This window comes from Phyllopteryx taeniolatus, chromosome 7 (genome assembly GCF_024500385.1).
Source record: "Phyllopteryx taeniolatus isolate TA_2022b chromosome 7, UOR_Ptae_1.2, whole genome shotgun sequence".
In the NCBI taxonomy this organism is placed as follows: Eukaryota; Metazoa; Chordata; class Actinopteri; order Syngnathiformes; family Syngnathidae; genus Phyllopteryx; species Phyllopteryx taeniolatus.
In genome coordinates, this window is record NC_084508.1 from 30,853,240 (window position 1) to 31,141,597 (window position 288,358).

At 42.0% G+C, this 288,358-nt stretch overlaps 12 protein-coding genes and 2 long non-coding RNA genes across 32 annotated transcripts in view; 7 read left to right on the top strand and 7 right to left on the bottom strand.

The window, feature by feature from the left end:
* Positions 1–22,612: 22,612 nt before the first annotated feature.
* sirt5 (sirtuin 5) lies at positions 22,613–36,816 on the bottom strand. 3 transcript variants are annotated; one of them, XM_061779904.1, is made up of 9 exons: positions 36,637–36,816; positions 35,803–35,912; positions 35,582–35,715; positions 28,264–28,489; positions 26,743–26,830; positions 23,923–23,976; positions 23,718–23,841; positions 23,392–23,507; positions 22,613–23,302 (listed from the first exon to the last, which is right to left on the bottom strand). In XM_061779904.1, exons 2-9 carry the CDS (start codon positions 35,897–35,899, stop codon positions 23,230–23,232), a joined length of 912 nt encoding a protein of 303 aa, XP_061635888.1. In that variant the 5' UTR covers positions 35,900–35,912; positions 36,637–36,816; the 3' UTR covers positions 22,613–23,229. The 3 variants fall into 3 exon arrangements, with proteins under 3 accessions (XP_061635888.1, XP_061635889.1, XP_061635890.1); XM_061779905.1 differs by lacking the exon at positions 36,637–36,816 and adding an exon at positions 36,214–36,630; XM_061779906.1 differs by lacking the exons at positions 35,582–35,715; positions 36,637–36,816.
* Positions 36,817–39,667: 2,851 nt separating this feature from the next.
* On the top strand, positions 39,668–87,380 carry LOC133480812 (phosphatase and actin regulator 1-like). Of its 3 annotated transcripts, XM_061779436.1 has the most exons (14): positions 39,668–41,273; positions 42,900–43,114; positions 58,476–58,640; positions 65,013–65,093; positions 68,355–68,477; positions 69,513–69,716; positions 69,795–70,062; positions 74,415–74,611; positions 75,735–75,891; positions 76,314–76,369; positions 76,454–76,515; positions 81,555–81,695; positions 81,786–81,862; positions 85,656–87,380. In XM_061779436.1, exons 2-14 carry the CDS (start codon positions 43,006–43,008, stop codon positions 85,669–85,671), a joined length of 1,656 nt encoding a protein of 551 aa, XP_061635420.1. In that variant the 5' UTR covers positions 39,668–41,273; positions 42,900–43,005; the 3' UTR covers positions 85,672–87,380. The 3 variants fall into 3 exon arrangements, with proteins under 3 accessions (XP_061635420.1, XP_061635418.1, XP_061635419.1); XM_061779434.1 differs by lacking the exon at positions 39,668–41,273 and having other exon boundaries at positions 42,856–43,114; positions 69,513–70,062; XM_061779435.1 differs by lacking the exons at positions 39,668–41,273; positions 42,900–43,114 and adding an exon at positions 53,822–54,698 and having other exon boundaries at positions 69,513–70,062.
* On the bottom strand, positions 58,478–119,879 carry tbc1d7 (TBC1 domain family, member 7). Of its 4 annotated transcripts, XM_061779437.1 has the most exons (7): positions 119,379–119,879; positions 119,081–119,161; positions 114,687–114,877; positions 95,662–95,799; positions 93,757–93,902; positions 87,728–87,857; positions 86,586–87,638 (listed from the first exon to the last, which is right to left on the bottom strand). In XM_061779437.1, exons 1-7 carry the CDS (start codon positions 119,488–119,490, stop codon positions 87,552–87,554), a joined length of 885 nt encoding a protein of 294 aa, XP_061635421.1. In that variant the 5' UTR covers positions 119,491–119,879; the 3' UTR covers positions 86,586–87,551. The 4 variants fall into 4 exon arrangements, with proteins under 4 accessions (XP_061635424.1, XP_061635421.1, XP_061635422.1 ...); XM_061779440.1 differs by lacking the exons at positions 86,586–87,638; positions 87,728–87,857 and adding an exon at positions 58,478–58,590; XM_061779438.1 differs by lacking the exon at positions 95,662–95,799.
* A 135-nt stretch (positions 119,880–120,014) lies between these two features.
* LOC133480814 (uncharacterized) lies at positions 120,015–121,539 on the top strand. Its single transcript, XR_009789371.1, has 3 exons — positions 120,015–120,064; positions 120,523–120,611; positions 120,686–121,539. It is a non-coding gene; the product is annotated as an uncharacterized LOC133480814 (long non-coding RNA).
* Positions 121,540–125,301: 3,762 nt separating this feature from the next.
* On the bottom strand, positions 125,302–161,920 carry LOC133480633 (desmoplakin-A-like). The gene is made up of 24 exons (XM_061778985.1): positions 161,397–161,920; positions 160,215–160,302; positions 158,252–158,373; positions 155,356–155,506; positions 155,098–155,223; positions 154,612–154,671; positions 154,347–154,514; positions 152,095–152,199; positions 151,878–151,973; positions 147,191–147,316; positions 146,232–146,384; positions 143,174–143,328; positions 142,396–142,522; positions 141,761–141,947; positions 140,200–140,498; positions 139,927–140,105; positions 139,458–139,596; positions 138,867–139,060; positions 138,560–138,722; positions 138,359–138,442; positions 137,108–137,215; positions 136,875–136,973; positions 136,243–136,740; positions 125,302–132,240 (listed from the first exon to the last, which is right to left on the bottom strand). The coding sequence occupies exons 1-24, from the start codon at positions 161,621–161,623 to the stop codon at positions 126,790–126,792; spliced, it is 9,105 nt and encodes a 3,034-aa protein (XP_061634969.1). The 5' UTR covers positions 161,624–161,920; the 3' UTR covers positions 125,302–126,789.
* Positions 161,604–179,791, top strand: LOC133480634 (uncharacterized). Of its 3 annotated transcripts, none has more exons than XR_009789326.1 (8): positions 161,604–161,744; positions 161,843–161,929; positions 162,046–162,211; positions 165,651–165,747; positions 165,915–166,409; positions 166,470–167,047; positions 176,525–176,582; positions 178,293–179,791. XR_009789326.1 is itself a non-coding variant. In XM_061778986.1 (6 exons), the coding sequence occupies exons 2-6, from the start codon at positions 161,905–161,907 to the stop codon at positions 166,677–166,679; spliced, it is 993 nt and encodes a 330-aa protein (XP_061634970.1). In that variant the 5' UTR covers positions 161,604–161,744; positions 161,843–161,904; the 3' UTR covers positions 166,680–169,002. The 3 variants fall into 3 exon arrangements, 1 of the variants encoding a protein (XP_061634970.1); XR_009789327.1 differs by having other exon boundaries at positions 166,495–167,047; XM_061778986.1 differs by lacking the exons at positions 176,525–176,582; positions 178,293–179,791 and having other exon boundaries at positions 166,470–169,002.
* Positions 170,950–177,193, bottom strand: LOC133480635 (uncharacterized). The gene is made up of 3 exons (XR_009789328.1): positions 177,108–177,193; positions 173,602–173,706; positions 170,950–171,331 (listed from the first exon to the last, which is right to left on the bottom strand). It is a non-coding gene; the product is annotated as an uncharacterized LOC133480635 (long non-coding RNA).
* A 4,936-nt stretch (positions 179,792–184,727) lies between the features above and the next one.
* LOC133480949 (solute carrier family 22 member 23) lies at positions 184,728–207,042 on the top strand. The gene is made up of 10 exons (XM_061779737.1): positions 184,728–185,664; positions 186,344–186,447; positions 188,714–188,868; positions 198,865–199,051; positions 199,202–199,329; positions 202,300–202,402; positions 202,825–203,051; positions 203,426–203,458; positions 203,569–203,692; positions 205,316–207,042. The coding sequence occupies exons 1-10, from the start codon at positions 185,251–185,253 to the stop codon at positions 205,734–205,736; spliced, it is 1,896 nt and encodes a 631-aa protein (XP_061635721.1). The 5' UTR covers positions 184,728–185,250; the 3' UTR covers positions 205,737–207,042.
* Positions 206,927–211,390, bottom strand: psmg4 (proteasome (prosome, macropain) assembly chaperone 4). Its single transcript, XM_061779738.1, has 3 exons — positions 211,114–211,390; positions 210,569–210,644; positions 206,927–207,236 (listed from the first exon to the last, which is right to left on the bottom strand). The coding sequence occupies exons 1-3, from the start codon at positions 211,288–211,290 to the stop codon at positions 207,115–207,117; spliced, it is 375 nt and encodes a 124-aa protein (XP_061635722.1). The 5' UTR covers positions 211,291–211,390; the 3' UTR covers positions 206,927–207,114.
* LOC133480948 (serine/threonine-protein kinase MAK-like) lies at positions 211,364–228,046 on the top strand. 4 transcript variants are annotated; one of them, XM_061779733.1, is made up of 16 exons: positions 211,364–211,480; positions 212,048–212,140; positions 212,241–212,423; positions 213,306–213,360; positions 214,574–214,695; positions 214,858–214,940; positions 216,579–216,711; positions 216,845–217,016; positions 217,173–217,340; positions 220,017–220,331; positions 220,413–220,609; positions 220,690–220,811; positions 226,550–226,657; positions 226,737–226,838; positions 226,954–227,031; positions 227,101–228,045. In XM_061779733.1, exons 3-16 carry the CDS (start codon positions 212,323–212,325, stop codon positions 227,256–227,258), a joined length of 1,914 nt encoding a protein of 637 aa, XP_061635717.1. In that variant the 5' UTR covers positions 211,364–211,480; positions 212,048–212,140; positions 212,241–212,322; the 3' UTR covers positions 227,259–228,045. The 4 variants fall into 4 exon arrangements, with proteins under 4 accessions (XP_061635717.1, XP_061635719.1, XP_061635720.1 ...); XM_061779735.1 differs by lacking the exon at positions 212,241–212,423 and having other exon boundaries at positions 213,306–213,407; positions 227,101–228,046; XM_061779736.1 differs by lacking the exon at positions 212,241–212,423.
* A 3,097-nt stretch (positions 228,047–231,143) lies between these two features.
* Positions 231,144–247,580, bottom strand: bphl (biphenyl hydrolase like). Of its 2 annotated transcripts, none has more exons than XM_061779885.1 (7): positions 247,464–247,580; positions 237,982–238,085; positions 234,641–234,747; positions 233,392–233,545; positions 233,156–233,287; positions 231,423–231,546; positions 231,144–231,331 (listed from the first exon to the last, which is right to left on the bottom strand). In XM_061779885.1, the coding sequence occupies exons 1-7, from the start codon at positions 247,535–247,537 to the stop codon at positions 231,229–231,231; spliced, it is 798 nt and encodes a 265-aa protein (XP_061635869.1). In that variant the 5' UTR covers positions 247,538–247,580; the 3' UTR covers positions 231,144–231,228. The 2 variants fall into 2 exon arrangements, with proteins under 2 accessions (XP_061635869.1, XP_061635868.1); XM_061779884.1 differs by having other exon boundaries at positions 234,641–234,807.
* LOC133481024 (dual specificity protein phosphatase 22-B-like) lies at positions 247,472–253,017 on the top strand. 3 transcript variants are annotated; one of them, XM_061779889.1, is made up of 5 exons: positions 247,472–247,708; positions 250,324–250,406; positions 251,864–251,913; positions 252,237–252,311; positions 252,790–252,845. In XM_061779889.1, the coding sequence occupies exons 1-5, from the start codon at positions 247,693–247,695 to the stop codon at positions 252,800–252,802; spliced, it is 237 nt and encodes a 78-aa protein (XP_061635873.1). In that variant the 5' UTR covers positions 247,472–247,692; the 3' UTR covers positions 252,803–252,845. The 3 variants fall into 3 exon arrangements, with proteins under 3 accessions (XP_061635873.1, XP_061635870.1, XP_061635872.1); XM_061779886.1 differs by having other exon boundaries at positions 247,479–247,708; positions 252,782–253,017; XM_061779888.1 differs by having other exon boundaries at positions 247,479–247,708; positions 252,787–252,921.
* Positions 253,018–254,882: 1,865 nt separating this feature from the next.
* LOC133480420 (interferon regulatory factor 4-like) lies at positions 254,883–264,137 on the top strand. Its single transcript, XM_061778382.1, has 8 exons — positions 254,883–255,272; positions 256,283–256,469; positions 256,764–256,840; positions 256,933–257,071; positions 257,164–257,265; positions 258,264–258,641; positions 261,429–261,538; positions 262,035–264,137. Exons 1-8 carry the CDS (start codon positions 255,075–255,077, stop codon positions 262,188–262,190), a joined length of 1,347 nt encoding a protein of 448 aa, XP_061634366.1. The 5' UTR covers positions 254,883–255,074; the 3' UTR covers positions 262,191–264,137.
* A 147-nt stretch (positions 264,138–264,284) lies between these two features.
* The window catches only part of exoc2 (exocyst complex component 2), a 130,993-nt gene continuing 106,919 nt past the window's right edge, over positions 264,285–288,358 (bottom strand). For all 4 annotated transcript variants that reach the window (XM_061778378.1, XM_061778377.1, XM_061778379.1 and 1 more), the window contains 9 exons: positions 287,542–287,603; positions 287,371–287,437; positions 283,111–283,227; positions 279,264–279,405; positions 271,509–271,564; positions 271,287–271,409; positions 271,026–271,087; positions 268,862–268,921; positions 264,285–268,778 (listed from right to left, as the gene is read on the bottom strand). In XM_061778378.1, the coding sequence (XP_061634362.1) occupies positions 268,685–268,778; positions 268,862–268,921; positions 271,026–271,087; positions 271,287–271,409; positions 271,509–271,564; positions 279,264–279,405; positions 283,111–283,227; positions 287,371–287,437; positions 287,542–287,603 (783 nt within the window). In that variant the 3' untranslated portion in view covers positions 264,285–268,684. The remainder of the gene's footprint in view (positions 268,779–268,861; positions 268,922–271,025; positions 271,088–271,286; positions 271,410–271,508; positions 271,565–279,263; positions 279,406–283,110; positions 283,228–287,370; positions 287,438–287,541; positions 287,604–288,358) is intronic.

Sequence of the window (288,358 nt, forward strand, 5' to 3'; positions counted from 1 at the left end):
AGAAGTTTAAGTATCTAGGGGTCTTGTTAACGAGTGAGGGAAGAATGGAACCGGAGATCGACAGGCAGATCGGTGCAGTGTCTGCAGTGATGCAGACTTTGTATCGGTCCATTGTGGTGAAGAAGGATCTAAGTCGAAAGGCGAGCTCTCAATTTACCAGTCGATCTTCCTACACTCACCTATGGTCACCAGCTGTGGGTTGTGACCAAAAGAACAAGATCCCAGATACAAGCGGCCGAAATGAGTTTCCTCCACAGGGTGTCCGGCCTCTCCCTTAGAGATAGGGTGAAAAGCTCGGTCATCCAGGAGGGGCTCAGAGTAGAGCCGCTGCTCCTCCGCATTGAGAGGAGCCAGATGAGGTGGCTGGGGCATCTGATGAGGATGCCTCCTGGACGCCTCCCCGGTGAGGTGTTCCGGAAATGTCCCACCTGCAGGAGACCCCGGGGACGATCCAGGATACGCTGGAGAAACTGTCTTTCGGCTAGCCTGGGAACGCCTCGGGATCTCTTCAGAAGAGCTAGAGGAAGTGGCTGGTGAGACGGAAGTCTGGGTTTCCCTGCTAAAGCTACTGCGCCCTCAACTCAAGCTTGGATAAGCGGATGGATGGATAAATTATGTCACTTTTGCGATTCATCTGTATGGGTTTTGTCATTACATATAGCTACAATTCATTTGTAGATATCTGCTACGTGAATGATGGATATTTGCGATTAAATTGTAGATATCGCGAACTTCAGTTTGAAATATTTATGAATTGATTCTGACTAGTGATAATTGCAGTTCAATGTACCGTATCGTTAATTCACCGATACTCAATTCAAGATATTGGCTCTTCTTCTTCTTCATCTTCTTCTTCTTCTCCTATCGTCTTGTCCTGTTAGGGGTCGCCACAGCGTGTCATCCTTTTCCATGCAAGCCTATTTCCTGCATCCTCTTCTCTAACACCAACTACCCTCATGTATTCCCTCACTACATCTATCAACCTTCTCTTTGGTCTTCCTCTAGACCAAAGAGAAGGTCGCCATCCTCATTATCATTTTACTAATATACTCAATCTCTCTCCTCTGGACATGTCCAAACCATTGAAGTCTGCTCTCTCTAACTTTGTCTCCAAAACCTCTAACCTTGGCTGTCCCTCTGATGAGCTAATTTCTAATTTTATCCAACCTGGTCACTCCGAGAGCAAACCTCAACATCTTCATTTCCGCCACCTCCAGCTCTGCTTCCTGTTGTCTCTTCAGTGGCACTGTCTCTAATCTGTACATCATGGCTGGCCTTACCATTGTCTTATAAACTTTGCCCTTCATTCTAGCAGAGACTTGTCTGTCACATAACACACCTGACCTTCCTCCACCCGTTCCAACCTGCTTGGACCCATTTCTTCACCTCCTTAACACACTCACCATTGCTCTGGACGGTTGACCCCCAAGTATTTAAAGTCCTCCATCCTTGCTATCTCTTCTCCCTGTAGCCTCACTCTTCCCCCACCACCCCTCTCATTCATGCACATATTTTCTGTGTCACTTCGGCTAATCTTCATTCCTCTACTTTCCAGTGCATGCCTCCACCTTTCTAACTCTTCCTCCACCTACTCCCTGCTTTCACTGCAGATCACAACATCATCTGCAAACATCATGATCCACGGGGATTCCAGTCTAACCTCATCTGTCAGTCTATCCATCAACGGTGCAAACAGGAAGGGGCTCAGGGTTGATCCCTGATGCAGTCCCACCTCCACCTTAAACTCCTCTGTCACACCTACAGCATACCTCACCACTGTTCTGCTGCCCTCATCCATAACACCCTCAATTTGAAGTTTCATCCTCATCACACGATGTGATACACTTTTCACCTCCAAGACATTCTTCACTAAGTCTTCCTTTAAAACATAGGTGTCAAACTCAAGGCCAGATGCAGCCCACCACATCATTTTATGTGGCCCTCGAAAGCAAATCATGCTGGTCAACGTCCGTGATTTTTGCTAAAATCTGTACCCAAATTCCAAATTGTAATAATAACAAACAATAATATTGAGATATTGCATTTTTCTGTTACCAAACTCTTCTTCTACAGTAACTTAAACAATACTTGAAGAAACTTCTCCTTGTCTTCTGATTTCCAAACTAGTTATCCCTCCATTTGTTGTGTAATAATAATAATGTTTTGGTGATGATAAAACATTTATATGGTTTCACTGTACTAATGGCCCTCTGAGGGAAATCATAACTATAATCCGGCCCGAGACAAAAATAGTTTGACACCCCTGCTTTAAAATAACCCCTACTCAATGTTTCTTCCCATCTACACCATGGTAAAATAATTCGAACCCTGCCTCTAAACTTCTATGCTTACTGCCTTTCCACCTGCTCTCCTGGACACAAAATGTAGCAACCTTTCTCCTTATCATCATGTCAACCAACTCCCGAGCTTTTCATAGTCCCAACATTCAAAGTCCCCACATTCAATTCTAGGCTCTGTGCTTTCTTCTTCTCTTTCTGCCTAAGAACCCGCTTTCCACTTCTCCTTCGTGTTCGACCCACAGTAGCTGAATTTCCACTGGCTCCCTGTAGGTTAACAGCACCGGTGGCAGACGTTGTTAACCCAGCCCACAACCAATCCGGTATGGAATTCTTTGAATGAACGCTCATATTTGTTTGGCAAAGCCGGATGCCCTTCCTAATGCAGCCCTCTGCATTTGGCATGGGCCTACAGTTTGCAATGGTTTGTGCCCCCCAAAGGGCTGCATTCGACTACTAATCTATTAATCTAATTTTAATATATCTGTATTGTATGTATAGATTACATCAAGTTTCAACTCGGCAAAGTTGTAGCAGTGGTACAGAGGCAGGGCCTGCAAGGCCATCTTTGCATGCCTAAACTTAAATGAAATTGTATTAGTTTATTTTCAAAAGTCTATTACACTCAATTCGTAGCCATTCTCTTTTCTGTGCAGCTTCCAGGAGTTTTTTTTTTTTTTAATTATTATTTTTAACCAGTCACATTTAAGTTTGAACACTCCTGGCGTTCGCGCAGTTTTTGAGTGACCTTGGCCTTTTTTTGTCCTCTGATTGGTTAAGCTAAATATTTTTGCGATGTGCGCAATGGAGGACGAAGAGGGGAAGATAAATGTTGGACATTATTAAAAATTCATTTTCAAGGCAGACCTTTCAAGAAAAAAAATGCATGTTGTGAGGGTAGGTCGGCTGGCTGGTTTCAAACTGTAAAATTATTTATTTTGCACTTTCAGAGCACCACATTTGAGCGCTACAGCTAGTTTACAGACAGGAGCAGAGAAAGGAGGTGGATTTTATCTATAAATAATCAGCATCTCTGGTGAGTACGATGTATTTTATCTAATGTTTATATGTTTTTGTCATTGTTATTAGATAAATATTGATTGTGTACTGCTCCAAATTATATTGTGGTGTTTGGAGTTGTTTGGAGGAAGCTAAAGGGTACCATTTCGTAATAATGGTAATCATCTGAAATATGCACAATCCCTCTCTCTCTGTTTCTCTCTTTGTAATACCAAGCATTGATAGATTGCATTTTTGTATATTTTGTAAAACGGCGACATGATAGCCGTGCTATTAAGGATTAGAATAGGCCACTGAACTCCCCACTGAAGGACCAGGTCCCAAATGCCCCCCCGTCACAATGACTTGAAGATATCTGTAACTGGAATTATGAATAGTCAGAATCAAATTGTAGATATCTACAAGTGGAGTTACAGATTCGTATTTACAATTCAATTACAGATATCTGTAATTCACTAGCGAATCTTAGCGGTAAATAGTAGCTATCTGTAATGAGAAACCCCATACACATGAATGGCAAAAGTGATGTCATTTGTCGTAGGCGAAATGACGTTGCAGATATCTGTAATTCGGTTTTGACGAGGTTAAACTGAATTCCAGAGATCTCTATTTGTCATTTCGACTAGTCACAATTCTGTTCCAGATATGTATCACGAATGAAAATTCCGACTATTCAAAATGTTATTACCACTAATGAGAAAGACATCATTGATATCTACAGTGTTAATTTCAGATAGTCAAACTCAACTTTTCAAATGTTAAATCCACTTGCCATACACTCCTGCCATTCATGTGTATGAGATTTGTCATGTTGTATCTACAATTCAGTTGTAGATATCCATTTCGTGATTTACTGATATCTGCAATGTAATTGTACTGTAGATATATTTAACTCCTGTTTAACATACACTATATACACTTTGATACTGACTAGACATACACTGTAATTACAGTTCAAGATATCTTTAATTCGCCTCATTTCAAAATAGGCCTGTCTACACATAAGTGAATTGAGGTTGTAGATATCTGTAATTGACTAGCAAAACAATTGATTGTATGTTTTATCTGTCTGTAGTATGTTTTAAATTGTACTGTGCAGTGGACCTCACAACTGGATCAACTCTCTCTGTCTCTGACTGTTTTCTTTCAAGAACCACTCTTTCGATATCTAAATAAATACACGTTTCAGTTGCACCGTACTTCACCTTTAAGTTGTGCTCAAATGAAGCATTGTTTATAATATCATAGAAAGGATATTTTCTGTTTTAACAATTTGCTCTAAGACAGACGCAGAATGCACAAACATAAACAGACAGACAGAGCCCCATTTCTGTCTCCCGAAAGTAAGTGACAGCTGCAGATATTTGGACCATCCTCCCTCCAGGATGCCTGACAGTACCCTATTGCCATGGCAACCGAGGCAGAAAGACTAGCAGTTATGACTGATATGCTGCTGAGGTGTTTCCCAATCTAACACCATGGCTTGCTCTCTGTTTTTCTTTTTCTGTCTTGCTCTCCCTCTGACTCTTTTTCAGGTGCTTTGAGCTGGTGTGTGTAGCTGAGGTGTTTGTATCTGTCTTCGCTGCTGTGACACAACACCCCTGCACAGCCGGCTCATTGTTCTCACTGACATTTCTCAAAATTGAGGCTCTGACATGAAAGTAGGACTGGTGGAGATGACAGCTTCAGAGGTGGCAGCACCACCACAAACCCATCATTAACCAGCGCAAACTCCCCATCACGGCGTGGCTGGATGAGGGTGGTTAAAGGCAGAATCTACACTCATCTCAATTATGTGATTTTTGTGCATAGAGTTGAATTCATAAAACTATTAGGGCCCAGCCAATATGGATTTTTGGAGGCTGATGCCGATTCTGATATTTGGCAGAGCAAATTTCTGATAACCGATTACTCTGCTGATTGACTTGAAAAATATATAATAAATAAAATGCTTTCAACAATGAAAATAGGAATTACGGGCAGAACAGGTGACTGTTTTATAATACTTGGTTGCCTAGTATTTGTTTAACTTTCCAACAGAGAGAAAAAGCGACAGAATTTGGCTGATTTTTTGCCAATTTGAAAAGGGCTAATAGCAGCTGATTAAATTGGCTGACCAATTAATTGTCTTAAAAATCCTAAGAAACTTTGTAAATGTCAGCGCAAGTCTGACACTCCATTACACCAGGTGAGCCAACAGTGTAGTTCTGATTTACCCCGACCCTTTGCCCAGGCAACCACCACAAGGCCATTTCCTGTTCACAGAACCGATGCCAATGAGCTTCAGCAAATTAATGAAAAAGAACCCGCGACTGGGACAAAAGAAGCTAATGTTTACCGTATTGCTTGCATGTTTGCGCAAACCTGCTTGCTGCCATTCAGATACAATTAGTCCTATGATGTTAATGTGCAAAGCAAGAAGAGACCAATCACAACACTACTCTCAATGTTGCTATTTATAAGGCCATTGAACTTTTTCTTATCTAGTATTGTCTCCACAATTAGTACTTTACTAAATTAATGCATGCTTACATTTGAACTGAGGCAAACATACTTTAACAAATGTTGCAATATGAGACAGGAAAGCTTGTTAAGCCTTAGAAATCTGACACAGTTAAACTATTGCTTTCGTGTTGCAGTGAAAAAGCACAACACTAGCTGGCAGATCACATAAGAGAGAATTTGTCAATGGCACTGTACGTTAAAGTTGTATGCGTGTGTGTGTGCGTGCGTGTGGTGCGCGCATGTGTGTGCGCGCGTGTGTGTGTAGCGCCTCAATTTGCAGTGTGTGTGGGAGTGTTATTGAGAGATATTTTTAATTCTGTGTGTCAGCTCCTCTCATCTCCCTCAGCAAGAGATGTTGGAGGGAAGCTGAAAAACACTTTCACAGCAATCTAAAATCATCTCATAACACACACATGCGCACCCCCCACCCCCTGCCCACACACACACACACACTCCCACAAAAAGATATGGTTTCACAACTACGTATTTCATTTGACACCAGTTATGTCTTTAAAAGTTCAAAATAAAGCATACCAGATTGCCCATGTTTTTATTGTCATTATTCATTTCTCTCAAGACTGCTGATGATGGAAATTTTATGTGGCTTTCACTAGTCTACATTATGAATGTTAACCTGAATGTCAGCAAGTTTACTGTATATTAATTCAAAATTTGCCTGTCAAGCACCTTTGTGCAAGAAGAAATATTGCACTTTTTATCTTTAGTCGAAATGAAAAGGAGGCTTTTAAATCTCTTGGCACTTCTAAGCCACACTGCAAGACTTCAACATATGGCAAATGGTTAACTCTAATAATTCCCTGTGGAGTTGACAATCAATTGATTTTCTGCACCAATTTTAGTAGCATATAAAGTCACAACAGACTTTTAAGTAGGATTATGGTCATCCTGATGGACTATACAACAGGATTTTTCTCAAGTGAAAGACAAATGGATTTTATACACACTCCTATTCTCAGGAAAATCCATCGTCTCAATTTGACATGCTCATATCGCCATCTGTTCAAGGTATATACAATACTGTATATATACCAAGGACGGTCAAAAAGTAACAGGCTCAATTTCATTTTACCTACTGATAACTGACATTTTTTGAAATATATTTTTATGGTTAGTCGTTTGCACTTGTTTTAAGGTTGTTGTTTTTGTTGAAGTTTTGTTGAAGCCTCTTATTGTCAACCATTTTGGAAATGATGTCATTTTTGGATGCCCGTCAGAAGCAGAGAGCTGTGATTGAACTTGTGGCAAAATGTAGCTGCAAAAGCTGCAATAGGCTCCAGCACAGTCAAAAAGTGAATGTCCAGGCTCAAAGACAAAGAACAAAAGCCTGCTTTGAATGACATCCGTGACAAGAAAAGGAGCTTCTCAATCAAATCAAATTAAACTTTATTTATTGAGCACTTTTTTAATGCAGCCCTATGAGGGGCACAAGTCAGTGCAAACTGTAGGCCAGTCCCAAGCCCGGGTAAAGGCAGAGGGTTGCGTCAGGAAGGGCATCCGGCTTAAAACCTTGCCAAACAAATATGAGCGTTCATCCAAAGAATTCCATACCGGATCGGTCGCGGCCCGGGTTAACAACGTCCGCCACCGGGGCCGTCAACCTGTGGGGAGCCGTTGGAAATTCAGCTACTGTGGGTCGAAGTCAAAGAAGAATAAGAGGTGGAAAGCGGGTTCTTCGGCAGAAAGAGAAGAGGAAAGCACAGAGCCTAGAACTGAATGTGGGGACTTTGAATGTTGGGACTATGACAGGAAAATCTCGGGAGTTGGTTGACATGATGATTAGGAGAAAGGTTTATATATTGTGTGTCCAGGAGACCAGGTGGAAAGGCAGTAAAGCTAGAAGTTTAGGGGCAGGGTTTAAATTATTTTACCATGGTGTAGATGGAGTCGCGGTTATTTTAAAAGAAGAGTTGGCTAAGAATGTCTTGGAGGTGAAAAGAGTATCAGATCGAGAGATGAGGCTGAAATTTGAAATTGAGGGTGTTATGTGTAATATGATTAGTGTCTATGCCCCACAGGTAGGTTGTGACCTAGAGGTGAAAGAGAAATTCTGGAAGGAGCTAGACGAAGTAGTTCTGAGCATCCCAGACAGAGAGAGAGTCGTAATTGGTGCAGATTGTAATGGACATGTTGGTGAAGGTAATAGGGGTGATGAAGAAGTGATGGGTAAGTACGGCATCCAGGAAAGGAACTTGGAGGGACAGATGGTGGTAGACTTTGCAACAAGGATGCAAATGGCTGTAGTGAACAATTTTTTCCAGAAGAGGCACGAACATAAGGTGACCTACAGGAGCGGAGGTAGAAGCACGCAGGTGGATTACATCTTGTGCAGATGATGTAATCTGAAGGAGGTTACCAACTGTAAGGTAGTGGTAGGGGAGAGTGTGGCTAGACAGCATAGGATGGTGGTGTGTAAGATGACTCTGGTGGTGGGTAGGAAGATTAGGAAGACAAAGGCAGAGAAGAGAACCATGTGGTGGAAGCTGAGACAGGACAAGTGTTGTGCAGCTTTTCGGGAAGAGTTGAGACAGGCTCTCGGTGGACGGTAGGAGCTTCCAGAAGACTGGACCACTCCAGCCAAGGTGATCAGAGAGGCAGGCAGGAGAGTACTTGGTGTATCTTCTGGCAGAAAGGAGAGAAGGAGACTTGGTGGTGGAAACTCACAGTACAGGAAATCATACAAGGAAAAAGGTTAGCTAAGAAGTGGGACACTGAGAGGACCGAGGAGAGGCGAAAGGAATACATTGAGATGCGACACAGGGCAAAGGTAGAGGTGGCAAATGCCAAACAAGAGGCATATGATGACATGTATGGCAGGTTGGACACTAAAGAAGGAGAAAATGATCTATACAGGCTGGCCAGACAGAGGGATAGAGATGGGAAGGATGTGCAGCAGGTTAGGGTGATTAAGGATAGAGATGGAAATATGTTGACTGGTGCCAGCAGTGTGCTTGCTAGATGGAAAGAATACTTCGAGGAGTTGATGAATGAGGAAAATGAGAGAGAAGGGAGACTAGAAGAGGCAAGTGTGGTGGACCAGGAAGTGGCAATGATTAGTAAGGGGGAAGTTAGAAAGGCATTAAAGAGGATGAAAAATGGAAAGGCAGTTGGTCCTGATGACATTCCTGTGGAGGTATGGAAGCATCTAGGAGAGGTGGCTGTGGAGTTGGACTGGGGAGACGGAAGTCTGGGCTTCCCTGCTTCAGCTGCTGTGCCTGCGACCCGACCTCAGATAAGCGGCTGTAAATGGATGGATAGATGGATCATGTGTTGCAAAAATGATGAAAATGCATAAAAATAGAAATGTTGGGGTTTTATACGCTTCCCTCTGAAAATATTGTCACAGTGAGGCCATGTTCTTTATTTTTGCTGAAGAATGAAAACATTAAGGTTTCATGTAAAAAAAAAATTATAATTAAAAAGAATATGCAACGAGATCAACATTTCAGAAATTCCAAGGTATTTACAGTACATATGGATTGGAGGAATTAAGATGGCACCTACACATTTTCTCCCAGTAATATAGTGGATTACAATTACATGAATTTTGTAATGAAATAAAGCAATCTCATTACATGTAATTAGTTACTTGCCAACACTGTGCATATCATAGGTGAAAATAAGTCTGTTACATGGTTTAAGTTTAACTTCTATGCGGTTTGTCGATTGAATGCAAAAGGCAATAAATGGCTTGCAAAACGTGTGGATTTGAAATTGCTGTCTTTGTGACGTAGTTTCCATACAAATACAGCCTGTAGTATACATACAGTATATTGTGCTTTACAAAAATATCATGTAACTCTGGAAGAAATAGCAAAGTTTGTGGTTATTGTTGCCAAAATGTGCGCGAGCGATGAACATAGCACACTGGTTATGCTCAAGTGAATGCAATCGTATCCGTCTGCAGCCTGCAGAACATTGTCTGGTTACGTCCTTATCCCCCTCTTTTTAGTTTCACCCACGTCCCCTTTCAGCTCACGTTCTCTATTAGTGGGGTCCAACAATACAATGCTTGGTGAATTTTGTGTCACGTATGGGGTGTAGCTGGACCCAAGAGCAGGTGGAGGCAGATGTAAAATGATGAACAGTTTATTGAGGAAAGGTTATGGAGGTGGTCCTGGGTGCGTTGGCAGGTGGTGACGTGGACAGGTGGCAGGCAGTGGGGAGGACAGGCGGCTGGCTTGGTGGCAGGAGTGACGTGGATCAGGAACACGGGAACACTGAGAACAAGGAAACACAGGAGTCAAAAAAAGGAATGGAATTGCAGGTCAGTATATGACAGTACCCCCCTCTCAACGGACACATCCCAGCATCCTGCCAGGCGTTCTCGGGTGAGCCGCGTAGAAGTCGTCCAAAAGGGTATGATCGAGTATAAGCTTCAGGGAAATCCAAGACCGCTCCTCTGGCCCGTACCCTTCCCAGTCGACCAGGTACTGGAACCCCCTCCCCCTAGGCCTCACGTCGAGGATGCGCAACACCATGAAGGCCGGATGGTCGTCAATAATCCGGACCGGGTCAACGCCGCTCGGACGTCTTTCCACACTGCCTGGATTCTTCGGAGATGATCCTTGACGGTGGGGACTGGTACTGCCTGCTCCTGTTCTTTGAATAATGGTGCTTGTTAACCATAGCAATGGGGACATACTGGTGGAACTGTATGGACATACTAGTGGAACTGGTGAGGGAGTTGTGGGCATACTCAATCCACGTGAGGAATGAGCTCTCGGAGGAGGGGTTGTGTGCAGCAACACAACGGAGGGGTGATTCTAGGGATTGGTTTTCCCGCTTTGTCTGGCTGTTGGTCTGTGGATGATATCCTGACGACAAGCTGGTTGCTGCTCCCACCACTTTACAGAATTCCTTCCATACCAGGGATGAGAACTGAGGACCTCTGTCAGAGACAATATCGATGGGAATACCGTGGAGTCCAAAGACATGCTGGACAAGGAAGTTAGCAGTTTCGAAGGCGGATGGTAGTTTGGGGAGGGGTACGTAATGGACAGATTTGGAAAAGCGATCGACAATAGTGATAATGATAGAGTTACCTTCAGAAGGAGGTAGACCGGTAACAAAGTCCAGAGCGATATGGAACCAAGGGCGGCTAGGGATAGGTAATGGACGCAGCAGCCCAGCTCGGGGCAGGTGTGAAGACTTCCCTCGGGCACAGACGGAGCAGGCTTGGACGAACTCCCGGGTGTCTTGAACTAGGCTGGACCACCAGAAATGCTGCCGGATGAAATGAATGATGCGGGTAATGCCGGTATGCCAGGTGAGTTTGGAGTTGTGAGCCCACTGGAGAACCTCAGAGCGTGCGGAATCAGGTACGAACAGGCGGTTTGGAGGTCCGGTCTTGGGATCCGGGTGAGTCTTTTGAACCGTCATAACCACCTGTTAAATTTTCCAAAGGGCTGCTCCAACGAAGCACAAGGAAGGAAGGATGGGTTCTGGTTGTTCTGGACTAGAGGGGGGTGAGAAAATTCGAGATAGGGCATCTGGTTTGCTTTTTCGGGATCCAGGACGGAAGGAGAGGCTGAAATCAAACCTTCTCAAGAAGAGGGCTCAGCGGGCTTGTCGAGGGTTGCGGCATTTGGCGGTACGGAGGTAAGAGAGATTAGTCACAAGAAGGAGCCATGCCATAACACCTATGACAAATCTCATATCTGCATTTTTTTGTGTCTGGGTCATTTGATTCAACGCACTGTGACAAAAAGGCCTGGCCTCTCCCAGTGCAGTGTTTTGGGTGTGCTGTTCCAAGTTAACTTTTATGGACAGAATTTCTAGGCGCAGCCGAGGCATAGAGGGGGTCCGGTTTGGTGCCCTCAGTATTGCATCTCTGCTTTTTGCAGATGATGTGGTTCTGTTGGCTTCATCAAGCCGTGATCGCCAACTCTCACTGGAGCAGTTCGCAGCCGAGTGTGAAGCGGCTGGCATGAGAATCAGCACCTCCAAATCTGAGACCACGGTTCTCAGTCGGAAAAGGGTGGAGTGCCCTCTCCGGGTCGGGGATGAGATCCTGCCCCAAGTGGAGGAGTTCAAGTATCTTGGGGTCTTGTTCATGAGTGAGGGAAGAATGGAACGAGAGATCAACAGGTGGATCGGTGCAGTGTCTGCAGTGATGCGGACCGTTGTGGTGAAGAATGAGCTAAGCTTTTATGCAGTTTCTGGCTTCCCCAACATTATCAAAGCCATATTTTTCTGTCAATGTTTGTCCACCTCAACCACTAACACTTCCAATTATCCATCCATCCATTTTCTGTACTGCTTATTTTAAACTTAATTTTATGCTTGCAGTGCTCTCCCAAATTGTCCATGGTAAAAACCATCAGCACAATCTAAAGCGCAAAACCCTCTTAAATGTGGCAGTCTCCACCACTTTTACGCTTAAAGTCTAAAACTGGTACAACCAAAATATGGCCCTCCAAAGTCGCAGTAAAGTAGCAGTTTACTCCTTTTTTTCACCTACTAAACAAACACACACACACACACAACTCAAAGGTAGAGCAGCTGTTGCACTCACATCTGATTATGCTATTGACACTTGGCAGGAAGCACAAGTGGAAGCGTGCCTGTTCTGAGTGTAAAATATACAGCAGAGGAGGCTGTTCCATCACATTAAGTAACATAACGAGTTTACAGCATCACTAGTTTCCTGCATGAAACAAAACTGACAGGCGCCCGCAATTGAGCTTTGTGATGCACAACCAGCCTGTTTCTGTGCAAGATAGTTAATGAATTAATGCCTATTTGCCTTGTGTCTGAGTTTCTCAAAAGTCCTAGGGTCTTCGATACAACGGATGATTAGCATTTACACAATGAGCTAAACGTTAGCAGCTCCCTGAATCTACCACATCTCGGCTGAAGGGAGCAAGCTGACCTCCACATAAAAAACACGTACGCTTGGAGAAGGGATTGGAAAAACAAGGAACAGAGTTGAGGGGGAAAAAACATTGGAAATGGGGGTGAAATATACAATACACCACTCACAAAAAGTTAGGGATAAGCTGTTCAATTTTTTAGTGAAATTTCCGGACGAACCTAAAATGCACAATAACCTTTACAGGTGAACTTAATTTGAATTTTAAATGCACATGTCCAGCAGTTCAATGTTTCAGTACTTTATACACAACTTTACACAAAATTCACAACAGGTATTTGAATCCATGAATCCACCAATACATTCCCAAGGACGGTCAAATACACATAAATGCGAAATGGAGTGCACTTCCAGTGCCTTGAAAAAGTATCGGCTCCCTTCTCAAATTACTTTTATCCTTTGCATAGTTTCCCTACTTCAATGTTTAAAATCACTAAACAAATGCAAATCAGACAAATATAACCCAAGTGAACTTAAAATGCTGTTTTTAAATGTTGATTTCATTTATTAAGGAAAAACACTTCAAAGTTACCCAGCCCTGTGAGAAAAAGTAATTGCTGACCAAAAAGAACAGAAAAAAAAATCTTACTTTCGCAAAAAACATTAGTAGAATATTATATGGACTGACGAGAAGAAAGTTGAGCCTTTTGGAAGGTGTCTGTCTCGTTACATCTGGCGTAAATGTAGCACAGCATTTCAGACCAAAAACATAATACCAACAGTCAAACATGGTAGTGGTAGTGTGATGGTCTTGGGCTGCTTTTGTCCTTCAGGACCTGGACAACTTGCTGTGATTAATGGAAGCATGAATTCTGCTCTTTAACAGAAAATCCTGAAGGAGAATGTTGAGCCATCAGTTTGTGACCTCAAGCTGAAACACACTTGGGTTATGCAGCAGGATAATGATCCAAAACACACCAGCAACTCAACTTCTGGATGGCTTGAGAACAAAATGAAGGTTTTGGAGTGGCCTAGTCAAAGTCCAGACTTGAATCCGATTTAAATGGAGTGGCATGACCTTAAAAAGGCCGTTAATGCCGAAAACCCTCCATTTTTGCTGAATTCCAATAATTTCTCAAGGAAGAGTGGGCCAAAATACATTCACAGAGATGTGAAAGACTCATCACCAGTTATAGAAAACGCTTGATTTCAGTTGTGCATGAAGCATGTGTTATTTTACATATAGATGCTTGCATGTTCTCTCCGTACCTGCATGGGTTTTCTCCAGGTACTGCGGTTTCCTCCCACATCCGAAAAACATGCATGGTCGGTTAATTGGACACTAAATTGTCTGTAGGTGTGAATGTGAGTGCCAAATGTTTATGTGCCCTGCGATTGGTTGGTGACCAGTTCAGGGTGTACCCTGTCTCTTGCCCAGACTCAGCTGGGATAGGCTCCAGCAAAATGGAAAATAGATGGATGGATGGATGTGCATCATCCATCCATCCATTTTCCCTACCGCTTATCCTCATGAAGGTCGCGGGCATGCTGGAGCCTATCCCAGCTGACTCTGGGTGAGAGGCGGGGTATAGCCTAAACCAGTCGCTAGCCCAATTCATGTTCTTTATTGTTCTCCACGTTTGTAGAAGCGGGTCCTAGGGTGACAATGGTTAAGAACCACTGTTCTACACCATCACAGTGCCCAAAGTGCTTTACAGAGGCTCACATTTACCTAATCACACACACATTCAGACACCAATGGCTGGCTGGTGCCATGCAAGGCACTGCTAGTCCCACTCGGAGCAATTTAGGTTATAGTATCATGCTTCGGGACACTTCAACAGTGGGCAGTCAGATTCGTACCACCGACCCTTCTGTCACTGGACAACCGGCTCTAACTGAGCCAAAGCAGCCCCAACTATGCCAATTTTTTTGTGAACAGTGGAAATGAATTAGGTTTTGAGTTTCTAAATCAACAGGTTAATTAAGAAGTTAGGATAAAAACACACATTGGTTAATGTGGCTTAAGCTACAAAAAAAAAAAAAAGGGCCAAACTTGGAAAAAATATAATAGGACTGCGAGAATAAAGCCAGAGAATTACAAGTAAGAATTCATAATTTTCGGAGAATAAAGTCTCAACATGACAAAAAAATTAATCTAAGTATTCCAATAAAAAACTCAAGTATGAAATGAAATAGCGGCGGCACGGTGGACGACTGGTTAGCACATCTGCCTCACAGTTCTGAGGACTGGGGTTCAAATCCCAGTCCCGCCTGTGTGGAGTTTGCATGTTCTCCCCGTGCCTGTGTGGGTTTTCTCTGGGCACTCCGGTTTCCTCCCACATCCCAAAAACATGCATTAATTGGAGACTCTAAATTGCCCGTAGGCATGACTGGGAGTGCGAATGGTTGTTTGTTTCTATGTGCCCTGCGATTGGCTGGCAACCAGTTCAGGGTGTACCCCACCTCCTGCCCGATGACAGCTGGGATAGGCTCCAGCACGCCTGCGACCCTAGTGAGGAGAAGCGGCTCAGAAAATGGATGGATGGATGGATATATATATATATATGTGTGTGTGTGTGTGTGTGTATATATATATATATATATACACGTTAATGCAGAAATTTTGTTCAGATAACTTAATTCTCAAAAGGCTATTACTGTATGTGTATCTGTTGGACATTTACCAACTGTTAATTATTTAATCTGAGTTTCTTTTTTTAACCTGTCCTGTTCAGCTGCATGGCCATGCAGAATAGTGGATCTGTACGCCTTTTGTGCTGGAAGTGTTTGCTGTGCAACAGGGGAGTTAAAATACTCCTTCTGTTTATTGTATTTTATTTAATTATTCTGCTGTTTATTGAATATGCAACTGGAGAGAAAAGGGTTTTAGGGGACAAAGAGAGGGACAGAACGGACGATGGGAATAGGGGTGCGAACCACAGCAGAACTATAGTTAAAATCTAGTAGATATTTGACAAGTAACGTGACAAAATCAAGTCACATTCTAATTTGTAGAATTAACAGGAGTTTCTTAAGACTACTGATGTGGACTACACGGGGTAAATTGATACATAAGAACTGATCCAACATAACACTATAGAGAATAATTTCAGTGTGGTGATTCATCCTCGAGTGCAATTTTAAAAATGGGTATAATGTAGTAAAAGTACCAAGTCGACTTTTCCTTTGTTCTTTGCCAACTCTGTGATAATTTTTCTGCACAAAAGAGCTTTCCCAAAAACCCCGAACATGCTTGAAAGTGCCAGTCACTTCATAGCTCCTTTGCACCTGTATTCTTTAACTATCTGGCAAGCTATTTTTCATAAAATCTCTCAATCTGTCCACTCCATCCCCTGCTTTAAGCATGTATGCTGATCTATACATCTTTTAATTCTTGAACTGGAGAACCAAGAGAAGCAAGGCGATGAGGGCATTAAATCTAAAGAGGGGGCTCGAAATGTAAACAGTAAACCGTAGCACGCAGAGAAGCTTAACGGGGCTATAAATAGAGTGATGGAGCAAGAGGCAACAGAGCGATAGAATGAGAACGCTTTGCTTACGGTCAGGCATTAGTGCTTCCCTGGAGGATTTTCACTCCAAAAACCTAATCTGGGGTGATTGGGGAAGAGCACCAGCTTCAGTCATCTTAATTCTGTTAAAACCTGCCTGGTGTGTGTGTGTATGTGTGTGTGCGTGTGTGCGGGTGTGTGTCTTTATACCCCGATTAAGCATAAAGATGAGGCTTTGGCTTTGTGTTTGGCTGGCCATAATTGAAAGATACTTACTCCAATGTATACACACATTCTCTCTGACACGGGGGAAACACAGCACTGTGTGCCTCATTACCAGCTTCATTGGATATAAAAAGTCTACACGCCCCTGTTCAAGTATCACTGTTTTGTGATATGAAAAAATTAGACCATGATAAATATTTGAAAACTTTTACCACCATAAATGTGACCACCTATACACCTCAATTGAAAAAAAAAATCCTTGAGGTAAAGTGGAAAAAAACAACAACAGATAATGTGATTGCACAAGTATGCGCACCCTCTTATAACTGGTGATGTGGATGTGTTCAGTGACATTCAAACTCATGTTAAATGGGAGTCAGCATCAGCGGTCATATATATATATATATATATATATACACACACATACACATACACACACTATATTGCCAAAAGTATTCCCTCACCTGCCTTGACTCTCAGATATGAATTTAACTGACATCCCATTCCTTATCCATTCACTTTAATATGACATCGGTCCACCCTCTGCAGTTATGAGAGCTTAAAATCTTTTGGAAAGGTTTTCCACAAGGTTTAGGAGTGTGTTAATGGAAATGTATGACCATTTTTCCAGAAGCGCATTTGTGAGGTTACACACTGATGTTGGATGAGAAGGCCTGGCTCTCAGTCTCCGCTCTTATTCATCCAAAAGTCTTCTATTCGGTAGAGGTCAGGATTGTGCAGGCCAGTCAAGTTCATCCACATCAAACTTTCTCATCCATGTCTTTATGAACTTTGATTTGTGGACTGATGCACAGTCATGTTGAAACAGGAAGGGGCCATCTCCAAATTGTTCCCACAAAGTTGGAAATGTCCAAAATATTAGCGCCTGAACTCCAGTGAAAGGAAATCTGTGCAGCAGTGCTCAAAGCAAGGTCAATCAAGACATGGATGAGAATTTGGTATGGAGGAGCTTGACTGGCCTGCACAGAGTCTTGCCCTCAACCTGATAAAACACCTTTGGGTTGATTTCGAGTGGACAGTGAGCCAGTCCTTCTCATCCAACATCAATGTGTGACCTCACAAATATGATCCTGGAATAATGGGCAAAAAATCCCATCCACTTACTCCTAAACCTTGTTGAAAGGCTTCCCACAACACCTGAAGCTGTTACAGCTGCAAAGAATAGACCAATGATATGGGATATCACTTAAATTAATGTGAGTCAATGCAGGTAAGCAAATACAGACCCTTTCAAAAAAATAATAGCATATCATGGAAAAGTTTATTTCCATAATTCCATTCAAAGAGTTCAACTTTCATACATTATAGATTCAGGGCCCACACTTTCAAGTATTGGTTTATTTTTATATAATTTGGCTTCCAGCTCATAAAACCCAAGAAATCAGGAATTAAAAAAATTTGAATACTGTGACAAAATAATTTAATTCTCAGTTTTTGTCAAAAAAAGAGAGCGAAATTAGGGCCACTTTAAATAAATCAAAATATGGTACTTTCAAAACGATACGTTTAATCTTCAATACTTAGTTGGGAATCCCTTTGCTTTAATCACTGCTTCGATGTGCCGTGGCACTGAGGTAATCAGCCTGTGGCATTGCCTGGGAGTTATGGAAGCCCAGATTTCCTTGAGGTTTGCCATCAGTTCTTCTTTGTTTTGGGGTCTGGTGACCCCCATTTTTCTCTTGATAATACCCCATAGATTCTCAATGGGGTTTAGATCCGGCGAGTTGGCTGGCCAGTCAAGCACTGTGATGGCATGAGCATCAAACCAGGTTTTGGTGCTTCTGGCATTACGAGCAGGGGCCAGGTCCTGCTGCAAGATGAAATCTGCATCTCCATACAGATCCTCAGCAGAACGAATCATGAAGTCCTCTAAAACATTCTGGTGACCTTGGTTTTAAGAAAGCAGAGTTTACCATCACCTGCACTGGACACCCCACATCATGACTGATTGTGGATATTTCACGCTGGACCTCAAGCAGCTTGAGTTCTGCTCTTCCCCAGTCTTCCTCCAAACCCTTGGACCTTGATTCCCGAATGAAAGGCACACTTTACTTTCGTCGGAAAAGAGGACCTTGGACCACTGGCCAACAGTCCAGTCCTTCTTCTCCTTGGCCCAGTTGAGGCGCTTCCTACGTTGGCTCAGGCTCAGAAGCGGATTGACCCGAGGAACCCGACAGTTGTGACTCCCGCCTCATTCCACTCTTTCTGGATCTCTGCTAGATTCTTGAATCTTCTCTGTTTGATAATCTGCTGAAGTCCACGGTCATCTCTTTTGTTGGTGCCTCTTCTCCTGCCACATTTTGTCCTTCCACTAGACTTTTCATTGCTATGCTTGTTCACAGCACTCTGTGAACACCCAGTCTTCTTTGCTATGAACTTTTGTGGCTTACCCATCCTATGGAGGGTATCTGTGATGGTCTTCTGGCCAGTTGTCAAGTCTGCAGTCCCCATACTTCCCCATACTGAACCGAACTGAGACAATTGAACCAAACTGAAGCAATTTACTTACACCTGGGCAAAGCTGTGCAGGTCCTTTGAGTTTAGTACAAGTAGATGATTAGTGTGTGAGAGTCAGTTTAAAACATTTATGGGCTGCCAAATTTGGGCTGCTTTCTTCACAGTATTCATCCATCCATCCATTTTCTTTACCACTTCTCCTCACTAGGGTCGCGGGCTGCTGGAGCCTATCCCAGCTATCTTTGGGTGGGAGGCAGAGTATACCCTGAACTGGTCGCCAGCCAATCGCAGGGCACATAGAAACAAACAACCATTCACACTCACATTCACACCTATGGGCAATTTAGAGTCTTCAATCAACCTACCACGCACGTTTTTGAGATGTGGGAGGAAACCGGAGTGCCCGGAGAAAACCCACCCAGGCACGGGGAGAACATGCAAACTCTGCACAGGCGGGGCCTGGATTAAAAAATAAACAAATAAATACTTGAAATTGTTTAAATTGTAGCCCCTGAATGTATAATCTATGAAACCTTTTTAATGGAATTACGGAATTAAATACACTTTTCCATTATATTCAAATTTGTTGGAAAGGCTCTGCACCTTTGACTATATATATATATATATATTTATAGTCATGGACATGCTTCCACAACCTGAGGTGCAACAGTAACTCCCCCACAGCTCGATAAACTGCATTCTTCCAAGTCGCCCTGCTGTGCAAGACGGCCACCACGGAGGACTGGCGTATGTCAAGTGGACCCTAAAGTAATTAGCAGGTTCCCTTGAAATCTTGGTTTACAGTCATCAAAGTCCTTTTCTTCGTTTGAACTGACAGAGCAACCAAAAGGTGGGGAGATCCTCTCCCCAATAGGAACAATTGCTGGGACACACACTGGCATTTGAGAGTTACTGCAATGTGGAGTGAATGGTTTCGTTGACTGAAGATAAAATGTCTTTTTTGATATCTCACAAACTCTGATGTATGGGAATTAAATCGATGTTCTTGTTTTCTTTTCAGATCAATTATTTTGTTTAAAATTTGAAAGCCCTACAAAAATGGCTGGGCGTCTTACCCTACAGGAACGTGCCCAGCTAGTGGAGGAGCTTTAAAGGAAGACATGCTCAAGTTGACGCTAAGACGATCAAGAATTGTCATGCAAAACTCATCGCTACAGGATCTGTAGGGATAGGGAGTTACTTTTCAATCACCGTGTATATATGTATATGTGTTTATATATATATATATATATATATACGGATGTATATATATATATATATACGGATGTATATATATATATACGTATGTAACTGGCAATGAGTCTTTCACATCAATGTGAAGATATTGAAACGCTTGATTTCAGTTGTTGCTGCTGAGGTTGGCCCAACCACTTTAGGAGGCCATTACTTTTTCACACAGGGCCAGGTAACTTTAAATTGTTTTTATTTTTCCTTAATAAATGAAATCATTTAAAAACAGCGTTTTAAGTTCACTTGGTTCGTATTTGTCTGATATTTACATTTGTTTGATGATCTTAAAGTAGGGAAACTGCAAAAATATACAAATTTGAGAAGGGGTCCAATACTTTTTCACAACACTGTATATACAATAGAAAATAGGAATTGAATTAAGATTTTTAAAACAAGATCTTATATCTTAAAGAGTCTTGCCGAAAACAATGGCTTATGGCTGTATCATATTTCAGTTTTTCTTTTTTAATAAATCTGCGAAAAATTTCAACAATTCTGTTTTTTCTGTCAATATGGGGTGCTGTGTGTACATTAATCAGGAAAAAAATGAACTTAAATGATTTTAGCAAATGGCTGCAATATAACAAAGAGTGAAATATTTAAGGGGGTGTGAATACTTTTTCTACCCATTGTGTGTGTGTGTATGTATGACATTTAATATATCTAGCCGAGTAAAACTCATTGTTTGCTGATGATACTAATATATTTTATTCTTGTGATAATTATAATTGAACTCATAAACTAAATAATGAATTAACTAAATTGAAAACATGGATGGAAAGTAATAAATTATCATTAAATTTAAATAAGACTAATTATTATTTATTTATGTTTATTTATGTTTATTATTTAAATTAATAAACATGGATGGTGTTATAATAGAAAGAGTGTCAAAAATCAAATTTTTAGGACTAACTATTGATAGCAAATTAAACTGGAAGCCACACATTGGGCACATACAGACTCCAGAAGTACAGTATTTAAATCATAAACAAAGCAAAACAGGTCTTGGATTATAATATATACTCTATGTATACTTTATTGTACACTGGTCTTGCCATACTTGTCATATTGAATAGAAGTTAGGGGTAACAATTACAAATGTTTTGTAATGCCATACTTGCCATAGTTGTCATATGGTATAGAAGTCTGGGGTAACAATTACAAATGTTTTCTTCATCCACACTTCAAATTACAAAAACGTGGCATTAGAACCATACACGAGGTTGGATATTTTAATCACACAAATACATTATTTCTGCAGTCAAGAATACTGTATTAAAACTTTTTGATTTAGTACATTTTTATCCTGCACTGTTTAACTGTTTTATTTTGTATTTTTTTTTTAGGGATTATTATATTTATTCTTACAGGAATGTATGTATGTATGGAAAATCATTTTGTTTGTATATACAATTGTTTGTATACATAATAATACTGTGTGTATCAAATAATTTAAGTGTGTAATAAACTATAATCAATAATCACAAAATTATTAAGTAAAAAGGAAACATTACTGAAAATGTTCAGCATGTGAGCAATTTGGGAATTTATTAACAATTATGTACTGTATAAGGGCTATATGGGGTGAGAGCATCTAAGTTTTACTTATCACTCGTTTTTTAATGTGAATTTTCTTTTCAAGCTACTTATTGTTTTTTTCCCATCATTTGTTGCACTAGTACTATTATTATTTTTTTTTCAGTTTTTTTTTTAATGGCACATCGAAATAAACAGACTCAACTCAATAATTGTTTGGGTATAAAAAGGCATACAGAGCCACCATACTGCATGACCAAGCAGCCAAAGAGGATAGGTTAAAAGAACAACAACTCCATATCAGCTCAAATTCTAACTGAAGCAAGGAAATACACAAGCAACCTGCTCATAGAAGATGTAGGTCACGAGCATCTTCTGAGACATGCTCTGACCTAACCTTGTACCTGCCCTGGAATTGATTTTCTGTTGTGTTCTGCCATTCTGGTCTCACTTTTGACAGCTCTAGCAATCTGGGCAATACAACTCAGATTGGCATGAAATCATTGCTGAACAGGCGAGAAATTGGCTGTTATTTTTGGAGCAGAGTCACAAGGGACCGTCGGACCATCATCCTCTCTCTAATAAGCAGGTGATGGAGGCAATGCAAAGGAGGGAGGCAATAACATGGTGTCTCAACAACAAGCCCGTTTTACAGATGGGAGTGAAGAGAAGCCGTGACGCAAGCGGTATACCAGAGAAAGAGCAAAGATAAGCCGACTAGCTCAGACCGAGATGAGAACTCATATCTGCCTGATGCTAATAAGCTGTACTGACATGCTCCCACAAATAATCATGGACACAATCCTGTCCTCAGTCTGTGCTGTTAAGCGTGTAAACCTGTTTACGATGATGAAGAAAGTTAGGGTATGAGGCCAGACAGGGAAATGTCATGCACAATCTTATCTTCGACTAAAGCGGATCATATCCTATAGAGTGTTCCACGCAGACAAGTCTTCCATTGATAATAACATTTATTAAAAAGTAGTCTTCATCAGTGCAGTGCAAACATAATAGACTAATACATGCACAAATAGAATACAGTCTAATCGTGGGATTCATAAAGCAGCGGGTTAACATTGCCCCCTACTGCCATACATTCAATACCTGTTTATTGCAAGAGACACATGATATTATGATCGGCAAATCTGTACAAACACGACCCAAGGAAAACATCTGCCGTAAACAAGATAATAATTCTCAGGTTTGAGCAGAGAGGTCAGACAGGTTTTTATTTATTTTTATTTTTTTTACGAATATTGGCAGTTGTTTGCAGTGGTTGAGAATTACACTAAATTGTATTAAGTTGTTTTTAATATTTTGCATTTCCCATGTGACTAAATCGGTAACCTAATTAGACTACCGAGAGAAAAACATACTTTTTTCTTCAAACATAAATTTAAGGAACCTGCATTAGAGAGTTTTCAAACATGGTGGCGGCTTCAATTTTTTGTTAAACTGCGCTTACCTTCCTTATCATGCGTCACATTAGGAATAAATAATTAGTTACTAACTATTCTAGATGTTTTCCCCAATAATCATCCAGCAATAAAGTCATTTCTGTGTATAGTTTTCATTGTATTTCAGATGCATGGGGACTTAAGGCAGGGGGCAAAGTTGTCCCACAGGGGCCATGAAAGTGAAACCTAAAACACACATCACAACAAAAGGTTATCAATACTGTCAAGAAAATTAATTAAAATCTCAAAATACTAAAAAGAAGAATGCAACCCACTTGAAACGCATTGTGGCTGGTGTGTTTTCCATGTTGAACTCAGCCACAGGTATGCCTCTTGCAGCCACTTGAGGAGCAAACATGGCTGCTGGATACACCACAGACGAAGTGCCAATCTACATGGTCACCCCCCCCCCCAAAAAAAATTTGATTTGGGCTAATTTCAGAGCATGAAAGCTGTACTATAATTCTTGAAGTTCAGGGTATTTTGACAAAAGTATGTCACAGACATATTAGGTACTGGGAAACTCATTACAATTGTGGGAGAAAAAAAATGAATAAATCAATATGTGGAATCCTTTAAGCATTCTTGAACACACACTCACCACTAAGCACAGGTCACAGTTATCCAGTACTTTCTCTGCTTGAATTACGGTATCTGAATCAAGAGCCTCTCCAAACCAAATCACAGCTGGTCTCAAAAGACCAGAACACTCTGCTTGTTCACACCTGAAAACACACGCACACGCACACAAACACAGATTGGGGTTCATTTGAAGGGAGCATAAAATACATGACAAGTCTTCCTACCTAGGAAGGTCCTGGACAGGGATCTGATCATCATGTGTTTCTGGGTCTGGAGCTCTGAGGAAGCAATTTCATAGGAGCGGTTAAGAACTTATGTCAGTCCAAACATTTTCACGGCATTTTGCAAAAAGTCCTTTCAAAACCCCAAAGCATATTTGCAAATGGAAGCACTGAGATTGACCAATGTTTTTCATATATTAGAAAGAAAATGTAATTACACAACTACGATATACATGAGTAAAAATTAAGATGTGTAAGTTTGTTAAATTCCCTATAGGTGCAAATTTTAGTATGAATGGTTGTTTGTAGCTATGTCCCCTGCAACTTGACTGGCAATGGTGTACCCCATCTCTCACTCAATGGAGAGACTTCAGTAAAGTTGTTTCCTTCTACTGGATAATAGTATTATAATTTCATCCATCCATCTATTAATCCATCCATTTTCTACCGCTTATCCGAGGTCAGGTCGTGGGGGCAGTAGCTTTAGCAGGGACACCCAGACTTCCTTGTCCCCAGCCACTTCATCCAGATCTTCCGGGGGAGATCCCGAGGCGTTCACAGGCCAGTCGAGAGACGTAGTCTCTCCATCGTGTCCTGGGTCGTCCCCGGTATCTCCTCCCAGTGGGACGTGCCCGGAACACCTCACCAGGAAGACGTCCAGGAAGCATCCGAATCAGATGCCCCAGCCACCTCATCTGGCTCTTCTCAATGTGGAGGAGCAGCGGTTCTACTCTGAGATCCTCCTGGATGGCCGAGCTTCTCACCCTATCTCTAAGGGAGACACCCTGCGGAGGAAACCCATTTCGGCCGCTTGTATCCGGGATCTTGTTCTTTCGGTCACGGCACACAGCTGGTGACCATAGGTGAGTGTAGGAACGTAGATCGACCAGTCAATTGAGAGCTTCGCCTTTCGGCTTAGCTCCTTCTTTACCACAACGGACCGATACAAATTCCGCATCACTGCAGACGCTGCACAGATCCCCCTGTCGATCTCCCGTTCCATTCTTTCCTCACTCGTGAACAAGACCCCAAGATACTTGAACTCCTCCACTTGGGGCAGGATCTCATCCCCGACCTGGAGAGGTCACGCCACCCTTTTCCGACTGAGGACCATGGTCTCAGATTTGGAGGTGCTGATTCTCATGCCAGCTGCTTCACACTCGGCTGCGAACCGCTCCAGTGAAAGTCGGAGATCACGGCTTGATGAAGCCAACAGAACCACATCATCAGCAAAAAGCAGAGATGCAATACTTAGGCCACCAAACCGGACCCCCTATAAGCCTCGGCTGTGGCAAGAAATTCTGTCCATAAAAGTTATTAACAGAATCGGTGACAAAGGGCAGCCTTGGCGGAGTCCAACCCTCACCGGAAACGAGTCCGACTTACTCCCGCCAATGCGGACCAAACTCTGACACCGGTCGTACAGGGACCGAACAGCACGTATCATGGGGTTCGGTACCCCATACTCCCGAAGCACCCCCCCGCAGGACTCCCCGAGGGGCACGGTCGAACGCCTTCTCCAAGTCCACAAAACACATGTAGACTGGGTGGGCGAACTCCCATGCACCCTCGAGGACCATGCCAAGGGTGGAGAGCTGGTCCACTGTTCCATGGCCAGGACGAAAACCACACTGCTCCTCCTGAATCTGAGATTCGACTTCCCGACGGACTCTCTTCTCCAGCACCCCTGAATAAACCTTACCAGGGACGCTGAGGAGTGTGATTCCCCTGGTAGTTGGAACACACCCTCCGGGCCCCTTTCTTAAAAAGGGGTACCACGTCCCCAGACTGCCAATCCAGAGGCACTGTCCCCGATGTCCACGTGATGTTGCAGAGGCGTGTCAACCGGGACAACACCACAACATCCAGAGCCTTGAGGAACTCCGGGCGAATCTCATCTCAGCATTGCCACCGAGGAGCTTTTTAACCACCTCTGTGACCTCAACCCTCAGAGACCCCAGACTCTGCTTGCTCATGGGAAGGCGTGTCGGTGGCATTGAGGAGGTCTTCGAAGTATTCTCCCCACCGACACACAACGTCCCGAGTCGAGGTGTTGATGGTACACTGCTTCCCCTTCCTGAGACGCCAGATGATTGGACCAGAATTTCCTCGAAGCTGCCAGGAAGTCTTTTTTCATGGCCTCACCGAACTCTTCCCATGCCTGAGTTTTTGCTTCAGCGACCACCAAAACTGCATTAGCCAGCCAGTACCCATCAGCTGCCTCAGGAGTCCCACAGGCCAAAAAGGCCCGGTAGGACTCTTTCTTCAGTTTGACGGCATTCCTCACCGTTGGTGTCCACCAACGGGTTCGGGGATTGCCGCCACGACAGGCACCGACCACCTTACGGCCACAGCTCCGGTCGGGCGCCTCAGCAATGGAGGCGCGGAATATGGTCCACTCGGACTCGATGTCCACTGCCTCCCCCGGAACGTGAGCAAAGTTCTGTAGGAGGTGGGAGTTGAAACTCCTTTTGACAGGGGATTCTGCCAGACGTTCCCAGTAGACCCTCACAATACGTTTGGGCCTGCCAGCTCGGACCGGCATCTTCCCCTACCATCGGAGCCAACTCACCACCAGGTGGTGATCAGTTGATAGCTCCACCCCTCTCTTCACCCGTGTGTCCAAGACATGCGGCCGCAAGTCCGATGACACGACCACAAAGTCGTATAATTTCAAATGACATTAACAATGCAGTTTTCAATTTCAAGTGAGATGCCTTAATCAGCCGACTTTTTCCAATGCTGTGCTAAGAATACAGACATCTTAATGTAAAAGTTGGTCTAGTAAAAAAAAATTACCAAACTTAACAACATCTCACTTACCCTTTGCCCTCCAGAGCAACACAAATGGGGCTGTTGTAATTGGCTGTTTCATGTCCACAACTTACACAACGTGTTTTAAAAAGACTTCCTGGATTTACAGAGAGAAAAAAATGGTAAGCGTGGAAAAAAAAAACAGTTTATTTATCAACACGCTTACATTGAAAGAACAGTGGAACCACAAACGTTGAACAATTTGTAATTCATGCAGAATGTTCGATGAAAACTTTCTACTCTTAAGTTCGAAACTATCACCGTAATGGATAGGATATACAGCGGCTGAAATAAGTATTTAACACAAAAATCTGCTGTCATCTATACGAGGATGATGAAAATGAAACAAGAGTGGACATTTCGGCAGGATAATGGTCCAAAACATACAACCAAGGAAACTCGCAATTGGTTTCAAAGAAAAAAATAATAAAGCTGCTATAATGGCCCAGCCAATCACCTGACTTGAATCCAATCGAAAATCTATGGAAATAACTGAAACTCAAGGTCCATAAAAGAAGTCCACGGAACTTTCAAGATTTGAAGACTGCTTGTGTGGAGGATTGGGCCAAAATCACACCAGAGCAATACATATGACTAGTTTCTTCATACAGGAGGCGTCTTGAAGCTGTCATTGCAAACAAAGTGATCAATACTTTTTTCCTGTGTCATTTCACATTATTACACACAACTTAATTTCTGTTTTTGTTCTACTTTCTTTGTATGTATGGATTATTTACATCATACATACATTACATCTGGTAAAATGTTCATGTCATTAGCGCCTTTGGAAATATATTTAATGAGGGAAATGGTGACGTTAAATATTTATTTCAGCCGCTGTAATTCAAAAGCACAAGGGTTTTTGCTTTGGCTTGTAAAATCAATCCCTCAAATGCAGAAGATCGAAAACTAACAATTTGACCTGATTAAACATTTGAAAAAGATCATCATTCATGCAGCGATTTCAAATATTGTAGCTAGAATTTATTAAAACGTTATCACTAATTTAGACATGCTTGCAGATGAATCTGTAGCCGAACTGGTTACAATTCCTTAGGACAGTCTTTATACTAAAATTAGCTAATGGACTGTTTGTGGTTCCACTTACATATTTAATCCCATCCATCTATTTTCCGTACCGCTTATCCTCACTAGGGTCGCGGGCGTGCTGGAGCCTATCCCAGCTGACACTGGGCAAGAGGCGGTTCTACACCCTGAACTGGTCGCCAGGCAATCGCAGAGCACATTTAAACAAACAACCATTCACACTCACATTTACACCTTCAGACAATTTAGAGTCTGCAATTAACCTACCATGCATGTTTTTGGAAAGTGGGAGGAAACCAGATTGCCCGGAGAAAACCCAAACAGGCATGGGGAGAACATGCAAACTCCAAACAGGGGAGGCCGGATTTGAACCCGCATCCTCAGAACTGTGAGGCAGATGTGCTAACCAGTCTTTCACCGTGCTGCCCACATATTTAATCATTAAAGGCAAAATCCAATCAATTAGTATGGTTCAGTATTTACCATGAATTTCGATGATATTTTTAGTTCCAGCACGCCGGTGAAGTTCATCAATGTTCTGAGTGATGACAGTGACTCCACGGCCCTGTTTAGCCAGACGCTCTTCACACTCTGCAATGGCCAGGTGAGCGGCATTTGGAGTTTTTGTAAGCATTACTTCCCGACGGTAGTGGTAAAATTCCCAGACACGTGAGGGGTTTCTTGAGAAGGCCTCAGGAGTGGCAAGATCCTAAAAAGGCACAGTAGCAAAATTAATATATAACACAGATTTACTCTTGCTCAGTCAACTGGGCTTCAGCTGTCCTGGAAAACCTGAAAAGAGTAAGCGGTAAAGAAAATTGATGGATGGAAGTACAAATACAAATACCAATAGATAAAAGTACTAACCCTAGTGTGCATCTGCTTGGTTAACATAATGTGTGTTACTCGCCAACACGCGCTACAGTTGCTTGTTTACTTTCAACTTAGCTTGTAGCAACATGTGTGACGTCATGCAGGCTGTGATCGTGACATCTAGAGTATGATCCACTGGTGAAGGCAGACTTGTTGTATTTTTTGTTTTGTTTAAGCATGTAGGGCTGCGCACCTCATTTGGAGTATGGCACGATGAAATAATAATAATAAATAATAAATAAACTGGCGGAAAGGTGGGCCGACTGGTTAGAGCGTCTGCCTCACAGTTCTGAGGACCGGGGTTCAATCCCCGGCCCCGCCTGTGTGGAGTTTGCATGTTCTCCCCGTGCCTGCGTGGGTTTTCTCCGGGCACTCCGGTTTCCTCCCACATCCCAAAAACATGCATGGTAGGTTAATTGACAACTCTAAATTGTTCGTAGGTGTGAATGTGAGTGCGAATGGTTGTTTGTTTGTATGTGCCCTGCGATTGGCTGGCAACCAGTTCAGGGCCAGTCTGCGTATACAAGACATCTAAGGAAAGCCTGGTCCACTTATCAAAGGAGAAGCACGGGAGACTTAACTTTGCACACGGATGCTAAATGAATTAGCAGCCAGTCGGAAGGAGTTCATCAAAGTTGAGACACGGACAGCTGGTTTCTCACTCGGACGCTAAGTTAATTAACTTTCACCTCCAGCCAGCCTGAAGAGTCTCACCAACAGACTTCTTTATTTGGGACAGTGGCTTGATGACCAAGAAGGTGAGAAACCCGCTGTTCGGTGGCTCCCCATGAAGCCACAGTGACACCCACAGGCGGTGGAAAGCTACCTAATCACAATCGGCATCGAATTTGAATGATGTATGATATTTTAAGAACTTTGCATGAACGTTCCCAGTGTTACCATCACAACAGCGCCACTAGTGATTGTATTTCTGCAAATTTTAATGTCTGATGTCAAATCTGTTTGTCAACTGAGACGCTTCACCCCACACAGCACAACGCAAATGCCACGTTGCAAATATCAGTATTCTCAACAACCACATACAATTAAAACATTCATTACAGGGATTTAAGAGGATGTGCGCGAGACAATGCAAGGCTAGAAACTGGTTTCGTCAGCTTAAATCCAATAATTAATATTTTATCCCACTGGTTTTAAACCACAAAATAATCCTAAAATGTGGTCTATCTCCCCTTTTGGCCCCAGAGGGGGGGATCCACCCCCTTTGCAGCTGGGCATAAAGGCCGGAGCCCCCTTTGTTATGGGCGCTCGTTCGACCAAATTGCCGAAGACCGGCTCAGCCAGGAAGCCCCACCTCTCACCAGGAGGTGGCGAGGACACATCGGGCCCTTCCCCGCCGCAGGGCATCCTGTCAGCGTGCTCCCGAGCTATGCTTTTTTGTGCCTTGGGCAGCTCACGGGCAAGCTCCGTTGGAAAGGAAGCAGGCGGCGCACGTCTGCTCCGAGCGTCTTGCGAACAGCGACACCCAGGCTCCAGCCATCCTGCCGTGGAACTCTTTTTCCTGCTCTTCTTTTTTTTCCTCCCTTCTTTTCCGCCAAATCCACCTGTTTCCCATGCGGACCGGACTGGCCAAACATTCGCAAGATCAATCAGCCTGCTGAAATTGAGTTCCACACGTAAATCCAATTTGCAGTCGACTAAAAGTACAGATTAGTGCATATTTGGGTTTAAATTAACGAGAACAGGAACATCCAGCTATGTGCATTGTCACTACACGCTCATTCCACCCTCACATCACATGTTCAGTCTCCTCATACCAATGTTTGTCTGTCCTTTGTTGTGCTTTTCCCTGCCTTGTTCCCCTGTAGATTCCCCCTGGTAGAGCTCATTAAATTTTCTATAAAAATTCACTACCTGTATCCTTTGTGTGTGTTTGGGTTCAACAAAAGACCTCTGGTTATTGAGAACTCTTATCTAATTCCTGTAGCAACCTTCAGATTACGAGACATAGAGGGAGTGACAAACTTTGTCCTTACACATCTAAAAAGACATGTAGTGCCGCTTTACCAGATAAAATAATTTGATTTTTAACGCTGAAACTTAAAATCACGCTAAACTGGAAGTGACGCAAGTATCGCTTCCGGCTTATTCTTTTCTCCTAAATTAATTACGTTTTTATCCAAACCAATATGCGCTACGACGCTTTTCCTCTTTGTGTGACATCAGCCAAAAAAAAAAAAGAATGAATGACAAGGTAAAAGCAAAATACAATGTGGAATTAATACTATTATTTAGATGCTCACAGAGATGAAGTTTCATGAAATTTGCCGAATCTCCTGGAATGTCACGCGTGATAATAGATGCAACTTCAAATTTTGCTTCTGCATTTGAGGCATAATTTTCCAGAAAAATGTGGTCTAAAGAAATGTCTTAACTCCAAATTGCTCGACATTTGGTGCATTCGTCTTTCAGGCTTCCTATATGTACAGGCACTGAAAATGGGGAGGAAAAAATACATAGCTTTCCAAAACACTTCCACTCTTTTGGGGAGACTTAGTACAAGATTTTGGAGCATACCTGTGAGAACCTTTCCCAAATTGCCTACAAGAACATTTTTGAGGACAGAGTTCACTGATTGAAGATGAAGCAATTGATCGGCAGATAATTAAAATTCAAAATGTGCTGTTAGACAAAAGTATACAGATTTCTCTGGGACCAATCCCAGATAGATTAATTAATGATATATTAAGAGACGTGTCCCGAGATTGAGTTTTCCTTAAATAGCTTATCATCTTTCATTTTTCGATTTTGATCACAATGGAAACAGCGACCACATCAGACAATGTGTCTGAAACATTTTTTCCTGTAATATTATATGTATATTTTTTTATCCTCTCCTTGAGCCGTCACCTTATCGTGGTGGAGGGGTTTGTGTGTCCCAATGATCCGAGGAGCTAAGTTGTCTGGGTCTTTATTCCGCTGGCAGGGTCACTCATGGCAAACAGGTCCTAGGTGAGGGACCAGACAAAGCACGGCTCAAAGACCCCTTATGATGACGACAAACAATGGACTCAGTTTTCCCTTGCCCGGACGCGGGTCACCGGGCCCCCCTCTGGAGCCAGGCCTGGAGGTGGGGCTCGAAGGCGAGCGCCTGGTGGCCGGGCATACACCCATGGGGCCCGGCCGGGCACAGCCCGAAAGGGTAACGTATAGGGACATGGAATGTCACCTCTCTAGTACGGAAGGAGCCCGAGCTGGTGTTTGAGGTCGAGAAGTTCCGACTAGATATAGTCGGACTCGCCTCCACGCACAGCTTGGGCTCTGGTATCAGTCCTCTTGAGAGGGGTTGGACTCTCTTCCACTCTGGAGTTGCCCACGGTGAGAGGCGCCGAGCTGGTGTGGGTATACTTATTGACCCCCAGCTCGGCGCCTGTACGTTGGGGTTCACCCCGGTGGACGAGAGAGTAGCCTCACTCCGCCTTCGGGTGGAGGGACGGGTCCTGACTGTTGTTTGTGCCTATGCACCAAACGGCAGTTCAGAGTACCCACCCTTTTTGGAGTCCTTGGTGGGGGTGCTGGAGAGCACTCCCGCTGGGGACTCCATCGTTTTGCTGGGGGACTTCAATGCTCACGTGGGCAATGACAGTGAGACCTGGAAGGGCGTGATTGGGAGGTCCACCCCGATTAGAACCCGAGCGGTGTTCTGTTATTGGACTTCTGTGCTCATCACAGATTGTCCATAACGAACACCATGTTCAAGCATAAGGGTGTCCCCACATGCACTTGGCACCAGGACACCCGAGGTCGCAGTACGATGATCGATTTTGTGGTCGTGTCATCGGACTTGTGGCCGAATGTCTTGGACACTCGGGTGAAGAGAGGGGCGGAGCTGTCAACTGATCACCACCTGGTGGGTGAGTTGGCTCCGATGGTGGGGGAAGATGCCGGTCCGACCTGGCAGGCCCAAACGTATTGTGAGGGTCTGCTGGGAATGTCTGGCAGAATCCCTTGTCAGAAGGAGTTTCAACTCCCACCTCCGACAGAACTTTGCTCACGTTCCGGGGGAGGCGGGGGACATCGAGTCCGAGTGGACCATGTTCCGCGCCTCCATTGCTGAGACGGCCGACCAGAGCTGTGGCCGTAAGGTGGTCGGTGCCTGTCGAGGCGGCAATCCCCGAACCCGTTGGTGGACACCAACGGTGAGGGATGCCGTCAAGCTGAAGCAGGAGTCCTATCGGGCCTTTTTGGCCTGTGGGACTCCTGGACGCCTTCCCATGAGGAAGCAGAGTGTGGGGTCTCTGAGGCAGGGGGTTGATGAGATTCGCCCGGAGTTCCTAAAGGCTCTGGATGTTGTGGGGCTGTCCTGGTTGACACGACTCTGCAATATTGTGTGGACATCGAGGACAGTGCCTCTGGATTGACTGGGGTGGTTGTCCACCTTTTTAAAAAGGGGGACCGGAGGGTGTGTTCCAACTACAGGGGGATCACACTCCTCAGCCTCCCTGGTAAAGTCTATTCAGGGGTGCTGGAGAGGAGGGTCCGTCGGGAAGTCGAATCTCAGATCCAGGAGGACCAGTGTGGTTTTTGTTCTGGCCGTGGAACAGTGGACCAGCTCTACACCCTCTGCAGGGTCCTCGAGGGTGCATGGGAGATCGCCCAACCAGTCTACATGTGTTTTGTGGACTTGGAGAAGGCGTTCGACCGTGTCCCTCGGGGAGTCCTGTGGGGGGTGCTTCGGGAATATGGGGTACCGAACCCCCTAACACTGGCTGTTCGGTCCCTGTACGACCGGATTCAGAGTTTGGTCCGCATATCCGGCAGTAAGTCGGACTCGTTCCCGGTGAGGGTTGGACTCCGCCAAGGCTGCCCTATGTCACCGATTCTGTTCATAACTTTTATGAACAGAATTTCAAGACGCAGCCGAGGCGTAGAGGGGACCCGGTTTGGTAGCCACAGTATTGCATCTCTGCCTTTTGGAGATGATGTTGTTCTGTTGGCTTCATCAAGCCGTGATCTCCAACTCTCACTGGAGCAGTTCGTAGCCGAGTGTGAAGCGGCTGGGATGACAATCAGCACCTCCAAATCCGAGACCATGGTTCTCAGTCGGAAAAGGGTGGCGTGCCCTCTCCAGGTCGGGGATGAGATCCTGCCCCAAGTGGAGGAGATCAAGTATCTTGGGGTCTTGTTCACGAGTGAGGGAAGAATGGAACGGGAGATCGACAGGCAGATCCGTGCAGCGTCTGCAGTGATGCAGACTTTGCATCGGTCCGTTGTGGTAAAGAAGGAGCTAAGCCAAAAGGCAAAAGTCTCAATTTACTGGTCGATCTACGTTACTACCCTCACCTATGGTCATGAGCTGTGGGTCGTGACCGAAAGAACAAGATCCCGGATACAAGCGGCCGAAATGAGTTTCTTCCGCAGGGTGTCCGGGCTCTCCCTTAGAGATAGGGTGAGAAGCTCGGTCATCCAGCAGGATCTCAGAGTAGAACCGCTGGTCCTCCACATCGAGAGGAGCCAGATAAGGTGGCTGGGGCATCTGATTCGGATGCCTCCCGGACGCCTACCCGGTGAGGTGTTCCGGGCACGTCCCACCGGGAGGAGATCCCGGGGATGACCCAGGACACGCTGGAGAGACTACGTCTTTCGGCTGGCCTGGGAACGCCTCGGGATCTCGGTGAATAAAGTCTCAACATGACAAAAATAGTCGCAAAAAAAAAAAAATTAATCTAAGTATTCCAATAAAAAACTCAAGTATGAAATGAAATAGCGGCGGCACGGTGGACGACTGGTTAGCACATCTGCCTCACAGTTCTGAGGACTGGGGTTCAAATCCCAGTCCCGCCTGTGTGGAGTTTGCATGTTCTCCCCGTGCCTGTGTGGGTTTTCTCTGGGCACTCCGGTTTCCTCCCACATCCCAAAAACATGCATTAATTGGAGACTCTAAATTGCCCGTAGGCATGACTGGGAGTGCGAATGGTTGTTTGTTTCTATGTGCCCTGCGATTGGCTGGCAACCAGTTCAGGGTGTACCCTGCTTCTCACCCGAAGATAGCTGGTTAAGGCCTCTTTATTCTCCCCTGCCCGGATTGCATCACGTGACCGACGCATTGGGCTGCGTGGCCCCTATGCGACACTTGACGCGCACACGGCACAAACTGTCGCCGCGTGCAGAATGCAGCTGAGATCATCTCTCGTGATTGGTCCGTTTTATTCACATGCTGTGATGACATACTCAGCTTTCCCCTTGGTTCCTCAATAGCGCCATCCCGACTTTCATTTCGTGGCCGCACATACCACCTACGCCGCCACCTTCTTGATCGATTTTGCAATATAATTAAGTGCATTATCTGGTCATCTCGTATTCAGACCCTTTGCTGTGACATATATTTAACTCGGGTGCAGTCCATTTCGGTGGCACGGTGGCCGACTGGTTAGACCGTCAGCCTCACAGTTCTGAGGACCGGGGTTCAATCCCCAGCCCCGCCTGTGTGGAGTTTGCATGTTCTTCCCGTGCCTGCTTGGTTTTCTCCAGGCACTACGGTTTCCTCCCACATCCCAAAAACATGCATGCTAGGTTGATTGACAACTCTAAATTGTTCGTAGGTGTGAATGTGAGTGCGAATGGTTGTTTGTTTATATGTGCCCTGCGATTGGCTGGCAACCAGTTGTATTAGCTTAAAAGGGTGCTTCTACTAAATACTGAGCAAAGGGTCTGAATAGTTTTTCTTTTTTAATAAATCTGCAAAAATGTCCACAATTTTGGTTTTTTTCTGTCAATATGGGGTGCTGTGTGTACATTAATGAGAAAAGATTTACTTGAAAAATTAGTGAAAAATGTCGGGGCTCTGAATACTTTCTGTACCCACTTTGTATATATATATATATATATATATATATATATATGATGTACAATGAAATAGCTTTATCAATACTCATCATCATCATTAAGAAAAGATGTGAATGCATACCTGAGCTTGCCATTTCCTCCAGTAGCCCCCCGCCCCTCTGAAGGTAGGGACTCCACTCTCTGCACTCACCCCTGCTCCGGTGAGGATGACTATATTAGAGGCCTTAGAGAAGATCTCCCTAAATGCTGCCAGGTCTGTGCAAGTCCAATCCCGACAATTCCCATTGTTACGTATCTGTTCTCTGTATGAAGACAATGAGAATGTGTGATTGGCCCGCTTACCTGAACTGGGTCTGGTCATACTTTGGCTGTCCCAACCTTTCCTCAGGGGAGCATAAAGGTTTATCAGGCCCCTTGAGGTCAGCTGGCGTACAATCATCAGGTTTCAATGACTAGGGACAAAATAGCATTGTTATCTTTGTCATCACAGCTTCAATGTTGTTGTTGTTTTGTTTTGTTTGCATCAGTCATAACTTGTAGTCAATACATTTTGTCACACAATAATAACTCGACTTTGTGTCTTTGACAGATTCATACCTAATGTCTGCCTAGCAATACTCTTCCCAGACAGTTCATTCGGTATATATGCTTGATCTTATGACATTTAATATTTATTAAATTGAACATTTCTGCATTTACAATGAACATTTATTCTTTTATGACTGACACATTCAGAGATATACATTTTATTACCTTTCAAGTTCTACATCCCTACCAACTACGTCAACAACAATACTGTTAAAACAATACCATCCGATCGTGTCATTTAAATAGGTGTTAATTCCAGATCGTTAATGAAGTCTTCGAGTCGAGTTTTAGATCCGGCTGAACTGTCTTAAGCTTGTAATTAACGATAACATTTTACGTGAGCACAGGTTGGAGATTCGATACTTCTCCAAGCCTCACATATGTTCACGCAGATTGGTGCGCAGTAACTATGCTATTCCTCGTAGCTAAGCTTGTAGCCGTTTGTTTACGGACTGTTAGCAAGCAAAACAACGCTGTTTCTCGCAGTAGCTGTGATTGTACAGCGGTATGAAACTGCAACGACGTGTATGCACACGTTGATACAATTCCAAATTTGCTCGCAAGCCCGATTATAAAGTTGTCCACTACCTGTCAAACTGTGACAATGGAGCCTCGACACTTCCGCTTCCGGATCTCCGGCTGTACATTTTCTATATTTGGAGTTGAACCTTGCAGTCACTATCAAAATGCAGTATAAAAGAGAGAGAAATACTGCATGTTATATACTGACAACGATAACAGTGGAAATCAAAATGGGTCTTGGTAATGAGAAACACGTAAAAAAAAAGACCAGTAGAGGGCGCACTCATACCACCTACTGTACATCATATTATTGACTCTCTCTCTCCCTCGCTAATATATATATATATCCTCCATCTATGTGTCTTAATACAATGTAAAAAAAAATAATAATAATACAAATGTGTCATATTTTGCGGCAACTTCAATAGACTTAATTTAAATCACATATTTTCGGTAAGGACTTAATTGCTATGAAATACTTAAATAAAATTAGGTAAAGTTTACCTCACATTTTTTATTATGCTCCATTCCATTTTGGGAGGGTGGGGGATTTTGGGCCAAGCCCAGTGCTGGCAGGGCACTGTCTGAGCATATTGTAGTGTCGGACCAATGGCTTTTAGTTTACTCCATTTTTCTTAGTAACACCAGTGTCGAATGGGTAGTGTAGATTTAATTAATAGAAATTGGTAGAAATTAAGAAATGTTTAACACGTCCTGGTTTAAGCCAGGTACTTATACCATGACTCTATATCACTGGAAGGTGGCATTTTTGCTCTGTACAGACAGCATGCTCAGAACCCAGTCGGGGAGATTTTCTTCTTCTACGGTATGACACAGCGCAGACAGTGTGGGAAAGTGCCAGGAACGGCAGGGGAGCTTCATTTAAGTCTGTCATCGTCACAAACGTGCCCTGGCAGGCACTTTTCACCCGTAGAAACAAAGCCTTGGCAGAACATGAAAACTGTCAGACCTTGATCAGAACATGAGAAACAAGAGGGATCCCATCAGAATGTGACAGGCCCAGCGGTAATGTACTGGCATCCGTGGTAGAACGGGGACCAAACCGGTGGCGTGCTGTTGAGCCTCTGGAACTCAGCAGACCATTCCACCCCCCCCCCCCCCCCCCCCCCCCCCCCCCCCCATTGGTCTTTCACAGATACCGTATGAAGCCGTGAGAAAACTTAGTGAGACTTCAATTCGGAGAAGAAAATGGCTAAAATCCCACTGAGCACTATTTTTCGGGCAAACAGGGCATCTTTGACTGCAGGTAAAGTATTGTACCATAGCATAACATTAACATTAATTTACAACCCTGTTATTTGCAACCGGGTTGCTGCAAATAGACGAACACTAAAATTAAGCTAGTATTCAAATGACATTTAAGTTTCTTTAATTGCAAACTGCTATGTTTCAGAGCTGAAGGTGAGGATATTCTTTCCAAAGTGCATTAATATAAAGTTAATTAATGTCTTTTAAGGGAGATTAAACAATTGTTATTGGTTTATATCAGGTAGCATTAAAAAGGTATGTGTTGTATTGAATCATTTCCAGTATACTACAAAGATCACTATGGCAACCTGCACTGCAGCCAAATGGTTTCAGACGTCTGACCAAAGAAGGAATCTTCTCTGGATCTGTAGGATAAGACTAGTTTGCCATGTGTATGCATGATCCATTTTCTGTACCGCTTATCCTCACGAGGGAACCTATCCCAGCTATCTTCGGGCTAGAGGCGGGGTATACCATGAACTGGTCGCCAGCCAATCGCAGGGCACATATAAACAAACAACTATTCGCACTCACATTCACACCTATGGGCAATTTAGAGTCTTCAATTAACCTACCATGCATGTTTTGGGGATGTGGGAGGAAACCGGAGTACCCGGAGAAAACCCAGGTACGGGGAGAACATGCAAACTCCACACAGGCAGGGCCGGAATTTGAACCCAGGTCCTTAGAACTGTGAGGTAGATGTGTATATATATATATCTATATATATATATATATATATATATATATATATATATATATATATATATATATATATATATATATATATATATATATATATATATATATATATATATATAGATATATATATATATATAAATATACAACCCCAATTCCAATGAAGTTGGGACGTTGTGTTAAACATAAATAAAACCAGGGCTGTGTTAATGCCAATTGCATTGGTAAGTTACACATCTGTGAAGGCACCATTAATGCTGAAAAGTACATACAGGTTTTGGAGAAACATATGCTGCCATCTAAGCAACGTCTTTTTCATGGACGCCCGTGCTTATTTCAGCAAGACAATGCCAAACCACATTATACACGAGTTACTTCAACAATTAGTGTCCTCAGTTCCCAAACGTTTATTGAATGTTGTTCAAAGAAAAGGTGATGTAACACAGTGGTAAACATGACCCTGTCCCAGCTTTTTTGGAACGTGTTGCAGCCATAAAATTCTAAGTTAATGATTATTTCCTAAAAACAATAAAGTTTATCAGTTTGAACATTAAATATCTTGTCTTTGTAATGTAAATATAGGTTGAACATGATTTGCAAATCATTGTATTCTGATTTATATCTATGTTTAACACAACGTTAACAATGTTTTTTGTTGTTGTTTTGTTTCTGATGCATTTGTCACATATGGGGAGTAGCTGGACCCAAGACCAGGCGGAGGCAGATGTAAAATGATGAACAGTTTATTGAGAATATAAAATAAAAAATTTAAATTCGAGATAGGGCATCTGGTTTGCTGTTTCGGGATCCAGGACGGAAGGAGAGCCTGAAATTAAACCTTCTCAAGAAGAGGGCCCAGCAGGCTTGTCGAGGGTTGCGGCGTTTGATGGTATGGAGGTAGGAGAGATTCTTGTGGTCAGTCCAAATGATAAATGGAACTTCAGTTCCCTCCAGCGAGTGCCTCCACTCTTCCAAGGCCCATACAATGGCCAGCAGCTCTTGGTTGCCGACGTTGTAGTTCCTCTCGGGAGGGGAGAGGCGACAGGGAAAAAAAGGATGTGATGAGTATGTGATCCAGGTAAACAAAAACGAACCGGTTTAACATGTCACGGAGAACGTCATTAATGAAGGCTTGGAAGACTGCAGGGGCGTTGGTTAATCCGAATGGTAAGCACTCAAAGTGTCCGAGAGGGGTATTGAAAGCAGTCTTCTATTCATCCCCCTCTCGGATACGGATGAGGTGGTAGGCGTTTCGTAGGTCCAACTTGGTGAATATTTGGGCATCACAGAGGAGTTCAAATGTCGGGTCAATGAGGGGTAGTGGTGATTTGTCTTTAATGGTGATGTCATTAAGTTCACGGTAGTCGATACAGGAGCGGAGAGTGGTGTCTTTCTTTTCAACAAAAAACCCAGGCCCTACTGGAGATGAGGACGCTCGAATGATTCCGGAAGCCAGTGAGTCATGGATATAGTCCTCCATTGCCTTTTTCTCAGGTCGGGAAAGGTTGAAAAGACAGCTTGAAGGAAGAGGTGCCCCCGGCAGCAGATTTATGGCGCAGTCATGGGGGCGGGGGTACAGAAATAGCCAGGTATTTACTGAAAACAGGGGAGAGGTCATGATATTCTTCAGGAACTTGGGAGAGGTCAACGGGCGTGGCAGATGGTGGTGTGTTTCCAGATGGCTGTATTGCAGAATGCAGCCAGTGTGAGTGGCAGTGAGGGATCCATCCTGTTCTAGCTAAACATGTCCAGTCTATGGCAGGGTTATGAAGTTTAAGCCAGGGAATACCGAGGACTAATGGGGTCTCAGGAGAAGGAATAACAAAAAGAGAAATGTCCTCACGGTCATTTCCAGAGATAAACAGAGTGAATGGCACTGTTTGGTGGTTGACAGGGGATATAACTCGGCCATCCAGGGCTTTGACTTTTTTGGAAGAAGGAAGTGGTTGGAGAGGGATTTGAAGCTGGTGAATTATGGCTTCATGAATGAAACTGTCATCGGCACCGGAATCGATAAGTGCAGTGATGGGTGTGTCATGACCCGAAATTATAATGCAAGCGGGAATGGTCATGCGGGAGGGAGAGCTAGCTCACCACGATGCTCTCCGGACGCGGTGAGCCTGGTCTTCTGGTCGGAGGGGGCACGAGGAAATTAAGTAACCGGATTGAGCACAGTAGATACACAGCCGCTGGATGACACGACGCTGATGCTCCTGTGGATCTAACAGTGTTTGGGCAATTTGCATAGGCTCTTTGGTGGCTACGGGGAATGACGGAAGTGCGGAAGACGGTGCGGGAGGCGGGTGATAAGCTGACGGCGTGGTGCTCGGTGTGGGAGGGTTTTTGCGCAAGCGAACCCCCCTCTCTTGTGTTCGCTCTCGCAGTCTGTTATCGAGACAGATGGAAAGGCCGAAGAGATCCTCGAGAGAGGAGGGCTCGTCCCGGACCACTAGCTCATCCTTGAGCTGATCAGAAAGGCCATTAGAAAAAATCCCCCTAAGTGCCACTTCATGCCACCCACATTCACCCGGCAATATCCGGAACGCAATAGAATATTCCGCTGCTGATTTAGCGCCCTCCGTGAGCATGAGGAGACGACATGTGGGTTCTTTGCCCTGAACAGCGTGATAGAACACTTTGCGGCGTTCGTTGGAAAAGGAATCGAATGAGTGGAGTACCGGGGAGGAGCTTTGCCATCAGGAAGTGAACCATTTTGCTGCTTTGCCACGGAGGAGGTTAGTGACATAAGCTACTTTGGATTTGTCGGTGGGATAACTGTATGGTTGAAGGCTGAAAACGAGGGAGCAATTGAGTAAAAACTGGCTACATGCACCCAGGTACCCGGAGTAGGGCTTGGGCGGCGGGATATGAGGTTCTTTGTACGGGAGGCAGGGTGGATCTGAGGCTGCGGGCTCGGAAGGCGTACTTACAGGTGGAAGTTTGGATAGCATCGTCGAGTAAAGGAGGGATACTTGTTGTGTGGGGGAGTGTAGAGATTCCATGAGTTCTTGGAGAGTCTTTTCTTGTCTTCCTATGTGGGCTCCTTGGAGAGAGTGCGTTCATCAGTGCCTCCGAAGTTGCTGGGTCCATAATGGCCAAAGTATTCTGTCATGTATGGGGAGTAGCTGGACCCAAGAGCAGACGGAGGCAGATGTAAAATGATGAACAGTTTATTGAGGAAAGGTAATGGAGGTGGTCCTGGGTGCATTGGCAAACGGTGGCGTGGACAGGCGGCTGGCTTAGTGGCAGGAGTGACGTGGATCAGCAACACGGGAAAACTGAGAATGAGGAAACACCCGAGTCAAAAAAGGGAACAAAGAATAGTGTGGTTTACTTGGAGGTAAATGGGCCGTGGTACCGCTGGAAGTAACTGCAATATTTGGGGAGGATTTCCTGGAACAGGCATGCTTATATACTGGTGGTGATGAGGCTGATTGGAGACAGGTGCTAAAAACAGAGAGGGGATGGGGGAGAGAGAGAGGACTCAAAGCGCCCTCCAGGCTCCTATAATGGAACTGCAGGACAGTATATGACAGCATTCTTCAAGCGTTGGGCGATCCCGAGGCTTACGTCGTATTCTGTGTCCCAGGTCAGCTGTACCTAACATGCGATAAGTCATTTTCCAACAAGATTGCACCGCAGCACCTTATTCGCAATGAGGTTAGCTCATTCCTGGATGAGCAGTTCCAGGATCGGTGGATCGGTCGTCGTGATCCTGTGGAATGGGCTCCCCGTCCACCTGATCTCACACCATGAGATTTTTTCCTTTTTTTTTTTTCTTGCGGGGTTGTATCAAGTCTAAAGTTTATGGAAGAGGCCTCGGGATCTCCCAACACACGAAGAACGCATCATAAACCCATGTTGTTAGATGTTGCCCAGGCATCCGTGAAATGGTGGCCTAATAAATACGAAAAAGGCAATGCACACGGTGAGGTGTACCACTGATTTATGGATGAACATTCCAAATCAAAGTGTTGACTCTTGAAAAATCCTGTATTTGAATGTTGGTCATTATGGTGATACTTGCAAGTATTTTTTGAGGTGGTACTCAGTGTCAAGCGTTTGACAACCACTGATCGACTGTATATGATCATTACCATAGACAGAAAAGAAGAGACTTTATTATTGTACTTTATTTGAGAAAATTCAGGTATTTTCATCACCTCAAATTTGGTGTCTTCAACTTTAAAATTCCATCTTCTATAATAATATGTTATTATTATATAGTTATAATATAAATATTAAATAATATCGTTTCCACTGAAGCTGAAGCTCACTCTCCCTTTGCAGGGAAATAGCAGAGCCTCCGACTGACTATTGTCCCCCCTCCTCCACGCCACCACCACCCTTACTTACAATAGCCCGCCCACTCCTGCACTGTCTGCCCGGGCGAGTGCACGAGAGGCTGCGGCGCCGAGTCTCGTCACGCCGGTCGCCTGTGGACGTTGCCCGGCTGGCAGGCCGGCCATGGCGGCGGCCCCGGAGCAGGAGGACCGCAGACCGATCCGGAGGGTCCGTTCCAAGAGTGACACACCTTACATCAATGAAGCGAGGCTCTCTTTGCACCTGGAGACAGGTAAGGCAGCCGGGCATCGACAATGATTTGCCCACTTCCTCATCCAAGTCTAATATGGTTTTACACTTGCAGCCTCTTGGGGACACCATACAGTAAAGCGCGTCCCCGTCGCTTCATCGTTAATGACAGCCCCGAGACATCAGCATGACTCTGGGGTTTCATGATGCAGGTCTGGCGGTACCCATGATGCACAGCTGCACGTTGGAGGATACTAACCTCACAGTGACTCATGCACTGTGAGACGAGCGAGGGAGAATTACCCAAATATGTGGGGTTTTAATTTCAAATGGACAATTCGTGGAGAGCAAATCGCCATTAGGGTAATTATGTAAAGAACAACAATGGACGAATCATGTTCAACCAGACTAGAAAGTGAAGCTTCATTGTCGTGAAATGCAATGTGAACTGATGTCGTTTTCATCTCGGCAGTGGGAGAAAGGTGCATAAGAAGAGATGTCAAATGCTGCTCGTTTCATGCTGCGCTTCTTGCAGTGCAGTTTCCTTTGTTGCTATGTTCACGATGATACTCAAACAAAGGCGGTACTGCTCAAACATTGCTTTTCTATATGCATACGGGAAAGGAGCTCTTCCTCCCCTTCAGCCACGCCGCAATCATCATCGTCATCGTTGACGGCTTCTTTACTAACGCGTCAATGCAAAACTGTTTATTGTGCCTTGGTGCTGAAAAGGAATGATACCAAACGCTTCTACTCTGGATCGCTTTTCGTGATAATAATGATAGTTTCCTTTTTCTTTTTTTTCTTTTCCACTTACGACACTGCATCCGAGTTGCACTGAACCCTCTCCCCAGAAAAAAACAAAATATTTTTGTATTTTTTTAAATGAGACAATCTCAATCACATGGCGTGCATAGAGTATAGAATACACTGACTAGACACCACCTTTTCTTCTATTAACATTTACGCAACAATGTATCTGCCATAGGTTTACATAGTGTACTGTTGTTGTCTTTAGAATACAATATTGGAAAAGGGTAATGTGCTAATCATTTTCAAACTGTAATCTAGTAGATTTACAGTCCTCAACCATTTTCCTCACCAGTCAATACTAAACACAGTACCACCTCCTTCCAGTAGGTGATGCTTTATTTTAGTTTGTTTCAAACATGGTTGAAGGAGGGGAGCTTGAAAGCGATGCCCCTGACTGTTAGCTGAAACAGAGCACAGGCATGCTGCAGCTGCATGATTCTGCAGAAGACATATTTCCCGTTCATCTGCCTTGGCCCTTCTTCCAAATTGCGATGGTCCGATAATAATTGGTTTTTGTCACCAATCGAGCCATCTCCACATCTACTCCCTGGGTTCACATCTATTTACTATCTCAGTGTAGATAATTATGTTTTGCAAAAACACACCCCAGTTTTCATACAAATTTGATGTGTACAATTGTTTTGTGCTTTCCAAATAGCCATGGGCTTACTAATGTGTGTGCATGCAAATTTGTCTTGTGAACCAGTGTGTGAGGGAGGAAACGTGGATGTCAGCCTTAGGTTTAGTAAACAAGAGTTTGGCAAAACAGCTTTGGCCTGATGGGCTTTTACTTGTATAGCACGTTTCGACCTTCAAGGTACTCAAAGCGTAGATAATGCAGCTTGCTCAAGGACACTTCGACATGGTCACAGCCACTCTACCACTTGAGCCATGTTGCCCCAAATGGGTTATTTTGGGCTCAGTCATGCCCCATTCACGTTGAGATTATTTAATATTGTCCAGCATTCTTTCAAGGGTTGTGTTGTCACTTTAATACTTTACACTCTTGTTGTGATATGTTAGGAAGAACTTACGTATATTACCGCCCTAGGCGAAGTGATATGCATGCATAGGGATACATGCTTGGCTTTGTACTTTGTCCAAAGCCCGACACATGGAAGTAAAGTTACGTGAACAGTCTCTGAAGTCTCGTCATTGACTCCCAAATAACACAACATCGCTAGCCACATCATTACGTACGCTTGCACAATCTAATGAGGATGCTGACAAGAATTTTACTGTATGTTGGTTTTACAAAAGATAATATCATTTTTGGAAGGTATATATGGAACTATGTGTTTATTACTATGGTTGTAGTTTGCAGTGGTATAGAACTACACAACTCCACAGCAAAATATCAGAAACCACTCAAATATGATGCAGTGCAGTTCTAAACCACATCAATCAACAATAATCAGCATTTTGTTACATCAATATTTCACTGGCTGTGTTCATCTTAATTTGGCATTATTATGTTTCTAGAGGGAGAAATTTGATAAAGCTCTTGTATTGGATCACATTATATTTTACAAGTTGGGGACACATACTGTATTAAAATATAACATTATACGGATTTGAAGCAACCAGGGAGGAAAACACAAATGCAAAGAGCTTTTCACAGTCAAGACAAGTGATGGGAATACTTTGAGCAGATTCACATGTATAGTATAAGTGATGATTTCTGGTGAGCAGTTACAGTATTTGTGCCTGGTCCATAATTTGTCTGTGATCCACCTTGAAAGGCTAAAATCAGCTCACTTTTTGGCCAGTTGATGGGGCCAAGCAGTGCAGTGCTTCTGGGATCTTGGAGGTGCTACTCAAATTTAGCAGTTGAATCCCAGTTGAATGACTAAAGAACTTGTGGGATCCTGCAGAAGGTACTGGACCCCAGTCAATGCTGTACAATTTGGTGGCACAATCTCTAACTTCAGACATCCATCCATTTTCAACACCGCCTGGCACATCCTGGTTAGGGTCGCGGGGCGCTGGAGCCTATCCCAGCTCACTTTAGGTGAAAGGCAGACGACACCCTGAACTGGTCGCTAGTCAGTCGCAGGGCACATATAGACACAGACAACAACCATTCACACTCACATTCACACTGTCACTGAGTGGGAACTGAACCCACGCTGCCTGCACCGAAGTCAGCTGAGTGGACCACTACACCATCAGTGACTTAGCTCTAACGTCCTCCCAGTAAATTTAGATGGATGTCAAGGAAACGTTCACCTTCACTTTTCCATACCTGTATTGAGTCGGTTTGTTGGGTCACACTGTGAGGTCTACAACTGAAATGGGTGCATCCGTTCATGAAGAGATTTATTACCGATCCTGACATTGGGATTTAATTGCAAAACATCATCTTCTTATTGAATATGATATGGCGACAGATAATGTTATGAGATATGATAATTACAAGCAATGCTATTCAAACTTGGTCCAGACCATAACCTGGATAATACACCTCCTTCCGTATACATAATTATGAACAGAGGCCACATAAATCCATCCAGAGACACAGGCATTGGCATACTCTCACTGAAGCAGAGAGGACTTACTCAGAGATCTAAACAAAAGACTGACCAAAAGCAGAAGGGGTGGGGGTGCAAAGTTCAGGGTGATGAAGGTAGAAAAGACTTGGCTCGAGAATATGGTGACAGTCTATCTGACATCTACATAAATCAATACTGCTGTTTCTCTACAGACAATTAAAAACATTAAAGAGGCCTTGGACAGATTTAAAAAAACATTCAACCATCAGTTGTCCTCTGCTGGGATGTGTGTTCTTCTATTCAGCTCACAAGTTAGCCAATGCGCTGAGGGACAAAACTTGAGCCAAGTAAAGCCTGTAGGACCCAAGTTGACCCACAAGAAAATAGCAAAGCAAAAGCAAAGCAAATTCATTTATATAGCGCATTTCATACACAAGGTAACTCAATGTGCTTTACACGATTTAAAGCATTTAAAAACAAAGGGAAAAAAACAGCTTATAAACATAAAACAAAGAGGAAAAAAAATAAAAATACAATAAAAACAGCGTACAGTGCAAGAGTTTTAAACCTGGACTTAAAAACATGCACACTTGGGGCTGACGTCACTTCTGTTGGCAATTTATTCCATTTGTGTGCAGCATAATAGATAAATGCAGCTTCACCATGTTTGCTTTGGACTCTGTGCTCCACTACTTGACCAGAGTCTGTCGATCTCAGAGCCCGACTGGGTTTATATTCCATTACCATTTATTTCATGTATTCAGGACCTAAACCGTTTAGTGATTTATAGACCAGTAGCGGAACTTTAAAATATATTCTAAAGCTTTCTGGAAGCCAGTGTAAACACTTTTGAATTTGATTAATATGCTCTGGCCTCTTTGTTCTGGTCAAAACCCGAGCTGGATCATTTTGAATGAGCTGCAGCTGTTTCATGCTCTTTTTGGGGAGTCCAGTCAGAAGACCATTACAATAGTCAAGTCTACTTGAGATAAAAGCATGGATGAGCTTCTCCTGCTCCGTTTGACACATGCAAGCCTTCACTCTGGATATGTTCTTCAAATGGTAGAAGGGAGTTTTAGTAATTGATTTGATATGACTGACAGGTCGGAATCGATCAGAACACCAAGGTTTCGTACTTGGTCTTTGGTTTTGCAAGAGCGTGACTCCAGGTATTTACTAACAGCAATCATCTTTTCTTTATTGCCAAAAACAATTATCTCAGTTTTGTTGTGGTTTAATTGAAGAAGATTTTGGCTGATCCAGTTATTTATCTGTTTTAGACAGTGACACAACATTTCAATTGAACTGCAGTCATCTGGCGACACTGCTAGATATAACTGTGTGTTTTATGCATAGCTATGATAGTTCTGAAGAATTTGACCCAAGGGTAGGATATACATGCTGAACAGGAGGGGTCCAAGAACTGACCTTTGAGGGACCCCATAGGTCATTCCTATTCGATGAGATTGAACACTTCCAATGGTTAAAAAATAACTCCTTTCCTCCAGGTAGGACCTGAACCATTTAAGGACTGTTCCATTTAGTCCTACCCACGTTTCCAACCTGTTTAGCAGTATATTATGAGCTACCGTATCAAAAGCCGCACTGAGATCCAACAAGACCAGAATCGACACCTTTCCCGAGTCAGTATTCAACCTTATATCATTTAGCACTTTGATAAGAGCAGATTATGTACTGTGATCAGTTCAGAAACCTCATAGAAATTTGTCAAAAAGTCAATTTAAGTTCAAGAAATTGCTGAGTTGATTAAAAATAACTTTCTCAACAATCTTGGCTACGAAAGGGAGATTTGAGCTGGGTCTATAGCCTGCTAACTTGGAAGCGTACAGCGTTCTATTTTTTAGCAGAGGCTTAATGGCAGCTACTTTAAGAGCTTTAGGAAACTCGCCTGACTGAAGTGAGCAATTGGTTATTTGCTGCAAATCAGCTGGCACAGACTTCGCAATAGCTTTGAAAAAGTCAGATAGTATTGAGTCAAGACAGTTCGTTGATGGTTTCAGCTGCTGAACCATTTTCTCTACAGTTTTTTGGTCAACTGCATCAAATTCTGAGTTTTTCCTGGGTGGCTTCAGATGTAGTATCATTTTATCATTTTGCTGATTTGTGCTAATATTTTACATGATGGATTGTATTTTATCACTAAAATAACAACCAAATTCATTGCATTCATCTGCTGTTAAGAGTTCTGGAGCTATCTGATTTGGGGGCTTGTGAACAAGTCAACCACAGCAAACAGAATGTGGTGTGTATTGTTGAAGTTCTTATTGATGATTTCAGAAAATTGTTGCTGTCTCGCCCTGACTAACTCTTTGTTAAAGTTACAAAGACTGTCTGTAGACGTCATAGTCAATTTGGAGTTTAGTTTTTCTTCACTTATGTTCTGCTTTCCTACACTTTGATTTAGAGGTCTTTACCATCATTGTGCTCTTCCACGGTGTTCTAGGTCACCTCAAGTATGTCTTAGTTTTCATAGGAGCGACAGCATTCATGACATTTGAGATTTCACAGGTGAAATTATTCAAAAGTTCATCAACTGTCTCAGGATTCACAGTTTGTGGCACAGCAATGGTCTCCATAAACGTAGTGGTGGTACTCTCATTTATGTACCTTTTCTTAATAGACAGAGGTTGTCTGAACCTTTGGAAGAATTTGTAATTCAAAGAATACACAAAAATGGTCGGAAATAGCCATATCCTGATTGTCAATTGATAGAATTTCAACAACATTAGAGATGACCAGGTCTAAGATGTGACCTTGAGTGTGAGTTGGACTCTTAATATGTTGTGAGAGGTCAAATGTGTCTAGTATAGCAGAGAGTTCTTGAGATTTTTTTCCCCCCATGTTATTGTCAACATGAATGTTAAAGTCTCCCGTTATGACAAAATAGTTGTAGTCAGTACAAATAACAGAGCAGTTCTGAAAAATCAATCAATCAATCAATCAATCATTTTCAACACCGCTTATCCTGGATTGGGTTGCGGGCCGCTGGAGCCTATCCCAGCTGTCTTCGGGCGAAAGGCGGACTACACCCTGAACTGGTCGCCAGTCAGTCACAGGGTACATATAGACATGGACAACCATTCACACTCACATTCACACCGTCACTGAGTGGGAACTGAACCCACGCTGCCCGCACCAAAGTCAGGCGAGTGTACCACAACACCATCAGTGACCCGAGTTCTGAAAAATCCTCGATAAATTTTCTATCGTATCTTGGAGGCCTATAAATTATTAAAACAATAACCTTTGGGTCACCTTTAAATAAAAAACAGGTATTCAAAAGAGCTAAAATCACCCAGTATAATTTCTTTACACTGAAGTAATGACTTAAAAATAACAGCAATACCACCGCCTTTTCCCCCTATTCGACACTTGTTCATAAAATAAAAATTTGGTGGTGTTGCCTCATTTAAAATGGTATAAGAGCTACTTTCTCTTAACCGAAGAACCCCCACAGGACCCCCCGGGGGGCACGGCGGTTGAACGCCTTCTCCAAGTCCACAAAACACATGTAGACTGGTTGGGCGAACTCCCATGCACCCTCAAGGACCCTGCTAAGGGTGTAGAGCTGGTCCACTGTTCCACGGCCAGGACGAAAACCACACTGCTCCTCTTGAATCTGAGATTCAACTTCCCGACGGTCCCTCCTCTCCAGCATCCCTGAATAGACCTTACCAGGGAGGCTGAGGAGTGTGATCCCCCTGGAGTTGGAACACACCCTACGGTCCCCCTTCTTAAAAACAGGGACCACCACCCTAGTCTGCCAATCCAGAGGCACTGTCCCCAATGTCCACGCGATGTTGCAGAGGCGTGTTAACCAGGACAGCCCTACAACATCCAGAGCCTTGAGGAACTCCGGGCGAATCTCATCCACCCCCTGGGCCTTGCCACCGAGGAGCTTTTTAACATCCTCGGTGACCTCAACCCCAGAGATAGGGGAGCCCGCCTCAGAGAACCCAGACTCTGCTTCCTCATGGGAAGGCGTGTCGGTGGAGTTGAGGAGGTCTTCTAAGTATTCTCACCACCGGCTCACAACGTCCCGAGTCGAGGTCAGCAGCGCCCCATCCCCACTATACACATTGTTGATGGTGCACTGCTTCCCCCTCCTGAGACGCCGGATGGTGGACCAGAATTTCCTCGAAGCCGTCCGGAAGTCTTTCTCCATGGCCTCACCGAACTCCTCCCATGCCCGAGTTTTTGCTTCAGCGACCACCAAAGCTGCATTCCGCTTGGCCAGCCAGTACGCATCAGCTGCCTCAGGAGTCCCACAGGCCAAAAAGGCCCGATAGGACTCCTTCTTCAGCTTGAAGGCATCCCTCACCGTTGGGTTTGGGGATTGCCGCCTCGACAGGCACCGACCACCTTACGACCACAGCTCCGGTCGGCCGCCTCAGCAATGGAGGCGCGGAACATTGTCCACTCGGACTCGATGTCTCCCGCCTTCCCCGGAACATGAGCAAAGTTCTGCCGGAGGTCGGAGTTGAAACTCCTTCTGACAGGGGATTCTGCCAGACGTTACCATCAGAGGAAGATGGGTGAAGAACAGAACCCAAGCTACTTGAGGTCCAGTGTGAAATATCCACAGTCAGTCATGATTTGGGGTGTAATGTCCAGTGCAGGTGTTGGTAAACTCTGCTTTCTTAAATCCAAGGTCAGTGCAAAAGACTACCAGAATGTTTGAGAGGACTTCATGTTTCCTTCTGCTGAGGATATGTATGGAAATGTAGATTTCATCTTCCAGCAGGACCTGGCCCCTGCCGTTACCGCCAGAGGCACCAAAACCTGGTTTCTTGGTTTGGTGCTTTACTGGCTCGCCAACTCGCCGGATCTAAACCCTATTGAGAATCTATGGGGTATTATCAAGAGGAAAATGAGGTGCACCAGACCCAATAACAAAAACGAACTGACAGCAAGCATCAAGGAAATCTGGGCTTCCATAACTCCCAGGCAACGCCACAGGCTGATTGCCTCAATGCCACGGCGCATCCAGGTAGTGATTCAAGCAAAGGGATTCCCAACCAAATAGATTAACATATCGTTTTGAAAGTACCATATTTTGATTGATTTAAAGTGACCCCAATTTATTTCTTTTTGTTCTAAGTAAATGGGGATTTCTTCACAGTATTCCATTTTTTTTGTATTCCTGATTTTGTGGGGTTTGGGAAGCCCAAATTACATAAAAAAAACAAGAAATACTTGAAATTGTTTAAATTGTGGGCCCTGAAGCTATAATCTATGAAAGTTTAACTTTTTTAAGAGAATTATGGAAATAAATACATTTTTCCACGATAAAATTTTTTTTTGGAAAGGGTCTGTATCACTCTCATTTGTGTTATTTTGTACACATAAAATATGAAGATATAATACATTACATAGAGAACAAAATAATTATAATAATTCATAAAATAATTCAATGTAGAAATAAAAAAGTATGGTTGTCGCAGAGAGCTGATTTTAGAATTTATTGAATTAGATGTACTATACAGTGGGTAAGGAAGGTATTCAGAACCCCTGAAATCTTTCACTCTTTGTTATACTGCAGTCATTTGCTAAAATCATTTAAGTTCATTTCTTTCCTCATTAATGTACACACAGCACCCCATATTGACAGAAAAAAAAATTGAATTGTTGAAATTGTTGCAGATTTATTCAAAAAGAAAACTGAAATATCACACAGCCATAAGTATTCAGACCGTTTGCTCAGTATTTCGTAGAAGAACCCTTTTGAGCTAATACAGCCATGAGTCTTTTTGGGAATGATGACGCAAGTTTTTCACACCTGGATTTGGGGATCGTCTGCCATTCCTCCTTGCAGATCCTCTCCAATTCTGTCAGGTTAGATGGTGAACGGGCCATTCAAGAACAGTCACTGAGTTGTTCTGAAGCCACTCCTTCGTTTTTTAGCAGTGTGCTTAGGATCATTGTCTTGTTGGAAGGTAAACCTTCGGCCCAGTCTGAGGTCCTGAGCACTATGGAGAAGATTTTCGTCCAGGATATCCCTGTACTTGGCTCCATTCATCTTTCCTTCGCTTGGAACCAGTCGTCCTGTCCCTGCAGCTGAAAAACAGCCACACAGCATGATGCTGCCACCACCATGCTTCACTGTTGGGACTATATTGGACAGGTGATGAGCAGTGCCTGGTTTTCTCCACATACACCGCTTAGAATTAAGGCCAAAAAGTCTCATCAGACCAGAGAATCTTATTTCTCACCATCTTGGAGTCCATGGAGTCCTAGAGGAAGATGGGTGAAGAACAGAACCCAAGCTACTTGAGGTCCAGTGTGAAATATCCACAGTCAGTCATGATTTGGGGTGTAATGTCCAGTGCAGGTGTTGGTAAACTCTGCTTTCTTAAATCCAAGGTCAGTGCTTCTAGGGTGAGAAGCTCGGTCATCCGGGAGGATCTCAGAGTAGAGCCGCTACTCCTCCGCATTGAGAGGAGCCAGATGAGGTGGCTGGGGCATCTGATTCGGATGCCTCCCGGACGCCTCCCTGGTGAGGTGTTCCGGGCATGTCCCACCGGGAGGAGACCCCGGGGACGACCCAGGACGCGCTGGAGAGACTACATCCTTCGGCTGGCCTGGGAACGCCTCGGGATCCCCCCGGAAGAGCTGGATGAAGTGGCTGGGGAGAGGGTAGTCTGGGCGTCCCTGCTGAAGCTACTGCCCCCGCGACCCGACCCGGATAAGCGGTAGAGAATGGATGGATGGATGGATCTTGGAGTCCTTTGGGTGTTTTTTGGCAAACTCCATGCAGGCTTTCATGTGTCTTGCATCAAGGAGAGGCTTATGTCGGGCCACTCTGCCATAAAGCGCCAACTGGTGGAGGGCTGCAGTGATGGTTGACTAGAACTTTCTCCCATCTCCCGACTACATCTCTGGCGCTCAGCCAAAGTGATCTTTGGGTTCTTCTTTACCTCTCTCACCAAGGCACTTCTCCCCGATTGCTCAATTTGGCCAGACAGCCAGCTCTAGGAAGGGTTCTGGTCGTCCCAAACGTCTTCCATTTCAGGATTATGGAGGTCACTGTGCTCTTAGGAACCTTAAGTGCAGCAGAAATTGTTTTGTAACCTTGGCCAGATATGTGCCTTGCTACAATTCCGTCTCTGAGCTCTTCAGGCAGTTCCCTTGATCTCATAATTCTCATTTTCTCTGACATGCACTGTTAGCTGTAAGGTCTTATATGGACAGGTGTGTGGCTTCCTAATCAAGTCCAATCAGTATAATCAAACACAGCTCAACTCCAATGAATGTGTAGAACCATCTCAAGGATGATCAGAAGAAATTGAGAGCACCCGAATACTTATGTCTGTGTGATATTTCAGTTTTTCTTTTTTAAATAAATCTGCAAAAATTTCAACAATTCTTTTTTTTTTTTCAATATGGGGTGCTGTGTGTACATTCATGAGGGAAAAATGTACTTAAATGATTTTAGCAAATGGCTGGAAAAAAAAAAAAAAAACAAAGAGTGAAAAATTTAAGGGGGTCTGAATACTTCCCGTATCCACTGTATAAACAGTATGAATTGAATTTCTTGCTATGTATCATGGCAGTTGTTCTATCTGTCAATCAAATTCCACATTTTCTTTCAGTCACATAAAAGGTTAAATGTGGTGTTTCTGTGGGAATTACAGTATATGAACAACAGGTTCACTTTTCAATTCAGTGCTTGCATCACTTCATCACTTAGTAATATCAGTCGACATAACAGCTTCAGATCACATCTCGACTTCCAACACACCACATCTGGACCAATAATTATTTACCTACTGACCGGTCTTCTCAGTCCCTCTTGCACCCCCCGTCCCTCTTGCACCCCACCCCACATTTAACTCTTAACTCCCGCCTTCTGGAGGCTTCTTGTGTTTATTCTCTCCCCTGGCTTCTTAGCTCTTGTCTTGGTGGCATCTAGCCAGCCACGGGCTGGCCTCGGCCAACCCTTCCTCCTGCCCTTTCTTTGTTCGGGCACACGGCTACGTAACCGCGAAGGCCGGGATGAGAACAGACTCGGCTTCCAACCCTATTCGTGGGCCACCGCTCGGCGATCAGGGCTACTAAAGTACCAGGTACGCTTCCAGCCAAGCGTGATCGCGCTGAACTTGCTCACGAGCCCCTGAAAAGGCAGGAAGAGAAACGCTCATACTCTCCCACCAAGGCATGACGAACAACAGTTTTTCTTCTTCCGGCTCTTTTTTTTGTTTCATTTTTGTGCATCTTTTTCTTCTGCGACCAACCCTGTCTCCATGCTTCTGAGACGCACCCTGAGAGAGACAACTCCCAGAGGCCAGTTCATTTACATTTGTGAGTAGACACGGCAAGTGATTGCCAGACTGTACAATATTAGTACCTAATAATTTTGGGGAAATTACTAGCTTCAGACAAAATCTCAACTTTGTCCCCTCTCTCGCTCTCTCTCTCGTCCAGAATGGACGCGTTAAACGCTTGTGTTTTCCACTTTAGTCCAACACACGATGTTCTATTTCCCTTCTCGTACGCCTATTTTCCTTCTTTTTACCATTATTAGTGTTATTTTCTTTCTTTAGTTTGACCCCTTTGTTTGTTTTCCGCTAGATCCCTTGTAGATGTCATTAAATATTCTATAAAATTCCACTCTCGGTTGTATTTTGTGTGTGTTCTGAGTTTAAGTAAGCCACTGTCATCTAGAACTCCAAATTTCATAAAGTGTAGCAAGCTTCAGATTACGAGACTGATAAAAAGGTTTCTCGTCACTTTCCCTAAATTTTATCCATGTAAAAAGTGATGTGGTGCCCCTTTACGATACATATTAGTTTGATTTCAACGATTAAACTTAACATTACACTAAACCGGAACTAACGCATTCTTTTCTCCCAAATTAATAAAATTTTTAGTTAACCCTCATATACGCTATGAACCAAACAGACCACAAAAAATGTCTGTAAAAACCCTGTAAAATGTGAATGATGAAAAAAAAAATTGACATAAAATAAGGCCCTTAAATCATGAAAACTCAGACCATTCTCTCAGCTCTGGAATTCTGTGTGTTCCTGCTGGATGCGCTAAAACCGTGCACTGTTATGTCGTCAGCTGTCAATCACATACCACTCTTGTGTGAAATCCTTATAACTACAAATCCCTACATGTTTGAGGTGCAAAAAAATATATCTGCTTAAAGGCTCCGGTGGCTGTAATATATCCCAACGAGAAGTGCTAGCCACCTGCTAGCTCACAAGTTAACTGGCTACTGTAGGCTCCACAGAGTTGATGCTGCAGACCGGTGGCGGGCTCGTCCACTTCATCACCTCTTTGCTTGATATTGTACCATTGTGTAGGTCCACATAAAGACACCATGGAAAGTCATCGGTTTAGTAACACAGGGGTACACATCATTCAGTCTGTGGCTCACATGAAATGAAAGACATTTGAGCACATAGTTCCTGCTTGTTCCATACCCACAATGCTTTGCATAACACAAACTACATAATAATAATAATTTAAATCATGACAACAACCGGTTCCTGTAAATCGTGGCATTCAGGGATGGTGCATTTTCGGGGTATAGGCAGAGTTAGCTAGCTAAATGCATGCTGGAATGACAGAAATTATATCGTGGTGTAGGGGCGACACATGCCGGTCGCCCAAGTGCATCACTGGACGCTGTTTTAGCTATGCCCCAAAAATCCGGAGAAATTAAAATGGTGAAAAACAGGTTAATGCTATATCTCCACAATTCAGTACTACATAGTTGTTTGTATTGGCATGTTTTGAGCAATTACAATTCAAACATGTATCATTTATTTAGAGAACAAAAATCTGAATTCACTTTACAGGGTCTTTAATGTTTAAGTCATTACATTTGTTTGTAACCTTTAAGAACTGCTTTAAACATATGTTGACATAAACCCTATGTGCAATACCTTTTAAATGAATCATTAAGTGGTTTTACTTTCTTATATTTTAGCACAGTGTTATTGTTCAAACTGCATAATGTTACAACGTATTGATGAATCTTTAGGTCTACTGGGCTACAGTATTCTAATGTCATGATGGTGGTACTTGGAGAGCTAAGTGGCACTTGGTGTAAAAATTTCGAGAGCTATTTTTCTACATTAACCACTGACAGCATGGACACCACTGTACACAGCTGTTTATGTTGAGAGATTACAGTCATTTTGAACACACATCACAAAGCAATATGACTAAAATATACTGGTAAAAGATAAAGGGAATACATAACCATTACAATATAACTCCATGTCATACTCATTGGATATCAGTCCAGTTAGAAAGCAATGTTGGATGACAGGTTGAAGTCGACCTGGGAATTTGCCAGCTTCCCACTTGTGAAATTTAAAACCCAAGACTCACTGTCCACACCCCTTTGTGTTGAAAGCAATTGCCGCTGTGGCACTGATGTCGTCATCCATCAAATGTTATGTTAATTGAGCAACCCGCTATGTGGATGCACACTTTGAATGGCAATGTACCGCTTCGGTAAGATCTATCTGAAAGGCACAGGCGAATAAATCCCGGCAGTACTGTTATGCTTATGATCCGTCAATTTATTGGGAATGCGGTGTGAAAGTGGCTCAGTGTGTGTGTCTTTTGGTTTAACTAGAAGACCGTCTTATATCTGTTCAATAAGAATATATGGTAAGGTTTGGTCATGCTAATCCATGCATATTAATAAGGTAAAGTGTAAATTTGGTTTTAGCAGTGTTTATGCACTCTTGGATTCAAGTAGCCTACGTCCTTCTATAAAAAGGAACTGCTAGCATGCAGTATTCCAACAATGGTGAGAACAGATTGGTGTCAATTCTAAAGTCAGGATTCAATTCAACAAGTTTGAATGCAACCTACTGCAACTCCATTACTGGATAAAACACAATGGGCTCTATTTTCATGACCGGCATAAATCCAGCGTGGCGGGCATCATAAATCTGCGTGGGGGCGGATGGGACCAGGTTTTTGTAATTTAGCAGATGTGTGCAAGCCGCACAAATGGGCGATCTGCGCCACTGTGGGCGTGAACACAACCGACTTTATTCGCTCCTAATCAAAGCGGCTCCGCTCATTCCTTTTAAATGCGATGCACTGACAGTCTCGCATGGAGACTTTTCTGTGCAGAAGAGGACGCAGCGATCTGTGCATGACTGGAGCATTGTCACCGCTCTTGGCCGGCGATAATAATGATGATAATAATAATGCATTAAATTCTAAGATTTCTACAATTATTCAGATGGGGCGATGCCTGCCGTTCACATATTTAGGAATGAAATGTCTGTCATCCACCACACGTTCGCGGAGCTCGCGTATCTGTCTGCCTAGGCCCCCATCAAATTCACCAAAATTACATTAGACCAGCAGTCTACCTACTACACCGGACTTAGACATGGTCTGACCAGGCATCGGTTTACCCACTAAATTGTCACAAGTGCCGGGCGTATATCAAAGGACACACCGTCGGTGCGGTGGTATGCCCATCTTGGCACAAATTGCTTTGCCAAATTGGCAAACACGCGCAGCGAGCCTTGCGCTTGCACGAAAGTCAAGATAGGCCAGTTTTTGCGCTTCACTGCAGTTGTGCTTTCCAAAAAAATTTAGCCCATTGTATCAAAAATGGACCTAAGTTCCTTAGTGGGCAGGTTGCACGGTGAGTATACCATTAAAAGATCTTTTGTTGAGTGACTGACAGACCAATGATATACAAGCAAAAATCAGCTGCTACTGGACACATTGAGTCTCAGCATGTTTGTTCACATTTGTCTGATTATGCAATTTTGTGGTTTTCCGGGAGGGTTGACTGCAGCACTTTCCAGAACTTAACACTTCCCACCATAGTGCTGGAACTGACCTTGAAGGACAATGTATAAAACAACATCTCTACCCCAGATTAGTTGTCTCCCTTTGTGGGGAGGGGGAGGGGACAAGCACAGTGTTAGGGGCCACCCCCTGGCCCCCACCTAGGGCTGCCACGGCACTTGACAAACCACAATGTGTTCTTTCTGCATTGGAAACTAAACGTTGTTTAAGTGGAAAACATTTTTGTGAAGGTCGTTTTCTAGTTGAATACCATAAAGTAATCATTTTGTTTTGCAGCTGAAGAAGTTGAAAGGCTGGCAGCAATGCGCTCTGATTCACTGGTACCTGGTACACACACACCTCCAATTAGGCGACGAAGTAAATTTGCCACCCTGGGGCGTCTCTTTAAACCCTGGAAATGGAGAAAGAAGAAGAGTGAAAAGTTTAAGCAGACCTCTGCTGGTGAGGACTAAAACACTTTTTCACTTTATTTTTCTCTATATCGCTGTGGTTATCATCACTTGCCTACCAAAGCTCATAGATTAGTACAATGTATTACAAACCCCAATTCAAATTAAGTTGGGGTGTTGTGTAAAACATAAATGAAAACAGAATACAATAATTTGCAAATCCTTTTAAATACATTTACAATTAATTTACAATTCAATACACTCCAAAGATTTTAATGTTCCAATTGATTTTTTATTTTTTTTTACAAATATTCTCTTATTTTGAATTTGATGCCTGCAGCACACTCCAAACAAGATGGGATAGGGGCGACAAATGACTGGGAAAGTTGAAGAATGCTATAAAAAACACCTGTTTGGAAAATTCCAAAGGTAAACAGTTTAATAGGAAACAGGTGTGTCATCATTGGCTATCAAGGGAGCATCCCCAAAAGGCTCAGTTGTTCAAAAGCAAGGCTGGGGCAAGGTCACCCACTTCGTGAACTGCGTGAGAAAATAGTGTACTAGTTTAAGAACAACGTTTCTCAACATAAAATTGCAAATAATCTAGGGATTTCAACATCTACGGTCCATAATACACCCCTATGGGGGGCACAAGCCAGTACAAACTGTAGGCCGGTCCCAAGCCCGGATAAATGTCAGAGGGTTGCGTCAGAAAGGGTATCCAGCTTAAAACTTAAAACAAATATGAGCGTTCATCCAAAGAATTCCAAACCGGACCGGGCGTGGACCGGGTAACAACGTCCTCCACCAGCGCCGTCAACCTGCAGGGCGCCAGTGGAAAGGCAGGAACGCACAGAGCCTATAATTGAGGACTTTGTGGGGACTTTGAATGTTGGGACTATGACAGTGACTATGAAATCTTGGGAGTTGGTTGACGTGATGATGAGGAGAAAGGTTGATATAGTTTGTGTCCAGGAGACCAGGTGGAAAGGCAGTAAGGCTAGAAGTTTAGGGGCTGGGTTTAATTTATTTGACCATGGTGTAGATGGGAAGAGAAATGGAGTATGAGTTATTTTCAAGGAAGAGTTAGCTAATAATGTCTTGGAGGTGAAAAGAGTATCGGATCGAGTGATTAGACTGAAACTTGAACTTGAGGGCGTTATGTATAATGTGATTAGCGGCTATGCCCCACAGGTAGGATGTGACCTAGAGGTGAAAGAGAAATTCTGGAAGGAGCAAGATGAAGTAGTGCTGAGCATCGCAGACAGAGAGAGAGTCATGATTGGTGCAGATTATAATGGACATGTTGGTGAAGGAAATAGGGGTGATGAAGAAGTGATGGGTAAGTACGGCATCCAGGAAAGGAACTTTTAGGGACAGATGGTGGTAGACTTTGCAACAAGGATGGAAATGGCTGTAGTGAACAAGTTTTTCCAGAACAGGCAGGAACATAGGGTGACCTACAAGAGCGGCGGTAGAAGCAGCTTTTCAGGAAGAGGTGAGACAGGCTCTCGGTGGACAGGAGCAGCTTCCAGAAGACTGGACCACTAGAGCCAAGGTGATCAAAGAGACAGGCAGGAGAGTGAGTACTTGGTCTATCTTCGTGCAGGAAATGAGAGGAGGACACTTGGTGGTGGAACCTCACAGTACAGGAAATCATACAAGGAAAAAGGTTAGCTAAGAAGAAGTGGGACACTGAGAGGACCGAGGCGAGGCGAAAGGAATACATTGAGATGCAACATAGGGCCAAGGTAGAGGTGGCAAAGGCCAAACGAGGCATATGATGACATGTATGCCAGGTTGGACACTAAAGAAGGAGAAAAATATCTCTACATGTTGGCCAGACAGAGGGATAGAGATGGGAAGGATGTGCAGAAGGTTAGGGTGATTAAGGATAGAGATGGAAATATGTTGACTGGTGCCAGTAGTGTGCTAGATAGATGGAAAGAATACTTTGAGGAGCTAATGAATGGGGAAAGTGAGAGAGAAGGAAGAGCATAAGAGGCAAGTGTGGTGGACCAGGAAGTGGCAATGATTAGTAAGGGGGAAGTTAGAAAGGCATTAAAGAGGATGAAAAATGGAAAGACAGTTGGTCCTGATGACATTCCTGTGGAAGTTTGGAAGCATCTAGGAGAGGTGGCTGTGGAGTTTTTGACCAGCTTGTTCGGTAGAATTCTAACGGGTGAGAAGATGCTTGAAGAATGGAGGAAAACTGTGCTGGTGCCCATTTTTAAGAACAAGGGTGATGTGCAGAGATGTGGGAACTATAGAGGAATAAAGTTGATTAGCCACACAATGAAGTTATGGGAAAGAGTAGTGGAGGCTAGACTCAGGACAGAAATGAGTATTTGTGAGCAATAGTATGGTTTCATGCCTCGAAACAGTACCACAGATGCATTATTTGCCTTGATGATGTTGTTGGAAAAGTACAGAGAAGGTCAGAAGGAGCTTCATTGTGTCTTTGTGGATCTAGAGAAAGCCAAGGACAGATTACCCAGAGAGGAACTGTTGTACTGCATGCGGAAGTCTGGAGTGGCAGAGAAGTATAATACAGGACATGTACATGTGAAGGTGGGACTGTATCAGGGATCAGCCCTGAGGCCCTTCCTGTTTGCAGTGGTGATGGATAGACTGACAGATGACATTAGACTGGAATCCCCGTGGACCATGATGCTTGCAGATGACATTGTGATCTGCAGTGAAAGTAGGGAGAAGGTGGAGGAACAGTTAGAAAGATGGAGGCGTGCACTGGAAAGCAGAGGAATGAAGATTAGCCAAAGTAAGACAGTACATGTGCATGAATGAGAGGGGTGGAGGGGGAAGAGTGAGGATACAGGGAGAAGAGACTTCAAATACTTGGGGTCAACAGTCCAGAGCAATGGTGAGTGTGGTCAGGAAGTGAAGTAACGTGTCCAAGCAGGTTGGAACGGGTGGAGGAAGGTGTCAGAAGAAGAAGAAGAAGAATCACCTTTTATTGTCATGAACATGCATGCATGCACACGAAATTTGTTCTCTGCATTTTACCCATCACAGTGAACACATACACATGTTAGTGGAACACACTGGAGCAGGGGGCAGCTGAAGCGCCCGAGGAGCATTTCGGGGTATCAGTGTCTTGCTCAAGGAAACCACAGGCGTGAGTCCGGGGGATGTTGGCAGATGGTCCAATCGGGGTCTTGAAATAAGGTCCCCCACGGTGGCAGGCGATGATCCTAACCACGGGCCACGGCTGGCAGGTGTGTTATGTGACAGAAGAGTCTCTGCTTGGATGAAGGGCAAAGTTTACAAGACAGTGGTGAGGCCGGCCATGATGTACGAATTAGAGACAGTGGCACTGAAGAGACAACAGGAAACAGAGCTCGAGGTGGCGGAAATGAAGATGTTGACCAGGTTGGATAAAATTTTTAATTAGCTCATCAGAGGGACAGCCAAGGTTCGGTGGAGACAAAGAGAGCAGACTTCGATGGTTTGTACACGTCCAGAGGAGAGAGATTGAGTATATTGGTAGAAGGCTGATGAGGATGGAGCTGCCAGGCAAGAGAGCTAGAGGAAGACCAAAGAGAAGGTTGATGGATGTTGTGAGGGAAGACATGAGGGCAGTTGGTGTTAGAAAGGAGGATGCAAGAGATAGGCTTCCATGGAAAAGGATGACACGCTGTAGCGACCCCTAACGGGGCAAGCCAAAAGGACAAGAAGAAGAAGAACATCTATGGTCCATAGTATCATTAAAAGATTCAGAGAATCTGGGGAAATCGCTGCATGTAAGTGGCAAGGCTGAAAACCAAACTTGAATCCCCATGACCTTTGATCCCTCCGGCGACTCTGCATTAAAACCGGCATTGTTGTGTGAAGAATATTGCCACGTGGGCTCAGGAACACTTCAGAAAACCATTGACAGTTAAAGTTTTTCGCTACATCTGCAAATGCATGTTAAAACTCTACCATGCAAACCATAAGCAATAAATCAGCTACACTCATAAACTCCGTCAGCTTCTCTGGGCCTCTGCTCATCTGAGATGGAGTGATGCAAAATGGAAAAGTGGGCTGTGGTATGACAAGTCCACATTTCAAATTGTTTTTGGAACTCATGGACGTCGTGTCCTCCAGGCCAAAGAGGAAAAGGACCATCCGGATGATTATCAGTGCAAAGTTCAAATGCCAATATCTGTGATTGTATGGGGGTGACTTAGTGTCCGTGGCATGGGTAACACATATGTGAAGGCACTATTAATGCTGGAAGGTACATACAGGTTTTGGAGCAAGATATGCTGCCATCCAAGAAACCTCTTCTTCAAGGACATTCATGCTTATTCCAGCAAGACAATGCCAAGCCACATTCTGCACATGTGACAACAGCATCGCTTCATAGTAGAAGAGTACGAGTATTAGACTGGCCTGCCAGCAATCCAGACATGTCTTCCATTGATAATTTGTGGTGCATTATGAAGCGCAAAATACGACAATGGAGACCCCGGACAGTTGAACAACTTAACTTGGACATTAAGCAAGAATGGAAAAGAATTCGACCAAAAAAGCTTCAACAATTAGCCTCCTCAGTTCACAAACGCTTATTGAGTGCTCTTAAAAGGAAAAGTGATGTAACACAGTGATAAACATGCTCCTGACCAAGCTGTTTTGGAACATGTTACAGATATTCAAAATGAGTGAATATTTACAAAAAAAAAAAAAAAAAAGTTTTTCACTTTGAACATTGAATATCTTGTCTTTGTAGGGTGAAATGGATATACAAATAATTGTATTCTATTTTTATTTACATTTTCAACAACATTCCAACCACATTGGAATTGGGGTTTGTAATTTACACAGACACAACCTTTACAGGACAGGTACAGAATGCATTTTAACAGCAAATACTAAATGTGTCAAGTAGTATAAACAAGACAGCAGGACAATAGATACTTAAATGCTTTATAATACATGTATAATACCAAAACAATACATTGTTTCCCCGCTATACAGTGAATCCCCGTTTATCATGGGGGATATGTTCCAGACTCACCCGCAAGAGGTGAAGATCCACAATATTGAGATCCCATATAACCTCCATCCATCCATCCATCCATTTTCTACCGCTTATCCGAGGTCGGGTCGCGGGGGCAGTAGCTTTAGCAGGGACGCCCAGACTTCCCTCTCCCAGCCATATAACCTTTTTTTTATATATATAGTTTTGACCCTCCCACATGCTTCACACACTGAAACTTATTAAAACACAAAATAACAGCGGCGTCAATGATGAACTACGATATCGTGGGGGAACACTGTATGGCGATTCACCGACCTACCACAGCCCCGCTACAGCTCGGATTTCTGGGTGCAAAGTATCTACTTGTGTATTGCGGAAATCCCAGCTATATTGTGGAAATCTGCTGTTTATAGGGATCATTTTTATGAGTTTTTACAGTATACTTACTGTTATGCCCTCACCTGTGGCAAGGGAGAGCCATAGTCTCCCATGTACTTTTCCTTCATTTACTTATACAGTATGTACAGTAAAACACCAACACAATGAGCACACTCATGCAGAAGCTGCTGTCAACCACACCTCAAACCAAGATACAAACACGCACTCACCATTGATCCAACCTGCCAACTTCCCCTCCAGCTCACCACAACACATGCCATCCCCACCACGCCCTGCCTCTTAAAGACATCAAAGAGATCTCTAACACAGACACTCCAATACGTACAGGAGTTTCTATATGTTATGCTTGCAATTTTGTGTTCAAATATGTTTACAATATGTTCAAAAACCATGTTCTAATAAGTTTAAATGTGTTTTAACTTTAAAATCATGTTGAAGTGCCACCCTTTCATCCATTTTCGACACCGCTTATCCTCACAAGGGTCTCGGGCGTGCTGGAGCCTATCCCAGCTATCTTCGGGCGAGAGGCGGGGTACACCCTGAACTGGTTGCCACCCAATTGCAGGGCACATATAAACAAACAACCATTCGCACTTACATTCACACCTACGGGCAATTTAGAGTCTTCAATTAAACTACCATGCATGTTTTGGGGATGCGGGAGGAAACCGGAGTACCCAGAGAAAACCCACACAGGCGCGACGAGAACATGCAAACTCCACGAAGGCAAGGCCAGATTTGAACCCGGGTCCTCAGAACTGTGAGGCAGATGTGCTAACCAGTTGTTCACCATACCGCCCATGTTGAAGTGGTAAAAGGATAACGTTTTTAAAATCTGTAGCGCAGAGCTTCACCTGCTGAGGGTGGGTCTGGAATGTATCCACCATGATGAACAGGGGTTCACTGCATAAAAAATGTTATGTCCTGTCTTTTCGGCCTGAAATATTGTTATTATTGCTAACCTAATGACGCATTTAAGTCACATGTCCAACACACAACATGATGTGTTAGCAGTGTTGTTTCTGCAACCTTATCTCTCAGTGCTGGAGAGAAAAATGTCTACACGGCAGAGCAGAGAGGAGCTTATCAAGAAAGGAGTGCTGAAGGAAGTTTATGAGAAAGGTGAGTCTTAATCATGATCCTTGTACAAACCATAACATTCTCGAGCATCATTGTATATTCTTTTCTGTTGCTGGAGAAGTGATAACCTGATACTTTATCGATTAACATCTATTAATTTAAACCAAAAGGTGCGTAATTGATTGATCCATTTATTCTTTTTTTTCTCTCAAGGCATTCAATTACTCATTAAATCGGACTATAATGTTATTGTAGTTGACTTTGGGCTCCTCCCATCAGGGGTCACCACAGCAATTCACTCGGAGGATTTTTTTTTTGCCGCAGTTTTTACGCCAGATTCCATTTCTGACACAGCTGTCGATTTAATGGGGCACTGGCTGGGAATTGACCCGATGATATGCATAGATCAGACTACAAGAAATCTTGTCAAATCAAACACTGTCGGAGAGGTGGAACCAGAAAACATGTCACTGCTCAATGCGACCGAATACATTCGTTACCAAGGTGACGACGACAAGAATTCACCGCGCCAAGTGCTCGGGAGAGGACGTTCATTCAAGGATTGCTTGAGATATGTTCACCTATTTTAATACGATACAGAGCGCAAGCAGGCAACAAAATGTTATGTAGCCTAGCACGCTAGTGTTAGCACTAATTGTAAAGAGGCTGGCGTTCTGTCGAATCATGCTCTTAAGCTTCGCTAAACATTTGTTTGTGCGCGTGAATAAATGTTGACAACGGTTTGCACGTATGTTGACACCAGCAAGTACGGGAGGTGATGCGCCGGTCACAATAGGCGGTCCCATTGGTCAATGTCAAGGTGCGCTGTCGGAGAGTTGCCGTTGATATATCACACTACACGGAAGATATCCCAAAAAAATCTAACATTATGCCTAGATCAGACTACAGGATTTTACTGCCGATATTGATACGATTAACTATGGCAGCCGATTTCCGAGATTGGGCCAGACATATTTTGTCAGGAACGACAAAACTTCTTGTAATGTGACATAATCCATGACCAAAGATTTGGCCCTACGATAGCCCTACGATGCCAAAATTAAGTCCAGTATGTTTGATTTTTTGGATATCTTCCGTGTAGTGTGACAACGACAACTCTCCGACAGCACACCTTGACGTCGACCAATGCGACTGCGTATTGTGACCGGCACTTCCCCCCCCGTGTTTACCGTTGTCAACATTTATACACGCACACATACCAATGTTTACCGAAGGTTTAGAGTATGATTCTACAGAAAGCCGGCATGTTTATGTACAACCGTTATTGCTAGCACTAGCTTTCTATGCTCCATAACCTTGTGTTGCCTGCTTGCGAGCTGTATCGTATTATAAATACGTGAACATACCTCAAGCGTCCTCTCCCGAGCACTGGTGACGACCACCACAAATTTTTCCTCATTTTGTAGGTTTTGTCCCATCCCCAACACAATACATTGGCGCGGCGCATTGTTGTCCTCGCCTTGGTAACGAGTGTAGCCAGTCGACTTGACCAGTGACACATTTTCTGGTTCTGCGTCAGTGTTTGATTTGACAAGATAAAGCCCAGTGATCATAAAAGACGGGATACAGTGGTATCAGAACACGTCGTGTAGTGTTGCCACTGTCTGCCCGAGATATGGCAAGATTTTACGGCAGTAGTCTGACATCGGGAATCGGGAAAGACCAAATTTGTCTTGTTGTGTGATCCAGGCACGAGACTTTTCATTTGGCATCATAGGGCTATCGTAGGCCCAAATTGTTGGTCGTGGATTATGTCACACAACAAGACGGTTTGTTGTTTTGTCAGGCCCGAGCTGGGAAATCGGCTACGATAGCTATCCATCCATCCATTTTCTGTACCGCTTATCCTCACGAGGGTCGTGGGCGTGCTGGAGCCTATCCTAGCTATCTTAGGGCGAGAGGCGGGGTACACCCTGAACTGGTCGCCAGCCAATCGGAGGGCAGACAGAAACAAACAACCATTCAGGCCAATATTGGGGCTAAAATCCTGTAGTCTGTTCAAGTCAATATCTACATAAAACATGTACTGTACCACTACACCACTTGCCTGACTTTGGTGCAGGCAGCGTGGGTTCAGTTCCCACTCAGTGACGGTGTGAATGTGAGTGCGAATGGTTGTCCGTCTCTATATGTGCCCTGCGATTGACTGGTGACCAATTCAGGGTGTAGTGCGTCTTTTGCTGGGATAGGCTCCAGCACCCCGCGACCCTAACCAGGATGAGCGGTGTTGAAAATGGACGGATGTACCACTACACGACCAGAATGACTAATGTCTGTAATCTAATAATAATTTTAGTTATTTGGATGGATCCATTATATATTAGCTTCCCATAATGTTACAGGAGTCCAAAAGTACAACAGAAGTTGTCTCAGGTCAATTAACATGTGGAGCAGGTCTAAAACCACACTCCACACTTGTTAAAAGACTCACACGAGTAAGCACTAGGCAGCAGAGGAGGAAGAACTCCCTCTTGGGGAAGAAACCTCGAGCAGACCCAAGACTCACAGTGGAGTGGACGTCTGCCTCGACCGGTTGGGTTAGTAGAAAAGAAGAGTGACAGACAGTGAGTCAGCTACGGAGAGGCAGGCAGGCAGCCAGCCAGCCAGACAGAGAGAGAGAATATTTCTGCTACACCTCTAGAAGCACCTCTTACTGGGAGGGGGAAGAGAAAGGTTAGTGTCATAGGGAGATCAGAACAAAGAGAACATGCGGTACTGCAACTGTTTAGCTGTTCAACTATTAACCGCACTATGTGGATAATGACCAACGAATCACCGCGAGGTACAATGCAGTGCATTAAACATGAAACTTGTAACAGTAGGTCGCAGCAATGTGAGAGAAATTGACAAAAAAATGACATAGCTGTCCATTGTCTGACACTCTGATATGGTGGTCCATTTAGTGTGGGCTCCTGCATCAATCAACGTCCAGCGCTCGAGACAGTAAGACACAGAAGTAAAAAAAAAAAAAAGACAGAAAATAACATACCTGTCCATCAAGGTCTGACACTCGAATATGTTGCAGAAACAACATATTCAAGTATCTGAAAAGCAGTAAGGTGTTTAACTGTATGTGTAGTTTCTTTAATTAAAAGAGGATTTATGATCAGTTTTAAGTACCTTTTATTTCTAACAAGTGAATATACATCAGAACACATTAATTAGCGAGTATTCCCTTAATGAGATACAGTAAGGCATTTTACCTTTTTCTGTCTCGAGTATTAATCTGAATCTCTGTCTCACTTAATCATCATGTCATGCTCTTGTGCCATGCTTGTGTAGACTGTTCATCCTCATCTGTACGGGAGGAGGAGAAGCTGCAAAATGGCCGTTCTCCATTGCACAGATGCAGCTTGTCACAATCGGAAGGTACTGAGCCAATGGAAGGAGCGGCTGCAACTGGAGGTAAGCAATAGAACATCTGTAGCATTGAGGCGTCATGTGCTCTCTGTCCACCTGTCCATGTATATATATATTTTTTTTTATACCAATAGCCCTTTACACGGAAGCTGGAGCAGACTTAGGGAGAGAGGCAGGGCATAGTGTGGACCAACTAATTTGTATTCTCAAACTAGACATAATTTACTACCAGCTAGCCAGATTTAACCCTTGTAAAACGATGGGGATCACCGGTGACACCGCGGCGCATGTGTATTTCAAATTACCGGAACTCCTCGTGACTTCGTGCAATTTTAATCATTCAAACTGCCGCTGAAAGCTCTGAAACTAATAAATATATCTATTATTATGTTACTAAAAGGGTTAAATAAGATAGCTTTCTAAAAAACTAACGTGGCATACCCACGCTTTAATAATATACTGGTAACAGTAATCTTATAAATGTACGTAAGCTAAATAACAAAACTCAGTTTTGTCTAGTTTTTTAAAATTGAATTATTATTATTATTATTTTTTTTTTAATTGTACGGCCAATTCTTGAACGCCAAAAGATCGTTTTCTTGGCAAGCACAAAATGCACTGCCAACAACTTTGAAAACTTATTTCAGGTAGAGCCATGGGTGACAAGTTTCTTGGCTTTCGGCATCTGTTGCATCATCTTTGTTTACACTGTCCTACTCGCTTTCCTCCACATCGACTCGGACAAACACAGAGGCAAGACCATGCACTTGACTGCATTACTCTGTTTTTTTCAGCATTTTTTGGTTCTGACCCAGGTGCACGTCTTTGACGTTGTGTCGTTTTAAAAGTAACAAGCTCATTCTTAAAATGTAAGGAGGATAAAGTACATTTATCTGTATTTAAACAGTAAGGAGTGAAAGTAAAAAGTTGCCAGAAAAACAAATATTCAAGTACAGATAAATTTACTTACAGTAATGGGGTAAAAGTACTTATGAGTCCAAGTTCAAACCCAAGACCCTGTTACTGAAAGGGAACAGTGCTAACTAGTAGAGCGTTTTAATTCTCTTGCTTTATCCTCAGGTTCACGCGAGTTTGAGATCGCTGCTGATAGTACAAGTCAACAGGACCACACCCAAAAATTAAACCACACTCCCCCCACAAAAAAGCCTCCAGTGTATCCAGGGGATGATACTGAATCTACACTGCACAGACCTCCTACGTTACATAAGCAACCTCCTGCACTACCACCCAAGCCCTTCACCAGAATACCAAATCACAGTACAGGTACATTCGTCTGTGTGATAATATTCCTAATTGAGTTTAGTCATTTAAAAGCTAGTTACTACCTTTGTCAATTTACAGACGGCACCCCGGTAAAGTTGCCGTGCATGTCGGTGAAGTTATCGCCTCCTCTACCTCCAAAGAAGCTCATGATCTCCGTACCTACAGGGAGCATGGAACCCTTGCCGCCTTTGCTCACCTTCCAGAAGTGCTCCGCACCTCCCAGCCATGCTCCTGTGGGCGGGCACTCACTGCAGTATGGAACACTTCCTGTTCCTCTTCACCCGTCCAGCCGAATCATTGAGGAACTCAACAAGACCCTCGCCCTGACCATGCAAAGGTTTGAGAGGTGAGGATCCAAATAGATTGTAGATGCTGCTTTCATTCATGATGACAATTCAGCTTAGATATTATGAGCTGGGTTTACATGGAGCCTTGTATTCCGATTATAATCAGTTTAGAAGCCCAAACTGAATGAAGATGGTCCATAAAGTGGGTTTGGCAAGTATTCAGACCACCTTAAAATTTTCACTCTTTGTGATATTGCAGCCATTTGCTAAAATAATTTAAGTTAATTTCTTTCCTCATTAATGGACACACAGCACCCCATATTGACAGAAAAAAACAGAATTGTTGAAATTTTTGCAGATTTATTAAAAAAGAAACCTGAAATATCACACAGCAATAAGTATTCAGACCTTCAGTATTTAGTAGAAGCACCCTTTTGAGCTAATACAGCCATGAGTCCTTTTGGGAATGATGCAACACACTAGGATTTTGGGGATCCTCTGCCATTCCTCCATCCTCTCATGTTCTGTCAGGTTGGATGGTGAACGTTGGTAAACAGCCATTTTCAGGTCTCTCCAGAGATGTTCAATTGGGTTTAAGTCAGGGCTCTGGCTGGGCCATTCAAGACCAGTCACGGAGTGGTTCTGAAGCCACTCCTTTGTTATTTTAGATGTGTGCTAAGGTACATTGTCTTGTTGGAAGGTGAACCTTGGGCCCAGTCTGAGGTTATGAGCACTCTGGAGAAGGTTTTGGTCCAGAATATCCCTGTACTTTCCCGCATTCATCTTTCCTTCGATTGCAACCAGTCGTCCTGTCCCTGCCGGTGAAGAACACCCCCACAGCATGATGCTGCCACCACCATGCTTCACTGTTGGGACTGTATTGGACAGGTGATGAGCAGAGCATGGTTTTCTCCACACATACCGCTTAAAATTAAGGCCAAAAATTCTGTCTCATCAGACCAGAGAATCTTATTTCTCACCATATTAAAGTCCTTCTGGTGTGTTTTAGCAAACTCCATGCAGGCTTGCATGTTTCTTGCACTGAGGAGTGGCTTCCGTCGGGCCACTCTGCCATAAAGCCCCGACTGGTGGAGGGCTGCAGTGATGGTTGACTTTCTAGAACTTTCTCCCATTTCCCGACTGCATCTCTGGAGCTCAGCCACAGTGATCTTTGGGTTCTTCTTTACCTCTCTCACCAAGGCTCTTCTCCCCAATTGCTCAGTTTGGCCGGACGGCCAGGTCTAGGAAGGATTCTGGTCATCCCAAACATCTTCCATTTAAGGATTATGGAGGCCACTTTGCTCTTAGGAACCTTAACTGCAGCAGACATTTTTTAGTAACCTTTAGTAACCAGATCTGTGCCTTGCCACAATTCTGTCTCTGAGCTCTTCAGGCACTTCCTTTGACCTCATGATTCTCATTTGCTCTGACATGCACTGTTAGCTGTAAGGTCTTATATGGACAGGTGTGTGGCTTCCTAATCAAGTCCAATCAGTATAATCAAACACAGCACAACTCCAATGAAGGTGTAGAACCATCTCAAGGATGATCAGAAGAAATTGAGAGCACCCGAATACTTATGTTTGTGTGATATTTCAGTTTTTCTTTTTTAAATAAATCTGCAAAAATTTCAACAATTCTTTTTAACACAGCTGGACTCCAATGAAGGATGATCAGAAAAATTGGACAGCACCCGAGTTAAATAGATGAGTGTCACAGAAAAGGGTCTGAATACTTATGGTGTGTGATAATTCAGTTTTTCTTTTTTAATAAATCTGCAAAAATTTCAACAATTCCGTTTTTTTCTGTCAATATGGGGTGCTGTGTGTACATTGAGGAAAGAATTAACTTAAATGATTTTAGCAAATGGCTGCAATATAACAAAGAGTGAAAAATTTAAGGGGGCCTGAATACTTTCCGTATCCACTGTATAAACACCACAATGGGAATAAGCACAGGAGTGGAATATTCCTTTTGCCAAACCAATCAAAAGTACATTTTTGTCATGTAAACCGTGAATTGGAATGATGTTGGGCTGCGCTCTGTCCTCATATGCTCTGTCTTGACGTTATCATTTACGCACTTGAAAAGATGACGGCTTCCTGCTAGAGCTGGTCAGCAACAGAGATCTTTTTAACTGCTTGGAACTTGTTTTTATCAAGCTGTTGCTATAATAAAAGTACAAAATTGTCAGTTGCTTAGTTAACGTTTCTCATCCTATACACAGTGGGTACGGAAAGTATTCAGACCCTCCTTAAATTTTTCACTTTACCTCTGTTATATTGCAGCCATTTGTTAAAATCTTTTTTCATTTTTCCCCCCTCATTAATGTACACATACCAACCCATATTGTAAGAAAAAAAAAAACAGAATTGTTGAAATGTTTGCAGATTTATTAAAAAAGAAAAAGAAAAACAGAAATATCAGACAGCCATAAGTATTCAGACCCTTTGCTGGGACACTTGTATATTTAAGTCATTTTTTTCAATATGAGGTGCTGTGTGTACATTAATGAGGGGAAAAATTAACTTAAATGATTTTAGCAAATGGCTGCAATATAAAATTTAAGGGGTTCTGAATACTTTCCGTACCCACTGTAGGCTTCCAAAAGATAAAGGGCTGAGAAAGCATTGGGGTACAGCTATCAGAAGAGAAGGGGTTTCTGCTAGTCCATCTCCAGTGATTGCCATGACTAGTACTGTAGTTAAATTGCTATAAATCACTCAAGTCCACAACACTCTTCTATCTTGGCTGATTTCTTTTGATTTTCCCACGATGTTACATAAAGAACCAGTGTGTTTCAGGTGTGCCTTCAAATACATTCACAGGTGTGTCTAATTTAAATGTTGTCAAACCTATCAGAAGGTTCCAAAGATACATCATCATCTTGGTTTTCACAAATTGTTTAAAGGCATAGTAATCTTACTGTATGTAAACTTCTGACTTTAAAGAATGGAATGAACAATTGTAAAAAAAAAATAATAAATCCTTCTCCCATTATTCTGGCATTTAACAAATCCTAATTGACCTAAAAGTCTGATTTCATGTCAGACAGTGAGCAAAAAAAAAGTGCATGTGACTATTTATATATTGTACTATGTCAACTTTTGGTTTCAACTGTATAAGAAGAAAACATATACACACGTGGACAAAATACCCCTGTTAATTAAAGAAAAACCCACAGTGGTCACAAAAATAACTTTAATCTGAAAAAAGTAATAATAAATAAAATTAAAAAAAATTTAAAATTAACCAATGAAACTCAGACATTGCTTTTGAATTGTGGTTCAACAGAATTATTTTAAAAAAACAAACCCATTAACTCGGCCTGGACAAAATGATGGTACCCTTAATATTTTTTTGCACAACCGTTTGAGGCAATCACTGCAATCAAATGATTTTCGTAACTTTCAATGAGACTTCTGCATTTCTCAGCAGGTATTTTGGCCCACTCTTCATGAGAAAACTGCTCCACTTGTCTTAGGCTTGAAGGGTGCTTCCTCCAGATGGCATGTTTCAGCTCCTTCCACAGATGTTCAATAGGATTTAGATCAGGGCTCATAGAAGGCAGCTTCAGAATCGTCCAATGTTTTGCTCTTAGCCATTCTTGGGTGTTTTTAGCTGTGTGTTTTGGGTCATTATTATGTTCTTAAAAGCTCATGACCTGTGACTGAGACCAGGCTTTCTGACACTGAGCAGCACATTTCTCTCTGAATGGTACTGGTAAATGGACTGCACTTAAAGTATAGCGCTTTACAAAGCCTCACATTCACCCATTCAAGCATACATTAATACACCAATGGGCGGCTGCTGCCATGCAAGGCGTTGCCAGGCCCACTGGCAGCAATTCACGGTACACTGTCTCACTGCTCTGAGGACCCGGGTTCAAATCCAGCCTTGCCTCTTATTAATGGAACTAAACAAGTTACACCCTCTCTCATCAATCTTGCAACTTCAAATCCATCAATATGATTCCAGTTGCCTGTCTGAGGATGGTTGTAGCATTCTCAGACCTAGGCATCTGTTGCAGTTGATGAAGGTAGATGCCTGTGAATATTCTCATTCATCCAGGTCATTTCATTCTCAAGGCATTTAATCAATCTAAACTGTTCTGGTTGTCGAACAAGATGAGAGGCGAAACATCTTCTAAGACAACCAGAACAGTCCAGTTGCGATTGCTTCAATGCCCTGAGAATTTATGAAGGTAGTTTTTTTTTTTTTTTTTTTTTAATGTGGAAATTAATTGTTTCTCAATAATAGTGATCTTTTATCACTATATTGACATTTTGAGACCAATGAGTCATAAAACCAACACTGCATTAAATGCTTACATAAAGTTTACTGTTATCTCACAACTTAATGCAGCCATAAGAAAGCACTCCTGACTTTTGCCCCTTCCCACCAACTGTAGTTCTATGATGCGCGCTGTTCCCACGGTGATGATGGAATGTGACAACAAAGAAAATCTCCCGAACGAGGCTGACTATGAGGATCTACCTGTTATGTATGGGGATGATAATGAAGATGAAGACGAGGAGGAATTCGTGGAGGAAGAGGAAGAAGTGGACGAGGAGGAGGAAGATGATGATGATGAAGAATTGTTTACAAGTAGGTGTTTTTTCTATGGGTTGTTAAGTGTCCACGAGTAACGCACCAAAATGAAAATTCTCAACCAAAAAAGGAAGCCGAAAATGAAGAACCCAAGGCCAAAAACCAAAACAAATTACTCTGCCAATTATGAGTAAAATTTTATTCATGGCTATGACTGCAGAGCTGCCAGCCTATAGAAATGCACTTCAAGAAAAATTTGTCTGAATTTCCATATTTTTAAAATTAGGTCAAGAACATTACCACGGGACAGATATTGCTGTATATTATGTAATAGGATAAATATAATTTCGCATACTGTTCAATTGCATAACATAATCATCACTCTATTATCATAATCGTTAAGAAAATTATGGCTTCAATATTTATTTTAACCTTTTAATGGCGGACGCATTTGCCGCCAAGTCTTCTCTTGCATGCTCTTTTTGTATTTCCTGTGTCCACTATTGCTAAAGAAAACAATGCTAATTTTCCCAATGTGGGGCTATTAAAGGTTAACTTATAAATAGCTATTGTTAATACACTTCTAAATTTATAGGCCCATTTTCTAAAGTGACGTAGCGGACTACCAGTGATGTACTAATTCATTTCTGGTGCTGGTCCTTGAGTGGCTATCTAGCATTATGGTGTGTTACATTATTTTCTTTCTAGACACTTATTAGTTTGCCTGATATTTTGCTCTTCAAAGTTGGTTACACTATGCCACAGTATAACACGGTTCCAGCCAGACCTGCAGTATGTGACAAGTGTACTGTATCACCCAATCACTTATTTTGGTGTTTTGCAACTTCATGTCACGATAGCTAAGCAATTAGCGTGGTGTTCCCCGTCTTTTTCCTGTTAATTACTCCTAGTGTGCGACTGCTCAATGTGGATGTGCTGTTTAAAAAAAAATAATAATAATTAAAATTATTTATTTTTTTTAAAATTCTGAGTCAAGTAGTCGAAGTCCAAGGAGTAGCTTGAAAAGAAACTAAGATAAGTGATGAATGCCCAAATGGTGACGTGTTAAATACTTATTTCAGTCGCTGTATAAACACTAGTCACACACCTTCTTGTGATAGGTCAGCATGTGATATATGAACGTTGATGTGATAATTGATTCATTATATTGTCATTATAGGCACACTCGCCATGAAGGTTTTACGGAAGGACTCTTTAGCCATTAAAATCAGTAACCGTCCATCGAAGAGGGAACTGGAGGAGAAGAACATTTTGCCACTGCAGTCCAATCAGGAGAGACTCGAGTCCCGACAGCAAACGGCAACCAAACTCACACGGTGGGGATACTACCAGGAGTCAACACACTCTATAAATAAATTGGATAATGGAAATATCTAAATATATGCAGTACAGCACAATGTAGCCTCAGAAGCAATCTGACAGAAACTAATTGTTTATGGTCATGAAAGCGGTGCAAAGAAATACAATTAATGACATCTTAAGACTTGCACCATAATGTATTGGAGCACCTCCCATTTGTAATCTAGTTTACATATTGCAGTACTATGTAATTTGAACCCATACAGTATGTAATTAAATTGTTCCCAGCAGAATTTTTAAATATAAATTTATTTTAAAACAGTAAGCTAAACTGGTGTAGGTGACCTGCATTGTGGTCAATAACGGCAATATTGGAATAGTGTATTACTGACCATCTACATTATTTCTTCCTCTGTATATGAACCCCCCCCTCCCCCAGACGGTTGAGTCAACGCCCAACCGCTGAGGAACTGGAACAGAGGAATATCCTGAAACGTAAGTTATTTTTTTATGCTAAAAATAGAAGACAAAGGACAAAAAAAACACACCTATGAGATCAGTCTTTCTTTTGTCCTTAAGCTCGAAACGATCTGGAGGAGCAGGAGGAGAAGAGGGAGATCAAAAGACATTTATCCAAAAAAGTAAGACTGACTTTTAACTCACTGTACTTTCAATAATTCAAACGGAAAGATAAACATAGTCACTATGTTTATGTGTACTACCACTATTCAAATGGCACCGCTTTGTAAAGCTATGATTTGAGGTATTGTAACTGGGCCATTTTCTCAGAACAAAAATACAAATCGAGATCACTTTTGGCTTAAGTCAATATGAATGTCTTACTAATGACAGCAAATGAATGAAACAAACCAAATGAGGATGAGTTTAGTTTTTAGTTTAAAAGTATAATTCCTCACCATGGTAGTAGGTGTGGTCCTCACCCTATTAGCAAAGCAAATGTAATTTATTTATACAGCGCATTTCATACACAAGGTAAGTCAATGTGCTTTACATGATTAAAAGCATTTAAAAACATTTAGAATAAAGAGAACAATACAAGTAAAATAAAAACATCGTACAATGCAAGAAAGACCATTTAAAAGTGGAAACACTCTAAAAAGAAGAGTTTTTATCCTGGACTTAAAAGCACACTTGAGGCTGACGTCACTTCTGTTGACAACGTCTTCCATTTGTGTGCAGTTGTGGTGTGCAATACTGCACATTTTGGTATCAATCCGATACCAAGTAATAACGGGGGGCCAGTATCACCGATACTCTTAAAAAATTAAAAGATGCAGAAATTGCTAAATATCAACTAATGTCCATGACGTTTAAGTGTTATTGTGATGTTTCATTTTTATTATTATTAAATATTTAAAACATAGGACAGGATTAAGTTTATTGGTAAATAGAACATACTTTTTAATCATAACTTTTTTTCCAGAAGCAATACAATAGGAACAAACGAAAAACCCACAAGTTTGACCCAAGGGTAGAATATACAGGCTGAACAGGAGGCTGAACAAGACCAGAATTGACAGCTTTCCCAAATCAGTATTCAACCTTATACCAATTAGCACTTTGATAAGAGCTGATTCTGTACTGTGATGAGTTCGGAAACCTGATTGAAATTTGTCAAAAAGTCCATTTCACTTCAAGAAATTCCTGAGCTGATTAAAAATAACTTCTCGACAATCTGGGCTATGAAGGGGAGGTTTGAGATGCGTCTATAGCTTACTCACATGGAAGCGTCCAGTGTTCGATTTTTTAGAATAGGTTTAATGGCAGCTACTTTAAGAGCTTTAGGAAACTCGCCTAACTGAAGTGAGCAATAAATTGCTGCAAATCAGCTAGCAATAGTTTTGAAAAAGTCAGATAGTATTGAGTCAAGACAGCTCCTTGATGGTTTCAGCTGCTGCACCGTTTTCTCTACAGTTTTTTGGTCAACTGTATCAAATTCTGACATGCTAATAGCGTTTCTCCTGGGTGGCTTCAGATGTAGTATCATTTTATCATTTGCTGATTTGTGCTGATATTTAACCTGATGGATTGTATTTTTACATTTTTGTATAACAAGCCAAGTCATTGCATTTATCGGCTGTGAGGAGTTTTGGCGCTATCTGATTAGGGGGGTTAGTGAGTTTGTCAACCACAGTAAACAGAGTGTGAGTACTGTTGAGGTTCTTACTGATGACTTGATTAAAGTGTTGCTGTCTAGCCTGTCTCACTCCTGATTAAAATTACAAAAGACTTTCTGGAGAGGTCATAGTCAATTTGGAGATTAGTTTTTCTTCACTTATGTTCTGCTTTCCTACACTTTTATTTTGAGGTCTTTACCATCATAGTGCTCCTCCACAATGTTCTAGGTCATCGCAAGATTGTCTTTTAATAAGAGCGACAGCATTCATGACATTTGAGATTTTCCAGGTGAATTCATACAAAAGTTCAGCTATCTCAGCATTCACAGTTTATGACAAAGCTATGGTCTTCATAAACATAGTGGTGGTACTCTCATTTATGTACCTTAATACACATAAAGGTTGTCTGGACTTTTCCGAAAATCTGTATTTCAAAGAACACACAAAAATGGTCAGAAATAGCCATATCAATGTCAACTGATACAATTTCAAAATCCTTAGAGATGATCAGGTCTAAGATGTGACCTTGAATGTTGGTTAGACTCTCTATATGTTGATAGAGGTCAAATGTGCCCAGTATAGCAGAGAGTTCTTGAGCAAAGCAAATTTATTTATATAGCGCATTTCATACACAAGGTAACTCAATGTGGTTTACATGATTAAAAGAATAAAAAAACAAAAACAAAGAAAAAAACAGCTTATAAACATTTAAAACAAAGACCTGACTGTCGATCTCAGAGCCCTACTGGGTTTATATGCCATTAGCATTTTGTTCATGTATAGAGGACCTAAACAGTTTAGTGATTTATAGACCAGTAGCAGAACTTTAAAATCTATTCTAAAGCTGACTGGAAGGCAGTGTAACGACTTTAGAATTGGAGTAATATGCTCTGACCTCTTTGTTCTGGTCAGAACCCGAGCTGCAACATTCTGAATCTTTTTAGGGAGTCCAGTCAGAAGACCATTAAAATAGTCAAGTCTACTTGAGATAAAAGCATGAATGAGCTTCTCCTGGTCTGCTTGACACATGCAAGCCTTCACTTTGGATATGTTCTTCAGATGGTAGAAGGCAGTTTTAGTAATTAATTTGATATGACTGTTGAAAGTCAGGTCGGAATCTATCAGAACACCAAGGTTTTGGACTCGGTCGTTGGTTTTTAGAGAGAGTGACTCCAGGTATTTACTAACTAACTCTTTTCTTTATTGCCAAAAACAATTATCTCAGTTTTGCTGTGGTTAAATTGAAGAAAATTTTGGCTCATCCAGATATCTGTTTTAGACAGTGACACAACACCTCAATTGAATTGTAGTAATCAGGAGACACTGCTAGATATAACTGTGTGTTATCTGCATAGCTATGATAGTCAAAATTAAAGTTCTGAAGAATTTGACCCAAGGATAGCAGGCTGAAAAGGAGGGGTCCAAGAACTCACACTTGAGGGACCCCATCGGTCATTGCCATTCGATGAGATTGAACACTTCCATGGTTACAAAATAACCTTTCCTCCAGGTAGGACCTGAACCATTTAAGGACTGTTCCATTTAGTCCTACCCACATTTCCAACCTGTTCAGCAGTATATTATGATCTACCGTAAAGCCGCACTGAGATCTAACAAGACCAGAATTGACACCTTTCCCTAGTCAGTATTCAACCTTATATCATTTAGCACTTCGATGAGCAGATTCTGTCATGTGATGAGTTCGGAACCCAGATTGAAATTTGTCAAAAGGTCCATTTAAGTACAAAAAATTGCTGAGAATAGAATTAGAGTTCTAATAATTATAATTGTAGAATTTAGAATTATTTTCCATGTTATTATAAACATGAATGTTAGCCTCCCGTTATGACAAAATACGTTATGACAAATAACTGACAGCAGTTCTTAAAAATTCTCCATAAATTTTCCATTGTATCTTGGAGGCGTATAAATTATTAAAACAATAACCTTTTGATCACCTTTTACTAAAAAAAAAAACAGAGATATTCAAAAGAGCAAAAATCAACCAATATTTTTTCTTCACACCAAAATGATTTAAAAATAGCAACAATACCACTGCATTTTTTGTTGTTGTTCATAACATTAAAGTTTGCTTGTGTTGGCTTATTTAAAATGGTATTACAGCTACTTTCTGTTAACCATGTTTCATTTTGTAGAAAAAAAGTCTAGATCATAGGTCGTAATGATGTCATTAATGCATAAATTTGTTATTGTTATACAATGACCTGATATTGTATAGAGCTAGGCTTGCAGTGATTACTGGAGACAATGGTTCGTTAAGTTCACATTTTATCCTCACGATGCTTGCAGCTCTACTTTGTGCCATATTTCTTTGACCAACTTATGAACGATGCCTGATTTTCATAGGGGTGTGACTTATTCTGGAGAAGAATGTTTATATCTGATTTGTAGCTGTGACCTCGCACATAGTCAGATTTTGAGATAAGATTCTTCATGGGGGGAGGAGGGGCCCTTCGTATCTTAGTCGATGTCGGTTTCAGGCGAGGGGGGATGGGAGGAAGATATTGGAATGGTGTGCATTGGATTCCAACATCGACAAGGGCCTTCATCTTGTCCGTCACATCTGATAAAGCAGTTAGGCTAGATGATAGTGATTGTTGCATTGGGATTTGTTCCAATGGGGAAAGGAGGGGTGTGGGAGATTTCAAGTCCTGCCTCATTCCTCATTCGTTCCTCTGATTGGTTGGGTAATGCTGGTGAGTCCATAAGCACCTCGTGCCATCTTATCTCTTGTTCCTCCGATTATTTAGGTAGAGCTGGAGACTCCTGCACCTTTTGTCCTCCAGCAGTCTCAACAAGGCCAGTGTTTTCTTTTTGTGCCACTGGATGACGTACACAGTAAAAAATGTTGGCAGCCAATAACTTGCTTATTGAGACAGAACCCTCTGTCTTGTAAAGATGTCTCCGCTCCCCCAAAAATTTACCAAATTTACCGTAGGAAATAATGTAAGGTGAATTCATTTGTTTCAGGTTAAAATGTTGCCATCATAAGACCTTAAATGCACACGCCATGTTTTTAGAACAATTTTATCAACCGCCATATAAGTAAAAAGAGACTAAACACTGTATAAAAAAACTACATGCCGTTAAAATAAAGTAAAACCTTTAAATACCTTGATTTTAAACTATTTTTATTTTATTACTTATTTTAGTAGCCACAGAAAGTAACATTTCTGTTTCCATGTGGATCTTCACACTTTTGCTCTTTGCAATGTCTGGTACCCTTTTTGCCGGCATTATAAAAATCACAAAGACGACAAATGAAAAGAAAAACATTTGATTTCAACAAGATGCCAAGCTTAACCCATGATGACTTTAAATCATTTAAGTTATTTTGACTTTTGAGGCGTATTTTTCTAGAAAATTTGGATCAACACAAAATTCTGTAACTTCTAAGATGCTCAACTTTGGACGGTCGACTGTATCTACTGTTGAATGACTTCTTTTATATATAAAAAAAAAAAAAATCCAGTTGAGCTAGTTTGTTTGTGGCTCACACTTGCCCTCCCTCCCTTCTCTAGCTCAGCCAGAGGCCCACGGTGGAAGAGCTGAGAGAAGCAAAGATCCTCATTCGCTTTAGTGACTACGTGGAAGTTGCCGAGGCTCAGGACTATGACAGGAGAGCAGATAAGCCCTGGACAAGACTAACAGCTGCTGATAAGGTTCCTGCAAAATTAAAACTACACCAATTCAGTCTGGATTAATCACTCAATAACTACAGTTTATTCATCTGTCTTTTGAATGTCATTCAGGCTGCAATAAGAAAAGAGCTGAATGAGTTTAAAAGCACAGAAATGGATGTGCACGAGTCGAGTCGTCACCTGACCAGGTAAAATAAAAAAGGCCACCTCACTCTTTCTTTGCCTTTTTCATACAAAAACAAGGCTGAAGTTAGCCGACAGTCTCATCAAATATGAAACATGCAAGTAGGTGAATGGTAGGAGGTTATCAGCACTATTTTGTAGATTGAGGTACTAAAAACATCAGATGGTTTATTTTTAGAAATTGTTATCAAATCTGACACGGAACTGGTAGGAATGTTGGCACCTTTTTAGAGAAAACATCTGAAGGATTTGACTGACATTTTGTCTGCCACATCCACGTGGCAGACGTGGACATGTGGAGAAAATATGAGTATTAAGCGTGCGTGACTAATTAAAGAGAAGATGACATTACTTTTTTGTAAAGTTAGTTCATTGATGTTGGGTGAGTGCCTAGGTCACAATCTCTGTTTGCTCATCCCACCTTTGTGCAGCGTAGGACAAATCGAAGCCTTTCCCAAGGGCTTCCCATTCCCACAAAGATGTAAGCATGCAGTAGAATTGTCCAAAAATAATTAATTTGTCTAGTCCAGCCTCTGTCGGGTTAATAAATTAACGTGTGGAATAAAACTTGTCCATATAGAGTAGTATATTTTTGTTTTAATATTCAGAGGTAAGACAAGAAAGATTTATCGCCAGATTACTAGTTGTATTAGTGTAGTAGGACACATTTGTATCACCCAAAGCCCTTGGTTTATTGGACGTTTAATATAATTCTGTTTTGTATTTGACTTGATCAATGACTTCAAGGTCAAAGACACACCTGTCATGCACTTGGCCAAAATTGGGTAAACAACTACATGCCACTGTGATTGGCTGGCGACCAGTTCAGGGTATATACCGCCTCTCGCCCAGAGTCAGCTGGGATAGGCTCCAGCATGCCCGCGACCCTAGTGAGGATAAGCGGTATGTAAAAATAGATGGATGCACTACAGACCCTTTCCAAAAAATTTGAATATCATTGAAAAGTTTATTTCCATAATTCCATTCAAAATGTTAAACTTGCATAGAATATAGATTCAGAGCCCAGAATTTAAAACATTTCAAGTATTTGTATATTTTTACATAATTTGGGCTTCCCGCTCATAAAACCCACGATATCAGGAATTCAAAAAATTTGAATACCGTGAAAAAAACCACCATTTACGTCTCTGTTTTTGGAAAGGGTCTGTACATGCCAATAAAGATTAGGAAGTGACAACATGAAAGTAAACAAACATAACAGACAGCTTGTACACATTTCGTTGGCATGGACTAACTCCTCCACACTGCAGTTTCAAAAGGCAGGCGACTTGCCGCCCTCAGCCTTTGTTTCTCCTATTTAATGGACTATGGCAGGGGTCTGCAACAAAGTTTGGCCCCAGGCCAAATTTTTTCCTATCAATTCAATCGCAGGCCAAAATTACATTTTCATTAGGCAAACCCTGCTTTATCTACTATTTTTTCCCTCGCTTACAGAGGGTATGGAAAGTATTCAGACCCCCTTGAAGTTTTTCTTTTTTAATAAATGTGCAAAAATGTCAACAATTCAGTTTTTTTCTGTCAATATGGGGTGCTGTGTGTACATTGAGGAAAAAAAATTAATTAAATGATTTTAGCAAATGGCTGCAATATAACAAAGTGAAAATTTTAAGGGGGTCTGAATACTTTCCATACCCACTGTATATTGTATCCCACAGAAAAACAATTTAATGAACTTGTTTAAATTATTTTGCTACAGGCTGTTATTCGTGTGTTACTGCTGTGGCTCCTCACAGTGTCGTGAAACAGATAGTCACCTGATATAATAAGGGGGCTGTCTTCAATCACTTACACACTTTTTATCCACAGGGTTGAAACCAGATGTTACATACACTATATAAAGACATTTGCTTTTTTTCCCCTCACTGTCTGACATTAAAATCAGACTAAACCTTGCCTGTTTGATGTCAATTAGGATTACCAAAATTATTTCTATTTGCTTTCATCTACAGACCCTTTCAAAAAAAATTTGAAAATTTGAATATCACGGAAAAGTTTATTAAGAAGACCATCATTGATACCCTCCATAGGATGGGTAAGCCACAAACGTTCATAACTAAGGAGGCTGGGGGGGTCACAGAGTGCTGTTTCCAAGCATATCAATGGAAAGTCTAGTGGAAGGACAAAATGTGGCAGGAGAAGATGCAACAGCAAAAGAGATTACCGTGGGCTTCAACAGATTATCAAACAGAGAAGATTCAAGAATCTAGCAGAGATCCAGAAAGACTGGAATGAGGCGGGAGTCACAGCTTCAAAAACCACCACATTCAGACGCATCTGGGAGATGGGTTACAACTGTCGGGTTCCTCAGGTCAATCCGCTTCTGTGCCTGAGCCAACGTAGGAAGCGCCTCAACTGTGCCAAGGAGAAGAAGGACTGGACTGTTGGCCAGTGGTCCGAGATCCTCTTTTCCGATTAATGTAAATTGTGCTTTTCATTCGGGAATCAAGGTCCAGGGGTTTGGAGGAAGATGGGTGAAGAACAGAACCCAAGCTGCTTGAGGTCCAGTGTGAAATATCCAGTCAGTCAGTCATGATTTAGGGTGTAATGTCCAGTGCAGGTGTTGGTAAACTCTGCTTTCTTAAATCCAAGTAAGTGCAACAGTCTACCAAAATATTTTAGAGGACGTCATGATTCCTTCTGCTGAGGATCTGTAAGGAGATGCAGATTTCATCTTCCAGCAGGACCTGGCCCCTACCCATACCACCAGAAGCACCTAAACCTGGTTTGATGCCCATGCCATCACAGGGCTTGACTGGCCAGCCAACTTGCTGGATCTAAACTCCATTGATAATCTATGGGGTATTATCAAGAAGAAAATGAGGGGCACCAGACCCAAAAACAAAGAAGAACTGACAGCAAGCATCAAGGAAATCTGGGCTTCCATAACTCCCAGGCAATGCCACAGGGTGATCGCCTCAATGCCACGGCGCATCGAGGCAGTGATTAAAGCAAAGGGATTCCCAACCAAGTATTCAAGATTAACATATAGTTTTGAAAGTACCATATTTTGATTGATTTAATGTGACCCTAATTTATTTCTCTTTCTTTTCTACAAAAACTGAGATGTAAATGGTGATTTCTTCACAGTATTCTAATTTTTTTGAATTCCCAATTTCGTGGGTTTATTATGTAAAAATAAACAAATAAATACTTGAAATTGTTTAAATTGTGGGCCCTGAATCTATAATCTATGAAAGTTTAACTTTTTGAATCATAAAAACAAACTTTTCCATGATATTCTATTTTTTTTTTTTAACCATTTCATACAACAAAGGGCATGGAGGGTCAATGTCTTTGTTTTATGTTTTTTTTGTATTGTTGACTCTTGGAAAAGTAATTTCGGCCCGCTGAATTTTCCACTGCTACCATACCATAAATGCCAAAATGATACATTTGAAAGCCAATGGAACCAAATACTAATTACATTTAAACGGAAAAAAAAACCCATCTCTGACATTTAGCAAATAGAAATAATGGTAATCCTCATTGACCTAAAACAGGAAAAGTTTAATCTGAAATCATCTCAGACACTGAGATGAATAAGTGGATGTCTTTTTATATATTGTATGTAAATATGTGGTTTCAACGGTATTATCAAAGCCTGATTTGTAGGCCTACATATATCTGAATGCGTTTTTTTCTTCTTCCTCCTCTTCTTTTGTTAACTTACAGCATTTGAATTGGGCCACTTAGGAAGAGAAAGTGTCAGTTGAAAAAGACTTGTTTCCCCATTTTAACACGTGTAAATGTACTTTAACTATCGAATTTCTTCTGCAGGTTTCATAGGCCATAAAGGAATGCTGGCCAGGTTGATAGTCCCGCACAAACGACCAGTGGTCAGAACGCTCTCTGCTGCAGAACTCTTCTTCTGTGATCACTTCCCATAGACCACACACCTGGCAACTCTTTCTCTGTGAATCTCGTTACAGTATAGTTTTTAGACTTACTCAGATTTAAAAATGAATTTTGTATCAACAAACGTGACATGTTTGTCAAGTCAAATATGTGCTAATTTTGATGTATTTGAGGAAGACTGGTCTTAAAAACTAACTATTACGCATTTGGAAATTCTAATTCAGTCTCAGACTTATTTGACTGACATTTTTTTTTATTCCTATTGAATAACAGATTTATGTATAGCTCCATTAATGTCTTATATTTTTCAGGTCACATGGCTCTTTGCAGCCAGCAACAATTGTATTCTGTGTTAAAATTGCACTATGTTGAGAATTGTGACAGGGTACATTGATCATGTTCTATATTCAAGCAGAATGAAACTATTGATTATGTGCAATGGACAAGGGGTGTTACACACAGACTTGAGTGGACTATGGTGACCTTTAATACTGTATACAATTGGGGGGGGGGGGGGGGGACGGGGGGGGGGGGACGACGACATCAATTATATCTGTATTTGTGGGAACATTTTCATAGCTTCCAGCTGAGTTCAACTTTCACCCAACACTCTGTTCTCCCAAAATCGAACGTCTTCAAATTCATCAATCAACAGCTCAATACTCTCAGATTCATCTTTATTTGTTTATGGGATGCATTCAAAAGCTTGTACACCTTCCGGATTCTAGTTCCCTAGTTTTAACCAAAGCAACTTGACTGGAGCAGTCGAGTTTGAATGCATCCCACAATGTCTCATGTTGACAGTTCAGTTACCCTCTGATTCACTGTGCCTACAGCTGTGTTTACAACACCTTATTTATACATATTTTATTTAATACAGCATTTGTATACACAGGAAAAAAAACGTTAAACATGCCAATATGAACACCTTACAATGATTTTACACTTACTGAAAATATCCGTGCAACACTTTTGTCTTTGTTTTGTCTAACTACAGTATATGCCAAACAAAAGCTTATGCTATAGCTCTTTGATTCATTTAATATACCTATTAAAGAGCACTTCATATAACTGGCAGGTAAGACAATTCAAAATGATGTAATGTATGTGGTTATTGCACAGGAAATGCCTTAACAATCATCACAATAAAAAGACCAGAGTTGTCTTTCATTGTTAGCAGTCAGGCAAACCTGTGCAATATGCCATTTGCCATCTCCCCAATTTTAGAAAACGTAAAAGTCTCCCAATACAGACTTTAACAAGGACAGACACAATTTATCATTTGTGAATCAAATTTGACAGAAATAAGCCTTTGGTTTGCAAGTATAAAATCTTACACTATTTCCTCTACTTCAATTTGTGGGAAATATGAGCAAAAACAGAACTGTTGCAATTGTATTTGTGTCGAGTATATTGTTTCCAGTGAATTCTGAATTTTTTATCACTTGGACAACTGCTCGGTATGTTTGTATGTAAGAGCATCTGCGTGATTTTGTGTGTGTGTGTGTGTGTGTGCATATGCAAGCTACTTGCATTATAAGACTTGTAAATAACAAAGAAAGTGACTATTTGTTAAGCAGAACAACTCCATGTATTTATTGTCTTCTATGATGTATGGCGTTTCTTAAAGAAAGAAATGGGATTTTGGCAGCTTCTTTTCTTAAACGCTAATATTCTCACCTGCTCCTCTAGCTGCTTGCAGTGTCAAGTCCTTTGAAGTTATTTCTCATTTTATCAGCAACAAGACACTGATGATAGATAAGTCATTTACAGTCCAGTTTGGGAGTCTCTCTGGATAAAACAGATTTCCCTCACAGTTTACATGGCATGTATGGGGGTGCCACAATATTTGTGCCATAGATCAATAGCTTTAGTCACGATGACATCTGTGTTCTCCTGCGGTATCTGCAAGGGAAACACACGGTGAGGCAAGAAAGTCGTGGGCTTGCTAGGGAGTGAAATGTTCATTTTGGCACACAGAATAGTTCACTCACATTGCAAAGAAACTTGACTACACCCTCTGGTCGGCTGATACCCAGCAACATAATCTTGTAGCTGAGCAGGATCTCCAGGGCAACAAACACCAGGATCTTACAGGAGCCACTGATTACCTTGTCCCACACTCTTTAAAGCACATTCATACATATAGTATGTCAGTTGCTTATGAGAGGATAGAAAACGGTAAACGTTGAGTTAAATCCATATTGTACTTTAGTGGCGTATACATATAGAACAGGTATTCAGACTGAGGACATACATAATGGACAAAGTAGCCTACAACAGTACTTAACTGAACCTGGAAAAAAATTTAACTATTCCACACCAAAGTCCCAAGGGCCCGGTTTTCGTGACCAGTGTAAATCCAGTGCAGCGGACAGCACAACTCTGCGCCATGAGCAGGTTAGGTTAGTAATTTCGTAGACCAGCGCAACCCGGGGGATCGGAGAGTGGGCGGGCTGTGCCATTATGGGTGTGTCTATAGCAGACTTAATTCGGCGGCAATTAAAGCAGCTCCTCTCATTCCCTTTAAATGTGGCGCAATGACAGTCTCTCATGGAGAAATCTTTGCAGAAGAGGATGATGCATAATCGCAGCAATACGTGCGTTGTCACTGCTCTTGCCCGATGTGGCAACAGACAATGTGAATTAGCTGGTGATGGTGATTGAAATGTCCGTGGCCCTTATGTAGCTCGCTCCACCCCCCAATCTGTTGTATGCCTCTCCATAGCTGTGCAGACCATTGGCATGATTTTAAAATAATATACAGTGGGGCAAAAATTTATTGAGTCGGCCACCAATTCAAGTTCTCCCACTTAAAAAGATGAGAGAGGCCTATAATTTTCATCATAGGTATACCTCACCAATGAGAGAAAAAATGAGAGGAAAAAAAAAAATCCATAAAATCACTGTCTGGTTTTTAAAGAATTTATTAGCAAATTATGGTGGAAAGTAAGTATTTGGTCACCAAGAATACAAGCAAGATTTTCTGTAACTTCTTCTTTAAGAGGCTCCTCTGTCCTCAACTCGTTACCAGTATTAATGGCACCCGTTTGAACTCCTTATCAGTATAAAAGACACCTGTCCACAACCTCAAACACTCACACTCCAAACTCCACTATGGCCAAGAACAAAGAGCTGTCAAATGACACCAGAAAAAAAATTGTAGACCTGCGCCAGGCTGGGAAGACTGAATCTGTAATAGGTAAGCAGCTTGGTGTGAAGAAATCAACTGTGGGAGCAATTATTAGAAAATGGAAGACAAACGAGACCACTGATAATCTCCCTCGATCTGGTGCTCCACACAAGATCTCACCCCGTGGGGTCAAAATGATCACAAGAACGGTGAGCAAAAATCCCAGAACCACACGGGGGGACCTAGTGAAAGACCTGCAGAGAGCTGGGACCAAAGTAACAAAGGCTACCATCAGTAACACACTACACCGCCAGGGACTCAAATCCTGCAGTGCCAGACGTGTCCCCCTGCTTAAGCCAGTACGTGTTTAGGCCTGTCTGAAGTTTGCTAGAGAGCATTTGGATGATCCAGAAGAAGATTGGCAGAATGTCATATGGTCAGATGAAACCAAAACAGAACATTTTGGTAAAAACTCAACTTGTGTTTGGAGGAGAAAGAATGCTGAGTTGCATCCAAAGAACACCATATCTACTGTGAAGCATGGTGGTGAAAACATCATACTTTGGGGCTGTTTTTCTGCAAAGGGACCATGAAGACTGAGCCGGTAAAGGATAGAATCAATGGGGCCATGTATTGTGAGATTTTGCGTGAAAATCTGTCTGCCTATGCACTGATCAAAGTCACTAAAATTGCATTAGACCAGCTGTGCCAAGATTTTGACATTGTCTGACCAGGCTTACGTTTATACAGACTTTCTGCCACCAAATTCTCACCTCGCCGACCGCAGCACCAAGGACACACCCTCGTTGCACTGGAAGTCACAGCTTATCACACATCGGTCTGCCAAATTGGCAAACGCACAGTGAGCCTTGTGCTTGCACAAAAATCAGGATTCACCAGCATTTGCGCCAAGCTGCAGATGACCTGTCTATGAAATTAGAGCCCCAAGTCCCCAACACAAAAGTTTAGTCAACATAGTGTGGAAATTATACTGTAATGTGTTTTACAGAACACTACTAACAACGCTGACATGTTCTTGACCACTAAACAAGGGACATTCCTCCGAGGACAACCACGTCCAAATTCTGGATCGAGAGGACCGCTGGTTTGAAAGAGGTGTAAAAGAAGCCATCTATGTCAAACTACAAATGCCCTCTCAAAACAGAGGAGGAGGTTTGAGACATCACCTATCGTTTGCATATAACAATGTCCTGACATCTCTTTCCCCAAAGATCGCCTTATTCAATGCGAAGAGTGGCTGTAACGGGTTGTTTTGCCACAAGACGAGTGAACGACTGACTGGTATGCAGGATGGTCATTTTCACTAATCACACTGGGCAACAACACTACTCTATTGTTGACCACCCCCAAGGAACACACCTACACAGGCAGAAATAAGGAAGCTCCTCACCCAAAAATTTGAAATGAAGAAGCCTTTTGGATTAAAGGTGAACAGTCTTCAAAAATCAAGAACGGTTCAGTTGCCTTGATTCAACTTTGGCCGATGGAATGAAATCAAATTAGATATGGGTTCATACATTGGTCATTATGGGGCCTCTTTCATTATGAAATGTCTTGAAAACCCCAAATAAGAGGGCACACAACTCTTCGTATAGAAACAAACGCTGACACATATTTAGAATTTAAAAAATTTACCAAATTATTTACTGTAACAAATCTCTGCAGTTTCCTCATTAAGAAAATCATCAGTGCAAGTGCCCTTAACCATTTTTATTATTGTAAAACAAGTCAAGTTTCCTGAAACCACACCAAACCTCTGCAATTTAGTGTTTGGGATGGAGAGTAAGCCAGAGTTACTCAACCAGAGCTTAGGTAGTAGTACAGTGTTTAACTGGGAAAAGTTTGAAAACTATGCAGAATTAATAATTGTTTAAAATGCTCTAGAACAGTGGTTCTTAACCTTGTTGGCAATAGGGAACCCCGCCAGTTTCATCTGGAGTTCAAGAAACCTTTCCTAATCTGAAAAATAAAATATCGTTTATTTCAAACTCCATCCATCCATTTTCTACCGCTTATCCGAGGTCGGGTCGCGGGGGCAATAGCTTTAGCAGGGACGCGGAAACTTCCCTCTCCCCAGCCACTTCATCCAGCACTTCCGGGGGGATCCCGAACCGTTCCCAGGCCAGCCAAAAGACCTAGTCTCTCCAGCGTGTCCTGGGTCGTCCCTGGGGTCCCCTCCCGGTGGGACGTGCCGGAACACCTCATCAGGAAGGCGTCCGGGAGGTATCCGAATCAGATGCCCCAGCCACCTGATCTGGCTCCTCTCGATGTGGAGGAGCAGCGTCACTACTGTGAGATCCTCCCGGATGGCCGAGCTTCTCACCCTCTCTCTAAGGGAGAGCACGGACACCCTGCGGAGGAAACTCATTTCGGCCACTTGTATCCGGGATCTTGTTCTTTCGGTCACGACCCACAGCTCGTGACCATAGGTGAGTGTAGGAACATAGATCGACCGATAAATTGAGAGCTTCGCCTTTCGGCTTAGCTCCTTCTATACCACAACGGACTGATACAAAGTTCGCATCACAGCAGACGCTGCACCGATCCGCCTGTCGATCTCCCATTCCATTCTTCCCTCACTCGTGAACAAGACCCCAAGATACTTGAACTCCTCCACTTGGGGCAGAATCTCATCCCCAACCTGGAGAGGGCACGCCACCCTTTTCCGACTGAGGACCATGGTCTCAGATTTGGAGGTGCTGATTCTCATCACAGCCGCTTCACACTTGGCTGCGAACTGCTCCAGTGAGAGTTGGAGATCACGGCTCAATGAAGCCAACAGAACCACATCATCTGCAAAAAGCAGAAATACTGAGGCCACCAAACCGTACCCCTCTACGCCTCGGCTGCGCCTTGAAATTGTGTCCATAAAAGTTATGAACAGAATCAGTGACAAAGGGCAGCCTTGGCGGAGTCCAGCCCTCACCGGAAATGAGTCCGACTTACTGCCGGATATGTGGACCAAAGTCTGACTCCGGTCGTACAGGGACCGAACAGCCCGTATCAGGGGTTTCGGTACCCGAAGCACCCCCCACAGGACTTCCCGAGGGACACGGTCGAACGCCTTCTCCAAGTCCACAAAACACACGTAGACTGGTTGGGCAAACTCCCATGCACCCTTGAGGACCCTGCCGAGTGTGTAGAGCTGGTCCACTGTTCCACGGCCAGGACGAAAACCACACTGCTCCTCCTGAATCTGAGATTTGACTTCCCGACGGACCCTCCTCTCCAGCACCACTGAATAGACCTTACCAGGGAGGCTAAGGAGTGTGATTCCCCTGTAGTTGGAACATACCCTCCGGTCCCCCTTCTTAAAAAGGGGGACCACCTCCCCAGTCTGCCAATCCAGAGGCACTGTCCCCGATGTCCATGCGATGTTGCAGAGGTGTGTCGACTCGCCAAGGTCCCTGCCTTCGGCCACCGCCCACCTCGCACTGCACCCGACCCCTATGGCCCCTCCCACAGGTGGTGAGCCCATGGGAATGGGGACCCACGTAAGTTGCTGTGCCCAGCCGGGCCCCATGGGTGCAGGCCCGGCCACCAGGCGCTCGCCTTCGAGCCCCACCTCCAGGCCTAGCTCCAGAGGGGGGCCCCGGTGACCCGCGTCCGGGCAAGGGAAACCTCGATCCACTTATATTTTTCATCATAGGAGTCTCTTAGCCGTGGTATATATATACAGGTATATATTTTATTGTCTGTGTAGATTCTCAGTCATCTAGGTCATGCACAAGATGAACCACACATCAGTTGCACACAAAATCATTGTGTTAAAAGAACAAAACCAACAAAACTTGAAATTCAATTAAAAAAAAAAATAAAATAATAATAATAATTCAGTTCAATCAAAATTAACGGTAAGTGAATGTCAAGTTTGCTGTTGCCATTCCCCTTGGTAAGTGCCACTCTCATGTCAGAGGAACGGACTTCATTGTGAAAATTCACAACAAAATCTGTTCCTTTTCTGTTATTTCTACAATCCTGGAAAAGGGTTCATAGCTAAGAGTACATTTTTTGGGCTCTTTTTTATTATTGGATACGCTGTCTGACGCCACAGCAAATGCTATCAACTCAAGTGTATCATTGAAATGTTGTTAAATAAAGATAGTTTAAAAAAGAACAAAGAATTTCAACTCGAGGCGCAGCGCCGCAATGGTAAACCCCACCTTGACGCAGCGTTGCATTTTGAACGGCATGAACACAGCATTCAAAATGCAGTGTAAAAAGGCTTTTACGGATTCATGCAAGCACGCACACACGGTGTGTATCGAGTCCTCCGTTGAACCCCTGCGACTGCCTCACCGAACCCAGGTTAAGAACCACTGCTCTAGAATATCCTTATAATGGTGAAACAAACCAGGATTCTTCAGAATGGTCGTTTCCTAAAAATTATCAGGGATAGGAATAACTTTTAAACTGTACAAAAATAAAAAAATAAAAAAAATGCAAATATCCATTCATCTGTTTTCTATGCTGCTTGCCCTTACTAGGGTTGTAGGTCAGCGAGAGCCTATCCCAGCTGACTTTAGGTGACAGGCAGAACACAACCAGGACTAGTTCAAAATATTCTTTAGCACAATTCATAAGTATTTTGTTGCTTTCTTGATTCATTTCCAGCCAGAAGATACCCAATCACTGAATAAACATTTACTTGACAGGTAATGAACAGTTTGGTGCTTAATTGTACATATGAAGCCCTATGATTGATTAGTGACTAGTCTAGGGCGTATCCTACCTTTGGCGCAAAGTCAGCTGGGATATGCTACTGCTCACCCATGACCCTGAACAAGCAGTAGGAAATGGATTGATTGATGAATGTACAAATGAATCCCTGCCAGAAAGGGCAGATCAAGCATCGGACCATGTACTCACCTCTGCAAGCTCGATTCAGGCAGGCAGCCAGCAAAGCAGCGCCTGAACCAGAGGCTGTATGGAAGTTGTGCCAACGCACCGGTGTTCTTCAAATGGCTCAGCAGCCCAGGCTCCTCCTGACTCAAGTAGTGCTCGAGGCTCTTTGGCTACACCAGGAAAGATGGGACAGAATGGCAGCCAATTATTAAGACAATCCACAGGCACACCACAGACTCTGCGTCCCTGATTCATGCGGGGACATAAAAGGACACACACCGGAACTTAGGCTGGATTTACACTGCATGTGTATGTGACACAATTCAGACACAATTATGCTGTCAAGAGGCAATAGGAGTAATGGCAGCTTAAAGCGAAAACAACATATTAAATAGGATCCCCTTAGCTCGGAAGCAGGCTTCTTCGAAATGTGGCTAAAACTCCAGTACATACCTGATACATACATAGCATAAAGGCACCGACGGATATATCCCAGCAATGCGAGCTTGACGTCATCGAAATACACCCAATGGCGACCCATACACACCCGCTTCTGCCCCAACAACACAACTAAACATTTAAAAACACCCGCAGTAAATAGACAAATATGGTAAAAATATTTCCGAGTACGTATGTACAGTGCCATGAAAAAGTATTGGCCTCCTTTTCAAATTGCTTTATTTTTGCACAGTTTCCCCACTTTAAGATTAAACACGTCAAGATCAGAAAGATATTACCCAAGTGAACTTAAAAGGGCTGTTTTTAAATTGTGATTTCATTTATGAACGGAAAAAAAACAGTTACCTGGCCTGGAAGAAAAGGTAATTACCGCCCTTGTTAAATCATGAATTGTGGCTAATCAATTGATTATTTCAACTGATTCATTTTCACTGATCACACCCAAGCCGGATTATCTCCAGACCTGTTCAATGAAGAAATCACAAATAGAATCTGTCCTGACAAAATCAAGTCAACCAAAAGATAAAAACAAAAGCTGCAACAAAATGACACTATCCGAAGAAATTTCAGACCAGTCAAGATATAAAGTAATTGACATCTATCAGTCTGGAAAGGGTTACAAAAGCCATTTTTAAAGCTTTAGGATTCCAGCGAACCATAGGGAGAGCCATTATCCTCACATGGAAAAAACATGGAACAGTGGTGAACCTTCCCAGGAGTGGCCGGCCTACAAAGATTACCCCAAGAAAACAGCAATGACACATCCAGGAGGACACAAAGGAACTCACAACAACTTCAAAAGAACTGCAGGCCTCCCTTGCCTCAGTTAAGGTCAGTGTTCACGACAGAACAAGGAAGAGACTGAGCAAAAATGGCATTCATTCAGTTCCAAGGCAAAAACCATTGCTGACCCCCCCCCCAAAAAAAACAAAAAAAAAAACAAAGGCTCGTTTTACTTTTGAGAAGAAAAAAAAAAAAAGAAGAAAAAATCTGTCCGATGCCAGGAAAAAGACAAGGATCGGATCGGACTGGATACATACAAACAGGCAATATAACAATACTGTCTGGCATATATTATTCAAACTCAGTGAAAAACGAGTTATAATAATATTCAAGCGAACTTGTACTCTCTTTGTTACTGTAAATCTCATTGTATGCACCACACTGCCCCTCGTTTGTATATACATTCTCTAAACACAAATACTTTTCAGAAGGACTATTTCTACCTAATTCATATCAAAAATCATTTTGATTGTTTATATAATCTAATTTCATGAGACGAATTTAGGGATTTTGGAAGGTATAAACTATAATCAAATTATAAAAAATAAAACTATGATATGCATTGAGATACACTTGTGTGTTACTTCAACTGTTCATGTAATTAGAATTGCATTAAGGAAATAAATTGGAATAGGGTACTTGGACCAGCAGTGTAAATGCACTCTTTGTCAATGGCGTAACACTTACAAGATGAGGAATTGAATCTCCAAACTTGGTGTGGAACTGACTGATAAAACTTTTAATGAGCCAGTAGCAGTCAACGGGATCCTCTACTATCTCCTCCATTGCTTGACTGATGGACAGGAAGTCCTCGTTCTCTTCATCCTGAAAACCATAAACACAGTGTGTATGTGCAGCACTGGAACCTTCGTAACCAGCAGTACGTTTTCTTGTCCATCTTTTAATCTGTTGACAATGCAAGGCTTGAAGTTTACCGATTCCTGATTGCCAGAGGCAACTCAAAAAGAGTCACGGGCAAGCTAGCAAAACATACAAAATTGTCATATGTCGGGATGTCACAATATTCACGATATCACGATACGATATCTCCTTGGAAGCTGGCACAGGTTGGCAGGTACACACAACAATGCAGTTACCAAAGTACAACATTGGCACATAATATGCCCCCCTTTCAGCCATAACAGTTGTCTATGACAACTCCTTACTCAAGGTGTGTCTATATGTGAATATAGATGTCATTGCAGGTATAGATGTGTGTGGAGAGACATATGTACAGTGGGTACAGAAAGTATTCAGACGCCTTTAAATATTTCACTCTTTGTTATATTGCAGCCATTTGCTATAATCATTTAACTTAATTTTTTTCCCTCATTAATGTACAAACTAGACTTTACACCGATCTGATCGGCCTGATCGGTATCGGCTGGCAATTAGCATTATGTACTGATCGGCTTTAATGTCATAATTTGCCGATCTGATCAGTGACATTGATCGGCTCCACAAAAGACATTTACTCCACATCGCCGTCTTGTACAGTATTTTCGAGTCAAAAAGCTAGTTTACGTTTAGTCTTGTCACGTGTCTTTTGACATAGTACTGTAAATATCTGACCACCAATAAAGTTATTTTCAAAACAAACGTGGGCGATGTGGGACAGACAACACGTAATCAGACTACAAGACAAATTTGGTCTTTCACGACAGCACTATGTCAGACTACTGCAATACAATCTTGTATTCCGATACCACCGCATCCCATTTTTTATGATCACTGAGCTTCATCTTGTCAAGTCAAACGCGACTGGTTACACTCGTTACCATGGCGACGACAACAATAGAGGATCGCGCTGTGTGTTTATAAGAACAAAATGGGGGAAAACGTGTTGGTGGTCATCGGTGCTCGGGAGAGGTCGTTCATTTAAGGCTTGCGTGAGCTATGTTCACGTACTTTTAATACGATACCGCTCGCAAGCAGGCAACAAAACGTTATGTAGCCAAGCAAGCGGTTGTAAGCGAACATGCAGGCGTTCTGCCGAATCATGCGCTAAAGTTTTGGTGTGTGTGAAGTAATTGCGGCGGCACGGTGGCCGACTGGTTAGAGCGTCAGCCTCACAGTTCTGAGGACCCGGGTTCAATCCCCGGCCCTGCCTTTGTGGAGCTTGCATGTTCTCCCCGTGCCTGCGTGGGTTTTCTCCGGGCACTCCGGTTTCCTCCCACATCCCAAAAACATGCATTAATTGGAGACTCTAAATTTCCCGTAGGTGTGACTGTGAATGGTTGTTTGTTTGTATGTGCCCTGCGATTGGCTGGCAAACAGTTCAGGGTGTACCCCGCCTCCTGCCCGATGACAGCTGGGATAGGCTCCAGCACGCCCGCGACCCTAGTGAGGAGAAGCGGCTCAGAAAATGGATGGATGGATGGATGAAGTAATTCAATTACAATAAAGTTGTTTAATTACAGTGAGTTAGCACCCATTATTTCCGTCATGTTGTAATGTTGGTTTGACCTGACTGATTAGAATACATGATCTGACAAGAGCAGTGATTTCCAACCGTTATGGAGCAAAGGCACATATTTTGCAATTGAAAAATCTCACGGCACACCAACAAACAAAAATGTCACAAAAAGTGGAAACAATTACTGTATGCACTTCCTGCCATCTAATAGAAGATCAATCATTTGTTGTCTGTCACTGGCAACACTGGCATAAATAGATGAACAAAGATACATTATAATAAATATAATTTTTTGAGCAATTAATTGCACAAGTATATACAGTAAATGAACAAATCATTTAAACAGACGCAGTGCTCAATCTTGTGATCAGATCGGTGATAGGTTATCGTTTTTTTAAACTTGCTGATGAATGATCGGCCCCAAAAATCCTGATCTTGTAAAGCCTACTATAAACAGCACCCCATATTGACAGAAAAAAATTGAATTGTGGAAATTTTTGCAGATTTATTAAAAAGGAAAAACTGAAATATCACACAGCCATAAGTATTGAGACCCTTTGCTGTGACACTCATATTTAACTCGGGGGCTGTCCATTTCTTCTTATAATACTTGAGATGGTTCTACACCAATGGAGTCTTGCTGTGTTTGATTATACTGATTCCCCTTGATTAGGAAAACCACACACCTGTCTACATAAGACCTTACACCTCACAGTGCATGTCAGCGCAAATGAGAATCATGAGGTCAAAGGAACTGCCTGAAGAGCTCAAAGACAGAATTGTGGCAAGCCACAGATCTGGCCAAGGTTACAATAAATATTTTGCTGCACTTAAGGTTCCTAAGAGCACAGTGGCCTTCATAATTCTTAAATGGAAGATGTTTGGGACGACCAGAACGGGGGGAGCTTTGGTGAGAGAGGTAAAGAAAAACCCAAAGATCACTGGGTCTCAGGATCAGCCTCGGATTTGTACTGTCCGAAAAAGTTAGAAATCTCGATTTTGCCCTCATAATTGTCGGCTGTCAGGTGGTAGAGGGTGACGTCCTCAATATGCAAAATGGCATCTTTGGGGACGTTGAGCCACATGGTTTGATTGGGCAGGGCGAGGATAGTTGTGGTATCGTGGTGGTTGTAACTCAGAGTTGCGCTTACGGCTTGTGTGTTGACTAGCCATTTGGTACCAACAATTTCCACGTGAATAGTAGTGACCTGGTAGCGAGGTGTAGATTCTGCTCTACACCGCGACCCATCCTTCATGGGCTTCAGGCCACAAATCCCATCCGCTACATCTCAGATGAACGGCTTACTGTGACATAAGCAATGGATGTCTTTGGTGAGGATGCACATGTGCAAATTTGGCACCAGATACAGATCAGGATTACTATCATGATAGGTGATTACCGCGGGAGTAGTGATTTGGGCGTGTCTCCCTGACAGATGCCGACATTAATTACATCTTTTAAACAATTGAGGTTGCGAGAGTCGATAATTGGGAGAGTAACAGGGAAGGCTATTTCTCGGAATTCAGGGTTGACATACAAGGCGGTGGAACTCCCGAGAAAAAAAGCAAAGTGGGCTTGGTCAGGACTAATGGGGCTTGCTAGAGCTTTAGAAAGGACACTTTTGACTAAGCTCAGGTATGGAGGAATTTTACCCATTGTTAAGTTGTCTTTGGATGAAGAAATTTCGCATAGCATGTCATTGATCAGTGTGGTAACAATCTGTGTGTGAGCGTAATTCGTTTGGACCACCAACAGCAGTTTACTTATGCTCTGTCTAGTTTGGTTCAGGATGACACTGTGAGTGTTGAGGACCAGGATAGTGCCCTTGAGTGTCTCGCCTCAGGACTGGGGGTTAGTGGTTTGTCTATCCATGCTGCGTCAGATTGTAGAAATTTTGGTTTGGAGCTCCCCAATTTGTTTCTTAACAGTATTTAAGCTAATGGCATTAACTGTGGAGGTTCCTATGCTAAACAATGTGCCGAGGGACGTGGCAGACATGAGTAAGCCACCTATAAAAGGTTTTGAACATCTGAGGATTCCACTGAGGTCGGATTCAGCGACGGCAAATTTCTCTAATTGTTGGAGCATGTGTGGTAGTGGCGGAGGCAGCATGGTTGATAGCGTGGCGGGATCAAGTAGCTCCGGGGAAACTGGTTTTGGTGGCCGTCCTGACGTGTTTCAAGTACACGTCTCACGGTTCGAGGGGGACGAACACTTTTTGGGTGTGGGTTTGAAAGTTGGTGATAAGCAGCCCCGGTTGGTCTTTCAAGGCGATTCTCGAGGTGGGTCTCGGCCAAATCATTTCAGGTTGTGTAGTCATTGGGAGCAGGTAGAGCACGAGCTTCAGCAGCAGCATAATTTTTTCCTAGCAACGAAAGGAGAACAGGTAGGTGACTATACTGACTTGGGTCGGTCTGGTGTCGATTCAAAGGTTCCAAAACTTGAGGTTGGACCACTGAGGACAACCAGTTTTAAGTCCGATTCTGAGTCCAGGTCGTGATCACATTTGGTGTTGCAAACATAGGTTGTGTCAATTTAGCAACCCTGTGGGACCGGATAGACTGGTCCCTTGTCGTTGAGATCGACCTCCGGTCGGGGTTCTGGTGAGGTACTTGGCGCTTCCTCACCGTGCACCAAAGGCGAAGGTAGCCTTTAAATGGGCGTGTAGGTCATGTATTGGTGAGTCGTATAGGGGGTGGCTATGTTGGCCTCACCAGGTTGGTACAACAAGTGCAGAGGTAGTGTCACGTGTCTTCCGGTCATTTTGAAAGGAGACCCTCCTGTGGGGTGGCTCTGATGGCCATCAGTATCAATGGGAGTTTTATATCCCAGTCTTTGTGGTTTGAGGTCACACATTTCTTTTCAGAGACCCAACACTGTGCGGTTAGCACGCTCGACCTGCTCCAACGACATCGGGTGGTGGCTGATGTGCAACTGGGATTGATCCCAAGGAGCCGCCACAGTTCTTGTACCAACTCACTGGTGAAGTGGGTTCCCCTATCTGAGTTGACCTGAGAGGGTAACCCATATCTGGAGAACACATGGTTCATCAGCAAGTAGGCGGTAGTTTGTGCCGTGTCGTTTGGTACAGGCAAGCACTCTATCCATCTGGTGAATGCGCATGTGACTGTGAGGAAGTATTTATTTCCTTGTGTCACACTTAACCATTGGTCCCACCCAGTCAACCTGGAGATCAGACCAAGGGAATGCCACTCCTCTTTGTTGGAGCGGTGCTCTGTGGTTGGGGTTGGTTAGTTGAAATTGACAGCATACCAGGCAGCCTTTGATGTAGGCTGCTACATCTTTGTACATGTGTGGCCAGTATACTACTTGGCGCAGGGCAGCAGTTGTTGCTTTAACGCCGGTGTCCTGCACAAGGTTTGTCGTGGGCGTAGGTCAGCATCATCCCCGTTTTGCTCCGAGGGACCACAAACCTAGGTAGGAGTGGTCCTCGAGGACATCAACTTGTAGGCTTTTGACCAGATGCAGCTTGTCCCTTTTTAGCCACAAGTCCGCAAGGTCTTGGTTGGCAGTCAGGTCGTCAGGAGAGACTGGTTTTGCGTCAGAGTTGGAGAGCCAGTTGGACAATTTGGTGAGTGCCTGGATTGTTGGTCATGAGAAGCAGGGGTGCAAGGTATTGGGTCGGCAGAGTCATCGGAAATATCAGTACGCGGCCGAGTGACGGCAGGTGCGACGGCGGTGGCCCGATGGCGCGTGACTACAGTTACCAAGGGGTCGGGTGGGAGGGGAAGCCATGAGGCGTCAAACTACCATGAAGGGCACCTTGCTTTGCCAAAGAGTCAGTTAAGTCATTAAAAACTTTATCGGGTCTGGGAACATGAGAGTGACCTCAGACTTTCTTCCATTAGACATGCATGTTGTTTGAATTAACTAGATGGTCGCATGTAACAATTAGATGGCGGTGTTTGACCAGTTTTCGCCCCGATGTAAGGAACCCATTGCATTGCCACGTTGTTAATGTGAGGTGAAGGAGAGACGTGCGTAGTTTGAGTCATTGCAGATAACCAAGATGGTAATTTTGTGTTCCACTGCTATGGTTAAAGTTATTAGGATGCCTGCAATTTCAGCATATTGTGAGGAGTGCGGGCCCAATTGGAATTGTTGTCGTTCGCACGGCATGTCGCTAACCCATGCAATGGCAATGCCAGCTCGCAGCTGCGCCTGGTGGAGGAAGAAACAACCGTCCACATAAGCCGTTATCATGTCACGGCATGCATTCTCATCGAAATAACGACGCGTGAAAACAGGTAGCGACAATGCAGGGGTGGGAGGTTCCGTGGGAGGGTTGGTAGATAGACAATTCGGGCAGGTGGCCAAGCCTGATGCCAAGGGGAGTCTGGAGTTTTTAGCATAGCGGACTTGAACATTGTAGCTTTGCAACGCCATGAGCCACGCCGCGATACGAGCATTGGTGACGGTCCCTTCCCTGATGCGTTGGTTGTTTAGGAAGGTAACCGGATGGTGGTTCGTGTCGATGGTCACTTTTTGGCCTCCAATGTAGTTGGAGAAATGCTTGACTGTGGACAGCAGGGCTTTTTCACATTCAGATTACTTAAATTCGGGACCGTTTAAAGTTTTGCTCACATAGGCAACAACGTGATTGTCTTGGGCGTATATTTGGTAAAAAACGGCACAAAGAAAATGGTCCGAAAGCCCTGCTTCGAGGAAGACTTCTTTTTCACTGTCAGGGTATGCAAGACATGGGTCGGAGCATAACCGTTCTTTTCGGGACTTAATCGCGGCTTCTTGCTCATCACCCCAAACGAAAGGAGTGTCCTTTTACAGGAATTCGGTAAGAGGGTGCGCAATATCTGCAAAGTGTTCAATGAACTGCCAAGAATAATTTCACACGCCTAGAAAACTGCAAAGTTTGGACACATTACTGGGAGCGCTTATGTTTAGGAGGCCCAGAATATGGCTGGATTGGGGTTCAATGCCATTCGGGCCAACCAGGAGACCAACATAATTGACTTTTTTGTGGCACCATTGTCCTTTTAGAAGGGAGATCTTGGCTGCGGCGGCAGTAAATTGGGATAGGACAATTTCCACCAGGTGGGCATTCAGCGAGGGGCTTCTCATCATGATGTCAACAACGTAGATGAGGTTGCCCCTGGCTGCAGCAACAGGACAGGCCTTGTTGAGGAAAATGTTAAATTCATCCGGTGAGTTGGTGTAGCGAAATGGACACCTGGTGAACGTGTATTGTTTGTTAGCAAAAGTGAAAGCCAATTTGTGTTGGTCAGCAGGATCGACCGTAATGGTCCAAAAGCCAGAGGGTACATTGATAGTGGTGAAAAATGTAGCATCACGCACTTTTGGAAGTTCTTGTTCGAGCTGGGCCTTAAGCCAGCGTGACAAGGGAATTTGAGTGTTTAATTTTCGATAGTCGATGGTGGGCCTCCATTTCCAGTTCGGTTTTAAAACCGGCCAGAGAGGCGAGTTGATGTAGCCAAACGATGCATTTTTCTAGTATAGCGTCAACTGTTTCTTGTACAGGCTTGTAAGAGGCGAGCTGAATTTTATATTGTGGCACTAATGTGGGCGGAGCAATTGGAGGGGTTGGAACGCAGACCATGTGCAAGTCAGTTAGGCCGCAGTCTAGTGAGTCTTTAGAAAACACAGAGCTGTGTCTTTGATTAGCACGTCCCGCAAACGCTGTTGTACGTCATCGAACTCAGGGCGACACCATCCGCTAGTACCTGCTGCACGTTTGATTAAAAGGCGGGATAAGGGGGAGTGTGACTATCACACGGTGTTACCGGCATCGGCAAGGTCATTTGCGAGGAGTTTGAGATGCGCTTTCGAGTGTAGTTGGGATTGTACTGAGTGTACGGTTCACCAGGTGTTCACCATCATTAGAGTAGACCAACGCAGCCAGGTCCACTCTAATGATGTCATCACACTCAATAGGTCCCACTGGAAAGATAGCAATGTGTCGAAGGAACAGTGAGTTGTGCTCCACCAGAGCTAGGCAATAGGGCGAGGTGGTGCGACAGGTGCCCAATTACGGGGACCGTGAGATTGAAGTCATGGAAGTCGGAGCAGATCAAGCGGTCAAAGCTAGTAGATCTGGGAATGTGGATGTTGCTTCGTGTGTGGTTGTGAATTGGCAGCATGGTGGTCTGGGAAGCGTCTAGGAGGGGTCATGAAACCCAGGTCATGAAACTCCGGCGACGGCTGAAAGAACGCATGTGGACTGGTCAATTATCGGTTCGCGCGCACGACCAGTCGAATTGGAACGTTCACAGTCGACGCTTTTGCTATGACTTCGTCTTCGCTCAAAACTTCGCACGCGTCGGGAATGGTCTGTCCCAATTTTGTTTGATGGTTGCGAAACACAGTTTGAGGGGCCTGTGTAAGCACGCGACCACAGGACAGTTAGTTGGCCCAAAAGCTGACAGAATGGGAGAATGTTATTCAGTAGCGTAATGTCACGTGAGTCAGGGGCCTCGCCTGGGTCTAGTCGGCCGATTAAGACGGCACGAGAGGGGTCTAGGGATTGGTCGTCACAAAGTGGTCCGCTAAGGTTATGGCGAGGTGAGGTCATCGTGGGGTCACAGAGGGATTGGACAGGTTGTTAGGGGAACAACGGAGGTCCTCTATGGATCCGTCCAACCCAGTCAGGCCTAGTGTATAATGATGGGTTCCGCTTTTTGTCTTTGGACAGGCTGCAGAGCTTCTCAAGTAATTCTTCTGCCACGGCACTAAGTTCCCTTTGGGAGCTGTTAACTCTGGGGACCTTTTCCCGGTTTCACTTGTCATTTTAGGGTCTCGGTTAGATGAGTCAGAATTAGGCGGGTTGCGTGTACCCTGTTTCGACGTGTGGTTTTGGCATGAATTAAAGTTACGGTTATTATATGATTTTGATTTATAATTGGATTAGTGTTGTTGGTTACGAGGACCATTGATAAATGTGAGCCGAAATTGTTTGTTTGGATTAAACGAGTTCTTTTGGTTGTCAGAACGTTGTGTGTCGGTCGTACGCGTATCGCACGTAGCTCCCTCTAATTCCATCTGCAGCGGTCATTTGTGAAGACGACGCCCGAGTCTTGTGCTTTAGAGGGAGGGTGTTTTTTGTTTAGCAAAACATTTGGCGGCCAGTTCACACAGTTGGGCACTGGACATTGTGCACGGGCACGCTGCCACACCAAACTGCTGGCTGGTGTTTGGATGTAGCTTTTCAACAGTGTTTTGAAATTTCTGTCCTCTTCCATATTTGCTTTGTTTAGATTTCCAAAAAAAAAAAACCTTGAGCAGTCACCTTATCGTGGTGGTGGGGTTTGTGTGTCCCAATGATCCTAGGAGCTAAGTTGTCTGGGGCTTTATGCCCCTGGCAGGGTCACCCATGGCAAACAGATCTGAGGTAAGGGACCAGACAAAGCACGGCTCAAAGACCCCTTATGACGACGACAAAAAATTGACTCAGGTTTCCCTTGCCCGGACGCGGGTCACCGGGGCCCCCCTCTGGAGCCAGGCCTGGAGGTGGGGCTCGAAGGCGAGCGCCTGGTGGACGGGCCTGCACCCATGGGGCCCGGCCGGGCACAGCCCGAAAGGGTAACGTGGGTCCCCCTTCCCATGGGCTCACCACCTGTGGGAGGGGCCATAGGGGTCGGGTGCAGTGCGAGTTGGGCGGTGGCCGAAGGCGTGGACCTTGGCGATTCGATCCCCGGCTACAGAAACTGGCTCTCGGGATGTGGAATGTCACCTCTCTGGCAGGGAAGGAGCCCGAGCTGGTGTTTGAGGTTCAGAAGTTCCGACTAGATATCGTCGGACTCGCCTCCACGCACAGCTTGGGCTGTGGTACCAGTCCTCTCGAGAGGAGTTGGACTCTTCCACTATGGAGTTGCCCACGGTGAGAGGCGCCGAGCAGGTGCGGGTATACTTATTGCTCCCCGGCTCGGCGCCTGTACGTTGGGGTTCACCCCGTTGGACGAGAGGGTAGCCTCCCTCCGCCTTCTGGTGGGGGGGACGGGTCCTGAGTGTTGTTTGTGCCTATACACCAAACAGCAGTTCAGAGTACCCACCCTTTTTGGAGTCCTTGGAGGGGGTGCTCAAGAGCGCTCCCGCTGGGGACTCCATCGTTCTACTGGGGGACTTCAATGCTCACGTGGGCAATGACAGTGAGACCTGGAAGGGCGTGATTGGGAGGAACGGCCCCCCCAATCAGAGTTCTGTTATTGGACTTCTGTGCTCATCACGGATTGTCCATAACGAACACCATGTTCAAGCATAAGGGTGTCCAGACGTGCACTTGGCACCAACGGTGAGGGATCCGTCAAGCTGAAGAAGGAGTCTTATCGGGCCTTTTTGGCCTGTGGGACTCCTGAGGCAGCTGATGGGTACCGGCTGGACAAGCGGAATGCAGCTTTGGTGGTAGCTGTACGTTGTACACAACTAGGTTGTTATTATTGTAAGCCGTTGAGGCGGTGCATCTAATTTTGGGAAAGATGCACAATACAAGCAATACAAGCGGGGTAATTTATTGTTAATTGAACAGTGTTCGCAAACTAAGTTCTGAGGGTTTATCACAAAACTTTAAATGTGTTTGAGAATGTGCGTAGAAGCAGTAATCGAATAGAACAAAATTGTTGTCAAATTTTATGAACAAAGTTTATTCGTTCGAAATAAAATTGACGCGTGGGTGCTGTCACTTTAATCGTTGATTTAAAACAATTGAAAAGGCACTTAGCTGGAGTGAAACAAATCAGCTAATTAACTCAATTTGAAATTTCGACTCATTCAACCAATTAGTTTACTTGGCTTTGATAAACAAATTAAAATGTACAACCCCAATTCCAATGTCCAATATCATCAAAAGGTTCAGAGAATCTGGACAAATCACTGCATGTAAGCGGCAAGGCCGAAAACCAACATTGAATGCCCGTGACCTTCGATCCCTTCGATAAGGCTGAACGGTACAGACAGGTTTTGGAGAAACATATGCTGCCATCCAAGCAACGTCTTTTTCATGGACTCCCCTGCTTATTTCAGCAAGACAATGCCAAACCACATTCTGCACGTGTTACAACAGCGTGGCTTCGTAATAAAAGAGTGCGGGTACTAGACTGGCCTGCCTGCAGTCCAGACCTGTCTCCCATTGAAAATGTGTGGCACATTATGAAGCGTAAAATACGACAACGGAGACCCCGGATTGTTGAACAGCTGAAGCTGTACATCAAGCAAGAATGGGAAAGAATTCCACCTACAAAGCTTCAACAATTAGTGTCCTCAGTTCCCAAACGTTTATTGAATGTTGTCAAAAGAAAAGGTGATGAAACACAGTGGTAAACAAGACCCTGTCCCAGCTTTTTTGGAACGTGTTGCAGCCATAAAATTCCAAGTTAATGATTATTTGCTAAAAACAATAAAGATTATCAGTTTGAACATTAAATATCTTGTCTTTGTAGTGTATTCAATTAAATATAGGTCGAACATGATTTGCAAATCATTGTAGTCTGTTTTTATTTATGTTTAACACAACGTTCCAACTTCATTGGAATTGGGGTTGTATTTGAAAAGCAACGACCAACGTCTTCGCACTCGTTTGGTAATAGCTGGCTAGTCAGCTAGCAGCTTCCAGTCAGTCAGTCTGCCGGAAGTTGCGTAATGGCACGAACGTCCACAAAGGGTGCCCTTGAGGACAACCCAAAGCATATACAACGGTTCAATGCCACGAAGAAGGGAACCAAAGTGCCGATGTCACAATGACGTCTTGTGGAATCTTCCCCCAACAAGCTGCGTAATGGCCTGAACGTCCATGAGGGGGGACTCGAGGACAATCCCAAGTATACACAATGTTTCCACGCCACGAAGAAGGAAACGACAAAACGGTGTCCTTAAAGGAGGCGCGTGGTTTCAAACGCATAAAGCAAAAATGACGACAGACACGGACGCCACACTTTAGCTCGGAGCTCAACTTACAAACAATAGGAATTCCCGGTATGGAGCGCATTTACCTGCAACCAGTGACTTCCCAAATCTCCTATATACGCAGCGAAGCTCAAAATAAAATTCCCCAACTCCACATCAGTTATATAACAAGTCTGGTCAGGTACTCCAGAAGCTATCCAGGGAGGGGACAATGTATCACAAATTACGCCCAGAATTTGTAGCCCCTTTTGCGGTCCTTGAAGGCCTTTTTAAGAAAGGATTTATGGAGGAAATCTTCCCACTGTTCAAAGCATGCAGCGCAGAAAACACGGATATCCAAATAACATGTAACAATGTAACAAACTCACTTCAGTTTTACTATGAGGGCTAATCTTAGTTTCTCAACTTCACAAGTGCTCGGAACTCTGTGTCACCACGGTAACAAAGTGATGCTCACACACAGACTAAACTTGAACATGCTGCTCACACATAGACTACGCCTGGACAGGCCCCCACCAAGATGGCGGACACCCTGCCTATATTTATTGCAAAATATTGTGAATTTTGTATGTTTGAGTTTAACGTGACTTGATATCGGCCTCACACGGGCAGCATCAATATGTGGCATATATTGGTTTTGGATTAAAACGTAATTAATTTAGGAAAAGAATACGCTGGAAGCAACGCCTGCATTGCTTCCGGTTTAGCTCGATTTTTTACGTTTAACGTTATAATCATACTATTTCTGTCTCGTAAAGGGGAACCACGTCTGTTTTTAGATGTGTAAAATCTAAGTAAGGGGACAAAAAACAGGAATGAAATACGAGTGCGATTTGAGCGGCTTTATTCTTATTCTCAAGTACACAAAGCAGGACAGGAAGTGGGATTTTATAGAAAATTAAAATCGAAAAGGGAAAACAATGCAGAGGGACTGGACTACAAAGATTACAAGCATAACATACGTAAAGAACAAATTGTAGGGTGAATGACTGAACTCGTGTTGCGAGGGTGGAAGGAGCATGCGCCGTGACAATGCGAGAGTTGCAAATTTCTGTTAGTGTTAATTTAAACTCAAATATGCACCAATTTGACCTTAGTAAGACAGCACGAACTCATATTGCATAGAACACAATTTCGGCAGGCTGGTAAACCTTCCCGATGGTTGGACAAGGACGCCGAAAAGGGTGTTTGGAAGAAAAAGGAAAAGAAAAAAAAAAGGAATTCAAGTGCAGAGTAGCCAGTGCGTGTGCAGTGGCGTTGTTCGCCAGGCGGTCAGGTAAATACTTGCACCGCAATTCCTTCCCAACGGATCTTTGTCCATAAACTGCCCCACACACCCCCGAAAGTTTACTTTTGCAGAGCTAGTTGGTGCTTCCTGGGGTCCACGCTTGGCGGCGCGGCGGGAAGGTTTGGTGGCATTTCCGCCACCTCGTGGTGAGAGGTGGGGCTCCCTGGCTGGCCGCCAGTTTCCTCGGCAAGTTGAAAAACAAGAGCGAGCCCAGAACAAAGGGGCTTCAGCCTTTTATGCACAGGGGAGAGTGAGGCTAGCCACGAGATCAAACGGAGGGCAGACAGCGCCTCTTTGTATTGATTTTTATTTTAGGATTATTTGTGGTTTTAAACCAGTGGAAATAAATGATTAATGGTTGGATCTAAGAAAAAGAAATCGGTTCACACCTTTGCATTGTCACGCACACACCCTGTTTAATCTATGCAATGGTATTTCAACCTTATTTTGTGGCTAATAACACTTGCTGTTTGTGTAACATTTCTGTGTTTGTTCAGAGTTGAACAAGCATATTCAGTTGACAGATTTAACCAGTAGACATTGAAATTTGGCAAAAACAATCACTGGTGACGTTGGTGTGGTTATATACACAGAGCTTCCATACAAAGTTTGTAAAATATCAAACAGCCATTCAAATTCTGAGAAATCTGTGGCACAGCTCGCGACTGGCAGTAACGCACCACCGCCAGCGGGTGTCCCTTGTGTTCCATCAATTGTCCCAGAGGGTCTTGCATACATTTCAAAGGAGCAAATGTTTTTTTGAACTTTATCTTGGCATGCTTTGACCAGCACATTTTCCAAACCTTTGGTCGGTATCTTGGTCCTGCGCACCGGGGGGGGGTCTTTGATAACTGGAAGCCCAGGTTTCAAGGGGACCTGTTAATTAGTTTAAGGTCTGGGTGACATAAACCAGGCTTCTTGTGACCGTCTGTCTCAGCAGGGCACAAGGTGTGAATGCAGAACTATCAGAGGTTGGGGGTCGCTGAGGACATCTGGTTGATGGCGTGTCCGTTACAGTGACATTTATACAGAGCCAAGCCACTGAACCAGGCTGATACAGCGATTCACTTCCACATTTGAGTGTAAATTCACCCGATTGGACGCATAACTCATGTGACCATGTGTGACGTCTAAAGAAATACACTGATTGGCTGACTTGCCCACGTGACCGCAGTGTTGAGAGGAGTGCGTTAGCGTTGGAGTGCGACAGATGAAGGACGGCCACTTCAGAGCCAATTGCTTTGTAAGAAAGCCACTGGTGAGTGGTTGCCCTCATAGACCACTTTGAAACCGCCTCGCTTCGTCACTCGAAGCTCACGGAGGATCAGAGAGAAGGAAATCAGACTAGTATTAACTTGCCAATAACTAGTGCTATGTTAGCGGTAGATTCAGTGATCAAAGCAATACTCCCATCGCTCCTTCAATCAATATTACATGAATACATTTTAGTCCCACTAGTTCATATTACAATGTAATATCTATTGCCAGTACTGATGTTAATTAAGGCAAGGAAAGTTAATTAAGGCAAGGCAAGATTTGACATGGAATGCCCACATTCCACCACAATTTTTGGTCCTGTTCGGCTAAGCAGAATGGAGGATCTGTATCATTTTTCTGCCAGAACAGTTTTTAATGGTCATTGCACTGGACTATTGCAATATTAGTCATTCAAACTCCTCTAAGTGCTATCTTTTTGCACAATTTTCAAAAAAATAAAATAAAAAATTGTACCGGCATTAACAGATAACTAGCAAACCTTTATTGCTCAGTGACTGTTTTCTTTGTCAATGTTTTTATGTCTCAAAAGTGTTCTCTGTCAATTGTCGTACGAGAGCGGCTCCTATTACCGGAGACAAATTCCTTGTGTGTTTTTTTTAACATATTGGCGAATGAAGATAAATCTGATTCTGATTACGCATCCTATGGAGGGTCTCAATGACAGTCTTCTGGCCAGTTGTGAATCAGAACCCAACTGAGACAAATTAACAAAACTGAAGCAATTTAATGACACCTGGGGAAACCTGTGCAGGTGCTTTGAGTTTATGTTAAATATATTGTAGAAGTTATCATTTATTTGCTTAGCTTGCATTAGTATTATGGACGATTTTGAGAAAGGAACATGTCTCGCCTTCAAGAAGATGACTCAACAGGAATCATAAGAGAGAAGGACGTGGCCGGGACGTGGCAGGTGTTGGTCCCATGTTTTCACCTTGAAAACCTACCCTTAGTGTGTTGTGTCTTGTAGCTTAGTACGTTATGTCTTGTAAACTTAGAAACCTCCCTATTTCAAATAAATACAGGAGCGACGGGAGAGATTGTTTAGAGCGTGTTGAGAGGCTGTAATCTGAACAATCTCCCATACGCCCTCCTCATGAGAAAAAGAAACCAGCGTCTTCATTCCTTTTGTGTCTATTTTTTATAATGTTGGGTAAGATAAATCCAACATTAAATTGGTCCTTCGAGCCGGATGTCAACACACCCGAGGATTCCAGTTGTGGAGCCGACTTCCAGTTAAGAGACCGTGGCCACGGCAAGTAAGACCCTTTACGGGACTGGTCTTCGTTCTCCTCAACTGGGATCTGAAGGTTGACGACAATCCACAGGATTGAAGACGACTGGTGAGTTAAATTTAAAAATAAATTTTAGGAAAAAGGATTAAAGAGTGAGTTAATTGTGCGACGAAAAAGTCTGCGGGAGAATAAACCTTGTGTAATACTAGTCACTGGCAAGTAATGGAGGGACGGCGGAGTCCGACAAATTCCGCGGGGACGGCGGAGTCCTGTACGTACTTAAATTCCGTGTTTCTGTGTTTCCGTGTGTTTGTAAAAACGTTACTAATATCGTGTGAATGTGTAAAAGTATGAATTGGCCTTACTGTATCATCTAGCAGAAGAGGGACATAAAGTTAACAAAAATTGCAATGGTGTAAAAGACAAGTCAAATATCTAGGCCATAATTTAAGTGTAGGAGGAAGGACTATATTAGAAGACAGGAAAGCTATAGTGTTAAAAAATCCTAAACCACAGACGAAGAAACATATAATAATCATTTTTAGGTCTGACAAATTATTGTAGAGCATGGATTCCAAACTATGCAGAAATTGTTGCACCATTGTCAAAATTAATGTATGAAGACAACCTTAAAATGACATCACCTGTTTAATGGAATACAGAGGCAGAAAAGGCCTCTGTGACATTAAACAACATTTGGTGTCCAGTGCTGCGCTAGGCCTTCCAAATTTAATGATAAAACATTCATTCAAATGGTAGATTGTAAAAGCTATTACATGACCTCCGTACTTACACAACAATACGGTGATAAGCTTAGACCAAGGGCTTATTTTTTGACTAAATTGGACAGCGTGACGTGTGCATTACCACATTGTGTCAGAGCAGTTGTGGCAGCCTTGACGGCAGTAGAGAGCAGTTTCACAATTGTGTTATTTCATCCATTAACTATTAAGATCCCACATACAGTGTCTGCTCTCCTATTGCAAACGAATATGGCGTTTTTATCACCTGCAAGACATTTATCGTGCATGGCCATCTTGCTGTCACAACCACATTTGACTGTTGCGCGATGCACAACCTTAAATCCAGCCACACTAATACCCTTACTTGATGAAGGCACGCAGCATGATTGTCAGGAATTGGCTGAACAAGCTGCTGAATTAGTAGCATTAACCGAGGCATGCAAACTAATGATAAATAAAGATGGTACAATCTATACTGATAGCCAATATGAGTATTCCACAACAAGAACGCAATTATTGGGAAAAGCAAAGTGCAAAACTACAAAATGAAATTTACATTAGCACTAAAAAAAACAGCAAAAGAACATAGAAAGAAGTTTAACATAAGCAAAACGGCCCATAGTTTAATATTGAAATACAAATCAAGTCACCCAGTGTGTTTGATGATGAGCTTGTGGGCATATTCTGGCGGAAAAGATCCCCACTTCCAAGTAGCATTGTGTTATGGGAATCGTGTTAAACCAGAAATGCCATTGAAAACTTCAAAGAAAGGTGGACAAATTTTAATGGTTAACAACATAACTACTGATGATTGGTTCCTTGTTGTCACAGGAGTTTCAGGACAAAATAACAATTGGTTACTATTGGTGGAACAAGCAGCAAATGTAGCGAGAAACGATTGTGTGGTTTGCATGGGTCCCAGGCCTTTGTTGCGCATAGTTCCGGCACAATTATCACAAGATTGTATTATTCCATTAATGAACGCTACTGTACCAACTGAGAGTTGTAAATCATGGGATCCTATATATCCCGTAACAAAAGCAGATAAACACAAACCGATGTTTTCTACTTTAGTAGCACCAAATAATTTCACTTGTATAAACATGATTAGTAAAGGCAAAAAATTAGGACCATTGAACGACACACAGTGTAAAGTAACCTTAAAAGTCGGACCAAATTTTATGCCAGTATCACGGAGCGACATCTGGTGGTGGTGCGGAGATGATAGACTGTTTGATAGATTACCTAAAGAAATATCTGGATTGTGCGCTATTATCACTTTGATATTGCATGTGTCAGTATACCCTATGCCTGTTCAAGATTTAATGGAAAGGGCACCAATGTTTTTGTCCAATCTAGAACATAGACAAAAAAGAGATTTATCCTGGCAAGAGGCAAAATTATCCAACATAAAACATACATCGACGCCATAGGTGTTCCTCGTGGGGTTCCTAATCAATACAAATTAGCTGACCAAGTTGCAGGAGGATTTGAATACTTCCTATGCTGGTGGTGTACGATTAATAAAAGTGTTGATGGGATAAACTATATCCACTTCAATGTACAGAGATTAGGAAATTGGACGAAGAGTGGTTTGGAAGCTGTGCATGAGCAGTTCAAGGACGTTCCAAAACATAGCTGTCGACATGCTCCTCGCAAGAGAGGGAGGTGTTTGCGGTATCTTTGGAGAACAAACAATACTCCTTCAGATGGCAGCTTGACCAGAGCCATCGATGGTCTATGGACCCTCAATCAACACTCCTTGTGGGACAGCTGGATGGACGTTTTTGGTAAATACAAAACCCTAATTTCACCAATATTGATATCAATTGCTGTTTTTGCAGCCATTCTGACATGGTGTGGATGTTGTTGTATCCCATGCATTTGGGCTTTAATCAGTAGATTAATCACCACAGCAATTACCCACATGGAACCGTATGGAGCATATGTATCCTTTATTGGAGGTTGATAATAATGACGATGATGATGATGTTGTTTTACCTGATTTGTTTCCTGATCCAGGTGATTACGATGTTTAAACTACAACATTCATGTATGATAAGTTTATTCTGAGTGTAAATGTATTTGTTACATAAAAATGATTCTACAGTTAAAAAAATGACTGTAAAATGATATGAGAATTTGTGCAAATACATGATAAACAGGAGGGAAATGTTAAATATATTGTAGAAGTTATCATTTATTTGCTTAGCTTGCATTAGTATTATGGACGATTTTGAGAAAGGAACATGTCTCGCCTTCAAGAAGATGACTCAGCAGGAATCATAAGAGAGAAGGACGTGGCAGGTGTTGGTCCCATGTTTTCACCTTGAAACCCTACCCTTAGTGTGTTGTGTCTTGTGGCTTAGTACGTTATGTCTTGTAAACTTAGAAACCTCCCTATTTCAAATAAATACAGGAGCGACGGGAGAGATTTTTTAGAGCGTGTTGAGAGGCTGTAATCTGAACAATCTCCCATACGCCCTCCTCATGAGAAAAAGAAACCAGCGTCTTCATTCCTTTTGTGTCTATTTTTTATAATGTTGGGTAAGATAAATCCAACAGTTTAGTAGCTGATTAGTTTTCTCTTCATTCTCCAGAATGCATATCTATGCGAAGCCAGAAAAGTGCATTCCTTCTTACACACATGGGAGAATATGGGCATATGTGTATACTGAAAGATTATTAATGACATTAAATTTAATTGTTGACAATTAAACATTTAGTTCGTACAGGGTGGCTGCTGTACTTGACATCCTTTGTGTCTCTTGAAATCGACATGATGTTAAAGTAAATATTCACTCGATAAAAGTGAAGATGTCACTTTTATCGAGTGAATATTTACTTATATTTACTTACTTACTGGTGGTGAGATTTCAGAGCAGCGCGGTAGCACCTGGCTCTCCAGCTGGAACATACGCAAGTACACATGGGTGGAGGATGTGGAAGAGTTGATGAATCTCATCACCTCCAGAGCCTCCATGATGTCTTGGTACTGATCCTTTCTGTAGCTTCCAACCAGAGTATGAGAGTCACTGTGGGGTGGCAGGATGCCTGAAGAACATATGAGTAGGCTTTAGAAAGAATCCTGATGTGTCATGAATAAAAACAGTCAGTATAGTGATGTAGATAAAGATTGACCACAAGCTGTTTCATTATTTACTCTGATAACCACAGTGTAAGGTTTTACAATATTTGCTGGGGGTTGCGATCAGTCATTTTACTCTAGCTCTCTACACACATGTATATATGTATGTATATATATATATGTATATATACATACATATGTTTCTCCAAAACCTGTGTGTACCTTTCAGCATTAATGGTGCCTTCACAGATGTGTAAATTACCCATGCCATTGGTACTAATACAGCCCCATACCATCAGAGATGCTGGCTTTTGAACTTTGCGTCCATAACAGCACGGGTTCTTTTCCTCTTTGACCCGGAGGACACAACGTCCACAATTTCCAAAAACAATTTGAAATGTGGACTTGTCGGACCACAGAACACTTTTCCACTTTGCATCAGTCCATCTTAGATAACCTCGGGCCCAGAGAAGCCGGCGGCGTTTCTGGGTATTGTTGATAAATGGCTTTTGCTTTGCATAGTAGAGTTTCAAGTTGCACTTACGGATGTAGCGCCGAACTGTATTTACTGACACTGGTTTTCTGAAGTGTTCCTGAGCCCATGTGGTGATATCCTTTACACAATGATGTCGGTTTTTGATGCAGTGCCGCCTGAGGGATCGAAGGTCACGGGCATTCAATGTTGGTTTTCAGCCTTGCCGCTTACATGCAGTGATTTCTCCAGATTCTCTGATCCTTTTGATGATATTATGGACCGTAGATAATGAAATCTCTATATTTCCTGCAATTGTACGTGAGTGAGACGTATTTTATCGTCTCACTCACCCAGTTGACTGAGAGTTGACTTCACTGAACCGCCGCGCGGTGTAGGCTGAAGATCGGAGCGCGTCAGACGCTACATGTCGTGAAAGCCTCCTTCGCACAATATAATCTTATTCCAAACACGTCTTCATGTGTGTTCTTCTTCGTTGGTTTTCGTCACTTCTTTGTTGGTTTTCGCCACTTCTTCATGTGTGTTCTTCTTCGTTGGTTTTCGTCACTTCTTTGTTGGTTTTCGCCACTTCTTCAGGGTGGGCGGATCGTAGGCATCGAAACTGGGAACCGAAATTTTTTAATTTGAACAATTCCGGGAAAACCTGAACATTAGTCCCGGTTCCAATCGGTTCTTGATTCCCAACTCTAGCCCGTAAAAGCTCTGCGCAGGCTTCATCTCGACGTAAATGGGCGGTGACATCACTGTTTACGCACAGCATAAATATAGCGGCTCCCGACGGAGCTCAACGGAGATCTTGCTTTTAACTACTTCTAAGTTGTTTTTTTCAAGCATTTTTTAATCGTATTCAAAGTACGGGAACATACCTCAAGCAAGCCTTAAACGAACGTCCTTTCCCAAGCACCGGTGACCACCAACACACGTTTTTTCCCATTTTGTTCTTATAATATAGTCGGCGCGATCCACTCGTGTTCTCGTCGCCACGATAACGCGTGTATCCGGTCGCATATGAGTTGACAAGATAAAGCCCAACGATCGTAAAAAAACGGGATGCGGTGGGTTTTATTACAAGATTTCATTGCAGTAGTCTGACAGAGCAATTGAGAAAGAGCAAAATTTGTCTTGTAGTCTGATCCGGGCATTACGTGTTGTCTGTCTCAGACGTGTTGCCTGTTCCACACCGCCAACATGTTTTTTTAATTTTTATTTTTTAATAACTTTATTGGCCGTCAGATATTTCCAATACTACGTCAAAAGACGCGCGACAAGGCTAAAAATAAACCAGCTTTTGGATTCAAATATACTGTGCACGATGGCGACGCGAAGTAAATGTCTTTTGCGGAGCCGATCAATGAAGTCATTGATCGGATCGGCGAATTATGACATTAAAGCCGATCAGCATAAAATGCTAATTATCGTCCGATACCGATCAGCCCGATAAAATCGGTGTAAAGTCGAGTCGTCAACTAATGGCTGAATAACGTGTGCCACTGAGGTGATGCTTAATAAACGTTCCCGTGTTTGTTAATTGGGGACTAACACACACAACAACGAGGAGTGAAGCTCTGTTTTCAACGACATGTTTAGCACAACTTTTTTTTTTTCTCTCTGTGTAGCTCAATTCGCTAGCTCGTTAGCTAGCTTGCAGACTAGCTTGTTAGCTCGCGAGCTAGCTTGCGACAACAAACAGTTAACTTTCCATTAAGTCTCTCTGTTGTGTGAATCTACGTTGCTGCATTTGCAGCAAGGCTGTGGAGTGTGGAATACTGGACGGAGCCAACACCAGCAAGAGTGTACCCGTCCACCGCCGTTCCATGAGCCCACTAGCGGCTAATGACACAGCCGTCCAACTCTGTTAGTTCACTGTGATTCGCACGCTGGCTTAGCACAACAATGACAATTTATCTATCCATCCATTTTCCGTACTGCTTACCCTCACCAGGGTTGCGGGCGTGCTGGGGTAGGCCCACCAGGTAACTCTGGGTGAGAAGCAGGGAACACTCTGAACTGGTCGCCAACCAATCACAGGCCACACATAAACAAACAACCATTCGCACTCACATTCACACTGACAGGCAATTGTATTTTCAATTAAATTACCATGCATGTTTTTGGTATGTGGGAGGAAACCGGAGTACCCGGAGAAAACCCGCACAGGGAGAACATGCAAACTCCACAGAGGCATGGCCGGATATGAACCCGGGTCCTACGAACTGTGAGGCAGATGTCCTAACCAGTCGCAGGCCATGTCACCTTGACTATTTATCGATTCCGGAAAAACTATTGTGTCCATTTTATTTATCAAACGATAAGTCGATATAGTATCATGACATGCCTAACTGTATCTGTATATGTTGGAGGGACTCATTGTTCCAAGACTGATTGTTTCCAGACGTGCAACCTGGGACTCACATAGTCTCAAGTGTATAGTGATAGACATAGTATATAGATATATAAATATAGATACTGATATACTGTATTATATGTGTCATAGGGGTGTCCAAACTACAGCCTGGGGGCCATTTGCAGCCAACTGTGTATTTTTTAGCAGCCAGCGGCATATACTAAAATTAGCCTTTGACACAGCCTCCAACTCTATTAAAAAAAAGGGTTATGGGGGCAACAGCGTAAAATGTATGGATGATGAAAAAGCGGGGGTTACGATACCCACATTTTCCATGGGTGTGACGCCCCTGACGACTATGACTACTACTACTACGATTAATAATCAGGGCTATACACCAACTTTTGCACTAGTAGCACATGATTTGGTTGCACCCTTTTTTTGGGGGGAGGTACAGCATGACCATGCATGCTGATGAATAGTTGTCTTAATTGGCATACCATAGTTTTAGGAAGTAAAGATTGACGGTGACTCGAGACATGATACTTGCAAAATATTTTACAAGAAGTTTGTCTGCAACAAGCAGTGGCTGACAACATATCAATTATTTTATATAGGTGAATTTGTATTTGAAATCATGGCTAAACTATAATGAATTGTTAACAGAATGCCTACCTGATCAACACTAGTCATCAATGATGAAACCTATTTGTCTCAAATGCAATCAACTGCCAAAACCTCATCCCAATTGCAAAATGTTTTATCTCAACATTTGTGTATGAACTGATTTCCATAACTAAATATAATAATGTAAACTGTACATGATGAAATTCACACATTTTAAGTATTTCTTTTCAAGTTAGTCAACAAGTTGACCACTAGGTGTGACCATGGTATCTGTTCACATGGCTATCTAAGTAGGACTGCGCATTAGTTTAGGTGTGTAGACAGAGGGAGCGCATACAGTTTTTTGACCAAGAAGACACTAAAACATTGTTTGTTTCATTATTTGGAATGGATGAAAGATACAGTATTTGGACAGTTTTGAAAGCCATGCGGGACTTCGACCACCAATAACGGTGAGAAATAAAAAAAAAAATAAAATACATAAAAGCAACAACAATCAAGGACTTGTTTCATGAAATCGAACAAGGTCATCAAACACTGCTTGTGTGTGTGTGTATATAAACAAGTTTTTCTACTTCTTCGTACTCCTGTTGAACGATTACATCGTTTGATGTTTTCTTTTAAATGTTGTTTTTTTACTTTCTATTATACAGATCTCCTGATATGTTTGTCTGTTCAATGAAAAGCAATCAATCAATGTCTTACCTAGCAACACTTTCCACACATGAACCCTATACATAGATGGGAGGGGGAACCGTTGACTGAAGGTACTCAGCTTTTCAAGATCTGCCAGAGTAAAAAAAGAAGTTTCAGTAAACTAACTGGATTGTATAAATCTGTAGGGATAGAACATAGACAAAGACATCCCGATATTCTCGAAACTGTGACTGATTCACTTGACATGGAATAGTTGTATCATTTTGACCATATAACTGTCTTTAAATCTTCTAGTGGATCAGTCAGTCACTCAGTGTTTAATTGCATGACATAAATTGACACTTACCCAGAGGGTTATCCTTCAGCAGTATTTCAAGGGACTTTTTCTCCTCCACCCCCCTAAAGCCAACTTTCTCATAATAAGTTGAGCGAAAGTTTCTCTGTGGATCGTCAGCCATAATTTCACTTGACCAAACCAGTCACACACGAGACAAAACGTGAATCTCGAAATCAATGGACAAACACCTCACTGGTGATTATGTTGAGAACCCAACCCGTCCACGTGCACACACTGACAGCGTGTGTACATTTTGAATCACATTTACTGGCGCTATATTTAGTATTACGGTATGAAAATATTTGCAAAGCTCTTGCACGTTTTGCGACGTTTCTGGAGTGCTTCGTCGCCTACACTTTAAACCTTCTTGATTGCTCTACTCTTGTCAAGGCTACAAAAGAAAAAGAAAAAAAATATATATATATGTATATATATTTATCTTAGAGACGCATTTATGACTAACAATGCCTTAAAATTGCAGCGCTTACATGCCTGTCAAACGCTACTTCTACTCACTTCCGGGTACAGCTTCTTCTTCATATTAATGGCGGCTAGCAAACAACAAAATGGTTATTTCCGCCACCTACTGGTAAGGAGTGTGTACCATCCATCCATCCATTTTCTGTAGTGCTTATCCTCACAAGGGTCGCGGGTGTGCTGGAGCTTATCACAGCTATCTTCGGGCGAGAGGCGGGGTACAACCTGAACTGTCTGCTTTCTCTCTAATATCTCCTGCAATGCATAATAATATGCTCTACCGTTTCCTCTTCTTTACAATAGTCATATATACCACTTTTGTGCTCAGCCATTTTAACTAGCGTGTTGTTCAACCTAGAATGTCCCAATCATACACCTTGATGTAATGTTGTTCATATCTCCGATTTGCACTCGTTTTCCTCATTCCTTTAATCACATTTTCATCATCGCCTTCACCTGCATTCCAATATACAGTACCCCCATGTCAATTTTAATGTAATTTGTAGCCTTCTTTGCCTCCTTGTATGCCTGCTCATTTCCTCAATGTGCAGAGATACCCATGAAAATGAAGCTATATTTCCCATCATGTGAATTCTGTACAATGTTTGTTTAATTTCCGTTAAAATAACTGGCAGGGAGGCACAGTGCATAACTGGTTAACGCATCTGCCTCACAGTTCTGAGGACCGAGGTTCAAAGCCGGCCTCGCCTGCGTGGGTTTTCTCTGGATACTCCAGTTTCCTCCCATCTCCCAAAAACATGCATGGTAGGTTAATTGAGAACTGTAAATTGCTCGTGATTTTGAGTGCGAATGGTTGTTTGTTTATATGTTTCTATCAGTCCAGGGTGTACCCCGCCTCTTGCCCAGAGTCAGCTGGGTTAGGCTCCAGCACGCCCGCGACACTAACGAGGATAAACAGTACGAAAAATGGATGGATGGTAAATATCTAGCCTGCTGTCTGAGTGGTTGTGTTTTAAACTAGTAAGCACTGGAATCTGAATGAATTACTGTTCTCAATGGTCTTGTCTCTTCTACCCACTGTGTTGCTAATAAAATGGCTACCATTTCCCCTGTCTATACTGATAACCCCTCGCTGATTTGTTTCCCCACTTTGATCTGAAACTCTGGAATAATAAATGACACTCCTACTTTGTTACTTATGTTCTTTCAAGCATCTGTGCATATTTTGACATACTGTAACTGTGATAACCGTCTATGTATTCCTGTACGTCAACAAATTGAAGTATTATTTTCTTATTTTTCTTTTCTAGGAGTGTGAGTTGTACATTGGCATCAGCCATTAACCAAGGCTGTATTGTTGTTAATGGTACAGTTAGTGTGACATCCAATTGATCTATTTTAAGTTCTACTCTTCTGTGTTGTTGTACACCCAAAACTTTTTATTTTATTTGATGACTGTGTCCTTCTCATTCTGAACAGCATTTCTCCCATTTCCACTTGTTGTTTTGAATGCCACTGAACACAATCTTAATGCTTTAATCCTGGATTTTATCGAACTTCTCTAAATTTGTGCTTGTTGCTGACACATATGTAATACACCCATAATCTACTATTTATTTTATTAATCCAGTGTATATAGCTTTCATAGCAAGTCTAGCTGCTCCCTTGTTCCTCCCAACTATATACTTCATAATATTTAAAATTTTCTTACGTTGAGGCACAATATGCTCAGTATGTACCACCCATGTTATTCTTTCATCGAACCATAAATCTGAAAACTTGAAATAGTTCACTCTCTCTAGTTCTTGATTATATAATTTTACTTTCATGTTATTGACTTTTCTTTTGCGAACAACATTGTCTTTGTTTTCCCAAATGAAAATCCGAATCTCCCTTTAAATGACCGTTCCTCCACTTTTTTTTTTACAGGTCTTTGCGTTTTCTTCATAACAAAATCACCCACATTTCCCGATCATCTGCAAAAAGTGAACATCCCATTCCATTTCCAATTTCTACAAACACATCATTAATCATAATAGAAAATAACGATGGGCTTATAATGCTCCCTTGAGGTGTCCTATTCTCCATGCATCCATTTACTGCTGCTTATCAGAGCTCAGGTCGAAGGAGCACCAGTTGAAGCAGGGAAGCGCAGGCTTCCCTTTCCCCAGCCACTTCATCCAGCTCTTCCGGGGAGACCCCAAGGGATTCCCAGGCCAGCCGGGAGACATGGTCTCTCCGGTGTGTCCTGGGTCATCCCCTGGGACTCCTCCCAGTGGGACGTGCCTGGAACACCTCACCAGGAAGGTGAGTATCATCTTAACCATATGCCCGAGTCACCTCATCTGGCTCCGCTTGATGTGGAGCAGCAGCGGCTCTACTCTGAGCCCCTCGGATGACTGAGCTTCTCACCCTATCTCTAAAGGAGAATTTGTACACCATTCTGGGGGAACTTATTTCGGCCACTGGTATGACCTTGTTCATTTGGTCATGACCATATAGGTGAGGATTTCCTGCTTTATTCTCCCCTCAGTTTTGAAAAGGCAGGGGCAGGATCCCATTCCCTACCTGGAAAGGGCACTCCTCCCTTTTACGACTGACGACCACAGGGTCGGATTTGAAGGTGTTGATTTTCATCCCGACCGCTTCACTCTTGAACCGCTCCAGTGAGAGCTGAAAGTCACGGCTTGATGACGCCAACAGAACTACAACATCTGCAAAAAGCAGAGACGTAATACTGAGGTCACCAGACCGGACAGAAAGAGAACATGCGGGAGAATAAAAGTGAGACTGTGGCTTTTTTGAAAGAGTCTCGCTCGCTCCCATTCATTTGAATGTAGCCATGTGGTACGTACCACCCCCATACATTTTGGCCAAAAGCTTCACTTTTTCATCCACAGGTACAAGTACATTATAAATCATAAATATAACTAAGTATTGCTGTAAAAAAAAATTATACTTTATAATGTACAGTATATGGATTGGGGGCAGCGCAGCGTCTTTTTTGTCTATCTCGCTTAAAACCCGGAAATGTATTTTTAGCGTGTGTGAACGCTTATGTGCATTTTGATTGGCTGCAATCTGCAACGCTGCGACGCCGTGCACCTGCGATTCAAGTGTTGAATTACTGTAAAACCAGTGGTCGACTGATTGGCCACTCATAAACATATTTGCGGAATCCAGCACATTGCGCAAGAGTTCAGTCGGGTTTGGCCTCTCAGTGTGCGCATACTGTAGTTCTGTAAACTTTCACTGGAGACAACAGGCCTTCATGGTTAAGCTGCTACTAGTGAGTGGGGCAGAGCCAACTGTCTTCTTCCCAAGGCTTCATCCTCCCAATCTGTCTGCATGGGTTTTTAAAGGTGCTATAAAAATAAAGTTATTATTATTATTAATAACAGTTAGCGGGCACGGTGGCCGACTGGTTAGAGCATCAGCCTCACAGTTCTGAGGACCCGGGTTCAATCCCTGGCCCGGCCTGTGTGGAGTTTGCATGTTCTCCCCGTGCCTGCGTGGGTTTTCTCCGGGCACTCCGGTTTCCTCCCACATCCCAAAAACATGCATGAATTGGAGACTCTAAATTGCCCGTAGGCATGACTGTGAGTGGGAATTGTTGTTTGTTCCTATGTTCCCTGCGATTGGCTGGCAACCAGTTCAGGGTGTACCCCGCTTCCTGCCCGATGACAGCTGGGATAGGCTCCAGCACGCCCGCGACCCTAGTGAGGAGAAGCGGCTCAGAAAATGGATGGATGGGTTAGCAGTCACATTAAGTCCCCACCAATGAGTGCAAGTTGGCAAGTTTTTCTATGACTATAGTCCACCGTAACGATTCAATCTTCAAGGTGAGCGTCCTAATTTGTTTTTACAATGCATCAGCTACTATCATTTTCATAGTGCTTTCATACACTACTATCTACAGTAGTAGTATTCAGGACTGTGAAAAGTGCGGATCCACGGAATTCTGCAGATTTTCCTCGTAGAGAAATCATTGATGTCAATCTTTGGGGTGGGGGGGTTAATGTAGTACTCTGTCGACATTGACGTTCTGTAATCGTGACCGTCATATTTACAGCATTGAAGACCGTATTACGGCAGGTAAGGTGCAAATCTTCCGCCATTTATATTTTATCGGTGCGATCTTTCTACACAAATAAATCCATTGTATGCTATCAAGTTTTCAAATGGGTAAGTTTGTAGTATGTCGGTGTCACGGAGGGACATAGTACAGAGAGAGGATGGCGAGACCGACATTGTAAAGAAGCTTGATGACGATAACGGGATCAAGAATCCGTGGAATTGGCGCTGGCTGGAATAAAAAGTCGGAAATGAATACCTAAAACTAAAATATTAGAAAGATTAAAGAACCTGGGAAGGCATACAGCATCTTGTGTCATCAGCATGTGAAGTATGGATCTGGAGGGAAAACGCACTTGGACATATATATATCCATCCATCCATTTTCTGAGCCAGAGTGCCCGGAGAAAACCCACGCAGGCACGGGGAGAACATGCAAACTCCACACAGGCGGGGATGGGGATTGAACCCGGGTCCTCATAACTGTGAGGCTGACGCTCTAACCAGTCGTCCACCGTGCCGCCACACACACACACACACACACACACACACACACACACACATATATATATATAATATATATATATATATATATATATATATATATATATATATATATATATATATATATATATATATATATATATATATATATATATATATATATATATATATATATATATATATATCATTCGCACTCACACCTGTGTGTGTGTTTGTGTGTGCGCGCGCACCTGTTTATACACGTGTGCGTGTGTGAGAGAGAACCCCCCCCCCCTGGATTTTACTTTATTCATTTTACAGCCCTGAGTATTTGATTGACAGTTAACAGTTGAGCGGGACGTGGGTTCAATGAACAAGCCCACAGTGTTTGAGAGTGGAGATAATGGCATGGATTTTCACCATTTTGAAGCCCCATTTTATATACTGGCTGATCTTTTTAAATCATTCAAATCTCTGTGGTGTGTCCTATTTATGAGACATTTATTTTTGCTTTACAGGGTCTTAAATGATCCTCCCACAGAGGTTGCTGTATAAACTTGTGAAATGCTGAACTGCCAGACTCATGGCACAGATCCGACACACACACTTGTCCCTCACGTTTGTGAAACAAAAGTCTTATTTCCTCCTGTTTGTGGAAATAGTTGTTCTCTTTTTTGTCTGTTACTGGCGTGACTGGACTCTTCTGCCATTGTTGTTAGCCTATCTGGCTAACATGCCAGTGTCCCGTACTACTTGTAACACCACTACTGCTCAACACTGGGCACACTTATGTAATAAACATGCACTATTGAAAAAGGTGCTATAAGCAGATGGTGGACTGCTATCAAGTAACATCTTTAGACAGCTAAATATTGGCAAGTAAGGCAGAGTGCCCATTAGTATATGGACACCCATTAATTCACACAAACAAAGAACCAAAAGTTAATGTTTTTATTTATAAACTATTACAGAACTTTAAGTTGTGAATTGGAAGAAACAAAAACACAATCAGCACAAAATTAGTTGTACTCAACAGTGATACCTTGAAGTTCAAAATCCCCCAATGTTGTACAATCTGGAGTCTGACCCAAATTTGGGCAAAACAATAAGCCCCATTGAGCTCTCAATGCGCCTGGTCTATGTACTGTCCTGTTTTGAGCTGATGTCTGCTGTTATTTTCGATAAAGACAGCAAAAACCACATCAGTCAACCTAATTTTAGCCAGGATGGGTACGCATAAGTTTTGCCTCTTCCATTGGATTTTTGTGCCACTTTTCATGAAAGCAAGGTGAGAGAAGAGAAGAATATTTTAAAAGTAAGTGGAATCACATTCTTAGCAGAAAAGAGAAGGGGTGAGTGAAGATGTATAAACAGATAGAGGGATGTTAGCATCTCACACTAGCTAGCTAGCCTACAAGTCATTACCAGTCATTTCACTTGTGATCAAAATATAGATGCAATGGTATACAGTTTTTGCATCACCTTAATGGTTGATTTTATTCCATATTTGTGTGACAGTTAATGTTAAAAAAAATCAAATCATCCATTCCATGCATTTTCCGTACCGCTCATCCTCACTAGGGTCGCAGGCGTGCTGGAGCCTATCCCAGCTGACTCTGGGCGAGAGGCGGGGTACACCCTGAACACAGGACACATATAAACAAACAACTCACACTCACATTCACACCTACGGGCAATTTGGAGACTTCACTTAACCTACCATGCATGTTTTGGGATGTGGGAGGAAACCAGATTACCCAAAGCAAACCCACGCAGGCACAGGGAGAACATGCAAACTCCACACAGGCGAGGCCGGATTTGAACCCAAGTACTCAGAACTGTGAGGCAGATGTGCTTAAGCAGTTAACTACTGTGCCGCCTGTCTAAAACTTGTATGACAACTATTGTTCAAATGTTACTTAACTTATTGTCTGTACAGCTAATAAATGTTCAATCATGGTGAGAGTTTAGACTGAATAATTATTCTGAATGAGCAAGTCAACAAACTCAACATCTGATTGTGGTTGAACTTCGAGGTACCACTGTAGCTACATGCAATTAACTTTGCATCCCTCCTCAGAAATAAAAACAAACAAGAGTACCCTAATTAATACAGAATAAATCCATCAGAGCATTATTATGCTCCCAAAGCAAATTTAAAAAAATATTTTACACTGTCTTTGCAGCAAAGACATAGTTAGTACAAAGAAGTGGAACATTGGCATTCATAAAGTGGTTGCGACTTTGCGCATTCATATAATTAGATATCTGCCAACATCGTGCCAGTTTCTCGCTCAGTAACAATGGGGTATAGATGTATAGATTGTCGTAATCGGGTAACATTTGGTGAATATATGTCCGATCAGAGATTGCAGATCGTGCCTTGAGCGATATACATTTTCTGAAAAGGCATTAAAAATGCTTTTCAATTATGTATAGATTGTGGCAATAGGGTAACATTTGGTGATGATAAATCCAAACTGCTCCTTCGGGAACTTCGTCGTGAGCCACTTCTAGAGCCTGTTATGGATCCTGGAGCAGACGCAAAATTGTAGGGACTACTTATTCCTATGGAGGACACGGATGATGCTGGTAACATTCTCAGACCAGTGCTCTCCTCCACCAGACAATTGTCAAGAGCCTCCTTATAAGAGATCTTCAATTTGCTCTTGGGGCATGTTAAATTCTTTGTGTGGTTTCTGATGTCTTGAAGTTTCATAGCAGTGCTACCATCAATCCAGCCCATTTTCAAAGCATCTGCTGTGGTTCGTCTACAACACAGTTCTGGGTCATAAAGTCCTCCTGTTACAAATTGGAACTCCATAAACCTCTGGCCTGCCTCATAAGGTAGCCACATCTCCTTAATGGCTTCAGCAGCAGACATTTTCTTTCCAGTTTTCATATCCTCAAAGCCAATAAAAGCTTTTTGGGCAGGCCTGAGTTTAGTAGCCATATCATCATTAATTATACTTTGGCGTGAAGCCTCTTGGATGCTGAGCCGACGCCCGTTTTCTGGATTTATGATTCCTCCGGTACACGCCTGGGCCTCCAGCAGTCTCTGAGCAGTAATAGTATCAACAAGACCACAATTTAGAGCCCCCATAACGGATATTTTGTCTAAAGTCTCTGAATCAAATATGGCACCCACAGGATCCTTTTCACAAACACTTTCAATAGGGGAGGCCTGGGTGATAGAAACACTAGATACTTGATTTAGGGTGTCAGATGAGTTTTGAGAACCACTGCTGCTTCCAAAGCTTTGCTCTTTAATGGTGGGTGGTATTGTTGTAGATGTCTTTGTGAGGGAGGAAGATTTTGATATTACTGTTGATGATGATGACACTGAAGTTGGAAGTGAAGCCTGTGATGTGGACGTTGTTGGTGGCAATCCATGTTCAGTTTTTTCAGTGATGATATCAGCAAACTGTGTTAAGGTGATGATACGTGAGCGATATTGATCAAAAACTGAGTCATCAATGACTCTTTTTTCAAGCAGTTCACTGATGTCATACTTTCTACCTGTCTTCCTGTCAATGATAACGAAACGTTTGGAACCATCTGGAGCAGTGATAGTGATCTCTTCCCACTCACACTCCTGCTGAGACAGCTCCAAGTAGCTGCTGTAGTCGATATATCCATTATTATATGCTTCACGTACAGTCATCTCTTTATTGGTCCGAGGGTCCACAATTGTTACTCTCCTCTTTCTCAGAGTGTTTTTCATAGTTGCCTCCTGCTTTTCCTTGTCTACAATTGGCAAAAGTATTAGGCCAGTCTTCCCATCAGTAATGCAACGTTTCTTAAGCTCCAGGTAGGTTAAGTTTTCCTCTGTATTAGGGTCAAAGAAGTACTTACGAGCAACATCCGGATCAGTCATGAGCTTATTCATTTCCTCATCTAAGTATCCTTTGCTGTAGGCCACGTTTACATGAATCCGATGGCTGTGTTCAGGATCAATAATACCGCCAGTGGCAAGCTGGGCCTCTAGCAGACGAAGGCCATGTTCTTTCACAACTAGACCCCTCTTTATTGCCTGGAAAAGGGCGATGAACTTTTCTGTACCAGGGAGTTTGTAACCTGTCACAGCTTTTTCTGCTGATAGCAGGGTGTCCATACACTCTGCCCCAAATAGTCCTTTGTTATAAGCGTCAGTAACAGTGAGGTGAATATTGTGCACTGGATCGACTATAAAACCTGAGGCAGCCTGGGCTTCAAGAAGCTCTAGAGCGGGCTCAGGTTGCAAGAGTCCACCTTTCATGGCCTCATAAAATGTCATCACCCTATCACTGGCTTCATCAAATAGTCCTGCTATGCAGGTGGACATGCCCAAATAGGAGCGCAGACGGTACTCAATGTCTTGACTTGTCAGTCTCCCTTGTTTCAATTCATTAATATCAGATGGCTCCAGCAGGTTTGCATCTATTAGATCTATGACAGAGACCTGGCTCCTAAGTCCTTGGACAGTTGTTGGTTTTTTAGGTTCTGGGAGAAGCAAAAGACCCGTGCTTATGTCTGCACTGCATCTTTTCTTCAGGGACGGATAGCTAATTGGCAGTTGGGTGTCTGGATCCAGATAGCATTCAGGATACTGACTGAGCGCCTCGTATAGGTCTGCATCTATCAGATTCCGATCCATAGCAATGTCTCTAGGTAGGTATACACTGAGGGTAGGGTCCAAAATACCTCCTGCAGACTCTTGAGCCTGAAGTATGCGAAGAGCAGTGTCCTTGTCAATCAGTCCCTTTTTCATAGCCTGGCCAGCTGACAAGAGCAGGGAAGTATTTGGGTCTCTGTAACCTATGGCAGCAGCTTCAGCGGCAAACAACTTTGATTCATCTTCCTTACTGACTACGCCTCTAGCACATGCTTCCTTAATGGTCAATTTCTGATTGGTCTGGGGGTTTATGATGTGTCCTGTGGCTGCCTGAGCTTCAAGTAACAAGTCAGCAGAGTCAGGGGACATGATACTTTGTTTCTTGGCCTGACTAAAGGAAAATTTTTTGAATGATCCAGCTGCAACCCCAGCAATTAAACCATTCCCTTTAAGGAAAACATGCTTATCAACAGACACCTCCGGCACAGTTTTCTCCCCCATGATTAGTTGATTTAATGTCGGTTTGTCCAAAATGCCACAGTCAAACATTTGTTGTGCTGTTACTGTCTTGCGGACGCCGTCAAAAATCAACTTAGAGGGATCCAATTTTTCTAAAATTGGCAAAAGATGCAGACCAGTGTGAGACTCTGTCATGCATCTTTGTTTCAAAGCCCTGTAACTTACATCAAGTTCAGGTTCAGGATTAAGGTAGTATGCAGGACTCTGATTTAGAGAATTGCGTAGGTCTTCATCTAATAAATTCCTCTTGATTGCTGTGTCTTTTGGAAGGAATACACTAAGATTTGGGTCAAGTATGCCTCCAACGCACTCTTGGGCCTGCAGGAAACGTAAACCAGTTTTCCAATTAATTAGTCCCCTTTTCATTGCCTCATAGACAGACAAAGGCTTGTTCGAACTTGGATCTTTATAGCCAACAGCAGCACCCTCTGCAGCCAATAATCTTTCCCTGTCCTTTATATCAACTACTCCTATGGCACAAGCCTCTTCTACTGTCAGCTTCTGAGGGTTAGTGGCAGCAATTATATATCCTGTGGCAGCCTGGGCTTCCAGAAGCAAATCTGCAGTCTCTGGGGACAAGAGGCCTTGTTTTTTGGCTTCTGACAAGGACATTTTTCCCTGATCCCTAGCTTGAACCCCAGCAATCGGCCCAGTTCCCTTCAGATAGACAACCTTTTCAGCAGACACCTCAGATACTGTTTTCTGCCCTTTCACTAACTGGTCGAATGTAGGCTTATCAAGCACTCCACACTCAAACAACTGCTTCGCTGAGACAGACTTGCGGACACCATCAAACATCAGTTTGGAAGGATCTTTTCTTTCAATAATTGGCAATATTATCAAACCAGTGTTGAAGTCGGTTTTGCATTTTTTCTTTAAAGCCTCATAGCTGACATCACACTCTGTATCTGGGTCAAGGTAACACTCTGTACTTTGATTCAGCGCCTTACAAAGATCTTCATCCAAAAGGTTGCGATTCATAGCTATGTCTTTGGGGAAGAACAGACTCAGATTTGGATCCAAAATTCCCCCAGCAGACTCTTGGGCCTGCATCAGGCGTAGGCCAGTTTTCCTATCAATTAATCCTTTCTTCACAGCTTCAAAGACTGAAAGAGGTTTTGCCGTGCTCGGATCCTGATAGCCTACAGCGGCAGATTCTGCTGCCAGAAGCCGATCTCTATCTCTTATGTCCACCAGTCCTCTGGTACATGCCTCCTCTACTGTGAACCTCTGATTGGTCTTGGGGTCAACAATGTGGCCTGTTGCTGCCTGTGCGTCAAGTAGTAAATCTGCACTATGTGGGTGCATCAGCAACTGTTTTTTGGCTTCTGATAAAGACACAGTACCTAAAGATCCAACTGATACACCAGCAATTGATCCTCTCCCCTTTAAAAATACTTTCTTGTCATCTGACAATTGGGGGACAGTTTTTTGTCCCTTTTTTACTTGGTTAAATGAATTTTTGTCCAAGATTCCACAATCATGCAGCTGTTGTGCTGTGACTGATTTACGGACACCGTCAAAAATCAGTTTAGATGGGTTTTTCCGCTCAGTGACTGGCAATAGTAGCAGACCAGTGTGAGCCTCTGTCTTGCATCTTTGCTTCAAAACTTCGTAACTGACAACCTCATCAGTGTCTGGGTCAATATAACACTTTGGATTCTGCGACAGAGCATTGCAAAGGTTTTCATCCAAAATGTTACGACTAATAGCTATGATTTTGGGAAGGAACACACTGAGATTTGGCTCTAGTATGCCTCCAACACACTCCTGGGCCTGCAGCAAACGTAGCCCAATTTTCTTGTCGATCAGTCCTCTTTTCAAGGCCTCATACACTGAAAGTGGCTTTACTCCAATGGGATCCTTGTAGCCAACCGCAGCAGCCTGTGCTGATAAAAGTCTGTCTTGATCTCTTGGGTCTACCACTCCGGCGGCAACTGCCTCCTCTACCGTTAGCTTTTGATTAGTTCTGGTATCAATGATGTGGCCTGTGGCTGCCTGAGCATCTAGCAGCAGATCAATAGCATCTGGTGGTAGAAGATGCTCTTTCTTTGCTTCAGTGAGGCTTATTTTACAGGGAAATCCAGAAATAAATCTCCCACCCTGTGGGTTTTCAATTATCACCCCTGCTATTGGCCCTGTTCCTTTTAAACTAACTTTTATATCGACAGACGCATCAGGAACAGTCTTTTGCCCTCTAATGAGCTGGTTAAAAGCTGCTTTATCCAAAATACCACAGTCAAGCAATTGGGCTGCTGTGATTGGTTTGCGGACACCATCAAAAATGACAGTGGAGGGATCCATGGTTGGGGGTTCTCTAGTTTTCTTTAACTCATCCTGCATAGTTTGTCTCACAATAGTCAAATCTGTGAGTTCTTTCTGGAGGACTGACAGCTTTCCTTTATATGTTTTTTCAAGCTCAGTAAGTTCCCTTAGAAGCCTCTCAATCTCACTTTTCAAAGTAGTCTTTTCCCTTTCCAGATATTCCTTGTCTGCTTCATATTGGTTGACAAGGCCCCGCTTACTTTCATATTGTCCTTTCCAGTAACTTAAATCTCTTTTCACCCGCTCATTCTCCTCCTGAAGACGTTGTTTATTTTGTAGCTCTGACTCAAGAGACAGCTTAATGTGTCTGATTTCCTCCTCTAGCCTTTGAAGTTGATCTTTGTCTGTCCCAGATAATTGGAGTTTCAGCTGCAGAGCATCTCTCTCTTTCAAAGTCTCACTGTACTGTGACTGCAGTGATAGTATTGTGGTGGATGTCTGTAGAAAAATAGTGGGATAAAAGAAAAAGAGAGGTTGATAATTAGTCAATTCAGACATGTTTAAAAATATTAATAATAGGAATTTACACAAAACATGGACAAAAAAAAAAACCTATGAAGTTGATCTTAAGAAAAGAAATTTGTATAAATAATACACACTCAAAACCTGTGACCTTTGCCCAAATCCAGTTTGCTTTGGTTACACCACATTGTCGTATACATAATGATTACAACACATAATATCAAATAATTACATGCAAATTATGACAAGTCAAATGGCAAACATTACTCACATATGAAGTTAGAATTTTATTATTACTCAAATGTCTTGGTCATAAGCAATTTATGGACCTCTGGGCAAAGGAAATATGAGCAAAAGTGAAAAAGTTTGCAAGCTACATCTTTTTGAATAGTGGTAGGGATAACTGTGGATAGATCAACTATCATCGAGTACGCTTGAATGACAAGTCATGCACTTAATTTAAACGTACAAATAAACAACTTCTGATTTCAAAAGTCTGGGTGATGGGTAGAATCAATTTTTAAAAAGGTTTTTGTAAGTCATCCATCTATACATCAATTTTCTGTACCGCTTATCCTCACTAGGGTCGCAGGCTTGCTGGAGCCCATAACTATCCCAGCTAAATCTGGGCAGGCAGGGTACACCCTGAACTGGTCACCAGCCAATCGCAGGGCACATATAGACAAACGACTATTCCCACTCACATTCACACCTACGGAGAATTTAGAGTCTTCATTTAATCAACCATGCATGTTTTCGAGATGTGGGAGCAAACCAGAGTACCTAGGGGAAAAAAACATGCAGGCATGGGGAGAACATGCAAACTCCAGACAGCCAAGGCCAGATTTGAACCCAGGTCCTCAGAACTGTGAGGCAGATGTACTAACCAGATTTCCACCGTGCCTTTTGTAATTCATCCATCCATCCATCCATCCATCCATCCATTTTCTTTACCGCTTATCCTCACTAGGGTCGCGGCTGCTGGAGCCTATCCCAGCTATCTTCGGGCAGGAGGTGGGGTACACCCTGAACCAGTCGCCAGCTAATCGCAGGGCACATAGAAACAAACAACCACGCACACTCACATTCACACCTACGGGCAATTTAGAGTCCTCAATCAACCTACCACACGTTTTTGGGATGTGGGAGGAAACCGTAGTGCCCGGGGAAAACCCAACCAGGCACGGGGAGAAACCCCGATCCCCAGAACTGTGAGGCAGATGTGCTAACCAGTCGCCCGCCGTGCCTTTTGTAATTCATCCATCCATCCATTTTCTGAGCCACTTATCCTCGCAAGGGAGTGCTGGAGCCTATCCCAGTTGTCATCGGGCAGGAGGCGGGGTACACCCTGAACTGGTTGCCAGCCAATCGCATGGCACATACAAACAAACAACCAGTCGCACACATTAACACCTACGGGCAATTTAGAGTCGTCAATCAACCAACCACGTATGTTTTTGGAATGTGGGCGGAAACCCACGCAGGCACGGGGAGAACATACAAACTCCACACAGGTCTGTTGATTGAACCCCGGTCCTCAGAACTGTGAGGCAGACGCTCTAACCAGTCGCCTACCGTGCCGCCCTTTTGTAATTCAGTTCAGTTAAATTATTTTTTTTTATTTTTATGGTGCCAATTCACACCAAAAATAATCTTAATGCACTTTTCATATGGAGCAGGTCCAGCGCCGCTACACATACAATAATTCCGAATTTGATGCCTGCTACAAATACCAAAAACAATATGGGACTAGGCAGCAAAGGATAAACTGAACATTGTTAAACTATTGATTGTTGTTTGACAAGTGACAAGCTTTGCAAAACCAAAGATGAATACATTTTCACTACTTTCTGAAATCAAGTTTAAAACAATGTCTTTAAATCTCTCTAAGAATCAATGCTTTTGCTCTCCCTTGGTAGCAATATCGTCCACACCAAAAATAAAGTATTTCAATTTCAGTAATTGGGACATCCATTATACAGGGTGTTCGGCAAGTGACTGTGCACTTACATTTTTATTAACATACATGTTTCAATATAGAATAAAGAAGGTAGTGTACATATGAATAAAATCTGAAATATAAAAAAATACGACTGGAAGAGTGCACAGTGACTTTCCGAACACCCTGCAACTAATTGAAATACTTTGGGATTAGGAATTTGTGGTGCAAAGAGAAATGCTAACATGAGACATGAAATACTCCTAACATCTCTGTGGAATTACTCAAAATAGAAAAAAATATTTTTTGTGGAGCATTTTAAATTGTTTTATAAACCAATAAATAATTATATTCTTACATTAAAATTAGTGTGCTGTTCTGTCACACAACAGTAAAAATGACCCCGTATTAGCATACTATAAGGAATGTGTAACAGGCAACAACCGCTAATTGATTATTTCTTACTAATTAATTATTACTAATTCAATATGGGGTAAAAAGTCATGTTTTGTTATGTTCCTTGGAGACACCATTCAAACTTTTGGGAAATCAGGCTACTAATTGAGAAGCAACTAGAGAAGATGATTTTGAGGTTCATGCAAGCAATCAAGAATTTGTCTACTGGGCAGTAATGACTACTTGATTGTTCCAAATAATATCATCTGGAGAGATGGGAGCAGTCTGGGATTAGTTTTCAGACTTCGAAGTACCTCAGTATCCTGAATTTGTATTTTCTCAGTTTCCAGTTTGAGATTGTGCCTCTCCAAAGAGAGCTCTGAGACAAGGTTGTGGTAGTCAACATTGCTGCGCTCGCTGGCCTGCAGCTGCAGCTCCAGGGCGGTAATTTGGCAGAAGATCTCATCATCACGTTCCTCTTTGGACCTCAAAAGTTCTGCTTTATCATGTCGTGTTGCCCTAAGCTCCTCCTCCAGCCTCAGCCTTTCTTTCATCAAGGTTTCAGTCTTCTCCTTCAGAGTTTGAAGCTCAGCGTAGTTCTCATTTAGAGATTTACTCTTCTCCTCTATAGTTCTGTACAGACCCTCATTCCTTTGGTTCACCTCTTTAACTTTTACTTGCTCTTGTAACACTTGATGCTGCAGGGCTTTTATCTCAATGCTCAGTTGTGCTAACTGTTCCACATAGGTTCTGTTTTGTTTCACGCTCCTTTCCAGTTCCTCCTGCAATATAAGACACTGTTTTTCCCCTCTCATTTCCGATGTGTCGACTTGTTCTTGGTTCTGACGTAAAGTGGTAATGGTGCAGTAGTATTCTCTCATTGCCATCATGGTCTTTTCTAACTCTATCTCAATCTGTCTTCTTTTCAAGACTTCCTCTTGGTTGGTTTTCCTTAGGTTAGCTAACTGGATCTCCAGGTCATCTCTGACAGACTGAATGTCCTTTATGCGGCCCTGTAACCGATTCAGGTTGTCTTCTACTCTACTCCGATCCCTATTTTCCCTCTCCAGCTCGAAACGCACATTCTGAAGCTCTGCCTCACACTCCATTAGTTGGGCCACTGCCATTGCTGAACTAGTTAGCTTTTCTTGAAGTTCGGCCAAGGTCTGTTCAAGCACATCTTTTCCTTCTTCTGTAGTTTTCCTCCTTCGCACCTCTTCCTCCAGACTGTGGGTGACATAGGCCAACTGCTCAGTCTTCTTCTGTAGCCCCTGTCTAACTTCAACCAAATCCTCTTTGTACTTGTTGTTTTCCTCTTCTCTCTGCTTGATCAAAACCTCAATCTTACTTTCTAGTTCTCTTCTCTTATGTCCTTCAGCTGTGATTATTGAGCGCTGCCGATGAGCTTCTTCCTCTGCCCTCTTCTTTAGTTCCTCTGCCTGGTTGACAAACATCTTCAGCCTCCTGAGCTCCTCCTCCATAACCATCCCCTCTGCTTGCATCCTGTCATATTGCAGTTGATGCTGAGATGCATCAACCTCCCTTTGGGCTGAAAGCCGTTGAATTGTGGTATGACTGACATTGTTCTGGGATTCATAGTTGAGCTTTAAATTATTGATCTTTGCATTGCATTGGCTTCTTACCTTTGAAATCTCCTTCTGGAGCTCTGCCACCTTCGAGGTTTGCTCCTCTAGCTCACGCTGCAGCTGTTTAAGCTCATGCTCTTGTTTTGCCATATTCTTTTCCACTTCCACTTTGGACCAGCTGACACTATCCAGTTCTGTATGCCTCTTCCTAAGGACAGACTCATACTCCTCTTGTTGTTGGGTGTAGCGCTCCTCTGCCAATTTTCTCTTCCTCTTTTCTTCTTCTAGCAAGTAGTTGAGACGTGTCACTTGATCAGCGAGGTCTGCCAATTGGTTGTGAGTGTTCTCGAGGCTGTCTTTTGCTGCATTGCACTGCAGAGCAGTGGTTCGCTTAATCTCCTCCATTGACAGCAGCTTTTCCTGTGACTGGGACAGCTCGAGTTTATAGCGAACAACAGCATCTTCAAGAGATTTGTTCTTGGTATTACGGTCTTCGATATCCTCCTTCAACATGCGAAGTTCTTCCTCTAACAGGTCAATCCGAGTGCTACGAATCTGAAACCAAGGCAAAGTCATTGAGGATTACTACAGTTTAAAAAAAATACAATAAAGTTTTTGACATTTCAAAATAATGTTATTGTGATTATACTACACCTTGTTTACATAGTCACAAATCCAAATTTCAGTACCTTAATATCCTCCATGCTTTTGAGGAGCTCTCCTAGGAATTTCAAGTAGTCATCAGACAAAGTAAGCAACTCCATGTACTGGGTCTGCAGTTGAGTAGCCTAAGAGAAACACCCCTCAATGATTACTTGCAGTAATTGTTATCATTCAAATGTTGTGACCTGTATTAAATTTAAAGATTTGTCCCATTGTTTTAATCAGATTGTACATGTACACATGGAAATGTCCACTTTACCTCCTGAATAAGATCCATGGATGGCGATCTCAGCATTGTTGTCTTGATAGGGATATTGAGCAAAGTCTCTAATCCAGAGGCATAACAGGCTAGGTCTGTTTCATAATCCTGTAAAACAACAGAAGGTAATGTTAAACACATACTGTATCCTCCCACATTGTAATTGAGGCTGGATTTACACTTCCTCCCATGTGTCGCATAGAATCCAATATTCTCCAATCAGAGTCAGGCCTCAAGCCGAAACTAATTTAAAAAAAAAAAAAATCACATATGAATCAGATATTTGTTAATGTTACTGCAGGGTACATATACCTGTCACTGTGAGTCCAAATTCATAAAAAATATGCCAGTTTATGATGTACACACAGCTGCAGTTAATCAGAACTACAGCAAGACCTTGGAGGTTCATAGACAATCCATCCATCCATCCATTTTCTGAGCCACTTCTCCACACTAGGGTCGCGGGCGTGCTGGAGCCTATCCCAGCTATCATCGGGCAGGAGGCGGGGTACACCCTGAACTGGTTGCCAACCAATCGCAGGGCACATACAAACAAACAACCATTCGCACTCACAGTTACACCTACGGGTCATTTAGAGTCTCCAATTAATGCATGTTTTTGGGATGTGGGAGGAAACCGGAGTGCCAGGAGAAAACCCATGCAGGCACAGGGAGAACATGCAAACTCCACACAGGCGGAGCCGGGGATTGAACCCCAGTCCTCAGAACTGTGAGGCTGACGCTCTGACCAGTCGGTCACCGTGCCGCCGGTTCATAGACCAATAAAAACAAAATATTTATATGCATATGAAATATTTGATATAATTTTTGTTCAAATCCATCACTGTCCAATGTTCCAATGTCACATGAGTTTATGCTTACAGTATGCATCAGTAGCAATGAATCATACAGTAAAGAGATTCTACTGTATTTGATGAAAAATAATTAAACTTTGTCGTCACATGCAATCACTGCTCATTCACAAAAGCTTTCTTTAGAACAGATGTTTTATGTTCCAATTTTCACGAACAATGCAGCATTCACACTCTTTATTGCATTTCTGTGATCTAAAGTTTTAGATAAATTCATATATTGATAAATGAGGCCCAATTTCTTTGTATCGTCATATTATAAATATAGGCCTATCTGTCCATGTATTGTTACACCCTTGTAATGGTGACAGAAAGACTAAATCATCATCATCATCATCATTATCGAAATAAGCAATCATTGCAGTGTTGACTTCCTTACCTTGATGGAGGTCACACAGGCATCGTTGTCTTTCAGGACACTTTCTAGTGTATCCCTTTTTGCTTTAATTTCTGCATTCAGAGCCTTGATAATATAACAAATACAAAGATGTCAGATGTCTGAACAAGATATCAGAACAAACATGGCACAGGCACCCACCACAATAACAAAATAATATTGTTGGAAAGTTGGTCATAAAACCTTCTGATTGTTTATGTGGTCTTTCAGAGATAGAACATTCTGTATGTTGGTGTCCTGCAGGATGTCTTGCTTTTTGCGAGTGTCATTAATCCAGTCAGTGATGGAGGAACTGGATTGCTTGTAGTGCTCCAGCTGAGACAAGTACCGCTGCAAATCCTGGAGTCTGAAATTAATAAATTAACATGGGCCAAACAATTCAGAATTGTTTTTTTTTTTTTTTAAGAAACACTATTTTTTTTTTAAGAAACACTGAGTCTTTGTAACTGACACAAAGTTGATTACATTTCAGTATGAGTCAGTGTTTTACCTGGTATCTATCTGCGCCTTGATTCGTCTCCATCGGTCTGACAGTAGGCCCGCCAGCTCAGTGTATTTTGACAACATCATTTCACAACTGTAGAAGGGCCCACCCACCTGGCCATTCAAGTGGTTTGCCTTGACAAGTTCTGCCTCCATTGAGGCCAGAACATCCCTTTTCTGATCCAATTCGTCCAAAATATTCTATACAGAACATGCAAGATAACAAAAACATGATAAAACCAGTGAAGGGACACTTAATTTTTCAGTTTTTCTAACCAAAAGTATTCTACTTATATTATCGTATTATATATTTAAATGTATTTTGAAAATGAAAGAAAATGTGATTTTGGCCTCTTTTTAGACTTTCTAGAAGATCTATGGGAATTTTTAGCCTGGCACACACTCTCTGTGTGTTTGATGGTGTGGAAGTCAAGTGACCTTGTTTTGTGTACTGGCACAGAAAATGGCTTCTCCAAAAGTGTTTCCACAAAGAGGTGTGTCCCTAGACTTTTGTCCATACCGTGTAACAGAAGTAAAAAGTTAACTTAAACTGTCCTTTGCACAGTGGCAGCACTTTATCTATCTCCCAGTAATATACCTTAAGAGTCTTCAAGTAGTCGTTTACATCTCCCACCAACAGAGAAGTGGTCTCCTTCTCTGTCAATCTTGCCTCGTAAACTTGAACTATATCTTCCGCATGTGCCATACTTTCCAGCATGTCCCTTAGAGCCTGGAGCCTGGTTAAAAGAAAAAAAAAAGATTGGATTTCATTGTACCAACCAAGTTACAGTATCCTCTTAGTGGACTACTAACTAAATATTACGTGTATATATATTTTTGTATCTTCTGTTTTTATTTTCTCTCTTTATACTTGTATACTCTTGTTTTATATGGACCTGTGTCCTCATTAAAGATTACTGAAACTTATATTGATCTAATTCTTCATACAGACTTAAACCATGTGATATATTTGATATTTCGACATTTACCGTAAATTAAATTTGGCTTGTACTTTCAATTTATTTCAAGGATAATTGATCAATTGAAAAAAAAAAAAAATGTCATACCGTTGGATATAATTTGATGAGTTACTCTCCAGACTGCTGAGACGTTGGATGATAACTCCAAGCTCACTGCATAGAAACTGAGCTTTATCTGAATCATTCATGCCATCCAGTTCCTTCATAATATTCTCCCTCAGCTTTATGTACTCCTCTTTTATCGCGTTGACATCAACCTGCACGCTCTTTAATATAAAAAATAAAAAAGACAATCAGTGTGCAGTAAATGTGACAGTAAGAAGAGGCTTTTATTTTGCTGCCTACAGTATTTATTTTTACCTCTAACTGTGTGATTTTGAGGCCACAGTCTGTGGTCCCATCATCTCCCAAGCAGATGTAAACATGCTGACACAGCAAGCCCTCAGCTGCTTCCAGCTTCAATCTGAGTGCGTGCAGCTCTGTTAAACTATGTGAAGAAGAGGCGACCTTCTTCTTCACCGGCTCTGTCTTTGTCACTTTCACTACCTCTTTCTTCACTTTTTTCAGCTTTGTTCTCTGCCGCTCTTCCTCTAGCTTGTTGGCATCCTCATCAGCAGCTGCTGTCATTATAATTAGCTGTTGCTGTACTTGCTGGGCTTCTAGATGAAAGAAACAAAAAAGGAGGGAAAATAAATATTACCGAGTTCAAATCAAGTTAAGTCGAACATCTGTATTACAGAGCATAGAAAGACGCTTTGCTCCATTTTCCTAACAATGCAGTACTTACTGTACTTTCACTTAAGACAAGATTTCAATTACTGGGTACACAATACAGACAAAATTACTGAGACATCTTGTAATCAATCAATTTCACCCCATAACATACCTTTGGGAAAAACGAGACCAGAGATCAGTCAGCAAGGCCCTCAAGTCAATCATCATTTACCTATAAACTCATAAATTTGAACTGAATGGACAAAAAAAACTTACGCAGCCAAAAGTGTGGAAGTTGTTAAAGCTGTAAAATGGGGACCTAATCCATATCTTCTCCCAATTTTGGCTCCTCTACATATTCTATGAAACATTGTGAGGGACTTTGTAACATGATTATATTAGCCTTACAAATTATGTTTGCTAAAATTGAAAAAAGAAAAGAAAAAACATGCTGATTTAATGTATTTTCACTACATCAAAAGTGTTTTGCATATATTTGTTTTGGTCTTGACCTTGAAGTAGGGATGGGAATAATATTGCATAATCATAATTCTTAATCAAATGAAAGAAATAAAAAAAACTATTTTGATGAATTACTTCAAATTTCCTTACCCCTGGTAAAACCAATATTTGAATAATGTTGGATTGATATTAAATAGCGTCTAGATTTTTAATTGAGATTGAGGTGAGACTGGCCTTGGCAATAGCTTGTGAGTGTCATTAATGCCTTCAATTATCCATACACTTTACACTAGTTTCTAACTAAGTGGTCATTTGTTGAAGGTTGTTGTATTTGTTTGAATGATGATGCATTTCTTTCTACACCTCAGTTAATTTGTGAGCTGTTAACTACAGACAAAGATAACAACAAAATAAAAGCAAGTTTGTTGTGTATCACTCACATGCACACTTTATATAGTCATTGCATTATATGGTATCCTAATTTGTTGTATAGAATTACGTCAAATTGCTATTGCATCAGGCGTTGCTTAGTAGTGATCCTAAATGTATCGTGGCAGTGTATCGAGATGTGCATCGTATAGGCCTCGGTGACACATCCTTATTGTGAAGTTGAAAATACTGCATTTGTAAACAACACTGTAATCAAACTACGAAATTGAAATGATGCTGCTCAGTAGTCATAAAAACATTATTGATATTTTAAAAAACATTATTACATTTACTATAATTGGCATATAGTATTTACTGTAAGCAGGTAACTGCACCACGAGAGTTCCATAGTGGGCCTGAGCCCCATTGAATTGGCTCTCGATGCCCCTCTTGTCATTATCACCAAACATCTGGGAGCCTTGACAACTCAGTTTGAACTCTTCATAATGACTCTCAAGGCTCTTGACAAACTGGGAGTACTCCTCGGGACTCATCCGTGCCAGCTAAAGAGAAAAATATGACATAATAAATGACTTAAGGAGAAACAAAAAAAAAAAAGTCAGACATAAATGGTAAGCATAAACAAATTTGACATTGGGGCTTTCATCATCCTTCCATTGCTTTTTGTAAATTTCAGTGACTGCATGTACAGTATAAATATATTTGCACGTATTTATATTATAAAATAGGTTGACTGTCTTGCAAGGGGAAATTCAATTAACACTCAGAGCAGTTGAGGGCCTCGTTCACTTTGGCGATGTGTGCTTGGAAGTGAATTGGTGCTACATTGCTAACATGTTGTGTGTAACTGAACAGATATTATAAAACATGATTTTAATGTTACACTGGTTAGTTATATCTAGGTCTGATAACTGACATATTTTGTGCCTGAATGAAAACATAAAATGTTTTAAAGAGACATTAAAGAGAGTCTAACTGCACATCACCTACCATGGAGATGGTGAGAGAGTTGATGCGTTCGATATCCAGAAGGCAGTACTGCCAGGCAATAAGACTCTTAACATTGATGTACAGCTGATTCCAGATAGACAGGATCGACTCATAGTACTGCTCATTTCTTTTGAAAAGAAAGAGGGAATAGAAATCCATAATGTTTAGATGTAGTTTATAATGTTACTGCAAATGGTTAAGCCACAGCTTTCTCTCACAGGAAACTTCGGCGGGATAACGACAGCAGCATCAGCTACAATAATAAGATTGTGACACATACCAGCACAACACGGGATAACGGAAATTAATAGAATGTGACACAGAAATCTAATTCCAGTGCTGTGTGGGATGGCAATAATTGCTTCACTAGTCATAATTTAGATAGAAAAAAGAAGATAGAGTACATGCAAAATAGTGCAATGATGCAACCAGATATTATCAAGAAAGCAACACAATTTTAGTAAAATCTTTTCCCCTTAGCTTTCACTGGATTTGTAAATGGTTTGGGTTTTCTTCTCAGTTCATCCTTATTGACTCCTGTGACAAGGAAGTGACAATTCTCTGCCGACCAGTCAGTGGATAAGAGTGTGTTTATCTTTTTGTCTATCTCTACCGCACCATACTACTGCAGCCAGTATCCCATGTTACAGTTTGCATATTGTAGGACCCTTTACTATAAAAATGACAAAAAATATGCATATGCTCACGAAATTAACCCAACCATGCTGCTTGGTGGAAAAGGGGCATATGTGTTTTAAGTTAAGTAAGCTACCCTTACTTGGTAGCCAGATTGATGCTGAGTGGATTGGGAGGAGGGAGGATCAAGCACACAGATGGTATCACCATATCTAGTCCCCCCGGGCCTGTAACTTCCCACTTGCTGCGTTGCCTGTTGTCCTTCAAGATTGCCTCATCGCCCTTAAAGATCACCTTCTGTAGTGTCAAGAACAAACAGAATCCCCTGCTTTAATTTATATTATGCATAAATAAATATATATATATATAATACACACAGCGGCTGAAATAAATATTTAACAGGTCACCATTATTCTCATTGCAATTGGCTGGCGACCAGTTCAGGGTGTAGAAATTAAGTTGTGTGTAATAATGTGAAATGACACAGGGAAAAAGTATTGAACACGGCAACTGGTATTTGTTTAATACTTTGTCCAAAAGCCTTTGTTTCCAATGACAGCTTCAAGACGCGTCCTGTATGGAGAAACTAGTCGCATGCATTGCTCTGGTGTGATTTTGGCCCATTCCTCCACACAAGAAGTCTTCAAATTTTGAAGGTTCCGTGGGCTTCTTTTATGGACCTTGAGTTTCAGTTCTTTCCATAGATTTTTGATTGTATTCAAGGCAGGTGATTGGCTGGGCCATTCTATCAGCGTTATCTTTTTTCTTTGAAACCAATTGAGTTTCCTTGGCAGTATGTTTTGGATCATTATCCTGTTGAAATGTCCACCCTTGTTTCTTTTTCATCATCCTCGTAGATGGCAGCAGATTTTTGTCAATAATGTCTCGGTACATTTGCCCATTCATCCTTTCTTCAATAATGTGAAGTTTACCAGTACCATTTACTGAAAGGTAAACTCCAAACTTCACTGTTGGTATGGTGATGTGGAGTGCCATTTTTCCTCCTAACATGGTGTGCATTATGGCATCCAAAGAGTTAAATTTTGCTCTCATCAGACCAGACTATATTCTCCCAGTATTTAACTGGCTTGTCCAAATGTTGTTCGGCAAACTTTAAACGAGCTTTGACATTTTTTTTTATTTTTAGCAATTGGGTCTTGCGTGGTGAGCGTGCATACAAGCATGGCGGCTGAGTGCGTTACTCTCTGGTTTCCTTGTGACAACAGTACCTGCTAATTCTAGGTCTTTTTGAAGCTCTCCACAGGTGGTCCTTGGCTCTTGGACAACTCTTCTGATTATTCTTTGCACTCCTATGTCAGAAATCTTGCGAGGAGCACCTGATCGAGGCAAATTCATGGTAGTATGACTGGCTTTCCACTTACGTATTATAGCCCCAACCATGCTCACTGGACCGTTCAGAAGCTTAGATATGCGCTTGTAATCAATGCCATCGTTATGTTTTGCAACAACTACTTTGCGATGGTCTTGAGACAGCTCTTTGCTCTTACCCATCATGAGATATGTCTTGACTCACACCTTGGCAATAAGACCTTTTTGTAGGCCATCAATTAGGACTGAACCAGTCGATATTCAGCGGCACAGTGGGCGACTGGTTAGAGCGTCAGCCTCACAGTTCTGAGGACCCGAGTTCAATCCCTGGCCCCGCCTGTGTGGAGTTCGCATGTTCTCCCCGTGCCTGCGTAGGTTTTCTACGGGCACTCCGGTTTCCTCCCACATCCCCAAATCATGCATTAATTGGAGACTCTAAAATGCCTGTAGGTGTGACTGTGAGTGCGACTGGTTGTTTGTTTGTATGTGCCCTGCGATTGGCTGGCAACCAGTTCAGGGTGTGCCCTGCCTCCTGCCCAATGACAGCTGGGATAGGCTCCAGCACGCCCGCGACCCTAGTGAGGAGAAGAGGCTCAGAAAATGGATGGATGGATGGACAGGTGATATTCTGACGAGGGGCTGGATTGCTGTTTGATTATTGATAGATTTTTGCACCGCCCTTTCATCATGTGTTCAATACTTTTTCCCATTTCACATTTTTACACACAACTTAATTTCTGAGCTTATTTGTTCTACTTTCTTTGTATGTATGGGTTACTTGGGTTGTTCCCAACATCTGGTGAAATGTTCGGGTCAATGGCACTTTTGGAAGTATATTTTGTGAGAAAAATGGTGACGTGTTAAATACTTATTTCAGCCGCTGTATATCTCCATTTTCCATACCACTTATCCTCACAAGGGTGTGCTCATGCCAGTCTCGGCTGACTTCGGGCAAGAGGCGGGGGACACTCTTGAATTGGTCGCCAGCCAATCGCAGGGCACATATAGACAAACAATCATTTGCGATCAAATTCATACCTAGGGAGAATTCAGTCTTCAATTACCCTCCCACATCCCAAAAACATGCATGGTAGGGTAATTGACAACTCTAAATTTCCCTTAGGTGTGAATCTGAGTGTGAATGGTTGTTAGTTTGTATGTGTCCTGCGATTGGCTGGCGACCAGTTCAGGCTGTACCCAGCCTCCTGCCCGATGATAGCTGGGATAGGCTCTAGCAGGCCCACGACCTTAGTAAGAAGAAGCGGCTCAGAAAATGGATGGATGTGTATATATATATATATATATATATATATTATATAGATATACACACACAGGATACAAAAAAACCTATTCAAGTGCAAGGTTTTTGTGAAAAAATAGGCCAAGATAAATCATTTACATTTTCTTACAACCATTAATGTGACTTACAACCTTAGCATTTGAAAAAAAAAATCTTCTGTAAAGGGAAACTAAAAATAAGCAACAGATAATGTGGTTTCATAAGTGTGCACGCTCTCTTGTAGCTGGGGATGTGGCTGTTTTCAGAATTAACTTATATGCTTTATATTTTTATTTGCATTTTATATCACATTGGCATCGGCATTGGGTCTAAACTCAGTCCAAATTCAGTCAATTAAATATTTTTTCACAAATCGATATTCTTAGTCAGTCCCCATGTGGGTATGTTATTTTTACAAATGAGTGACCAGTCTGAAGTGTTGGAAATGACTTGCTCTCTTTGATGATGCAATGTTAATGGCTAAACAAACATGTTGTATTTTTTCTTTCCTGAAAAATTATGGTTTTGGAGATGGAAGGATTCCATCTGATGCCGGCAACATTGCTTGATACTCAAATGTCAAAACACTGACCTGGTCTTGTTTGAAGTCACACAGGGCTTTGACAATAACAGGTCGGGTGCTCTTCTCTTCTGGGTTTCTAGATTTCAGTCTGACGATGCTGTTGGACTTTTTAACAAGATGCTGAACGTGCCTCATGTGATCCCTTATCATCTCTCTCTCCCTCTTAAGACAAAATGACAAATAATAATATTTACATTGAAGCAGAAAACGTATGCGTAACGTAACGTAACGTAACGTAAAGAAAAATATCATCAAATACAATTCCCTAAATTACACTGAATCATAAATGCACATAAAGTGATCATGTAGTTTAAGCTGTAGTTCTTTGTGTTTGTCTTGTAATGTAACATTTTTCTCAATGGTGGCCACTGTGGAAAATATCTTGCTGATTGATCAGATGTTCAAAGAAATCCTAACATCCATGCAGTGTTGGCCAAGCTACTTGGAAAATGTAATGAGCTAAGCTACATGCTTTTCTATATTAAATGTATTAAATGTACACTTTTTTATATTAAATGTACACTGAAGCGCCCCACAAGACAAAAGTAGTTAAACTACATTAAAGCTACTTCAGTTGGGTGGAGCCTCTAAAAGAAAGACTACATTTAAAGGTTTTATAATTGTACAATTGGAGTATAAATGAACACTGAATTCTAAAATCCTTGCATAATTATGCTTCTTATTATTACTGCAATATCACTATCTACTGCAGTGACATTGCCATTATAATTAACATAAGTGAACCGTGTGTAATAATCTATTATACAGTAATTAAAGATGTGGTCTCCGTTCTCCTCTATTACAATCATCTTTGTTGAGCTATCAGTAATAAAATTTATTATTTCAAAAGATCACAACATTTTGGTTTCACAGAGGAAATAATCTACACAAATAATATTTCTGAGTAACATAGCCCAAAGTTAACAGTTTGTTTGTTTTCAGTGGTCTGTTATTAAATAAAGCAGTACCTCCAATCCCCTGAGCAGCTCCAGCAGGCTTTCCAGTGAAGTGTTCTTGTCACAGGTGAACTTTTTACAGATGGATTCCTGTTGCCTTTGCAGGGATCTGTATGTCTCATTGGCCTCCTTAAAGAACTTTAGAAAGACATACAATATTAATTAAGTCTGTGATGAAATGGCTTATCTAACATACAGTAGATCCATCCAACCATCCATTTTCTGAGGCGCTTATCCTCACAAGGGTCGCGGGAATCTTTCATTTATATGGGTTCACAGTTGTAGCGGCCGTCCGAGGGAAGTCATAACTACGTTGTGGCCCGCGACAAAAATTAGTTTGACACCCCGGCTTTAAGGAAACAAACACCCTGCCAAGAGTCATGCATGGTGGAGGGTCCATAATGCTTTGGGGCTGTGTTTTTACATGTGGTACTGGAGGCCTTGACGGTATCACAGGTATCATTAAATAAGAAAATTATCAAGCGATTTTAGAGCAGAATGTCTTACCAAGTGTTGGTTGAAGGCAAAGATCATGGGTCCTCCAGGAAGACAAAGGCCCAAAGCACACATCCAAAAGGACACAGGACACAAAAATTGACTGTTTTAAAATGGCCAGCAATGTGTCCTGATCTCAATCCAAATGTAAATCTTTGGGGGAAGCTGAAATCTGCCATTGGGGAAAAACCCTCAAATGTTCAAGAGCTTGAACAAAAGGCAAAAGAAGAGTGGGAGAAAATAAAACCTGAAAAGTGCAAAAATCTTATAGATTGGATTAAAAAAATGTTTGGAGGCTGTCATCGCTTCCACAGGTTGTGCAACCAAATATTAAGGAGCGGTGCCAATATTCCTGCACATGCTGTTTTCTGTTTTTTTTTTTTTTTTTTCAAATTACAATATCAAAGTTGAAGAAAAACAGTTTTCTTCATTAAATTACTTTGGACCTACAATTGAAAGATCCAGAGGAAATGTTTGGGACATTTCCATTTATTTCTGAACATATTACACAGTTTATGCAAAATATAAAGGTGTGCCAATAATGGTGAACACGACTGTACATGTCATCAGAAGCACCATTAGTTTAACTGGTGTTCTGTCTATAGCGCCTATGCCCAATCTTTGTCAAAATATGAAAGATGTATACTGTGGATGGCTCTGGCCATGAGAAACGCCAGCCTTCTTCCTTTGTTCAATTTTTGTGTGTCTTTTAAGTGCTAACACAATTGACTAAGATCTAATACTAAGGCAAGTCACTGGTGGTGTAGCGGTACACTCGCCTGACTTTGGTGCAGGCAGCGTGGGTCACTCAGTGACGGTGTGAATGTGAGTGTGAATGGTTGTCTGTGTCTATATGTGCCCTGTGACTGACTGGCGACCAGTTCAGGGTGTAGTCCGCCTTTCGCCCGAAGTCAGCTGGGATAGGCTCCCGCGACCCTAACCAGGATAAGCGGTGTTGAAAATGGATGGATGGATGGATAATACTAAGGCTTCATCAGAAACTTTGCCTTTATAAAGAGTGGTATTAATGTAGTCTTCTAACGTAGCTGACATGGGTGACTTAGAAACAACTACCCGTATGATGCAGTTCGGTTCTAAAACAAAACATCACTGACTATCATTGTAAAGACATGAATATTTGATACCACTCTTGTATTGGCTTTCAATGCAGCCCTATGGGGTTCACAAGCCAGTGCAAACTGTAGGCCAGTCTCAAGCCCAGATAAATGCAGAGGGTTGCATCAGGAAGGATATCTATCTTAAAACTTAAACCAAACAAATATGAGCGTTCAGTGCCATTGACCTATGGGCCAACAATGGAAATTCAGCTACTGTGGGTTGAAGACGAGGGAGAGGTAGAAAGCGGGTTCTTAGGCAGAAGGAGAAGAGGAAAGCACAGAGCCTAGAACTGAATGTGGGGACCTTGAATGTTGGAACTATGACAGGAAAAGCTCAGGAGTTGGTTGGCATGATGATTAGGAGAAAAGTTTATATATTGTGTGTCCAGGAGAGCAGGTGGAAAGGCAGTAAGGCTAGAGGTTCAGGGGCAGGGTTCAAATTATTTTACCAGGGTGTAGCTGGGAAAAGAAATTGAGTAGGGGTTATTTTAAAGGAAAGTTAGCTAAGAATGCCTTGGAGGTGAAAAGGGTATCAGATGGAGTGATGAGGCTGAAATTTGAAATTGAGAGTGTTATGTATAATGTGATGAGTAGGATGTGGCCTAGAGCTGAAAGAAAAAATTTGGAAGGAGCTAGACAAAGTGATTAGTGCAGATTGTAATGGACATGTTGGTGAAGGAAACGGGTGATCAAGAAGTGATAGTAAGATCGGCATCCAGGAAAGGAACTTGGAGGAACAGATGGTGGTAGACTTTGCAAAAAGGATGCAAATGACTGTAGTGAACACTTTTTTCCAGGCAGGACCATAGGGTGACATACAAGAGCGGAGGTAGAAGCACGCAGATTATATCTTGTGCAGACGATGTAAGCTGGGAGGTTACTGACTGTAAGGTAGTGGTAGGGGAGAGTGTGGTTATACAGCATAGGATGGTAGTGTGTAAAATGACTCTCGTGGTGGGGAGGAATATTAAGAAGACAAAGGCAGAGCAGAGAACCATGTGGTGAAAGCTGAGAAAGGAAGGGTGTTGTGCGGCTTTTCAATAAGAGGTAAGACAGACTCTCGGTGGAGGAGGAGCTTCCAAAAGACTGGACCACTACAGCCAAGGTAATCAGAGAGACAGGCAGGAGAGTACTTGGTGTATCATCTGGGAGGAAAGAGAAGGAGACTTGGTGGTGATATCTCAAAGTACAGGAAATCATACAAGGAAAGAGGTAAGCTAAAAAGAAGTGGGCTGAGGAGAGAAGAAAGGAATACATGGAGATGTGACATAGGGTGAAGGTAGATGTGGCAAAGGCCAAACGAGGCATACAGTCCCCTCCAAAAGCATTGTAATGGCAAGGCCAATTCCTATGTTTTTGTTGTATACTGAAGACATTTGGGTCTCCGATCAAAAGATGAATATGAGACAAAAGTTCAGAATTCCAGCTTTTATTTCGTGGTATTTAAATCTAGATGTCTTAAACAACTCAGGACAGAGCACTTTTTTTTGAACCCACTCACTTTTCAAGTGAGCAGAAATATTGGAACATGTAACTGATAGGTGTTTCTAGTTGCTCAGCTGTTGCCTTTTAGATTTATTGCTTAAACATTAGCTCATGCTTGTTTTTAGCTTTGGGTTTCACCTGTGAAAACTGCATTTGCTGTTGAGAAACATGGAGGCCAGAGAGCTGTCTATGGGAGAAAAGCAAAACATTTTGAAGCTGAGAGAAGAAGGAAAATCGATCAGAGCTATTGCACCAACATTGGGCATAGCCAATACAACGATTTAGAATGTCCTGAAAAAGAAAGAAACTACTGGTGCACTGAGAAACAGACATCAAACAGGTTGGCCAAGGGTATCAACAGCGGTTGATAACAGGAACATTGTGAGAGCTGTGAAGAAACACCCAAAGAAAACAGTCAGTGACATCGCCGCCAACCTCCACAGGCCAGGGGTGAAGGTATCAAAATCCACTGTTTGAAGAAGACTTCGAGAGGAAATATCCAGGCCACACCACAATATGCAAACCACTCATCAGCAAAAGGAATTGGAAGTACAGAGATGAGCCACAAAATTTGCAAACAAAGTTTTATGGACTGATGAGACCATGATTAACCTCTACTAAAGTGATGGAAAGGCCAATGTATGGAGAAAGAAAAGATCTGCTTGTGATCCAAAAGACACAAGCTCATCTGGGAAGCATGGTGGAGGTAATGTCATGGCTTGGACCTGCATGGTTGCTTCTGGAACAGGCTAACTAGTCTTTATTGGTGATGTAACTCATGATGGTTGCAGCAGAATGCATTCTGAAGTCTACAAAACCATTTTGTCTGGCAATTTACAGAAAAATGCATCCAAACTAATCGGGAGAAAGTTCCTCATGCAACAAGACAGTGACCCAAAACACAATGCCAACACAACAAAGGACTTCATCAGGGGGGGAAAGTGGAAGGTCTTAGACTGGCCAAGTCAATCACCGGAACTTGAAACAATAGAGCATGCATTTTACCTCCTGAAGAGGAGCCGGAAGAGATTAGAAATTAGAAATGAGCTCATCAGATGGACGGCCCAGGTTAGATGTTTTGGAGACAAAGTTTGAGAGAGCAGACTTTGATGGTTTGGACAGAGGAGAGATAGTGAGTATATTGGTAGATGGAGGATGACGATGGAGCTGCCAAGCAAGAGACCTAGAGGAAGACCAAAGAGAAGGTGGATAGATGTAGTGAGGGAAGACATGAGGGCAGTTGGTGTTAGAGAGGACGATGCAGGCTTACATAGAAAAGGATGACAAGCTGTGGCGACCCCTAACGGGACAAGCCAAAAGGAAAAGAAGAAGCTCTTGGATTGGCTTTCATTACATTATGCTGGTGTCCCTGATGTTGTGCAGTGAGTCTATACATGCACTTGTGTGTATTTATATAAAACTAGTGCATTGTTTTGTTTCCACAGGGTACAATGTCAAAATAGAACCCTTGCTGTGTGATCTTTCACTCAAACCCAGTTCATTCTTGCTGTGAGGAAGTAATACTAAACATCCATCCCTTCCATCCTTTGTTACTCTGATATTCAGATGGTACATATACAGATAAGAGTTTGTAGAGTTACCTGATTGTATGCTCCATTCTCCTTCAGGTGCACATCAATGCATTTGGTAACTTGAAGGAGCCAACTCCATTGAGTCTGCAGTGTGTCCCTGTATGCCTTGAGAACAAAATCCAGACAATAGATGTCATAATATGGAAGATGCTGTAAAAATGGGACCAGGTACCATTCATTTGCAATCAGATGATATGTTGGACATATTTTATCACACAGAACAAACCTCTATCTTGTCTGAAGCTGGGTGTTTGTTCTTCAGCAAGGTGTCCACTCTGGCCTTGAGTTTATTCAGGTGCTTTTCTTTCTCTTCAAGGGCACTCATCAGTTTCTATCACGTACAGAGCGTATCAGTGATTTTGCTGAATAATAGGACAACTGACTACACTGACAAAATGAAAGGTAATGCATATACAGTGGAACCTTGGGTTACGATAGTAATTGGTTCCATGACCCCATTTGTAAACCGAGGTAATGTTTCCCATTAAAATGAATGTAAATGCAAATAATCCGTTGCAGCACCAAAATTAGGTTCTACTTGTTTTTTTCTTTTAATGTGTGTGGTTCAAAATAAATTCAGATTCAGGTGTTTTCTTTTCCATTGTCTGTTTCTTTTCTAATTCATTTGTTGATTATGGCACGACAAACCAATCCAGGGTAAGTTATCTTTTTCTGTTCAGAAAAAAATAAAATCAGAAAGTGGGACATCACATTGTCAGGTGAAATATGAATTGCTCTGTGGGTCAATTTGCTGCACATTTCTTGTCATCATTTTTAAAAAAATCCAATGTTGTGTATTGACAGCATAGGTTTTGGCATTGATAAAACAGTAACCCTCATGAAAATCGGTTGAGAAATGAGCAAGTTACGACTTCATTTCAATGTCCATGCATTGCTTTCTATGGGAACCTCGCCCCTGCTAACATGGCTCCCACATAGGCACGTTGGTAAGCCAGGCTACTACAGTCTGCTTGTGTATCTCAGGAAACCTCATAGCCAATGTGGCTAAACAGTATAAAAACATCCTAGCCACACGTGTGGAGTTAGCCACAAAATCACGTGTGTTTATGTGGCTAAACCTAAAGCCACACTTAGCCAGTCCTCGTAACTGGGAAGCTGATAAGCTTTCACAATATGGGCCCAATGAAAACTACCTAGTCATCAATCAGGAGTAGGGCTGAACGATAAGGGAAAAACTGTTGTTACTCATGTAAAATGAGTGAATGCATTGTTTCCCCCCCAAAAAAAAATCTTCAAAGGTCCATAGTACGCATTATACATAGGTATAGTAAAAGTTATAAAATTCCTTCACAGTGAAATGAGGTATAAAAGTGGATGTGTTTTAGAAAAGCCATTAGTTTTAAATCTTGTGATTTAAGTTCATGTCATATTTACTTTCACATTTAAAATGTTATAATTGATCTACTTCTTTACTGTGTAAGTATTGAAGCTGTGCTCCACCCTTCTGTACAGTTTTGACACTGGGAAATCCTCTGGAAGCAAGCCGCCACGATGATTTCAACAAAGACGTCATCGTAAAAACATGGAAGATTTCCCAGCATGGCCAGGGCCATTGTATAGTTGTTAAATCAGTTAGTCCCCTAATCCCATAATTATATTGTGAATGTTAATCGAGTTTATGTGTGTTTATTCCCCCTCGGCAGTGTTTTTGTTGTGTCAACTATTTTTTTCGCCGCCAAGCGGCGTCGGGTCAGTCTTCCCCGATGTGCCACTCCCCACAGCTGTGAAAGTCCGTGATCCTGACGGCTTCTATCCAGCTGCGGCTAGACGGTAGATTGAAGCATTTTACAAAGTGGGGGGGAAAAACTAAACCATTAACATCCTTCACACGAGGCAGAATGAGCGCACTCACTTTAACTTTTATCAGCTTGGGCTTTTGAGTTTTGACGCAGGCAATTTTGATTCGCCAGCGTGGTGAACGATATTCGCTTCGCACATTTGCACATCCTGTTTTTTTTTGACGAAAATAAAACTTTTTACGACATCAATCAAAGCACTATTAGATTTGTGATTGCATAATCGAGGATGTGGAGGCAGAACTTCCACCAAGACCAGATTTCCACCTTGCACCGCGAAGCAGACAACTAATTTTCAGCCTTACATTCAAGCATAAAGCACGGAGTCAATGATCGTCAGGCAGCTTGAGTAGAGAAGCACAACATAGATGCTTCCTTTCATCCATACCAAGACCGTTCGCAAACTGAAAATAATATGTAACTAGAGGTAAGTGTTCTATGAAAATTGTGTACGTAACCCGAATTGTTCGTAAACTGGGTCGTACGTAAACTGAGGTTCAACTGTAAATGCTTCCAATTGAGACTTGGCGTCAATTCATTTAAGTCATTTTTGCCTTGAAATTAAAATTTATTACAATAAAATAGTATGGACAATGTACCTCATTCTCTTTTCAGGTACTGTATTTTGTAACTGAATGTATGTATGTATGTTGATACTAACTGAATAGCTTTCTTGCTTCCGGGGGATGTACTGTTCTATGTTCTTTTCACCCCAATCAAAGATCAACTCTTCTTCTTCCTTATCATTGACCCACATGATCTCTTTGGACAGTTCTTGAATGATCTGCTGGAGGTCTCCCAGCTGCTGCATCCGAGCAAATGACATTTGCTGCAGCGGTGATAGAGGAAATTTTAGATGAAATAAGATCACCACTGAAAATACTTATATTAGTATTATATTATTATATTAATAGCATTTGTTTCACCTGTAGACTGTCCCACTCCTGGTCCAATGCATGAAGATTTCCTTTATCTCCTTTCTTAACCTGGAGGATATTAAAAAAATAGTAGCATTTTAGCACAGTTAAAAACAGGCAGTGAAATTGGTGCCTATTTTAAACGCTTTAAAGCTGCTGCATGTTATTTTTGTATTTAGATCGTGGAAGTATGGTACTGTAAAGGAATAGTAATAGTAGTTAGTAGCAGTGATCAGTAGTTGGTAAAATATTATCAAATCTGGTATTTTATGCTTCATGTCCTGCCGTCAAAATCAGAATTATCTTTATTGGCCAAGTATGTTAAAACAGGAATTTGTCTCCAGTAATTGGTAGTTAACTGTTGGCTTGATAAATAAGACATTTTGAGTATTTCAGGACAATAGAAAGCACAAAACTAAATATTGGGGATACCACGTGGTTTTACCGGTTGGTTGTGCTCTTAGAATAGTAACATGACAACATGGTTCAACCCACCAGGTCACTCCTGGCTCGGTCCACTTCTGGGCTGTTCTGGATAGAGTTGTGAAACCTCTGGTGGCTGGTGAGATTGTTCTTTATGCTAGCGGGATCTTCTCCCCACAATGTAGTTTCAATCAGACGCTGAAAAAACCCCCACTCATATCAGCATAATGTACACCTCTGCAACTCTTAGTTTTGCAAAATCATGAGACCATCTGAATCTAGACATCACTTCCTGCAAGCTGTATCTCAGAGTTAGGTGACTGTATCCACCTTTTGCTGCGCAATCCAGGCCACAGCATCATGGAAGCTTCTTCCTGGCTCCTCCCATGAACCAGAGCTTCCTTTAGCACTCTTCCTCCTCTGCAAAGAGCCAGTCATGGCCAACTGGAGCCCCTTCAGCTGATCGTTACAAATCTCCAAACTACAAATAAGTGAGAGATGAACTGAAATGGAGAGGTGGGATACTTGGGAAAACTTGCAATTACATTATGTCAATGTAAAAGTTTGGAAACAGCTAAAGGAGAGGTTTGCAGTTTTTTTTTTGTGTGCGTGTTTTTTTTAACCACCGTGCTCGGGGAAAAACAACCTATCAGAGACAGAAGGCCTGACTGACGAGATGTCAATCATGTGTCATGCACACATGCGCACACCCTCACAGCCTCACGCTGACTTGTTTCCTTGGGCTTCAAGTGTTTTGCTGAAATTATCACAACCCCAATTCCACTGAAGTTGGAACGTTATGTTAAACATAAATAAAAACAGAATACAATGATTTGCAAATCATGTTCAACCTATATTTAATTGAATACACTACAAAGACAAGATATTTATTGTTCAAACTAATCAACTTCATTGTTTTTAGCAAATAATCATTAACTTAGAATTTTATGGCTGCAACACGTTCCAAAAAAGCTGGGACAGCGTCATGTTTACCACTGTGTTACATCACCTTTTCTTTTAACAACATTCAATAAACGTTTGGGAACTGAGGACAGTAATTGTTGAAGCTTTTTAGGTGGAATTCTTTCCCATTCTTGCTTGATGTACAGCTTCAGCGGTTCTACAGTCCGGGTTCTCCGTTGTCGTATTTTACGCTTCATAATGCACCACACATTTTCAATGGGAGACAGGTCTGGACTACAGGGAGGCCAGTCTAGTGTCCACATTCTTTTACTACGAAGTCACGCTGTTGTAACCCGTACAGAATGTGGTTTGGCATTGTCTTGCTTTTTTTTAAACTAACGGGACAGATGTCGGACTAGTGACCACTCACTGCCATAGCCTTGTGCTTATGCTTTATGTTCTTAGTGTAGTTTTCTAGTTTCCCTTCCTCGCTCTTGATCGTCTGTAAGTAGTTTTCTGATCATCTGTCTTTTGTTTGTTAATCTTGTGCAATTAACTTCTGTTGTTCCTCGTGGTGGGGAAGTGAAGCCTCATGAAGCACTGAGGCTTTCCTAACAATTGTGCCGAAAAAGATTAAAAGCTTCAAAGTTCCAGTGACGTTGACATCTATCACAATAAAATATGCAAATGCTCTCCCCCATACTCTAAAACACATTCCAGATTAACCCAAAGAATAAATTAAATGCCATGACCCAATGACACACACTGAAAGAATATGAGCCAATGAAAAGCTTCGAAACATTTTGAAGGAACGAAGCGCGAAGCGAAACAGCGATGATGTTCGAAGCTTCAAACGTCATCGGTCACGTGACACAGGTGTTTTGATACAAGCTCCGACACAGCGTTTCGAATCACTCCACTTCAGGAAGAGTGACACAAGCTCCAAAGCCTCAGTATCATTTGCCCTTCACTAGTTGTTCCTTTCTGTTTGTTTGCCATTTTTTTCTAATCTTGTGTAGATTAGATCTTGTTCTTTGTTTTTAGCTTTGATCTAGCTTCTGCTTAACTAGTGTAGTTTGTATTTCGCCTTTGTTGCACTCCTTTCGTTACTTATTCTGTTCGGCATCTGTTCCTTGTTGCACTTTCTCCATCCACTGTGTGAATTATGGGTTATTTCCAGGTTCTTTCGTGTAAAAAAAAACATTTTTCTTCCACGTATTGTTGTTCAGGGGTGTGGTTTTAGTCCGAAACTTGGGGATGAGGTAGTGAAGTAAGGCTACATTCAAATATTGCTAGCAATATGCAAACTCCCTGTTTAATGACTCACTAAAGTATGATCTTTTTTACAAATTGATCAGAATCCTTGTACAGCTGAATGAAGTCCAATACAAGAGCTGTATCAAAAATTATGCCATTACAAAGATAATGCTCAGTTTTGATTGACAATGAGAAGTATAAAGGAAGTATGGGTTTTAATGGTCCATATTTCAGTAACAAATTGGCTTTAGGTATTTTTTGCTTGAAAAATGAAACTGGCCGTCATCTCCAATAATATCAATACATTTTGGAACAATTGGTAAACAACTAATTGCCTTTGGAACGTACACTTTTTATCACCAAAATTGACATGCCCGCCATGTTTTGGTGTGATGTCAGTGGCAAAAGTGGAGCCCTAATTCACTGCATAGTCGGTGTGGAAAAAGGAATGTACTGTTCTATAGAGTTGTAACATTTAGTCCTATTTTACATATTGCTCCTGTCAGGTCAAATACCCCGTCCTCCTAAATCACAACATTTTAGGAGGGAAAGGGGGAAAAATGAGTGGAAACACTGCATGCCGGTGTGGACAAAGGAATGTACTCCACTGTTAGACATTCCTGTAAATTCTACAATTATTCGCCACACACCAAACAGTAATATACTTTAAAGTAATTAACCACAGTAATTTCCACTGCATCGTGGGATTTCAGTTGACTTTCACGCAGATGACAGTGCCCAGCCACTGCTGGTCCTAAAGTCAGGATACAATAAAAATAAAAATAAAAAATGGGTGGGTGACTTGCATTAGAAAGGGCATGCCGCATAAAAACTGTTTCAAGCAAGTAATGCAAGTGACTCATAGTGGCGACCCCTAATGGTACAAGCCAAAAGTCGCAAGATTGTTTTCTGAAGTATATGAAATCACTTTTTAACAGAATGTGAAATAAAAAATTCCATTATTAGTTAAATGAATATTGTTGTATTATTACATGTATTACTATATTATTTTTTTTTTGTCACAGACAGATAATAATAACAATAATAATAGATTCATAACTCTTACGTTCTGACAACATTGTCACTTGGTTGTCCCATCTGCCTTAGGTCCATTGCATAGGTCTTCAGCTGATCAATCGTGTCTTTAGCCCTCAACATATAGTGCTCTGCATCAGCCACAGCACCTCCCTGAAATTCACAATTGTAATTTCAAGAATCACATAACTGCTAATAAATAATGCTCTGAATTAAAGTACTCAGAAGAATCTCATCTTCGTATAGTAGAAACAGTATAAATCTCTAGAGAAACAGCAAAGAAAATTTAAAATGTAAAAAAAAAAAGTTATGCAAACATCACGATCCATCCATCAGTTTTCTGTAGCGCTTATCCGCACTAGTGTGATGCTGGAGACTATCCCAGCTGACTCTGGGCGAGATGCCGGGTACACCATGAACTGGTCGCCAGCCAATTGCAGGGCTTATATAAACAAACAACCGTTCGCACTCACATTCACACCTACGGGCAATTTAGAGTGTTCAATTAACCTTCCATGCATGTTTTGGGGATGTGTGAGGAAACCGAAGTACCTGGGGAAAACCCACGCAGGCACGGGGAGAACATAAGAACTCCACACAGGCGAGGCCGAATTTGAACCCGGGTCCTGAGAACTGGGAGGCAGATGTGCTAACCAGCTGTGCACCGTGCCACAACAACACTAATCAGGACAACTATTTCTTTTAGGGTATGACTAATTGGTTGTGAGCTACGACTTTACCACTAGATGTCACTATATCCTGCACACTAATTCTCTAGAGATTTTTTTTTCTCTCTGTAAAAAGAAAGTCTTTTTTTTTCAATTTCAACATCCATCCATCCATCCATTTTCCGAGGCGCTTAACCGCACTAGTGTCATGCTGGAGCCTATCCCAGCTATTATCGGGCAGGAGGCGGGGTACACCCTGAACTGGTTGCCAGCCAATCGCAGGGCACATACAAACAAACCACCATTTGCACGCACATTCACACCTACGGGCAATTTAGAGTTGTCAATAAACCTACCATGCATGTTTTTGGGATGTGGGAGGAAACCGGAGTGCCCGGAGAAAACCCACGCAGGCACGGGGAGAACATACAAACTCCACACAGGCGGGGCCAGGGATTGAACCCCGGTCCACAAAACTGTGAGGCAGACGCTCTGACCAGTCGCCCTCCTTTCCACCCCTTGATGTATTGATTTTTTAAAGAACTCAGAACTGTGAGGCAGATGTGCAAAGCAGTCGGCCACTGTGCCCAAATTACACACAATATTATAAAGTCCCTAATTTCTAAAAAATACTAATTTCAGTGCCCAAAGGCCCAATAGTGGAGTGGTGGATCCATGGAGGAGCGGGTAAGGGTGTCCTCAGCATAGGCATAAGGTACCCATTTAACAAAACTGGCGGACACTTATCTGCAAGAACACACAGTTTTAACTCCAATCACGCCATACTCAGCCACTTCCGGTCCCAAGCCTGTATAATAAAAACAATGGGTGGGTTGCATCAGGTATGGCACCCGGCGAAATATACAAATATGCCAAACAATTTATGCACGTGAATCGCTGTGCCGACCGATGTGGGGAGAGGCCAAAAATCACAAGAACAGATGTGAAATGGAAGACTACAATACAAGTCAAGGTGTTAGTGCCAGTAACATTCTTCAACAAACAGGGAAACAAAAAATACTGAACAAGAATTTGCTTAGCAAGATGACATTATGCTCTGAATTTGAATGTGAATCACTGGATGCTTGACAGGTGCAATATGGTTTTGCTCTAAATGAAATTCATATAAACAAGTTGTCATTTTCAGCCTAGCGTGACAAAGTGGGGTTACTCAAATTTTCAGTACTGTGACATTTTTCTTACAAAAAAAAAAGAAGACTGACAGAAAATAAAAGAAGAACACACACACACTCAGTGTTCACAACCATTCTATGTACTGCTTAGGGTGGAAGCCAATAAGGTAGGACAAAATAAATATCGACTTACAGACTGTAGGGCGAATTCAGCTCTCCTCAGGTCCTCTTGGCAGTGAGCTTGAAGGGACACAGCTGTCTGATGGATGTCATTAAGCCCACTGTAGAGTGCAGCACAGTAAAGCAACCATCTTGTATGCAATATTTGTGACTGTGTGACTCAAGAAAATTTACCTCAAACTGTTGTACAGTATATTGTTGTATGCCATGACATGTTGATCACTTGTAATACAAATTGTGAGTGCAGTTTGTAGTGTTGTAGAAGTAGGCTGTTAGATACTGTGACTCAAATGTACAGTACTGCACCTAAATGAGGTAACCATCATTAAGGAAACGGCGCTCATTATGATGTGCTGCAGCTACACACACGCACACGACCACAATAATAACAATTTTCTTAAATGGATACCGCTTTAAAAGGTACTGTTGAAATGCTCAGCATTATTATTTTACATAAAAATGTATTTGTAAATGCATAAGTTTTGATACAACTCCTCGACTGGATTCGATTAGATGTGCACTTGTCATAATGGTGTAAAGTAAGTCATAGAAGTTAAATGTTTTAAATGAAATCTTTTAACATAATGTGATACTTTGTTTGCAAGTTGCTTGCTGGTATTTTATATAGTTTAATAATATACAAATATTTTTCTATCTGCTGATGTCAACGAAGAAAGAGAAAAACATGTTGTCACTGTCGAAGTGTTAAACCAATGTGTTTGTCAAATACAGTGTTATAAACATGTTTTACACCTGCCTAGGTTTGCTCCTATGCAGATTTGCATGGGGTGACTGAAAAGGGTTGTAAGGAAGTATATCTGTGCCATATAGTTTGAATTTGACTTACTAATACTTATTTATTTGTATTGCCATCAAGTGCTAACACTGTGCCGTACATCCATCGAATTTGATGAAATAAATATAAAAAGGCAGTTGAGGTGAAACATAGAGTCGCCGTGAATAGAAAGGTGACGACTCTTTTGACAAACAAGAACCTTCAAAAGGGAAATTTATATGTATCTCAATGTTGCTGTTTCTAACCATTTGACTACAGTTTTGCTGACAAGAGTATTTCGTGGCGGCCATGAACACTCCAGTCATTACGGCACTCAAGTGAAATGTTGAATTTAGCCTACATAACAAGACATATTCAACTTGAGATGAAAAGCCAACTTTCTTTAGGAAACAAATGTACCTAATTCCGCCTCCTGTGGTAGATGCCATTCTTCCTATGGTGTCTACTGCCATTCCCCCTCCAGAAGACTTGGTCAAGGTGTGGTATCCGTCCATGTATTGGTCGTATCCGTTGCCACCTCCTTGCACGAACTCGCTGCGGGTGTAGCGGAAGGACCCCCCGGCGGTCAGCTCTCCTCTGCGGCTCATGTTCGTGTTCAGTGCGCTCTGGGAACCCAACTGACTCATGGCAGCGAGTTTGTCGAGGCCACGAGAGGATGATGGATCTTCGCTGGATCTCCCTCCACCTGCCGACTGCTCCTGGTCCCCTCAGAGCAGACTGCACCCATGCCTTAGGTGGCTCGTTTTGGTTTGTGTTTTTTTTTTCTTCCTGTGACCACACCCTCTGCCCAACTTGCTGAGCCAAAACGTTTCTCCCACTCTCTTTCTCTTTCCGCCACTCCCAAGTCTGCCTGGAGCAGTGTGTGCTCTCTACTTATTAAGTCCCAGATGAGATACTGTGTGGAAATATGTGCATCCTTTGGCTAAACAGAGGTAAACAGTTTCTAATATGTATTGTATTTTACGTTGTATTCTCAAACTTCCGCAATATAAATGACACAGACAGCAAAGACATTCATGTTTTTTGTTTGTTTGTTTTTTTTCTTCAGTGTGGCAGGGGCATCAAACTGGGGGGAAAGGAGGACAAGAGTTCCAGGGGCCTGAGCATTTGGGTGGTCTCTGGCTGTCTGGCAGGGGGCCCAAGTCATTCTGTCCCCCACCCCTTTTAAGGGGCCTAGAATCTGGTTATACACCCCTGCAGTGTGGTACTTTCGAGTATGATTCGTTCCGTTACCAAGCTTGTAATTCATTTTACTCATATATCAAATACATTTTCCTAGGTTACATTCAGGCGGCACGGTGGCCGACTGGTTAGAGCGTCAGCCTCACAGTTCTGAGGTGCGGGGTTCAATCCCCGTCCCCGCCTGTGTGGAGTTTGCATGTTCTCCCCGTGCCTGCGTGGGTTTTCTCCGGGCACTCCGGTTTCCTCCCACATCCCAAAAAAAAACATGCATTAATTGGAGACTCTAAATTGCCCGTAGGCATGACTGTGAGTGCGAATGGTTGTTTGTTTCTATGTGCCCTGCGATTGGCTGGCAACCAGTTCAGGGTGTACCCCGCCTCCTGCCCGATGACAGCTGGGATAGGCTCCAGCACGCCCGCGACCCTAGTGAGGAGAAGCGGTTCAGAAAATGGGTGGATGGATGGATGGAGGTTACATTCACACTGCAGGTCAATTCCATATTTATTTATTTTCTTTTGCCTATATGTGACATGTATCAGATTTCTTCATGTCAATTCAATTTTTTTTTTTTAAACTCGAACGTAGGCCTTCTTCGTATGTGGATATAAATCGGATACGTAGCCGATGCGACTGCGGTCTGGATGCTCAAGTTAAACTCGTCCGACCTATACATCATCAGAGGGCAAAAAAACGTCACAATTAAAACAGACACAAAGCAACGGCGGACAAAGGAGTAGAAAAAAGTCAGTGGTGAAAAGAAAATGCTTTACGACTGATAAATATATGAGGGAATGGTCATTCATTCATTCGTTTTCCATTCCGCGTATCCTCTCTCAGTTCGCGGACGTTGTGGAGCCCATCCCCGGCTATCTTTGGGCGAGATGCGGCGTACATCCTGAACTGTTTGCCAGTCAATCACAGGGAATATGTAAACAAACAACCATTCGCACCTACGGGCAACCTACCTACCTACCATGCATGTTTTTGGGGTGTGGGAGGAAACCGGAGTACTTGGAGAAAACATGCAAACTCCACACGTGCGAAGCCGGATTTGAACTCGGGTCCTCATGACCGTGAGGCGGATATGCTCACCAGTCGTCCAGTGAGCCTGGGACCAGTCAGTTCAAGGAAGAAATCCTGTAAATTGCCACAAATTCATCAGGACGAGGGCTATATTTACTTTGATATACACACAGGGCCTCATGTTTTGTGCACATACGCAACGTGACATTGTGTTTTGAGCGCATGCATGTCAGTTCACAGACATACAGTAGTCCCCTCACATTAGAAGTCGCACTTGTTTTTGTAATGTGAACGACTACATTAAAAAAACTCTAAATTGGGTATTATGTGCCGCAGTGTACGGAGGGGGAAAGGACTCAGCACGGCGCAGGCACAACAGTAGCATGGAGCAAGCATGCGCTTTCTGGTGCTCGTTGCTAAGCGATCTAAACAGAAGTGTTGTTCCAGCCTGATGCCCTTTCCTGTAGCTCGGTACACTGGGAATCCGCATGAATACGAGATACCTTCATTCTCTCTTGCATGCTGTTTTCACTTTAGGATCAGCTCCGCCACGATCGCCTTGAACGTTTTCCTTCTACCGAGGTGGTAGGCGCGTATCTCGCCTTGCCGGCAAGGCCTTGTGCCATTGCATTGCAATAGCAAATAAACAATGAATGGGTTGGTCTGTGCTGTAGTACGCGCAGTGTCAAAACAGTGGTTTTTTTTATAATAAAACTGTCCTGTTCCGCTGCATTGCCTTGCAGAATGGTAGCTTTGTATGCCTTTTGTGCTGGAACAGTTGTGCTGTGCAACAGGGGATTTTGAAATACTTCCTCTGCTAATTTTTTTAATTTTGTAATTATTCTGATGTTTATCAAAATGCAGCTGGAAAGAAAAAGGTTTTAGGGGACAGACAGAGGGATGGAGTGGACAAGGGGAATAGGGGTGCGAACCACAGCAGAACAATAGTTAGACAGTCTAGATATTTGAGCATAAGTAACGTTACAGGGGGCACGGTGGGTGACTGGTTAGAGCGTCAGCCTCACAGTTCTGAGGAGCGGGGTTCAATCCCTGGTCCCGCCTGTGTGGAGTTTGCATGTTCTCCCCGTGCCTGCGTGGGTTATCTCCGGGCACTCCGGTTTCCTCCCACATCCCAAAAACATGCATTAATTGGGGACTCTAAATTGCCCGTAGGTGTGAATGTGAGTGCAAATGTTGTTTGTTTGTATGTGTCCTGCGATTGGCTGGCAACCAGTTCAGGGTGTACCCCGCCTCCTGCCCGATGATAGCTGGGATAGGCTCCAGCACTCCCGCGACCCTAGTGAGGAGAAGCGGCTCAGAAAATGGATGGATGGAAGTAACGTTACAACAGTCAAATAGTATTGTTATTTGTGGATGGGGGCGGGGGGCACCCAACCCCCCCGGTGAGGACATGCACCAACTAACCAAGACAACAAGATGAGAGGACAGAAAACGGCAGGACAGGATGTGGGAAATGAGCAAGGCAGTCCTACTGACAAGTGGTGTGGTGGGATTCTTTTAGTGTCTAAACACCTGTAAGAACCTGTGAGTTGATATCTTAATATAACCTGTGTTATTATTAGTGGTCCCAGCACAAGCAATTAAAGCCTATAGCGTGTCTACGGAACTTATTAGTGAATGAACACCATATCACATGCATGTTAGTCAACTGGTGTACAGAGTTGCTGAGCCGGCACATTGAGGAAGGGTGTGGCCGGCCCCCTCCACCCGCAAGGGGGGGGCCAAGCCAGCGAGCCTGGGGCCAGTGGGTGAAACCCTCAGGAAAACAAGTTTGACAATCAAAGTATCTTTGGTTGTCTGTGTATGGTGTCCTATGAATGTTGTTTGTTTACTCAATATTGCTTTTAGAATGATGGACACAAAGTTTAAAGTGTCTTATTAAACTACTGTATAATAACAAGTAGAGCACTTACCTGCACTATAGACGATCTGTTAACATAAAAATATACTGTACTTGTGGAGTGTCAGGTGTCTTCCTGGTCCACTGAGGATGATGATGGACCATTATGATTTTGGGGGGTTAAAATTATTATTTTATTCACACCATGATTCTGATTCTGATATAAAATCGCTTTTATCAAAGTCAGACATACAGTTTAGTCGTCATTTGGTGGAATTATATTACTATTAACTGTTTAACATGGCTCAAACATTTTAAGTAGCCTTCAACAGGTTTCGCAGTTTTCCAATGGAATTTTGGCACCTTTTACTTGACAGAAGTCGTAGAACTGGAATCTGATTATTGGGCCTTTTATGAGGGCCACTCCAATACCTTCACTTTGTTTTTCTTATATCACTTGATAAGGTGCTGTAAGATTACCTAGTCCTAGCCTTTGGGGGGCCTAGCCAGCCAATCCAATAGGTAGGGTTGGAATTAGGAAGGGTATCAGTCCATACAATAAAGGAAGCCAAAACTTCATTCACCAGCATCCCTGAACTCATCTCCTCCAAGCTTCTCCAGCTCAGCATCTCGCCTGCCATCTGCCAGTGGATTTACAGCTTCCTGACAGGGAGGACACAGCAGGTGAGGCTGGGGGACATCCCCAAGGATGTGTCCTCTCTCCACTATTCTTCTCTCTCTACACGAACGACTGCACCTCAATGCACCTGGCTGTCAAACTGCTGAAGTTTGCAAACGACACCACAGTCATCAGCCTCATCAAAGACGGTGACAAATCTGTGTATCGACAGGAGGTGGAGCGGCTGGAGCTTTGGTATGTCCAACACAAGGACCTGGAGCTGAACACGCTCAAGACGGAGATGATCATGGCAAACGACACCACAGTCATCAGCCTCATCAAAGACGGTGACAAATCTGCGTATCGACAGGAGGTGGAGCAGCTGGAGCTTTGGTGTGGCCAACACAAGGACCTGGAGCTGAACACGCTCAAGACGGAGATCATCATGGACCATCACTACAGCTGCCCCTCACGCTGTCCAACTGCCCTGTGTCAACCGTGGTGTCATGAGCTGCCCTGTAGTTCTACGGTTGGAGCCTGGGTGGCGCTTTGCGCCCTCTTGTGCTCTCTCTGTCCTCTTCCCTCTCTCTTTCCAGCACCTTCCTCTGCCGCGCAACTGTCACCAATCAGCCCTCTTTACCCCCTGCATTTAAGCCTGCCTGATCCCGGAAAACCATGCCAGAGTATTGCAGCCTCTCCAGCGCTACAACGGCTCCCCAGTCTCCAGGTAAGCTAAGCTAAGCTTCCTCGTCTCCTTTCTGACCTCCGTGTCTCTCCTTCTCCTCAGTGTTTCCTCCGTGTTCCTCTCCAAGTGAATTCCTACTGCCACGCCGCCAAGCCAGCCGTCTGCCTTCGTCACCGCCTGCCACCCATTCCCTGCCTCCATAACTCGCCAGCGCACTTAAAGGACCATCTACATTTCCCTTTTTCAATAAACTGTTCATCACAACCGCTCAGCCACCGCCTGCTCTTGGGTCCAGTCTCCATCCGTTCATGACACGTGGAGACCTTCAAGTTCCTGGGAATTACAGTCTCTCAGGACCTGAAGTGGGAGACCAACAACGACTCCATCCTCTAAAAGGCCCAGCAGAGGATGTACTTCCTACGGCTTCTGAGGACGCACAGCCTGCCATAGGAGATGTTGAGGCAGTTCTACACAGCAGTTATTGAATCGGTTCTGTGTAAATCCATCACAGTCTGGTTTGGTGCTGCCACAAAAAAGGACAAACTCAGATTGTAACGGACAGTCAAGGCTACCGAAAAAATTATCAGTACCCACCTACCCACTCTTGAGGACAAGGGCGCGCAAAATCCTCTTGGACCCTCAACAACCTGGTCACCACCTATTCCAGCTCCTTCCCTCAGGTAGGCGCTATCGAACAATGCAAACTAAAACTAGCAGACATTCCAATAGCTTCTTCCCTCTTGCCATAAACTTCCTAAACAGTTAACTGTTTGGCAACACGCTGCCAATCTGTCGGGACACTTCTACATTATTCATGCACTAGCTGTTTTATCATGCTGCACTATTTGCATTCTCTTGTTGATTATTACTGGCCACTTGTGTTTGAGAACACTGTGCACCATTTGTACGATATTCACTGTACCAGATCATTGAACTATTATCCATCCATCCATCCATTTTCTTAGCCGCTTCTCCTCAGTAGGGTCGCGGGCGTGCTGGAGCCTATCCCAGCTGTCATCGGGCAGGATGCGGGGTACACCCTGAACTGGTTGCCAGCCAATCGCAGGGCACATACAAACAAACAACCATTTGCACGCACAGTCACACCTACGGGCAATTTAGAGTCTTCAATTAATGCATGTTTTTGGGATGTGGGAGGAAACCGGAGTGCCCGGAGAAAACCCACGCAGGCACGGGGAGAACATGCAAACTCCACACAGGCGGGGCCGGGGATTGAACCCGGGTCCTCAGAACTGTGAGGCTGACGCTCTAACCAGTCGGCCACCGTGCCGCCATTGAACTATTAGTCACGTTAAACTGCTCTAAATTACTTGAGGACTGCTGGCATAGATTTTTATTTATTTATTTGTTTGCTGTTTATTTTCAAGACAGCTATTAGAAGCGTAGGTGCCAGGTGCGCTGACCATCAACTGCGCACATCTGGCCAATCATCAACGGGGGTGCGGGGGGCGAATGTCGCCCCCCACAGGATGCTGCCCTGGGCGGATGCCCATATTGCCCATATCAGAAATCGCCATTGCCTAGACATTGAAAAGAATAAGTGGTAAACAAAATGGATGGAAGAATGGAATATACATGCTATATGGTGGTAGCATTGAATAAATAGTGTTCAAGATCATGACTGGGTGTTAAGTTCAAGCAAAGTTCCACACCCTGTCACCCAGTGTCCTAACATCACCAGCTGTTGAGGAATGTAGCATGTGTGTGTGTTCAAAGAGTGGGATCATGAATTATTTCTGAACATGCACTCAAGACAAGTGTGCAAGTTTGTGATATATTGCCAAGCATATTTAAAGTGACTGACAGAGTGCATAATTATTTTAACTTTATCCTTTTGGGTACCACAACTATTCCACAACTCTCTCTTACAGACTAACCTGCACTGAGCATGACATCAGAATCAGAATCAGAATCATCTTTATTTGCCAAGTATGTCCAAAAAACACACAAGGAATTTGTCTCCGGTAGTTGGAGCCGCTCTAGTACGACAACAGACAGTCAATTGACAGAGAACACTTTTGAGACATAAAGACATTGACAAAAAAAAAAAAAAACAGTCACTGAGTAGTAAAGGATTGCTAGTTATCTGGTAATGCCGGTAAAAAAAAATTTTGGGAACAATTGTGCAAAAAGATGCAGTCCTCTAGCACTTAGAGCAGTTTGAATGACTAATATTGCAATAGTCCGGTGCAAAGACCATTGTGCAAAGGGCGCTGAGACTTCAAGGAGTGTATGCGGTTTAAAGTGACGAGTAGTGCGATAATCTGGGACAATGTTGGTTGTGCAAATGTTGCAGATACTCCTCAATCAGTGAGCAAATGGAGCAGATCCTACTCTGGCATGAGTGGCCAGTATTGGTCAACAACAGATATGCAAATAGTGCAGCATGGTGAGACAACTACAGTGAGTGCACGAGTAATGTATAATTGGCCCCACAGAAATGTGACAACGAACTCAAGTCAAAAAATTGCCAGCATGTTGTAGGTTAGGTGTTTAAGAAGTTGATCGCAAGAGGCAGAAGCTGTTGGAATGTCTGCTAGTTCTAGTTTGCATTGATCGGTAGCGCCTTCCTGAGGGAAGGAGCTGGAAGAGCTGGTGACCGCGATGCGGAGGGTCCGAGAGGATTTTGCACACTCTTGTCTTAGTTCTGGCAGCGTGCAAGTCCTCAAGGGTTGGTAGGGGGGAACCGACAATCCTTTCAGCAGTTTTGATTGTCCGTTGCAGTCGGAGTTTGTCCTTTTTTGTAGCAGCACCAAACCAGAGTGTGATGGAAGAACACGGGACTGATTCGATGACCGCTGTGTAGAACTGTCTCAGCAGCTCCGGTGGCTGGCCGTGCTTTCTCAGAAGCCGCAGGAAATACATCCTCTGTGAAAGTGTCCTTTTCAAATCTGCAGTAGAAGGTATTGAAGTCGTTGGCTAGTGTGCTATTGGCTTGGGGGGATCGTTGCTTGTAATGAGTCAGCGATTGGAATGCATGCATAGTGATTTAGAGTCGTTAGCGCTAAACTGTTTTTCCAACTTTGCTGCATAGTTCCTCTTTGCAATGTTAATTTCTTTAGTCAGCTGGTTTCTAGCTCGATTATACAGGGCCCTGTCCCCGCTCTGATATGCGTCCTCCTTAGCTTGACGAAGCTGTTTAAGTTTAGCAGTGAACCATGGCTTGTTGTTGTTGAATGTGCGAAATGATTTTGTTGATACACACATCTTCACAGAAACTGATATAGGATGTAACAGTGTCCGTATATTCACCCAGGCTGCCAGCTGAATTTTCAAAGACACTCCAGTCTGTGCAGTCGAAGCAGCATTGAAGTTTCATCTTTGCTTCATTGGTCCATTTTTTCACAGTTTTCACTGTAGGCTTCGCGCATTTAAGCAGTGATCAGACGAGCCCAGGGCTGCACGAGGTATAGCACGGTATGCGTTTTTTAGTGTAGTGTAGCAGTGGTCTAAAATGTTATTTTCTCTGGTAGGACAGTCGATGTGCTGCATGTAATTAGGGAGTTCGTGGTTGAGTTTAGCTTTATTAAAGTCCCCGAGAATGATGAGGGGTAAGTCCGGGTGTTTTTTTTCAATTTCGTTGACTTGTTCGGCGAGCGTTAGCAGTGCGGCGTTCGTGTTAGCTTGAGGCGGAATGTAGACGCCAGCCAGGATGAATGATGAGAACTCGGCGAGTAGAATGGCTTACAGTTCAAAAACAGCGACTCCAAATGCGGGCTGCAGTGTGTGCTGAGCTCCGTGACGTCCGTACACCATTTTCCGTTGATATAGAAGCATATCCCGCCGCCCTTTGTTTTCCCCGATGATTCCATGTCGCGGTCTGTTCGATGAATATCGAAGCCGGGAAGCATGACGGCGCCATCGTGTACAGCGTCGCAAAGCCAGGTCTCCGTGAAGCACATGGCGGCGGAACGTCTGAAATCTTTACTGGTCTTTAACAGAAGATGAAGCTCATCCATTTTGTTGGGTAGGGAGCGTACATTTGCGAGGTGGATCGACGGGAACGCCAATCTGTGTCCTCTCTTGCGGAGTTTCACCTGAATGCCGGCTCGCTTCCCTCTGTGGCGCCGTTTACGCCTCCGTGCGCCGAAAACCGCGGAAAAACTGAGCGGATTTGCGAAAGTTGGTGAAAGAAAGTCCGGAGTAGCCTCCTTGATGGTTAGCAAGTCTCCCCTTGTGTAAGTGAGTGGTGTAATGTCTCCAAAGATGAACGAAAAACACAAAAACAAAAACAATACGAGAGAGCGCGTTACAGAGGCGACCACACTGGTCGGCGCCATCTTGGCTTGACATTTGTGTCTATGCCTATGTGCAGCAAGCATTTCATAAATACAACAAACAACCATAACATTTTTCTTAGCCTATAAAGTCCCACATTCTCATTAAGTTTTGCCCTGCAGCAGATGACATAGAAGAACTCAAATTTGCCTGCGAGTGAACTCAGACAGGCACCACCTTTTGCAGAGCAGCATTCCATTGCAGTTGGGCCTTCTTAGAAATTACACTGCGTGTTCTGTTTTGCAGCTTTGACTGCTGGGTGTGTGTTACCCACCTTTCATTCCTGCATACAAGAGACAGGATAAGGCAAACAACTATCAATCTAGCAACCTACACACTAGCAACCAAGCTATTTTTTATTTATTTTTTGTGTTGCTGTTTACAGTTGCAAACATTTATTTCAAGTGAAGCAAATCTTGTCTGATAAAAACCTCTCTGTTCTGTTAAAAACTTCTCTGTTCTGTTAATAAATTACAAGTACTCATGAGGTCATTTTGATCTGGGTTTGTATGAAGAGGCTTTAAAGTTGCAACATTTTGAAAGACAAGATCACCATACTCAGTGTGCCCTACGACCCTGTCGTCTTTGGGCCATAGTTCATCAGATTCTGTTCCTGTTCACTCACACTATGGAGAAGAGGGAAATGTCCAGAATCAGTCTTGCACCTATGCATGCAGAAAAAAAACAGTCTTCAATAGCAAAGTGTAGGGTAAAAGGACGTAATAAATGTCAAGTTACCTTAAAGGATAGTTTTTAGTAACTGTGATTTTTCTGTGTGTTTTGAGAATGAGTATATTTCTGTTATTGCTGTGTCTGGTTGTGCTGCCACATGGGGGCACAGCCAGATCTGATTCTTTTGGCTGTAATAGCCCAGGGCTTGAAAGACCAATAAATTCCTTCATTCATTAATTTTCCGTACCACTTATCCTCGTGCTGGAGTCTATGCCAGCTATCTTTTGGTGAGAGGCGGGGTACACCCTGAACAGATCTCCAGCTAATCGCAGGGCACATATAAACAAACAACCATTCACACTCACATTCACACCTATGGGAAATTTAGAGTCTTCAACTAACCTCCCATGCATGTTTTTAGGATGTGGGAGGAAACCAGAATACCCGGAGAAAACCCACGCAGGCACGGGTAGAACATGCAAACTCCACACAGGCGAGACCATATTTGAAACCGGGTCCTCAGGACTGTGAGGCAGATGTGCTAAACAGTCATCCACTGTTCCACCGACCAATAAATTAGTTTACTATATTATTATTTGTCCTTTTAGTAAGTAGAGGAGGGATTCAACTGCTGTTATGTATAAACCCAATTCCAATGAAGTTGGGACGTTGTGTTAAACATAAATAATAACAGAATACAATGATTTGCAAATCATGTTCGACCTATATTTAATTGAATACACTACAAAGACGATATTTAAGGTTCAAACTGATCAACTTTATTGATTTTAGCAAATAATCATTAACTTAGAATTTTATGGCTGCAACACGTTCCAAAAAAGCTGGGACAGGTGGCAACAAAGACCGAGAAAGTTGAGGAATGCTCATCAAACACCTGTTTGGAACATCCCACAGGTGAACAGGCTATTTGGGAACAGGTGGGTGCCATGATTGGGTATAAAAGGAGCTTGCCGGAATTGCTCAGTCATTCACAAGCAAAGATGGGGCGAGGTTCACATCTTAGTGAACAAGTGCGTGAGAAAACAGTTTAAGGACAATGTTCCTCAATGTACAATTGCAAGGAATTTAGGGATTTCATCATCTACGGTCCATAATATCATCAAAAGGTTTAGAGAATCTGGAGAAATCACTGCATGTAAGTGGCAAGGCCGAAAACCAACATTGAATGCCCGTGACCGTCGATCCCTCAGGCGGCATTGCATCAAAAACCGACATCAATGTGTAAAGGATATCACCACATGGGCTCAGGAACACTTCAGAAAACCAATGTGAGTAAATACAATTCAGCGCTACATCCGTAAGTGCAACTTGAAACTCTACTATGCAAAGCAAAAGCCATTTATCAACAACACCCAGAAACGCCGCCGGCTTCTCTGGGCCCGAGCTCATCTAATACTGAAAGGTACATACAGGTTTTGGAGGAACATATGCTGCCATCCAAGCAACGTCTTTTTCATGGACGCCCCTGCTTATTTCAGCAAGACAATCCCAAACCACATTCTGCACGTGTTACAACAGCGTGGGTTCGTAGTAAAAGAGTGCGGGCACTAGACTGGCCTGCCTGCAGTCCAGACCTCTCTCCCATTGAAAATGTGTGGCGCATTATGAAGCGTAAAATACGACAACGGAGACCCCGGACTGTTGAACAGCTGAAGCTGTACATCAAGCAAGAATGGGAAAGAATTCCACCTACAAAGCTTCAACAATTAGTGTCCTCAGTTCCCAAACATTTATTGAATGTTGTTCAAAGAAAAGGTGATGTGACGCAGTGATAAACATGACCCTGTCCCAGCTTTTTTGGAACGTGCTGCAGCCATAAAATTCTAAGTTAATGATTATTTGCTATAAACAATAACGTTTATCAGTTTGAACATTAAATATGTCTTTGTTGTGTGTTCAATTAAATGTAGGCTGAACATGATTTGCAAATCATTGTATTCTGTTTTTATTTATGTTTAACACAACGTCCCAACTTAATTGGAATTGGGGTTGTAATACAACAAATACAACAGTGCAACTCACAAACAAACAAAAAACCTACAGTATATTTAATTTGATATTGTGAAATTAATTAATTTGGTTGGAATGCATAACTTTATCATTAATGTTGTACTCAAAGTTTTGACCTCATGTTCCTCAGCTGTACATATGTCCAAATTGTTTGTGTATTTATTCTCCTTTTTATGATGCTGTAACAAATGCCAGTAGTGGTGTGCTGAATCAGAATGTGCTGGCAGCTTACCTTTGCATGACTCAGGGGGATTTTTGTGGTTGTTTGTTTTCTTTCACACCAGCAAGCATTGAATCTCATTTCAATATTGTCAAGCTTATACAACACTGTAGATGTCTGCAGGATGAACAGAAGAAGAGCAGGTTTTGGTCTGAAGCGCTGGGGGCGTGTCACCGCAATGTGTTCAGCTCAGCCAGCTCACACATTTACAAACTTCTTTTACAAAACACTGTACGGATCATTTTCATATATTATGATCAATAACGGTAAAGACACAAAACAATTATAATAATCATAATAATAATAATAATTTAAAAAAACGCCTTGGATTTATATGAGTAAATGTGAAACAGCCAGAACAGATGCAAATGCTTATTGACAGAGCAAATGGAGGTGGCCCATTGAAATTACAGTGAAGACAAAAGTGCATAACGGTTAAGGCATAAACAGCTTCATAAAAATCGTGTGTTACGCAATTTATGTGTTGGCCTTCAAACTCTGCAGATACAATGGCATAATTGATCCTAACTACTCATTAAACCCATTACACTCTTGCCTTTATACAATCACAATAACACTAAACACATGCAAGAGTTCCGACACTTTCACAAATTCGCACCTATTTATTCATATCTCAGAAATAACGCCATTTATTCTGCTGTCTGCTATTGTGTACATGCAAAACGGCTGCCACATCCTGGCACTTCAGCTCACATGTCCCTCTGGTGTACTGCAACAACGTAATGAGTCTCTCTCCAGTGGTATTAATAGTAAAGACACCTTAGGTGACAAAGAAGGACCATTTGGAAAGGAACCAAAAAGGGAACTCTTAAGTCACTACATTTGTGTTAGTTTTCATGGAAAAGGCATACTAAGCAGTAGGAGCACAATCCTATGTACTGTATATATCCAAAAATGTAATAAGTGTCATGGCATGTGTTTTGGTTTGGATTGTGTTTGGTTTTGTTTCATGTTTTCCTGTGTCCCATCTTTTTCATGTCTCGTGTGCTCATTTAGTTATTGTGTCCACCTGCTCTCGTCAACCTTCTACCTTGTCTACCAGTTTTTCGTAGTTCACCTTCTCAAGTTCCTGCGCACTCTGCCCTTCTCGTTTCCTGTGCTCCCAAACCTCAATGGCGGCAGGCTGAGGAAGCGACTGCAGACCCTGTCCCTGCTCCTCGGCAGCGCTCGTCCAGCGGCCGTCACTCGACCCTATTGCCCAGCCCCTGCATTGCCATTTGGCACGGCATCATGGCCGCCCACCTGAACGACCCTGTGACAACCCTTGTGCTTGGCGACCTGGCTGACCTTCTGAACTGCCAAGCCAAGCACCTCACGTTGGCAGAGGCGGAGCCAGAGGGGAGGCCGGGGTAGCACTGGAGCCCCTGAAATCGGAGTGGACCCCACAGGTGCCCCCCCAGATGATTGACATATGACAGCACCACACGTCTTGTCGAAAGGAGCTGTTTGCATCAATGATGCCTTTTCAATAACCATCCAGTGCAGTGTGCCAGTCTCTCTTGCCCGCTGGCACACACAAACACGGCACATGGACAAGTTACATTTCATGGCTTCGACAGATGACCAGTGTCAGCTTCCAACAGTCACTCCACATTAACGTCTACATTTAATTTGGGTTGCTGCTTATATTTACGTGTTTCTCCAATGATTTTTGAGGAATGAAACTAGCAGACAATCAGCCAGCTAGCTGTTTCATGCTTGAATGAAATACCATGTGAAGGGAGTGGGGGAGGGGGGAGGGGGGTTATCCTTAATGTTTTGCGCTCGATGTTTCTAAACTGTTGGTATACTCCTGCACTTCTGCCTTGCCTCCCTGCTTCCCTGCACTTGGGTCCTCCATGTTTTGCTTTGCCTTCTTGCCTTAAAAAAAAAAAAAACCCACATGACAAATAAGCATCTTAAGAAAACGATGCAAATCATGAAACTTCATTTTAAACACCCAAGGGTAAAGATATTTTGGCATTAAAAGTTTGCAATATATGACTTACTTTTTTCATAGAAATAATTATGACCGTTTGGTGGATAACAACTGCCAATAATTGAAATACTCATATCAGTAAAATTTATAGATTTTCAAAAGGAAATTCCGTGGGCAATGCCTTTTACCATTATTGATCAATTTATATGAAAATGACCCATATATCCATTATGAGCATCTATCCATACATCCATCCAGCTGAATTTGGGCGAGAGCTGCAACATACAAACAAATAACCATTCACACTTGCATTGACACATATGGGCAATTTAACCTAATTTAACCATTAACCAAAGTATCATATTTTTGGGATTACCAACACAAGCATAGGGAGATGCAAATTCAAGCAAACTCGACTCAGAGGTTCCAACAGAGATGAGTACCCGGACCCCCTGACTCCACACTAGATGTTCTAACCACCATTTTGATTATACTTGGAAAAAAATACTTTTTATTTAACCAGCCTGCGAATTTTTTACAAACATTGTTTTTGTCCCGTTAACAACAATTTATTGGCTTACTCTGAGGTCTGAACATGTTCAACAAAAGTTACTAGAGTCTGTAACCATCCATCATTTTTAAAATTGGCTTTGACTTTGTTTAAAATTGGCTTTTACTTTGTTTTGGAACAAGCTCTTCATATGCAGTACCTGCAGTTACAGTTGCAAGAAAAATTAGTATGTGAACCCTGAATTACCTGGATTACTGGTTTTATGTTTTGTTACTTACTTATCAAGTATTACATGATTTAGTGATACCCGACAGTATGTTCCATCCTGAGGCTTACGCTCCCAACATGCTGATCTTTTGATAAGTCTGAGAGTGAAAAAGATGTCAGCAGGTTCTAGAGGATTCTTTATTTGGGTGAAAGTTATTGTATAGTACAGTTTAAAGAGTGGTTGAGAATTCTAAATGTGCCCATTGTATTTGCTGCAGGTGAGCGAGAATGTTCCAGGCAGCTAATCCTGTGGCAGTGCTGTACCTGTGCAGCAAGGTGACATTGATATGCCTCCTGGGATGTGGAGTCAATGGCTGGCAGAGGGGGTGGGAGAGTTTGAATGAAAAGGAGGGGCTGTCAGAGAGCACTTGAATGATACCTGAGCTTGTCTGGGTCACTGGTCTCATAGGAACAACAGATCCTTTGCAACCTTCAAGTACTCCTACAGCAATAAGCTACCCACGTGAAAATACATTTAATTACTATTTAGCCTGCGCTAGCATGAGATTGACATTATGGACTTCACATTCAGGGCTCTATATTTGTGAATAGCATGGCATAACCCTGCGAGGAGGCAGGTTAAACCGAGTTGTTGTAATTTCGCTGACACGTGCAGAATGTGTATTTAACAAAAGTGCCAGTGAACAAAGCTGACTTCCTTCACCTCCAATCCAAGCAGCTTCTTTCATTCATTCCCAGAGCACTCTGCTCTGTTTTTTGCCCTGCCATTTGTAAACAATCAAACTGCCCGGTCAACTTGTGGTAAATAAATAATCAATAAAAGTCAGATAGGAGGCTCACCTCTTAGCGTATCCACTGTCCTAAGCCATTCGATTGTTGAAACATCCACCCATCCAACGTTGGCTTTCTTTTCGTCACCAATGTTGTTCACCAGTGTAGCTATTGTTATCACTTTCACTTTCTACAGTCAGATTTATATGGGCTGAAATATGTGGCACCAGGAATTTAATTTGAATTTACGAATTGAATTTGAAAAACATACTCTGAATTTGTATTAACTGAAGTCCAATGAACTTGAAAGTGAATGAATTTAGGGGGTTTACATGAATGAATTGGAGTACAGCCCTTATTCATCCCTTATCCATTTTCTTTTGGATATTAGCAGGAGATAAGCAGCTTCAATTTGAAAAAAAAATAATGCTTTGGTCTCTGGTTCCATTTGGTGGTTTAGGGGTGTAAATACACACCAAACACACCCCAATGCTTGGATTCATTCAGTATTTATAGGAAAAGCATTATAACACATCAGGTTTACACTACATTGAAAAGTGCGATTTCCATCCATCCATCCATTTTCTGAGCCGCTTCTCCTCACTAGGGTCGCGGGCGTGCTGGAGCCTATCCCAGCTGTCATCGGGCAGGAGGCGGGGTACACCCTGAACTGGTTGCCAGCCAATCGCAGGGCACATCGAAACAAACAACCATTCGCACTCACAGTCATGCCTACGGGGAATTTAGAGTCTCCAATTAATGCATGTTTTTGGGATGTGGGAGGAAACCGGAGTGCCCGGAGAAAACCCACGCAGGCACGGGGAGAACATGCAAACTCCACACAGGCGGGGACGGGGATTGAACCCCGCACCTCAGAACTGTGAGGCTGACGCTCTAACCAGTCGGCCACCGTGCCGCCAAAAGTGCGATTTATAATGGGAATTAATAGTTCCATAGAATGGAAAAATAGTGTATCGTCAATGTTTATCTCCTATTTCTAATAACTTGGAAAATGCGGCAAAATGCGTTTTTTAAGATTAACTTGTTCAAAACTGTGAGGCCCTATTTCAGCCCGCTGACCTTTGACTTTAAGTGTTTTGTCTTTGGTGGAATACATCAGAGTGCAAAAATGTCCCAAAAAATGGAAAACGGCTGCATAAGGGCTGGACTCCAATTCATTCATGTAAACCCCACAATTCATTTGAAACAGTGCTGTCTATATCGATATGTGATGTGTGCTATTTCTACCCCTAGGTGTCAGTAAAGCAAGGCATGGAGTTCAACGCCTGGACGACGTTATGTTGGAAAAGAACCGGAAAGACGACGTAGTCACATCGGTGTGTTATGTCCTTTCCTAAGTTCGAAAGGAAGCACCTTTTTATCTCTTTCTGACCGTATGATGCAGTCCACAAGGGTTAAGGAAAGGTGGTATAAAGGTTAAAATACTGTCGCTGGTTAGAAGATTTGACTTCCCGGAGAATCCCAATGTCACGTGATAAAAAAAAACCGAAGGCGCTGTGATTGGCCGAAGACGAGATCTATGTATCACCGATCGATTGCTATTCCTTACAGTTCCCAGATGTCTGTCACAGCTAATTTGAAATTGAATTTGTCGACCTGAATTTGAAATGCTCAAACTGACTGTGAAAATATATAATTTGAATTTTCATTACGGATAAAAGATCCTTACATTCACTTTCAAGTTTATTGGACTTCAGTTAATACAAATTCAAATTATGTTTTTCAAATTCAGTTCGTGAATAGAAATTCAATTCCTGGTGGCACATATTTCAGCTCATAGCTTTATGCTGCCACAACCACAAGATACTCTGCGTCACTGCTGAAGATTGCTATTTTTTTATAACTTCGTGGCCAAGGGGTGTTGGCCTAAAAAATACTGGGTAAATAAACTCTAAAAATACTGGGTAAATTGCAAATACATTTTAAAAATGTTTTCTTGATGTCTTTCTGTATCAGATTTAAATGTTGGCACACATCTTCGCAGAAACTAATATAGGATGTGACAGTGTCCGTATAATCATCCAGGCTGCCAGCTGAATTTTCAAAGACACTCCAGTCTCCGGTGAGTAACTCAGGGAAAAAACTGAGTGGATTTTGTGAAGGTTGGTGAAAGAAAGGAAGCGTAGCTTCCTTGACACTTAGCAAGTTTCCCCTTGTGTAAGTGAGCCGTGTAATGTCTACAAAGACGAAAGAAAAACACAAAAACAATAATAAAGAGCGCGTAACAGAGGCGTCCACACGGGTAGGCGCCATCTTGGTATCTTTTTTTGTCTTGAGTTTGCTGTCACATTTCTGTCGGGCCAATTATACATACTCGTCCACTCACTGTAGTAGTCTCGCCACGTTGCACTATTTGCATATCTGTTGTTGACCAATACTGGCCACTCATGCCAAAGTAGCATCTGCCCTACTTGCACACTGACTGAGGAGTATCTGCAACATTTGCACAATCAACATTGTCCCAGATTATCGCGCTACTCGTCACTTTAAACTGCATACACTCCTTGAAGTCTCGGCGCCCTTTGCACAATGGTCATTGCACCGGACTATTGCTATATTAGTCATTCAAACTGCTCTAAGTGCTAAAGCACTTTTTGCACAATTGTCAAAAAAACAAACAAAACAAAAAAACTAATTGTACCGGCATTACCAGATAACTAGCAACCCTTTATTGCTCAGTGACTGTTTTTCTCAATGTCTTTATGTCTCAAAAAGTGTTCTCTGTCAATTGACTGTCTGTTGTCGTACTAGAGCAGCTCCAACTACCGGAGACAAATTCTTAGTGTGTTTTTTGGACATACTTGGCAAATAAAGATGATTCTGAAAAATGTTCCAATGTGGCTTTAAATTTGCCCTTTAAGTGAGACGCAATGACAGTCTTGCATCGAGAAAGCGATCCGTGTGTGGCTGGTGCGTTGTCACTTGGCCGGTATGGAAATGTGATTAAATACAGTATGAGCTGGTGATAAGCGCGGGTGACTTATATATGTCTGCGGACCTCATGAATCTATCCTCACCCATGCACGATCATTCGTTATCCGTGATTTCAAATATAAGCATATTTGGCGCTTCCCCCATGATCCTCGCTCAATAAGGAAGTCTCAGTCCTCGTCTGTGGCTGGCGCCGGTGCCATGACATTTCAGTCATCTGGGGTGGCACATGGGGGGTCCAGTCAGATTTCAGGGGGTCCAGTGCTACCGTGGCTCCCCCTTTGGCTCCACCAGTGTTCTCTGCGCCAAAATTTAGACATGGTATGAGAAGGCGTAAATTTAGATGGACTTTATGATACCAAAATCTCACTTTGCCAAGCGCATCTCCAAGGGCACACCCTCGCTGCACCAACACCGCCCAGTTTGGCGTAGAGGGGTCTGGCAATGCGCAGCAAGTCTCACATTTGGACAAAAATCAAGATGCACCACTGAAAATAGAGCCCTCGGTCACCAAATTGTCACATGCATTGGTATACGCCCAGCTCAACATGTAGACTGAGCGATGAGAGGCAATAACTGTTAATTCCAATCTGAAGAGAACATACCGCTCTTCTCTCCCTCCTCAGGGGAATCTGACCACAACCTTATACAGGCCACCTACAGATCGCTGTTGGAATAACAGGCAGCTGACGTAAGGACTATGAGTTTGGTCAAAACACAGAGGACAGTGCTGTAGAAGTGATTGGTTTGTTTTTTTAAAAAGGTAAAAAAATATATTAATATTTGTTAGTTTGTGTGTTTATTTTAATTGTGTATGTTGTTCTGTTGGGGCACAGTGGTGAAGAGGGTAATTGGACGCCGTGCAACCGGAAGGTTGCCAGTTCGTATCCCCATGTTTACGTTGAGTCTCTGGGCAAGACACTTACTCCAATGAATGTGGTTGGATGTTTGGTGGTGGTTGCAGGGCCATAGGCGCAGAATGGCAGCCATGCTTCTGTCAGACTGCATCAGGGCAGTTGTGGCTGCACAAGTAACTTACCAACTAGGGTGTGACTGTGGAATGAATACATAATGTGTGCAGTTGTTTTATATTTATTTTTTATTTTTGAACAGTACTTTGTTTCAGCCATGCGTCTTGTTTTGAAGTGCTCTAAAAATAAAGCTGAGATGAGAGTTGAGTTGAGATCTAGTCAGTCACTATAATAATAACATTGACTTGACTTGGTGGTGTGCTAACTAAGCTTCGATTATGGGGTAGGATAGAGGATTAGTTTCTGGTGAGGGTTGGACTTTGCCAAGGGTGCCTGATTCTGTTCCTAATCTTTACCGACAGAATTTCTAGGCGCAACCACAGCATTGAATGGGTCAGATTTAGTGGTCTCAGTATTATGTCACAGTTTTTTTCCAGATGATGTGGTTCTGTTTGCTTCATCAAGCCGTGATCTTCATCTCTCTCTAGAGCTGTTCGCAACCAACTGTGAGGCGGATGGGATGAGAATCAGTGTCTCCAAATCAGAGACCATGGTCTGTTGGAATAGGGTGGGGTGCCCTCTGATGAGCTCATGCCTCAAGTAGAGAACTTCAAGTATATACAGTATCTTGGGATCTTATGCTCAGGCATCTGTTTAGGATGCCTCCTTGGACCCCAGTTGTTAGAGAACGTATTTGTATGCTGGATATTGAACTATTGACGGTTTCTCTCGCCCGTTTGATTTACCTTGCGTGTTTCAACACTTCTATTATTCACTATGTTGCCGTATATTCATCCGCAAGGGGTTGGGAGAGGGGGAGAAGTTGACTCGGCACATCCTACGTCATATTGAAGTGTCGGACCGCTTTGTGGTAATTCTGAATTCCCGCTATGGGGGGCAAAAAATCGCAGATTATAGCGTTACAGGAAATAGTAAACTGAAAAACTGTCTATAATATCCAATGCCTTAAAAATCCTATAATAAAGTAGTATTAATATACAAAAGCCAGTGTGGCTACCTGTCCAGGGATTTATTCATGGCAGAACAGCAGGCTGGCTGGCTGGATGAATAACGCTTACCTCTTGAAAGAACTCAAGAACACCTGGCAGCCACTCTTGGCAAATGTCCAGAAATGTTTGACAGCCCCATATAGTTTGTACTGTGTTCCTGTTTGATAAAGCTTACTTTTAAGGCTGGCTCATCCTGAATAATTCCTTATCTTTGCTAGGTCATGAGTAGAAAGTGGGGATCTCCCATGATGCTCTGTGCTCCTTCTATCTGTTCACAAGCCAACTGTATTTATCTATGTTATGAACTTGTTTCTCTCTCACCCCTGTTATATGTGCCCCTGCCGCCAGGGTTGCCAACAACAATGCTACATTTAGATTTTTATTAGTAGTAGTAATATTGGCTTTAGTTCTGTTGATAATAAAATTATACTCATCATAATTTGTGCATTTATGGGTTACTAATATTACTACCACTGTACAGTACATTGTCCCCTCCGTCTTGGTAACTATCGTGTTACATTTCAAAGGGGGTATCACATCAACCACACTTAAAGCTCAATGCACTCCAGGTTAACTGCTGCGATCCTAATTCAATTCGATCAAATTAGTCACAGCATTCCTTGTCTGCAGGTACTGTACGTCGTGTGTGTTGAATAGTGCCCAGTCCATCAGCTTTATTACCTTTGTATAAGCACACTTTAATACCAGTGGATTGAAGCTCACATGTAACCAAACAAGTGCGCAGTAGAGTACGGACTAAATTGAGAAATTATTTGCAATTGGAAGTTATTGCTCAGCAAGCAAAAACAGTAATTGTTTATGCTTTATGAGTGGAATCACTGCTACTACTACTACTAGTACTACTACTACTACTAATAATTCATTTTATTTTTAGGCGGCTTTCAAGGCACCCAAGGTCACCGTACAAACATAGTTACTAGGAACATTTAACATACAGTTTATAATAAGCTTTCCACGTCCCCAATAAGCAATGTGTTTGCTGTAGTATACAATAAAATCCCAGCCTATAAGGTAGTTCGTTTAGCTAGTGGTTTCTGCGTGAAAACAATTATTTCATCACACCCCTTGGTAAGTTAAATATTTGTGAGCCTCTTAGACATGATACATTCTAATAACAATTTTGAGGCGCGGTCACTTTCTGTTTTAAACACCAGGATTGCCAGCTCTGGTATGTGTTATATGGGTGTGGTTGGCCTATTTATCCCGAGCTCCTCTTCCTCCTCTATCTTACCTTCATAGTATCTGAGGAGGCGTAAAGGTGAGCGATGAATGACAAGTGACTGAGCAAAAGTTACATTTCTATTGCCCAGCATTGATTGAGACCTAAAGCTTTACTTGAATAAGCTTTTACTTGCATGGTGCTTTTCTGCCTTCAAGATACTCAGTGTTTTACAATGTCACCCCATTCACTCAAACAGACAATGATTAATGGAATATTTATTAGCATAAGAGGAACATCCAAGCTCAATGATACATCAATGATACTGTTATTAGCCTGATTTGCTCTTGCGGTCGATTTCACGGATTGGGCCAGACACATTGTGTGACATAATCCACGACCGCCGATTTGGCCCCACGATAACCCAATGTCACCAAAATGAAAAGTCTAGCATGTTTGATTTTTTGGGGCAAAATCTTCCTTGTAGTGTGACATATGAACGGCAGCTCTCAGAGAGCGCACATTGACGTCGACCAATAGGATTGTGTATTGTGACTGGCAGGTCGCTGTCGACATACTCGGTCGCCGCTGTTAACATTTATTCACGCACATAAACCAGTGTTTACCGAAGCTTTACAGCGTTAACGTGTAAACGTCAGCACTAGCCAGTGGCTTCGCTAGGCCTATTTTAGTTATAAAAACTTGTCAAGCCCCCCGCCCCAAAATATTTGTGTGTTTATGGCAAACTTTTATTAGCCCCCCTAAAAACTATTTGCAGCCGCCCTAGACAAATATTGGTCTCCACAAACCCTGCCCTCCGGCGACGTTCACTTTTGGGCCATGTAAGATTTTCAGTACATACCCCGTGATGACACCACACATTTTTCTGGTCCCGCCTTCCCGACGCTGTTCGATTTGACAAGATAAAGCCCAGTGATGTAAAAGACCGGGATACGGTTATATCGGAATAAATGTCGTGTACTGCTGCCAGTGGCTGACCGAGATTTTAATGGCAGTAGTCTGACATAGTACCATCATGAAAGACCACATTTGTTTTGTAGTCTGATCCAGGCTGAATAAAAACGATAATTAATATAGCCTTTCCCTCCAAATGCTTCGCCTTTTGCTTGCAAATTACTGTTTAACTCTTCAACATGCACAGCACTGTTATAGCATTATCCTGACTACAGTACATGGTTCTTCTGTCACTGTGGGAATTTCAAGGTCACACACACTCAGGCAAGAGGACCAGCTGCAGTTACAGACACGGTTCCCTTTCACAGTCCCCTCTCAAGGACGTGACTCAATTTTGTAGTAGTTTGTCGCCCCCGCGCGGCCAAATAGCGTCAAAGCCCTATTGTCTCCTCAAACCAGTGAATATTGCTGCGAAGGTCATGAAAATGCAAAGAAAAGGCAACATAAGCGAAAGAAACGCCCGTGCTCTTCATAGTTCCAACGAATGCGACATGGCCGCTCGAGTCATTTCGTAAGCGTTTAGGGTAAACTGCACAAAGGAGATCATTGTTGCCTGCAGATCTCCAATCGCAACGCATAGCGCACATCCGGGAAGGGCGGGCTTTACCCCCCCTCCTCCTCAATCCCAATTTTTGGCTCAGTGTCCAACATATCCCTTTGCGCCTCTAAATGGACCATCCAGAGATGATCTTTTGGACTTGAAGACCTAAGAGATGCACACCTCCAGAAGGGTCACACTTTGGCCGCGAACGAGACCTGTTGTGGCGCACACGCAGCAGATGTTTCCATCGGATTCTTTTCACTCCACTTCCATACAGGCCCGGCTGGCCCAGATCACCTCCACGTGGATGGATCCCACTGTGGGAGATGTGCACATGGAATACAAAGCCCCCTGAAGAAGGAGTCTCTCCCCTCGGACAACTGTGCGGTGACTCGGTTCAGACGCCACAGACAGACAGACAGACCCGCTTCTTTTTGTAAGGTTGTTTTGTTGTTGCTCCAATCAGGATTGATCTGTGAGGTGAGCCAAAAAAGGGTTTAGGACAGGGTGAGAGGGGGCGGGCGGGGGGTGGGCTTAGCATCGCCGGCTGTTGCGCCCAGCTGCTCCGTGGGGCTGGGCAGCGATGGCAGCCGGTCGCCCGCAGGAACAGGACCACCCGCCCGACAATGGCTTCACCCCACTGGATCTCCCGGCACCCAGGCTGCTGCCGCACATCGACGGCTCGGTTCTGCCGTCCCTCGGAGGGTTCGGGAGGCACCAGAAGCAGCTCGTCGTCCTGACCTGGATACCGGCATTGTTCATAGGCTTTAGCCAGTTCTCGGATTATTTTCTCTTGGCACAGCCCAATGGCACGTGTTTGCAACCTTTGGCGAACGACACCCAATGGACCGTGGAATCATATTCGGTAACCCCGCCGCTTCAACTCAAAGTCAACGGCACCGAGGATGGATACGGCGACGGCAGCGGTCTGCTGTGCGCCTGCGAGGAGAGGACATTGGAGCTGCACACGGGACTCGGTCAGAATGTGGTTACCAAGGTAACGAGAGAGCACTTACACAGGCCCGCAAATGAAGCTTAAAAAAATAAAAATAATAAATAAAAAATCATCATCATCATTGCTAGTGCCAAGTCGACAGGAGCATCTGATACAAATACTAACAGGGCTCACCCACTGACCTCAATCTGAGAGAGAGACAGTGTGTGTGTGTTCGCCTAGCCTGTCATAAATTGTGTGTAACTATAGTCAAAGGTCATTAACTAATGATAGACTAGGAAAAATTAAATTCAGGAATTGTCTAATTAATACAATGTTGCCAATTATCGATTATCATCGCCTCCAACAAACACCAAATTAGACCTCCTAAGAACTAACTATGTATATAAACTATGGAGACTCCATTTTAAACTACTATAGAACATCTTCCGCTCTTTTGATCGAATGTCTGTGGGAATGTTTGTCCATTCATCCATTCGTGTTTGGCCTGGAAGAATCTCTGTTCTCGGCGTTGTTTACGCAAGAACGTTATATTTTCCCGTAAAAGAGTGTTGTTTTGGTCCGTCATTTACATAACAATTGCAATTTGGAGAGCAAAAAGACAAACTTTAAACAATGGGTTGCGAAGTGGAATTTTAGAAAAGAAAGTTATTATAGTAACACATCTTTTAGCAATTGGAGGACATGTGCGAGTATGTCAAATTTATTTTTATGTTTACAGTGGAACTTGGTGTGTGATTCAGCCTGGAAGGTCCATATTGCCAAATTTTCTCTGCTGGTGGGCTCCATATTTGGCTACCTAGTGATGGGCGTCATGGCCGACTGGTATGTTCATTTATCCATTCCTGTTTTGTTTTTTTTCCTGACTAAAGCTTAAATCAATTAGGATTAAATAGTTGTCATTTTAATTACAAAACCCTCTCAATTTGTTACCTGCGGCGCAATGTGACATCCTCATTCACAGTCATGCTTCGATCATTTCCAACTCATTTTCAGTAAGTTTCGCTGAGAGGACATTATTATTCATTAACGTAGACCAAAGTAAGGAAATTATAATATCTGCATATAGTAAGTGTGACATTGTCATTTACTGCGTTGCCCTTCTGTTTTCCGAGGTAGCAATAACATTTCTGATACAGTAACCCAACTGGCAGTCTGATACGGGTTTATGATATGATCTGTGAACATGGTAATTCAAAATAGGTTGTGTTTATAGCATGCCTACGTTTGATAGTCAACACTTGACACATGGCTAATAGTAATGGCTCGAAACGAAGCACTGTGAGGTCGCCATGATGAAAATCTTTTAGGAATAGTGTTAATAATACATCGAGAGCTAAATAAATGAACAAACCGGCTCTTTGTAGCGCACCTGCGAGCCTTGGAAACAAGGTCTCCTCTTTTGTGCCACAAAGTTCCCCCTCGTAGTCTTGTCATTGTTCTTTCAAAAGCTACAAATATTTAGATATTTTTATATAAGCTAAGCTAACCAGCTTTAAAGGCTTCGACGTGAACGGCGAATGCCGCGAGTCACAGACATTGTCCTTATTGATAATTCCTCGCTCGCATTCTTCTCAACTGCCATCCACCAGACAGACCGACGTCTTAAACGTCAATAAAAGTGTTTAAAAATCAACATATAAACATACTGTGGTGTGTCGTCCAACCACTAGGGGCACTACGGAAAGGAATGACTAGCTGTGGGACATAGAAAACGAAACGAAGAAAAGAAAAGAGATGATGATGATGAAGAAGAAAGTAGCCTTGACAATGCTAACTACCATGGGCTAACTGAAAAAATGAAACAAAGTAAAACGACAAGTGTTTTCTTGGAAATACAAAACATACACACCTCCATATAAAGTCCGCTGTGTGTAAATACAATGCGTAGTTTCCTCGTATGATACAATCAATTCATTACCTTTTAAAACAATATAAATCAATTTATTTTCATTCAGAAGAATAACTTGCCAAACACAGATCGATACAGATCACAGGAAAATAAATTGGTACATCGCTATAATGAATAAATTGTTACACCACTATTGCTTATTGTATTAAATTCAAGAGTATGAACTGTATCTGACAATTAAAGCACCATTTTGCAATATTTTTTCACTTTTCTTTGTATCACTCAATCAGGGCACATGTAAACACAGCCATATCTATTCCAAGTAAAGCCCAAATGATAAGGAATTGTTGCAATCTCAGGTTAGTGTATGACTTAGGTTAGTGTATGACTTCACAAATGACAAATGACTTCACATTAAAGCCAGTCGGAAAAAGTGAGTTTTAATATGTGATTTAGAAGATGTGACCAATCTTGCATGGCTTATCTCCTGAGGCAGCTCGATGACTTTGGTACAACCAGAAGGCCCTAACCTGAAGAGTTGTGGCCGCGGGCTGGCTCTTAATAGGTTAATAGTTCTGTTATGGAGCTTGGAGCCAAATCCATAGTGGTTTAAAAGTCTGATCAGTGAAATCTTAAAATTAATTCTAAAACTAATTGGAAGCCAATGTAATGATGCTAAAGTTGGGGCAAGGTGATGTCGTCTGTTTGACACAGTAAGAAGCCTTGCTGCTACATTCAGAACCACTGAGAATAAATAACAATAACATATTTTGACATGAAGAAGAATTTAGTTATAAACAAAATAGGAGTGTCACAAGCATCACAACTGTGTCCTCCCTACTCTATAACCATGACATTAAAAAATTGGTTTGGTTTGACGCCATAGTTTAGCACTGTATTAGATATTATTTCAGCAGAAAGTGAATTCCATAATAAAGTGAACTGACCCTTTAAGTCATATCACTGTGGTCCGGTCCTGTCTGCACACTGAGAGCCAGCTGAGCTGCCTCGTGGGAAAATAGCCTGTGAATTGTGGAAACTGGAAACTGTGTAAAGAAATGGCTTCACTCTAACCTGACCTACTGACCAAAACTACCCCCCTCAAACTAGGAAGTCCACATGGTCTGTGCCATACAATGGCCAGAATAGTCTTTTTGACTACATTAGCTTCTATTCTAGTTTTGTGACAGTTTTTAAACACTTTGTCTCATCTTTGTTTTTCTTCTCTCTGCTTCCAAGGTTCGGTCGACACCCAGTGTTGATTCTCTCTGTGCTCTTCATGCTGGTGTTTGGTTTGAGTGTTGCCTTCTCTATAAATGTCACCATGTTCAGCACCTTGCGCTTCTTTGAGGGTTTCTGCTTGGCGGGCCTCGCTCTCTCTCTCTACGTGCTCAGTAAGTACACGCCTCACACCTGTCTGCTTTGTCCCTGCTTCCTCACAGCCATTCTCCATTTCCCCTCTGTGATCAGTGATGCAGAATGCACTGGTATGGTAGGAAGAGGAAAAAAGCAACAGATAGATGTTAAAATTCTTGCTATATTTTGATTTGGTACAGTATATATTCAGAACAATAAAAATGACTTATCAAGAATTCATGTAGTGCAGAAATGATAGATTTTTATTATTTTTATTCGAATATAGTGTTTTACTTGCCTGACTTCTGTGCAGGCAGTATGGGTTCAATTCACACTCAGTGAGTGTGTGAATCTGAGTGTCGATGATTGTTTGTCTCTATATGTACCCTGTGACTGACTGGTGCTGGGATGTTCAGTCAGGGGAGGCAAGGGAGGAGCCTGAACTGCATCATGTAGAGTAACAAAATAAAAAGATTAAATAAAATTCTCTTTAATTTTAGCTCAGTGGTCTGTGAGTTATATTGATTTTATTTTCGACTCCAATAATGAGTTAATTGTGAAAATTGCTGAATATGCATATTTCCTGTTCAAATTCATGGGCGAGACGCAAAGCCAGGTTCACCCCCAATTGCAGTCCCTCACTTAAAAGCAGAAATAGCACAGAGCCAACAGTATGGTTCAAATTTCAGTACTACAACAGAGGAGGATATTGGGAAGTTCTTTTTCACGTTTCCAGACTTTTTATATGCAGTCTAATTTGTACTTGTCATGCTAATTTATTTCCTATTTGCGGTACATATTTAGGTTTGCTGATCGCATAAATCCACAGATAAAAGCACAAGGTGAGGCAGATAATATTCTGCCTCACAAAGCCAGACTACCATTTGGCAAACACAGACAGGTAAATACAGGCAATTGCCTGGGGGCCCTAGATTTCCAGGGACCCGCTAAACGTTTCACAAAAACTGATTAGTAAAGTTTTATGTGATTTAAAGCATTTATTGTTGTTTTAGTCTTAATTCATAAGATTAAAAACACTTGAAAAATGCTTAATCTTTGATAATCGCTTCGAATGCCCCTGCCCACACCGGTCTTTCCCAATGGACTAGTCTATTTTCTTATTGCGCACTGCAGTTTTGATTCAGGAAGACTAAACAAAATTGTTAGCGCCATTATGAGGAAAATGAAACGGCAGCTGCAGTAAATGCATTCTTAAAAAAAATCTAAATGAAAGCCAAACACTGTATATCTATTTAACTAACCTTAAAAAAAAATCTTAAAACTGGATTACAAATCGAAATGGGATGTAATGAAATTAATAAAACAAACGCCGGGGACTAACCTTAGCCTGCTCGGATGAGAGGCGAAATGTCTTCTTGGACAACCAAAAGAGTCCAGTTGACAACCAGAACAGTTCAGTTGGGATCGATTCACTCTGTTTGGATCATACTGACTCTTATGTCTGTGCCTCACCAGTCATGAAACCCAGTGCACGTCGACAGTCACCGGTGACTATTCCAGGTTGTCGTCGGTTGAGCTACCTGCAACCCTGAACAAGATAAGCGGTATAGAAAATGGATGATTAATTCAAACATCTGTATCGTAGTCAAAGTTTTGGCATGTTGTATAACAATTACCAGGCCAACAGTCGGCAATGTCCCTTCATAAAGCTAAAACAAAACAACAGCACTGTGGTCCACCACTGTTGTTTTAGGTTGCGATGTACCAATTCATGCTCATACTGAACACTTAACTTGCAAACTTGTCAAATCTGACAGTTAGTTCAGATGTGGAGATTTAACATGAAAAGACTCATGTTCACAATTTGACAACAGCAAGGAGTCGGAATCATGATAATCACTTTGCAACACTTTTGGATGTGATACAGCTAAAACATGAACTTGATTCATGCTGTTTTTGTTAAGTTTGTGAAAATGCCCGTGTGCTCCTATTACTTCTGATTTGATCCAAAAACATACTATACTCAGAATTTATTTGCATTGAGAATTTGAATTATGGGAATAGTGTGTCTCTGCTAGTCAGCGGGAGAAGTTAATGGACACTTTGCTGGAGAAGCGTTAGTATACAGTATGTGCAAGTTTTTCATTTTCAAAAAATATCAATTTTTAAGTGCTTTGATATGAACAATAATGTTTTTATTTAAAAACCTCCACTTTGAGATCTTTGTTTTGTCTCCAAAACATACAGTAGTACATACTACTGTAAAGATACTACATATAAACAAGCAGCCAAACCAACTCAGTTTTTATTCTCTTCAAAATAACGGGCCTGTGTAAACAACCTCCAATTGTACTTGTTTTACTTTGTTATGTTTCAACTGGTTTGTGTCGTGATTTAAAAAAACAAACAAACAAACCAACAAACATTTGTGTCTCTCTAGTTTTGTCAAAAGAGATGAGGACACAAATTCATTCCATATAAGATGCTTAAGATGTTAATGGGTGATTGTTTATATTTCTCCGAAAAATGTATTTATTCCCGGTTCTCACCATCATTCGTCTGGTTAATAAGAGATTATTCAAATATCCGAAGAGCGAGGTCAGGCTTTCAGACAGGGTGGGTGAGTGGGTTCTACTCAGCAGGGATTCTCAATAAATCTCTGCTGCTTTAAAAAAAAAAAAAATTAAACCTTTAAAAAGTGGACTATTTAAGAGATATCACACAGTTATTTTTTTTTGCAGCAACATTATGTACAAGCCAGGCGGCACGGTGAAAGACTGGTTAGCACATCTGCCTCACAGTTCTGAGGACCGGGGTTCGAATCCTGGCCCCGCCTATATGGAGTTTGTATGTTCTCCCCGTGCCTGCGTGGGTTTTCTCCGGGCACTCTGGTTTCCTCCCACATCCCAAAAACATGCATGGTAGGTTCATTGAAAACTTTAAATTGCCCATAGGTGTCAATGTGAGTGCAAATGGTCGTTTGTTTCTATGTGCCCTGTATTGGCTGGCGACCAGTTTAGGGTATACCCCGCCTCTCGCCCGAAGATAGCTGGGATAAGCTCCAGCACGCTCGCGACCCTAGTGAGGAGAAGCGGAACGGAAGATGAATGAATGTACAAGCCAATTCCACTTGAATGATTTGTGAAGTGGTTATCTCTTTTTAAAAAAAAAAATATATATATATATATATTACTGTATTAAGATATTCAAAAGTGGCAGTTGCTTGTTGATAGTTACTATTAAAGCTAAATGAAATATGTTTTGTTCAGTGTCTGTGTGGTCACACACGGTGGTAGGGGGAACCTGCTCTACAGCAGATTATTGAAATCAATTAACACGTTCATTTTACAGTCAGCCATAGGGGGGATGGGTGAGACTGGAGAGTTGAGTTATATAATGTAGTTGTATGCCAACATTAACATAGCCTACTGCAAGCGACTGCAGTAAAAAAAAAAAAACAACAAAGAAATGAAAAAGAAACTACTTCATGACAGTTTAAATACATTTAATATCTTTCTGGAAGTTTATTTTACAATTTTATTAGCGCCTGTGGCATATATTGCGATTGCAACCAAACTTAAAGTGCAATAGGATGTTTAACCTTACATGTCTGGTGTTGCGATGAAGGGAATGAGTGATTTACCCTATGTTCGGTATGAAGCAGAATTCAGTCCATCACTTTGCTTCGTTTCATCCGCCTGTTGCCATTTGAGTTGCTAGCCCTCACTGTCTTCAAAATATGCATACTGAGTTTGCGTACGCACATTCTCTCGGCAAGGAAACGGGTCTGCAGATGCGAGCGAAAAGGCAACTATAGGCCAGTGGCACCCTCCACAGTGTGAAATGAACAATGTGTTCATTTTTCAATGACTTAAGACAAGGGGACATACAGTATTGTCTCTGACATTCAGTGTGTATGTTGACCAACTGTTTGAAGGGTTAATGCTTTCAGAATTTAATATCAGCTGTACGTTTGGAGGCAAAGTAGGAAATCATTTGCTACCTGTACACCTGTATTCTGATGAGCTTGTTGTGACTTCCCCGTCCAACAAAGGTCTGCAGTGCCTGGTTTAATGTTGTGTTGAAAATTGCCATGAGTATCTCTGTTGTGCTGAATGACCAGATGAAAAAAAATCAATATATCTGAAACAGTTACGGTTAACCACTGCTAGCTTTTTTCCACACAGCTTTGGTCATCTCATCTCGGTTCATTGTTTTGGAAACCACATATGATAGATAGATACTGTTGATACTAGGGGTGGAATGGTTCACAAAATCCACAGTTCAGTTCGGATCTTGGTTTTGTGGTCACAGGTTTGGTTCTTTTCGGTACACGTTGACTCTTCGCAAAATCAATTATGTGTTTTGTGTGTGTGTGCGTGCGCGCATTATTTAGTTTCAAATAATGTGAAAAAAACGAGTGAAAATTTATGAGTCGCAGATGACATTGTGATCTGCAGTAAAAGCAGGGAGCAGGTGGAGGAACAGTTAGAAAGGTGGAGGGATGCACTGGAAAGCAGAGAAATGAAGATTAGCCGAAGTAAGACAGAATATATGCATGGATGAGAAGGGTGGTGGGGGAAGAGTGCGGCTACAAGGAGAAGAGATAGCAAGGGTGGTGGACTTTAAATACTTGGGGTCAACAGTCCAGAGCAATGGTGAGTGTGTTAAGGAAGTGAAAAAACGAGTCCAAGCAGGTTGGAACGGGTGGAGGAAGGTGTCTGGTGTGCTATATAACAAAAGAGTCTCTGCTAGGATGAAGGGCAAAGTTTATTAGACAGTGGTGAGGCCAGCCGAGTTGTATGGATTAGAGACAGTGGCACTGACGAGTCGACAGGCAGAAGAGCTGGAGGTGGTGGAAATGAAGATGGATAGGATTAGAAAGGAGCTCATCAGAGGGACAGCCAAGGTTCGATGTTTTGGAGATAAAGTTAGAGAGAGCAGACTTTGATCGTTTGGACACGTCCAGAGGAGAGATAGTGAGTAAATTGGTAGAAAGGTGATGAGGATGGCGCTGCCATGCAAGAGAACTAGAGGAAGACCAAAGAGAAGGTTGATAGATGTAGTGAGGGAAGACACGAGGGCAGTGGGTGTTAGAGAGGAGGATGCAGGAGATAGGCTCTCATGGAAAAGGATGACGCGCTGTGGCGACCCCTAATGGGAGGTTTATTTAACATTTAGATTTCAAATTTAGGTGTAACATTTAATATTTTCATTTAACTATTTAAGTTGACAAACATTGTTATAAATAGGCAAAAAGTGACTTTCAAAAATTCACAGCATTTTTTTAAAAGATTTTTTTTAAGCTAAATGTGACATAATGTTGCTGTTTTTTTTCAAGGGTGAGCCGCATTTACAAGCGGCACCCCACAGAAAGGCAAATAAATGGCTGATCTGTTATATGTCTGATGCGGCAGTTTTGTGGGATCTCTGTGCAACAGGGGCTGTAGCTTCATGTACACTCACTCACTGTGCGCAATATCATGTAAATGGAATAATGAATGTAATATTTTCTCAACAACTTGTTAACACCATCATCACAATATGGTTTTACTTTGAATGAGGTCAATTGTCTGGTAGTAAACATAGAAACTGTCCCCATTTGATTTGACAAGCTAATTCCATTTTTTCTTTCTACCAACTTTTTAAAAAAATCAAAAACAATTATATTTCGGAATCTGTTTTCTCCCAGGGCCTTGCCATTTTCACTGAATTCTTTGCCTTTATTCATTGTTTTCTCTTTCTCTGTCATTCTCTCACTTACTCTCTCCGCCTCTCAACCATTTTATTATTAGCACACGCACGCACACACACAGACACACACACACTTATTTTTTGAGCTTCACTTTAAACCTTTCATTATCTGATTATCTTGCTACAGCATGCAGTCCATAATAAACTCTAGCTGGACCTAATATGCTGATGCAGTGTACTCGTGCACATATTTGGGTGTGGCAGCCATTTGGGAAGTGTTTATTAGTTGGTAATTGAGCACCTTGCAGGACAATCATGGGGGAGCTGTTAGCAGTGAGCTTCTTCCTCCTCATGCTTGTTTTTCATTTTAATTGTGGCCATGGTGCTGTATTGTATCACTGTTATAATCTTAATTTATTTAAGAGAGTTGTGTTTATATTTAATGAACAATAAAGAGAGAAAGTATTTCATCCCATTTCAAATCACCATGTGTCTTTTGTCAAGTTTGACTAGTTATTTTGAATTTAATGTGGTGCACAGTCAGCATGCATCACAAAATCAATAAAAATATATTAAACCGCATCTGAAAAATGGTCAAAAATTTCTAAACATGTCATCATTTGAGCAGTCCTTAGATGGTCTGAACAGGGAGCATTACAATGTGGGCACCAATTACCAATTATTAATGACTTCAGAGACTGTTGTGTGTGACACGGGATAAAACAGTTTATGGTGTACCCAAAGCGTAGTGAAGAAACTCAGTTGTCTTTTAGCTTCTCATATCGCCGCAACAGCAAACAAACAGAGAAATAAGATGTGAACCGTAAACTTATAAGAAGACAGTGGCAAATAATTACATATGACTCAAGCCACAACAGTCACAGTTAAATGGCACATCAGAGGTGTAACTAGCGTTGTGCATCTTTTGAATTTGAGCGATTCCGGTTGTGATACCGGTTGCTCGGTTCCTTAGTTCGATTCTGGTTCCAAACGATTCTTGATTCCGATTCTTTTAAGGGGGCTGGGTCCAAAAATAAATAAAAATAATGTTCTGGGAGAACTTTATTAGGTTCTCGATTCTCGATGACCACCCCTAGGTATAACAGTAGAGCCAGGATTTATTCGCTTGTGGCTTTCAAACAGAACTAGCCAAAGCGGGACAGTGCCATATCAAGTGCACATTCACACATTTACCCCACTAACATAAATAAAATTGCGGCATCGACAGTTTCTTTTCATATAAAAATGGCATGGATGATACTACATTGGAGGCCGCATATTGGTGGGTGACTTCAAGCCGCATTCGTCCCTTACACACAGGTCAGCAAGCCAGGAAAAAGCCATAAAAATGGCCTGAGATGGCTCGCGTGAAAGAGGCTTTAAGATGTGAAGAAAAATTATAGAAGGCAGACAAGGTGTGGGCATAGTTTAGTTTTTTTATGAAGCTGCATTTGGAACAAAAATTCAAGATGTATGACCCCCGTATGCAAAGAATGCAGTCAATCTAAAAGGGGCCATCACACCAAATCTTTCATGATCACTGACACAGTGCACAGATTTTAAAGTTTTTGTCAGCGCTACCAGGGGGGCACATAGGACCGCACACTACCTAACCAGATGTATGGCAAAAAGGCCCTTTTAAATATGATCAAAATATGTGCATGTCTGTTTTTTTTTTTGTTTTTTTTATTGAACCAATGTACATCACAGTAGCTAAATATACTGTATTTTAGTTTATTGATGAGCCTCATTTGTTTGTGTCAAATAATTTCACTACTAAATATAGTCATTTATGTAACATGGGTTACTAAATCTATATGTTCTCGATGCATGGTGTTGATGATTTGCTGATTATTCTTTGTGTTGTTACAGCAAAAAAAATCAATCAAAACAGAATACCAGTTGTGTTCTTTAACTCTTTACCTTGTCACTATGAACATATGAATCCCGAGAGACAACATACATCCCCTTTTTTTTGTATCTATGGGCAATTACAAATCAAAACCCCATTTTTTGGGGGGGGCTCAGTCCCTATTCCCCACCAATAGTATATCTGATAATACTTACCGTGATTATTCTGGGCACTATAATTGTGAAATGAAATGTTCTTACCATTTTAATCTCTAATGTACACAAAGGAATCTAGAGCATTTTTGTTGTGGGGCGTACACCAAGTGGTGATAGGTTTCTCTGGTACAAGTCATTAAGGAGGCTTCTGTAGGTTTTGGTGTGCTTTATTGTCATGAAACTAGGTCATCCGTGGAATGCATTGAACACACTGTGAATCCTGGGTATCAACAGCTGCTGGAGCAAAATTCTAAATCTTTCTGCGCTGTATTTTGATTATAAAGCAAACTGACCCTCAAAGATAGTGAGTTAAGAGCTTTTTTTTACTTTTTAAATTCATTTCCTCATATCTCTTTTAGCCAAGAGGTCAAGGGGTCATTTTGTGCCATTCTGTTTCCCCACCACCAAGACCCCCCAGCCATTATGGTTGTTGAAAAAAAAATATGTCGAATTTACCAGAATATATTACATTCATCCATACATTTTCTATACATTCAATAGGGTCTTGGGTGAGTTGAAGCCTTTCCCTGCTGACTTTTGGAGAAAGGCAGGGTATATGGTTGCCAGTCATTTACTGGACCCAGAGTGGATATTAAAAGTCTTCCCACTCCTTTTTAAATGCTAGGTTTGTGGGAACAGTTTGGAACCGGCCCCTTCTTGTTCCAACATGTCTGTGCATCAATGCACAAATCAAGGTGCATAAGTAATGAGCAACCTATGATACTTATTACTTCACAGTAATGGGCAACACAGTATGTCATCAGCCTCATTTGATTAAGCTACTCTGAACTAATAGTTGCAGTTCAAACGCAAACCACATGGGCGAAAGGAACTCCTGCTCTCAGGAACTCAAAGTTCCTGGGCTGGATGGTGAAAAAGCCCCTAAAGTCCGCTGGCGCCAATAGTTTTTGCCAATGAATATAATATAATATGTTGACGTTAAGCCATCAGCATAATGTGGTGGGGCCACATTACGGCCGGTGGGCAGGTGGGCATAGGTAAGCGTTATGGACCAGATCTGTCCTACACAGTCAGCACGAGTCAGCCGCCACCCGGGCCATCGTGCAAAACGTGCAACATGATGTTTCACCTTCACGTGACGTTGGCCTTAACTACAGCCTCTGAAATGCGGAAGACCAAAAGTTCTCCACCGAGAGTGCGTTCCTGGCATGATGGTGTGTAAATGGCAGATTTCAGTGGATCGGAGAAAACGCACAGCAAGCAGCACACGGGATAATATGAGCCTTAATGAGGTCCCTGTGCTTAGTGATCGTACGGGGCAAGTGCATGTAAACAATTGAAATTGCTGTTGAGGGTCTTATTTTGAACTTAGTAAATATCAATGCTATTAAGTCTTGTATTAAATATTTATCACCTCTCTGGACAGCACTATCATACACTCCTACACAGACGGTGGCCAGTTGTCTCTCAAAGTCTATTCTCATGCTCCCAGCAAAGTGAGTAAGAAACAACACAAAGTCAGTGTGTGTGGTACGACTGTCAGCCATTTGTCGTCAAGATCGGTGGCGCCATTTGTGGCCTTTTCTTTCTTTCCACCCCTTTTTTTCCACTCCTGTTTTTGTTTTCACCAACTCTTTTGTTTCAATTGCAAAGACAGTGAGGAAACGTCTGGTGAATGAATAGGGGCAAGAAAAGGGAGGTGAGGATGAGCAAGGGAATAAGGAGGGCTCATGGGGGATGGGGTTTTAGAGCGTGAGACTTCAGTGGTAAGAACAGGCGGGGGGGGGGGAGTGAGGCGACACCAGAATGAGCCCACAGGGTGGGGCGTGTGGAGGCAGTGAGATAATCAGCACAAGTAAAACCATTCTGCTTCCCAGCTAGAACAAAAAGGTCTATGCCATTGTGTGTCTGTGTGTGTGTGCGCGCGCATGTGTGTGCCTGCCTGCACGTGTGTTTGTGTGTGTGCAATAGCACAATTGAGCTGCCAGCTGTTGTAACGTCGTCCTAGTTGGGGATTGTTTTTTTGTTTGTTTAGTAAGCTTGGTGTCAGGTACATTAAATTTCTCTGGTGTGTGTCATGCTCTGCAACTCAACTTACTGTATATGATGGATATTCTTTCTTAAGCCCCGTTTCCACTAGACTGTATCCAGTGAAATGTATGCCATGTTTTAAAAAAGTTTGCGTTTTTAAACAATAATAACAATAATTCAGAAAGAAAATTCAGTACTTGGCTTGCAGTAAAACAAATTAGTTCTCCGCTAACATCTAAACACACTTAAAGCTCAGTTATTTTTTAAAAAAATGTTGTTGTTGTTGTTTTAAATGTTTTTTCCTCCTGTCTTCATTTCAGGGGTTGAGCTTTGCTTGCCTGCCTGGCGTTTCTCCATGACCATGGTGGCCAGTTTCCTGATGGTCGCAGGGCAGCTACTGATGCCAGGGTTGGCTGCTTTGTGCCGCAATTGGCCAGACCGAGATGATTGGCAGGTCCTTCAGATTGTAATAATAAGCCCTTTCGTATTGATGCTGCCCTACGTGTGGTGAGTTCACTGAAACTGTATGTACAACACACCTACTGTATAGTACTGAGCACATTCTTGTTGCTTTGGCAACACATTCTGTTGTCACTGACATTATTGCTGTTTCCATGTATTTTCTATTCGTTTTTATGTGTCTTTTCCTCATTGCAGGATTTTTCCTGAATCATTGCGCTGGCTGTTGACCACCCAGCACTATAGACGTTCAAAAGCTATGATGCTACACATTGCAAGAAAGAACCAAGTTGACATAACGACTGAACCTAACAGAGTTCTTTCAGGTGAAAACTATTTCAGACAGAGTCAACAGTCAACATGAGTAGTTCAAACCTGAAGTCCAGCTGTCTATTACTTAGTTTTGCCCATGATTACAGAATTTTGTGGTACTGTTTCAGGTGAAAAAAACTTACATACAATAATTAGAATATGCCCTTCATGTGAGGTAAATGTATTCAAAACATTTCCCACGTTAAGCTGGATTTACACTGCGTGGTTCAAGTAATTCAGTTCATATATTTTTGTTCTCAAGTGGCACAATTTGGATATGTGTCATGGAAGGGTGAAAGAAATGCATGGAAACAAATAGGCATGTCACGATAATTCAGGGAATCCCAACCGGCGTGCCGTGGCGCATTAGTGTCCCGTGAGCGCTCTTCAGGTGTGCCGTGGGAAATTATAAAATTTTACATAATTGCTCTAGAAAGTTATTTATTTACAAGAAATAATGTATATTTGTTCTTCTATTTATGCCAGTGAGGCATCGTGACAGACAGAACAAATAAATGCTATTCCATTAGATGGCAGGAAGTACATACAGTAATTAATGTATCCACTTTTTGTGACATTTTTGTTTGTTGGTGTGCCGTGAGATTTTTCAATTGTAAAATATGTGGCTTCACTCCAGAAAGGTTGGAAATCACCGGGATAATTACAACCCCAATTCCAGCGATGCCACTGCTCATGTCTATACAACCTTGACGTCATCAAAATACACACAACACGAGCAAACACAATGAAAAAACACCAGCTCTAAATGTAAACTACAGCGAAACCACAGACCATCAAATATGCTCTATGCTCACTTTTGACACTTTTTGTCTTGTTGCAGTCTCACTCCAAAATGGGGTTATTTTCATGTTTTCTTTCACATTCTATGACAACAGAAAAAAAAATTTGCAAACGTTTTAAAAATGCAAAAATAAGAAATTACATGCACAGGACATAAGTATTCTCAGGCTCAATGCTTTGTTGATGCACCTTCGGCAGCAATTACAATCTCACATATTCTCGAATATGATGCAAGAAGCTTGGCACGCCTATCTTTTTGCCAGATATGCCCAATTCTCTTTGCAGCACCTCTCAAGCTCAGTTTGGTGGGAATGCGGACAGTCAGTGCACAGCCATTTTCAGATCTCTCCTGAGATCTTCAATCGGATTCAAGTCTGGGCTCTGGCTGGGCCCTTCAAGAACATCCTTTGATATCTTAGCTGTGTGCTTAGGGTCATTGTCCTGCTGAAGGTCGCTGTCTGAGGTCAAGAGTGCTCTGGAGACGGTTTTCATCCAGGATGTCTCTCTACGTTGTGGTATTCATCTTTCCCCCAATCCTGACTAGTCTTCCAGTTTCTACTGCTGAAAACATCCCCATAGCATGGTGCTGCAACCACCATGCTTCACTTCACACATTGGCCATGTGATGAGCGGTGCCTGGTTTCCTCCAAACATCACGTCTGGCGTTCATGCCAAAGAGCTCAATCTTTGTCTCACGAAACCAGAGAATTTTGTCTCGGATGGTCTTAGGTGTCTTTGGGCAAACTCTAGGCGGGCTGCAATGTGCGTTTTACTAAGGGAGTGGCTTCCGTCTGGTGACTATACCACACAGGACTGATTGGTGGATTGTTGTAGAGATGGGTGTCCTTCTGGCAGATTCCACAGAGGAATGCTGGAGCTCTGACAGAGCCGGTTCTTGGTCACCTCCCTGACTAAGGTCCTTCTCCCCCAATCACTCACTTTAGATGGGCGTCCAGCTCTAGGAAGTCCTGGTGATTTTAAACTTCTTCCACTTATGGAGGATGGAGGCCACTGTGCTCGTAAAAACCTTGAAAACAGCAGAGACTTTTCTGTTACCTATCTTCAGATGTATGACTCAAGGCGATCTTGCCTCGGAAGGGCTACAGACAGTTCATTTGAATTCATGCTTGGTTTGTGCACTGACATCATCTGTCAACTGTGGGACCTAATGTAGACAAGTGTGTGCCTTTACAAATCATGTGGAATCAACTGAATTTACTGCAGGTGGTCTCCAATTAAGCTGTAGAATCATCTCACTGATGATGGGTGAGAAGAGGACGTACCTGAGCTCAGTTTTTGAAATTGGGCTCAGGTACATAATAGCAAAGGACACATACGCATGTGATTTCTTCCTTTATTTATTTATTTATTTATTTATTTTGTTAATACATTTGCAAAAATCCTAAAACGTTTTTCATGGACATACATACATATGTAGGTACATACATACACATAAAATGTGGAAGAAGTGAAGCCCTGTGAATACTTTTCGGTTTTCATGAGCTTTTTTTTCGGTTACTGTAACATAGTGGGGGGGGGGGGGGGAAAGTCAGCCCAGGCCAACTTAACATTATGTATTTCATATGTAATATTTATTTATTTGTCATTGTTTATTTGACGCTTATGAAGTTATCTACATAGAATAGTAGTTTAAAAAAAATAAAGATATAGGCGTTAAATCAAATTGAGCACTTGTCCCTGTAGTGTAAATACAGCTTTAGAGATGTTACTGCTTATATTTTTCCCTCTTTACTGTTTTTTTATTTATTTATTTTGTAATTAAGGCAAAATAGTCAAGCAGCTTTTCATACATTTTTGGACTTCTTGACCTATTGGCAAGTTTGAGTGACTGAACAGTCTCAGCTCAAGTGGCAGAGTGGTTGTCTCTCAACCCATACTTTACGGGCTTGATCCCCAGCTCCCTTGTGACAAAGTTGAACTATCATGGAGCAAGATACTGAACCTCCACTTGCTCCTAGTGCTGGGTCATCAGTAAGCCTCACAGATCTGCCGGTGTGGCGTTTGCATGTTCTCCCCGTGGCTGCGTGGGTTTTCAGATGTACTGTATGATGAAAAAGTTGTATTTCTAATGAACGGCTTCACATCACAATAGTCTCTTTGAGGTTTCCTTGTTTTATTCTAAAAAAGGTGTCTCATAGTGCAAGTGTCATGTTTTTAACCAGAGCTGGAGCAGGAAATGCACAAGAAACCACAAAGAACCTGCATAGTGAAGATGATGAGCACCAGGAACCTGTGGAAAAACATTGTGGTGCTGTGTGTCAACTCGTAAGTGTGTTTGTATTTGTGCCAATGTCACATTCCCTTCGAGCAATACAGCTCAGTTCAGCATACCATGGAATTATTTCTAATGGTTTGTGTTCCCACAATGTGGCGTGGATAAGGGGATTGCTGCATCAGCTACAGAAATAATGTGACATCATATCATACCAGAGCATATAGAGCATAAGAATTTTTATTTTTTTTCAAGAAATGTTGTGCTTTTGTGTTCTTCCCATTTCATTCTTATTATCACATGGATGGAAGTGTCATTTCACTCGACTGTTCAATGGACTGCAGTGTATCTAGTCACTGAAGTTAGTTAGGATAGTTAATTTCCTAATAAGGATTAAGGCAAAATATTTGGCCTCATCAACAGATGGTCACCACATCACTGCTTCTTTTTTGCTTATTTGTTTGTATTTTTGCAGGCTAACAGGCTATGGGATACACCACTGCTTCGCTCGCAGTATGATGGATCCGGAGGCCCAGCCCACTGCTTTGTGCCACACAGACTACTACACCATGGCTGGCATCGCTGTGGCAACATGCATGACACTGTGCCCCATGGTCGGACTCATGGGTCGACGTGGAGGGCTTCTTACCTTCATGATCATCACAGCCCTTGCATCACTACTGCAGTTGGGCTTGCTCAATCGTGAGTGATGACACAGAGATTCTCATTGTTGCTTGGGGAAAAAAAACACCAAGATATGAAATACCGGTAGTAATGATTTATGATTACCGTTGTTATAAATGCTCGTTGCCACCTCCAAGATAGTTTACGTAGCTGAAGTCAAAAGTATATTGGCCATGTCTTTGTCCAGGTACGTGCACTTTTTTTGGCAGGTGCAGGGGCGGACCCAGAGGGTGGTCAGGCATGGCTGCGGCTACCATAGATGGTACCCAATAAAAACTGAATAGGTTTTAAGGGGCGTGCTGCAGACTTGTCAGAAATGCAATGTGTGTTGTCGTCGTCAATATCATGTTTTCTTTTCTGCCCTCCACACGCCAACCACTAATGGCATCCAGTGATCGGAAAGTACAGTCTTCGGCATGACACAGGTACATCTCCTCATGGATGTTATCATAACCTTTCGCAATTGGTCAGATTAGATCATTTACAATGATAGATTTTGGTTTGGTTTTTTTTCTTACCTGTTTTTCATCTTCAGTTCTGCGAGACAGTCTAAAGAGGAAATTCTCTGTGGCCTTCTCCATCATTGGCATGTTCTCTTCTCATGCTGTCAGCACCCTTAGCATTTTCTTTTGTGCTGAAATCACACCAACAGTCATCAGGTAAGCCTAGATCATCATGGGAACAATATCTAAAGATAGATTTCAGCCAGATTTCCTGTGTGGAGTTCTCACGTGGGTTTTCTCTGGTAACTCCCGTTTCCTTCCACATTTCAAAAACATGCATGTGAGGTTAATTAAAAGTCTCTACTCTAAATTGTCTTTAGGTGTTAAAGTGCGTGTGAATGCTTGGTTGTTTATATGTGCCCTGCGATTGAGTGGCAACCAGTCCAGGGTGTACACATCCTCTTACGCTAAATCAGCTGGGATAGGTTCTAGCTCACCTGCGACCCTAGTGAGGACGAGCGGTAAGTAGATGGATGGATTCATTGTACAAAATTACGTATTGTTTTTTTTTTTTTAGTATTTAGTACCTTGTATGGCGCTACCTAAATGTAAGCTTTTCGCCGACCATGCATTTTCTTATTTTTGCTGGTGAGATGGACCCTATCACTGAATTTTGGCAAGAGGGGTACAGTACACCTTGAATTGGTGGCCAGTCAATTACAGGGCACATATAGACACAACCAGTCACACTCACATTCACACCTAAAGACAATTTAAGAGTTTTTTTTTGTGTTTTTTTTTAAGAAACCGCCATTGATGTTTTTGGAATGTAGGAGGAAGCTAGAGTACCCAGAGAAAACTCACACAAGCACAGCAAGAACATGCAAACTCTACACAGCAAGGTCGGGTTCTTCAACCCTGAGAACTGTGCTGATCATTCATTCATCGTGCTGCCTTGAGAATAATTATGACATCATTATTATTGTTATTAATAAATTGCGTTTAGTAAAAGGGCGGTAAGGGTCTTCATTGAAAACTCTAAATCAGGGGTGTCAAACTCATTTTTGTTGTGGGCCACATTGTTGTTATGGTTTCCTTCGGAGGCTTGTTATGATTGTGAACCCATATAAAAGTATGATCACCTCATATTACTACAGCCATCCATTTTCTTTACCACTATACCTCAACGTTAATAAAAGTAAAGACAAGTTACAATTTTGATATAATAGCAAGAAACGAAGTCGCCGCAAAAGATTGGCTTTCACGGGCCACAGAAAATGATGCGGCAGGCCGGATTTGGTCACCTGGCCTTGAGTTTGATACCTGTACTCTAAATTGTCCTGATGTGAATTTGAGTGTGAAAGGTTTTTTCGCCTGTGACCGTAGCGAGCAGCCATGTGATGTGCAGACATTTTTGTGGGCAGGTGTTCTAGCCCCCCCAAAAATTGACAGCACCCATGGTTTACATTGTTCATGTAATTAAGAAAAAAAACAGTAGTATGCATTTGTTTCTTTCATTTCATAACACAATCAACGCAGTGAATAATACAACTATCAGCAAAGGGGAGGCTCCAGTGGATATAAACACCCCTGTTCATATGGCAGGGTTTTGGAAGGTGGAGAGGGTCTTGGGCCATATGTACAATTCTCCCAAGGACTCCAATAAACACCCATCACATTTTAAAACTCTTGGTAAAATTGATGACAGAGTTTTTTATTGTTTGTTTTTAAACGTTAATGAACGAAGGGAAAAAATGGGCTGCAGCAAAACAGCACCTTTTGGGTTGGGGTGGGAAATGGATGTACGGCTGTTTAGTAAATCCTCTTCTCACTGATCAGGGGTGGCGGTCTCGGCCTGGTCTTGGCCAGCGCTGGCTTCGGCATGCTTACTGCGCCCATCATGGAGCTTCACAACCAGAAGGGCTACTTCCTGCATCATGTGATCTTCGCTTGCTGCACACTCCTGTGCATCATCTGCCTGCTGCTGCTCCCCGAGCCACGGGGTCAGCCACTGCCCGAGACGCTGGTCGATGGAGAGACCTTCACCCGTCAAACATTGCTCCATCCGGGCGAGCAGCACCTTCTTCTCGCCAAGAGTGACAGGGACTACTCCCGCGTCCACGACACGCCGCTTCACCTGTCCGCCACGGGTGGCGCTACGGTAGCAGCGGCCACTGCTCTGGCAGCGGTACCTGCCTCGTACACCTTGGCGACTGGTGGGGAAGTGATTTGCAACCATGCAATGGCCAATGGGGTTTGAGCACAACTGCAATTAGTTGCTCAGCAATTAACAAGACTGGAAGGCCATTTGAACTTGCGATTTACTGTTAACTATTTTGAAGGGAACAGCTATTTGTTATGAACCAGATGATCTGAAACAAAGTGAGGTTGGAATGTTGCTGAAGGTTAAGTTGGAGTAAAATTATGAATTCAAGAATTGCCCAAATATTTTGCCTGACATTAGTTTATCAGAGGTCTCCTGTAGTGCACTGCCTGCGACTCATAATTTTATGAGTCTTCCCCAGGTAAAAGGAGCTTTATTTTTGCACTAGAAGTCAAGAGACGCAATCAAGCGGCTTGTGTTTTTCAGCCAACACATTGCAGATGAAGGGATTGGCTCAACAACCACTGTCACTGATTTGCATGAACGGGCACAAAGTTTTACATGTTGTTTTTCTTATTTGTGGTCCACAGTGGCACTTTATCCTCTGAGGGGAAGTCAGCACAGACTACTAATTTTTAAAGCAAGCATTGCAGCTGTTGGTGAAGGTGTATGATGGTTGTATGTGCAACCGGAGACCTTGGCACACCATACGTGTTGTTATGAGAGACTGCGGGTAATGCTAAATAAACATGAGAGTTGAATGGACAGTGAAGTGATCTTCCACAAGTCTTATGATGCGTCTCAACATTTTACATTGCTTTATCAGTCATTTTGGACATGTTGTCATGCTGCCCGATTTTGTCACTTGCATTATTATGTCCATAACTAGTAAACAATCCTCTCCATGTCTCACTCTGTGTTCTCTGTACTGTGGTAATGATGTAATCCTGCTCCTATGATAACTCTAGCCAAGAAGCACAATTACAAAAATAAAGATTAGTGATTAGAATAGAGCAGTCTGCCTCGAACAGAGTTGGCTGTTGTTAGTGTTTATTCATCCAAGTATCCCTTAGTACTTATAAATAAAAGGTGTGTTAATGTACCTATCAATGCTGATGTGTTATACACCCATTCAACTTAGTTATTGTAGTATATAAGCACATAATATAGTAAAATCAAATGTTTTGTCCCACTACTACGGACAGCATTGTAGGATCCAGCATATTCCTTGTACTTCTTTGGCATGTATTGTATTTCGAACACCCAGTATGATTTGATAGTTCATGTTTTCAACAGTTTAACTGTAGAAAGAAAAAAAAAAAAAAACACACAAACCAGCCACCAGAACCGTTTTCTAAGTCTTATTTTTTAATGATGCATTTGTACAAAAAGCCACAGGCTTACATGTTTTGATAATAAAATCACTTAATTTATTGTGTCAATAAAAGAACACTGGACGTGATTGTGTGTGGTGGCTGTTACTTTTCTTCGTCATGGACATCCACAGTTTCATACAAAGAGGCTCATTGAAAAATCAAAATTTCCCCGGATAACGCTCAAGCTCCTTTTTTATTCTGTTTTCCACTAGCAGAGAGAGGCTGGAGTCAGTCATTGGAAGACTGTAACTAATAAACACTTGCTTTTTTGTCTTCTTTGCTGCAAAATGAGACAGAAACACAGAGTGATTACATTTACTTTGAAGGGTTCACAACAGTTAGTCTCCCCCATTCTCTTTAATACATAAATTTATCATATGAGCTATGTTTAAACTGTGTGGCATGTAGAAATCCAAGTGGAAACTAAAATCAACGTTTAAAAAAAATCATCTTGGTCCATCCTCATAAGTGACTTCAGCGTAAAGGACGTCATCAACAGAAGGATTATGGTCTGGATCCAGACTGACTATTTATAGATTATTTTGAGAATGATGTAATTTACTTTATGCAAATCTTAAATGTCAGTATGAAAAACAAAAACATTTTCAGAACAACGCAATAATAATAATTTATCTTTTTTTATTTTTTTTTATTTGAGTGTCACTTGGTATTGACAAACTATTTGGGACAGGATTACAATGTATGCTTCTACATTATGATGTTCCATACATCGGTTTGAAGACATTTTTCTGATCGGGACATCTTTAACTTTTAATTGAGGGCCACTGATTTAAAGGATCGACTCCACAAGTGTTTTCATGAGCTTTTTTTTTCAGTCCTTTTTATGTGTAATTTTGATACCTGCACAGAAAGGTAGCAGTGATTGAAAAGAAGTGAGATAATCGCACAACCAGACATTTAATTATGACAGGAAAATTTCAAGGTCAGGTGTGTTCTCAGGTGTGCCAATACGAAGTGGTTTATTTTAGTTCTTCAACCCCAATTTCAGTTTAGTTGGGACGTTGTGTTAAACAAATAAAAACAGAATACAATGATTTGAAAATCATGTTCAACCTATATTTAATTGAATACACTACAAAGGCGAGATATTTAATGTTCAAACTGATCAACTTTATTGTTTTTAGCAAATAATCATTAACTTGGAATTTTATGGCTGCGACACGTTCCAAAAAAAGCTGGGACACGTAGCAAAAAAGACTGAGAAACTTGAGGAATGCTTATCAAGCACCTGTTCGGAACATCCCACAGGTGAACAGGCTAATTGGGAATAGGTGGTGCCATGATTGGGTAAAAGGAGCTTCCCTGAATTGCTCAGTCATTCACAAGCAAAGATGAGATGACGTTCACCTCTTTGTGAACAAGTGCGTGAGAAAATAGTCGAACAGTTTAAGGACAATGTTCCTCAACGTTCAATTGCAAGGAATTTAAGGATTTCATCACCTCCGGTCCATAGTATCATCAAAAAGTTCAGAGAATCTGGAGAAATCACTGCATGTAAGCGGCAAGGTCGAAAACCAACATTGAATGCCCGTGACCTTCCATCCCTCAGGCGGCACTGCATCAAAAACCGACATCAATGTGTAAAGGATATCAATCACCACATGGGCTCAGGAACACTTCAGAAAACCAATGTCAGTAAATACAGTTCGGCGCTACATCCATAAGTGCAACTTGAAACTCTACTATGCAAAGCAAAAGCCATTTATCAACAACACCCAGAAACGCCGCCGGCTTCTCTGGGCCCGAGCTCATCTAAGATGGACTGATGCAAAGTGGAAAAGTGTTCTGTGGTCCGACGAGTCCACATTTCAAATTGTTTTGGGAAATTGTGGACGCCGTGTCCTCCGGGCCAAAGAGGAAAAGAACCATCCGGACTGTTATGGACGTAAAGTTCAAAAGTCAGCATCTGTGATGGTATGGGGCTATGTTAGTGCCAATGGCATGGGTAACTTACACATCTGTGAAGGCACCATTAATGCTAAAAGGTACATACAGGTTTTGGAGAAACATATGCTGCCATCCAAGCAACGTCTTTTTCATGGACGCCCCTGCTTATTTCAGCAAGACAATGCCAAACCACATTCTGCACGTGTTACAACAGCGTGGCTTCGTAGTAAAAGAGTGCGGGTACTAGACTGGCCTGCCTGCAGTCCAGACCTGTCTCCCATTGAAAATGTGTGGCGCATTATGAAGCGCAAAATACGACAACGGAGACCCCGGACTGTTGAACAGCTGAAGCTGTACATCAAGAAAGAATGGGAAAAAAATTCCAACTAAAAAGCTTCAACAATTAAGTGTCCTGAGTTCCCAAACGTTTATTGAATGTTGTTTAAAGAAAAGGTGATGTAACACAGTGGTAAACATGACCCAGTCCCAGCTTTTTTGGAACGTGTTGCAGCCATCCATCCATCCATCCATTTTCTGAGCTGCTTCTCCTCACTAGGGTCACGGGAGTGCTTGAGCCCATCCCAGCTATCATCGGGCAGGAGGCGGGGTACACCCTGAACTGGTTGCCAGCCAATCGCAGGCCACATGCAAACAAACATCCATTCGCACTCACATTCACACCTACGGGAAATTTAGAGTCTTCAATCAACCTACCGCGCAGGTTTTTGGGATGTGGGAGGAAACCGGAGTGCCCGGAGAAAACCCATGCAGGCAAGGGGAGAACATGCACACTCCACACAGGCGGGGCCAGGGATTGAACCCAGGTCCTCAGAACTGTGAGGCAGACTGTGAGGCTAACCAGTCGGCCACCATGCAGTTTGTAGCCATGACATTCTAAATTCATGATTATTTGCGAAAAACAAAGTTTATCAGTTTGAACATTAAATATCTTGTCTTTGTAGTGTATTCAATTAAATATAGGTTGAACATGATTTGCAAATCATTGTATTCTGTTTTTATTTGTTTAACACAACATCCCAACTTCATTGGAATTGGGGTTGTATTTAGTTTTATAGCAACTCTTTTTTTTTTACACTTTAATGACAAAGAACATTAAAATAAGGGTTGCAGCTAACGATTATTTTATTAATCGATTCATCTGTTGATTATTATTTGAATTGAGATTTAAAAAATTCTTTCTATCCCTTTATTCAAAAACGACAATCATTTCAAATTGACAGTGCAGAAAATGCACATCCAGAAATTGGGTATGATTCAGTTACTGTTTGGTCCGTAACATGTCAGAAAACAGGCCAAAATTGTTATCAGTCTTTTCCAAAGTAAAAACAGATGTTTGGAAAGGTCTTGTTTTGATTAAACACAAAAGAATCAGTCTGCTTTCATGAAGGACTAAAGAAATCAGGGAATATTTACAATTGAAAGGCTGAAATTCCGACGATTCGGACAATTTTAGGTGAAACTATATCTCTAAACAATTAATCGATGATCAAAAGTTGATTAATTTGATAATCGATTTAGTTGTAGATGAATCGCTTTATTAAAATGTTACTTTGGTTAAAACGGGTTGAAGTGGTTATTTGTAATAGTTTTGAAATAAGAATACATGAGCAGTCAACGCGTGATGGAACAGATTGCGGTCAACAGAAAATGTGTGAAATGAAGGAATAAAGAATCCAACAATACCTAATCTCTGTGCCAAAGAATTTGGAGCAGTATCTGAAGGGTCCCCCATCACTAGCGTAGATAATGGCATTGAGTCCTGCAGAAAAGACAGCTAGGGTTCAGTTGTACTCAAGTCAAACCAGTTATCAAAATGTTGTTTTCACTGCAAATTTGCCAACTTCATTCAAAGTGGCATAGGGTATACTGGGGACAGGGGCTACCATAGGCAAGCTAATAATTTAGAACTATTAAAAGGATTTTAATTTGGCCAGTGGTTATGACCCGGAGTTAAATTGAGGTATTAAAGTCTTTGTTTACGCCACAAAGTTCATGAAAGGAACAATATCAAGTTTTTTTTTTTGTGGTAACAAATGAACACATGGATGACTTGACAAGGTACGAAGCCCACACGTCATAATCACCAACGTGCTCACTTTGCGTGACTTCATGAACATTCAAAGGGAAAACATAATTTTGCGTGACGAGCCCTTCTTTAAGACGTTTTTTTGTCCTAGAAAGGCGAGCGACGCCAAGTCCTTGTTCTTGTCAAAGTGCTTGTGACTCACGTATCTGCTGCTCATTGAAACGGCCAAATTGGACAAAAGTGGACTCGAACCGACCCAGAGGAAAAAACCACCACTGAGCTTCATGACGTGAAAATGAACGGTCTGCTCCATGAATCTCTCCGAAAAATTGTGAACACAAATAGGATCCAGCATCTCTTGGTTTTGTGCTTCACTCATTTTTTTCCCCCTTTTTTGTTGCCAATGTTGACGTACAAAAGCACTAGCAACACAGCTTGTCAACAACGATTTCCGGGTTAGGACTACAGCGGCAGCCCAAAGCAATCGATAATCCATGAGCCGATTTCACCGCGCTTCGCAGCTGCTCGTGGCACTTCGGAGGTACATTACCACCATCTACTGGACAAAAGTATGTACTAGTACAGTGACAATGTCGGATGGATGGATGGATGGATGGGACTTTCAAGCGGGTTCACTAATGGTGTAGTGGTCCACTCGCCTGACTTTGGTGCCCGCAGCCTGGGTTCTATTCCCGCTCACTGAGCGTGTGAATGTTTGAACATGGGCGACATTTACCCATATAAAACCAAGGCAGCATAAAAATAGCCACATTAGATTTTTGTCTTTACAGTTATTGATGAAATGAAATGAAAATTACCCATATAGTTTCAAGTTTTACTTTATGTTAATGATAATTGGTCGAGATAATTATCATCAACAAATATAATTGGCTTGTTAATGTAAATAGACATAATTAGTATGCAATTTATAGAATCATATTGGCCCATTTTGTGAAACTTTGTGCATTCTAAGAACATTTAAGATGCCCTAAATACAAGTTGCTCCCATTGTCAAGCTTGGTGGACTACGAAACAGTTTTATTCTCCTTTGAGGTTATTTCCTGGCACACATTCTGAACCACATGACAACTTAATCCATTTCCCCTCACTGAGGATTGTTCTGTTTGCTGTAAAAGGCTTATCCGTTTAGCTGAGTGAGGCATCCCAACAAACAGCAACCAAACAGGCTCCAGGCAGCCAAACCTCCTTGGAAATATACAGAAAGACAGGTAAAGGACAAAACCCCAACTTCCATTTCAATGTTTGAAAAGTAAGTAGATGGTTGATTGCCAGTCGGAATAAATAATTCTGTGTTGTGGTGCTATACAGTGAGTGAGTGAGCGCTGCACTGTGTCGGACTGCAAAGGCTCCTCTTGAAGGAGGGGGGCCGAGGGAGGGGCGTCTGTGGAAAATGAACCGCTACACAATGCTAAAACAGCTGGGGGACGGCACCTACGGAAGTGTACTCCTGAGCAAGAGCAATGAGACGGGCGAGCTGGTTGCCATCAAGAGGTGAGAGGAACGCTATGACATTTGGAAGGAAAAAAAAAAACAAGTTCAAAGTGGCGTAAGGCATAACTCATGAACTGGAAATTTGACTTTGCATTGTTTGTATAGAACCATTGAGATCTCCCTAGTGCCTGTCCACCCATCAAGTGTGAAACTGAGTTGTTGTGAAACAACCAAGTAATTCTTTTTTTATCTACATTTCCTTCGAACATAACCAACCTCATAATATTTACAAAATAACCCCCCCCCCCCCCCCCCCCCCCGCACAAAGTTTCTCAGCCAATTACTGAGCAGCTTGGCTGGCCAGAGTTCCTGATCAAAAGAGCTACTTTCAATTGGCAGAAGCGCTGTCATATATTTCAAAGCCAAAAGGTAAGCAGAGCTGCAATGTTAGCACAGATGAGTGTTCGCAAACAGTTACCATTGCTTGCTTCTGAAAACCAACACATACTCGAATGTTTGGGGCATTTGTATCTGGATCTTTGATCCACTTGCCAATTGTGAAGTACATTTTTAGATGCGTGTGTAGAATGCTGACGGCACAGTGGACGACTGATTGGCACATCTGCCTCTCAGTTCTGAGGACCCGGGTTCAAATCCGGCCTCGCCTGTATGAGTTTGCTTATTCTCCAGGTACGCCGGTTTCCTCTCACATCCCCAAAACATCCATGGTAGGTTAATTGAAAACTCTTAATTGGCCGTAAGTGTGAATGTGAGTGCGACCGGTTGCTTGTGTATAAGTGCCCTGCGATTGGCTGGCGACCAGTTCAGGGTGTACCCTGCCTCTCGCCCAGAGTTGATAGGCTCCAGCTTGCCCGTGACCCTAGTGAGGATAAGAGGTATGGAATAACAATAACCCCTGAAAATTGCTCTCTCATTCTTCAGGATGAAGAGGAAGTTTTATTCTTGGGAAGAATGCATGAATCTGAGGGAGTTGAAGGTAAGAATTTGACCAGTGTTCTACACCCTCACTGGACACGGAATCAGGTAAAGAAATCATGTTTATGATTGTGGTTGTGGCTTGCAGTGGTGCTGACCTGCACTGAGGTTTTGCTAATATCTCACACCCCTCTCTAAATAAGGAAAACAAATATATAAAAATATTGAAAACAGCTTACAGTATGAAGTAGTACAGTTTTAAAATCCTGCAAACTACAAGCATATTATTGCCATTCAGTAAATTGTCTACCTGTGTGGATGAGAACTGAACTTTTTATTTGAATTGCAGAATGTCCCTAATTTGGACTTTTTTTAAAAGTCAGATTTTGTCCTTTTTTTTCCTTTACTTTTCAAACACTAATCTGTTTGGCTGTGGGTCCAGCGACCATTTGAGGTTCAGATGATGGGATAATTGTTACTGACTGACAACAGAAAGAGAACAGCTGTAAGAAAACAGAAAACAATAACAGCATAACAACAGTATAGCGCGAAAATAATAACAATATTACACAGGAGTTCGATTGTATTTGTATGTGGACTGGGAAGGCGTTGCTACACGCTGTGACGATGGGATGCTAGGGGGAGCTAATAGGACAGGATGGGCCAGTGCAGGACTATGCATTATATATATATATAAATATATATATTAAAATGAAACTGTTAAGAAGTCAGTGCTCTTTTGTGTGATGTTTCCTGTTTAACTTTTTTAATAAATCTGCAAAAATTTCAATAATTCTGTTTTTTCCTGTCAATATGGGGTGCTCTGTGTACATTAATGAGGGGCGGGGGGGAATTAACTTAAATGAGTTAAGCAAATGGCTGCAATATAACAAAGAGTGAAAAATTTAAGGGGGTCTGAATACTTTCCGTACCCACTGTACAAGTCTACCCTTTTGCAAAACCTCAGACACACTAATAGAGTGTACCACAAGGTGGCGCTTCAAGGTCATGTTTGGAAAAATATGTCACATTTGAGACATAGCAGAAGGTCAAATGACCAGACAGCCAAACAAAAGCTTTGACTTTAGAAGGTGGAAATTTCCAAACGCAACGGATTCCACATTTTCTCCCGGTAACGTAATGAATTCCAATTACAGAAATTTTGTAATGAAATGACGTAATCTCGTTACATGTAATTAGTTACTCCCCAACAATGACTGTAAAGGATTTATACAGTAGAATTGTTACTGATTACTATTGTTTTCCCTTGACAGTCGCTGAAGAAACTAAACCATCCCAATGTAATAAAACTGAAAGAGGTCATAAGGGAAAATGACCACCTTTTCTTTGTCTTCGAGTATATGAAAGAAAACCTCTACCAGCTCATGAATGACAGGTAACATCGTGTCAGTTTAATTTCTCGTGCTTATGCGGCTTTGTGTCATTTTCATCTCAACACAGCATTCGTTTGCATTGCATATACACGTAAATGATTGCTCATATTTAATTTAATTATTTTTTATTTATTTATTTATTTTTTAATCTTTGATGCTGCCAGGAGCCATGCAATGTTTTCTGAAAACGAGATAAGGAACATCCTGTTTCAAGTGTTGTCTGGCTTAGCTTTTATGCACAAACATGGTAAGAAACTATCATTCTTTATATTACCTAATTAAGAACTACCTTCAGACATCTTTGGTAGATATTTGAACTCTAAAAATATCTGTGGAAGGTAACTTTGGGATAGCAGATACAGTATGCTTGGGGTTGAAACCTAAAAGCAAGTTTCTCACAAAATTATATTGTGTTTAACATTGTTAGTAGTTGTTAGAAATGCTGCTGTACAGTTCTGAGATTTGGGGTTTTATTCTCACCTTCAGCCTTCCTGTTTGGAGTTTGCATGTTCTCATGGTAGTTGTGTGGGGTTTCTCCAGCTATTCTTGTTTATTCCCACCTTCCAAAAACATAGGCACATGCACACATAGACCCCTAGTGGTGCTGTAGCAACAGCCCCTTTTATGGTGGATGAAAAGTGCTCTTTTGCGCTTCGGGCCCCCTTTTTTTTCATTGATCAATATTAAAAAATATATAATCTTTTAAAATACTAACTCTGTCATAAATTCCTCCCAAAAGTGTTTTGAGATCAGATTGGTATTTGATTTCTTGTGAGAATTGTGCCCCTCGCGAATCCACAGTGCACACAACGATTTGATAAGGGGTGTGTAGACTTTTCATATCCATTGGACTTCCTTTCACCTCCTACGTAAGTAGGTGTATTGACTGTGTTGCTTGTGTTCACAGAAATGAATACATAAGTACCGTAATTTCCTGTGTATAATGCGCACCCATGTATAATACGCAACTCCGTAGTTGACCTCAAAATTCTGGAAAACCCTTCTACCTATGTATAATGCATGATTTTGCTTCTACCCATATGATCAAAACATGAACTATTATCTGTATTTTGTTAGTTTTTTTTCAAAGAATTATTCTGAAGTTAAGCACTTTATTTGAACACATACTTTTTTTATTTACTGCTCTTATTTTGAAATTCACAGCCCTACTTTTATTTAGTAAATGAGAAAACATACAGTTGCGCTCATATGTTTGATTACCCAGGCAGAATTTGTAAGATCAGTACAATTCTTTAAAGAAAACACGAAGGACCAGGGGAAACACATTTAATTTTATTTTATTGGTTAGCAAATTAAACGGTCAAGCATTTCAGGAAAGCATTATCATGAAACAAAACGTAACCATAAAGAAATTAATGATCGTTGTTGTTCAGTCATCAACCATATTTAAAAAAATAATAATTTTGGAATGAAAGTGTACTGCTTTTTCATAACCACTGGATGGCGGTGTACACTTATAAAATGTGAAAGTTTTTTACTTTTGCCCTTATACCAATGTGTAACGCGCACTATTGACTTTTGACCATTTGTGGGGAGGGTGGAATGCGCATTATACACGAGAAATTACGGTACATCTATGGTACTTTTTTTCTAAAAATTGTATGAATAATTTTGGCAAAGGGTGTGCCCTTTTTTGGCTTGAGCACCTGCCCCCAAAATGTCTCTTGCACGTGCCTGCAAAAACATGCATGTTAAGTTAAATGAAGACTCTAAATCATCAATAAGTGGGAATGTAAGTGTAAATGGTTGTTTGTATATGTCCAGCGAATAGCTGGTGACCAGTACAGGGCATACCATGCCTATTGCCCAAAATCAGTTATGATAGGCTCCAGCTCACCCAAGGATATGATACATTTGTTTCCAGGGTATTTCCACCGTGACATGAAACCAGAGAACTTGCTCTGCACTGGTCCAGAATTGGTTAAGATTGCAGATTTTGGGCTTGCCAGAGAAATACGCTCCCAGCCACCATACACTGATTATGTGTCTACCAGATGGTGAGACATAAATTAGGTCTGTTTTTAAAATTCAATGTTAATTGAGTGACAAACTATTAAAAAAAAAAAAAAAAAAAAAAAAAAAAAAAAAAAAAAAAAACACAAATACATGTATCAACTGTTGGTTTAACAGGTACAGAGCTCCAGAAATCCTGCTCAAGTTCACCTCATACAGCTCACCTGTTGACATCTGGGCAGTAGGGTGCATCATGGCAGAACTTTACACCCTCCGACCCTTGTTTCCTGGCAACAGTGAGGTGGACGAGATCTTCAAGATCTGTCAAGTGCTGGGAACTTTGAAGAAGGTGAACCAACATACAAGGAGCATATCCGTTGACTTATTTTTTTTCCACCTATGATTTAATTCGAAACACAGTTGTTCAACTTAAACATTGATTTGCTAGAGGATACATTCACATTGATTCCTGTTGTTTTTTTCCTCATGTCTCTTAACACATTAGGCAGATTGGCCTGAGGGCCATATTTTAGCCAGCTCAATGAACTTCCGTTTTCCAAAATGTGTCCCGACCTGCCTCAGCTCTCTGATTCCCAATGCCAGCGATCAAGCCATCACACTAATGAAAGACATGCTACAGTGGGATCCCAAGAAAAGGCCAAATGCTGCCCAGGTACATATAAAATTTGATTCATTATTTGAGTTGTTCTTGATGTTTTGTATAGGTTTCATATACATAAGGCCTATTCACATAGACCTGCAAAAAAAAAAAAAAAAAAAAAAACAACAACATTGGAAAGCCTTCTAATACCCATCACACATCAGTAATTAGTTTCTTCAAAGTTACCTCTGTTGAGGCCGGCAAGCAAGCACTCTAAGGCGAGCAGGCCTGTAACAAAGGACCGGTCTCTGCCCGGTCCCCAGATTTCGATTTAGGATTTAGGTGTACAATTTATTATTTGGAGTTTATTAAGCACAGTTTGAAGCTGAATTGTGTAAACAATGAAAGAATAGAGCGAGGAGGAATAACAGGGAAACACTCGAACTTAAAGGGAGGAACAAGATCCAACTGGGAGCAATATCCAATATGGGACCAAGAGAGAATGGTGCACAGCAAACGGTAAAGACAAAGGAACATTTTGTCATTTTCCTGGTGTGACCACGGAGTTTAGGACTTGGAGCTGATTACAATAGTTCCCAGGTGCACACATCCTTGCTCAGCTCTTCTCTGCGCCACCTCGGGGACACAAAGACAAAATACACAGAACAAATTGACAGAAAAAAACATAAGAAAACTCAGAGTGGATCATGACGCGTACCCCTTTCCAACATAAATAAATTCCCTTTCTGGCTCTATGATCATCATTGCACCTTTTCTCTCTTTACCATCACTGATACCCTTCTGTGGTCACAAACCATGAGATAATCCTTTGGCTGTTCTTTGAACTCAAGTGTTACATGATACGCAGACATACATTGGGGCAGAAAAGTATTTAGTCAGCCACCAATTGTGCAAGTTATCCCACTTAAAAAGATTAGAGAGGCCTATAATTTTCATCAGAGCTATACCACACCTATCAGAGACAAAATGAGGGGAAAAATCCAGAAAATCACATTGTCTGATTTTCAAATTTATTAGAAAATTATGATGGAAAATAAATATTTGGTTACCGACAAACAAGCAAGATTTCTGGCTCTCACAGACCTGTAACTTCTTCTTTAAGAGGTTCCTCTGTCCTCCACTCGTTTCCTGTTTTAATGGCACCTGTTTGAACTCGTTATCAGTACAAAACACACCTGTCCACAACCTCAGTCACACTCAAAACTCCACTATGGCCAAGACCAAAGATCTGTCAAATGACGCCAGAAACAAAATTGTAGACCTGCACCAGGCTGGGAAGACTGAATCTGCAATAGGTAAGCACCTTGGTGTGAAGAAATCCACTGTGGGAGCAATTATTAGAAAATGAAAGACCATTGATAACCTCCCTCGATCTGGGACGCCACGCAAGATTTCACCCCATGGGGTCAAAATGATCACAAGAACGGTGAGCAAAAATCCCAGAACCTCACGGGCGGACCTAGTGAATGACCTGCAGAGAGCTGGGACCAAAGTAGCAAAGGCTACCATCAGTAACACACTACGCCACGAGGGACTGAAATCCTGCAGTGCCAGATGTGTCCTCTGCTTAAGCCAGTACAAGTCCAGGCCTGTCTGAAGTTTGCTAGAGAGCATTTGGATGATCCAGAATAGGATTAACATAATGTCATATGGTCAGATGAAACCAAAATATAACTTTTTGGTAAAAACTCAACCTGTTGTGTTTGGAGGAGAAAGAATGCTGAATTGCATCCAAAGAACACCATACCTACTGTGAAGCATGATGGTGGAAACATCATGCTTGGTGCTGTTTTTCTGCAAAGGGACCAGGACGATTGATCCATGTAAAGGAAAGAATGAATGGGGCCATGTATCGTGAGATTCTGAGTGAAAACCTCTTTCCATCAGCAAGGGTATTGAAGATGAAACATGGCAGGGTCTTTCAGCATGACAATGATCCCAAACACACAGCCCGGGCGACGAAGGAGTGGCTTCGTAAGAAGCATTTCAAGGTCCTGGACTGGCCTAGCCAGTCTCCAGATCTCAATCCCATAGAAAATCTTTGGAGGGAGTTGAAAGTCTGTGTTGCCCAGCGACAGCCCCAAAACATCACTGGTCTGCACTGCATGGAGGAATGGGCCAAAATACCAGCAACAGTGTGTGAAAACCTTGTAAAGAATTACAGAAAACGTTTGACCTCTGTCATTGCCAACAAAGGGTATATAACAAAGTATTGAGCTGAACTTTTGTTATTGACCAAATACTTATTTTCCACTTAACTTATTTAAGTTATTTAAAAATCAGACAATGTGATTTTCTGGATTTCTTTTCTCATTTTGTCTCTCATAGGTGAGGTATACCTATGAAGAAAATTACAGGCCTCTTCCATCTTTTTAAGTGATAGAACTTGCACAATTGGTGGCTGACTAAATACTTTTTTAGCCTACTGTATCTCATGACTTCATGCATGATGGTTTGGCCCCCTAAATTTTTAAGCTATATTTACCAGAAAATTTTGGTTGAACTCAAAATTATATGACTTCATGGACTTTGGACTCTAGAGGTTTCACTGTATAAATCTGGAAATATGGACTGGGTCTCTAAAGATGCCAGTGTGCTTTATAAGTATGTTAGAGATGCCTTTTGACAAGGCATCATGCACTGCCCAGGTACCTACCATTATAACACCAGATAAGACAAATGATGTGTTTTTGCTCAACATGGTCTGTATTTTTGCATCATTTCCAGGCACTGCGGTATCCATACTTTTATGTGGGTCAGTCACTTGGTGTCCCTCTGAAGTACTCAAAGCAGCACAAGCTCCTGTCAAAGACTCTCAAAGGAGCTGTGGAAGAAAAAGCTCCATGTATGACAAACAAGTTGTCTCAGGAGCCCAAAAAAGCTCAAACAGAATCACAGATCAGCAGCCAAGCTCTCCATCAGCCCCTTCATCCCACCCAACCATCCCAGCAGGCGGACACACAACAACAAGTGTGTCCCAGCTTGCTCTCAGAGGAACAGCAGGAACCTCTTAGCCTGGTAAAAAACAGGCAGCCCATAACTGTATGTATCACTCAAGTACATATTATACAGGGTGAAATGTGATTATAAAGTCATATTTTCCATCTTTTTGTTAAATGAAAGCCTACACAAACAGTAACCACGGGGGCGGGGAACAGTGTTACCAGAGTGAGAGCTGGTCGAAGACGATGGGGTCAAACGTCTATCAAATCGATCGACAGCTGGGATACTGCTGATGATGCAGATGTTGGAGTTTCCATCTCCAAAAAACCCACCATCAGTGCTTTGAGGGATGAAGCCCTTGATGTGTCGAGCAGTTGGTCAGTGCTTATTCAATCGTATTATAATATATAAGCAAGTATTTCTGTTTACAGTGTAAAGAAAAAAAACTTTTGTCTAGTTTTCCTGTGTCAAAGACTTCTACACCAGTAAAACCAACAGGCAACAATGGACTGGACAGAGGGGACTCCACAATCTTGTCTCCCAAACAGCACTACCTGCAGCAGTCCAGATACCTACCAGGTGAGAGTGAACGATAAAGTCCTAAAGGTCATTCTCGAGTCACTCTACCAAGTAAACAGAATTTCGCCCAAAAGCATTTTCCCCAAGGTATTATTTCCTTCATAAAAGTTCAAGTACAAAGACTATTTGCTTTCATGTGTGAGAGCAATTAATCAAGGTTTTTATTGTCAATTCTACAATATGCGTAGCACATACAGAGGGTTGAAATTATGGTACTCGAGGGCCCACGGTGCTACAAAAGACGGTAAAAATAATAAACATCAGTATAAAGAAGCTGAATAAAACTATGGTATAAACAGTATCAAAAGTATAAATTAGATGTGCAAATATCAAAGACTAGGAGACATGTGCAACATTGTCAAAGTCTGAGTACCAAGGCACATAAAAACATTTACAAATTAGAAGGCAGTGTGGGGAGGTGTGCGTGTGTGTGTGCATCCACATGTGGTAGGGGTTCAGAGTTCAGGTGGGCAGAGGACGAGCGAGGTCGAGGCGGCAGAGCAGGCAGAGAGTTTAGCTTCTTGACAGCCTGATGAATATAGTCTTTTCAGTCGGCTGGTCCTGTCCCGCAGACTCCTTCCTGATGGCAGCAGACTGAAGAGGCTGTGAGATGGATGGGTGACATCCCCCGCTATGCGGAGAGCTTTGCGGGTGAGGCGGGTGCTGTAAATGTCATGCAGGGAGGGAAGAGAGTTTCCGATGATCTTCTCAGCTGCCCTCACTATGCGATGGAGAGTCATGCGGCAGGATGCGGTGCAAGCTCCATACCACACAGTGATGCAGTGGGTAAGGATGGTCTCCCTCTATAGAAGGAGCACATGATGGGGGTCGGGGCTCTGGCTCTTCTCAGGTGCGCAGGAAGTAGAGAGGCTGGTGTGCTTTCTTGGCCAGTGATGAGATGTTGCTGGTCCAGGAGAGGTCCTCAGTGACGTGCACTCCTAGGAACTTGGTGCTGCGCACCCTTTCCACCGCTGCACCGTTGATGTTCAGGGAAGCATGCTGGGAGTGCGCTCTCCTGAAGTACACAACAATCGCCTTGGTTTTCTCCACATTCAGGGACAGATTGTTTTCCTTGCATCACCCGGACAGGCGGCTCACCTCACTCCTGTAGTGTGTCTCGTCCCCATTGCTGATGAGCCCCACCACAGTTGTCGTCTGCAAACTTGATGAAGAGGTTGGAGCTGTGTATCGGTGTACAGTCATAGGTCAGCAGGGTGAAGAGGATGGGGCTCAACACACATCCTTGAGGAGCGCCCGTGTTCAGCGTGATGGTGCTGGATGTGTTGCTGCTGACCCGTACTGCCTGTGGTCTTCCTGCCAGAAAGTCCAGCAGCCAGTTGCACATTGAAGTGTTGAGCTCCAGCTGGTCCAGTCTGTGAAACAGTTGTTGGGGGAAGAGCTGAAGTCTATGAACAGCATTCTGACAAATGAGTCATTAGAGTCCAGGTGTGTGAGGGCAGAGTGGAGGGCGGTGGAGATGGCATCATCGTTTGACTGGTTGGACCGATATGCAAACTGGAAGGGGTCCAAGGAGGGCAGGGGGGAGGACTTGATGTGGTGCATGACTAGCCGCTCGTAGCACTTCATCAGGATGGGAGTGAGCGCTACCGGACAAGCAGGAGGGAGACAACTTCTTCGGGACCGGGATGATGGTGGTGGCTTTGAAGCATGTAGGGACAACAGCCTGACTCAAGGAGGTGTTGAAGATGTCTGTGACATCTGTGAGTTCAGCTGCACAGTCCCTCAGAACACGACCAGGTATGTTATCTGGACCAGGGGCTTAATGCATTGATCCTGCCGGGGGATCTTCTCACGCTGTCCGGGTCAGTGTCAGCACCTGGTCACCAGGATGGGGCGGAGACTTGTGTGCAGGTGTGCTGTTGTGTGCCTCAAAGCGAGCAAAGAAGTTGTTTAGCTCATTCAGCAGGGAGGTGGAGCTGTCACAGGTCTATTGTGAGGATCTGTACTCCATAATGGTCTGTATACCTCGCCACAGACTCCCGGTGTCACTGCTGTTACTGAACCGGTGGGCGATCCTCCTGGAGTACTCCCTCTTGGCCTCCCTGATGCCACAGGACAGATTGGCCTTAGCTGTCCTCGGGCCCTCTTCATCCCCAGATCTAAAATCCTGGACGAAAACCTTTCCAGAGTGCTCAGGACCTCAGACTGGGCCAAAGGTTCACCTTCCAACAAGACAATTACCCAAAGCACACAGCTAAAATAACGAAGGAGTGGCTTCAGAACCACTCCGTGACTGTTATTGAATGGCCCAGCCAGAGCCCTGACTTAAATCCAATCGAGCATCTGTGGAGAGACCTGAAAATGGCTGTCCACCAACGGTCACCATCCAGCCTGACAAAACTGGAGAGGATCTCCAAGGAGGAATGGCAGAGGATCACCAAATCCAGGTGTGAAAAACTTCCCAAAAAGACTCATGGTCTGTATTAGCTCAAAAGGGTGCTTCTACTAAATACTGAGCAAAGGGTCTGAATACTTAGGGGTGTGTGATATTTAAGTAAAGTAAATATATAAATATATATATATGTGCTCCCACCATCATAATTTTGATGCGAAGTGCAAGAAATGGTGACAAGATTATGCAGCTGCTTAACTAGCAAGGCTGTGGGTGATTGATGGGGGGAAGAAGCACTTACTTACGTGACGTCATTGTAAATAGAATTTAGGATAAGTATTGTAAATCCATTCAGTGAGTCAGTCCTTATTGTATGACGATTTATGACCGCGCACTTTGGTATGAATAATTAACCCACCATGCATTGTGTGTTTAACACGCCAGTAAAACTGTATTCTTAACGTGTAAATAAAAAAATAACAACAATCAAATACACTTTTTACTGAGGAAAATAACAAAAATAGTGTTCCGATAGTGAAATCGTGCATTTCTTTGCACTCATGGTAATGTAACGTCACTGTCCATTGTAGAATAAACAGTCACCTCCCAATCGCTTTCTTCTATTATTACTATTATCTATTATTATACTATTTTGTTCGCATCACCAGCCACAAATTAGGGGTGAGAGACATTGATGACCAAGGATGTGACGCATTACTCATAAAATGTGGTCTGGTGACATTATAAGTAATCTAAAGCGGTAGCTTTTTTTTTTTTTATAAGAGTAGTCAGATTACAGTTACTTTGATATGTGCCAATCACTATTTACTGTAACAATTACTTTATTGTTTATAAAATCCAGAGAGAGCCTTCTGATTTTAATATATGCTATTACATGTTAGACAGTTACATATATTTATCATTAACAAGCTACAGTGGGCGGCACGCTGTCCGACTGGTTACAGCGTCAGCCTCACAGTTCTGAGAACCCGGGTTCAATCCCCGGCCCCGCCTCTGTGGAGTTTGCATGTTCTCCCCGTGCCTGCGTGGGTTTTCTACGGGCACTCCGGTTTCCTCCCACATCCCAAAAACATGCATGAATTGGAGACTCTAAATTGCCCGTTGGCATGACTGTGAGTACGAATTGTTGTTTGTTCCTATGTGCCCTGCGATTGGCTGGCAACCAGTTCAGGGTGTACCCCGCCTCCTGCCCGATGACTGCTGGGATAGGCTCCAGCACGCCCGCGACCCTAGTGAGGAGAAGCGGCTCAGAAAATGGATGGATGGATGGATGGAAGCTACAGTGCCTGGGAACATGAGGCATGTCAATAACCAAGACACTTGATTCAGTCATCAGTGCAGACCAATTTTCAGCCCTTGTTTTAGTAATGACTAATAAAACAAAGCAAACACACTACATTCTTAACTATCCCTAACTAAAATGTACACAACGACTAACTACAATATCGAGAAAAAAAAGGCGAAATGTTTATTACACGTTACTTTGCTCGTTACTCAAAATGGCAGCATTTTGGTGTAACGCATTACCGGCATCACTGCTCTCCAGCGTGTGTACGGGGACTTAAAAGTGTCGATCGGCTGTGTGCATCAATGACACACTGAGTTGCGACACACAAGCACACTGTAAGTGCCTTGATAGCATAAGCCATGACTTGTTGCACCAGAATGTGGTATTACGAGTGTTTTATGTGATGTTAATGTAACGGATCATCAACCAGATGTCCCCAGCAACCCCACCAACAACTTGATAAACTGCATTCTTCCAAGCCGCCCGCATTCTTCCAAGAAGGCCACAAGGATGCCTAAATTATCTTACCCGGACCTTAAACTAATAAAAGGTTCCCAGAGAAACCTGTGCTTCCAGTCATCAAAGACCCCCGTTGGCGTGCAGGCCCAAGATAGCGACCAAAAGTTTGAAAAGCCGCTGGTCAAAGTAATTTCCCACCACTAGACGGCGGAGACGTGCTCAACCTAACGCGGAGGGCAGAAGCACTCTACCGCGCCCCGAAACCACACTTTGGTGCGTGTGGGGTGGCTTGCGGTTAAAAGATCCGTCCAGGAGGAAGTGCGACGCAAGTCTTCTCCTAGCCTGTGATGAACACCATCACTAAGGCACTTCAGCCACCTTACCCTTGCTGTATCTCCATTTTTGCTTTCTTTTTCCCCTCTCCTTCCTTTTTGTCGAATACACCTGTTCGGCGTCCTTGCCCAACCATCGGAAAGATCGACCAGCCTGGTGAAATTGTGTTCTATGCAACGTAAGTGCAGCGTACTGTTCCTAGGTCCAAATTGGTGCATATTTGGGTTTAGAATAACAGTAACAGGAATTCCCAGCTTTCGCGTAGCTCACCGCACATTCTCATTCCAAGCTTATCCCACGAATTCAGCCTTCTTTACGAAAGTTCACCTGTACCTTGTTTTTTTCCCTCTGCATTGTTTCCCTGTAGTTTTCCGCTTTTAGATTTAATTACATTTTCTATAAAATTTCCACTGCCTCTATCGTTTTGTATGTTTGAGTGAAACAGTTAAAACTCTGAAATCTAGGACTCTTATTTAATTCCTGCAGCAACCTTCATTTATGAAACAATAGAGGTTTTTCGTCACTTTTCTTGAAATTTACCAATATAAAAATAGACGTGGTGCTCCTTTACGAGAAAAAAAAAATATTTTGATTATATTGTTAAACGTAAATCGAACTAAACAGGAAGCAACGCAACGTGTTATATCTGTTTTGGATTCACCACAGGTTTTGTTTTATTTGATGATTTAATTCATCAAAATGGAAATGGCATTTTATTTCCATTTGTTGTTGCAGTTTCGAATGAAAAGGACATTGTTTTCTAATATTACAGTATTAATTTATGACGTGGTATGACAGGTGGCCTGACCAACTTCAATAAATGAGTGACTCATTGAAAAGATAAAGATTTGTATTTGAGTACCCTGATGCAGCAGCACATCCATCCATCCATCCATTTTCTGAGCCGCTTCTCCTCACTAGGGTCGCGGGCGTGCTGGAGCCTATCCCAGCTGTCATCGGGCAGGAGGCGGGGTACAGCCTGAACTGGTTGCCAGCCAATCGCAGGGCACAGAGAAACAAACAACCATTCGCACTCACAGTCATGCCTACGGGTCATTTAGAGTCTCCAATTAATGCATGTTTTTGGGATGTGGGAGGAAACCGGAGTGCCCGGAGAAAACCCACGCAGGCACGGGGAGAACATGCAAACTCCACACAGGCGGGGCCGGGGATTGAACCCGGGTCCTCTGAACTGTGAGGCTGACGCTCTAACCAGTCGTCCACCGTGCCATGCAGCAGCACAGCAACACTAAATTCACTCTGACCTTTTTTGGGCTTTTTCAGGCATAGATCCAAAAAGATCTTCAACAGGGAACCAGGGGGTCAGTAGAAGCCTGTGGGACATCTTGGGCTTAGCTCAAGGACAGGAACAGGAGCGCCCCCTTATTAAAGGTAATCTCAACAACAAAATAGTTTTATGAGAATCTACTGACAATGTACCAGTTCCTTCTGGATCACTTGTCTTTTCTAGACTCCTTCATGTCCAAGACAAATATTTCACCTGTTGAGAAGTCAGAAACTAAAGACACTAAACAGATGACGCCACAAGCACAGATCGGAGGCCCCTCTGCTGGTAAATTACATCACCATGTGTTAATTCTTTTTAATTACGAATCAACCCTTGACTGGGACAAAATAAATGTTCATTTTCTAAACTGATCCGTCTGACTTTATTCATGGATGTTTAGTTGATCTGTCATCCTCTGCTGATCTCCGGATTGACTCAAAAATTAAACTGTCCAAGAGTGCAATCTTCTCTAATAAAGGTAAGTTCAAATAATGAAGTAAAATATGCAGTTTTAAAGCTGTAATAATTCAATTTTGCTGATCCCCAGATATTCAGATAGACCATGATGACTTCAGATCTCCTCAAATCCCTTGTCCTTGTCCAAATGGCAGCTTTTCAGGAATGAACACCTTCTCTAGAAACATAAACATGCCACCAATACATGGGCGGGTAGACTGGACTGCCAAATATGGAGGCAATCGATAGAACATCAGTGCACAAGACCATGTGCTGATTACTTCTCATTTTCTATCACTAATTTGTCAAACATTTAAATATTGGACAGAAAATGCCCAGTCAATCCTACAATCAGTATTGTTGACATTGCAGAGACTCATTTTGCCATAATCCTTCACAATACCTCCAAAGTTCACGCAGATAAGCATTTCTGCAGGAGCAATTTGTTCGTACTGAAGTGTGACCACCTGTGGTGGCGTAAACCATAAACCCAACCCCCACCCATTTCTCACACACGGGCCTCCTACCAGTATCTTGTAAGGATCCATAGTATAATATAATATACACGATTCCACATTCCTCACTAGGAATGTAACTGCAGCATATAGTCTTCTGTGATTACTGTGTTTGATTAAAGTCAAAATAAAATAGAACTCATCATGTTTTTTCACACCCGTCATGGCTTCCACTCGCGTCAACTCCTGTCTCATGGTTTCCACTCCCCTCAATTCGCGATGACTTTGTTTTTCGCAATTCCCGCTACCTCCTGCTCCCGATGACCTTCGCTCCCGCTCCTGCCCAATCGTGATTGATTGTGAAGTTCACTCCTGACCCCCGGGATTCCTGAAAAATGTCAGCCTCTACCGTGTTCAGCTCCACAGAGGACGGAATTATGAATTTCTTGCATGCATTTAAGAAATAACCATAACTCTTTCCATACAGACAAAACACTGCACTGTACAGAAACAAAAAAGATGTACTGTACTAAAATCATAACCATTAAACAGCAAAAATGCAATCAAAAGTGCTCATTGTGCAACCTAATTTTTCAATTTCTGGATTCATGCATGCAAATATATGCACAAAGAAAAAACATTCTTTGGAGCATACGCTTTGCACATAAATGAACACAACTCTTACACGTGAAAATGTTTTTAAATGTGTTTTCTGTAAATAAATGCATAAAATTGTTTTTATTGGACAAGATGACTGCAATTGGCTGGCGACCAGTTCAGGGTGTATCCCACCTCTTGTCCAAAGGCAGCTGAGATGGGTCCCAGCGCCCCCGCGAACCTACTGCGGATAAGCGGTACGGGAAATGGATGGATGGATGAGATGAGTTACAGTGGGTATGGAAAGTTTTCAGACCCCCTTAAATTGTTCACTTTTTTGTTATATTGCACACTTTTTTGTTATATTGCACAGCCATTTGTTAAAATCATTTAAGTTCATTTTTTTCCTCAATGTACACCCAGCACCCCATATTGACAGAAAAAAAACGGAATTTTTGAAATTTTCCCTAATGTATTTAAAAAAAACTGAAATATTAGTTTCAGTTTCAGTTTCTTTTTTGAAAGGGGACAATGCAATTTCATAAAACACATGAAGTACACATGGTTAAAAAAGCCAGAATTAGCCAGAAGGCTAGTTTTCATCTGTAGTCCCCTGGCCATGATGTAAAAAAGCAGTAAAATACATCTACAAGACAATATAATACAGGATACATAATCAAACTATACTATTAAGAGAGAATAAAACCATAATTTTTTTGATCATAACAAAAAGACAACATAACATACTTGTCTTTTAGTGTTGGCAGCTATAGGTGTTAACTAGCCACATTTTCAGTTTTTTTGTGAAGGCCTTGTATGTTGTAAGCAGTTTAACCTCCTTAGGTACTGAGTTCCACTCACCAGCGCTCCTCACTGACCAGGCTGACTTACTGAAAGTGCTCCTGCGCAGAGGAATGAGACAGTCACCTCTGACAGAGCCTCGAGTGACACGCTCAGAGCTGTTTCTTTGGCTGATGAACTCAGCCAGAGGAGCTGGGGCCAAATCATGCAGTACTTTATAAATCAAATTTAAATCTGCAAATATGTGAAGACGGTCCCAGTTTAAAAGACTGTATTTTTTTAAAATTGCACAGTGATGATAGTGCCTTGGTATCTCACAGCCATAAGTATTCAGACCCTTTGCTGTGACATATAGTCATATATTTAACTCGGGTGCTGTCCACACACCTGTCTATATAAGACCTTACAGCTCACAGTGCCATGTCAGACCAAATGAGAATCATGAGGTCAAAGGAACTGCCTGAAGAGCTCAGAGAAAGAATTGTGGCAAGGCACAGATTTGGCCAAGGTTACAAAAAAAAATTCTTCTGCACTTTAGCTTCCTAAAAGCCTTTCCCACCACCTTCGGGACCAAAAGGGAAGCTGGACCGCCTCTTGAGTGTTACCTTTCCATTTTAGGATTATTTTGTGGTTTAAACCCAGTGGAATAAAATAATTATTTGATTTAAGATGACAAGACCATTTTCCCGCTTTGCACTGTCACACGCCCCTCTCCTCTTTAATCCCTGTAACAAATGTTTCATTATGTGATTGTTGAGAACACTAATATTTGCAATGTGGCATTCGTGTTGTGGGGTGAAACATTTCATCTGGTTCACTTGACAACAGATTCAACATTATGCATTCAAATGTGCAGAAATACAGTCACTAGTGGCATTCATGTAAAGTTCTTAAAACATTTATATCACATTCAAATCCATTAAAGATTGTGGTTGGTTAATCCAGAGTTGCAGTGGCTCCCTGTCACCTCTGGGTGTCGCTGTTGCTCTGTCCAAACTCACAGCCCGGATGGGCAAGTCACTACAGGTAGCGGGAGAGAGAAGTCTTTGTTAATGAGGCTCTCCTGGCTGGAAGTTAATTGTCTCACTTTGATGCGCCTGGCTTGTAATTCACTTAGCGTCTGTGTGTGAAGTTGAATCTCGCAACTCCGTGGTCGTCTACCTCGGCGGGGAGAGCGGCCGTAGCCCGAGACTGAGGTGCTGGGTGTCATCTTTTAATGGCGTGTCCGTTACACCGGACATGTCACCCATTGAGCGTGTTTGGGATGCTCTGGATCGGCATATACGACAGCGTGTTCCAGTTCCTGCCTATATCCAGCACCTTCGCAGAGCCATTGAAGAGGAATGGACCAACATTCCACAGGCCACAATCAACAACCTGATCAACTCTATGCAAAAGATGTGTTGCACTGCGTGAGGCAAATGGTGGTCACACCAGATACCGACTGGTTTTCTGACCCCCCAGAATAAAGCAAAACTGCACATTTCAGAGTGGCCTTTTATTGTGGCCAGCCTAAGGCACACCTGTGCAATCATCAAACTGTCCAATCAGCATCTTGATATGCCACACCTGTGAGGTGGGATGGATTATCTAAAGGAGAAAAGCGCACTAACAGATTTGTGAACAATATTTGAGGGAAATTGCCTTATGTGTATGTAGAAAAAGTTTTAGATGAGGCCAGCTCATGAAAAATGGGAGCAAAAACAAAAGTGTTACATATATTTTTCAGTGTAGTACAAGAAGACCACGCCTTCAGTTTCCATCCTGTTACTTTAGAACAATGTTCTATAGTTAGACATTTCATTGGGTTTCTACACTTACTGGCAACACTATAAGTTATACAGCAAGTGTAAGTTGCACAGAAGCGGAAACAATAGTGACTGTCTTTGTGAACAAGGACAGGAAAGAATGTGGAGCTTGTGCATATACTTATTGCATTTACTGGTCAAAAAACCCTACTCAGTTGGGGACCTTTCATCCTTGATTTTTTTTTAACTGTTAAAAAAAAAAATGGTCACAGAATGTCCTCAGGCAGAGCTACGTGGTGGTCGGGGTGGCAGCAGCCACCCCAGACTGAAACCCAGCCACCCTACCGGCGGCCACCCAGTTTGTGCCGCATCCATAATCTCTGCAGGATAAAAGGAATCCTCAAGACTATCGAGGCATTCAGGAAAGAAATGAGCGGCATGTGTCAAGAATTTTGTCAGCTGCAGGTCAAGCGTTATCCAACAGGATAGTGACCCAATACAAACAGCTAAAAATTGCAACCAGGATAACAGGATAAGTGATAGATTTTTTATAAGTACTGTTTTTTTGACATCTTTTCTTCATCAGGATGTGAAACCACAGTGATTATTTCCATGATATTAATCATTTTGTCTCTCTTGCAGGAAATCTTCCACCAGGCTGTTGAATTCTTCGGGAAACCTCAGATGTAGATTGTGTTTTCCGTCTGGCATCAGATGTAATCTAAATTTGAAAAGGGAACAGTAGCACAATGCCTTCTACTACACCATAATGGGCTATGACAGGTTTTTCTGATATTGTTACACAGTCTCACCGTGATCCCTGGATATGGTTGAGGAGGAAGTATGGGTGGCAGGTGGGCACAATAGGATCTTTCTCTCCATGAATGATCAGAGTCGGACATCTGATCAGAGGCAGAAGGTCAATGCAGATGTTTCCTAAAGATAAGACATTTTAAAAAAAATAAAATTAGATTTTTAGATGTGTGCTGAATACATTCAGATTAAAATATGCATATCATAGCCATTCTCTACAGATTGAAATGCAAATCACTGGATAAAATGTGGACAGTATTAGGTTTCAAAATCGAAACACTTCTGTTGGAATTCTGAAATAGAGGTGAAACCAGATGTTTACATATATATGACTTAATTCCTTTTTATTTACATCTTACACAATGTCTCAATTTCATTGGAATTGGGGTTTGTATTTTGTGAAGTACACCAATCCCTCCTATAACAAACAACCCCACAACATGATGCTGCCACCCCCAAATTTCATAGTTGGGATGGTGTTCTCAGGCTTGTGAGCTTCCCCCTTTTTCCTCCAAAAGTAACGATGCTCATTTTGGCCAAACAGTTCAATTTTAGTTTTGTCAGACCACAGGATGTCTTTGTTTGTGCATTTGCAAACTTTCTGGATGTTTCTTTTGGCGTAATGGCTTCTTCCTGGCAGAGTGCCCAGTACTCGTTTCACTGTGGCTAATAACGCACACTTACCAGCTTCAGCCAGCATCTTCACAAGGTTTTTTGCTTCTGTCCTTGGATTTTTATCCACAATTCAGACCAAAGCACCTTATCTCTGGGACACAGAACCAGTCTCCTTCCTGAGCGGTATGATGGCTGAACATTCTCATGGTGCTTACATTAATTCATTCAGTCGTCTTCCGTTCCGCTTATCATGACTAGGGTCGCTGGCGTGCTGGAGTCTATCCCAGCTAACTCTGGGCGAGAGGCGGGGTACACCCTGAACTGGTCGCCAGCCAATTGGTGTTTACACTTGTTTACAATTGTTTGAACAGATGGATGTTGCACCTTCAGGCATCTGGAAATTCCAACCAAAGATGAACCAGAATTGTGCAAGTCCACAATGCTCTTCCTGATAGCTTGGTTGATTTCTATTGACTTTCCAATGATGTTACACAAAGAAGTTGTGTGTATCAGGTGTGCCTATAGTTCAAATACATCCACAGGTAGGTCACTAACTCAAATATTGTCAATAAACCTATCACAAGCTTGCAAAGAAATTATGTCATCTGGGTTTTCCCAAATTGTTCGAAGGCACTGCGATTGGCTGGCGACCAGTTCACGGTGTACCCCACCTCTCCCCGAAGATAGTTGGGATAGGCTCCAGCACACCCTCGACCCTAGTGATGATAAGCGACGCGGAAGATGAATGAATGTTCAAAGGCATCGTGATCTTACTGTATTTAAACTTCTGGCTTTGAAAAAAGTAATGAAAAACTGTCGGAAAATAATCCCCTCATTATTCAGGCATTTACCAAATGGAAATAATTTTGGTAATCCTAATTGACATAAAACAGGAAACGTTTCTAGTTTCAATTGTATTGAATGAAAATATGGCAAGATTAAAGACAGAAAAGCAATAAAATGGTGCATATTTGCATGACATCCGGGGAATGCAATGACATGCACTGATCTATTAACTAGCATATAGTTAATAAATCATTTTTGAGTGTTTCAGCTCAGAAATAGAATCACTCAGCAATTTACAATTTTTACTGTTTTCAGCTAACAACTAAATCACCTTGAGGTCTGTGGGCAAACTGTTCGATCCCATTCACCCAGGCCTCCCATGTTTTAGCAAAGACCTCTGCTCCATACACCTCCTCCATCGGCGCCCTCATCCTTGTGCTCCATTTGGACACATCACAGACGGCTTGATGGCCCCAGAGAACCGCATGCACACACATGCAAGACAATACAATGTCAAAAAGAAATCTTGACGATCGGAATTAAGAGTGAAATGTAGTGTTCATTTACATTTGTAAATGTCAAGGTCTTGTTGTGATACAAACGCATTGGATCCCCATATAACCATCTTGTTGATTAACGCTGGGTTCTTTGCAGCAGCAATTAGGGCTGCGATGCCGCCATCACTCCACCCCAGCAGAGAGAACTTGACAAACCCCAATGTCTAAAAGGAAAAATGTTATGGAGAGATGATCACTGGTAAGTGAATACACTGAAAAAGGAATTCACAGTGCCTTGCGAGAGTGTTCACGCCCTTGGCATTTTACCCATTTTGTTACATTACAACCTCTGAATGGTTTATCTGAACTTTTTTTTGATGGCTCTGCGCAAAATAAATTTTGAAGTAAAATGAGAAATATATATATATATAAAAAAAAATGTTTGAAAATTTACATGTACATATGTATTCATCCCCTTGTAATGAAGCCCCTAAAAAGCTCTAATGCAACCAATTACCTTCAAAAGCATATAAGGTTAGCCACCAGGCCCTCGCCATTGAGCTCGACCTCCAGATCCGGCTCCAGAGGGGGGATTGTATCAGGGGTCCGGAGTCATACTTTGTCAAATCCTTCAACTAGGACCTGTTCCCATGTGTGACCCTACCAGGGCTGTAAATCCAACAACAATTTAAATCCTGGGATCAGTGGGACACACAAATCCCTCCACTATGTTAGGGTGATGGCTCAAGGAGGATATGCACTACTCACAATAAGAATTTCAGGATGAAACTAAAATGCACTATAACCTTTACAGGTAATAACAATTTGATCAAACTTCAGAATGCGCATGTCCAATTGTTCAATGTTTCATTACTTTTTGCACAACTTGCTGTTCTCTAACAAGGAGCTGAAGGGCAAAATTCACAAAGGGGTTTGATCGACCACTAAATTTCCAAGGAGGCCCATTTCTATGATTTTCTGTGAATCTTTAAGTCTCTCTCTATCTCTGTTGCAACCTACTAATGACTTTGACACTCTAATCTCATGGGGAACCTTCCCTAAGTGAAAATCCTGTTGGAAGTCTCACGGAGAGAGGTACTGTTGATCAATTGTTACAGTAAGTGTCATCTTGGTCTCATAATGTCGAAATATGAATAGCATGATAAAAAGCCTGTTTAAATACAAATTCTAATTGAACCAGGAAAGTTGACTGAGGACTTCATTCTTGCCACAGTCACTTGAGACTTGCTTGAAACTTGAGACTGATGACTTGCACATACAGTATGTGACATATACAATGCAGACCCTCTGCTACCTACCCTCATAAGATCCACAGCATCCCTTGCATCATTTTCAAAGAAGTCAAGAGGAAAGTCTCTGTCTGGAGGTCGCGATAGTCCATAACCACGTGGATCCCAGCCTACTACTGTAAAAACATCCTTGTTCAAAGACTTGAGCTGGGGTTGAAAGTCTGTCTTAGTGTTTCCTGTTGTGTAAATAATAACAAACCAACAAACAAAAACAGGTTTTAAGAAAGTTTTCTTATTTTATTTTTTACTTGTCCTGTTCAGCTGCTTGGTCATGCAGAATGGTGGCTCTGTTTGCCTTTGCTGGGACAGTTTTCCTCTTAACAGGGTAGTTTGAGATACAATACTTACAGCTTCCTATATGGTTTTGTGTTGTGATTGATACTTACAGTGGGTACGGAAAGTATTCAGACCCCCTTAAATTTTTTTACGCAATTAATGTACACACAACACCCCATATTGACAGAAAAAACCTGAATTGTTGAATTTTTTGCAGATTTATTAAAAAAGAACAACTGAAGTATCACACATCCATAAGTATTCAGACCCTTTGCTCAGTATTTAGTAGAAGCACCCTTTTGAGCTAATACAGCCTTTTTAGGAATGATGCAAAAAGTTTTTCACACCTGGATTTGGGGATCATCTGCCATTCCTCCTTGCACATCCTCCAGTTCTGTCAGGTTGGATGGTGAACGTTGGTGGACAGCCATTTTCAGGTCTCTCCAGAGATGCTCAATTGGGTTTAAGTCAGGCCACTGGCTGCGCCATTCGAGAACAGTCAGTTTTTCTGAAGCCACTCCTTCATTATTTTAGCTGTGTGCTTAGGGTGATTCCCAACCAGTGTGCCGTGAGCGCTCTTCAGGTGTGCCGTGGGAAATATCACATTTTACTTAATTGCTCAAAAATGTATTTATTTCCAAGAAATAATGTATCTTTATTCATCTATTTATGCCAGTGAGGCAAAGTGACAGACAACAAATAAATGCTCTTCTATTAGATGGCAGGAAGTACATACAGCAATAAATGTATCCACTTTTTATGACATTTTTGTTTGTTGGTGTGCCGTGAGATTTTTCAATTGTAAAATATGTGGCTTCACTCCAGAAAGGTTGGAAATCACTGGCTTAGGGTCATTATCTTGTTGGAAGGTGAACCTTCAGCCCAGTCTGAGATCCTGAGCACTCTGGAGAAGGTTTTCGTCCAGGATATCGCTGTACTTGACCGCATTCATCTTTCCTTCGATTGCAACCAGTCGTCCTGTCCCTACAGATAAAAACACCCCGACAGCATGATACTCCCCCCAACATGCTTCACTGTTGGGACTGTATTGGACAGGCGATGTGCCTGGTTATCTCCACACATACCGCTTAGAATTAAGGCCAAACAGTTCTATCTTGGTCTCATCAGACCAGCGAATCTTATTTCTCACCATCTTGGAGTCCTTCAGGTGTCTTTTTTTTTTAAAGCAAACTCCATGTGGGCTCTCATGTGTCTTGCACTGAGGAGAGGCTTCCGTCGGGCCACTCTGCCATAAAGCCCCGACTGGTGGAGGCTCTTAGGAACCTTAAGTACAGCAGAAATTTTTTTGTAACCTTGGCCAGATCTGTGCCTTGCCACAATTCTGTCTCTGAGCTCTTCAGGCAGTTCCTTTGACCTCGTGATTCTCATTTGCTCTGACATGCACTGTGAGCTGTAAGGTCTTATTTAGACAGCTGTGTGGCTTTCCTAATCAAGTCCAGTCAGTATAATCAAACACAGCTGGACTCCAGATGGTGTCGAACCATCTCAAGGATGAGCAGAAGAAATGGACAGCACCCAAGTTAAATATATGAGTGTCACAGCAAAGGGTTTGAATACTTATGCCTGTCCTGTGTGATATTTCAGTTTTTCGTTTTTAATAAATATGCAAATATTTCAACAATTTCTTTTTACAACAAGGTTTGAGAAGTCCCAGAGAGAAAAGAGAGAAAAAAAGAATAAATATAATCACGATAGCAGAATAACTAATATATTACTATTATAACCTAAGAAGAAGAATAGAAGAAGAATCATCTTTTATTGTCATGAACATGCATGCATGCACACGAAATTTGTTCTCTGCATTTAACCCATCACAGTGAACACATACACATGTTAGTGGAACACACTGGAGCAGGGGGCAGCTGAAGCGCCCGGGGAGCATTTCGGGGTATCAGTGTCTTGCTCAAGGACACCACAGCCGTGAGTCCGGGGGATGTTGGCAGATGGTCCAGTCGGGGTTTTGAACCTAGGTCCCCCACGGTGGCAGGCGATGATCTTAACCATTGGGCCACGGCTGCCCGTATTGGGCCACGGCTGCCTAAGACAAACTTGTGAGTTTTACTTAGCATTTTTTTTATCTCAATACTTTAATATTTATTGTATCTTAATTTTATTCTGCTTTATCTCACTTTAATATTTATTGTATCTTAATTGTATTCTGCTTTTTTAATTTTAGGTTTGTTATTTATGTTTTTATCATTTCAGTCTATACATTTTTAGGTTTGGTATAATATCTTTTAGTAATATTTTACTGCTTCCAGTGTTTTCTCAGAGGGAGCCCTCTGCACTGGGAGCTGTGATGGGCAGTGGTCGTGATCCTGCCTCTTGGGGTCCCCAGTCGCTGTGGGTGCAGGCTTCATCCTGGTGGCCTTTGACTGGGGCCTACGGTCCAGTCCTGGAGCAGACAGCTCTCTGAGATGGCGTTTCCTCACCTGGATGCTCTGTACTCAGCCTCAGGTTATTAGGTCATTACGGTATTATTATTAACCTGTATGTGTGTGCGTGTCTGTGTCCTTGTGGACAATTGGAGGGTGGGTATGATTTATCTTTATACTGTTTTTAATTAAGTGAAGTGATTAGTGTTGCATTTTTTACATATAAAAAGCGGTTACGAGTAACGTTTGATTGATTGCTTGATTGATTAGGCAAACATCTGCCACCATTTAGAGTGACTATGATTAACCCCAAATAAAGTGCAGGTGTTCTAGTAGGCTTTTCTTGACATTGTTTTGCGTTTAAGCTAAGCAGGAATTTGAATGTGATTGGTTAATTCGGAACACAGCCACATCTCCAGTTATATGAGTGCACACACTTGTCCAACAACATTATCTCAGTTGTTCATTTCTACTTCTTCTACTATATATCTTGAAAATATATATTTTTTTCCAAACGAGTTATGCAAATTATAGGTCACATTAATTGTGGAATAAGTTTTGAAATGATTTGTCTTGGTCTCATTTTTCAATATCACAGAAACCTGTTTGAACAGGTGTTGCTGTTGACTTTTTATACACCACTGGACTACATTTTGAGCCATGTTGGATGTACTGTACCTAGAGCACCAGGAAGCAACACCACTGCATGTTTCCCTGTGCCTGTCTTCTCATAGTAAAGATCCACTCCATTAACATTTTGCCTGCCACAAGTCAGTGAGGAGCTGCAGAAAAATCAATGAGTAGACATAGTCAAAGTGATGAAAACCTTATTATGTTATGCAGTCACAAGAAAATGTAAACATACAAAACTGTATTATTCAAGTTAGATAAATTTGAAATAATCGCTTACTTTATAACACAATTATTGTATTGTTGATCATTTCACTTTAGGTACATAGAAAATTTGGGTGCCATGAAAATAAATGTAAATGTGAATTAATTATGTACTGTGTTTAGACGACAGCACAGTGGTTGCATAGTTATGAGGTTTGGGTTTCAAATCCCGTCTGAAGCTGTCATGTGTGGAGATTGCATGTACTCTGCTTGCTTGTGTGGGTTTCCTCCAGATACTCACTCCCACATTTAAAAAAAATATGTAGGTTAAGTTCATTGAAGGCTAGTGCCATGGGAAATTATCTAATTTCACTTAAAGGGAACCCCGATTCTAACGACAAATACAGTACTTCTTACAATACAACCACTGACCTCTACTTTTGAAATACAGTGTTACATATTTATGAATTATTCTTTTAACTTGTAAAAACAGTTTTTGTTTGTGGCGGCTGTTTTTGCGTGTGCAAAGCATTCTGGGATTGATGACGTATAATGGTTGCTGTTGGCCGCCGTACATTGCTGCCCTCTCTCATCTTATATTAGACAAATGTTTAAACTTGAATGGCACATTTGTATTCATATATCCATCCATTCTCAACACTGCTTATTCTGTTCAGGGTCGTGGGACGCTCTAGCCTATCCCAGCTGACTTCGGGCAAAAGGCGGACTACACCCTGAACTGGTCACTAGTCAGTCACAGGGCACATACAGACACAGACAACCATTCGCACTCACATTCACACTGTCACTGAGTGGGAACCCTCTCAAACAGTAAAGCGGATCAGTCCAATTAGCTCCAACAATCTTGTTTTTCCTACTTTTCCATATAGCCAATTTAGCACTTGCAAACATAAAATTCATTAACACCACAGTTTTCTTTCTTTTTCTGGAATAAGTTGGTCCAAAAATAAAAAGATGGAAAGAGAAAACCTCTCCCAACCCCTCCACCCACTCCTTTAACATTTTAAACCAGCCAACTGGGGACATAGAAGCACTAAGTGGTCCAATGTCTCTGGGTGTAAACAAAATGGACAACCTTCCCCAACCTTCCCCAGTGCTAGGGTCAAAGTGAGCTCTGTATCTGTTCGTATTCCATGTATAATCCTCCATCGGATGCCACCCATCTGTTTTTCAACAGGAGGTTTATACAGGACCCACCAGCTTCCTTTTGGGGAAAATTCCGAACCAAACACCTCTGTCCACCTCGTCTCTCTGACTCAAGTGAGCGATCCATTGTTCAGCACCTTTGCACAACTCTCATACAGCTGCTTTCCACTACAAGAGCTGAAGTTCCCAAGTTTTGGAGTTTTTAGGGACAGTACGATTCCACATTGCTCCCTCCATTCCCCACCAGCAGGAATCACGCCAAGAGGAGGAAAAACGTACTCGGCCCCCTCACTCCACTGGTGAGCTAAATCACTGTTCCGTATAAAGTCCTGGTGTTTTTCTGACAGCGACTGCCACACCTCCTTCACCAGACCCTGTAGAACCCGGTTGGAGTGGACACCAGTCTTCTCAGCCAGTGTCTCTGGGGATGTCCTCATTAGGTGTCCCATCTTCACAATCCCTGCCTCCCTGAAAGTGCTTCTCATTGTGTCAGACAAAAAGGCACTCAAAGGTAGAAAACAACCTGTTATTGAATAGTGGCTCTTCAAACAACCATAATCCAGGCTCTGCAGAGGCTCGAGTAAAATCCAACGTCTGCCAAGCATCAAGGACAGAGCTGTAAAAAGGTGACAGTCCATCCAAACCGGAGCTAGAGGACAGCAGAAACAGATGTTTGTCATAACCTAGCCGTCCGGCCCTCCGGAGCAGCAGACAAGCGACGGCTGACCAGCAGATTGAGTATTTGTACAACAGCGTCTGTGCCGTCTGTAAACGAAAACCAGCCATCCTGGAGGCAATGTCTATAAGGCCCTGCCCCCTTCCGTCACAGGGAGATACAGGACTGACACTCTCATCCTGTGATGACCAGACCAGAAAAAGTCCACCAGCATCTTCTGTAGCTGTTTAATCAGTCCTGGTGGGGGTGCTAACACCTGAAGTCTGTGCCACAAAAGAGAGGCGACGAGATTGTTTACAATCAGAGTTCTTCCCCTGTAGGACAGCTGAGGTAGCAACCATTTCCATCTAGACAACTTAGCTTGCACTTTTCCCAGCACTCCCTCCCAATTTTTAGCAACCATCTTGTCGTCACCCAAATAAATCCCCAGAATTCTCAACCCACTATTTCCCCATGTAAGGCCACCAGGGAGACCATACGCAGTCGCCTGTGTTGGATTACCAACCCAGCATGCCTCACTCTTTTCCCAATTTACCTTAGCTGAGGAAGCCTTTTCACACAGCGTTAGACTTTCTCTCAGTGCCTCCATGTCCCCATGTCCCTGGACCATTACAGTCATGTCATCAGCATATGCTGACACGACTATGGGAAGGCTATAAGTCATCTCTGGCAGACATAGACCTTTCAAAGTTTTTCTAAGTCTCAACAGGAGAGGCTCGATAGCAAAACTATACAATAGTCCCGAAATAGGACAGCATTGTCTAATCCCTCTCCCGACCACGACTGGTCTGCTCAGTCCTCCCCCAACCTTAACTACACAACATGCACTCTCATACAGGAGTCTCACCCATGATACAAAATGCTCCCCAACTCCAAATCCGCGCAATGTGGAAAATAAGAACGAAAGATCCACCTGATCAAATGCTTATCCTGATCAATAGAAATAATGCCTACATCAACACCGTATGCCTTGCACACATCAAAAATATCTCTCATTAAAAATAAATTGTCCAACAAAGATCTGCCAGGGATGCAGTACGACTGATCTTCACCAATTACAATGTCCATATAAACTTTTAGTCTATTTGCCAAAACTTTGGATAAAATCTTATAGTCCGTACATAGTAAGGCAACAGGTCTCCAATTCTTGAGCAAAGTTAAATCCCCCTTTTTTGGCAGAAGAGAGATCACCGCACGCCGACAGGAAGCTGGAAGAGTCCCTCTCCCAAAGGAGTCCTTGAAAACCTCCAATAAGTCAATCCCAATTATATTCCAGAAGTGTTTATAGAAATCTGCTGGTATTCCATCCAAACCTGGGGCCTTACCAGAGGTCAACTGGGTCACCGCAGTAGTCAATTCCTTCAGAGTAATGTCAGAACCCAAGACATCTTGTACATCAGATCCCAGCTGAGGGACACCCTGAAGTAGTAGCCTTTCCATCGCACCTTTCTGCCTCAAACAGGTTGGAGTAGAAATCCACCGCTAGCCTTCTCATTTCTGCAGAATCTGAAGTCAGCGTCCCATCAGGCCACTGTAGGCAAACCATTTGTTTCCTCTGTCCAAAAGATCTCTCCAGGTTAAAAAAGAAGGAGGTGGGTGCATCGATGTCCCTCAGTGTGGTAAAACGTGACCGGACCAGAGCTCCTTTCGCCTTCTCTTGAAGAAAACAAGTCAACTGCTGTCTTTTTTTATTTAACTGCTCGGTATTTTCAGCAGCCACACTCTCCAAAACCTCAATGTCCTCTTCTAGTTTCTCTATAGCCTTCCTAGTATTAATACTAGAGAAGGATGCGTACTGTTGGCAAAACACTTTCACTTGACTTTTTCCTACCTCCCACCACTGAATTAAGGAGGGAAAAAACTCTTTCTTGGCTCTCCAATTGCTCCAAAACAATTTAAAATTTTCACAAAAAACTAAATCATGTAAAAATTTTACATTAAAATGCCAGAATGATTTCAGCTTGTCCATGTGGAGCTCCTGTCCTATTCTATCTAAAGCGGGATCGGTGCAACAGTTCCAGTCCCCCCCAACTAAAACACATTCTCCTTTATCACAGTTGTCCAAATTTTCCTTTAGTACTTTGAATAAACTCAAACGGTCCCGCCCGCAATTTGGTGCATATACATTCACAAATTTAAACATAATATTTTGGATTTCTGCTTTAACCATTACAATCCTCCCTGCAACTATTTCTGTGATCGCTAAAACATTAACACTAAGAGTGGGACTAAATAATATACCGACCCCCGCACTAAGATTAGAGCCATGACTGAGAACGTACTGACCGCCCCAACATAACCCCCAGTCCGTTTCATTTAAATTATCACTGTGTGTTTCTTGCAACATAGCGATATCTATTCTTTTTTGTTTTAGGATTTCTAACACTAGCGCCCTCTTCTGTGCATTTCTACCCCCGTTAATATTTAAGGATGCAACACGTAAAGAATTCATATTAATAAAAGAGAGAGAAAAAAACAACCAGCCAAAAGCCAACAGCAGAGAAAACACCCAGTGTTGTAGTTCCATTCCTAATTTAATAATCAACTTTCAATTTTTTCTGTCTTTTACCACATGAAATTTTCCTAGCAGCAGTCACATGCTTCCTCAGGCGATATCTCTTCTTGTCATCAAGCAAGTCTGTTCCTACCACCTTTTGTAGGGTACTCACAGTCTTCACAAACTTTCTAACATCTGGAAAATATTCTTGTACATCAACCGTTTTACCGAATGTATCCGCCAAAAACTAATCTAATTCTTTCAAAGGGTATAAATCCTTACTCTGGGAAACGCTGTCAGCAATTGAAGCACCATCAGAGTCACCATTAGTCTCCAGCCCCATAGCCTGGCTACCATCACCATGCTGAACCTGGTCTACTATATCATCATCAGTGTTTACCCTGTCAGCAGCCTTCAGCTGCTGTCTCACATCACTAGCCTGTGCCATTTTCATCCGATCAACAATACTATTCTGTTCTATAATTTGCATGTCATTCTTACTTTCATCATTCTCAATAATAGCACGTTGTCCCTCTACCTTCGCCGCCACCGATCCACAGCTTTCAGCAAGGGGTACCTCCGCCGTCGAGACGGCATTCACACTCATAGGGCCCACTCCAACGGAGTCAGGCTCAGCCGTCCGCTCCTCAACGTCAACGACCCCGTCCACAACCGGACCTGCCTGGGCGTGATCCTCGGGGCTATCAACAACAGCAGGTCTCACTGTAGCATTGTTATGCGGGCACGCCACCCGTTTATGACCAACATCTCCACACTCAAAACATTTGATGCTTCCCGAGCTTGCATACACCATATACATTCCTTCCTCATGACGAACACGGAAAGAAACATCCAACGTCTGCGTCTGAGAGTCTAAAAACATGAAAACCTGTCGTCTAAAAGACTGAACATGCTTCAGTTTTTCATTTTTGCATCCTAACCCAACATTACGAAATCCGCCAGCAAACTTACCAAACCGCTTAAGCTCCCGTTCCAGCGCCTCGTTCGAAATAAACGGAGGGACGCCCGAAACAGTGATCCGTGTTGACGGTACGGCCAGCGGGGAAACTGGGATAAACCACCGTGAAGCTAGGCTGTGGCACAATCCGCACGCCGTGCCTCAGAGACGGTGGCGTCTCAGGCGGCGCCATCCTCGCCACGAGGCACGGACAAAACCTTACGAAAAAAAAAACCTAACCTCTATTAATACACAAAAGCCTACACCGTTAAGATACAATAATCACACTGTGAGAAAACATGTATTTACATAAATATACAAATTTTTTCTTCCAACTCTCCCTCACACTTCTCTGAAACACACCAACACAGAAGAAGAAGAAGAAGAAGAAAATCACCCTTATTGTCATTAACATGCATGCATGCGCGCAAAATGTGTTCTCTACATTTTACTCATCACAGTGAACACACACACTCGTTAGTGGAATACACTGGAGCAGGGGGCAGCTGAAGTGCCCCAGGAGCAGTTTGGGGTATCAGTGTCTTGTTGGCGGATGGTCCGGTCGGGGTCTTGAACCTAAGCACCCCACGGTGGCAGGAGATGAGCTTAACAATTGGGCTATGGCTGCAAACAGTAATGCTTTAAGAGGCAATAAACTGCCAATCAAGTTTTCAGTTAAGAAAATTCAAAGTAACAATGACAACACAAGTATATCAAAACAACCCGTTTTGTTTTGATGTGTACTACTTTTTAAAAGTCTGCAGCCTTTCTTAAAATGCTGCTTTGTCAACATGTTCGACAGCTACTCTTTGCAATACTAATGCTATACTGTATAATGTGAGCATACATGCGCCATATTCACATTTGTATTTGCATTGTTGGGCAAAGGGTTCCATAATTGCAAGCTGACGGGAAACAAGAGATGTCCCACTGTGTTTTTTTGTTCCCAGCTGAAGAAATTGGGTGGGATGGTTGTATTTAAAATGGATTATGTCACCGAGGTTTTAAGTTGTGTTGTCTTTGTTGAGACTTTATATAAACTCGACATCGCAGCTTGTTGGTGTTAGCGGGATGGCCGCATTCATCTGGCTTGAATCCAAAATGTTCCCACATTGTTGCGGCGGTGTTAGGCTTTGGAATTAATCTATTTATGCCGCAGAATTTCCGATAACTGTAGCTGCTGGCTCGCCGTCAGAAAACTTAGCGTCGTGTACACGAGGGCCCGCATTTCATATGCACCCACGCACGACCACAAGCACTTCACTATCTCTTATTGGTTTAGAGACGACGATGAAATCCATCGTGTGTCTGCTTTCAAGTTGCGGAAATGTTTTTTTCTTACTCAAATGACTGGGCAGCTCTACACGCGCCCTTTGTCCCCCCCCTCCCCCTTTCTGTTTCATTTGCTATTTCGTCTTGCGGCAGGGCCGGCCCATCGGCCCACCGAGGGTATCCCTGGTCTCCCCGTACCCCAGTGTGCCCTTGACCACAGGTGAGGGTAGGAACATAGATTGATCGGTAAATTGAGGGCTTTGGCTCTTGGCTCAGCTCCTCCTTCACCACGATAGACCGATTCAGAGTCCGCATCACTGCAGACGCTGCACTGACCCACCTGTCAATCTCCCGCTCCATTCTTCCGTCACTCACGAACAAGACCCTGCTTCACCATGTTTGCTTTGGACTCTGTGCTCCATTATTTGACCTTAGACTGTGGATCTCAGAGCCCTACTGGGTCCATATTACATTAGCATTTCTTTCATGTATTCAGGGCCTAAACTATTTAGTGATTTATAGACCAGTAGCAGAACTTTAAAATCTATTCTAAAACTGACTGGGAGCCAGTGTAGAGACTTTAGAATTGGAGTAATATGCTCTGACCTCTTTGTTTTTGTCAGAACATTCATTAACAGAATCTGTGACAAAGGGCAGCCTTGGCGGAGTCCAACTCTCACTGGAAACAAATCTGACGCACTGCCGGCAATGCGGACCAAACCTTGACACCAGTCGTACAGGGACCGAATAGCCCGTATCAAGGAGTCTGGTACCCCATACTCCCGGAGCACCCCCGAAAGGACTCCCAGAGGGAAACGGTCGAACTCCTTCTACAAGTCCATAAAACACATGTAGACTGGTTGGGCGAACTCTCATGCACCTTCCAGAACCCTGCTAAGTGTGTAGAGCTGGTCCACTGTTCCATGGCCAGGACAAAAACTACACTGCTCCTCCTAAATCTGAAACAGAAGCTTTCCCTCACATTGAAACTACATTTCTGGGTTTTAACTGTGCTGCCGCGCCGACTCAAGCCATATGAATAGTATATAAAGCATCAGATATTATGTTTTACATCAATACTTAACTATATTCATTATTTGTAATGTTCCTGTGGATGAAAAAAGCAAAGCTTGTGTACCCAGCGAACGTTCAAATGATTGGTGTCAGCAAGACTAACACTTGCTTTTATTTTCGCCCCAAGTCCTCATTTCAGAAACCCACTTGTTTCTTAACTATTAATCAATCTTTTTATGGTTTCATAAATGTGATCAAGTATTAAGTGTACAGTGTTTACCACAGTATCCACTCAGAGTTTACAATGTAGCTGCACTATGAATGGCAATCTGACTGACGTATACTCGCCAATCACGGACCACAACCGTCATCTTTATTCTCAACTCTATTTTCATTGCTGGTTAATTCCTCTCTTTGCTCATGGCTTTGCGTTCATCGCTGGCGCGGCTGCTATTGTAGCTCATGCTAAAAACATCGGCCAAACTGGGCATATCGCCTTTTGACGTCACTTCCCAGTGACGCAAACAGAAAATGGCGACCGATGTTGACGTAACATTTCGTAAAAATATGTAAAGCTGGAAATGATTTGTCGTTAAGGTGTAGTTTATTGTTATGCTACATCAAAAGAGGTCATATAAACAAAACATGTCATTACAATCAGAGATATTTTTAAATTGTTTGAAAATCATTATTAATTACAAATATATCTTTGTTTATCCATCTGTGACAGCTAGAACAATTGAATGCTCTCTCAATAGATGGCACAAGGTACAATTAACATGTATCCACCTGTTTCTATTCATCCATCCATTTTCTGTACCGCTTCTCCTCACTAGGGTCGCGGGCGTGCTGGAGCCTATCCCAGCTATCTTCGGGCAGGAGGCGGGGTACACCCTGAACTGACTGATCGCCAGCCAATCGCAGGGCACATAGAAACAAACAACCATTCGCACTCACATTCACACCTACAGGCAATTTAGAGTCTTACCACCGTGCCGCCTTTCTATTCATAAAACCAAATAAGTAATGGCTTCCTGTGAACATATCACCTTTCAATTAAATTGGCCCATATTGCACAGTAAGTAAGTCTATTTGTGAGTCCATTGAGACGATATCATCATCATCATTATTTGAGTATTTACAGTTTTTGTGACACACTTGTTTGGTGGTGTGCCATGACCTTTTTCGAAGGTAAAATAGGTGCCTTGGCTCAATAAACTTAGGGTGAACACTACTTCTAATTCATTGTGTGAAGGTGCGCGTGAATGGTCGTTTGTCCACATATGCCCCAAGATTGGTTGGCGACCAGTCCAGGGTTTACCCCACCGCTTGCCAAAAGTCATCTCGGATAGGCTACAGCTCATGAGGACAACCGACATTTTACTGTTTACTGTGTTTTGCTTTCCTATGATTTTGGGGGAGGAAGAATGTCAAACAATGTTGTTACGTAACACGGGGAAATGAATATACAACAACATGAAATATACTGCGAGGTAAAGACTTAAATACAGTCATTTTCTATAACATTGTCATTAGATAGACGTATTAGTATTTTGCTTTTCCTTCATATTCCGTACATTGAGACACTGCACCATCTAGTGGACATAGAACTAATTTACACCCGAATCACTTCCGGCTCGTCATGACAGTAAAACATGGCGCGAGGGGCTTTTCCTTCTTTTTCAACCAACCCATTTCTCAAACACCGGTACATTTTGCAGTAGCAAATATTGACGTGTTACCAGTACGAGTGCCACGCGGTCGTCGTTCTCCTTAGGTTTCGCAGAGGTCCTGCACTTATTAAACACGTCGCCATTGGTGCTCTCGTCGTCTGAAGAGTTGAACAAAGTCTCCTCCTCCTCCTCATTTGCAATTTAAAGTGAAAGTACACCCGAAGCTTCACTATGGCGAAGTCACGTGTGGTTTTAGTTAGTTACTATTTAGTTCAAATAACTCATCTGGGAAGAAACCATGTCAACACATTCACGTACGTACAGTGTTTGTATTTGTCAAAAGCTGCAACATTAACTAAGTCAAATTTACCTGCACTATTTTAAGGTTGGCGCTAACTGGCTTCTTAACATTGGAGCAGTGTTGCAAATTGGACCCCTGGCACACCGCTTGGCGTTGAGCAACCTGAAGTTGGTCGGGGGTAAAGCTTTATTACTCTCCGAAGCGTCCGCTTAATCAAGTTTTTTTGTTGAGTTCCAGTGCAGCCTTCGGGATAGACTTTTTTTTTTTTTTTTCTTTTTTTTTTCTGGCTTTTCACGTACACCTGCTCTGAGAGTTCAGTGTTTTCATCAGTGTTGGTAGTAGCAGGCCTTCCGCTGTGTGCTTTGTCAATAACAGGTCCTGTTTCAAGAAACTTGCCATACTGGCGCTGAACTGCAGTCGGGGACTAAAAACTTCTTGCCAAGGCAACCGCAATGCCTAAGCTGTCGGAATGATACCTGAAACGGAATAGAAACAAACTTGAATGTGAATTTTGGGACAGTGTATATCAAAAAGGCCCTAGTAGTTGCTTCTGGAAAATTGTTCAGATCTTCACATAGGCTGCTTATTGTAAACGCCTCCACTGCATGCCAGTGCGTCTGAGCTGTGGCACCCTCTGAACCACACAACAGGAACACAACGCAACAACAATTGCGCTGGGTTAAAAATATCTTCGTGGAAGATGTAGCAGCATTTACTGGAAATAAAATGATATTAAATTAGCTCATTTTTTAGCACATGGTCATTGAGAATTGACACAAAGCATCTGAGACAACATTACAGCCATCAGCAATTCTAAAAAACAAAAAAAACAACAATTGTGATAGAGTCTATTGCTTATGCAACATTGAATGTGAGAAGATCCCTCTGTGGTCACCCATATCTGACATTATTGTTCATCTCCTTACGTATTGTACACTTTATTCTGTAAACTCGATCGACTCCACGTTTAGGCTTAATTTACGGTTAAATTACACCATTGTTATGTTTTCAAGATGAAGCAACATTTACTGGAAATGCAATGATAAATTGGATTCGTCAAAACTAACGATAAAAGTTTTTGGCATTGCAAAGTTGCAGTTTACTAACAAGCACCCTCGTAGTAATATAAATCTCCTTAAGGTGATGTTGTGGCTTGAGATGTGACAACTGTGGAGGTCAACCGAAAGCAGCAACTTCATAATTTCCCTCTGGATGTGAAGTGATGAAGAACTGGTTCAGTAAAATTACATCAGTGTTAATGAATTCATACATATTAATTGGGTTGCAAAAAGTGGGGCCCCGGACTGACACCCAATATTTGACCAATTTGTAGTCAAGCTCTCTTCTGCCCTCTTTGTGCGGTTGGAATGTAGCTGTCATCAGTCCCGTGACCCCCGAAAGGTCTAAATATAAACCTCCAAGCGGTGTTCTACTGTTTTGGTCACATTATCTCATCCCAAATCAACGTCGGGGCGTGCAGACACGTCAAAAGTTTTATGATCCCACTCGGGTCACGTTAAGAAGTCATCATTGGAGCCGTGAACGTGATGAGAAAAACAATGAAAGGCTCCTGCCGAATGATAAATTTGAGAAGGAAAACTCCAGATTGTTGTAATTGTAATTGAATTGCTTTTTGATCCATTTGGCAGACATGGGAAATGGAATAAATGAGGTCAGTTATAAAGAATTCAAACACTAATCACCACAACCAGCAAGGGTCTTTTTTTTCTGCACCATTAAATGTTTTGATTTTTTTCTATATTCCTGCAGGTCCTTCCAGATCTTTATCTGGGAAATCTGAAAGGAAAGTTATCTATTCGATGTCTTTTAATTCAATATTCCATCTAAGTATGATTTTGGGTGTATGTGGTATGAGGAAGCGTGCCAATTCTAATGAGGAACATGTTATGGTTTAAATTTGAGGATTTTTCAACAGTGAGTGTCCCACTGATGGTAAGGCGTGTTAAAGCAAAAACAGATTCTTGTCTAAACCAGATCTAAAAGGTATTTTCTGGCTTGCTGGCATGGATAGTATGATATGTTATCTACTGTCATTATTTACCGCCAACAAAGTAAATATTTGTTCATTTGTTTACTAAAATCCAAATAGTGCAGATTTAGCTTGTATCATGACTGCATTTATCCTTGTCTTGTTCAAGCTTGGAAAAGAGTCAGATATAAATTCAGGAACACCACATACATACACATCAGATAACTTCCATATTCAGTACCAGTAGTTTTGAGGTATTCAATGTGTTAACGTGACAGGTGTGGCTCAGAGAGGGGTCAGGGGTTTAGGTGGCATCTTCAACATTCTTCAAAGCCTGAGAAAAGGTACATCTGCCAAAGGTTGAAAAAGCTCAGCTTCCTTTTAAAGAACAAAATTTGATTAAAACATTTACTGATTCTTGCTTTAGGCCAATCTAGGAGACTCTTTTAGAAACATTGGTTTTCCGGTTTTTCTTTCAGTTCAAGACAAGACCAACATTTGGGGGCCATTTGCTCTGGAGACACGGTGTGTGTGTTGTTGGGCAGAAATAGCTATTCTTAGGTTAGACCCCATTCACAGTAATTGCTCATAAGAAGGTAGAAATTTATGTGATTTTCTGGTTTCCTTTACATCTGCAGATGGCCGTGACCAAGATCTGCTTACGCAGCACAACATCACCCACATCCTGTCCATCCATGACACAGCTGCACCTGTCTTAGAGGTGAATTGTCTTCTCTGGGTTGAGTAGCCCGTTCGACCTACTAGTGACCAATGCAGTCAGTCCATTGTTACTCTCAAATACCACTTTACTTCCGACACAATGTTCTTGCTGCCACGTTTTAAGGGGATGGGGTGCTTTGATGTCTTTTCCTGAAGTTTGAGTTCCTACCGTCGGTTTGGCAATGGTGTTTGATGGGGTTAAGATCAGGGTTCTGTGTGAGTCAATCAAGTTCTTACACACTAAATTAATCCACCATGCCTTTAGGGACTTTATTGTTGACTAGGGAATACGTAGTCGTTCTGGAACAAAAAGGGACCTTCTCTAAACCGGTGCCACAAAGTTGGAAGCGTGTAATAACAGTACTAATTGACAAATTAAGATTCAGTCTGATTTTGTTGTTGTTGCATTATTCAGACCCTTACATTGCTCAACGACTTGCTCTTGCTCTAAGTGTTTATATCCTAAATTATTATCCTTTTTTCCATTGTGACTTGTTTGCTGTCATACTAGAGTGACTCAAACTACGGGAGACAAATTTCTCACGTGTTTTTAACATACTTGGCCAATAAAGATGATTCTTATTCTGATTCTGATAACACATCATCCATTTTTGTTTTGAACAAGTTTAAAGAGTATCTTTTTTTGTGTAACACAGCTTTTTGAGATTTGTGGCGATGACTCGTTTTTTGTTTTGTTTTTCTTTTTAGCAAATAGGTAAATCGCATGGTTCATTTGCATCAACAACTTAATAACTTGACTAACGTACTTCTGGGAAAACAGCAACGTGGGTCCTCAGCGAGGACAGTTCTAAGTTCTAAGGTTCAGTACAATGTGGTTTTACTGTGTGTTATTTTGATTTAAAGATCCATTTGTGCATTCACAAACATGTTGAATTGGGTTATATTTTATAGAAGAATTACTTACTGGAGTCATGAGCTTGGTGATGATTCAAAAAAAAAAAAAAAAAAAAAAAAGATACAAAAGGCATTATTGATGATGGGTGATGATGAAGCGAGTCAAACAGTGCTCTTATGTAAAACGACATGGATTGGATCTTTGCATACATGCGAACGTGTCAACCACTGCTAAAGCTCAACCTGTCCCAAAGGGCTTCAGGGACTTTCTTAGCCACGGCATTAACTCAAGAAGGGACAACGCAGTTTCTGGGCCATGCATGTAAACATCGGCTGCCAGGTGCAAAAAATACCCATTGAGGCCCATATCATGATTTCATGACCTGCTACACCCGTGCTGAGCAGCATGGTCAGAGGGACAAGGTTTCAGGGGCTGTCTTTCGCCCTCCTTTATGAGGACATTAGTGGCTCTTGACAGATGACCAGATTTCACAGTGGTGTTAACAGTTACACTTTTTCGATAATATAAATCTTTGATCTACAGAAAATATACAGTAAAAGTCTTTACTAACTAGATGATCTAAACTTTTTCCTCCTCTTCAGGACATGACATATCTTTCTATAGCTGCAGCTGATGACAGGAAGCAAGACCTGTAAGTACAATATATTTTACAGGATACTAAGAGTTGAAAGAATAATTCATTTTCTTTGTGAAATGGAAATAGTCAATGGAAAATGAATTAACAAAGGGAGCCATTTTCAGAGTTGAAATCTGATGCATAACTACAGTTTTCGTCACAAATTTCCTCATTCAATGTATTGTGGTGCAATTATGTGGTGGACATTCACGGATTGAACATGGTACCCAGAATGCAAGTGTTATTTTGCAAACCAAGTCTAATTCATCAAGAAAAAGTACTATATTATAGTATTACTTTCTTTTTTCTATGCAGTAATTGTAATGTGATGTTTCTAGGATTCAGTTCTTCAAAGACAGCATCAGTTTTATCCAAAATTCAAGACTGAAAGGAGAAGGCTGTCTTGTCCACTGGTGAGTGCAAGCAAAAAGTGTGAAGTGTGTGGTAACAAGGCAAAAACATATTGCAGTAATCGTATGCTATATAGTAAACATATCTCATTTTCTATTTGGGATATTCTGGGAAATGGAAAACGGAGGAATCAAGCCCACTGTGACATGCGTGCGCCAGGCTTACTGCCAGCCACAACAAATTTTTTGTGTGCTCAAATATGTTTACAATGTGTTTAAAAAGTTAAAAGGTATTGTGTCAAAGGTGTGTGAGAGTTTTTTTTTTTTTTTTTTTAATGCTTAAAGTACATTTAAAAAAAAGTTTTTTGTATATGGTCTCTTTATATTGCATATTTTCACATGTGCATTGTAACTCCCGCTGAGAACAGGGGAGCAACTGTATTACCACAACTTTGGGGAATATAAAAAAAAATAAAAAATACAAATTCAACAACTTCCAATACCCAACTACAGCGTAAGCTTTTTTGTTTCAGTGTAGCAGGAGTGTCCCGTAGTGTGACACTTGTGTTGGCCTACATCATGACTGCGACAGGTCGGGGATGGGTGGATTCTCTGGCAGCGGTGAGGGCAGCCCGGCCATGTGCAGGCCCCAACCTGGGCTTCCTAAGGCAGCTGGAAGAGTTTGAGAACACAGAACTGAAAGAAGTAGGAACCACTTTGCACACTACATAATATATGCACACACAGACACACACACAGTGACTCTCTCTCTCTCTATATATATATATATAAATATATATATATATATATTAATATATATATATATATAATATATATAAATATATATATATATATAATATATAATATATAATATAATATAATATATTGTATAGGGCAATAGAGGAAATCAAATGCCGTGATATTGCCCAGAGGTTTAAATTAAAGATTACGATTCAGTTCAAATTAAGTGGGACATTTTTTACACACCATCAATCTCATGATTTGACATTTTCTTGGCCCTAAGTGTTAAAACAGCACGCAAGGCCAGTCAAGCATTTAACCAAGGAAATATGGACAGTACCTGTATATACAGTAACGTGTGGAGCGTCATGTGTATTTTGTAGTATTCTCTCCCCCCTACATGTCGACTAAATGTATGAGCAGTGCAGTATAATTAGAAAAACTACATAACTGCAGCTTATGAGCAGTTTTTTTTAATTTATTGTTTGTGAAATTGTTTAATGCACATTATCAGAGAATGTGATTTTTGATTTTTTTAATAAAGGATTCTACTCCAGATAATATTTTGTGCACATTTTTTAAGTATTTTTGTAGAATAAATAGAATGATTCATCCATTTATGATTCTTTATATATAGAATAATATATCACATAGATAGATAGACAGACAGAATAGATTTGAGTTGTATACAAATGAAACAATATACATCTAAATACATTTATCGTGTATGAAATGTGGATTGCTGCTTATGTGTAGAGATTCCGCTAAAATGATTTTGTATCATATTTAAAAAAAAAAAAAAACTACATTATGATTACTGTTGTTTTGTTGAATTCACCATCTTTTCAATGTAATCATAATAATTGTAACCTGCTCATATCTTATGGACACTTCTCTCTGATGTGATGTTTCAAAGCATATCAGATCATTTAAGAGCCTTCTTAGATGTTTCACAATATATCTGCATTTTTTTGATTAAATCTCTTGATAATCCAGAAAAAAAATACAGTATTTTCAAAGTCTGTGTGATTACTTGTCAGTCATTGTCTTTAGAAGTAAAAAAATAACGTTGCCATAGGTGAGAAATAAAAATCTATCCATCCATTTTCCATACCGCTTATCCTCACCAGGGTGGCGGGCGTGCTAGAGCCTAACCCAGCGTGGATTGTTTCTTGAGGGACAGAAATGGACCCCCTATTTTATTACTGAAATATACATCTAATATTATACAGTACTTTATATCATCCCAAGTCAGTCTCCCAAATTCAAAGCAGTTGAAGCTACTAACAGTTATGTGGATGAGAAAACATTCCTCCATTCTGATATAGCATGGCTTTTGTGCTCATTATTTAAAATCATATTTCAATGATAACGTGTTTGATTTATGTCCATATTGTTGCTTTTTGAAAAAAAAAATTGGTTTCAGATAATTGACGTTGCACATGTGTGGGTGCGGACGCCAGCAGGGGTTTCCCGCACCGTGTGTCACATTGAAATAAACATTTATATTCACTCAACAAGTAATCTAATTATTTGTGTGTTTCTACTTCTTACTGAATCCGAATCAAAGCGTGAAATCAATATTCAATCAAAACCCAATCGCAACCTAAAGAACTCAAATCGAATTGTGAGTTTCTCAATATTTAATTTCTCGTGAGGCAAGACTGTGCACTAGTTGTGGTAGTACCACAGCTGATACTAGTGCACAGTTTTGCCTCAGCCTCACTTGTAACGTGTTCTACTAGCACACCCAAGTCGTTCTACAAGTGAGGACAACGGGCGTACTAGTACATGGACAAATTAGCAAAAAAACATTGTATTTAACAAAATAAGCAGGCACGGAGAGAACCCGGCTCCTCAGAACTGTGAGGCAGATGTGCTCAGCAGCAGCAGCGGAGGCGGCGGCGGCATGTGCGTCCCCGGCAACCTCTGGCCCCGCCCCGCCTCTCGCCTCGAGGTCAGTCCCATTTAAGCGGCGTGATGCCACCTCGTAGACTGACAGCGTTCAAAGAGTTTTACACGTGACAAGATTCAGACTGCTTATCGTAGGTGCGGTTGGTTTGCAAACTTGGAACTTGGCCAGACATGAACCCCGAGGTAGACTACGGTGCTCCCGGAAGTAGTGGCAACGGAAAGTTGCGACAGTGGCTGATTGAGCAGGTGGATTGTGGGAAATATCCCGGTTTGGTCTGGGAGAACGACGAGAAAAGCATCTTCAGGATACCGTGGAAACACGCCGGCAAACAGGACTACAACCGGGATGAGGATGCCGCGCTTTTCAAGGTGAGACACCTTGCGTGGCTTCCGGCATATCTGGCATGAAGGCTTTCACTCTGCTGTTCACGTGTTTAAAACTTGTCTGCTGCATGATAAAAAAAAAAAAAAAAGTGTACATGATATTTTAGAATCGTTTCCAAAGAGAACATACATCATGGCTACTCCAGCAGTTGCACGTGGGTAAAATGCGGGAAACTGATTAAATGTTCCCCTCTTTTCCGTGAAAATAATCAAATGATACATGTTTAACACATTTTAATCATGTGCAACTGATGTACATGTTCGAATGAAGCAAATTCAAAGGACTTTTTTTTTTTTTTTCCAGTGAGAGAACCATGTGATTTCTGAGCCAATCAGTCAAGAAAAAAATTGAATTCAATATAATGAGGGGGGGGGGGGGGGGGACGATATGACTGTGGTAAGCTACAATATATCAGTTATAAACATATTGATACATATATATATATATATATATACATATTTATATGTTATGTACAGTATTTTTATATTATAACACACAATAATCATTTTTTTGTGGTGAACATTTGGTAATTATAATAAGAGCCCTACCAAGAGTTAAGGATTTGAGAATCTTGAAATTTCAAGATCCTCCTGGAACTAGCAAAATGTTAAAAAAAAAAAAATAATAATAATTTAAAAAAAAAATATTTATATATATATGTATTCTAGTAAAAATGTCAATAACATAGCATCTGTTTGTATATATGTATGTATCGTGTATTTTTTATTCGCTATTTGTTAGTTTATGGACATTGCCATTCTGATGCTCTCTTTTGTTGAGTAATGTGAAAAGGGCTATAGAAATATGAGGAATATATTTATCACTTGTATAATAATAATAATAATTATTATTATTATTATTAAATGGACACCTACTGTACCTCTGTTTGGTGATGGTGTATGCTGTACAATTGAGTGAGGAGCGCTATTTGAGGTTATTAAACATATTTGAAGTCATGTTAGGGGTAAAGGTCGTAAAGGTGATGTCCCCGTAGGCGTGGGCGCTATTTAAAGGCAAGTACCGGGAGGGGGTCGACAAGCCTGACCCGCCGACCTGGAAGACGCGTCTTCGCTGTGCCCTCAACAAGAGCAACGACTTTGAGGAACTGGTGGAGCGCAGCCAGCTGGACATCTCAGACCCCTACAAAGTCTACCACATCATCCCCGAGGGGGCCAAAAAAAGTAGGTTCCACTTCAAACACTTGTGAAATAATGCACTTTATTTGTAATTTCTATGATCTACCTGGAGATACACGACCAGAAAGTATAGTTTAAGCGATGGTTTCCCCCTTGAAAGAGATGGACTTTTTCTTGAAGGTGGCTTGTGGTTCGTTAAATGTCAATGATTGCTCGTTGTAAAACTCCAGCCACAAAGCGCCAGTTTCTTCCATGCTGCGACGTGTCACTTTTTTCTGCTGAGCATAGTAAGCTCAGACTTAACTGTCATTGAAGCAAACATGTCTGATTACCTTTCAGGGCCCAGAGAAGAGGACGGTCCTCTGAGTCCCATGAGCTATTCTTTGAATTCAGCTTATCCTACCCTCCAAACTCAGGTTATACTCTCTTGTGTGTATAATTTTATCAGTACACTGTAGTACAGTATAACTATTTGAATGTGCTGAAAGGCTTGTGTCTCATTCGAAAGATGCCACAGTACATTCCCTCTCCAGAATGTGGCTGGAGAGACTTCAGTCAGGAGCATGCGTCTTTGCCAGATCTGCCCTTCAGTCAGTGCCCATGTCCCCCCCGCAGCCTGCCATGGCAGGGCCAATCCGGGGATAACGGTTACATTGCTCACTATTCAAAAATAAGCATCAGTCTCCCTTGCAATTGCACATTATTTCGTCTGAGCCTGTGTGTGTGTGTGTGTGTGCAGGATACCAGCTAAGAGCCTCAATATACTCTTATGGTCCTGCTGACACGCAGCCCTCACCTTTTAGTCTAGACACCAGCATCCGATCAGCAGAGGCACTCCGAGGTACACCTCAATTATATATAATTTACAATATGGTCATTTATTTGAAAATGTTTAGAAGTGCAACTGCAGAGGTAAAATTGAGTGTATTCCATTTGCAGTTTGGTTAGGTACAATAACAAAATCTGGGGCGGCATGGCTCAGGTGGTAGAGTGGTCGTGTCCTTGAGCAAGATACTGAACCAGTCAAAAAAGTAATGAGCCTGATTTCATTTAGCCTACTAATAATTGAATTTGTTTTCTAAAAATGCAAAATGTGTATGGGGAAGCTGCAGTAGGCTACAGCAAGCTCCAAAAGTCACTATACGCTTGAGAAAACATTCATGGGCTCCAAACGAGCTTCAAAAACAGGCCTTCATGTCCGCATCTGTAAATTGTCTGCGAAGCCACCTGGAACAAACCTTTGCAAAGCAATTTTTGCAGCACTTCCATGATTTATTCCCAGAAATTCAGCGACGTCATCCATGGAGACGCTACAATCTTCTCTGATCAGTGCCTATACCCGAGCGCGAGTTCCAGGATTAACCACTGAATCTGGTCTGCCACTCCTTTGATGGTCACGGAGGTCAACCAAAGCAGGCCCTTGTTCCTCGCCTTTGATCCTGGACACCCACTTTTTGGACTGTGCTCTAGCCTATTGTAGCTTCCCCATACACATTTTTCAACCTTTTGAAACTGTTTAGTGGGGGTTCCCCTTCCGAAGCAGGAAATGCCTCTGACAATGGCCTCATTTCCAAAATGGCTGACAGGAAAAGGACAGGCTTAAAGAAACCTTTTTAGAAATAATCCTTCAAACACGTCTTTAAACTACAAAGTGTACAATTTTCAGATCAAAAATTCAATTATTAGTGGGGTAATTTAAATTGGGCTCATTCCTTTTTGACTGCTCCTCGTAGCATTGATAATGTTGTTTAGTGTATGACGTGCAAATTTGAAGCGTTTGCATCGGGGAGAGAACAAACAGTAATGGCTATGTACTCTATTGTCATTTTCTCCATCCAGACGTACGCCTACATATCACAGTATATTTGCGGGACACTCTGGTGAGGGAGGTGACGACCTTCAGCCCAGAAGGGTGCCACATCACTCCGGCTTCCTCAGAGGATAAGCACTACTTGTCCAGAGGTGGCTGCGATGTGGTACTGCTTCCTTCGGACACCCTCTCAGCTCTTAGCAGAGCAGAGGAGCGTCCCGCAAGCCCCTTCGCTTCCTTCGAAAGAGGGGTGCTGTGTTGGATGGCGCCAGATGGACTCTATGCTCAGCGACTGTGTGAGGGCAGAGTTTACTGGCAGGCTGGACTGAGCCCCTGTGGTGACAAGCCTAAAAAGCTAGAGAGAGAGGTCACCTGTAAACTACTACACACGCAGGATTACCTCACAGGTGAGACCTGACAGGGCTGGGTTCCCTGCAGTATTACTAGTGACGCAACAAGAGTTCCCCAAAATGCCAAGCCCGCTTGGAATGCCCACTTCAACCTGAGTACGACGCACCAAGAATTTAGAAAATCAGGTGATGGGTTCTGGAGAAATTGAGTTTTTTAGTGTCGGAAAGCATGGCTTCTTTGGGCATTGTTTTTGTGTGATATCGGCTGAATATAAATCTTAAATAGTGTACATTGAAAATTGCGTGGGCAGTAGAATAGGTCGTGTACTTTAGTCATCAAAAGTTGTTGTTTTTTTTTTTCTTGAATTTTTTTGTTATGGAGGATTTTAGAGATTTGAAGTGCCCATTCCATGTTTTTTTTTTTAGAAAATTCCACTTGTCATGTTGCTAGTATTAATCATGGCGGGCAGGCAACAACACTGATGAAACATACATCCATCCATCCATCCATCCATTTTCTGAGCCGCTTCTCCTCACTAGGGTCGCGGGCGTGCTGGAGCCTATCCCAGCTATCATCGGGCAGGAGGCGGGGTACACCCTGAACTGGTTGCCAGCCAATCGCAGGGCACATACAAACTAACAACCATTCGCACGCACAGTCACACCTACGGGCAATTTAGAGTCTTCAATGAATGCATGTTTTTGGGATGTGGGAGGAAACCGGAGTGACCGGAGAAAACCCACGCAGGCACGGGGAGAACATGCAAACTCCACACAGGCGGGGCCAGGGATTGAAGCCGGGTCCTCAGAACTGTGAGGCTGACGCTCTAACCAGTCGGCCACCGTGCCGCCACTGATGAAACATACAGTAATATAAATTAATCTTTCTGTAAATCTGTTTTATTTTAAATCAATATATGTGCGCGTGGGTATTTGTGTGCCCACACAGTCTTGCAATGTGCTCCACCATCTCATCCATATTTGGTCATGCCCGGCTCGAAAGTCTGACTGTTAAAAGCTCCTTGCGCCAAAGTTGAGATGCCATTCGTTAACCAGTGTACTAATGGACTGAACTGGACTTAGGTGTAGCTCCATGTAAAGCAGCGAAGGGAATATGATTGCAATATTTTGTCCGTGCTCACGATAATATGATTAGGCAAGAATATAGCAAATCCTGTCGATTCATGATTTGCACATTTTTCTGTAAAATCCATCTAACAGCTATTCGCTGAAAAATTCACCTATTCTAAGGATGAATTTGAAAGTGAAAAAATGCATGAGACATTGTGTTGGTGGGGGGACGAAGGCTTATAATATTCCGAATGATTATGCTTGTGTAGAAAATGGAGATGTAATAATTAGGTATTCAAAAGTTGATTGAATTTTAAAGTGCAATATATATTTTTCTGTTCTAAATACCTGTTACTTAAAGTTTTCTGCCTTAAAATACAGTCACTGTGATCAGTTATTACACACACGGAGGTGACAAACTGAAGCAAACTTTTACCAATAAATCTGAGGTTCTTTTTTTTAAATGATAAAAAGTCATTCAATCTAAATATTTTCCCGTTTGTTTTGTTAAGCATTAAAAAATATTATTATATTAAATATGGTATGATTTTAGTGGGGTTGGCCCTTTGACATCAAATTAGGCTGTATGTGGCCCCTCAACTACAATACGTTTAGGGTATATTTAGGGTTAAAACAATTCTAAAAAATTTTAACCACCAATTTTTGCTATTTACGTCAGGGCTTGGTCCCAATTTGTTCCAAAAAGCGAAGGTTCACTGTACTGGACGACTAATATCTGCGAGACTTCACACTATCTGATTAAGTGAAGAAAGGAAAAGTTATAGAAATACTTTTCTTGCACACGTACACAAACAGCAGTGATTAAAAATGTTTGACATTTGTGGATCATCCAAAAAAATACATCTTTATGGTCAATCATAAATTCAATAACTTACGGTCATTTTCCCAAAGTATTGTGATTGATCAAGAGAAAGTAACCACTGTGAATTCTTTCTTCAGATTAAAATAAATGAAGGAGTGCGTTCATGGAGTAGTGGTCCCTGGTTCAAATCTTGCCTGGGACCATTGTTTGTGGAGTTTGTATGTTCTTCCATGTGCATAAAAGTTGGTTTAGGGTGTGATTTTGTGAGGGTTTTCTCCAAGTACTCAGGCTTCCTGCCACCTTCCAAAAACACACGTTATCTTAATTGAAGACTAAATTGCTTATATTACAAATATGACCAGATGACAAAAGAAAAAAAAAAATAGTCTGCCTATAACACTAAAACAGTTTCAAAATTTTAAATCATTTAATTTGGATCTTGGTCAGCTTTAGTAAAGGGTTATTATTGTAGGTAACATGAGAAGTCAAGAACACTTTATGACTGTGCAAGTGAATATTACACTCAAGGTTCTATAGCAGTGCAGGAAGCTTGAAGAAACTTTCAATGAGTGAGCGGGATTCTTAGCTTTTCTCATAAATTAGTTTAGAGTTTGTGAATACCTCATCGACAGCTCATTTTGCATACTAATACACTGTGTGAGCCCAAAACCTATGAGGCAAAGTCCCCCAAAGTTAAGTTTCAACAGCTGTGGCAGACACTTTTCCAAGTTGTTGTTTTTTTCGATGCCGTCAAAGTGTCCCCGCCCACATGCTAAAACAACTCAGGCGTTTATCAGTCTAACTGGCTTTGCAAATGTTTTTGTGACCAGGAGTTTCCATTCGAGTCACCCCCCCCAAAGGTCACACCTCAAACGAACTTTTACACTTCGATGGCTTTTACATACTCAAAGTGAACTACTGTGACTTTCTGTCTCTGTTCCGATTATCAGAGATCCAGAGTTATGGGCTCCATGGTCGACCACTGACCACTCGCTTCCAGGTTCTTCTGAGTTTTGGAGATGCGTGTCTTGATCCCCAAAGAACAGCCTTCAATGTCCAGGTGACTGATCGACAACTCACATTGGAACTTATATTTAGCTATCCAAGAGGGCTTTAACATGGAAACTATACCCGATTATATTCATCTTTTGGTCAGTTAGTGGAGAATACAGTTTTGGACAATTAAAATGTATGGCATTTGTGAAAGTTTACAAAGAATCACAGAATGTGTGTTGTTTTGTAACATTGCCAAAGGAAAATAAATTATATTTTAAAAAGCCCTTTAGACACAGCGGCAGATGGTCAATAGAGGCTGTGAGGGTGCTGCACCACAGCTGTTGAGTCACCTTGAAAAGGACAAGTTTAAAAAATGAAAATAAAATGTTATAATTGCAGACTATATGTATATATTTTTTAGATGAGTCGGATAATTAGTATACAGTTAAGGATGAGTGAGAATTTGAACACTTTTTAATATTATGACATACCTTGTTTTCCCCATATAGATAGACGATAGTAATCTCTGTCAACCTAATACAACCACCCTTTTTTCACAGGTGGAGCCCCTGTTTGCCAGGCAGCTCTTCTACTACGCCCAGCAGACGGGCGGACACTTCTACCGTAGCTACGAGCATGCAGGACTCACAGAACATATTAGCCTCTCGGAGGACTATCACAGGGCCCTCACACAGCATCACAGCCTGCAGGAGTGACCCAAGCAGCTTTGTGAACCCTCCAACAAAGCAAGCTCCGAAGATGTGTTTATTCTCAGGCAACACATTTTGCTATACTGCAAACGTAGAAATGGATGTCTGGAACTCTCAAACTGAGAATGTATATATTGTAGTGTCTTAATTTTAAGCAATACAGTTGAACCTCAACATTTCGATTTCGGGGGTGGGGGGGATATGCCTTGAGTCAGTCACTGAACATTATTTCCTCCATTGTTTGAATTTTTTCAAAAACTAATTCAGTTTGGTTGCTAAACATTTGTAAATTACAAAGCCAATGCAAACTAATGTACTATCATTTTGAAAACTCAGTATGTTCTGGATTCGATTCTCAGTGCAACCGTTCCATTTGTGGAATATGCACATTCTCCCTGTGCTGTGCGTGGGTTTTCTTTAAACGGTAAACGGACTGCACTTATATAGCGCTTTATCTACACCAAGGGTGTCAAACTCTTTTTTTTGTCTCGGGCCGCATTGTAGTTATGATTTCCCTCAGAGGGCCGTTAGAACAGTGAAACCATATACATTTTTAATCATCACCAAAACATATTATTACCATTACACAACAAATTGAGGGGTAACTAGTTTTGAAATCAGAAGACAAGGATAATAGTTTGTTCAAGTATTGTTTAAGTTACTGTAGAAGAAGGGTTTGGTCACAGAAAAATGCAATATCTCAACATTATTGTTTATTATTATGACAATTTGGAATTTGGGTACAGTTTTTAGCAAAAATCACAGAAGTTGACGAGCATGATTTGCTTTCGCGGGCCACATAAAATGATGTGGCGGGCCGCATCTGGCCCCCGGGCCTTGAGTTTGACACCTATGATCTCCACCATCACAGCGCCCAAAGCGCTTTACAAAGCCTCACATTCACCCATTCACACACACACATTCATACACCAATGGGCGACTGCTGCCAGGCCCACTGGGAGCAAATTAGGGTTCAGTGTCATCCCCAAGGACACTTTGACATGCGCAGAGTCGTAGCCTGGATTTGAACCAGTGACTCACCTGCTCTACCTACTGAGCCACAGCCGCCCGCTCTGTGGGTAAATCTGGCTGCATGTTAGGTTAATGGAAGACTCTTAAGTTGCACGTGTGAATAGCTGTCTGTGTACCATACCTCCCGCTCAACATCAACTGGGATAGGCTCCGACTCACCCCTGACCCCAATCAGGACAAGAATTGATGGATGTGTGAATTCATTCATTTTATAAACGTACTATAACATGCATCAAGCCTACCCATCTATGCCAACTTTTACTTTCTATGCACACTTACAATCATGTTGCTCATTGAACATAATGCCATTTAAATCGTTGTTTTTGCAAAAGCGAATGAAAAGCTTCCTGTGATTACACCGTAGCCTTTTGCAGTGTTTTGCTTTTTATAAAAGGGGATTGTTTACGTACAGCTGTCATTGTTCTAAATTCAGGATGAATTACTTGAATTAAACATGCCAATTGTCCTCTTTTAAAATTTACAGTCACATAATGTATTCATGGTTTTGTTTCTAAACCAAGATATATATACTGACACTGAATTGTGTGCTATTTTGACCCGAATTAGTCCATCCATCCATCTTCTACACCGCTTATCCTCACTAGGGTCGAGGGTATGCTGGAGCCTATCCCAGTTAAGGAGGCGGGGTACACACTGAACTGGTTGCCAGCCAATCACAGAACACATAAACAAACAACCATCCGCACTCACATTCACACCTATGGGCAATTTAGTCTTCATTCAACCTACCATGCATGTTTTTGGGATGTGGGAGGAAACCGGAGTACCTGGAGAAAATCCACGCAGGCATGGGGAGAACATGCAAACTCCACACAGGCGAGGCCGGATTTGAAGCCCGTTTCTCAGAACTGTGAGGCAGATGTGCTAACCAGCCGCACACCATGCCGCCCCGAATTAGTCCACCTATGAAAATATATTTTTATAATATATAATTGTATGTATTTCTCACTGTAATGTAATGCTCAGCTGATCAAATCAGGCTGCAGCTGTGGAGCAATACAACAAGCAATAGAAAACTGGGTCTTTGTGAATAAAAAGAGATGCATCTGATTTGATGTCTTGTTTAATCATAAAAAAACAGACTTAATGAAAGTAAGATGAATTACATTATCATGCAGAACTGACATTTGACAAGAAACCTGAGACCAATGCATATTCAATTACTATTATAACAATAAAATTTCACAAAGGACAAAGAGCGTCACAAAATGGTTCGATAGTACCAGACTGGAATTTGGCAAAAAGTCTCAACAAGTCTGCGAGAATGTCTATTGAACAGAGGAAACAAAAACTGAGCATCTTGCCAAGTTACATCAGTTCTGTGTTTACAGATACAAGGCTAAAAACAAAACATTGGATTTTTTGTTTTGTTTTTGAAGCGCTCTGGTCTAATTCCATTTGAATGTATGGAAAGAGCAGAAACAGTCTGGAGAAATCACCCTTCAAACTTGAGAGAGCTGGAGGTGCAGACAGTTATAGAAATCGTCTGAATGAAAATGAAAATGCCAGACTTGCATGAGTATATTTTGAGTTATTAATTCATTCCCTTTGTCAGTTTTTAAGGTCTATCAGTGACCTTTATGGGTTTGTCTTAATGGAAGGGTAGCAACAATTTTGTCCACGTTGTCTCAATTTCATTAAAATACATGCTACTGGCTAAATACATTAATAATGAGACAAGGCATGAATTTGCAATTTCCCATAAGGATTTAGACAAACAAAGCCAACACGGAATAGGTGCACCAGCAACAACAGCCCAGCCAGTCTCACTCATAATCCCACACTGAAACAGAGAACTGTTACTACTACTACTGCATATAAAAAAGGGGGGATGCTTTGGCATATAGAAAACATGTTTAAATGTAGATGAGAAACTTGGCATTTGATTTATACCAATGGATTAGACAGATTCCATTTCAAATTGAGAGTTGACGGCTGGATTGTGACTGCATTATCAGTTAGCCCAAACTGGTGAATATCTGCCTCAGCATTGAAGCAGATAGCAAATAAAAAAAAAAAAAAAAAGTGTGTTCCTCTGTGTAACGGCCCTGGTGGACCACACCCGGCACACACCCTGTGTTCTGTGAATGTGAGACAATGACATGCCAGACAGCTTAAAGGAAGTGCAGGGCACAGATGAAACAGCACCCGCCGTTTGACTCAAAGCGAGTAAGCGTGCACACCAACTGTCTGCAAAAAATGTCTTTGCACCATTCAAGCAAGGCACATTGAAAATTACTATATTTCAAACATTATTATACACATTATTGTCAGACCTGTCTTGAAATTATGGTAAGAAATTTGCAATGGGGGGTGCTGTTTAAGCTGTCTGGCATGTCATTAAGCTGTCTGGCTTATTTCAGCAAGACAATGCCAAACCACATTCTGCACGTGTTACAACCCCATGCCTTTGTAGTAAAAGAGTGTGGGTACTAGACTGGCCTGCCTGCAGTCCAGACCTGTCTCCCATTGAAAATGTGTGGCGCATTATGAAGCGTATAATACGACAACGGAGACCCCAGACTGTTGAACAGCTGAAAAAGCAAGAATGGGAAAGAATTACACCTACAAAGCTTCAACAATAAGTGTCCTCAGTTCCCAAATGTTTATTGAATGTTAAAAGAAAAGGTGATGTAACACAGTGGTAAAATGACTCTGTCCCAGCTTTTTTGGAACGTGCTGCAGCCATAAGATTCCAAGTTAATGATTATTTGCTAAAAACAATAAAGTTTATCAGTTTGAAAATTAAATATCTTGTCTTTGTAGTGTATTCAATTAAATATAGGTTGAACATGATTTGCAAATCATTGTATTCTGTTTTTATTTATGTTTAACACAACGTCACAACTCCATTGGAATTGGGGTTGTATTATGATGTTTATTGAAAATGCAGCCGGACAAAACAATGTTTTAGGGGACAGACAGAGGGACAGAGTGGACAAGGGGAATACGAGTGGGAACACAGCAGAACAATTAAGTGACGTTACAACAGTCAAATTGTGTTCTTATTTGTGGATAGGGGGGACACCCGGTGAGGACATGCAACAACTAACCAACAGGGCAGGATGAGAGAGGACAGAAAAGGGCAGGACAGGATGTGGGAAATGAGCAAGGTAGTGATACTGATGAGTGGTGTGGTGGGATGCTTTATATAGTGTCAAAACACCTGTAAGAACCAGTGAGTTGATATAGAACCAGTGAGTTGATATCTTAATATAACCTGTGCTATTATTAGTGGTCCCAGTACAAGCAATTAAAGCATATAGCGTGTCTATGAAACCAGTGAGTTAATGAACACTATATCACATGCATTTTAAGACAACTGGTGTACGGAGTTGCCCGGCCACCTCCACCATTGGGGGGGGGGGGGGGGGCAAGCCAGCGAGCCCAACCTGCGGGGGAGTTACCAAGGGGGATGCCATCCATTCCCCAGGACCCAGGGCGGTCCCCCAGCCCAACCAAAGTGCCCCGAGCAGTCCCAAAGGGCGGGGCAAGGGTACCGCCCCCCACCCCCACAGGCAATCCCTCACCCCACCCAGCGTGCCTCAGCCTGCCACCACCCCTCCCACCTCCGGATAGCATGGGGGCCCCAACCACCAACTGGGCCCAACGCAAGCGCCAGCTGCCACCTGAAAAGGTCACAGCCCACCAAAAACGAGCCCATGTCAAGCACCTGGCGCGAGCAATGACGGGCGAGGGCGCCAGGAGAGGGGAGAGGAAGGTGGGGACTCAAGAGGGAGGAGACCCCCTTCTCCCTGCAGCCCAACAACCGAAGAGAAATGTCAATACCCACCACTCACCCTATTACTATGGTTATCAGGTCCTCGACTGGCAACCATTGCCCCAGTTCCGTAAACATTTTTGGTGGGTTGTCGTGCATTAAAATTCGGGCAGATTGGTGGGGGTGAGGCGAGACGGTCACAAGGCAATGATGACCTGGAATGTCAGCCCCACCCAGACCAAGCAGCTCTCCAAAGGATGTGCGAATGTATGTGGTGCAGTAAAAATCCACGGGGGAAAGGCATGGCGGGCCAGAGAGCAGGCCGGTGTGCCGGATCACCTGGCCGAGTGTCCTTCCCAGCCTGATACTGCCCTCCCCCTACTGATGGGTTTATGATGCATTAAAGGCATTAAAACTGGAGGGAAAAAAAATCTGTTTATTAACACAGATTTATGTGTATAAAAAGTCTTACTGTAGACTTTTAACGTCAGCCCATGAAAAATGGGAGCAAAACCCAAAGTGTTATGTTTACATGTATTTTTGTTAAGTGTACTTCTAATGCACATAAATACTGGCACTGGATGTTTTTTTTTAAACAAATTTAAAATTTTAGAAACTGCAAATCTGTAAGGATTTTTATGCCCAGTGGTCGAAAGCAAGTGATATTTCTCAGTTTTGTTTTCTGTTTCTCAAATATTGGACTCAGGGTCACATTATACAGAGACAAGCAGTTATGTCATAGCATTATCAGAATCTCACAGCACTTACTAATCGCCCAATAAAGATTGCTGCATTATTTGATGTGGGCCACAAAAGCCTGAAAATGATGTGTCGCATCAGATGAAATAAAATACGCAACAGTCGCATTAGTTATTATTTAAATAACAAAGAAGCAAATGTCAAAACATTTACGTCAGTTAGACAGACCCCCTAGTTAATTTGTTCAAATTTATCATAAAATGTAGTGGCATGTACTGAATATAATAAGCTGATGCGGCAATTATATATTTATGTGGTTTCACTGTTATAACTAACCCTTTTAGGCCAACTTCTATGTAGCAATAAAAATTAGGTTGACACCCGTGCTCTAAACAATAAATCGATGCATGCTGACTGATGTTATCCAATTTTAGCTAATGAATGCTTCAAAAAGGGACTTTCTTGGCTGAACATGGAGGTGTTTTAATAACATACCGTAGAAGGGGAAAAACATTTGCAATAGATAAGGGTAACATTACTGACAGAACTGTGACCCCAGTGCACAAAGCAAGGTCCATATCCATGGCTGGATAAGTTTAGCTTGGAAGAACTTTAGAAGTCAGAAATTAACTCTATCTAATACATACTGAATGAACAGAGATCGTGAGCCACTGCTGCACAAGGACTGGACTGTTGTATAGACTGACCAAAATAAAAGTGGAATACAGTATATCCCATTTTTATTGGACTGTAATTGTAATTTTCCTGGAATGGCAACATATGCCACCCTCATTAGTCATTGTGGGAATAACGACCTTGAACATTGTCAAGGTCACTGTCACAGTCTGTTGGCCTACGAGCAACCAGATAGAATTAGCATATGCATGATAAATGGGACTCTCCAACACAGTCACAGTAAATTCAATTGGTGTTTAAGACAGCAGGCAGCTAGTGAAGTACAAAATGAAAGTGACACGAAGTTGTCTTGCGAACTGCACAAAGATAAGAAAGAATATGTGGGACCGGTTTATCTCTTCACAGGCTGAACATAGGAAGGCTGGAAGCAGGTAAGCTGGAGCTGCATGCTGCTCTTAAACTTATTCAACAGTTCCTCCAGTAACCTGGCAAAAGACAGAGGCAGACAGAAGTTATCTAATAGATGTATCAAACACTGTTTTTTCAATAGGTACAGAAACAGACTCACTTTTTGTCGGATGCGCTATGTAATTGAGGAAGGGCGTCTAACGCCATTTCAAAGCTGGCACTGTAATCAAAGACGCACAGTTAGTCCAAGTCAGAAATTCACTGTGTTCCAAATTATTATGCAGATTGAATTTAGGTTAAATAAATGTTTTAGTTCTTCTGGGGAGGTTTTTGCATGTCATTTGTCCTGTTTGTTTAAATCACTCATATAAATTTCAGACATGTTCGTTAGTTTCCCAGATGAGCCTAAATAAAGGAAAATGATTTAACTAAGTTGTTCCATGTTACTAAATCACAGTTTTCATGAAGAATGAGGGTAAAAAAATGTATCGTGGGAAAAGTCCAATGCCTTACGAAAGGAATTCAAACAACAATGGACATTGAAGAAAATCATCATACTGTTAAAGAAAAGTGCACGTGATTCAGAGAGTTCTAGATAGTTGGCGGATGGCCATGTCTCAACAAGGTTGCAAAGTCAATAAGGAGTTAGCTAAGTGATGTTTCTGGCTGAAATAATTGGGAGTGAGATTAAGTAGAGTGCCTGAAGGTGTCAAAATGACCTCTGCCAAATATGTACATTTCTGACCATTTTTTGCCATGGTACAAAAAGAAGAACTGATAACTGCAAGACAAAGCACCCTCCCACCCTGCAAAAAAATGCCATTGAAGCTTTAGTTGCTATAGGCAGAACAAATATGTGTCCACCATCATTCCCCGATCTTAACCCTATTGAGAACCTGGAACATCCCTAAAAGGAAAAAGTTGAGGGTGGATAGCAGTTTCCCTACAAAGAGCAACTCTGGGACGCAATTCTTGCATCCTCAAATAAGACAAAGGCAGAAACTATACATGGATATTAACTTTATTTGTTGTTAGAAGGGCTCCTTCAACCTTTTTTTTTTTTTTTTTTACTGTTGTGAAAACTAATTTCTAACAGTGGATTTTGAGTGCTTTTGCAAAAGAAAAAAGAAAAAAAACTATTTTCACTATACTGAGTTTGTTCAATGAAATCCCCCCTTTGTGATAAAAGTTAATAGAGCTGTTGATAACCACTCTTTTTTGGCCGGCTTAAAGACTTTTGCTGTTGAGAGCTGCCTCTTGTTCGACCAACTTGCCGAAGACTGGCTCTAACCAGTCGGCCAGACCACCGTGCCGCCGTTAATGAGTATTTGCTAAAAATAATAAAATGTATCAGTTTGAACATTAGATATCTTGTCTTTGTAGTGTATTCAATTAAATATAGGTTGAACATGATTTGTAAATCATTGCATTCTGTTTTTATTTAGGGTTTAACACAACGTCCCAACTTCATTGGAATTGGGGTTGTAATACCAACTTGAACAAAGCGGTGTTTCGAAACTCAAGATGATGATGCTGTTGTTTTTTCCCTGAAAAGTTGTCATTTTGTAGGTTGGAAGGATTTTGCCCAACAGCGACAATATATAAAACAATTGTAGTAAATACTGCCACTTTACAGGATAGTACATTCCTTTGTCCACACTGGCTATGCAGCGAATTTGGTCTCCAGTTCTGCCACTGACGTCACACCAGGACATGGGGGAGTATTGATTATGGTGATGAAAAATGGCCGTTCGTGGGGATATTAGTTATTTACCGATTGCTCCAATGGATTGATATTATTGGAAATGACGGCCAGTTTCATTTTTTTGGAGGAAAAAATACATAAAGATAACTCGTTAGTGAAATATGGACCATCTGGATGCAATAGGTCCTATAGTTAAAAACACTCTCTTTTGGGTTGCTATCAGGCCATTGTCTTGGCCTTTGACAACTATTCAATTTATTTGCCTTCAAAAGTCTTGAGTTCCTTTTCAGAGTGTTTAGGGCCATTCTCCACCTGCACCTATGTGTTAATCTGACCAAGTGCTCTCTCTTTCAGACAACGAAAGATTTCTACTTAATGTAATATGAATAGGTAATCAAAATAATTTTGATTATTACAGTCACAGTTACACACAGCGGAGTGAATGCATACAGCTGAACTGGTTTGCTTTCAGTTCCTTTCATTTAACCCACCAAGGAACATAAATATGGATTGTTGTGAGGTACACGTGACTGCTAATATTTGTTTGTGTGACGCAGTCATAACTCACAGAGCCAAGTTTCTGTCTGTGGCAGCATGTAGGAGCGTGTGCTGCACTTACTTGCTTTCACCATTTAGGTATGCCGCTATGGCATCTCTCAGAGCACAAAGTTCAAGTCGAGCCTGAAAATGGAGGTTGAAGGTGCAAATGTTATACACTGGACGACAAAGCCATCTGACACCCCACTGCTATCAATGGTTGGCAGCTTGCAGTAAAACATGGCATTACTAGAAGCGGGTGAAATCCCCAACAAGTGTGCGGGTGGACTTATGAGTCAGGGACTTACTATGAGTGGCTAGAGTGAGTGTGTCATGCAAATACCTGCAGGGCGCCATTTTTGCTGAAGGACGATACGCACTGCATAAGACGACACATCTCGTCCGCAACTGCTGCAAGAATTTTTGACAACACACAAGGAACCAAGTCCTTGGAGATGGTAAAGACCTGGCAGACAGAAAGTTGTGGATGCAAATATAAAGATGGAGGCCAAACAATCATGTTAATGCAAGACGATAGCGCAAAAAGTGTTCATGGCCATTGTACCTCAGCGTGAACTGTGATGATATTGACCAGGGCTTCCTTTAAGTAGCTCCTCACCCCTGAAAAAAAGAGAGAACATACTGTATATCCTCAATCCTAAATCATAGATGCAAATATAGCAAAGCAAATTTATTTATATACCGCATTTCATACACAAGGTAACTCAATGTGCTTTACATGATTAAAAGCATTTAAAAAAAGAAAGAAAGGACAACACATAAACATTTACAACAAAGACAAAAAAAATTAAAGTACAATTAAAACAGTGTACAGTGCAAGCAATATCATTTCAAAGTGGAAATGCTCTAAAAAGCATGAGAAAAAAGATGGGGTTTTACCGTGGACTTAAAAACATTCACACTTGGGGCTGATGTCACTTCTGTTGGCAACTTATTCCATTTGTGTGCAGCATAATAGCTAAATGCTGCTTCACCATGTTTGCTTTGGACACCACTATTTGACCTGAGTCGGTTGATCTCAGAGCCCTACTGGGTTTATATGCCATTAGCATTTCTTTCATGTATTCAGGACCTAAACCATTTAGTGATTTATGGATCAGTAGCAGAACTTTAAAATCTATTCTAAAACTGACTGGGAGCCAGTGTAAAGACTTTAGAATTGGAGTAATATGCTCTGACGTCTTTGTGCTGGTCAGAACGCTAGCTGCAGCATTCTGAATGAACTGTAGCTGTTTACTGCTCTTTTTGGGGAGACCAGTTAGAAGACCATTACAATAGTCAAGTCTACTTGAGATAAAAGCATGGGTGAGCTTCTCCTGGTCTGCTTGGCACATGCAAGCCTTTACCCTGGATATGTTCTTCAGAGGGTAGAAGGCAGTTTTAGTAATTGATTTGATATGACTGTTGAAAGTCAGGTCGCAATCTATCAGTACACCAAGGTTTCGGACTTGGTCTTTGTTTTTTTTAACCTTGTTGGAGTTACGGAACGCCGCCAGTTTCATCTGTTCACTGAACCCTTCCTAATTTGAAAAATAAAATGTTTATTTCAAACTCAAAAGAGGTGTATATATATATATCTTGTCTGTGTAGATTCTCAGTCATCCAGGTCATGCACCAAATGAATCACACATCAGTTGCACACAAAATCATTGTGTTAAAAGAACAAAACCAATAAAACTTGAATTTCACACACACAAAAACAAACAAAAAATTCAATTAAATGAAAATTTACTGTAAGTGAATGTAAATTTTGCTGTTGCCATTCGCCTTGGTAAGTGCCACTCATGTTAGAGGAACGGACTTCGTTCTGAAAATTCACAACAAAATCTGCTCCTTTTGTTAATGTTATCTCTACAATCCTTGAAAAGGGTTCATCGGTAAGAGTACATTTTTTGGGCTCTTTTTTATTATTGGAAGCGCTGTCTGACGCCACAGCAATGCTACTCAACTCAAGTGTATCGTTGAAATGTTGTTAAATAAAGATAATTTCAAAAAGAACAAAGCATTTCAACTCGAGGCGCAGCGCCACAATAGTAAACGCCCACCTTGACGCAGCGTTGCGTTTTGAATGCCATGAACACGGTATTCAAAATGCAGTGTAAAAAGGCTTTTATGGATACATGCAAGCACGCACACACGGTGTGTGTCGAGTCCTCCGTTGAACCCCAGCGACTGCTTCACCGATCGATCGAACCCAGGTTAAGAAACACTGATCTGATATATTCCACCTACTTTCCATCGCAACACAGTCTTCGCCTACCTTTAAACATTTCGCTCAGGAAATGTACCCCGACTCGGCTAGCTTGCAGCTGCCAGCCTCTCCAGACTCGCAGCACAACACCAGCCGGCAAAATAACAACACCCAGTGGACTATACATCAATGAATTGATTCAGCCATCGCTGTGGACTCTGAGGGGAGTCCTTGCGCTTAAGTACCCTATATGACTTCTACCACCGCCACTACCACAACTAGCACTCTGTTCTCTCAGCGACTAAACCCTTCACCATGGAACTCCAAGGGGAAAACAATGGCCACACTCATGTCTTCGCTGGGTGCAACGGGTGTGCTCGTCACATTACCAGTGTTGCCGGTAATGCATTACAAACATTTTACTTTTTGAGGTAACGAGCTGTGTAAAGCATTAACTGCTTAGAAAATAGTAATCAGATTAAAGTTACTTTCCTTACATCATCGGGCATGACTGTACTGGACATAGAATGCACTCTAACAATGCTGAAGTGAAATTTTACTTCAAGTTAGGCAATAGCAGACAGTCACCACTAGTTTGCAGTAGAAAGTAACATGAGGCATGTCAATGAGCAAGACATCATTCACTGACGGAACATGTTATAAGTTTATACTGACTTTCAGCCTTTGTTTTACAAATGAATAATAAAATACACTATTCTTAACTATTCCTGACTAAAAGTCACACAACGAACAACTGTATATTATGAAACAAAGGCGAAATATTTACAAACAGAGCTGTGAGGCATTCTGGGAGATCACGAGTGATGTCACGTCTGCGCCAAGCCATATTCTCAACATGTGGAAAACTCGTGTACAAGTCGTAAGTCAACAATGGAAGGAAGGGGAGAGACTCGCATTTTCAAGCTGCCACTATTTTGAGTTTGTGTCAGCTTAAGAAGAAAATATTGAAGCTCGTTGTACACTCTGTGCTGTCGACAAAGTTGTTTAATAGCTTCAGAAACACTATGTTAATTTGAAGAAACATTTTAAGTTGTGCGGTACCATTTAAACTTATAGAGAAAGTTCCACTCGTAGATATAAACAATAGGTAGATACGACATGTCCCTTTGAGATGTGTGCCCACAACGAGGCAAAGCTAGTGGGGGTAACGTGTCAGCGCATTCCATGTTTGTGGATGGCAGAAAAAACAAATTAACAAGGATGCACACTGCATACTGGACTATGATCACAACGAGAAACTAGGAGTAACTTTTCAAAGGTATATATTACTTTTTCTGGATTGGTAGCATACAAAACAGCTGCTTCATAACATTATGTGTGTGTGTGTGTGTGTACAGACCTCTCCGTGTACATACCCCTCCAAAAGTTTTGTAACGCCAAGGTCAATTCCTTTGTTTTTGTTGTATACTGAAAACATTTGGGTTTCAGATCAAAAGATGAAGATGAGACAAATGATGATAAAAACAAGTAGCCCATTTATGATGAAATCTTGAAAGACTGTCATTATTATAATTTTTTTGTATAAAAAGTTATGCTGAGTCAAAAAAGGTTGTCTATTTAATTTTGAATAACTTTATTCTTCAGCAGTATTCGTAAAAACACGCTTCCCATGAAGTCTTGGCAAAGGTTAAGGTGGTGGTGTTGGCATCTGCTGAATGTAACTAATAAAGTTACCTGTAATCTAACATTGTTACTTTTAAAATCAAGTAATCAGCAGAGTAACTAAGTTACCTCTTCCTTTCTAACTGGAGGTACACTGCTCACTATCAAATTCTTTGAAAAACCTAATAAAATGCAAATTACTATACAGATAATACATTTCGTGAGCATGCCAGCAATTCGGGGAGGCCTATTATATATAGGTACAAGGAAAAAAAATAATCATCTGTCAATTTTAGGGGTGCATATTATATGCGTGTGTATTATACTTGCGAAATTACAGTACTTTTAATTTGGCTTTGTGAGTCTTTGCAAAATGTGTAGGTCTATCCTCAAATACAGTAAAAGCAGAAGTGAAATAGAAACAGTGCGGGGAGGCCTATTATATATAGGTACAAGGAAAAAAAATAATCATCTGTCAATTTTAGGGGTGCATATTATATGCGTGTGTATTATACTTGCGAAATTACAGTACTTTTAATTTGGCTTTGTGAGTCTTTGCAAAATGTGTAGGTCTATCCTCAAATACAGTAAAAGCAGAAGTGAAATAGAAACAGTGAAATATAGAAATGCCCAATTTATTTATGTTTGCAGCTTACAGCACCCTGTGCCCTTGAACACAAGATATGATCGACTTGTTTAAGATAAACAAGCACAGGTCTGCCTCGAATTAAAACAACTACATTCAGCGTAATGGGAAGTTGTATTTTGAATCATTAGTTTTTTGTTTCTATACCGGTACGTCAAAATGTCTTTACTTAAAAGTGGTCCGCAAAACAAAAAAGCTGGGATTGCTGAACTGTACTGAAAAAATATCAATGACATCATTGTCTAGTCCATTTCAACTCGACTTTCATCACATTAATGTTAACTACAAAACAGTCTTTAGTCCTGTATGAGACATCACCATAACTCGCGACATCACCGTAACTTGCAAGATTTCCATTCAGGAAGCATCATGTATGTATGTACTGTATGTACAGTGCTGTGAAAACATATTTGCTTCCTTCTCAAATTTTTTTTTGCAGTTTCCCTACTTTAAGATCATCAAAAAATGTAAATATCAAAGATAACTCAAGTAAACATAAAATACAGTTTTTAAATGATTTTATTTATTAGGAAAAAAAATAGTATTCCAAGCTACCTGGCCCTGTGTGAGACAGTAATTGCACCAACACCTAATAACTGGTTGGTCCACCCTGAGCAGCAACCACTGAAATCAAGCGTTCTCTATAACTGGCAATGAGTCTTTCACATCTCTGTGGAGATATTTTGGCCCACTCTTCCTTGCAGAATTATTTGAATTCAGCAACTGTTTTCATGCATGAATGGCATTTTTAAGGTGAGACCACATCATTTCATTCGGATTCAAGTCTGGACTTTGACAAGGCCACCAGAAAACATTATTATTATTATTATTATTGTTCTTCTTCAAGCCATTCAGAAGTTGACTTGCTGACCTGTCTTGGATCAAGGTCCTGCAGCAGAACCCAAGGTCATGAACAGATGGCTAATAAATCCATCCATCCATCCATCCATCCATCCATCCATACATTATCTGAGCCGCTTATCCTCACAAGGGTCACGGGAGCGCTGGAGCCTATCCCAGCTATCATCGGGCAGGAGGCGGGGTACACCCTGAACTGGATGCCAGCCAATCACAGGGCACATATAAACAAACAACCGTTTGCCCTCACATTCACACCTACGGGCAATTTAGAGTCTTCAATTAACCTACCATGCATGTTTTTGGGATGTGGGAGGAAACCGGAGTGCCCGGAGAACACAGGGAGAACATGCAAACTATACATAGACGGGGCCGGGGATTGAACCACGGTCATCAGAACTGTGAGGCAGACGCTCTAACCAGTCGTTCACCGTGCCGCCGGCCGATAAATCTCTTTCAGGAATTTCTGGTGAAGAGTAGCTAATCAAATACAGCAGGTCATCCAGGTCCTGAATTAGCAAGCAGCCTCAGACCATCACACTACCACTATCATGTTTGACTGTTGGTATAATGTACATTCATTCATTTTCCGTACCGCTTATCCTCACTAGTGTGGCGGGCATGCTGGAGCCTATCCCAGCTGACTCTGGGCGAGAGGCGGGGTACACCCGGACTGGTCGCCAGCCAATCGCACATATAAACAAACAATCATTCGCAGTCACAGCCACACCTATCGGCAATTTAAGAGTCTTCAATTAAGCTACCATGCATGTTTTTGAGATATGGGAGGAAAACGGAGTACCCGGAGAAATCCCACACAGGTTTTATGGTTTCACAGTCATAAGAGCCTTCTGAGGGAAACCGTAACTACAATGTGGCCTGCGACAAAAATGACTTTGACACCCCTGCCATAGAATATTCTCCCAAAAGTCTTTGAAATCATTTTTTGCATAAGTAGGACAGTACAGGCCCTGAGTTCGGTAAGCACATCCATACCATGATGCTCCCTCCACCATGCTTCACAGTTGGGATAAGGTTTTGATGTTGGTGCGCTGTGACATTTTTCCTCCACACATGGTATTGTGTGTTCCTCCCAAACAATTCAACTTTGGGCTCCTCTTTCCACAGAGTATTTTCCCAGTAGTGTGAATTCCAGGTTAAAAACTGTTCTTTTTTTCCCCATGCTTTTTACAGCATTTCCACTTTTAAATTATATTTCTTGCACTGTATGCTGTTTTAATTGTATTTTTTTTCCCTTCTTTGTTTTAAATGCTTTTAATCATGTAAAGCACTTTGAGTTACCTTGTGTATGAAATGCACTATATAAATAAATTTGCTTTGCTTAATGCTATTGAACCCCCAAGGCGCTCTTTAGCAACACATCAAACATGCTGCAATGTTTTTTTAAGAGAGCAACTGCTTCCTCCTTAGTGTTCTCCCATGAACAAATTTCATGTGCATGCATGCATGTTCATGACAATAAAAGGTAATTCTTCTTCTTTAATGTTTTACGTATGGTAGAGTTGTCATCAGAGATGTTGGCATGTGCCAGCGATTTCTGTAAGTCTTCAGCTGACATTCTAGGGTGTTTTTTTTCCCCTCGTTCAGCATTCTGTGCATTGCTCTTGCAGTCATCCTTACACGATGGCCACTATTTGGAAGAGAAGCAACAGTGCTGAACTTTCTCCATTTAGAGACAATTTGTCTAACCAATTTAATAATAACCAAGTTGTCTAACTGATGAACATCAAGACTTTTAGACGTACTTTTGTAACCTTTTCCAGCTTTATACAAGTCAATAATTCTTAATTGTAGGGTTTTTGAGAGCTCTATTGTGGGAGAAATTGTACACATCAGGCAATGGTTCTTGACAAGAGACAATTCTTAACTAGTGTGTGTTTTCTAGTGGCCAGAGCTGCTTTAAGCCACACCTCGAATCCTGCTCATTGATTGGATTGGATGTGGATTGGCTCACATCTGACTGATTAGCTCTTGGAAAATCCATAGCCTAGAGGTTCACTTACTTTTCTCTCCCTGTCCTGTGAATGTTTACGTTATTGTCTATAAAAATATGAAAACATAATTGTTTTTGTGGTATTAGTTTAAGCACTCTGTTTATTCTTGTGATTTAGATGAAGATCAGACCAATTTATGCAGAAATTTAAGAAATTCTGAAGCATTCACATAGTTTTCACACTGTATTAGGCCTGACTTTCTTAAAATGTATAGCGCAAACAAACATGACTCCCACTCTCATGTTCAACAAGTGAAAGTATCATATCCTAGAACTGCGGTCTGGTATTCCAAAATGTTCCTCTTTCACATCCAGCCTGCACATAGTAGTCTGAACAAAGCACAACAAGGTCCAGCTTCACTATCATCATTCTCAATGTTGTCATTTAAAAAGATGTCTCTCACATAGACATTTCCTTACAAGCTGTGCTACGGTAAACCACATACAGTTCCCTCCAAAAGGATTGGAAGGCAAGGTCAATTCCTTTGATTTTAAATAAAAACTGTAATTCTGAACTTTTGTCTCATATCTTTTAATCTGAAACCGAAATGTCTTCAGTATACATCAAAAACAAAGGAATTGACCATGCTGTTCTAATACTATTGGAGGGGACTGTATATGTAAACAGGTTTTATCTTGGTGTTGAGTATTGCAGCGTGTGCGTGCGCGCGCACACACACACACACACACACAACAGCGTTGTGGTTTTTTAGAAGACCAAATCAATGATCTCAGTGGTTTTTGCAGTAAGCCCTTTAAGAGCTGTACTTTACACATGACACAACCAAGACAACGAACAGCACAAAGTTTCCTCCTACAGGTCTGCAAAGGCCTTTGTTTATGATATAAACTGGGTCATTAACTTGAGTTTTGGGGGAATTCCTGTGCAGTGCTCGACAAGCACATAATTCCACACCAGTGCATTTGATGTGTTTGTGCGTGCAGTGGGGCTGGACTGTAGAAGTACCTGTAGGAGTTGGACAGTCTCTCCAGTCGAAGTATCCAGCATAGATACCAGGCTCCAGAGAGCCTGCGATCGGGTCAGCTCTCCTTTCAATGTAAGTATCGAAAAGTTTTTCCTCCAGTTCCCGAACAGCAACCATGCTCACCTGACAGGTGAAAATGTAGAAGTCACCATACTTGCAATGACAATGCCACAAAGGTTACAATTGGTCATTCATTAAAAGTCTTAAATAACATCAAAGCTACAACTAAAGCTTGAAGCTAGGTTTTTTAAACCGTGTGAAACTGAGCCTCCCCTCAAAGGACATAAACAGCTGGGGCCACCCCTACTCGACCGCAGGCACTTTAAATCATACAACCCCAATTCCAATGAGGTTGGGACGTTGTGTTAAACACAAATAAAAACAGAATACAATGATTTGCAAATGTTCAACCTATATTTAATTGAATACACTACAAAGACAAGATATTTAATGTTCAAACTGATAAATTTTATTGTTTTTAGCAAATAATCATTAAGTTAGAATTTAATGGCTGGAACACGTTCCAAAAAGCTGGGACAGGGTCATGTTTACCACTGTGTTACATCACCTTTTCTTTTAACAACATTCAATAAACGTTTGGGAACTGAGGACAACTAATTGTTGAAGCTTAGTAGCTGGAATTATTTACCATTCTTGCTTGATATACAGCTACAGCTGTTCAACAGTCCGCGGTCTTCGTATTGTACGCTTCATAATGTGCCAAACATTTTCAATGGGAGACAGGTCTGGACTGCAGGCTGGTCAGTCTAGTACCCGCACTCTTTTACTTCGAAGCCACGCTGTTGTAAAACGTGCAGAATGTGGTTTGGCATTGTCTTGCTGAAATAAGCAGGGGCGTCCATGAAAAAGATGTTGCTTGGATGGCAGCATATGTTTCTCCATAACCTGTATGTACCTTTCAGCATTAATGGTGCCTTCACAGATGTGTAAGTTACCCATGCCATAGGCACTAACATAGCTCCATACCATCACAGATGCTGGCTTTTGAACTTTGCGTCCATAACAGTCCGGATGGTTCTTTTCCTCTTTGGCCCGGAAGCCACGACGTCCACAATTTCCAAAAACAATTTGAAATGTGGACTCATCGGACCACAGAACATTTTCCACTCTGCATCAGTCCATCTTAGATGAACTCGGGCCCAGAGAAGCTGGCGGCGTTTCTGGGGGTTGTTGATAAATGGCTTTCCCTTTGCATAGTAGAGTTTCAAGTTGCACTTAAGGATGTATTAAGAAATGTATTTACTGACATTGGTTTTCTGAAGTGTTCCTGAGCCGATGTGGTGATATCCTTTACACATTGATGTCGGTTTTTGATGCAGTGCCACTTGAGGGATCGAAAGTCACAGGCATTCAATGTTGGTTTTCAGCCTTGCCGCTTACATGCAGTGATTTCTCCACATTCTCTGAACCTTTTGATGATATTATGGACCGTAGATGATGAAATCCCTAAATTCCTTGCAAATGTACGTTGAGGAAAATTGTCCTTAAACTGTTCGACTATTTTCTCACGCACTTGTTCACAAAGAGGTGAACCTCGCCCCATCTTTTGTTATGAATGACTGAGCAATTCAGAGAAGCTCCTTTCATACCCAATCATGGCACCCACCTGTTCCCAATTTGCCTATTCACTTGTGGGGTGCGCCAAACAGGTGTTTGATCTTTCTCGGTCTTTTTTGCCACCCTGTCCCAGCTTTTTTGGAATGTGTTCCAGCCATTAAATTCTAAGTTAATGATTATTTGCTAAAAACAATATAGTTTATCAGTTTGAACATTAAATATCTTGTCTTTGTCGTGTATTCAATTAAATATAGGTTGAACATGATTTGCAAATCATTGTATTCTGTTTTTATTTATGTTTAACACAACGTCCCAACTTCATTGGAATTGGGGTTGGTGCAATAGTAAATCACATTGTGTTGCTGTTCTGTTATGGCATAAAAGGGTTTCAAAAACTTAGGTTGAAAACAAGACACTTTTACAATTACAAACTTATTTTAAACATTTAGATGGAATTCCACAATGATTAACTTTTAAAAAGACATTTACAAAATACACACTAAAAGTACCACCCAAAGCAACATTTTTATATATTCACACTTAAATTGTGTCGCTATCAATAATATAATACCCATGCATCCATTTTCTGTACCGCTTATCCTTACTAGTGCTCTACCGCTTATCTTCACAAGGGTCGCGGGCGTGCTGGAGCCCATCCCAGCTATCTTCGGCCAAGAGGCGGGGTACACCCTGAACTGGTCGCAAGAATATAATACAATTAATAATAATAATAATAATTATTATTATTATAAATGTCTTCCGTAAACAACAAAAACAAAGGAATTGACCTTGCCGTTCCAATACTTTTGGAGGGGACTCTACATCTCTCAAGAAAATGAACAAAAGTAAATTCAGTAAAACTAACTAGCAAAGTAAACAAAGATTGTATAAATACATACAAACAGGCAATACAACTATACACTCTGGCAAACATTCTTCAAACCCAGTGTAAAACAAGTGATCGTGACTTCTTCTACTTTCCTTGTTACTGCCAAGTGTGTATCTCATTGCTTGCACCATACTGCCCCTCAGAGGTCAAGACGAACACAGCAGGAACAGCAATCCCAACAATGCACACACAGAGAAAGCTATACTGACAGGAAAAATAATGGAATGGAATTTTGTACTTTAAAAGTATAATTTGTATTTATTATTTATTGAGATTATTTTTCATGGTTTTCCAATGTATTTTCTTTAATCTATTCAAATGTAGGCCACTGCAGTGGTCATGATGCAATTTAAATATATATTATTTATGGGTTTTATTGGTGTAATTTAATATATTCAATTGTGGCGGCACAGTGGACGACTGGTTAGAGCGTCTGCCTCACAGTTCTGAGGACTGGGGTTCAAATCCCGGCCCCGCCTGTGCGGAGTTTGCATGTTCTCCCCGTGCCTGCGTGGGTTTTCTCCGGGTACTGCGGTTTCCTCCCACATCCCAAGAACATGCATGGTAGGTTAATTGAAGACTCTAAATTTCCCATAGGTGCGAATGTGCGTGCGAATGGTTATTTGTTTATATGTGCCCTGCGATTGGCTGGCAACCAGTTCAGGGTGTACCCCGACTCCTGCCCGAAGATAGCTGGGATAGGCTCCAGCACTCCCGTGACCCTTGTGAGGAGAAGCGGCTCAGAAAATGGATGGATGGATGGATTATTTAATTGTAGTACAGGCGGGACGGTGGGCGACTGGTTAGGACATCTGCCTCATAGTTCTGAGAACTGGGGTTCAAATCCCAGCCCCGCATGTTCTCCCCGTGCCTGCGTGGTTTTCTCCGGGTACTCCGGTCTCCTCCCACATCCTAAAAACATGCGTGGTAGGTTGATTGAAAACTCTAAATTGCCCATAGGTGTGAACGTGTGTACAAATGGTTGTTTGTTTATAGATGCCCTCCGATTGGCTGGCGACCAGTTCAGGGTGTACCCCGCCTCTCGCCCAAAGATAGCTGGGTTATACTCCAGCACGCATGTGACCCTAGTGAGGATAAGCAGTACAGAAAAAAGTTGTGATTTAAACGTGTGAAATTATATGACGTTTTTGGTCTGTCTTATGATAAGGGAGGCATACATGGTAGACTTGAAAGTGTCTCAGGAGAATTTACACATATCTGATTAGTTTTATATTGACATCACAATATGCTTCTCATCCACAGCATGAGCCACAACAAAGAGCAGATGACTCATTTATTCTGAAGATCAGTTATGTGAAAGTAAACCTTTAGAGTGAAAGAACCTGAAACTTTACACTGACCCGTGTGATTTTCTCAGTGCCTGTCAATCCATGCTTCTCAAAGTGATCAGCCAGATTGAGAAAAGTGCATCTCTCCAGGTAATGGCAGTTACTGAGGATTATAAGCAAGCGTTGTTCCTACAAAGACAGAAACATACTGTAAATATTACATGTGATGTGACAACACTGATATTATTAGATCCTTGTTTGTAAATACCTGTAAAATGCCCACACTGTTCAGAAACTTGAAACTTTCTTTTACCTAGTTTGTCTAAACATATCAAAAGGTATTTATTTTTCAAACATAACTTATCTGGAACAGTTTAACCCCCTTTAAAAAAAGAATTTTCCATAAATAACACACACATTCTGACAATCACATGAAATGTGATACAGTATACTATATGGGACATCGAGCCATCACAACTTCATGAACTGAAAATGGAAGAAAATGGGGGTCCCGGTTACCCAAAGTGCATATGGAACTAAATTTGCAGTGTTTGTGTTGCACTTCATGCAATGGTCACAAAGACTACATTTAGACTAAGCTCTTGATTGGTTTATATACTGTATGTATCTTCAGTACAGCCTTTTACCCAAAGCCAGCAATGATAGGGCTCTCGCTCACCCGCGACTAATGAGGACAAGTGACATAGAAAATGGATGCATTGTACTTATCATACGTATGGAATAATATAATCAACATTCTCCAATCATTCAATCAACATTTCTAAATTTCACTCACAGACAGAGATTATCACAATTTTCCATCAATATTAGTGTTGAAATCCATCCATCCATTTTCTGTACCGCTTATCCTCACTAGGGTCGCAATCAATGTCCAAAAAAGGAAAAAAAAAAAATCATACTGATTCATCCCTGGAGAGAAGTTAAATTGTCACAGCTAAGTAACCTTCCGTAAAAGGCAGTCTGTAAAGATACATGAAACATTAAACTATAGGGAAATTAAGCAATTATGACAATAACAAGATGGATTCTTCTATTCCAATTATTATCTATTAAACACCTCAATCAGAATAAACAGGCTGAATCCGAATGGAATTTCATTCGGTTTCACAGGAGTGGAATATTCTTTTTGTCAAACTGATTATTAAATTTTCGCCATCTACAGTCCCCTCCAAAAGTATTGGAGCGCCAAGGTCAATTCCTTTGTTTTTGTTGTATCCTGAAGACATTTGGATTTCAGATCAAATGATGAATATGAGACAAATGTTCAGAATTCCAGCTTTTATTTCATGGTATTCCCATCTGGATGTGTTAAACAACTCAGGACAGAGCACATTTAGTTTGAAGCCACACACTTTTCAAGTGAGCAAAAGTATTAGACATTATTAAATTAACTTAAAGTGAATAACATTTAATATTTGGTGGCATAATCCTGACTTGCAATAACTACATTAAGCCTGTGACCCATTGACTTCACCAGACTATTGCATTCTTCATTTGAAATGCTTTTCCAGGCCTTTACTTCAGCCTCTTTCAGTTCTTGTTTGTTTCTGGGGGTTTCTCCCTTCAGTCTCCTCTTCAGGAGGTAAAATGCATGCTCTATTGGGTTAAGTTCCGGTTACTGAGTCTAAGTTCCAGTCTAAGACATTCCACTTTTTCCCCCTGATGAAGTCCTTTGTTGTGTTGGCAGTGTGTTTTGGGTCATTGTCTTGTTGCATGATGAAGCTTCTCCCGAATAGTTTGGATGCATTTTTCTGCCAGAAAAATTGTTTATTTATAGAGTTCTGCTGCTACTATCATGAGTTACATCACCAATAAAGACTAGTGAGCCCGTTCCAGAAGCAGCCAGGCAAGCCCAACCCATGACATTACCTCCAACATGCTTCACAGATGAGTTTGTGTGTTCTGAATCATAAGCAGATCCTTTCTCTCTATATACTTCGGCCTTTCCATCTCTTTGGTAGATGTTAATCTTGGTCTCATCAGTCCATAAAACTTTGTGGCTTATCTCTGTATTTTGCAAAATCCAATCTGGCCTTCCGATTCTTTTTTCTGATGAGTGGTTTGCATCTTGTGGGATAGCCTGTAAATTTTTTCGTGATAACTTCACGACTGCCCTGTGGAGGTTGGCAGTGATGTCACTGACTGTTGTCTTTGGGTGTTTTTTCACAGCTCTCACAATATTTCTGTCATCAACTGCTGTTGATACCCTTGGCCAACCTCTTCAATGTCTGTTGCTCAGTACACCAGTAGTTCTTTCTTTTTAAAAACATTCCTTGTTGTATTGGCTATGCCCAATGTGTGTGCAATAGCTCTGATCCATTTTCACTCATCTCTCAGCTTCAAAATGGTTTGCTTTCCTCCCATAGACAGCTCTCTGGTCTTCATGTTAGCTTAACAGCAATTGCAGTTTTCACAGGTGAAACCCAAAGCCAAAAACAAGCACTATCTAATGTTTAAGCAATTAATCTAAAAGGCAACACCTGAACAACTAGAAACACCCATCAGTCACGTGTTCCAATACTTTTACTCACTTGAAAAGTGGGTGGGTTCAAACAAAAGGTGCTCTGTCCTGAGTGGTTAAACACATCTAGATGTAAATACCATGAAATAAAAGCTGGAATTCTGAACTTTTGTCTCATAATCATCTTTTGATCTAAAACCCAAATGTCTTCAGTATACAACAAAAACAAAGGAATTGACCTTGCCGTTCCAATACTTTTGGAGGGGACCTTATCTGTCATTCAGCCGGGAAAAGCCCCGTCTGCGTATCCTTTGTCTCGACATGAATGCGCAGTGATGTAATCGTTTATGCACGCCATAAGTATGGCGGCTCCCGGTGGAGTTCATATGTGACGGACAAATTAACACACACAACAACTCGGAGTGGCACTGATATTACGAATTCGCCGCGCTGGAGCGAGCTGTTTAGCTCCTTAACTCGTTAGCGCATTAGCTCGGCTCGACTAGCGAGCACAACAAACAGTTACGATTCCCTTAAGTGTCTCTGTTGTGTGACTACGCGCTACACACGGAGCAAGGCTGTGGAGTATTGGACAGAGCCTAAACCGGCGGAACGGTGCACTCTTGCCGGTCCCATGAGCCCACTAACGGCTCATGACACAGCCGTCCAACTCCGTCGGCTCACTGTGTGATCCGCACGCTGACTCACCACAACAAAGACCATTTATCGAGCCCGGAAAAACTATCATGTCCATTTTATTTATCGAACGATAAGTCAATAACGTAATTATCGTGACAGGCCTGTAAGTGTGGTTATTTGTCTGTATGTGCCGTGTGATTGGCTGCCAAAAAAAAAAAAATTGAACATATTTTGTCAACATGTTGCCCAATACATACATGTTGCACTATGGATTGTTGTTTTTATTTATTTATTTATTCATTCATTTATTTGATTTAGTTCCGTGTGCATTTTGAGTAACCACAAGGCCAGTCCCTTTCCACACCAAACTCATGCAACAAGGATTTGGATTGGACAATTTAGACTATGGATCTTGCTGTGTGCACTTGGGAGCAGTGATGCTATAATTGTAACGGCAAAGAGTATTTTTATTATTTTATGAATTGTCTCACACATTTGTTGTCAAACTAATCCATCTTTGCACCGAAAACAACGTGACATTGCACTATCAATCTTTGATGAAATGATAGGATTACAGTAATTAGGGTGTTGCGCACCAAGCATGGATAAAGACTTTTATTTTAAGAGATGTTAATTTTCAAATAAAAATAGGCATAAAAAATTACAAATGAGTTGTATTGACACGGTCCGCTATAAAATAACAGGCCAAAGGACATTTAAAAATATTATTACATTTTTATTTTCTAAACAACTAAATATTTCATTATTTAGGTCTTCCCACATTATCCTGACATTAAAAAAATATATCTCAAAATTCTTCACACTAATAGATTTAAAAAAGTAATTTACAGTAGATGCAGCTTTACTGAGTGGAGTCTTGCCCATTTACCTCTGCTAAATAGCCATATTTGTGCTGGGGAAACCCCATCTGCACTTGCCCTATATCCCTTTACCAGAAGCACTCTACACACCAAGTGTTCTCCTCCTCTCCAGCACTCAACCCGTGATGAACATCTTCGACGGCTTACAAGAAAGTAGGATGTATTTGCTTCTTGTCCACAGCCAGGAAATAGGTTGATAACATTTAGTGGTTTAAATTATTCTAAAAGTGGTTGACTGTTGCTGGTAGTCATCGTGGGACATTAGTGTGTCGACATTTAGAGTTTCAAAGAATAATAATAAAAAAAAAATAAAAAAAACAGTATGCTTACAGATGTTGGGCTGCGGCACTCCTGCATGTTGTTAAACCGATCCGGAGAGGACAGATCCATGGAAATGCTACAGTAAACACAGTTTATGCTCAGTATGTTAACACCTAATCACTCAGGTCCACTACAATAACTGATACATTGTCAGAGCACAAAATGTTTCCCAGTACTTACTGAGATTTAGTCACGTCTCCATCTCTATTTGTGCTTAGTTGTTCCAGGCAGTTGATAAAAACCTATCATGGACATGGACAGTCTGGTTAGGCACATTAAGAACCACACACAAAACCTTGTGGTAGAACAGTTAAACTACAAATAGCACACAGTAAGAGAGTCCCCAAAGCCACCCGAGTGTACAACCAGTTCTTGTCTTCATTGGGACTTTTGGCCTGGATATTTGTTAGATAAATTGTAGAAGTTATCATTTATTTGCTTAGCTTGCATTAGTATAATGGACAATTTTAGATGTCTCGCCTTCAAAAAGAAGACTCAGCATCATCCGATGGAAGGGCGCCTGAACCAAGGACGTGATCGGATGTGGTCGGGTCGTGACAGGTGTTGGTTCAATATTATGTGTTGTGTCTTATTACTTAGAACACTATGTCTGGAAAAAACCCTCTTATAATCAAATATTTTGTGTTGTGTCTTATTGCTTAGAACATTATGATTTGTAAATCCCTCCTATTTCAAATAAAAGCAGGAGCGAGGGGGGGGGATTGTTTAGAGCGTGTTGAGAGGCTGTGATCTGAACAATCTCCCATACGCCCTCCTCATGAGAAAAAGAAACCAGCGTCTTCATTCCTTTTGTGTCTATTTTTTATAATGTTGTGTAAGATAAATCCAACAATATTTTAGCGGAAGATTGGAGAAATATGCAGCATTTTGCAATCGACACAAACCCGACTTATGCCGATGTGCAATTATTTCTCTGGCCACAACTAAAAACCAGTTGTCATACAGACATCATCAATAAGCCTTAGATTGCATCCAC

Excerpts from the sequence above, each read along its gene's own strand:
- sirt5 (XM_061779904.1), bottom strand. The coding sequence starts at position 35,899 with ATGATTGTACGCCAGCTGACCTCAAGGGGCCTGATAAACCTTTATGCT. Across the intron at positions 35,716-35,802 it reads TATGACCAGACCCAGTTCAG|ACCTGGCAGCATTTAGGGAG; the intron begins GTAAGCGGGCCA and ends GGACTTGCACAG. Across the intron at positions 23,508-23,717 it reads ACTGTGACCTGTGCTTAGTG|ATTGGCACTTCGTCTGTGGT; the intron begins GTGAGTGTGTGT and ends GTGACCATGTAG.
- LOC133480812 (XM_061779434.1), top strand. The coding sequence starts at position 43,006 with ATGGCGGCGGCCCCGGAGCAGGAGGACCGCAGACCGATCCGGAGGGTC. Across the intron at positions 70,063-74,414 it reads ACCATGCAAAGGTTTGAGAG|TTCTATGATGCGCGCTGTTC; the intron begins GTGAGGATCCAA and ends CACCAACTGTAG. Across the intron at positions 76,370-76,453 it reads ACAGAGGAATATCCTGAAAC|CTCGAAACGATCTGGAGGAG; the intron begins GTAAGTTATTTT and ends TTTGTCCTTAAG.
- tbc1d7 (XM_061779437.1), bottom strand. The coding sequence starts at position 119,490 with ATGGCTGACGATCCACAGAGAAACTTTCGCTCAACTTATTATGAGAAA. Across the intron at positions 119,162-119,378 it reads GCTGAAGGATAACCCTCTGG|ATCTTGAAAAGCTGAGTACC; the intron begins GTAAGTGTCAAT and ends TTACTCTGGCAG. Across the intron at positions 87,639-87,727 it reads TAGTCAAGTTTCTTTGCAAT|ATACCGCAGGAGAACACAGA; the intron begins GTGAGTGAACTA and ends TTTCCCTTGCAG.
- LOC133480633 (XM_061778985.1), bottom strand. The coding sequence starts at position 161,623 with ATGAGTCAGTTGGGTTCCCAGAGCGCACTGAACACGAACATGAGCCGC. Across the intron at positions 154,672-155,097 it reads ACCGAGCCAGGAGTGACCTG|GTTAAGAAAGGAGATAAAGG; the intron begins GTGGGTTGAACC and ends AATATCCTCCAG. Across the intron at positions 147,317-151,877 it reads AGAATGGAGCATACAATCAG|TTCTTTAAGGAGGCCAATGA; the intron begins GTAACTCTACAA and ends GTCTTTCTAAAG.
- LOC133480634 (XM_061778986.1), top strand. The coding sequence starts at position 161,905 with ATGTGCATCCTTTGGCTAAACAGAG. Across the intron at positions 161,930-162,045 it reads CATCCTTTGGCTAAACAGAG|TGTGGCAGGGGCATCAAACT; the intron begins GTAAACAGTTTC and ends TTTTTTCTTCAG. Across the intron at positions 166,410-166,469 it reads AACGGCTCCCCAGTCTCCAG|TGTTTCCTCCGTGTTCCTCT; the intron begins GTAAGCTAAGCT and ends CCTTCTCCTCAG.
- LOC133480949 (XM_061779737.1), top strand. The coding sequence starts at position 185,251 with ATGGCAGCCGGTCGCCCGCAGGAACAGGACCACCCGCCCGACAATGGC. Across the intron at positions 185,665-186,343 it reads GTCAGAATGTGGTTACCAAG|TGGAACTTGGTGTGTGATTC; the intron begins GTAACGAGAGAG and ends TTATGTTTACAG. Across the intron at positions 186,448-188,713 it reads ATGGGCGTCATGGCCGACTG|GTTCGGTCGACACCCAGTGT; the intron begins GTATGTTCATTT and ends TCTGCTTCCAAG.
- psmg4 (XM_061779738.1), bottom strand. The coding sequence starts at position 211,290 with ATGAGTGAAGCACAAAACCAAGAGATGCTGGATCCTATTTGTGTTCAC. Across the intron at positions 210,645-211,113 it reads TTTCAATGAGCAGCAGATAC|GACTCAATGCCATTATCTAC; the intron begins GTGAGTCACAAG and ends TCTTTTCTGCAG. Across the intron at positions 207,237-210,568 it reads TTCTTTGGCACAGAGATTAG|CAAAGAAGACAAAAAAGCAA; the intron begins GTATTGTTGGAT and ends CTCATTTTGCAG.
- LOC133480948 (XM_061779733.1), top strand. The coding sequence starts at position 212,323 with ATGAACCGCTACACAATGCTAAAACAGCTGGGGGACGGCACCTACGGA. Across the intron at positions 214,941-216,578 it reads AGCTTTTATGCACAAACATG|GGTATTTCCACCGTGACATG; the intron begins GTAAGAAACTAT and ends ATTTGTTTCCAG. Across the intron at positions 226,839-226,953 it reads GATCGGAGGCCCCTCTGCTG|TTGATCTGTCATCCTCTGCT; the intron begins GTAAATTACATC and ends ATGGATGTTTAG.
- bphl (XM_061779884.1), bottom strand. The coding sequence starts at position 247,537 with ATGGCGACGTGTTTAATAAGTGCAGGACCTCTGCGAAACCTAAGGAGA. Across the intron at positions 233,546-234,640 it reads ATGCTGTGGATCTTATGAGG|ACATTGGGGTTTGTCAAGTT; the intron begins GTAGGTAGCAGA and ends TTTTCCTTTTAG. Across the intron at positions 231,547-233,155 it reads GTTTGCCCACAGACCTCAAG|GAAACATCTGCATTGACCTT; the intron begins GTGATTTAGTTG and ends TCTTATCTTTAG.
- LOC133481024 (XM_061779886.1), top strand. Across the intron at positions 251,914-252,236 it reads GATGACAGGAAGCAAGACCT|GATTCAGTTCTTCAAAGACA; the intron begins GTAAGTACAATA and ends TGATGTTTCTAG. Across the intron at positions 252,312-252,781 it reads GAAGGCTGTCTTGTCCACTG|TGTAGCAGGAGTGTCCCGTA; the intron begins GTGAGTGCAAGC and ends TTTTTGTTTCAG.
- LOC133480420 (XM_061778382.1), top strand. The coding sequence starts at position 255,075 with ATGAACCCCGAGGTAGACTACGGTGCTCCCGGAAGTAGTGGCAACGGA. Across the intron at positions 257,072-257,163 it reads GGGCCAATCCGGGGATAACG|GATACCAGCTAAGAGCCTCA; the intron begins GTTACATTGCTC and ends GTGTGTGTGCAG. Across the intron at positions 258,642-261,428 it reads CACGCAGGATTACCTCACAG|AGATCCAGAGTTATGGGCTC; the intron begins GTGAGACCTGAC and ends TCCGATTATCAG.